Genomic DNA, 288,358 nt, shown 5'->3' with positions numbered 1-288,358 from the left:
CTTAGATATAGTCTTTGACTACAACAAGGGGATGAAAGTACAGAGAGGTCCAATTGAAATCAATTCTGTGCTGCGTCATTTCTTCATTCTGGAAGTCGATGGACATGATTTATCATGGCATCAGGTGTGCAGTTTGTCGACTATCAGCAGTCTTGTTCACCAGTTGTGCAACTTGAGCTGGTAGCTTTATTGCTTGAAGCCACAGCATAAGAGGGGGAAGGTGCAGGCTCATCAAAAAGTCTCAAAAGTTGAAACTAGGAAAAGAAGTTTGTCAAGAGTGTGAATATTTGCTTTGAAAACCATCGTTACGATGATTTGGTTTCCTTTGAAACTTGATACATACTATGTGTATGTTGAATGAATTGAGATGCTTAAATAAAGAACCGCTATTCAAATATCAGGAAACTGCATTTTTCATACTAAAGGGTAAATGATGTCGCCATTTCCTGTATGTATTGAAATGAGATATGTTTCCACAATTAATATTTTTAGGGAATTTTTCTCATCCTAATGAATGAGATTAAATTGTACAGCGTTATATGAGCTTAATATGTGTTTTCTGTTTCTTTAAAATTGGTGAAAAATTGTCAGAAGATAATTAGACCAGTATCCATTACTGCAATCATACAATCAAATATACAGGGACAAACCCACTGGGCATATAATATAATTAAACCCTGTTTAGGGGCACGAGGCAAACAGAGTTACTTTCAAACGTTAAAGCTGCACTCTCACATTTTGGACGTTTTGACAACTTTTCTCATTTTATGTCTTGGATTGGAACCATCCAATTTTTGCGAAAAATTAAATGGCAGATTTTTCTATTTAAGTTAAAACATTGATGTTTTATGCACTTTTCTTAAACCGTTAGTAACATTAATTTTTGAACGGAAATATGAAATCTGTGATCTGATCTTTTGTCAGCAATCTTTTATCATTGGTTTGCAGATAATTACGCAAAAAATTGCTCATTCAAAAACAAAAAAAGTTGTGAAAACGGTTTATCTGTGGGAGTGCAGCTCTAAATGTTTAATTTCTTGATTTTACTACTGTATTAGAAATTACAGGGGTTGGGGCATATTTTTAGTGTTTTTATTGCTTTTTATTTTCATACAGTCATACTTTATTCCTCAGGGCATAACTTACAAATAGACAAAACTGGAAAATGGTCGTTTCAAAAGGCCAAAGATAATGCAAGTTGAACAATCATATTGTTCATGGCTTGTATTTTTGGTGTATTTTGTTGCATATGCTATAGAAAAGTTGAAAGCTAAAAATAAATTCATAGTTGAAATGATGGCTTTGAATGGTATTGTCAGATGAGAAACGGCACTTTTAAGAAATAGGTATAATGGTACTTTATTTATTTTGATCAATTTTAGATATTGTATGAAAATTATTATCTTATTTAGTACATGAGACCTTTTAAACAGTTATTGACAATATAACAATGTGTATATGAAGCTTTAGATCAACACTTAAAGCTGCACTCTTACAGATTGTCAGTTAAGACACAAAATTGTCTCAAAATCTGCTGATTTGGTTATCATTCCTTTAATTCAGTCATATTAGATAATTCACAATAGAACCCATCAGAAATGTAAAAGTGCCGAAAATTTCATTTACATTAAATTGTTCGTAATGCTTTTAGCCATAAAACATCACTTTTTTAACATAAATATGATAAACTGCTATCTGATCTTTTTTCGGCAGTCTTATATCACTTAAAATTGGGTCTAGACATTTATGCAAAAAAATTGTCCATTTATAGACAAACAATAAAAGAGTACCGGTAGTCAAAACGATCAATCGGTGAGATTGCAGCTTTAAATACACCTTTTAAGACCGCTGTAAAATTCCAATGGTTTGCCTAAATCTTTAAAGCTTGCATACTGTTTAATTAACAACCATACTTATTGTTTAAAAGTGTCATGATATCTTTGTACAATGTTTTTATATAATTCATTAAAGAAGTCAAAACAAATTTGTTTATCTTGTAAATTGTTTTCTATTATTTAAATGACCCAGACAAAAATGGGAACGTCAGTGCTAGTTCTTTTACTATTAACATCCCATGAAGTTTCTATTGGTGTAGCAGCAAGGAGGTGTTATATTAAGGATGCATCATTTAAACCAAATTATACATTTGGCACCGTGCACCCCAGTTAAGTCGTGCAGCGTCGGGAACGGGCCAGTATATACACTCCGGTATAGTAGGGGTGGTCACCGAGCCCGAGCCACACTGTCTAAGGGGCACGTGCAATTGGCCATTAATTTGGGGAATTAGCTGGCACAACTGCGAGTTACCGTTTAAGTTCAGATCACGTTTAATGGTTCACTTTGATTAACAACTCAAGTCCAATTAAGATGTTTAAAAGTTGGTTCTTTATTAATTCCACATTTGAGTTGAATAGTTAACAAAGATAAATCCAAAGACTTATTTAACAAGAAACATTCAATAGTCTATGTGATATATTAAGTTATGAAAGTAAGTGAATTAATTATATAGTCACAAAAAAAGTAGTTCAAAGATATTTCCTTAGTAAAAGAAGAAGTACAAAGTTCCTAGTCTATATGTATATCTAATGTATATATTTCTCCTTCTCCTTAAATGAAAAATGTACATACTTATATACTAACTTAAAGAGTAGAAGTTACCAATCAGAATTAAGTGATAAAAAGATAATGATCGAAGATTTTAGAAAGTGTCACTCAAAAATAATTATTGTCAAAAATAGAATTTACAATTAGATTAAGTCTGAGATAATTGAGAAGTGTCAAAGTCTCAAAGAGTAAGGTTTATGATTATGATCTGAGATAATTAACTGATAATAATTAAGAAGAGGAAGCAGGAAAATCTTATCAGAAATGTCAAAACACTCAATTGCAATTAGAATGACTGACAAAAGTCTCTTTAGGAAATTATAAAAGTAAATATCATAGAAAAATAAGATGTAACCAAAAAAAAGAACAATAAATTTTCTAACAGAATTTGAAAGAGAAAGTCACATGGTGACACATTCATATGCACAACATACAGGCGTGTAGCCGCCTATACGTGAATACGCGGCTGAATCCACATGATTCTGACAAAAAAATCAACCAAAGTTGCAGTATGCGAACTTGACTACATGAATCTAAAACTGGTTATTTTCCAGTACTAAATAATGCACATCGGAACGCCCAGAATGCACTAGATTGCACCATGGTTTTCAAAATTTTCAAGTTTGCCCCGAACCCCCAGCACATTTATGAATCCTCATGAATAGAGGGGTAGCTACGCCCCTGACATAATTGAAACCACAGTGTGGCTAAACAACACTTGTATGTTTATCCTACGCAGTGATCTCCCATGGAAATGCAATCGTCAAAGAATCTGAAGGGGATGTTTATATGGACTAGATTTGAAATGCACCAAGTGTTTAAAAAAGTTGATTTCAGTCACGAAGAGAATCAACCATACCCCACACTTGTTGGAGTAAGATGAAATGTCCACTTTCCGCGAGAAAGAAAGTACATTGAAAATGTTCATTTAATTCAAGTGACTATTTTTTATAAATATGTTACAATACATAAAATACGTTATTTTTTTATAATTGTTTACCCATGTTGAATTTTATTTGGCAAATTTATAAGAGATTTATATACAAGGGCATAGCCAGAAGTTCGTGGAAAAGCTTGATAAAATGAAAACAATATGCAGCATATCTTTTAAACTTTCATACAATAATAATCAGGTAATTTGAAATTAAGAATGCGAGATTCATCGTAAAGCATGTTATAACGACAACGTAGTGATCACTATGGAAACAGGTGGTCGCGCATTCCTCCGCAGTTGCTAAAATAACCCATGACAATATCTTGTTTTGTTGACCGCTCACATTGAAACCAATAAAACGGCGCGAAGGTTTGCACATTTGACGTGACGTTAATAACGTGTGATGAAGTGAAGTTTTAAGTCAGTGCGTTTGTTTGTTTATTTCAAAGGAAACATTTTAGCTTGAACGGAATAGTTAAATTTTGTTTAAAATGACGCCAGAAGACAGATTGATAAAACGGGCAGTGATACAGTTCTGTGTAAACCTAGGGAAAACTCCATCGCAAACACTTAAACTGATGAATGAAGCATCGAGTGAAACTCAAGTGAAGCGAATGCTCGTTTACAAGTGGCACAAGCGGTTCAGTGAGGGGCGGGAAAGCATTTGTGACGACGTGAGGTCTGGGCGACCGGTTTCACAAACTACAGTGTTATCCTACTCCATGCAGTTCCGCAGAGCCAATCTGTGACGGGTGCTTCCTACTAAAAGGTAAAGTGATATATAAAAAAATTCATTTTTATCAATATTTAGGACTTGATAAAATCTGCATAAAACAATGTTTTAAAAAGTTTATGATTAAAAATATGGGATTGAATAAGTGTTAGTTTTAATTATATTTGATGAAGTACGCAAAACGCGACAAATGTTATAAGCCTCAGTTATGTTCTCCATTTAAGGTTTTGATGCGTGACTTGTAGAGGGCGATGGCATTTAAGAGACCACTGGCGTTGCATGATGGGTGGATTCTTCACCAGGAAAATGCATCAGCGCATAGATCGGAGGAGGCACCGACTACCGCGACAATCCAGCTTGAAGCGGAGATCCTTCCCCCCCCCCCCCACCCCCTTTTTCGCCAGACCTACCACCATGCGATTTTGCCCTATTTCCGAAACTTAAATGTGAACTAAAGGTAAACGCTTCAATGACTTTCAGGCACTACAGAGTGAAGCTCAGACACGCCTGTATTTTTACAAGTCAGAGTGGTTCAGTGACATTTAGCGGCAGTGGGTAGAGAGACTTCGACGTTGTATTGCGGCGAACGGCTCTTACTTTGATAAGTTATGACGTTGACGTCAGATTCTGACGTTCGAACTGCGCGGGCTATACTGATCTCATGTTAATGAAAAAGCTGTAGTTTCCTTTATATTTTATGTATCAGTTTGAAGTTTTCTATGTCATTTACAGCTGAAATAGATTTTATAGCGAGCTGACGTTCGTTGAAAAATATTAAAATGTGTTGATTGTATTAAGGAATTCCACGAACTTCTGGCTCTACCCTCGTATTAAGAAACTCGGAAAGTATGTGAATGGTTTGGACCGGCTTCCTCAGCCGCTAAAGAGGATATGATTATGACATACTTTTTTTAATCTTTCGAACATGAGTTTTTGAGTGAATATAAGCGAAGCGTTAAGGGTTTTAAAAATGCATCTTTTACTTGGATTTTATAGATTGTTATTACGAAATAAAGTATGGCGTATCAAACGAAGTGTTAAAGCTAAGCTATTGATGGCTGAAACCCTTCAATAAATGTTGATATGTGCTAACATATAGTCTTTGAAGTCCAATATTTGGAAATGCGTTACTAACCCGATTCAACAAAAGGCTGTTGCACAATCAGTTGATTGACATAATCACGTGATAAACCAATAACTTCCATTAAGGTTAAAATATTCAACACCTTAGTATGAGTCCCTGTGGGCGAGTGGATAAGAGATCCGTTTTTTATTCTATGTGTTATCTGCACCCCTATGTGCTTGCTCCCAACTTGAACAAGATTAATTTTTAATACTTCAATCGTTTTTTAAAAATGCAATTGAAGTAAGAAAATCAACCTGGTTACTATTATTTCTGCAATTTCAGTACCAAGGAGTAAAATAAATATACATGTAAGTGTTTTCAGATGCATTACGAGAAAAAATATGTTTGGTGCCAAAACATGAGAGAGTCTCTTTAACGGAAAAGTTTTGGCAGTTACTCAGTCAGTCAGATGGTGATAAATATAATGCATAGCATCATCGCTCTGGAGTACGAGAACGTTGTATACAGAGCATTTTGTTACTGAACATGCGTCTGTTTATGTTGATGACATAAAAGGTTTAAACTGTTTAAAGGAACAATAACATTATGAAACAACAAATCTGATTACAGATATCAGTGGCAGATCCTGGAATTGACTTAAGAAGGGGTACGTGAAACTCATGGGCTTAATCTTTCCACATCCGTCCCTCCCTCAGAACAGAAATTGAATGGCTTAAAATGTTGGACCGGGGTGGGGGTTAGACTCCCCCAATTAATAGTCCGAAATAGTGCATTTTTATCTTAATATTGTATTTTTCCCGATATTGACTAAGAACATATTATAAACGGACGATCCAAAGGGGTGGGGGACGGCGCGCGCGCTGGGACCGATTCCCCCCACCCCAACCCGCCCCCTAAATCTGCAATTGAGTACATGCATTAAAACCGTCTCCGTAGCCTATTGGTTAAGGCGTTCTATACCCTTCATTAAATTGACTTAATACTTCACACAATTGTTCAGGACCATAAGCCAATGAGGTTACATAACTCCATATCCTTAATACAAGTTATGGCCCCTGATTGACTTAGGTTAAACTTTTAGGCAAGTAAAATTTAAGGGGAAGTTGGAATTTAATAAGAAAAACTTCCATGGGTCACAATGAACCCAATGAACAATGTTCTTTAATCATGAGCTATATAACTGTTCAAGCGTTAACAGACACATTCGTGTGCAGACGAAACTTTTATTGTTTTTATAAGCACAGAACTTGTATTTAGCATTTACAGTTTCTATATAATTCAACTGAAAGTTCTATTTAACCATAATATATCAAATATTAAGTCACCATTCACTAGCGGATTGAGAAGGGGTGCAGTTGGCGTGCGCTCCCTCTAAAATCGTCCAAGTTTACTTTTTGTGTCAATATATGAGAAGAAAATAATAAAATATACACATATAAATGCATCATTTCCGACTACAAATTGTTAAAAATTACTTGATTGAGTAACCCTCAATCCTCCTGCAAACGCCCCTAAGTAACGCCCCCTTCTAACGAGAATTCCTGGATCCGCCCCTGGTCATTATATATTTTGTTTATCAAACGGTACAGAGACCAAGTGACTGAATCTGACTTGCATTTAATGAATGAGATGGTCTGTAAAAGATTTCCGATGAATATCCTATGAAATTTGCAGTCCTCCCGTTTCGACTGGTCATTGTTTGTGGATTTATTATAGTACACAATTATAAAAAATACTATTACCAAGTTGTCTCTTAAGGTTACGGGAGCCTATACTGTCAAAAGTTAAATATATATAATTTGTCCCCCTAATGCCATAAAATATGGATGGCCCCCTTAATGCCTCAAAAATAATATTATATATACACTGGTCTCCATAAACCCTTCTACATATATACCTGTCCCCTTAAAACCTGCAACATACTTACAAATTATTAAGGAGACCCCAAATAACGTATATTTTTTGTTAATTAATTTAAGAAGCCTAAATTTTGTACTCATAATAAATGATCATTTCAATACTAAATTATCAACAAAAAAGCAAAATAAAGTATAAAACAAAAAATATACAAATTGTCTCCTTAATGCCGTAAAAAATATACGGTCACCTTAATGCCCTAAGTAGATATATATATATATATGTGTGTGTGTGGGGGGGGGGGGTCACCAAAAGTCGCAATTTCAGCCTTTTATACACATTTCATTAATCAAGTCGGTTTTGAAAATGGATTGCGCACCTAAGTTACGCGCCCTCTAACATCAAGTCCGGGACCTGCCCCTGTTTATAAATAATGTACACATGTATATTTCAAACACTGAAAGTTAAACAACTTGTATTTTTATACAGTGATGTAGAATGTTTGGACATAAACTATGGCTAACCTGTATTAAATAATTCTTATTGGGATAAGTCATTACAACTAGCTCCAGCACTTGAAAATCTATGAAAAGAAATGATATTTTCATGTTAAAGCTGCACTCGCACAGATTGAACGCTTTGACATTTTTTTTTATTAAAAAATTAAATCGCAGACTTTTATATTCAAGTTCAAAAATTGATGTTTTATGCATTTTTCTTAAACCGTTAGTAACGGTTTAATGTACCAGTCAATTGTAACCACGACCCCCCATATCTGAAGAATAGCGGGGACTTTGACTTTCGGTCAAGACAAGCCCGGGTAAGATCTCCACCCTGCGTGGACGAACTGCTGGTAAAATCACCGCCAAATGCCCCCGCACCCCAGGGACCATAGATAATGCCCATTCCCCGCAATTTTAGCGCAAAGACAAAACCACGGCATTCAACCGGCACTGCTGGGTTACCTAGAAGTAAGAACATGGCCCATTTCCCCGGCTATCCCCGGTTTAACCGTGGACCTGGAGGGGGAGGGGGCGTGGTTACAATTGCCTGGTGCATAATTCATATAACATTTATTTTTTGAACGGAAATATAAAAATCTGCAATCTGATCTTTTGTTAGACAAAAAATAAAAAAAGTTGTAAAAGTTGTAAATACGGTGTATTAGTGAGAGTGCAGCTTTAACTAGATAACTAGTAAACTTGTAAACAGAACCTCATTATACATTTTAACCCCTGACACGCTAATGGAATTTCATATTTATGTATCAGAATAATCTCTAAAATACACCTTTTTCATCAAACAACAGCTTAATCAATATTACCATCAACTCAAAACTAACCGTTTTTAATGTACGCAATCGATACGAACGAAAAACTTCAGTTACCTTACTTTCAAAGGTCGCCATTTTCTATTTTGTTGTCATTCTACTATGATTCACTGAGTACAGACTACAGTGCAATTCAGTATTGATATTCAAACAAATACCTATCAGACTATATTGCTACTTTTGGTTATTTATTTTTACATATTAAATATTTTAAAATTTCATACAATGAATGAAATTTCAAAATATTTAATAATTAAAAATATACGACTAAAAGAGGATTATTTGTTTATTTTATGTATCATAGACTACTAAAACACATTTTTTTATGATTCAAAGTCCAAGAGATCACCCTAGGGACCAATCGCTCGACTGGCCAAAAATGCAGTCCAAATACCAAGTAAGTGGTTTCAGGAATATTCAGTTCTGTCATGGCCGACTGGTCACGTGACCAACAAAATGGCGGCGCTCAAATGATCGGTTATAGGATTGTCTATAAAGGCTACTTCTTGGGAATTTAAGTCATCACTGCTGCAAATGTCACAGATAGCAGTTAAATCAATAGTATAAAACTAACGAGTGATGCACATTTATTTTTAATACATTTCAAAAATGAATCTCAAACTGGTACGGATATTAATTAATATAGGTACATTATTTGGAAGGGAAACAAACGACCTGCATCAACTAAGGGATATTTTAATGACTTGCTATGCAGTACAATGCAGAGACAGGGCAAACCATATAAAATAGGGTAGTAAATAGGTTTCCTACAAAAACTTTGAAATATCGTTTCTGACATCTGACGGTCATAATACATCAGCAGATGCTGAAATGTGTACATCAACACCACATGACATTAGACATGCGTTTGTTTTTGTTTTGTTTTAATTCTAAAGTAGTTTTGTTTAGCTAAGTAAATTGTTTGTATAATTTCCACAAAAGTTTTGTATAAGATAAAATGTTAAAGAAAAACTGAAGATGATGCAATGTTTTCAGTAAATCAAGAAACCTAATAAATAACATAATACAGCCTTAAATATCGGGGGAATCCCCTTTATTTTCCAATTGCGTAGTTTCAGCAATTTGTCGATTTTTATGAAGCTGTGTTTGTAAAGACAGTTTTAAAATGGATTACTCATAAACAAGTAAGTTTTGTGTTCAAAATTGGGTCTTTTAGGATAAGATACTACTAACTTTAAGTACACTTACACTACTACATGCAGTACTACAATAACAACGTTTGATACGTGAATCAACAAGCTATGATTGGCTGAAAACAATGCTGTTTTACATGCTATTCAATTACATCGCATTGCCTGCATAACATGAAGTGAATGTGGGTTTAAAAGTGTCTTCTTAATTCAAGTTGTTTGCGTGATTTCAAAAGGAAATTGAAATTTTGGCTATGTTTAACTAAAATAAAATAGAAGTATTACTTTTATGCTTAGCCGCCATTCATAGAGTATGGCAATCGAATAAACAAATCCATTTATCGAATAAAGATCACAATACTTCAATGAAAAGGTTTGTTAAATGAAACCCGACACAGCTGAGGCCAACTCTAATATGCATAATTATTCGGTGTTTGTCCTTGCACCACGTTTTAGAGTGTTTTCTGTATATTCATCTATACATTTCAGTCCGTATCAGAACCGTAACAAAGAGATGGAATTCAGGGGCGGTTTTAGGATTGAGTTAATTTCGGCGTAAGGTCATCACCAAGGAATAAATAAGCCATTTTAGTCGGAAATAGTGTATTCAAGTGCATTCTTTTAATATGTTATTTATATGCATATTCCAGCCGCTAAAAAGTGAAGACCCCGTACCAATTGTTTGTGAAAAGGGCCGATAGCATTTAGCATATCACTGAAAGAAAAAAATTGAAATGTACTTAATGTAACAAATGTGACAATTAATTCCTTATTGTTTTCAAATGAACCTACTTTCAAAATGACAGAAGGAAGTACTACATGACATTACAACTGTGCAAAGAAATAGTATCAATAGTTTATGTTTTTCAAGGATATTAATAACTAAAGTCTTGTTGTTGTTTTTTCATTCGTTATAATATATTCGTTCATTCGTTTCTTTACAAATGAATATGTCATATTATAATATGTCATGTTTTAGACTTTTTATTGGTATATAATTTATAACAGGTTCGGCCTCTTTTTATTGAAATTGGATCATAAAAATTAATTCAAGTCTGATTATGGACCCACTAGTACATTTTGCTGACAAAATAAATCTGGGTGAATAGGTTTTTCTCAATTAATACCACACTCGATTTCGCGATTCATTCTCTCAAAAAACTTATCTGGAGCAGTCTATTTTACTTTTTTGAAACATCTAATGTTATAAAATAAGCGAAACTATGTACTCAATTATTGGTTTCAGATGATTATCCTTTTAACAAATGCAATAACATTTCATTTCACAGCTTATGTAGCTTATGACGTAGAAGTCCGCAAGGTGAATACTGACCGATACAGACCAAAATGGATATTCATGCAAAACATTCGAAGAAACGGAAAAGACATTATGAAGGCCAACGGGGCAAGTATCAGCTTGTTATCATTGACTAGATTACGATTGAATTCGTATATTAAACATTTTGATAATCTTCGAATTACTATTATTTAATGATTTCACATAATTCCAAATTGAGTAAATTCATATTTTTGTTCATTTTTTAAAAATATATATATTTTTTATATTGCAACAATGTATTTGTACGCAGTTTAAGCATCTCTTTAGCATCAGATTTTGTGCATGCGCAGCAGTCTTGGACGAATTAGTATTCATTTTTTTGGAAATGACGGCCATTTTGGAAGACGTAAAATTGTATTGTTGGATCTTTCCAAACTACTATAATGGAGAACAGTACGTAGGACAGTTTCAAGACGTGTCAAGAAACAACCTAACCAAAGTGTTTTCAAACTTAAATAAGAAATTTCGTATGCGCAACGTGTGTTGTTGTTATAATCGAGTCATCATGAAAAAAGACATTGATGACTGACGTTCATAATTTAAAATTTACTCTCGTACATTGAGGGTCACTTTCTTTAAATCTCAGAAAGACAAGACTCAGATAAACATCTCCGTAAAACAAAGTCAAATAACGTCAGAGAAATCTAACAAAGAAATGAACTTAACTCCTTTGTATCATGAGATAAAACAAAGAGAAGCAGCGTCGAGTTTGCTCATGCACAATAAGGAATCAATCGGCGAACGGTTATCCTTGCGAGTTTGAACATGTTTTAAAACCAACTGACTGAAAATGGTGGTCTTAATCTCATAAGAGTCCTAATGCTACGTTAACACTATGTTCCCGGTGGCCACGGCAGCCCCGTTTGTCCGAAACGTATTGCGCCGTGTGTTTTTGACCATTTTTGTCTCCATAAACAAGTTATGTTAGGTTGTGCTTAGTTTCCTCACGTTTTATCAAGGGTACCGTGACAAGCCGTATGGGCGAACAAATGGTTCGTCCAAGGCTTACTAAGGTCCGGGCGCGGTCTACCAGGGATGCATGTACGTTGCGTCCCGGTCCGATACGTTTTGATGGGATCCTTCACGTTGTTCACGTCTTCATCCAGGTCTGATGCGTTTTCCACGTTTTGTCAAGGCTTCCTATGCATCGAACGCAAACACCGCAGAACTTTGGATTACGTTTGTGTCCACGGTAAAAATCCCACAAACAACAGCAATGACTGTATCACTGTATCAGAATACTTCGACAAGTACACATGAATTCCCAAGATGAAGAAGATTTTGTGTTTTCACCGCAAATGAAACGAAACGAAACGGCTATCGTTCACCCTAGCTTGCCGTGAAAACCGTGACAAAACGAAGCACAACGCGACAAAACTGGAAAGGAACTTCAGATGCCGGGGATTACATATGATTGCCGCCCCCCTACGGACGATTTATATGTTGTGTAACGGCCTATTACGTACTGTCACGTACTGTCAAGTGTCATTACGTTTACACCTTTTTACTACGACCTACTACGTGTATCATCCACACCGTGGCTGCCGAGGCAAATTGTTTGACAGTTTAAAATTCTGGCCCGGCATACACGGCAATAACAGTCTGTCACGTTTGCATATCTCGTTCCTCCACGCTTCTCACGTTTGTCCCGTTTTCTCCACGGTGGTCTGAAACGGGGCTGCCGTGGCCACCGGGAACATAGTGTAAACGTAGCACTTTGTGTAAGACCAACTGATCGAAAGATGGTGTTTGTTTTTCCTCTAAGCTACAAAGAAAAGGTAATAATTGTGACACAATCTAAGCACGTATCAAAACTCATTGTTCCTTTATTAAGTCATTTTTATATACATTACTAGCCATTGCGTTTAGCCACTACTATATTTTATGAATGATTCAAATTCAAGTTTAAACATGTCAGTCTTTAAACGGACAAGACTTTTTGTTTCTATAATACATGCAAAACAAATGGCTTATCTTATGTTCGGAGTATATAACGTGATGACACGTTTATAATAGTAAGATATATGATGCAACCGTCATGCACATTTGTTTCCTTCGTCCTTCTCCTTCCACTCAGGGAGTGCTTCCTTCTCCTCCTCCTATTCATCTCCTCACGGAGTGCCTACTCCTTCTGCTCCTCCTTCTCCTTCTCCTCCTCCTCATATCATCATGGAGTGCCACCTCCTACTGCTCTTTTAAATCACGAATCACGTGAAACTTTTTCGTTTGTTTTCCTTTACCACAAAGAAACATAACATAGCAAAAGTAACGTTCATATATATATATTGTCCCCGATAGATAAAGTACACCAGGGATTTCAGCGCTTTAAAAACACAATTTACACTAATTGCAATTTAATTTATTCACAGGTCTGGGAGAATTAGGATCCTATTCTTCACAGTTTCAAACTGTGACATATATGATTGGCCAAAATGGTGCTAAGAGAATCACATTCTTCACAGATTTTGTCGATGACATTGCTGTTTGATAAATTTAATATTAAAAATGTCATAATAAAAAGAAATAAAAAAATAAAAATAAAAAAAGAAATAAAAATAATAATAATAATACGAACAACAACAAAAACAACAACAACAAAAACATCAACAGCACATATTCCTACAACTACGCCTTATACAGAAACAACAAAACATATTCTTACAACAACAATAACAACAACAACAGCTCCAATTCTTAAAATCTGTCTATGCCAAAACAACTCACGACAACAAACACAATGCCATCTACCTTTACTAGGCATGCTCCAACTATTACGGTGCCAACAATAACCAATATTATTCCTACCTATATCAATACTATCCGAACAGCAACAACATAAAAAATATTAAATAAAAAATCAACTCTTCAATCTCTACAACAACCGCCACTGCGCCTACAACTGCAGCCAACTAACAGCAACAACTGCAACAGAAACGACAACAACATAATCAACGATTCTTTATGACTAGAATATATACGCCTACAAGTATATCAACAAAATATTTATCTGCAATAATGGAAAAGCAATCTATGATAAATGTGACTCAGTTGTAAAAATTACTTTTCTGGTTAAAAAATGATGCAATTTTGGACCTGTGAGGAATGGGATTTCATGGTAACATAAATGACTTTTGAAAATACTATGAAAGCATGTTAATAAGTTGATTTCAATCATTTTAAAATGATAAAACATTTAATATGAAAAATTATTGTAACAATAGTTGCGTTTTACTATAATAACAACACTATGCTTTATCGGATTTCATTTATGTAAAAGTAATCTAAAGTTGTGTGACTATATATCTATATATTGTGATAATCAATTTCGGCAACTATTTACTTTACAACTGCGAGCTTATTTTCACCGGAAACACCCAAATTATTCTCACTGTCAAAACAATTGACAGGTAAGACCGTGGAAAACCTTTCTCTCATACATATCATCCTTAGTGTTTGAATAACAATCATCAGATCAGTGTGAGTTGTAAACGTATTTTGATGAAGAATATATCAAATCTGCCAATATGCTAAAATGGGCTAACTGATAGGCTCTTACTCTAGCAACGGATACTGGTCGGACACACATTTTATGACCTAGCCTCTGTCCGCTATAGATGTGCACTACATTTATCATTGATATAGGGTCTAAATTCTAGTCAGATATATTGTCGTAAACAAAGTTATTGCAATCATGATGTCTGATATCAAGACGTATACGCTATCTCAAGAATTTAGTAGATTTTAACTCTGGTAAAGGTCTGTCAGCTATTATACGGATATTTATACTAGAAGAATATTCACTGTAACACACCGTCATTGAAATAAAAACATCATCAACTAATATGTATTTTTACATAACCTAAATGAAAACGTATAAGGTGATCTTTTAGTTTTTAGCAGTGTATGTCTGTATTGAAGTTGTAAGTTATACTCGTTTCAGAGATTACATCGATTGTCTCATCAAATGTCAGCCGTATTTGCGATGACGGCGGGAATACCGTGTTGAATATACGTTATAATTCAGACAAAGTGAATAAGAGAGATAACGATCGTGCCTGCAGCCAAGGTATTGTAACATTTGTGGGAAATATTATATATAAAACTATGCTCAAGAAATCACTTGTGATATTCATTTGATTATTTTTGCATCCTGTGTAAAACCTCGTCTTATACCTTCATTATTATTATTTGATAGGTGAGTATTTTTGAACGAATGAGAATGGTTTCTTATTAATGGTAACTAGACAGGAATCTCAGCAATGGAAATATCCATAATTTTAATGAAATTATACATTATCATTTTCCGGACACTCGGCGAGCACAATCGTTAAAAAGACATGAACGTTTCTGTTCTGGAAACAATTGCTACGCCTTTGATAAGACATAGTTTGAAGTCAAATGTACGTTTATCTTAATGTACCGTGACGAAGAAGGAATATTTTCATAAAGCATACCGAAAAAGTGTAAATTTAGATATTAAAAGTGCTTATCGGATGTGTGACAGTAAAATGCAATTGAAACTTGTTGATGTCGAAAAAATGATGAATTTCAAGACTACGGTGAACGATGCAATGGTTGGTGAACTAACAGTTCCTTTCTACTTTGGACTATATTTTACCTAAAGGAATAAAACATAATTTATTTTCCTTTAATTGCAACGTTCAATAGTGTGGATATAATCATTGACATACTTCGTGTACACCTAAATTTATTAAAATACAATTTAGCTTACTAATTGTCATCTACCGGCAATTTTTTCAAATAATAGTCAACATATGTTTGGCACACAAAATCAATGTGTCGCAAGTAAGACCCTTGTTACTACGTTGAAGTGCAATATCAAGTCATATAGGTAAACCATAATGAAAAGTAACATATATACATATACAATATGTGTGGAATAGCCACATCTAATTTTCATAATACTTCATACACAACCTTCAGGGCATTCGGCACTAAAAGTGACAGCTCTTGTCTGTTTTACACGTTATATAACCCAACTCATTGAAATGTTTAGCCTATGTTTTATATGTTTTTATATCGCATAAAAGTAGCCTTAAATGGAAAGATGATTGGATTTTTGGTTTAGAAAAAGGTGTTGGAATAGGAATTTGGTTAAGTATACATTATGTAATCAATCTTGTTTTAATCATCTCAGACCGATTAAGCAATCGTTGATTCACTATTGCTGTTTTATTAAAAGAAATTTTAGCTGACAAAAGAAGGGAAATCAAAAGAGCCAAAGATAGCAGTAAACATGAGCAAGACATTGCAGATGAAATTCCAGCAGGTAGACAAGAAGACAATATTATCATAGTAGAACAGGAGGACGGAATTTTGCAAAGCCAAACAGGTAAATGTTACATGGTTTGAATGTTTTAAGGTGTGTTTTACGTCGCAAAGTAGCATAAGCTATGTATATCCTTTTTGAGACAAACATATGTATATTTTGTTTTACGACCCGTTATGTAAATGCGATTAAGAACCATTCACAATTTATGGTTGGTAGTGACAAATAATCATCGTCAAACCTTGGGGTTGGGATAAAACTAATGATAATGCTAATTCATAACCTAAACCCCATGTTTGGTTTATACAGTATGCGGTACCCAATTACGTGAAGTTTGGTTGTCTGGAGTCACGATATTACCTCGGAAGTGTCATGTGTGTTGAATCTATATGTTAAAATATACTAAAATATCATTACAAACAAACATTTATGCCTTAAAAATGCAGAAATATTTTTAGTGACGGTTAAAAAATGTTTCTATGGTGTAGTTTCGCTTTTTCACCTCTGCATAATATTATCAGCCAACATTTCCCTATCAACATCATACAATATATACAACTTGATGAGGCATTAAACGATTAATTGAGTTTTCCGAGGACTGGCTTCTTATCGGTCATTTACCATTAAAATTAACCCCAAAAAGCAAAACTAGGTATTTTCAGCAAAGATGACATACCATGGAAATATAAAATACAGTTTGTTCTATTAATGACAATAGAATTTTTGCACATAAAGGCCACGAGTTATTTGAATTAGTACATTTCTTTTAAAGTCAAACGTTTTTGCATGTTTGCAGAAATATAAACTTCTTGTCGCGGATCAAGTACTTAGTTGATAAAAATGAACATCGTGTTTAGAACCAAATGCTAAAATAGAAGATCCACACTCGCGACTGCAGTTTCTTCCGATTTTAAAAACAAAATCACTTTTAGGGCTAGATAAACCAGTTTTTATGTTATACTAATAATCCTGTTACGCCATAAACCATTTACGTACACTGTTGCATTTTACAATGATTGTAAGTTATTCTTTGAAACCAGTACGGTCGGAAGCCTCATTGTGTATAGCCAATAATGAGTTCGACTATATATTTAAAACGATGTCATGTATTTCTTGTATTGTTTAATGTTTCGAGTTCTATTGCCATGGTCTTGAATCATAAACAAGCAATCGTCTTATTATATCTCCAAATTCGTAGGCCCAGTTTGGTTGATAAAAACAACAACAATTTATTCCAAAACATTGGATATATTCAGACTTAACAAACATCGACTGACCAACTTGAACTAAATGGAAGGAAACACTACATAAAGCCTGATGCTGTTATTTCTTATCTTATATGAACACATTTGCCCCTACTAGAAAACACTAAACGTACAAACAAACACTACATCCATCAACATATATAGTTTAATAAATATTTTGGTAACGCTTTTAAACGATCAATTTAAATAATATGAAACTTAATATTTGTTCTTTTAAAAGTGATTTTATTGTTTTATTCTCTAACCTTTTACAGATGTAGGTGTAATAAACATACCCGAAGTTTCTGGACTGCGAGAGATCGTTTCCAAATCCATCCCAGGTTTGTTATTTCGCCTGGAATTATTGAAGTGTTGTATGTATCTATCTTTGGTAATGCAATTGAACTAAAGCGACATGGCGAGTAGCCAATTACTGAAGTATGAGCTTGTTTGATGACACAATAAAAACAAAAACAATATATTATGAAAACACTGGCCTTACGAAAGAATATTCACACAGTTTAAATACCAGTACAATATAGTATATTTATTTTGAATACAAATACTTCACCGGCAAGTTAATTTCTGTTTAATTATGCCATATCCGAATAATTATCTACCTAAGTCTCTATCTAAGATTATTTAATAAGTTTGCTAATTTATTCATTTAAATATAGTAATCTTAACATCTAAAGGTACGTTACAATGCAACTATGAGGCAAAATAGTATTTATATCGCAACAGTTAAACACGTGTTACTCCTATTATGTATGTGGTACCGATTGACATACCGACTTTTTGCTCTGTTCAAAGGAAGGGATGTAAAGAGTATTTGTTAATACGAGTCTGGATTATTGTCCATGTAACTGTCTGTTCTTTCTTAATTACAAGCCGTTTTCAACTATCAAACGATTCGTTTAAGATGCAACCCGTCGTGAAAAAACGACGAAATTCATATTATTTTTGAAAATATAATTATAGCATGTTCATATGTTGGTTTAAATCAGTTTAACATGATTAAACATGTATTATAAAAACTTTCCTATTGTAAATCTAAGGTTATGTGACAAAACTATTCGTTCGTAAACCCAATTTAATTCGGAAAATATTCTCGACCAGTTGAGCGACGATTATCAATAGCAACACTTTCCACACACCCTCATGGTTTAACGTGATATTCTCATAATTCACACATTGAGACGTATGCAACACTTTCAACAAATATTTACTTTGCAACTGCGAACTTATGCTCACAGGACAAAAACTAATGAATCACAAATGATAGCTAATAACGGATATAGCCTTTCTCTCAAACATATTCAACACTTTAACGATCCTAAGTGTTTGAAATATCTATCAGATACGTGTGAATTTGTAAACTCATTTTAGAAAAGCTATATGTTTTATCTAAAGAGCCAATTTGCTAAAATGGGCTGACTGATAAGCTCTTGCTCTAGCAATGGATACTGGTCGGACACCCATTGTTTGACCTGGCCTCTGTCCGAAATAGATGTGCACTTCATTTATTATTGGTTTAGCGTCTAAATTATATTCAGACATATTGTCGTCAACAAGGGCATGATTATCATGATGTCTGATATGAAAGCGTATACGCCATCTGAAGAATAAAGTAGATTTGAGCAATGGTAAAGGTCTATGAGCTATTATACGAGTGTTTAAAGTAAAAGAATATTTACTGTAACACACCGTCATTGAAAAAAAGCCACATCGAATAAAATATATGATAATATATATTTTGACAAACATAATTGGCAACGTATAAGGTGATCATTTGAATTTTAGCAGTTTATGTCTGTATTTCAGTGGTTAATTATACTTTTTTCAGAGATCAAATCGATTGATACATCAAATGTCGACCGTATTTGCGATGGCAGGAATACAGTGTTGAAGAAAGTTAATAATTCAGACGAGGTGAATGAAAGAGAAATCGATCGTGCCTGCAGCCAAGGTATTGCATCGTTTGTGAGCAATATAAATAAAACTATGCTCAAGAAATCAATTGGGATGCTCTTTTGTATATAATTAAATCCAGTATACATACTCGTCGTATACCTTCATTAGTTTATTTGATGGGTAAGTTTTGTTGGACGAGTAAGAATGGTTTCTGTTTAATGGTAAGTAGGCAGCACACTATTAAAGCAATGGAAATAACCTTATGTTTTGTAGAGTAAAACATTATAATAAATTTTCCGGAAACTCGGCGAGCATAATCATTAAAAAGACATGAACTTTTCAGTTCTGGAGACAATTGCTACACCTTTGATTAGACATACTTCGAAGTCAAATGCACGTTTATCTAAATGTACCATGAAGAAGAAAATGTTTTCAAAATGCATACTCAAAAAGTGTGAACTTAGATATTTGAAGTGATTCACGGATGCGTGACAGTAAATTGACAATCGATGATTGTTGACGGCAAAAACAGGCTGGTTTTAAGACTATGGTGCATGATGATTTGGTCGATGAACTAACAGTTCCTTTCATTTCTGCTTCGAGCTATATTATACCTCAAGAAAAAAACACATAATTTATTGCAACTTTCAGTACAGTGGCTATACAATTTCAAAGGACTTCGTTAACACCCACATTAATTAAATACGATTTAGTTTACAACTTTACATTTGGGTGTGTTGTGACAAAAGCAGCGTAATAACGGAAGAGGTTATTTGTATATGCACATACAGTATAGGTGTCATATCCGTGCTGTAGTTTTTGCCATGTGAGGGACAATTTTCAAATAACAATACACACATGTTTGGCACACATAGTCAATGTGTCGTGAGTAAAACCCTGGTCATTACGTTGAAGGGCAAGTTCATACTTACAGTTTTACCATAATGAAATGTTGCACATACGAATGAAAAGTATGTGTGGAATAGGTACATGGAATCCTAAGTTACTTTCCATAATTGTTTATATACAACATAAGGGGCATTTCTCACTAAAAGATACAGCTATTATCTGTTTTACACGTTGCATTAAATTACTCATTAAAATGTTTAGCTTAAGTTGTACATAATTGTCATATCGCACAGAGGTAGCCTTAATTGGATAGATGATTCTATATTTGATGTAGCAGAAGTTGGTGGAAAAGGAGTTTGTGACAGTATATGTTATCAAATCAATCTTTTTTTATCATCCCAGTACTTATGTAAAAAACTGCAGGAACAAGCTCAGTAGCCAAACGTTTAAACATGAACCCCGTTTAATGGCACAGGGTTAACGCCAAAGACATAGAACACAAAAATAAGAGAAATCACAAACTAGAAACATGGAACAACAGCACAAAACTCAACAAAATGCGCAGTGCATATGTACTATATAAACAAAACTAAGTATGTTTGTAAAGGATTGTTATGTACCGCATTGGAACGGTCTGTAAAATGTCCTGATTAAAAAAATAATATAAAAGGTATGCATTAACTTGAGGAAACGTAATAATAAAACAAATAAAAATTAACTTATAGGTAAACCCCAAGTACTTCAATGAAAAGAGATCCCAACTCTATCTGCAGACGGAGAAATACAATTCAGAGTATCAAATGAATTTTTTTTTCAAAGATACGATGCAGTCATTATATGAGCATCACATACAGTCTGCCTTAGAAAATAGAAGGTTTAAAACTGTGTGATCCTAGAGTTTCATAAAAATGATAACCTAAGTAAAATATTTGAAGAAAATGACGTCACATGCCAAACCATTCCGAGTCATCTGAAGACGGTTTAAAAGATAACATGAATCTGCAAAGTTTTCATACAATCAAAGGACTTAAAGCTTAGTTATGTAAGGATGCTATATTCAACCATATATCTGGTTTCACTATTTCATAATCAAAAACTAGAAGTCATGTACTCTTCAAAGCAGTGCCTTTACATCCACGGTTGAAATAAAATCCAAGCAACTCATTGGGTCTCTCTGCCCAACTACTTGCTGGAAACATTTGAACTTAATGATTTATTTTTAAACATCAACATAAAAAATCGGGATGAGCAATACTTTAGAAATCAGCGATTTAAGACTATTATTTTACTTTGAACATTAACAAAATTTGACAAAGTTTTCGATTACCTATAATATCTAAAACCCTGTTTTAGAAGTTCGAGTCAGCAATCTTTGGTTCACCTTTGCTGTTTTCTTATATTTTTCTTTGTAGCTGCCATAACAAGGGAAATCGAGAGTGCCAAAGATAGGAGTAAACTTGAGCAAGACTTTGCAGATGAATTACTAGCAGGTAGAAAACAGGACAGTCTTAAAATAGCAGAAATTGAGGACAGAATTTTGCAAAGCAGAAAAGGTAAATGTTGCTAAAGTAGTATAAACTATGTATATCTTTTTTGTTAGACAAACATATGTATATTTTGTTTAAAGAACCGTTATGTACATGTCAATAAGAATTATTCATAAGTGATGGATGGTAGCCACAAATGAGCATCGATGAAGCCCGGGTTTGGACAAAACTAATGATAATGCTAGTCCACAACCCAAACCCATGGTTGGCTTAAAAGCTACTTGATACCCAATTACGTGAGTTTTGGTTGTCTTGAGTTACAATATTATATTGAAAGTGCCATGTGTTTTGAGAATGTACCTGAAATTATATTATGTTTTTGCCTTTAAAAATGCAAAATAGTATATACGGTTACAAATCTGTTGTGTAGTTTCGCTCTTTCACTTTGCATACTATTATTATCCCACATTTTCCTTTTAACATCATACAATATATACAAGTTGATGAGGCATTTAACGGTTAATTGTGTTATCCGAGAACTGGCTTCTCAGCGAGCATAAACCATTAAGATGAACCCCCAAAAAACAGAATAGGGTATTGTAGCAATGATGACGTACCACGAAAATATGAAAGACATTTTTTCTATGAATGACTATAGAATGAAGGCCATGGGTTATTTAAGGTAGTATATTTCTTTCAAAGTCATGCGTATTTTGCATGTTGGCAGATATATAAACTTCTTGACGTGGATCAAGTACTTAGTTAATAATGAATATGAACGGCGTGTTTAGCACCAAATGCTGAAATAGAAGATCCACACTCGTGACTAAATACTTTTGATTTTTAAAACAAAACACTATTAGGGCTAGATTAATTAAATGTTGTTATGTTATATTATTAATCCTTTAATGTCATAAACCATTTACGTACACTTTTGCATTTTTCAATACTTGTTAGTTATTCTCTGAAGCCAGTACGGTCTGAAACCTTAATGTGTATAGCCAATAATGAGTAAAAACAACTATTTAAAACGATGTTATTTGACTCGAGTCAATAAGCAATTTTAACAGTATTTCTCAAATTATGTTAGGGCAACTTTTGTTGATAAAAGCAACACAAATTGATTCCAAAACGTTTGGACCTATTCATACTTAACACACCTCGACCGACCGACGTACACTCAATGTAGGTGAAACAAACACTACTTTAATATTACATGAAAAACTACAAAAACAAGCACAGTAGTTATATTTTAGCCTAATGTTGTTTTTTTCTTCTTTTATAAAAACACTATTGAGTTAATCATCAAGGTTATAAGTAAATGAAAACAATTAGAAATAGACAGATGTACAACACAGACATGTACGAATGTAATTTAAACTAAACATTAGCATTCACCTTACTTGCTGATGAATAAAATTTAGCGTATGCAAATGCATCGTAAATACCGTCCGAGATTCCTATTTACCATTCCTTGGGGGGGGGGGGGGTTAACGGCCTATTCTATTCATAAATGCATTGATACGCAATCAAGTATGTTTATTTTTTTATTTATTTATTACATTTAAATATTTAAATCACAACCCGATCGAAATTGCCTTAACGCCTGTCTACCGGTATGGGAACCAAACAATATATTAATGCATTTTTTTCTGTCTTGCTTTAGGCACGTTACCCGACAGTACAAGTCACAACTTTGGAGCAATTTACAAAGAAATGCCAGGTATGATTTCGTTCAAAAATTAAAAAGATATATTCATAAATGCATACCTGTTTATGGAATGTTCAGCAATATATACCTATTGCTCAAACTTAATAATACGATTGATTCTATAAGAAAATGCTCATTATTTGTATTGAACTTTGACATTGTTGAAAAGGCACAGTAATCACTGCGGTACAGATACCGAGATTTTGAAAGTATCTTATTAATCTTTATATATACAACGAGAACAAACATACCGTCACAAGACAGCATATACCGATAACAGTTCAATTAAATAAACGCTATAAATACATACTTGAGATAACACTATAACAAGCTATTGCAGAGCAGGATTTCACTGAGTGAAGGCGGGATAAAATCTTATTAGAGAACAATTTAAAAGAATCAGGGCTGGTCCTAAAATATGTCCCCTTAATTCACAGTGTCTTTTTTATTGTCTGACTTTTGGGATATTTGAATACGTCATTTATGATAAAAAATACGTGTCCGTTTATAGAAATATTCCTGTTTGTGCGACCATGCGCATGTGTAAGTCGTGCATATATGTTCCTACTTGGACATTGCCGCTGTAGAAAACGTATTAATTATTTTCACACAGAATATTATATGAAGTAGGACATTTTAAAACATGTATGAATGTGTCAGTGTCGCATATTGCATTGATGTCAATAACAGTTTCAATCATTTTGATTTTTGTCGATATAGTTATTGCTTCCGCAGAATCAAAATGTATCTACATGTATGCAGGAACCAGGAAACCTTACTCTGATGTTATTGACATTTACTTTGTTATATTTCGCAATGAACTTCCATGTGATTCCAACAATCAATTCAAGTATCATATTTTTTTTTATTTAAACATATACGTGCTACTTTTAGAGCCACGACGCCGCTTTACTGTGCAACTCGTACGACTATATGCCTGGTTTAAGGAGGAAATGAGCAAATCGATGGCCAAAAGTGTTGCACATAAATGTTTACCTCGGCGTTTTGTGGAACATTTGAAGTACACATGTACTACACGAGCTCAGTATGTTGGAAAATGTTTGAAAATGGTATGTTTGTAGCAAAAAATATCAACATAGTACTTTAATGATATTTGATTTTGATAGCATGAATATAAACTTACGCAATGGGAACTAAATTGTTATTAATACAATTGCTTATTTGATTTAATTTGATTACAATATACATCTTTCTGATAACTTTCTGCGCGGTCTTGACGAAACCGTAAATACGCACCATATTAGACTCGAAAAAGGGCGTTTTATGATATTTTCTTTCTATATTAATTCAAACTATTTGCAATTGACTTGGTTAAACTATATGCTTCAGATTCTTCGCTGTGACAATGAACACATAGAAGAGAAGTTTTTATCTGCATTGCGAATGGAGGGAAACGAAGGATTTAATTTTGCGGAAATGGTGGCAAATTTAAGAGTTACGAAAGACGACATTAAAGGTACAATTTTGTTTTTGAATTAATGATTATGTTTGGACAATACTACAATGAAACATAAAGGGCAAGTCAACTCAATTCAATCGTTTGTTTCAGCAAATAATACCTCAGACAAATTCATTTTTTTTAAATTGTGTCCGATGCGACTTTAGTGTTCATATGCTAATACTCGTACTTTTTATTTCTAATTGTTTATAGCGTTTGAACAAGTGCAAAGAGAGAGAAGCGAGTACCAAATAAGTACGTACATGCTACCACACGTATGCATTCATAGTTTAGAAGTAGACATTATAAATGACCATTTGTTTTCGAGAATCTTCTTCAGCTACAAAGAACACTCTGACATAGACGAACACAATTCCAATGGGAAATGTTCATTGTTTTTTGAAACTTTGCGAAAATGCCATCCACATGCTTTGGATGAATTCAAAGTCATTTGTGCTGAAAATCGCATTACCACTGCTGAAAACACCCAGCAAGGTATGATCAATTGCATACTCGTACATAATTGTTTAAAAACCGTATCTTACTGTGAAGAAAGTAAGCTATGGTGATGTTGATGTGCATATCGTTAATTTTTGTCCTTCGCACGATGTAAGCATTGTGTATTTACATTTGGATAAGGTAAAACACAAACGAGTAGTCATCCAGTAGTTATACACCCTCAAGTTGTGTAATGCAATCTGCCTAATATTATTTCATTGCATATGCATTATCTTTTTATTGTTAAATAATATTTTGTAAAAAATGTAACGAGATAAATTATTGTAAGCATGTGTTTACTGTTATTTAATTTATCTTTTTATACAAGTCGAAGAAGTTGAAACTGTCACGGATGTTATCATTAACGAACATCCATGTTTACCGTCACTAGAATCGATCGGTAAGTAAATTTGGAAATGTTTGTGCTGAAATGAAAACATAATGATAAAAGATACATGCTAAGGCAATTGAGTGATAGTTTTAATGTTAGCAGGACATAGTACATGATGCATTCTAGACATAGGTAGCTTTAACACAATTTGACATTAAGCACATTTGAATATACACACAACAAAACATAAGGCAATTACAAGCAGTCTTTATTTTTACAGTATATATCCAAGGTTATTCGTTACATTACAGGAAGTGAAACTGTCCATATGCACGAGGGATCTCTTTTTTTGACATTGAAACTTAAAGATGAGCAGGCTCGTATTAATCTTAGAGAAAAGTGTGAAGATGGTAGCATAGGCGATGTCTTATTTGACCTCCTGCAGAGTGAAAGGGTATCGGACAAGCTGCATTGTGACACTTATGATCTGAACATAACGCTTCGTGCGATAAATGAAGGTTTGAAAAAACATTGGGTTCACAATAACAGTGTGTATATGTATAGAAAAGGAAAGCATTATGGCATGGTTTATGACGTATGATTAAATTCTATTTGGTTCTTAATGTTCCTTTATAAAGAAGAAGGAAAGTCGCTATGTAAATTGTATTCCGTGCCGTGTCATTGCCCACTGTGCACAGCGCCGTAGTTGCTATCCCCATGATTTTTGGATTAATTTAAAACATTTAAATTTATAAGCCTTACCTCTTTTTCTGATGATGAGTAGTGATTCTTTCGCAATTATTTTTTTACTTATACAAAAGTCGATATACCCCCGCCCAAGAAAGTAGTATGTGACGTGTAAAATGACATTTGAAAATTTAAGGAATTTGTTTTTGGATATACGAATGTGTCAAATGTTTCCTTTTTGCACACTAGATAGGCATTCGGTGTTATCGGGCGTGCCGGAAAATTCGATCTGGCATCCCCCAATGCCCTGATGAGTCAAGCGCAACAACGCGCCAATTCTTATTTATTTTACTATTTAGTAAAGTATTACATTTCAATTGAGCGCAATTATATATTTATATATGCAGGAATTTTAATCACAAAATGAAATTACAACTTGTCAACTTTTAAAGCTAGTATTTGATGTCGACCTTGATTTAAAATTACTAAGCGCAATGACGTCAGTAAACAACGTCCCTCGTTACCGGCTTACGCACGTGCTCTCCGATCAGCTTTTTCAACACGGACCGAAAACACTTTATATATAATATTATTATCAAATAAATATCGTTACTATTTTGATAAAGATAGGATGAAAAATGTTGCTTGAAATGGGTGTTTATGACAAATAATTGACAGGCAAAATGAATTTAGATACATAGTCAAATTAATTTCAGATGCGAACTATGTAGAAATGCAGATTGAAGGGGACCCTTTTGAAAAGAAAGGTAAATCTAGCTTGAAATATATTTTTACAAGATTTGTGCATTTTATCAATGGAAAGCATTCCAAACACTTCCAATATATTACTTTTAAACATTGATGAAGATATTCATTTGTGTAAGGAATGCTTCATGGAGAATATGACGAAAGACATGCATGGTGACTAGGCTAGGCATGTATGTAAAATGAACGTTCCCTTATTTTGCAGAGATGGAATAGCCACCAAATCGCTCTCGATATATATTCATGGTTACTTGGTTAGTCCCTTAAGTTCTTTTTTTTAGAAATCCAATCCCGGCCATTAAAAAAAGCGGAAAGGGCGAAATATAGAGACCTGGCAATGGCTTCATCAAAACATTGTCTGTACACGATGCAAATGTGTCAACAATGTTTTGCAACGCTTGCAACGCTCTAACAGCGTGTATAACAACATACAGCATACCAGTGACACCTTTGTCATTACTTAGGTCTGAACTGCAACGCAGATTGTCATGTTAGCGCAGTGGTTAGCGCACTCGCTTCTCACCAAGGCGACCCGGGTTCGATACCCGGCCTGGGCGCATGTGAGTTTGGCTAGTGGTCACCAAGCCGGACAAGTGGGTTTTCACCGGATACTCCGGTTTCCCCCACAACACAAGACCACACTCTCGCGCAACATCGTGCCAACGAGAGTGACTTAGTATAAGCTATCATAGCTTCCTTCACAATCGTTGTAAAACATATAATGTTTAAAGTAACTGCAAAGCAAAACTGACATTGGGCTATTCTAAGATAAGAACGCGGCATTTGTAAAACACACACAATAATGACCTCATGAAATGAGGGTGGTAGTATAAGTTGCAAAACCATATACAACGTCGCGTCCACTCTATATGTTGACTTGTTTGTGACATGGCAAATAAACATAAAGTCAGTTTGAAAAATATATATAATTGTCGTTATAAAATTAATCTTGAATTAAATGATCATATATCGTTAGGGTAGTTTATTGGTTATTCATTGTTTTAATTGACAGAAATAAAATAAATATAACCGAAAGAATCGAAATAGCGTCTTTGAAATTGTTTTCTTAGCCAATGAGCGCTGACATTGAATGTGTAAGTGAACGCGGGCTATGCTATTGCTCTGATTGAAACAGTGAAATAACACGTTTACTGATAATCAATATCAATCAACGCAAAGCAAATCATACATATTCGATGTTGGTGTTCTCGATAATCTTAAATTGAATTAAACATGTGTTTTCAATTTATTGTATGTCGGTAAAGGGTTGGCATTGATTGTTAACTATAATTTTCAGAAAAGCAAGATAAATTGTACAAAAACTTTATTTCGGAAATGACTTCGTTCAAATTGTTTATTATCCCAGTGTAAGCAGACGCTTAACTTGTACGTTTGATTGAATGTGAAAACTGTCCATTTATCAAATGTCTTGTTTTCTTTTAAAAAATATGAGTTAATATTCTTTTTCACTAATTTAGCAATCTCTAACTTGCACTAGAAAGAATCTAAGCAAACCATATTATTACTACGTGATGTCATTTAATGCTTAAATTTCAGAACAAATGTGCAAACAAATTTGTGGAAACAAATGCCATCCGCTTCACATTTGCGAAGAACTTGAGATAACTGAGTCCTTGCTTGATAGTTTACAAAGACAAGGACTGCTACTTGAAAATATTTCCCACATACTCTTGGCAAAAAAGAACAGGAGGGACAGAATTCACGAGCTACTTTGCAATTACAACACGCTTGAAGATGAAGGGTACGTTAATGTCTTCTGTTTGTTATGCCTTGAAGCTGTGTTTTTTTTTTAAAATAGGATCATCGTTACTTCTTAGGTTAGCCATTCCCTGTAAGCTGCAATGTATTCCCCGAATATGACAATTAATACAAAGCTGCTCTACCCCACTAGGCCTGGTTTCAGACATTTAGGATTACGTCCTATTGGGACACTTACTCAGCTCGCCGGCAAAAGATAATCGATGTATCGTTTGAAAAAGGGTACATTTTCAAATATGAGAGTGCGTACAAAGAGAGTTTCAATCATTTCTTATCATATGAATAGATAATAATTTAAATGAAATCAATAAACATTATACTATCTAGTAGGCGAGACCGATTTTTTGGACAGTCCAAACTCGCGAAGTCCCAACAAATATACCTAAAATTAAATATGTATTTATAAATTTACAAATTAAACTGTTGATTTGTCAGTTATACGTCAGTCAGTTAAGAATCAAAACATTTAGAAGTTAACTCTTTAAAGTCTCTTCAAATTATCCGATTATTAGGCTTTTTTTTATTAATATAATAACGCTGCACCGTGTATAGGCCAAATGTAAATAACTACAACCACTAGTATAAAAACGCCTCATTAGGCACAACCTTGAAACTGCGGAGCAAGATTATCTCATATATTAACTTGTGTCGGAAGATAATCATAATAATATGTTGTTACAGAATCACCATTGCATATAAATCGTAAAACTCTTTTGTCCAGCTTTCTATTAAGCTACTAAGCTAATTTAAAGTAATTCAAAGTATTGCAGTAAGCATTATCGTAAACCCCCTTTTGATGACCTATTCGTTTAAGAAATGTTTTGAATGGTTATAATTTTGCATTAGTTTTGGTGGTTTTTGTTTAAGGGTTATTTTAGATTGTACTGTATAGCAATGCTCAAAACTTGCCAGTTTCGTTAGAGTTGGTTTTATTGCAAACTCATCTTTATTCTAATAAAGAAATTGATTTACTTGACAATATTGTACATACATACTCAGGATACTCCTGAAACATCGATGTATTATTTTCTATCATCATGTCGATATTCACTTTTTAAAAAAAGAAATGATATAAACGACAGTTTTATTATTTTAGATTTAAAATTCTATGTGAACACATACGAATTGTACGGCAACTACTGGGGGAAAAGGTATATCCACTGACGCTGTTTAAAGGGACATTTATTTTAACAAAGAAAGGTAGGTGTTTTGATTCGGTGTTTCGCATCAAATTTAGTTTTGCGCTATTCCCATTGTGCTTCGAACTTTATGCAGCCATTTCCCCCTGTTAAATCTATATTGCAAGTGCTACGTTTACTTGTATAGTTAGCGTCACATCAATGGCACTAGCTCCAATAGCTTTGCTGTCTTGCTATTGAATTGGCATTGATGCCGTAATGATTTAATCTCGCCTTTCGAATCTTCATTTCATATTGAAATTAGATCGAGAAATGACAGTCTCCGGTGACGTGATTGTAACATATCCAGCCATGGGAAGTTTCGAAATAGTTTACAAAAGCTGTGCCTGGTTGTTTCCATCATTTGCAGGCAGATCAGAAGGTAAAAGTTCCTGACTCAAGTCCAAAGAGAAACAAACTCCTGTCACCCTAATTATGAAATCTTGATATTTATCAAAATGATATAAATATATATAGAAGACAAACTAAATAAACATAAATATGTTTATTTGTCCAACTAGCAAATCCTTCTTTTTTACGGAAAACTCGTGATTCAATTTATATTTTATTATTTCGATGATAATGTATGTTTGTTGTTTAGCAGGTCATGCTGTACAAACAACCCTCAAACCTGTGGTGCATGTAGATTTTTTTGAAGATGACAAAGCATGTGCAAATATGCTTTTCAAATGGATTGTGAAATCCTCAAGGCGATGCTCCATGTCTGAAGTAACATTTATGCGAAAACAGCTTTCGCATCAAACTCAGAAAATTTTGCTGTTTTGTGGCCAACATATGAACCAATATGTTGGGAATTTTATGATCGAATTGTGTCTACGCTTTATGTGGACAGAAGATACAATACGCCCATTGAAAATTGCTGTTTGTCATGAAAATGAATCAACTTGTGACGCGATAAAGTCTTTAATGGACCGAGGTACTTCAAAACCATACACAATTCATTGCATCAACCCAATCGACAAAAGTTGTCTCCAATTGCTGGAGCTGGGTATGTTCACAAACTCATAGTTGACTTTTTAATGAATATATTGTAAATGTCTTTGAAAACGCACAGTCTTAATGTACATAAAAGGTTGGTTTCTTATGATTATGATTTCCACATAAATGTGAATACTTTCGTGAACAAAGTTCTGATATGACCTTTATAGTACACGTTTGCTTAATACCTGGGTTCTTTATTCATGTAAACGCCCTAATCTCTGTATTACTGTTTTATAATTTCAACATCGTACTTAAATAAAGAGTCTGAAATTGACTGAAATGTTAAACAAGGACTTAACATGAAATCGCCTGCAACTAGAACGTTGTACATGTGAAAGGGAAAGTTCCAAGGATTTGAACGGATTACCCTTTTAAACTAGAGGACGCACATTCACTAGTTAAATAAAAATAGTTGCTAACGAGAATTAAGATAAATATCTATTTGGAAACAAATTCTCAATTCTTACCCCAAAACTAATTCGGCAATGATTTCAAATTACATTGAGTTCCACTCAATGGAATAATCGTTCAAATCTGAATATATAAACAGTACAAATGTATTCACCAACACTATTTCAGAGAAATAACAAAACACATATATAGGATGTTGTGTGACAATTCAACTGAAACAGAAGAGCTGAAACTGGTCGTTCGAAAAGTGTTTCATATTAAGATACTTTTTTGTGTTATCATTTGTCTGACGTTTACCGAATTTCAATTATACTCGGTAATACTTAAATAGGTGTAATTAATTGAGCGATAATCCTGTCATTAATGTTTCGATCTCTTTGATAAGATACCTTAACACTTTGTAAATTGCACTTTTGGACACCCTCCGAAAAAATAATTGTATATGTCATAGGATATGATGAATCGCCGTCAAAATAATGTTGGACAAAACCATCCTGCATATGCAATATGATTACGAACACGAATACAAAATCAACACAGCATTTTGAAAGCAGGCAAAAACGTTTACGTTCATGTGTAATATTTCTCAGTGCCCTTCATATTACGTATTGTAATTTGAAAACACCCAATTAATATTGTCAGGTTACTGTTAAGTGACACATACATAAGGTTACTACCATATAGACCAGTGAAGCATCGGTCGCTATAATATTAGACAAGTAACAGTTGCGCAAATGTAAAAACATTTATCACTTACGCAAATGTGGGAACAATTATTGTTAACCAATCAATTCATCATTTTATTTTATAAAAGAGTACATCCTAATCTATTTTTTTAGATAAAATTGAGACGACGGACTTAATTCCTGCTGTTGGAGAAGGTTTGCCAGCGGGGATACATGACAGGCCTATAGCAACGAAGGGATATATGGTAATGTATCAAAATGCATGGTTTGTCCATGTGACAGTATTCTTTAAACAAGGAGTTTCGCACATGGGGCGGTCACACCTTTTCTGTTATTATTTATCCTTTGTTTCATGGGGCTTTAAATTCGAAAATAGAGATGTTTTCTTTTAAAGACCGGACCCATTGTTTCGTGTGCTCATGCTGATAAATCATTATTTTTTTTATTTTTTTTATCAATAATCACGATGGCGTCTCGCTTAACCAATACGAACGCACTTATCAAATAAAGAATGACTTTATAACGCCTTACGGGTTATGCAATATGGACGTCAAATTTTCTATGCAAAAATCTAGGCGATTGTAAATATTTGAGCATGAAAAAGGTATATACATATAGATGATTTAGGATGCTCAGAAATATTGTAGACGATTGCTTTTGCATGACTATTGGGGGCCGGAGAGTTATGACATTTTGTGATATTATTCATATAATACTGACTTCTGTTGGCAACATTAAAAACACACTAAATAATAGACTAAAATATGAATGTTTGAAATACTCGACATAACCTACGCCACCGTGTTAGTTCGGCATCAACGTCACAAATATGAACTATTTTACAACTGTTCAACTATGTATTGCTGTGCCTTTGCTTAAGATAAAAACATTTCGACATATAATCTAATACGTGTATTATATAGAGTGTTGACTTGGTGAAAGGGTTTTAGCTGCCTAATATTTCAGCTACATCTACAAAGGCCATTCTAGCAGTATGTCCCATTATTATCGTTTTTTCGATTGTCTCTCAGAATATTTCAAAATGTCAAGCTATTGTCGTCACTTTTCAGTTCAAATTCCCCCATTACATAACCCTATGGTCCTGAACCCTTTAAGCACAAGGTGAACAGTATTGTAGAGCCAGAGTTTTAACAAAATAGCATCTGGTGTAGCCGACCTAAAAATGTTTACCAACGAAGTTTTAAAAATACATCCGAAAATAATATTGTCCAAAAGCTCACAAAATATTTTTACTGTTCCTGGTAATTTTTAAATGCCCAAATAATTCAATTCACCTGGAATACTGCACATACTATATGACTACCTGTCACCTCTTTTTCAGGGGAGCTTTAAACCACAGGGCCATACTTTGAACAATCTTTGTAAAAGACATCTACATTATACACGTATGTCAGACTGCATACACAATGCTATTATGAAGTAGTTGTCATTTGAAGAAATATTTTTCTCCCTCTTATTTTGTGATTGGTATTCAATTCATCAAATGTTGCCATGATAACTAAGTGCTGTTGATAAATATTAGGCACTGCCTTCTGTCTAATGCTATTCTTCTTACTGCTGCAGACTTTTGTACATAGTAAAGCAAGTTTTGTAGACTAAGATGAGATGAATATCGTGTTTTATGTATGAAATATTGAAATGTCTTTAAATACATTGTCCATCAAATTTCATAACATGGTGTCAGCAGTTCATCACACTGCTAGTGAGAACGGAATACTAAACATAATTATATTCTTAATTATATACCATTCATCAATCCACATGCAATACATATCACAAAATACTTTAACCCATATTCCGCTCCAGTGCAATACGGCCATATACCACTCTTGTGACTTCACGTCATAACAAGTATGTTGCGCAATATTAAATTGACGTCATTAAATCAATGAGTGCATCCTTAAAATGACATTTATTATGCAAATATGTGGCTTCTAAGTGATCTAATCAGTAATGTATATAATAAAAGGGTAATTAGTACTGCGTTTTGATCCGGATATGGCGGAATGCCATATTCGACTCTGGTGGATATTTGTAGATTTTGATTTTACTCTGCTTGCGCCTTGTGTAATTCGAATCTGCAAAAATCTACTGAGTCGAATACAACCTCCTGGATCAGAAACAGAAAAATAGTCTCTTTTTTAATACTTTACATATTACATGGCTTTCATCATTCAAACTAACATTTCGCTTGTTATTTCAATATACAATGATTTTGTAAACATCCATAAATGATAGTTAAAATTAAGATTCATGCTAATTATGCCTACCAAAAGCACCTGACTGACCAATCAGTATCCACATTTGGCAGAGATTATTGGTGGTTCATGAAATCAACCATGACCTCCCACAATCTGCACTGATCAACAGTAGTTAATGTATTGTTTCCATTGTTCTTTTTTCATAAACTTAAAATACAACTGCAGTGAATAAAATTTATTCCTTATCACTGAGAGAAAGTTTAGACAAATGAACGAAGCCGAGTTACATTTAGTAGGATATCAAATCCTACAAATGTATTCATCATTTTATGTCACCGTATTTAGTGAATGTTAAATTTTTGACAGACTAAAGTTTCAGTTTTTGCATATCAAAGAACTTTTGTGTGTATAATTTTGATGATATTTTGTGATTCATTTTATTCCATTCTTTGAAATTTGTTTTCCTTAGAGTTTAATCCCAAGCATACTAATGTTCACATTTAAGTGCAAGAAAAGTCACTTTATTATGATCTTAATAAATTCTTTATAATGTAAGGTCACATTAAGGATATATTGTGCTTTTTAAAAACATATTTTTTCATCTGTTTAAAATTATTTCAAATGCAGTGAAATTTGATTATGAGTTTAAACTATGACAGGAATAATTCAAGGGAATGATTTTTTCCATTAAAATTGTCTGAAACGCATGTAAATTTATAAATTATGTAAGGTTCTTCACATTGGTCACACTTTTAGAACTTTGTACTGTCTTTTGTTTGATAGTCTCAAATTTAATACAGCATTGGCCTCACCAGATTGGCACCAAAAAAGTGTTTTTTTTCTTTAACGAATCTCAGCACAATTTTTTAATAAAATATGTTTGTTTTTGATATCGTTATTGTAAATAAAATACCAAAATGTAAAAAATGCAGTGCAGTGTCGTATCCACTATGATATGAAGACCTACACTTACTGGTTGGAATTTTCCAGATAAATACCTAATTCGCTAATATCACGTAATAACATCAACGGTAATTCACACATAAGGAATGAATTCTACTCGGTAGACATACCTAATAAACTTTTTTTTTAAATGGAAAAACACGAAATAACTGCTATTAATAAATCATTTGTAAACTATGTGGATCATCAGTTAGTAAGATTCAATGCATAATAATTGAACACATCGATACAAAGTTTATGTCAGGTTTCTACAATTTTCCTTTTTTTTTTGCTTTTTCATCATTAACTGAGTACAGCCTCTTTAAAATGTACCTTATAATGTCTGTGGCTTATCAAATATTTAATAGTAATAGTCTGCAACAAAGATTTGTTTCAATTATCCAGGTTTCAAACTGCATTGTGTATGCGATTGGAAAGCTAATCTTGAAAGCTCAATTAGAATATTTTTTACAAACAGATTTGCACAGTTATATATGTAAACTTGTATTTATTGATAGAGGTTACCTTTTTCAAATCTTTGATTTAGATTGCAAAGTATAACTTATATAAATAAATATATATTCTTAACTTCTAATAAGTAATTAGTTAATTTGTCAGTCGGATCATATTTAATATGATCAATATATAAATGTAGCATATGATTCTTTCGGCATGTCAATTGTTGGTTTGAGGTTCGTTGTACTTTTTACATTTGAACAGTAGACTGTAGGACGAAGTGTGGCGGCATGGTGTTATGTTTTCTTAATTTTAATTAGTGAACTTTCTCTGCATCAATTTTATTGTTTTATTTATTATTCTGAATCTGCTGTTTAGGATTACACATACCGTCAAATAACATAACATAACATCACAATATGTGATACAACATAACATAACATCCTAACATAACATGTCATCAAATTATTTCCAAAAATATCGTATTTTTATCATAAATACGTTCAACGTAATCTAAATACATCTTTTATGATTGTTTATTATTGCTTTATTTGGGACAGTATTTTGCACTTTATTGGTTACGCTTTCTGTTTAATATTTTAAGAAAATATTATTTAATGCCTTTTTTATTACATTTTGATAAAACACAATTTCGTTTGCAGAAGTCATGTTAATCTAAAGCAATGATATACAACTATTTACTTATTAGCTGTGGAATATCCTGTGGTATGAGCCAGAACATCCTTATTGACCGAGGCGTAAGCCAAGGTCAATATTAATTTTCGTTCCAGAAAAACAGCATGCTCACTGCTAATATGTATATAACTGTTTTTTTACATGATACCATAAATGTTGGCATTTGTTTTGGAAGGAAAGTCTGAGAACCCTGTTTTGGTAGAGGTTGGAAATAGAGACATGTTATTTATCTGCCTCGGCTAACAGTTCCGATGCCATCTACTTTACCTCGGGAATACACTTTTGACTGTAACCCAAGTTACCATAAAAATAATTGTATAATGGCCTTTTGTTCTGTGTTTGACAATTGCTCACCGTCCAATCGCGAATGGTAAAGTTATTGAACATGATATACTATACATAATGAAGTCAGCTGAGTGGAGAACGACCGTTTTATGCAGATTTTAAATTTATTGAAAGTTAATTCCTGATTTGAAGCAGTATTTTTATCGAAACATAGATTCAGTCTATGTATTTTTTTTCGAAATTCCCTACTAAAAACACAAATATAAATGGACATCGTGCAAATTGCCTGTTCTGTTTAATTAAGTGTGACATAATAACAAATATTGTTAGTTATAGAATACAACATATCTTACCTCGTGATTACCAAAAGTAAATAATTCACTACGAAACAATGAATTACTGAATTCACCATATATATACATGTAACTGCATTTATAAATAAGACATTGGTTATAGTCTTCTATTTGGTTACAGTGATTATGAAGAGGACATGCTGATATTCCAGCGGAAACGGTTTAGATTTGTAGCCATGATGTTATGCAGTAGTTTATACTTGAATTGTTTAACATTTTAGCTCACCTTAGCCGTAGGGTGAGCTATTAGGATCGATGGTTGTCCGTCGTCTGTGGTCTGCCGTCCTCCGCCCGTCCACTTTTAGTTTGTTAATACTCTAGTGGTAACATTTTTGCCTTTATTGTCACGAAAGTTGGTCAGGATGTTTGTCCCAGTAATTAGTCGGACGAGTTCGAATATGGGTCATCTGGAGTCAAAAACTAGGACAGAGAGCCCAAATATGGAAAAATCTTGTTAACACTCTACAGGTAACATTTTCAACCCAAATATCCTAGAAATTTGTCAGAAAGTTAGATTCGAAAATGTCTAGCTCAAGTTCGAATATGGGTCATTTTGGAGTCAAAAACTAGGTCACAGAACCCAAATATGGAAATACCTTGTTAACACTCAAGAGGTAACATTTTCAGCCCAAATATCCTGGATATTTGTCAGAAAGGTTGCTTCCATGATTTATAGCTCAAGTTCGATTATTGGTCATCTGGGATCAAAAACTAGGTCACAGAGCCCAAGCCTGGAAATTCCTTGTTAACACTCTAGAGGTAACATTTTCAGCTCAAATATCCTGGAAATTTGTCAGAAAGGTTGCTTCCATGATTCATTGCTCAAGTTCGATTATTGTCCATCTGGGATCAAAAACTAGGTAACAGAGCCCAAGTATGGAAAAACTTTGTTAACACTCTAGAGGTAATATTTTAAGCCCAAATATCCTGGAAATTTGTCAGAAAGGTTGTTTTGATTCGAGGGTTCGAATATGGGTCATCTGTTTTTTATTGTTATTAATTGTTATAAAATCATTGAATGTACCAACTTCAAACTTTATGAACTTATTCACATTAAATTGTGATTTTTTTGTGACGAATTATATAAAATCCAACCTAAATATTGTAAGAGTTATTGCCCTTTGTATATTTTTTAACAAATACATATTTTTCATGTGTTTAAAAAAATGGACATATAATAGTTTCACCTATGTTGTATGGAAGGGCAGACAGGCACCATCCAGTATGTAGTCCGATCAATTACTTTTGAACCTTTTGTCCAATTATGACCAAATTTGGTCAGAATGTGTATGAACGCGTTTGATAATTAGCAAAAATTGCTGTAGTTACACCAGAGTTATTGCGCTTTAATCATAGAAATTCCCTAAAATTGCTCTTGTCCTATCAATAACTTTTTAAGCATTTGTCCAATCATCAAAAAAGTTGGTGAGAATGTGAATGGGCATAATTCATCAGAGAAGCCAAATCCATGTTGTTGCCCTTAAATTATCAACAAGTCTATAGCACAAAGTTTTACTCAGGTGAGCGATATAGGGCCATCTTGGCCCTCTGGTTTCTTGAATCATTCCATGTAAAATAAAATACCATGATCGCCAGTAGATTTGTTTGTTGAAAGCTTCTTGCCACATATGATTAAAGTCTTTATTGGTGAGATCGTCTACTTTTGACCGTTTTTAAGATTTAAACACGTTTTAACCTTTGTGGCTACGTATTGAGTTTGGGATACCTTTTATTATTGTGTTTACCTCTGAAATCCAGTTGCATTTCACTTCTAAAGTTTGCACAATTCTTCTCACGTCTATCTCACCAGATACTGAAATTATGTCGTTTAGAAACATAAAACCAGAGTCAATCCAGTGTTTAAATAGTAGACATTTATCATTACATGTTATATAATCATTTCCCCATGAAATCTGAGTTCGAATTGAATTAAAATCCTTCTTAATATTGTTTGACATTGAAATCGATTTAAATTCTAGCCACGTGCTGTGAGACAATCTAAGCCGGGACCTTTATTAAATTTCATTTCTAGAAGTACTTTTTTGTCTTCATTATATGTATTTAATTTATATGTCGCACACTTTATCAACATTAATATTTATACATGTCTTCATATGTATTTAACATATAGTAGTGGGGAAGTTTTAAATTAGTAAAAAGTACTGTTTTGTTTTGTTCAACTGTTTTTCTTTCACAACCGTTTTGTGTTCTTTTCATTCACATATTTTAATTTTACGTGAACTCTTTTTGTTTGTATACTGCAGTCTGAGATGATATCTAAAGTTAAATGTATGTATTTAAAGGAGTCAATTTTTTTAATAAATCTAAGAAGGCTTTGCCCATTTTAACAAGAATAACGTTGAATTTTAGCATTGTATTAGTTGTAAAAATGCATGGTTACATGACATTATGCAGATTTTGTTTTCCAAACTGGAGGGTAAAATATCGAACAATGTCTTTAAACTGTTCAATAGACATCATAGTAAATATTTAAAGTGAGTTCATCAGCAAGCAATGTGTTCAACTATTGTTTTATGAATTGAATAAAACTGGTATATGTTTTCTAAACATCGAAAAACTGCTATGTCTTAAAAAGTTACAGTATCAATCGAAATGATTTTTCCCACCGTTTACAATACTTCTTTCACTTCAACTTTTCTGTTAACTGATCTTATTTTTAGCAGATACGTATGTGTATATTGTTTATTCACTGATAATATAATAAGTATTTAGATATATACAAAGTAATTACTTGTCGCTCTTTGTTGTCCTTAAAGCTTGTTGGTGGCGTAATGAAGCGCAAATAACTTTTTTAATTCACGATCAATGTTTTTAAATAAATGTCCCGTAGTGTACAATGGTTATTTCCATGTTGATTATTCAAGCTTTCATAAAGTGTGTGTCCTACGGCTTATAAATTTAATTCAATAACTCTATCAGAATATTTCCAGTAGTAGGTTGAAATGTTATCCTCACATACTATTTTAATGAAATCCAAGATTCTAGAAATATATATCAATGGTGAAACGTTTATAAAGACATGTTAACCGTTTATTAAAAAGTTGTTGTTTACATGTACCCCATATCAGAACAGTGGCATTTAAACATTCATTCCATGTTAACTCAGCAACTTCGCCTGTGTATCTTAAGTTAAAATGACACATCAAGAAAGTTATTTTTCTTTACTTTATTCAAAAGAACAAGGTTTCAACTTAATATAGCTGAACGCAGTGGGTCCAAACAGGCCCTTACTAACAAACAATACATCAGCTTATTAACAAATTAACTATAAAGAGTAAGATACGTTATCAAATTTAAAATACTAATTATAGTATGATGAACATAGTCAAAACACAATATATTTCTGTTTTTTAACAAGCACCAGCCATATTGATTAAGATAACTATAAATAATCCGTAGTTGTTCAATCAAATATTTTTTTTTATATTATTGTTAAGTATTGTGTTTGTCCAATTCTACTGAACATTATTTTCTTGTGCTTTCAAGAATGGTGTAAACAAGAGTAAGCCAGGTAATAAATTATATTTAGTTATGATGAAAAACTTTAACATTTTACTTTTCTAAATAATATAGTTTATACTTAATGCATATTTTATCATGTATAGAAAATAATCTAAATGATCCTTATATACCAAAATAACGTATCTTACGTCTTCAAGAATATTTACCAACAGGCATAAAATGTCATAAAAACTTATCAGATCTAGCCAATATCAATGTGGGAAATTATGATTTGTTTTCAAACAGTTGCATTAGAATAAACACTAGTTATAAACATTGACACTGAATATATATATATATATATATATATATACATATATATATATATATATTCAAAGTCTAGTCGCACTTATATTCTGTCTTTTTTGTATATTTTATAACCACATATCATTCCGTTATATCAAATTTATAAGGCTGTAAACATGTACATGAAGAGTTAGCTTCCTCTTTGTAACATATTTATCTAATTTAGCCATTAAACTCATTAAAATGCTTAAAATTATATGCATAACGTATCGGATGAACGTATCTTACGATTTAAAAAAAAAATCTATATATATATACAGCGCTAATGAGGATATTTTTGCGTGGTTTCACAATAAAATAATTCAAAATAACTTTCTTTAAATCGACTTTAAGCATTTGCATATAAATATAACACCATAATGAAATTAATTCGCATGTTATCACGCAATTCTATGAATCATAATTATAACAATACAATGCTTACTACTCAGATCAAAACACTGGTTTAGTAAACACACGCATACATTATCTATTGTAGGCCTTATGACTTAGTTTGGTATGCATGACTTGATCTTCCCTATGTCAGATTCATTCAACTTGAATAGTCCTCGTGACTTTCCTGTTGGCGTTGGACCTTCAATACGGCAAATCACGGCTTTCATATTAAGTCCTAAATCATCAGGAGCATTTGGCCATCTGTACGGTTTGACTTAACTTCAACTTTCTTCCATGAATATTATGTCAATGGTCTCACTTTCTATGTCTATTCAAGTAACCTTTCCAACATACCATTTCTCTTCATAAATGGCATCAACAAACTCTCCTGACTTTATATCTGTAATTGAAAGACTATTCGGAGTGTCTGGTCGTGTGTTTCTGGTTTTAAATTCGTCTATCAACTCTTCATATAGTTGCGCTTGTTTCATTTGTTGATTTTCTTAATTTCTTGTGATTTGATGTTGCCTTTCTTTGCTGCAATGTCCAAATGCTGCATAACTCACCCTCTATCAAGCAACTGTCACAGTGAAACAAGACAACTGAACTGAGGTGTACTGTTCTTTGCTTGTTGGTAAGGCAGCATATAGTTTCATGGCTCCGTTAATTCGTTTATGTTTTGTTTTTAAACATACTCTCATACTCATTTTGAGAGTAGAATCTGTAGTTGAGACATTTGGTTCTAAACTCCCCATGCAAAGAAATCACTAGCAGCCTGAATACTAATTTTGCATTGTTTAGACGGCCTCAGATGCTATCGTTTTGGCTGTTCCACCGATAACGTCACATGGCCCCTTACCATGTATGGACTCAAAGTAATTCCAACATGCACTCATCCCGAAAAGCTCATTGTGCCGCTCGGCAACATGATAAACGGTTATGTACGGTATTGTGGGAATGGATTATCTGTCGAAACTTATGGTTTGATTTTCACGGTTTTATTAAAATATTTTGCATATATTCATACCTCATAAGATACGTTTGCATGCATAAGATACGTTATTTATTTGCCATCTGGATACTCTTTCTAAACTACTACATGGTCTGTTTCATTTAGCTTAATTATGAATAGACCATAACTAAAATTATATATATTAATAGCAATCCTAATATAATTGAGATATAACAATTTCAATCGCAAAATTTACTCACTTTGTCCTCGTCATGTATCTTTGACGTTTCAAACGTTCGGGGCATTCAAACTTGATGTGTAATAAACAAAAATGTCTCCATCATGGTTTAGGCGGATGTAAAAATGTTGAGGATTTGCATCTATGCCATTAAGCTAGATTTATTTAAGGTTGTGAATCAATTAAATTATTTCTAGAACGTATCTTATTGGAACGTATCTGATGCAAATTAAATTAAATGCTTAATTATTTCGCCAATGTTGATTTGACATATATGCATTTTGGTTATATATAAAAGCCCATAACTGCCTGTAACTATATATATGTTTAGAACGTATTATGACCATTTTGTTTCAGATATTGAGGCTCGACTGGAAACGTATCTGATGGATTTTTTTTTGTGTAAACCCAATCGTGATGAAACAAAGCCTAAAACTTACTTTTTGTCCATTTTACCTGTAGGGTACTTTTCATTAAGTTTATCTATATATATTCTTCGTTTGATTGAACCCTTTTAAAATATTACGCTGCCATTTATAACCAAAAATATTTGGCTGTAAATCTAAGGAACGTATCTTATTCGTAAATTTGGGACAATGGATGTCTGGCATGCATACAAAAAATAGCAAACACAGCAGCATTTTATCCTTAAAAACGATTAGTCAAACCTTCGTTCTTATGATAAAATGAAAAATAATTGTTTGATTAACTTCAGTATGCATAGTATCGCATGTACAATGTTGTGTATATCATTTGTGACAGCCTATAATGACCAAAAACAGCTAATATCTGATATAGCCACACCAATGTGACAATTTGTATACTAAAAAACTGATTGGTTTGAGGAAATATTGATATTGTTCAACACACAAATGCCCCCAAACCCACCTTAACATTATTTATTGTCAAAATGTATGCTTGGGACAGCCGATTTACAAAAGTAACTGAGTGGAATGAGTGTTAAATACACAATGAAACAGTTACACTACATTCTCCTGAATTCCCCATGAACTTTCTCTCAAGCTCTATAAGAATCTTGTTTCTTCCAAAAAATATGTCGAGAAATGTCTCGAACATTCCAAGAAAATCTTGACGAATACATGCTTAATACCATAAGGAAAACATATCTTTCTTTTAATGAGTCCAACTCACTATACAGATAGAACTATAATATTAGACAATGAAGTACTGAATATAAAATGCATATACATGTAACATTATTTATTATAATAGCTTTGTATAATACTTTTTACGGGCTTATATATGCTATGAAACAAACAGGAAGACAGATGTACTACATGCTGTTTATATATACATCCAAATTTCATTTGTAGAAAACGGCCGAGTGGCGGAGATTGCACAAAACCCTGCGGAACACGAACCGGATACGAGAGGATCAAGAAAAGTTGCAGACCCGTAACTCTTTAGCCAGACAGATTGAGATTTTACGGGATAAAAACAAGCTGATTGGATAGTCAACCGCCCATTTATTTGAAGATAGTCAGGTAGCTAATTGACTGACATGTCATGTGTTGTGTATGTGCATGATACGCATTATTAAGGGATTTCTATGATAGGGCGTTGGGTATGGTTCGTTTCGGTATGGGGTGGTTTTGGTATAAGGCTCGTTGGATAGGGTTTCATATTGCATTGCCTTTCGTTGAACCTACGTTCGTCAGGCAGAGGTTCGCTGGGTTTTTTAAATTCTTTATGGGTTCGATTGACATAGGGTACGTTTGATATATTGTTCATGCGATATAAGTTTTGTTTGGCATGCTCAATAAATATTGAGCATATAGTTCGTTCGGCACGTCATTTGTTGCTTTGAGGTTCGTTGTACTATTAACGTATGAACAGTGGATTGAAGGACAAAGTGTGGCGCCATAGTGCTATGTTTTCTTAATTTAAATTAGTGACATTCCTCTGCAGCAATTTTATTGTTTTATAGTCTATTCTGAAACTGCTGAAATAGGATTACACATAATGTAAAATAACATAACATGACGTAACTTTCCATAACAATATGTAATATAACATAACAAAACATCCTAACATAACATATCATCAAATTATTTTCAGACATACCGTATTTTCATCACATCTACGTTCAACGTTGTTTATTATTGTACTAGTACACATGTTACAATGAATAGTAACATTTTACTATAGAAATTTGTTCCCGCAATAATGATTATCGATTCCGCCCGTGGGATTATCACGGCACGTAAGAGCGATCATGGCATACTTGCCTGACGAAGACGAAAACGTGCACACTGACGTCATTTTCACGAAAATGAAAATGGCTGCCGAATACTTGGTAGGCAAACATTTAAACTTAAATAAAATATATAAAGGGATTAAAATGGAACTATCGGTGCAATAATAATAAAATTAGTTTCACCAACAATGACACCTTCCGTGTTTCAGTAACGGGTACTACCCGAAACCGTACCGGATGTTAATATTCGGTAAAGGTTATTAAGCAGTGAGACAAGGAAATGTGTTGAAACGTTTTGTTTTACTTTATTCGCTGAAAAATGTTAATTATTCCAACGAAATGGCTAGGGTCATTCAAGCCGAGATTCTTATGAAACTGCTCCTAGGCTTGATCGACCTTAGCTGTGCTGACCTATTAAAAATGAACATCACAATCAACCGATGTAAATCAGGAACTTTTTGAAAAATGGAAACATTTCAAGTTTATTCTGAAAACACGTACGAAAATGTAGTAGCTAATGCCATTCCAAACCATTTTGTTATATATGTTTTAAGACTTTCAGACTACATGCTAATAATATGACATATCAATCATTTTTCCACAAAATCATGTTTTTAAATCTATTTGAAATCATTGATAAGTGAAAAAATATATGTATTATACAAGATAGTACATGGTTGATAATTGCCCCTGTGAAAATAATTGCCCTCGGGGAATTATTCCTTCCACTGGGGCAATTATCAACCCAAAATCCAAGGTCAACCATGAATTATTCTATTCTTATTTGTGGTTGTATTCTAACTTTATTTGTTACGCTTCCTGTTGAACATTGTTTAGAAGATACATTATCAAATACATATTCCATTACATTTTGATAAAACACTATTATGTTTGCAAACGTCATGTCAGTCTAATGCAAACAAATAAAACAATTTAGTTATAAGCTGTGAAATATAGGCCTAAGCCAAGATCAATATTAATTTTGCGGTCCATATTAACAGCATACTCACAGCTTATAGGGATACAACTGATTTATTATATGATACCAAATATGTTGGCATTTTTTTGGAAGGAAAGTCCGAGAACCCTGTATAGGTAGAGGCAGGAAATAGAGGCAAGTTGTTTAACTGCCTCGGGCAACAGTTTAAATGTCATCCACTTCACCTCGGGAAGACACTTTTGACTGTTACCCAAGTCACCATGAAATAATGTGTATGACCATTGCTCACTGTCCAAACATAAATGGTTAAGTTATTGATCATGTTATGATACATATAACGAAGTCAGCTGAGTAGAATACGACTGTATTATGCAGATTAAGAATTTATTGAAAATTAATTCCTAATTTAAAGCAGTTTTCACGTTAACTTTGTGATGACTCTTTAATTTTATCAGACCCCAGATGAGAGAAGTTTGCGCTCATATACAGAATGAAAATGTTAACGTGCGGTGTAAATAATTCTCCAGGATTCTCTATAAGAATATCCTTTTTTTCAAAAATATCAAATCGTGAAAAAACGATTATAAAATACGGAAAAACAAAGCTGATTTTAATGAGTTTAGGTCACCATGCAGATAGGTAAACACATTTAATGTAGTATGGGTAGCTTTTCACTAGCCAAAAAGGCATATCACTACTCAGTTGAAAAAACTGACTTTTCGAGAAACAATATAATTATGCCATATACTTAACGGCATCCCATGTTTGTAAGAATAGTCATGAACATATATAGTTTACTAAGAATGGGGATCTACGATTACTCTGGAATAATCTTTATGTTTGTCTTCGTAATTTCATGTTATACTTCCACATAGACAGAACTACTAAAACATGTTATGTATACATTGAAACACATGTTTTGTATTTTTGTAGGTAAATTTACCCACAACTACTCAGAACGTGACCTGGTATCGAAGTTTGGGCATCAAGACTGACAAGATAACTGACATGATAAAGGACCGCGAGCGGATTGTAGAATCAACCGCCCACAAAACTGTGGATAGTCAGGAAGCGAATTGACTGACATAGCTAACAATATGTTCGTGACCGGCAATCTAGATCGGGTTACTATATAGTTTTTAAGATCTGACGTTTGTAGCATCAACAATATTGTGTGTTCAAATCATGAATCCTAACGTTGTCACAATGCATTCATTCCCTATAAACTTATAAAATCATAAGGCTGACACAGGTTGCCTTAAGTCTAATATGCTGGGTAAGAGGTGGGTTTGTTCAGTTTGTCTCCATGTAATAGTTTTGCGCGATTTGTACGATACTAAAAACATTTATGAATAGACGCATACCACAAACGTTTGCAGTTATTCTATATGATTAGTAAAAATAATAGTTCATGTACTCGTATGTCCCAACGCATTGCTAATTGATTTTTGTTTTATGTTCCATTGCAACATTTTCTTGTCAACTCTACTATCAAACAAACGTTATATTTCGTCTTTGATCATTTGCCAGATTTGTTGGTTGATTCATTAAGCCATGTTTCTATTTTCCTTTCTCATGCTTTATATACTATCTTGTTTACTTAGCCTTGAATAATCTAGTTTTGTTTATATCGTGTACTATTCTAATTGTAACAATGTTTAATCTTTCTCGCGAGTTGAAGTTCAGATAAAAGACTTAATTTGGTATGACTGTAAAATAATTTCATGGAGTAGATTTGTTTTTGCCGCCTTGATTGTCTTTATATTAACGTATGTGTTTAATGTTTGATCTAACTATCATAGGTTCACCTTTTCGTACTGTTCCTTATGTTTTTATGATATTGTTAATATTAGTTTGTATTATAACGTTTTCAAACGATCTATGAGTTCCTAACCAAAGGTTCATAAGAATAAGTAGTCCGCAGAACTGGTCACGTGATCAACTGACAGTAGATGAACGCATGTGGTCAGCTATGATCTAACTATCGTAGGTTCACTTTTTTGTACAGTTCCTTATGTTGTTTATGATATTGTTAATATTAGTTTGTATTATAAAGTTTCGAACGATTTATGAGTTCCTAACCAAAGGTTCATAAGAATAAGTAGTCCGCAGAACTGGTCACGTGATCAACTGACAGTATATAAAGGCATGTGGTCAGCTATGATCTAACTATCATATGTTCACTTTTTTGTACCGTTCCTTATGTTGTTTATGGTATTGTTAATATTAGTTTGTATTATAAAGTTTTCGAACGATTTATGAGTTCCTAACCAAAGGTTCATAAGAATAAGTAGTCCGCAGAACTGGTCACGTGATTAACATCGGTTCGATGTATTTGCAAGGGACAGAATTGGATGTTTAACTTATCTATGTAACGCATATCAGGTTATTTGATATCCTTTGAAAAAATAATGCATTTTTAAACTAGACCAGCAAACAAGCCCAATTTCGTCGTTTTTATGTATGCCTTTATTTAAAATTAGTAAAAATTAACTGGAAGTGTCAATAAATGAAGAATCAAATCTAAAATTAAAATATGGCCGAATTGGCTAGAAATATTGTAAAATAGGTTATTTTAAGTCGAATTGCAGTTGAAGGAAAGAACCTAAACGCAACGTGCAAGTATTGCTTTAGTGTATAATCGAACATTCATTTTCTGATTCGTAAGTAGGAAACAATACCCTTTCTAATGACACCATATCTAAACACTTGGTCACCAGGCAACACTATTTAAAGTGACACTTTTATTAAAAATCAATACGTACTGGTAATGGACCACTTTTCGCCCGTACAAGTTAATCACCCACCATGTTAAATTGTTGTTCCCCATTTCCAGTATGATGTTTCTCATACAAATGATATTTTGTGTTAAAATGAAGCTTCAAAATAGGAAAGCTATTCTTTTTCCAGAAAATTAGCTACTTATCAGCAATATTAAAATTATATATTTGTTTCATCGGCGGATTAAACACTTTCACCACTTAAAAAATAGAAAATATTTCACCCAAAAATACTCGCTTAAACAGGGCATGTTTTTATAGATGTATTTAAAAATAGAAAGAAATAACCAATTGTGTTGCCAATCAGGATTTTTTTTAATGATTACATTTTTCTAAGTGGGCGAACTATTGGTACTATACACAGTCATTTCAGTGGAGTTTTCATAGTTTCAAGATTGCTATCGTGTTTCAATAGCTGAAATCGCAAAATATTAAATGATTGGTGAGTGTTTAAAGAATTACTGTGATCGTTTATTGTCTCATAAGGTAGAAATATCGTGTTACCTGCGCCATTCTGTCAATTTTGAACTTGGAATCCTTCATAACAACCATTGTTTTCGACATTTATTCATCTTTTTTGGTATAATGAAACAATTGTGTTAATTGTGGTTTATGTTTTTTGGGAGTAAGAGTGCATCTTAAACTTAATGGTAATTGCTCAAGGTTGTTCGTACATCGGATACATTATGATATCATTATAAATATTATCATAATTATTTGTTTAAGGTATAAGTACGTATGTCGAAAATATCACTATGCACTGATTTGTTCGAATTTTTGTTTTGAAATTGCTTTTCTCGGGGTTTATATTTAATGCTCTGAATTAACAAAAAAAAAATGAAAAGCGGAAACTGATCCACAACTTGCATTTCTGTAAGAAAAATCGGGCAAAAAAACGGAAATAGAACAATGTTATATGTATTTTGGTATGCATGTTTCTATATAGTATTTGTATTAATAAATTTGCTTGATCTTGTTATTTAGAGTAGATGGTAACAATTGGGTAGGTATTGGGCTTATGAATAAAGAATATATTAAAGAGGCTTGGTTGATGCAAAGAACGAACAAAGAAGCATGCTCGTCACAGCCCCCAACTAGTTCAACTAGCTTCTACAGACCATGTCAAGGTGGTTACATCTACATTTGCCAATAAAGATATTTTGATAGTTGTGTCATGTTTGTTGTCACAAGACTGCGCATGTTCTTCAAGTTCTTAAAATACCACTGCGAGTAGATATGAGGGTACGAACATGGGTTGACGTTTCTAGGAGCTATGAAATAAAAACATAATGAACTCAAAAAATTGATTATGTTCTTTCGATTTTTAACCAGTGAAAATCGGACTATGAAAAGTTAAACGGGACAATATTGATATTTAACATCAATTGTCTCAAATGCAAAATAAGCTTTAAATTAAAATGGAAATAAATTTCAGGGCAAAATTTGAGAATTAATGACATGAGTAACAAAACAAAAGAACAACAAAGAACAAAAAACATTTACGGTAGATTTGAAGTAAGATATTGTCTCGAAACAACCCTTAGTTTGGAGATGAAGCGGAACAGCTTGACATTAAACGTGTTCACCGGATAAACAAAAAGACAGAAATGCACATACGTCAATTACACTATTCGTCCGTCAATTTCACGATTCGTTCGCTTTAAAGGTTATCAATAGATACATAATCCTGCTTCTTTAATATATATATTATACATCTGTAATATATTCAGATCTAACCAAGAATCTTATTAATGTATTGAACAACTAGGTAAACGCATGATTCGTTAACGTAATAAATGACGTTACGCTTTTGTTCGATTCGATAAACAGTTTGTAAATGATATTATCACTATGATGAACACACTGAATATATTGTTGACATCGGGAAGCATACGAGATCACGTGCAGTCATACCGCATGCGAATGGGTGATGAACAGCGATTGGTCAGAAATCAGCGCGGGAAACGTATCGTTGACAACGGCAGGTCACACAGCGCAAATCAGCCAGTCGATCTCCTACGGAAAGTTTTGCTTATTTATTTTGTCATCCGTTAAAGTTTTGGTTGGAGTTTCATGTTAAAGCGATAAAATCGCAGCAATATGATTAATAGCAAAGAAAAAAATAGCATACAGGGTTGCATGGCAAAGCGTACTTAATTATTATATAGTCCTTGATTTGCGATGTGTATGATAGTAGCTGTGTAAGAATGTCACTGTATATTTGAAATCAAGTGAACATAACTTGTATTCCATTTGTTGTCAAATCTACTTTTTACTTGTTTATAATTATGGTTGTTTATTTTTCTTGCACAAACGTGTTTCAAAACAAGGCACGCCAAAGGTAAATATATCTAGCATTGAAGCATATATATATATGAAGCTGGTGTCACAGTAAGTGATTATGCAAATATAAGTTTCCTACTGATGTCATGTAGACGCCTTCGGGTTGTAGTTGCGAGAAACTAAACTAAACGTATGGGAAACGTAGAACCCGCCCTTTGAGAGAGTGGCGATATTACAAACACATCATGCGATGGATCATGTCGAGCATATATATATATATATATTCCCGCTGCAGTGGATAGCCAATATTGATGGAGGATTAGTATAAGCCAGGTTCAATTGTTCAAACTTTCTTCCGACGTACATTTATCGCATACCACTGTATGATTGCCACTAAAAACGACACAACGTGATTCGCCTTGGGAATTGTGACGAAACAGTTAATGAGCTTTCAATATTAACTTGTCCTTATATCGCATAATTAACCTATATGTCTTTGATGACCCTGTGGCATCTAAAACCAATAGCAACAAAACAGTATATAATCTCATTATAAACATTAATTTCTCAACGACTAATGCAAACAATTGCATTGTGTGAATATAAAAACAGACGAAGAATGATTGGGTACACATTTTAATCAATACACATGTGTAATAATGAGATCATTGTAGAGGAAAGGGAAAATATATACAATAAGAAAAACACAAGCTTATTATATTTTATTAAGTCAATAAACAAGCAGGCAAGCAAAACAATTACTAAGTACATTTAAAGTTCGCTAACTTGACATGTGCATTAAGCATTGAATACTATATCAATGTAACAAAAACCATTTTCATTAATTTGTACAAAACCAGATTCAGTAAGAACACTCTCATTTTGGAGGCTATCCGATTTCCGTCCTGTTATATTTATACATGCTGTAAATTAACCTTACCTACTTTGAGTTTAATTGGCTGTCAAATCGTGAAAACAAGGTAAAGCTAAATGACTATATAGGATTGTTATATTTAAGCGCAAATATATAACGTTAAAATGGATTGGGCCTTATTGATAAAGTCTGGTTATGTATCCAGCATGAGAAGACCCGCACCAAAATGTTTTTTTTTACGTTAATTATCTTCCTGTGTCGAAGCTTTTTGCTCTTCCTGATATAATCTGATCTTTCATTCTTATATAACTTTTTTTAAAACCCGCTGGGTTACCCCCATTGTTCAAACGCTGAGGAAACACAAGGGCGAATAAAGGAAACGTGTTATTTTTGCTAAACAAATACCGTCGGGGACTGAACTTCGTGGTTCAATATGACTGTTAAACACACTGCAAATGCAAATAAGAAAACATGTTGGAGAATACTTTGATTAGCAATTTTGATCGCAATAGTATTCTTATATACCATTTCAGCCATGGGCATCATACATATGTTGTGATGATATCAAGAGAAAGCATAAGGAACAGAAGCGACAAAAAACAAACAAACAACATTTTTATAAAGAGTTGTATGATAAGGATGTGAAATATATCGAATATTAGAATGATTACAGGAGAAACATAACAAGAATTTACATTATTTATATTATTGGTTCTATTGATTTTCTAAAATACCATCCACTCATTTTAAGTTTTCATGATGACTAAAATTTGGATTAAAAAATCAACGGTTAAAAATATTACACATCTAAATTCTCTGTTGATTCAATTTGCTTAAAGGAACTAACATATAAACGTATAACGTTGTTTGGATTATCATTAAAATTCTCCTTTACATTTAGCAAAATACATCAATTTTGAATGGAAACGTGAAGGTAAGATAACAAGGGGTGCCATCTGGTTCCTAAACCTTTGTAAACTTAAAAGCATAGACAAATAACAATTGCAACAATGTAAAAAAAACACTACCTTTAATGGGAGATGGCAAAAATAAGGAAAAAAGGTATTTTAATAGCTGTGCTCTATTTTGTAGTATAATGTTTAAGCTGATATATTTAATTTAGATATGTAATAAATAAGTGCGAAATATGAATCAGTTTTAAATTATTCGTGTTATGTGAACTAAATAAGAGAATATGATTTAACACTTTATCTTGCATGGCATACAATATTGTATATTCGCTTGTATGAACGAATTTGGGCAGTAAAAATAGAAACCAAAACATGTTTGAGTAATTGTAATGTCTTATTTATAAGAGCCAAAGCTGCTGGTCACTGACGACACTCGTTTGGTCTTGGATCTAGATCAACACTCGTCTGGTGCATTTTGGTACGCACACTCTTCTTTATCAGGATCCTGTGTTGAGGAAATCTCAATGTCAGCATATTCTGTCGGCGTGTTATTTATCCTTGACGAAACTCTGGCGTTAGCCTCTTGTAAGAAATTGATATCCAAGTCGGCGTACGCGAGGCTGTCGTCATCACGTTGGTTCTGGAAAAAGGAGCATTGCACGACGTTACCAAATGACATAAATAGTGAGCATTACTAATACCGATAACAAATCTCTTAAATAAGATCCTTGTATGTTTTAACTTGCATGACATCATATTTGGTAAAATATCATGTTACGTCATTACCGTTTAAGATATAAGGGTTGGATTATTTATGAACGAATGTACACCTGCCAAACTATTTGCTATTATGGTGAACTCTGCAATGAGCTTCCGGTATGACATCGCATCAAATTAAGCTTCTCAATAAAAAATATGCAAAGTGAAATTAGTTACCTGCGGTTCAATCCTCTGTGTAGCCGCCTGCCTCTGCACGACTGCGTACTGGACTCCTTCCATTGCTATATGTAGCATGCCATTGTCCGTCATGGTGTCTGTTTTTTTCAGGAAACATAGATAAAGCAATTAAGTCCATTTGGAGAAGAATATTTTAATATTATGTTTATGGATAAAGAAAATGAATGTCTTAGCAAATTTGTTTTGCTTTTGATAAATAATGTATAAATAACAGCCATTTGATAAACATTTTATTTACTGTAACAAAACAAAGGATTTTCCAGGATGCAATTGTCATCTAAATCGTATTATTTTATAAATGCTTTCATTTCTTTTAATTAATTCTTTTTGAGGTTACAAAAAAATCTGAACTTATGAATAGGCTAAAATGAATAACGATATTTAATCTTAAAGATGGCTCCTGCATTTAAATTGCGATTGGTTTGTATAGTTAAATAGATTCATTATGTCATTAGTTTGCATATGTTTGTGACAAATAATTTCAATTTATAATGTCATAAACCCTTGTTTGGCAAACACATTTAAAGCAAAAGCAGCAGGCGTATCCGACACAACGACATGAGTACATGACTGGTATTTTTGAAGGGCATATACGATATCTACGCATGAACGGAAATAAAAAATATAATAACTTACCGATATTATTTTCATCACTGAAAAATAGCAATTATTTATTTGTTTTATGGGGAATAAGTACAAGTATGATCTATATAAGCTATAAAATCGTTAAAAGAAGCATTGCTTTATGGACAAAAGCTTTCCTTAATCAATGGCATAATATGATTAAAATATATATAACTGTCTTACATTCATCACATATCTGAGATTCGTTATCTTTACTTCGAAATTACATTAATACATACATTTCTATTGTGTTGACTTCGTTCACCTTTCGCCGCTTAAGAAATACACATCCTACAATAAAATGATTGTACAATGAAACGTGTTTGTTTGAAGGTTTTTTATTGATAAAAAATCATTGGTATAAAATTAAACAAAAATAACTCACTTTCGTTTAGAAGCTTTAACACTCGGATAAAATCTTAATGATATAATTTAATTTGAGAATTGAACAACAGGAATACGTGTAATATTTCATACTAAACTATTTATCGCACAAATTATTTATGTTCCCTGTTGGCTCTTGTTTTTTGTAGATATTTCGAATGTCTCTATAGCCACGTTAAAATAATGCAATGTCCAAATCAAATAAATAAAAAATGAAACCACTGCCGTATGAAATGTTTCTTTTTCTTTAACTCTAACGATTCCAAGGCAATGGAGTGGAATAAAGGATTTAATGAACTGCCTTACCTCCGATAATAAGCAGGATGCAAAGTACACAGAAAATGCCTGTTCCAATAAGTACTATGGTGACAGGAAATCGGAATGTTGACGAAAATATCTGATCGGCACTTTCATGGTGTTTATTACCTGCAATGTGTTGATTTAACTGTGTTTAAATTGTATTGTGTACTGTTGTGAGCAGTCATATTAAAGGTTAAATTCTCATGTTACATAGTTTCTACATCCAAGCCAAAATTGATTCCATTTCCAATATAGTTGATACTGCATTTCGCCATAATAAAGCATGTTCATGTCACAGTTATCAATTACTGTAAAAAATACAGCTAACTTATGTCGAAAGTTTATTATTATTACAAACATTTTGTTCACATGAGATTATTTTTTCAATGTTTAAACATATGAAAAGGTGAACAAGTTCCTTTTAAAAGAGTTTTCATCAATCCTACAGTTTACCAAAATCTAAACTTTTAAATACAAACCACCGATCCTTGAACTTAAAACTGTCAATGAAATGTTCAAAAGATCCTGATGTTTCCTTGCGCTGCATTTGTACGTCTTTTCTCCTTCTTTCGTATAATTCAGTGTTAACAGGCATTCCTTCGTTCTGTTACAGGTCTTTATTATAGAGTTATGTTCATCTTCCCACCAAAGCGTCCATAACCCATTAGCATTGCAGTCATCCACAGTACAATTTACGACCACTGTTTTATTCGGAGGTAAATCAAGAGGTGATTTCTTGTTCAAATTTAAAGTCGGACAAACTGAAATATAAGTGTAGAAGAAGTTGAGAAAAACATAATGTAAAACCGATAAATTTTTAAAGTATCTTCTATTAAATTACTGCTGTGCATTGGTGAAACGCTCTGTATAAAAAATCAGTATATAAAAACACAGTCCGGCATGCGGATCATTTCTAAAAAAAAAACAATATACATTCTTAATACACAAAGAAGTGTATTACTATTAAAGAATTTAATCTAAAATCCTGTTACTTGTGGAAAGAGAACCTAAAATGAAACAAATAATATTATATAATAAATAATATATTCCAAAATACTTTAAAAGTAAAAAAAGGCATGACAACCGCATTCACGGCTTAATTGAGAGTGCGAATTGAAGTAAAAAAATCGAAAACAAAAGAGTATGTACATAAAATACTATATCGTCTTTATTTATATGACTAGGGAATGTCTTTATTGACGATGTCAGTCAAATTGTAACCTTAACGCCAAATTATTCATATGAGCGTTTCTCGAAATTGACCGTTGTTGCTTCGTCATTCATATATGCAAGACGGATTTTATTCATTCGTTTCACAAAATATATTTAAGAAAATATTTTTTAAAAATCTTGTTATATTCATGATTTTGTTCTGTCTTTGTCCAATGGCGGATCTGAATATAGTATGAGGCCCTTAAATATATGTTTTACTTTTTTTTTCAAATGGTATGTATATTTTCCAATGATACCAACTCAAGAAGGATATTTTTCTTTCAAAAATTGGAATATATAAATTGTTATACAATCATATAAAATATATATATATATATACAATGTTTGTATAAAAATGTATATATTCCTATGGTATATGTATATTCAATATTTGATGCTTTATTGTCTCGCTTTAGTTTTTACCAGAACTCGTGTTAATACACAATCGATTCGCTCCTGGATAAACTTACATTCCATTGGAATGTTTTCACAAACTGACTCAATTTTTAGACCAAAATTGTATTTGCTTGTCCTGGTGCAGCACATTTCTTTTCCATTCCACTTGTTGGTCAATGCCACCGTTGCTGTGCTGGTAAACATATGGGAATATCCATTAAACGAATCGTTTCGTTGAACATTGGCTAGCAAAATATTGGCAACGCGTATTTCTATTGCAGGAGCTGGGAATGCATTGGAAACTTTACAAATTGCTACCGAATTTTCGCCTTCAATGATTTCAGGAACTTTAAGAACGGGTGTGCTTCCTATCTCTGTAATTAAAAATATCTCTATTTAACAGCATTTAATATTTTGCACGATGCAATAAAATATCCGGCACAAAATAACGAATCGTAGCTTGACAATATGTATCTCATATTTGCTTACCAACACTACATAGAATGCCGTGCACTTCGAATGGTGTTTCAAGGGCTTCATTTGAAACTTGGCATGTCACATTAAGTCTTGACCGTCCAGCCATTTCTTGATGAACGTTATGGAATGTGTACAACCCTTTGTTCCGCTTTTCCTCAGAAAGAATGAATGAATCATGTCCTAGTAGAAGTACCACTTGTACGGGTTCTGTTCCATTGATTGTTTTGCAATAAAAGTCGGAGCCTCGATAAACATAAATGCATTCTATTGTATTAGATTCAGGGAATTTTGGACCTATGACTGGGTAGCTAGGTCGATCTGAAAATCAACACCTATAGCATTTACTTCTTATATTAACATTTAAAATGCAAGTGAAACCTCAATGTTTATCACGTTGCTGCCCATGCATTTATCATCTTGAAACACAAATTATCCTGCTTGACTTTATTTATTAAAAGCTGACGCAATAAACCGAAACCAATATATAAAAGTCGAATTACTAGGTGAAGTAAAAGCAAGGTACCTGCAATATGAAGCTGCAAAGAATTCGAGTTGCCAGCTAATTTGCAATTTAAAACATACGTTCCTTCGTCACTTTCGTTGAATCTAAATATAGTTAATATGTACAAATATTCCGACACTTTTTCGTCTACATAAGGAATTTCTCGTAGCGGTTTCTCGTCCGTGTATTTCTTCCATGTTCGTGTATTGTATGATTGGTTATGATGTATATAATGGTCTGCCGGGAAGTATCCAAGCTTGACGTCCGCGCCTAGAACAACAGGACTTAGAAGCCCAATAGCTCCACATTGCCCAACAATATCTGTGAAGTATATAAAGGTTAAGTATATGTTTCAGTAGTCGCCCCTCAAAACAATTCTGTAAACTGCATTTATAATTAAAATAATTTCATCTAGTATATGAATATTTTTAAATTGAACCGGTCATTAATACATGGGCCAAATTTCACTTCTTGTCATTGGATGATTTCTTAACGAACGAAGGTGTAAGCAAAACCATTGTGTATTATCATTGGAGTAAAACATGTTTCAGTATTTAAGGTAACATGACTCATGTGTATTTAATCACCCTATGTGTCAAACCTAAGTTTGATTCGCTTGAAGACGGCTCGTTTTCCAGATGAAGTGTAAAAGTGAATACCACGTTGTTGACATCTGACGAGTTGTGAGGTATTTCAGTTGATTGTTGAAAATTACTGAGGGTTTGTATGACAAAGTCGGACAGTTTTTATTTTTATATGATTTAGCATCTATATAACGAACTTATGTTTGGGCATTTGTTTTCGTTTGTAATGGTTTGTATTAAAGCAAATGTTCGACCATAACCCTAATGATCAATGAGATTTGTTATTTCCCCAAATATTTTTTTAAACATTTGCAATAATTCTTTCTTTATATCACATTAATTGTTTTGACAGCATTTGTTTAGGTTTGATGAGAAGAATTTTATATTTAAACAGTAGTTCCTCCAGGTTATTAATCAAATGCTTTCCGGTGGTTTATAGAGATTTACAGTGAAATAAAATTGATATTTTACTGTTTCAAACGGTAAATATATCAGTTTGATATGTTTCTCTGTTTTAAATTTTAGCCTGCTCTCCGTTCGAATTCAAACGTCAGCGCGCACATGGCTTGGACACAATTATAACGACGTCATATCCGGCCTGACATTGCGTTTGCATATACAACTGGGTGCGTTCTGCTGAAATACTACTATAAACTGTTTTTTTTTTAAATCGTTTAAAAGGAATTAAAAATTAAACAATGTTGGTTTCAGTGTAAATTCGCGTTATATTTTTTGTCACTCATGAACAATTTGATTTTGATTTCACGAGTGGCGAAGCCTTTTGGTACTCACTCAATAAAATATATTACGAACATACTCTGAAACTAGCAATTGTCCTCCAAGTTTTCACCCACCAGAGTGCAGAGAAAATGTGAACTTGATAGCTTCATTATTGTAATTTCACTGATAAAACTCCATACTTCACCTAAAAGCATGAAAGTAAAACAAAATTAACGTTTACGTCAAAACAAAATATATTTCATTTGTGTCCATTCATGCATAATGGCCGTTTTCACAAAGCGAGGTATTCAAATAGGTAAAGCTATCTCGATGCATGTGTTGTTTGTTGGTATGTGTGTGAGGCGTTAGTTTCTATGTCACGCATTCATTGATGTGTGGGCCTTTACGTTCGTTAGTTTGTTTATTTGAATTTATCAAGGTAGGTCCGCACCTATTGTCTGCATTATGGCTTAACACCGCCATGACGCCATCGCGACTAAAATCATGTTTTAATGTCTTAAATGAAATGAGATAAATGTTACTGCACTTCGCATTTGATTCTTTTACGCACTCGGTGTAAAGCACCGATAAATGGGATACAACTTTATTGGGTTGAACCAATAATGAGTACACCATTTTCACAATACGTTCTTTTTAACCATCCTAGCGCTAGACAAGGGAGCTACTGGCACCATATTTCATTGTATTTCGGTTTAACTAGATCAGAGTTTGATCCCCCGACCTTCCACACTCAAAGCGAACGTTCTACCACTGAGCCATACTAACATTCTGCTTCTAACAGGGTAGATTGTTGACTACTGGGCTTTCCATGTAGTATGAGCTGTATTGGTAGTAATGAAAATCATAACAACGTAGAAACAATTGCCAGGTGAATTGCAACAATGAACAGTGCTTTAATTATTTCTTCATTTGATTCATAAGTTTATTGTAAGTTATGAACTGATTATTTGGACTAATATCTACTCTTTAAGGGTCCCAGATAATAACAAAGAGGAAACAAAATTCATCACACAATCAAAAAATCAATTGAGGTTAACGAATTTAAACGGTCAGCAATAATTACCTTTCATATTTAAAGATGTCATATGTGTTCTAATTGTTGTATTTGCTGAACATTCGGCGTAGAACTTAGCTCTGTTATATTCACCTGAAGCCGTCCATTTTAAAAAGAATGACCCATTTTCCGAATATCTTTTCACTAGTGTCCCATTAATTGTTTGGACTTGTGTGCCCTTGTCCATTATGTACTTCCATTCTACGTCACATACCCAGGGGTAGAACGGTGTCGCATTCAGCGTTACCTCCCTGTTCACAAAAGCTGGTCCTACGACTGATATCGTTCCATAATTGTTCCTTGCTACAAAGGCGTTGCCAAAAGCACCTGAAATAGAGGTTGCAACATGAAAGCAAATACACAAAAACCTCAATAAGGACACTTGTGTATCTTAATCACTTAACAAATACAAACCTCACTCCCAGTGCAAGTTGAACTACAATTAAAGAATATTATGTAAAATCTGATGGTTAACAAACGAGAGGAACAAACAGGTTATAGCAATGAAATAAGCTGAATTTACCAGAGCGATTAGTGAAACATCAACGTAGGAAAGAGTATACTTTAAATGTAGTAGTAGTAGTAGTAGTAGTAGTAGTAGTAGTAGTAGTAGGTAGTAGAAGCAGCAGCAGTAGCAGCAGTAGTAGTAGTAGTAGTAGCAGCAGCAGCAGCAGCAGCAGCAGCAGTAGTAGTAGTAGTAGTAGTAGTAGTAGTAGTAGTAGTAGTAGTAGTAGTAGTAGTAGTAGTAGTAGTAGTAGTAGTAGTAGTAGTAGTAGTAGTAGTAGTAGTAGGTAGTAGTAGCAGCAGCAGTAGCAGCAGCAGCAGCAGCAATAGTAGTAGCAGCAGCAGCAGCAGTAGTAGTAGCAGTATTAGTAGTAGTTAGTAGTAGTTAGAAGAAATAGTAGTAGTTAGTAGTAGTTAGTAGTAGTCGTTAGTAGTAGTAGTAGTAGTAGTAGTAGTAGTAGTAGTAGTAGTAGTAGTAGTAGTAGTAGTAGTAGTAGTAGTAGTAGTAGTAGTAGTAGTAGAAGTAGTAGTAGTAGTAGTAGTAGTAGTAGTAGTAATAGTAGTAGAAGTAGTAGTAGTAGTAGTAGTAGTAGTAGTAGTAGTAGTAGTAGTAGTAGTAGTAGTAGAAGTAGTAGCAGCAGCAGCATTAGAAGTAGTAGCAGCAGCAGCAGTAGCAGTAGCAGCAGCAGTAGCAGTAGCAGTAGCAGTTATAGTAGTAGTAGTTAATAGTAGTTGTAGTAGTAAGTAGAATTAGTAGCAAACAATAATGGAAATTAACGATAACCAGTGTTTTACTTTTCCAACATACCAGAGAAGAGCATGGCCAACTGAGCACATATTAACATCCATTCTCGCGGCATGTTTCTGAAAAGTGATAAATGAATGAATGAGACTGTTACAAGTTGGCCGTTCTTATTTTATTGTTGTTAAACTTGTCACGTTTTTTAGAGCATAAAACAGACATTCCTTCATATTTTTAAGGGAAGATAATTGTAAGTCGCCCTTTCATTGCACAATTGTTTAACATGAGAACTTGACTTGCTTTGGTAATTCCCTTGACTTGACAATAAATCGAACTTGTCATACTTTCATGTAACAAAACGGAAACAACATACATGTAGTTCTAAAGAAACCAAATCAAGACACAGTGGTTTTTTTTTGCATCATTAAGATGTTTCAACCACTATCAAGTTCATCAACAAAGAATAAAAAATGTTCATAACTGTTAAGATATTAAATTCTAATAACGTTTATGATGACATCGTTCTTACCTTTTAAAGTGGAGGATATTGTTTATCATATGCTAATATATTTAAGTAAAATAAGCTAGGTTTAAATCGTTTCTCAAATCATGTTTATAGATATAATGGAAACAAGTGTGTCCATGAAACTTCAAGTGCAGTAAAGATTTGCAAGTTAACAATGATGATGTAAAAGGCGTTGTGAATTAAAAACAACTTTGAATTATCGGCCCAATTTTGTTTTGTTCATATGTGGCAAACACGGAAATTTAAAAGACTATCCGTACTCTGCATTCACTCTTTTCTTTCAACTCAATACTAAGTTATCGGATGTACAGATTAGTGAATTACTTGTTTCATTGAGCAATTGTGAAATGATTTAATGTAAATAAGAGAGAGAGAGAGAGAGAGAGAGAGAGAGAGAGAGAGAGAGAGAGAGAGACATGATTCAAATATTGAGAGTTATAGTAACCTTTTACATAAACAAGGTAATATTTCAATTCGCGACAACGAGAGCATGTCGATAGAGACGATAGGGTACAACAACAACGATTTATAGGACATGGGGCGCAGCTATTTGTCTCTTTCGACAACAGCAACGCATTTCACATTTAAGCAAGACTGTCAAATGTTCCCATTATCCGGACCTTGCGAGCTTACTGAATCTTGACATCAAGCAAGATTTCATTGGTTCCTCAACGACCTCGAGCAAACAGTCTCCACTTACCTTATCTAAAAATAGTGTAAAACGGTAGCAATATCTGTTATTAACTAATTATTTATGAATTTCCACTTAGATGCATTTGATACATATAACAATATCATAACAGGCATTTCCAATGTTCATTTTCCAACTGTTCACCTTAAAACGCTCTCTAGATGAAGCTTTTTACAACCTGAACGAACTTTACAATATCATGTTTCCAAATTATCCCAACCGTTTTTGAACAGGTTATTTTCTAAAGGTCATTTGAATATATCATCTAAGTGTATGCACTTTTGTTAATTTATAGTATTAACTAATTTTTAAGTGCATATAGTGTATATGCATTTGATGCTTTATAAAGAACTTGTAAAGAGGTTTAAAGTACATATTCAGTTTCTCCTTATATCCAGATCTAGCTATTGCACACCAAAGTTTTATTACTTTTTTAATGCTTTTGTGATATAAATATATCACTTACAATACCTCATTTATAATTTCCAGTCTTTCATTAACGGACCCTTGCCTCAAAATTCAGATTTGCTCTTACAACTTATTGGCATAAAGGTGCAGTGCTCACAGGTTCCTTCACAACCATTTGTATTTCTCCTTAAGCTACTTTAAGAGTAAACTTTTGATTTAGTCTACAATATTTATTTTGTAAATTTCCACTAAGTTGCATTTGATATATCTAACTTACATTACAACACGTACGTCCTTAACACTCGAAAGCACGTGGTAAAGTTTTGAAAACGCAACTCTTTATAGGTTGAGGTTTTTTTTCCACTGGAAATATACTGTCACCGAAAAAGGCCCCAAACGTTTAATTACATTCCTTTTTTTTTTTGGGGGGGGGGCAGATTTTAGATGCATTGTAAATTGATTACACTAATCCTTAGTGTGACGACAAATTGATGATAAATCTCTGTTAGCTTACGGTAGTTTTTTGTATGATTAATTCGTCTGAATCATATTTCTTTCATTTGCAGCCTTAATTACACCTGTAATTACGCACGCGGCGTCATGAAATATTTATCTGGGTTTTTTTATTGATAACAAGTGAATCCAACCTAAATCACGAAGGCTAAAATTGTGTCGCATGTATGTTATATATGTATTTGTATATATCTTGAGATTTTATTCGTTTACATTGAATTTTATATAACACAACATTCCGGTATATGTTAAGACTGGACGTCAACATTGGGTATGTTCTCTTTTTTATCCTTTCATAGGTAAATACGAGTAAAATATTTTATATTCGGGTTATGTAGCTCCATATATCACCTCTTTGGCAATACAAAGGACGACGCGTTGGAGCATTTTCAAAGCACAACAAAAAGCTGAGGTTTCAATGATTGCTAGGGTTTTATACCAGGAATGTATGCTCGTACACGGTATCAGTGATCTTATTTAAGACATTTTCGTTCCCTTGTTTATCGCAATAAGGGCAGATTTTGTGACATTCTTTTTTCTTCTCTTTTCTTCCTCTATTTTGTTTTCGTCTTTATTTACTTAAATAACGTTCAGTTTTGAATTATCTATTTTCTTTACTCTATTTGCAGCTATGTTCATGAATCAATTCTTAATCAATTATTTAAGAATAAGAAGAAGCAAATTTATTCAGTAACAATATACACATCATATATGATTGAATTAGATTAATATGACCAACGATATAGGCAATGTAAGTTATATAATGCAATATGTGTGGATATACATTTAAACAAATAGTTTGTACTTAGACATACTTACAATATGAGTATATGTACAATTCAGTAACAATCAATATTAAATGAACTATAAGATGTGAGCATGTATTGTTTCAATTGGTATATACATATTTCGGATCAAGGCTTAACATAATGAACCAGATTTAAAAGCATTTGTTAAATACACTAGCCTAAGTACTAGCCTATATATATCATATTTGATCTTATCACTAATCTGTGGTAGACAATAATATCTTATTATATTATGACATACATGTTATTTAATTATAAGTATAAGTGTAAATTGTATATTCAAAGTTATGCCGTGTCTTTACAAAATGTTTTAGAACTATATAACATACAGTCAAAACTCACATGTCAAAGTCGTTTGACCTCGAGAAATGCTGATGGATATTGAACATTGGATAAAACCGAAATACAAAACATGACTAACTAAACCCAATACGTTCGAAAGATGTTCAACACAACCAGAATATCCAGTTCGACTCAAAGATTAGAAAGTTCATATTAAAATATCTTTACGAATATTTACAAAAATAGTATTGGTTGTGTCTTCTGTAACAATTTGGTTAGATTAGTTGCTTTATATCGCGTGAATGTAGGACTCAGCCTGTGTAATTGTCTCATGGTGTTGGTTGTCGGATGAGGTATCCACATAGTCGTAGTGGCAAACGTTCCTGTTTGAAGGGACTTGGTTTTCTTCCATAGCCGATAGAGGAGATATGTTCTCAGGGGCACTTGCAGATATTCTTCTCTTTAAAGTAATGCATTATAATATAGATAATAGACAAAGGAGGTAAAAACATTACCTTTAAATATCGAGTCCTTTTCAGTAATGTTATAAATGATATTATTCAGATTTTTTGTCATTTTTTATATCATTTTAATGGTATTTTGCACAATCACAAGCTGCACTTATGTAATACAACACATGTAGGCTCTTTCCCATCATTTGGTATGAAACCGCTGAAAACAGAGTAACCACTCTTGTGCACAGTGGTCAGAAATTGGCTCAGGGAGAGCAGTATTTGATAAGCATATAGAGAGCTGAATGTTCTATCTTCTGTACCCTGTGCGTAGGAGTGTAACGCTTTTATCTTATCATCTGTTTCTTATAAATTCAATGGTTTAGGTTAACGAAATCTTACTAGCTCGTGAACCATCGTTGTCTCAACAGTAGACTGAACAGCGTCGTACACATGGCTGCTTGGGTCGCTATTTGCAGTTTTTCTTCGGCGTAGAAACATTTCATACGCTGTGTCAAACATAAACGCTATGCATAATGCGCTAATTAATAAATATCATAATTTCCGCTAGAGAAAAGCAAGAACGCCTTAAAAATCAGAATTAAATGAATTCCCGAAATAAGCAATAATATAATCCCGAGATAAAAAAATAAGGATAAAAGGTACTTTAGAGCATTTCTATATGTAATATTGATTAAGCGCAACGGGCGATCTCAAATAACACATCTTGAGCTCCCCCCCACACACACCACAGCTGGAATAGATGCCCTTTGTTATATACAAACAATTGAAATCATTTGTATTCTAAAACAAATATGAAATATGAAAAGATATTAAGGGATTAAAAATATTAACATTAAAGCATAATTTTAATTTAAAGTGTCTCCACAATTACCCTGAGATTTGCATCGACGAAATAGAAGCACGGTTAACGCTGTTACAAGTAAAAGTAAAATGATTCCAGATAACGCATAAAGTACTGACACGTGCAAATGTAGGGCTACAGCGGATGAAGGGTTGGTAGCTGCTTCTGCAATAAGATAACAGGTCATGCACAGGTTTTTTAGTTTAGTTAGAAAGGTTTTCAATATAATATTGTTTGTTCCATATATTATCATATTCCTTGCATGTTCTGATATTTAGTTTATTAGCAAATAACGGATGCATGGTTGGCAGTTGCCTTTCTTATTGAATTAATTCCCTGTACTAGTACTTCAGTTTAGTCAGTACGATTTTGTAACTATATTTTTTGTCCATCTACATGTATTACTGTATTACTGGATGTCACATTTTCAATATCATGGCACGTACCTTGAAAAGCATCAAACACAATTATGTATGTTTCATGTATTATATCAGATGAATCGTTCCTACAATTTGCAGAACATTGTATCCGTTTTCCGTCCACATCTTTAGTTATGAAGTAGAGTGCATTTGAAACACTTATATAGCCGGAGTCACTATCCTTCGTCCATTGTGATGTCGATATTGGGTAAAGAAATACAGAGTTGCTGCTCCATGCAATTGCACATGGCATGCATGTTCCACCAGTATTGCAGGTTAAGTTAAGTATTATATGATTATTTTCTTTTATAGTAGTTGACTGCATAAATAATGCTGAAAAAAAGACGATCAAGTTAAAGTTTGAACAATAATTAAATAAGGTTGAATTTTGCTTAAGCGGTGTTGAATTTGTTTTAAAAGTACATATTTAACACGAAAAGCTGTGTAATTGATGTCTTTGACCTTCATTGTATTTGCGGATGAAAGTGAAACGCGAAGCATCTCAATATTTTGTCATTTGTAAGATTTAGGTGCCTATTGTCTCATAATTGGAGATGATAAATATTACTTAGAAATCACAATCGCTGGACAAACATTCGTTGACTCAAATAACAGTCTCTCTCAATTAAACCGCCTGTTTTAGAGTAAATGACAAGTATGAAGCAGCAAATCAAAAGTAATCTTTCTGCCTTTTAGAAAAGTGTGATGTGATATCCTGCAGTTGACGACAGAATTATTGATGCCCGTATTTGTTGATACCATTTGAAAGTGTTTATTTGAATCGTTATATACAAACCTTTTGTAATTGAACTTGAAACTGTCAAGAAATATCCCAGAAACTCCTGTGATTTCCAAGCGTTGCAAACGAACGTCTTTCTTCCATCTCCCATATAGGTCAATGTTAACAGACAATTGTCTGTTTTGTTGCAGGTCTTTATAAGAGTGTTATTTTCATCTTCCCATTCAAGCGTCCATTGTTCCTTAGCATTGGAGCCATCAACACGGCATTTGACGGTCAATGTTTTCTTCGGACATAAATAAATAGATGATGTAGTGTTGCACGACAGAGTCGGGCCACCTAAAATGTTGTTTAGAAATCGTTGGGAAGTAACAAAGTTAAGTGAAAATCCAGTAAAGAGCAAACTATAGTTATTAAACAATTTTAGATTTATTGAGTTTAATTCCTGTTTAAATTGGGTAAAACACCTTGCATAAACGATATGATAATATACAAGTACATTCCAGACAATTTTCCCTTCGAAAGAAGAGACTACATGACAAAGCATATGACATGTGTTCCACCAGCATTGCGGTTTAAGCTAAGTACTTTAGGTTTGCTTTCTTTTACAAAGTTGTCTCCACAAAAAAAACGCATAAATAATAATCTAAAAATAATACAATTAATGCCAGAAATAATTAAAACGCACAATTAGATAACGTTAAACTTTCAGTCAGTTTTGCTTACACAGTGTTGCATATTGATTCAGAAGTAAGTATTTAACACTTAAATATTGAGGTGCCTTATGTGATGAGCGTTCAAGATATCTGTGGTTGGTAATGGCACCGTAAAACATCTCAATATATTGTCATTTCTAACAGACATTTAGTGATCAATTGTCTGGTGTTTGGAGATATGAAATATAAGCATCAAAATCGAAAATAATAGTAATTATTGATAATACGATTTAAAACATAACTGACGAATAAAGAGGGATATAATACAATGCAATCTGTTTCGTGTATAACTTGTGTAATATCTATGAAAATTATGTTACTGCATCACGGAAACGTGTTTTAATAGCTCTATCAAAACACTTAAAACAAACATGCATTGTTTAAAAGATATCCTTTCCGTGTCAACGAGCTCAGCTCCACGATGCAACATTGGTGAAGAAGGCTAGGCTTAATCCATCCAAACGACCCTCGAATCGAAGCGCCATTATACCTCGTCAAGAAATCGAATGTCAACACTATCAGAACACAACTTCACAAGGCCATTGCAATTACTTATAACTTCACACATAAATCCAAATCAACTCAAGGCAAAAATCCAACATTCTGTATTCCAGCAAAAATACACTATACACTTGAGCAATTCTGGCGAACTGCGTAGACTACGGATTTTGCTCAAGCTTAGCAATTTGCAAACAATGCTGAAGTTCAAACAGTCACTGATTCCACATCAAATCTATCTTACTGTTTCTGTTGAATTTTACAACATATTTGTGCTCCAAATCACGGAGGTAATTTCTATGTGCCTATCCATTAAAGAGACAAAAATCCATGTTGGAATCCACCAACTACAAAAACGAATTCGCACCATTCAGGGACTGGTTTTTCAAACTTGAACCTCGAAATTCGCGTGATTACTGATGATGTCACGCATTCCTGACATTGCTATTATTATTCAGTTAGTTGATTTAAATCGTTTAAAATATGTTTTGTTGCGGTCTTCAAGTAAAACCTTAAAATATCGGTTGATAATTTAGACATGATGTATGTTTTTGTTGTAAATAAATAGTTCTTATGTTGGACTATTTTCTTTGTAGCGGAGGAAGCAGCCTAATAACACCAAATGTAAATTCTAAGCACTAGGACACTAGAATAAGTTCTTGATGGAACTTTGTGGTTTCGACCGTATATAAGCGATGTTATCAATATAATCTCAAATTCGTATTAACTTTTTATCATATTTATTAAACTCGTCATTTCAAAACGATAAAAAGGTAGACCCGTTTTAAAATGAACTCGTTTTATAAATTCGATACAAAATAAACATTAGTTTAAGATATTTTATATATTTGATGAAGTTAATTGAAAATAACAGTCTCAGATTGATGTAGAGTGTGACAAATTATGAAAAACAAGTACGTACCTGAACAAGATATTTTATAGGTTTTTTTTTAAATGCGATGGGAAATGATCGCATTTTATCAAACATGTAATGATTCCCCCAGTCATGTCTTTAGTCACATTGTAAAGCACGTTGGAAACAGATCGGAAACTCCCATTGTCACCATTCGTCCAGTTGTTGCTATGAACGTATCTTATATCATCTTTGTCACTTGACCATTCAATTGAGCAAGGCGGATTTGATGCATCCGTTCCACAAGACATGTTTAAGATACAGACAGAAGCATTGTTGTATTCATATATTGTGTTTGAAGACATCAAAAGCTCCGACGGTGGATCTGACAAGAGAATAGGATATACTTTAAAACATAAATTGTACCGTTTTAAATTCGAAAATATTAAAATGTAATGTAATATCAATAATTATAATAAAATATTCATTTTGAAAATAAGTGAAAACAAATCTAAATAAAAAATGCAATACTTTAAAAAAATACTTTTAAATGTGTTATGCATAATGTAAATGTCCCTTTCTTACCAATACGCGTGATCATACTATCGAAATACGTCGAGTTCAACTTACATTTCATACTGATGTTTTTGTAATAATACCTCATGTATAAAACCAATGTTGTATTTGTTTTTTCTGCTGCAGCATATTTCTTTTCCATTCCACATTTTGTAAGACTTTGTAATCGTTGCTCTGCTAGTAAACGTGTGAGAAGATTCATTGAATAAATCGGTTTGTTGAACATCAGCTAGCGAGACGGTGCCAACATGTATTTTTAATACCGCAGCTGGAAATGCATAGTGTACTTCACAGATTAATGTAGAGCTTTCTCCATGAAGGAATTCAGAAACTTGCAGCATTCCTTTCTCTGGAATTGATACACAGTGATTAAACAAAATTCTATACTATACAAGGTCCAATAATTGTTATTTCCACAAAAAAACAAATAAAAGGTTGATATTGTGTGTCTCATGTTTGCTTACCCACGTAACATAGAATGCCGCGTACTTCGTAAGGTGTTTCTAGGGCTGAATTTGAAACCCGGTAAGTCACATTCTGTCTTGACAGTCCATCCATTTGTTGATGACCGTAATGGAATCGGTACGACCCTTTGTTCCATTCGCTTTCAGAAAGAACAAATGACTCCTGTCCTATTAAAAGTAACACTTGTACAGGTTCGGTTCCATTTTCAGTCTGGCAAAAAACGTCGGACCCTCCATAAACATAGATACATTCTGTTGTATTAAAGTCAGGGGATTTTGGACCGAGAACTGGGTAACTTGGTCTCTCTGAAAGATATCACAAATTATTTTTGTCACTTCAATTACAATATAAGCTTTATAATGCAAATGAAACCTGAAGGTTTATCACATGCTGCTCATGCATTTATAGTCTTGAAACATATACTATCATCCTTGTACTGATGTTTCCTTTTATTCCAAGCTGATATATCAAACAAAACCAATCTTTGAAAATCAGAATATTCGATGAAGTAAAAACCAATGTACCTGAAATATGCAGCTGCACTGAATTCGTATTGCTACCTGAACTGCAATCTAAAATATACCAGCCTTCAAATGATTCTTTGAAATTGAATATAGTCAATATGTACAAATAATCAAAAATTTGTTCCTCTTCGTGAGAACCATTCCGTAGCTGTAGATCATTGCTGTTATTCTTCCATATTCGTGTAGTGTACGTTTTGCGCTTTATAGATTGGTCAGACGGAAAATATCCAAGTTTGATTTCCGCACCGCTTACAACCGGACTTAGAAGAACGAGAGCTCCACATCGTCCATCAATATCTGTAAATTATAACTAAATAATAAATGTAAATATTAAAACAAAATCTTTTTTGTATTTGTGGTTGTTAGAGCACACATCCATAAAGCAACGTTGTAAATTGGAAAGTAACAACTGTCATATATGTAATAATGCACACGTTGATTTATTCCTAAAACAATTAAAGTCAGTAAAATTAACCTGATTGATTAGACTTAACAAATCTCATTATTTGCACTAATATTATATAACTATTTTCATTCATTTAATTTCAAGTTCATTTCGTGAATATGTGTTTCATAAATATATGCCTAGAAACAAATAATTTTACAAAAGAAACTAGTTGAAAAAAACTACCATGATTGCATCAGGAGACTTTATGAACAAACGCCCTAACAAACCCTAACAAAGAGGATAAACAATACAACAAACACTATCATTAAAAGTTGCCGTTACCGCCTTGAAACGGTCAGTGATATTAAACTTTCATATTTAAAGATGCCATGGGTGTTGAAATTGTATCGTTTAATGAACATTCGGCGTAGAAGTTAGATCTGTTGTATTCAGATGAAGCCTTCCATTTCAAAAAGAATGAACCATCTTTTGAATACGTTTTAACATCTGTCCCATTCATTGTTTGTAATCTTGTGTTTCCATCCATTACGTATTTCCATTCTACGTCACACTCCCAATGGTAGAATGGTATCGCTTTCAATGTGACCTCCCTGTTCATAAAAGCTGGTCCTACCACTGATATCATTCCATACTGGTTCCTAGCTGCACAAGTACACCTAAACGGAACTGAAATAGCGGTTTCAAACCAATTACAACTATCAATTCACCCTCAATATATTTTCACTCTTTTTAGGGTTTTAATGGTTGTTCCAGCCCGATGTTTCACGAAAGACAATGTCACATAAGTCATATAAATATATAATGTGTTAATATCGAAACCTTTAGAAATAATATCAACAACTCTTGACATGTAAATTAAGGTAAATTACACCGAAGATTCTTTAACATGTATAATTATCTTAATACGTATAAATGTATTCTAAAACGATTTCAAAATCATTATGGAGATAAATATATTTCTACTACCTACTTCAACTACTAGTATTACTCTACAAATAAATACTTTTCATTTATATGCACAGATCAAAATTCAATTTTTGAAGTACACAACAGCTACAATACTTAAGATATTTAAACAGTGTTTGTAAAACGGAAACGCTTACTGAAATAAAATATCAGAGTAAACAGGCAACAACTATCCATTACGCATGAAAGGTAAGGTGTACAAAGATTATAAATGAGTAGCGCTAGTTAGACATGTGGACAAGATATTAAATAAGGAAATTATTTTTCTCGATCTTTTAGTTAACAATACTAGTCCGAAGTCTGCCATTCTTTCAAAACAATTAACATGAAACATGAAACCACAGAATGCAGTAACCTTTAATGTCTGCTTGTAATTGTTTAAACAATATCACGCCGTCCAGTCCACTCCTGGTGGCAAGTCAGTTGCTACCACCGGTTCCCTTAGGCAGACAGTGGCTACAAGGAACAAACCACGGATCATATTACAAGCCCGGTACAACCAGGGAAATCAACACTGCCTCCTTCCATTGTCATATAAAGACCATACTTAGGACTATGACAGCACCGAGCTAAAATGAAGTGTACGAATCTTTTCTTGTTTGTGGCTTATAATTAAGCCGATGTTCATTCACCTAAGCTGACTTGCCGCTTATTATAGTATCATATTGACCAAAGAGGTGTGTAACATAGATTATATCATACTGAATATTTACATTTTACGTACTAAACTATATGGTTATAAATTCGTGTACTAATCTCGCGTACAATTAACTTAATTTTAAAATGAACTGTGTAGAAAGTTAGAATTTATTGAGAAACCAAATCAATTCAATGGGAAAGTTTACTTTCAAATATATAACTTACATGCTAAAATATACAAAAATACTTAATAATATGTCCGAACATCACACTTTATGTGCAGCCATTTTATCGGCGATTTTGACTTATTCGTTAATCTCAATAGGCGTTGAAACGCAATGTTTTGTTTGAATTATCATTTTGCTTATTGTATCTATTGACTTTGTTATAGATACAAGAGAACATATTTTGATTTTAATCTTACACTAAATATTACCTCAATATGAGTATATTAAGAGCAGGTTATAAATAAAAATGTTTTAGAATAGAATTTCAATTAATTGTATAACTAAGAACACATAAAAATTACTCTGAAAAGATCATTCAAGACTAACATTGCTGAAGGCACTTAACCCTTTCCCTAGCAATTATGCTTAATTACTGGCCCTCAGGTATTTCACTGACATAATTCCCGGCCTGTATGTATATCGTTTACAGTAGTGTAGGTACATTATTCAATACTTACATTGCCAATCATTTAGTTCAACACATTTAACTGCATTTTCACATAAATGGATGCATCGAAGTTTTCAAATTATTAAGAATCTTCTTTATATCACAGCTCTCATACATTTTGTCATGATAATCAACGTTAACTGCAATTATTTTCATGATCATATACGTTATTTATTCATTCCACACAATTCGATTGGCATTTTTAACTATGAAAGGACCCCAATATCCGAATGCAAGGTACTCATTACCAAGAGGTCAAAGAATCAGTCGATTGCCTTTTTCTTACGTACTTTATTCAAGACAAAATGTATGCCACAAGCTGAAAAGCTGTTTTTTGCTAAATAAAGGGCCGTCTGCTAATGAATGCTGATTCTAGTTAGAAAAGATTCATAACTGTAGACGGTAGGTATCTTTTCGAGTAGACCTTTTAGACATTACAAACGCTGTTTTGCTGTTGTTATTTTTATGTTTTAGCTGAATAGGTAAAATAGGTAAACATATTGTTTTGTGTAATTGGATAATCAGGTAAGTCTTATGACCTGAAACAAAGTTGCTGTGTATTCTATTGTTTTTATTAAGTGATAGACATAACGACTAAATGGGGCATATATTATAAACACATTATTTAGTGTCTTACTTATCGTAAACCTGATTGCGTATGTATTAGTATACCTCAGCTGACTTAATCTTTGGCTAAATATAAATAGATACAAAACCAAAAACATATAACAAAACATTAAGCAACGCAGAAGAAGACAAAGGGCAAAGGAAGGGGAGGTTGGGCGTGAAATATGACTGAGATGTGTTCATTTTCATAAAGTCTATTCAAAATTCAAGTCATTCAAATGGCTATAATAATGTATCAAAGTTTACTATATAAATAACACATTATAAGTGCCTCAGCCACACCAAGCCGCTAAGGCAAGCTATAATGTAAACTTAAGACTATCAGGTTGAAATAAACTCGCTGAGTGTCACAAATTGACAATCAACGGTATAATATATTGAAGTAAAACAAAACTCTGAAGTAAATGATTGTAACTCTGTAAAATTGATCAATAGAGAAATTTCACATCTCAGGAACAAATAAGACTTTCAAATTGAAAACCTGTTGTAAAACAATGTGAATGGTTCACATGGAACCCAAACACTAACTTGACAAAGCTGATAAAAATCAAAAGGTTGAAGAAATCGTCAGAAGACAGATAACTTAAATAAAAAATGATTTAGTCGGTTATTAGTCTACGGTAAAACCGGCAAAAAATTGGTTTTTGAAACATGAATATTAATATAAATAACATAGCTTAATTGTGTTAATATTTACACCTCAACTCCCATTCCTTAAATGATCTGCCTTTTGGCAATTGCGTTTATTAATAGATAAAAGCAACAATTTTGGATATGTTCGTATCGCAATTCATCGCATAACAATAAACATGAAAACAAATAATATTGTTACCGTTTGTATTGTGTCAGCAAATCCCGTGAAATAAAATTTAACATTTAAGAAAGTGTTAATTTATTATATTTATAATGTATTGTTGCCAAAAGTGTTTCAATTTTACTTTTTAAAGTGATTTCAAGTGGTTGATCTTTTCCCGCGTTGTGACGTCATTTGAAAAATATGTTTCCGGTTACAGTCGGGTTTTTCTATTTACAAAATGGGTGAGAAGGATTACTGAAAGGTTTTCTTAAATGAAATGAAGTATTTTTTAGCAACTATTGAATGAAATACTGAACTATTGGTGTTAAAATAAATAATGAATTGCGGGATTGATGTCATTATCAGGGATATGAACGCATTTAGGCTGGTCAAATTACATGTGCAGTCCTTCGGACTCCACACACCTTGATCAGCCCAATTGCGATCATACCCCAATAATGACATTAATCCTGCAAAAGATTCGTTAATAAAATCAATCAAAAGACAAAGCTAATCAAATTTATAAAGAGCCAATAGTTCTTAATTATAGAGAATTTTAATAACATACTTTATTCAAAACGAGCTATTTAAAGTAATCGTTCTCATATTGTTTTCCAAAATAAGCAAAATTAATTTTACCAATGAATAATTTACAAACAAAAAATGATTAAGCAAGATTTGCATGTACATTTATTAATAGCCAGCCTATGATAACCTATGAATGTTAAATTAAATGGCAAAGTATTACTTAAACATTATATAATATTGATGGGAGTATAATTTGATAGCATTAGATATACGGAAAAATATAGTAACATGTATCCATTAACCGGCATTCATTACTGACTTCCGTTATAGTGTGTTGGTAAATCCCGTTACAAAAAAACTTTTTTTATATTATTTTGAATTACACATGTACCTACATTAATTCAGAAGACAAACGTCGTAAAAAGCTAAAATTTCATTATTACAGTAGTAAATCGCTCGTATTTAGGGCAAACCTGTCCTCGACTGGTAGCGTGCTAGAACTGGCCAAATCCATTACCAGATGTTTTCAATAGTCTTAAACCGAGGTCACATCCGTATTATACTGACGACGGAAGCAGTGGTGTCAATTAAACCGGGATGTATCCTAAAAATCGAATTATTTACATAGAAAAATGTTGAAATGTTGTCAGGGTTTTTTTTTTTTTTTGCAATCATACTTTGTTTGTTGGCCAAGGGCTATCGATTTTAGTGAGGCGCATATGTTTTATCGTCAATTGGAACACGAGGACATTCACAATTTAACTGCTTCTACTATCCAGGGTTTATACCTTATGTTTTCCTTGTAATGTCAGGTGTATTGAAATATTAATTTGAACATTTAAATCAGTTAAAAAACGAACTATGCTGAATGAATAAATATATCAAACTGAGAATGCGTTCATATATTTGTTAATAAATGGTAAACATTTTAAAAGTGTTTGGTATTGTTGAAGGTAATTTTCCAAGTTGTCTTCATGAAGAAAACATTTTAATTAGGAACATTAACACGTCGACACTGGCTGAATGTAGGCACAGTATTGGATAACCTTAACATCAGCCTTTGTTGTTAAACGCTAGTCTATTAAGGTAATCGATCAATAATTTGCACACATTAGAAAAGTACACACTCAGTCAGTTTGTCCTTCTTTGAGCCTAAGCTGGTCCATTCTAACGGCATCTCCATTTTGCATGTATTCAAAATATTATTCTCACTAACAGTCGGTGGGCTTTTTAAGACTCACGAAATGTTATTTCCTTTATCACTGCAACGTAAGTGTAGATAAACACATGTATAATAAGGATATATTTCAAATGTCAAGGACGCATTTATTCATATTACTGTCCGCTTTATCAGTGCACTGTTTTCAACATGAGTATGTAATTACTTTACCGAAATAAAAATAATTTTAGGGAACACTCAGAAGTATTATTATAATGAGATTCCTGGTAAGCCTCAATGACTGTTTTAATATAAAGTCAACTATATCTTAACCGTTGATTTTATTTCTTTGAACGTTTCTACATGTCTAATGATGAAAAAATGACAGTAATTTAAAGAGTAATGTAATATTCTGCGCCTACTCATTAAAACCTTCTTTTCTGTTTTCGTATTATTTCATTTTGCTTTGTACAATTACCAGTGCATTGAATATTGCTATTGTTGATGCCGTAATTGTTGTTGTTAATGTTGATCATTTCTGCAGAAAAAAAAATCACTTTTGCCCCATCCTAATCTTAAAGTAAATGGAAAAGTATATACATTTCGCCCACTCGCTCCAACTTTTTTCTGCCAACATCAAAACAATAAACAAGTACGTGTTGTATGTCATCGTTTGGGTAATAAGATTTTCAACTTCGAAAGAGAAGCTAGTTATTGTTGCATTTAAATATATAAAACAGTATAAATTTCTGCTTTTGTTGATGGAAATTGTAGATAATACAAAAAATAGATTATACGTTATAAGTTAGGATTCGGGATTTGGTTATCTAAAGTAAAAGATGGAAACTACTAGAACATGCACAGCCAAAGCTAATATATTGTAATTTGGTTTAAAGGTATTAGTATCAAATCCGGATAAATTATTCCACTGCATGAACAATAGACATCACACACAAACATTATTGTTGCCATTATATCATAAGTAGCAAAATATCGTTTATAATTAAATGTTTTAGTTACCGCATCAAAACAGGCTGCTAAACCCTAAACTGGTTTAGGGTACAACCTGAGTCAACGTCTGAACGGTGTAAACAGGCTTACGATAAAACGTGAAATACCTTAAGAGTTGATAATTACCTGCTTATGAGACATTTTGAGTCAGCGTTGGAATGGGGCAAACCAGTTTATGTGCTTTAAACAACACACTTTTCTCAACATGGCACAATTAAACCTATAATTGTATGAAGAGTCTGCAGCAACTTGAAAAAAAATAGCAACAAAATATAAACTTAAATTAAACCTTAAGTTTTCAACGGCAAATGAAAACGATAGCATTGAGTGAATATTAATACAGAAGGAGTAACAGTGCTGACCCCTCCTAGGTCTGAAACAACCTGATAAAACACCCGTCTAACATAAATCGTCACATCTAACACAAAATATTGGTTTAAATATACGCACTCATTTGTGTTATAATGGTATGACCATTGTTCAAAACCTAGACTAGACACATATCTAAGTACATGTTTAATTCTTTACACTCATATGTGTTATAATAATATGATCATTGTACTTTACCTAGACCGGACACATATCGAGGTTCACGTTTAACCCAATACACTCACATTTGCAATAATGATATGATCATTGTACAGCAAAGTAGGAAAAACAATACAAATTGAAAAACAGGAGTTTATATTTTTATTGAGTAAGTAAATAAGCAAGGAAGCAAGGAAATAAATTCGTAAGTACATTAATGGTTTACTAACTTGACATGTGCAAGAATTGAGCATTGCATATAATATATATGTAACCAAAACTATTCTTATTAATTAGTACAAAACCAGACTCATTAAGAACACTCTCATTTTGGAGGCTATCCGATTTCCGTCCTGTTATGATTGTACATGCTGAAAATTAAGGAAGCTGAAAAATCAAGAAAATCACAGGTAAAATTAAAATTTTAAGCCCAAATATATAACATCTTAAAGGCCTTGGCCTTCTCGATTATCTGGTTATGTTATCCCGCAGGAGAACACCCGTACTGAAATGAGTTTTTTTCAGTTATTTACTTCAGGTGTCAAACCTTTTTTGCTCTTTCTGATAATAACTGATCTTTTGTTCTTATTTAACTTAAATCTTTAATTTTAAAACCCCGCAGGGCTTCCAACATTGTTCAAACGCGGGGGAAAACACAAATAAGAAAGGTGTTAATTTTAAAAAGAAAACACCGTCGGGGACCGAACTTCGTGGATAAATATGACTGTTAAACAAACTGCAAATTAAATTGAAAAAAAACATATTGAAGTGTACTTTATTTTTTTTTAAACAATTAGATATCCCGATAGTTACCGTAAATAAGTTTTCAATCATAGGCATCATATATATAAATATATATATATATACAACCGATGTTGTGTTAATATCAAGAGAAAGTATAAGAAACAACCGCCAAATAAATAACAAATAATGAAGCAATTTTATAAAGAGTGGTATGACAAGGATATACAGTATATCAAACATTTGTATGATTAAATGAAACCTGACTTAAACAACTTAACAAGAGTTTACATTATTTCATAAATACTACCCACTCATTCTTAGTTTTCCTGATGACTGGAAAACTGGATTAAGAAATCGACGGTTAACATATTACACATCTAATTCCTCTGTACGAAAATCAAGGGAAATAAATGAAATAATTGATTAGACAACTTAAACCAGAAGGTAGGAATAGAGAAAAAAATTGAGAAACACAATTTTAACGTAACTCTATCCATGAAAATATATACATGAAACTTCGGCAATTCAAATTCATTCATATAAAGAATATCCTTTCAAATAATTTCAAGCTATAAACGTTCAACACTGTTATATCGAGGTTATTTGACTTTATCAACAATGCCATATTACGCTAAAGTTTACTAATTTATTCAACGGAGTTTGCTTTGGAGAATTATGAAACAAATCCATACCATTTTTTGAGTTAGCACTTAAATCTTCCATTACTTTTAGCAGACTACTATATTTAGCAAACTACTTCATTTTTGAATGAAAAGGTGAAAATAAGATAACAAGGGGTGCCATATGTGTCCTATACCTTTGCAAACAACTAAGCATAGAGAAATCAATGAAGATTACACTGCCTTTAATAGAAGATGGCATCAATTAGAAAAAAAATGAATAGCTGTTCTCTCTTATGTAGTATAATGTTTTAGGTGGGAATATCCAATTTAAATATGTATCGACTATTTTCAAAATATTAACTGGTTTTGATTATCCTGGTTAATATATGAACTGAATTAATGAATATGTTTGCAAATAAACGCTTTGTTTTGCATGAAAAATAGTGTTTATTATTTTACAAACGTTCATTTTAAAAACAGAAACCAAAACAAAATTTCAGTAATAATAATGTCTTAATAATTTTAAGAGTAGAATCTACAGGTCACTGAAGACACTCAGAAAAAATCGTTTGGTCTTTGATCTAGATTAACATTCGTCTGAGGTTCCCGTGTTGAGGATAACTCAATGTCAGCATACTCCGTCGGCGTATTCTTTCTCCTTGGCGAAACTCTGGCGTTAGCCTCTTGTAGGAAGTCAATGTCCAACTCGCAGTACGCTAGGCCGTCGACATCATGTATTTGCTGGAATATATTTAGCATTTAAAGCAAGTTACCAAATGACATGATTAGTGAGCACTAATATAATCGATTACAGATCACAAAAGAAAGGAATCCTTAAATGTCCAACTTTCATGGGATCGTATTTGTAATTCTATCATGTTAACTCATTATCGTTGAATGCAAGAATGTTCTATTCCTTATGAAAGATTGCCTACCGGGCCTCACTGTTTGCAACAATGTTGTTCTCTATCAGAGTTAGACTCAAAGTAGTTGGCTTACCTGCACACCTTACCTTTTCCGATCAAGCCACTTTTGATATGACATTTGAATAACATCGATTATTTCTAAGAATACTTATGTGAATAACTACAGAAACAAGCTCAGTAGCAAAGAGTTTAAACATAAACCCGATTTAATGGTACTGGGTAAACGCCAAAGACATAGAAGACAAAAATAAAATCACAAACAAGAAACATGGAAGAACAGCACAAAACTCCACAAACAGCACAGTGTATACATACTATATATAAAAAAGACTAGGTATGTTTATTAAGGATTGTTACGTACCGCCTTGGAACGGTTAGTAAAATGAAAATTTACTTCACAAAGTGAATTGAGTTACCTGCGTTTCAATTCCCTGTGTGGCGGCTTGCCTCTGTACGACTGCGTACTCGACTCCTTCCGATGCTATGTGAAGCACGCCATTGTCCGCCGAGGTAACTATTTTTATGTAGGTATCATTAATTGTTTGTTTTTTATAAACGTCCTGTAGGAGTGATATATAATAATACAGAACCAATAGTATGAATCTCGTATCAAATGAAATACCAGTAGTTGCATCATTAAAGAATGTTTATTTGGATATGCTTATAGAGTTAATTTGCTGTGTATGGCTATTTATTTTGATATTAATTTTTATTTAAATTTTATGTAATTGTTTTGATATGTTATGTCATAAGCCCTTGTTCAACAAAAACAAATAAAGAGCAAGTAACATGATTATCCGCAAGAGAAAATAAGGGGATTTCCAAAGGGCATTTAAAGGGTTTACGCATCTACGTATAGTTTACTAAAAGATGGAAACATACCTCTGTGATGTTCAACACTGAAAAATAACAGCAATTATTTTATTTGTTTATGAGCAATTATTTTATTTGTTTATGGGAATTAGTATTTATACAAGTATAAACGAAACGAAACGAAGATATGTTCTGATTCAATTGCATAATGTATCAACAATGTATATAAACCCAACTGTGTGACCTTCAATGTACATCTGAGAGTCTGAATCATTAATTCGAAATTACAAAATAACGTTTTGTACATACATCTCTATTGTGTTGATTGCGTTGACCTTTCGCCGTTTCAGTAATACACATCCTAAAGAAAGAAATGTGTGCATATAAACGTATAATCAACATCAGTTATAAATAGTTTCGTTTGTATTGTTTATGTGAAAAATATTTTTATTTTGTGATACTTAATTCAGATAACTCATTTCTAGTGCAGCTATATAATCTAAAATCAAATATAAGTATTAGATATATACGTAAATTACAGAAAGTTGTTAATATTGTGAACCTTTAAATAATTTAAGCCTACTACATTAAAAGAGTATAATGTCAAACGAAAAAAAAGATAAAAAAAAATACAGACTGCTTCTATTTATTTGTAAAACTAACGATACCATAAGTCAATGCAGTGGACTAAATAATTCGTTAACGCTATCCACCCTTTCAAAACTGCAATTTTTGACTGTTTGCAGAGCAATGAACTTTACTACAGTCAGTGTTTAAATTGATGAGAGCATTTAGGAAGCAAAAATCCTTACTTCCGATTCCGATTATAAACAAGATGTAGAGGCCACAGAAAACGCCTGTTCCAATTAGGACCTTGTTGACAGGAAATCGGGATGTCTGATTGATTTTATCATGGGGATGGCTTCCTGAAAAGTTTGTTTTAATTAAATTGAATATTTAAAAAAGACTCGGTCCACATAAAATGTAATTATAGAACGTTTTGATAACAGACACAAAGTAAAACACATAAATGTTTAAGAATTAAAAATCATTATTATACATTTTCACAATATCTACTGTTTAGTTACAAATGGATGAAACACTCTGTATAAAAAACTATAAATTAATAATGTAAAAATATATTGCGGTCGGCGAATCATTCAAAAGGAATGTATCCTTAATACGAAAATTAGTGTAGAAATATTGCAGAAAGAATAACAGTTACGGGAATACACGGTATAGAGAAAGCAACAGTGAATACACATCTTAAAGTACATTTAACCAAATTCTAGTAACAAGTGGGTGCACATTGAATGAACGTTATGATCACGATCTTTCACTGAAACAAACCATAATCATTTTTATATTTTCATATAATATATGTTTCATTTAATGTGAAACAAAAAAAAATATCTTCTTTTCTTTTCTAAAAGTTTATGCAATGACAGTTAAGTGTAGCTTTCTTCACTACATCGCGTTAAATAGTACGCGAACGCCACGTCATTTCGGAATGACTTCGCTGAATTTGTGTTACAGCCCAATGCGAATTGACGTTTGATTTTGAAGAAAAATACGGGCTTAAACGTGAAAACATTAAAATCATTCAAAATGTTATGTAACTGTATGAAATAGTGGGATAACATTTGTGATTCACGGATAAATCTCTATAAATCAGCTGAGGACATACACTAAACAAGTGTCTTCCGTAAGATTCCTTTGAAAGAAGAAAATATATGAAAGTAGCAGCATTGGTTTGGTTGAGTGTAAACGGAATTCCAGAAAAGGTATCAGACCGAGTACGTACCAGAACACGATATATCATAGCTTGCACTTAAATGCGATGGGAAATGATCGCATCTTGTTGAACATGTAATAGTTCCACCAGTCACGTCTTTAGTGACATTGAAGAACACATTGGAAACATATCGGAAACTCCCACTTTCTCCATTCGTCCAGTTGATGCTGCGAACGTATCTTACATTATCGTTGTCACTTGACCATTCGATTATGCAAGGCGGAATTGTTGCATCCGTTTTACAAGACATGTTTAAGAAACATACAGAAACATTGTTGCTATAGTGGTGCATTGTGTTGACCGATATAGAGAGATCCGACGGCGGATCTGAAAACAAAATAGGCATTTTTTTATATAAATATAAAATACAAATGTTACCGTTTTCAATACAAAACCTATAAAAAAAAAATTCAATTATAAAAACTTACCAAATATAGTAAAATGTGTCATATATAGTTCAATAGTACATACATTTACTATAAGAAATTAAGTTTATATAAAATTTGGGTTTTCCTTATCACTGTTCCCTTTTTAAATTATGTTATATCGATGTTTAGGCATATTGACACACTTTTAAAACCAAAGTCATGTTTACATTGCCAGGTGAAACACATTTCTTTTCCATTCCACGATTCAACACTCAATATTATACAAGATCCAAAACATTTAACCTCCACAAAACAACGAATCAAAACTTGTCATTATGTTTTTCCTATATGCTTACCTATGTTACACAAAGTGCCGTGCACTTCGTATGGTGTTTCGAGGGCTGAATTAGAAACCTGACATGTCACATTCTGTCTTGTCAGTCCAGCCATTTTTTGATAAACGTTATCGAGTCGGTACGACCCTTTTTCCCCTTCGCTTTCAGAAAGAACAAATAAATCATGTCCTATTAAAAGTAACACTTGTACGGGTTCGGTTCCATTTTCAGTTCTGCAATGAACGTCGGAGCCTCCATAAACATAGATACATTCTGTTGTATTAAAGTCATGGGACTTTGGACCGAGAACTGGGTAACTTGGTCTATCTGAAAGATATCACAAATTATTTAAAAAGCTTCGAATACAGTATAAGTTTTTTAAGTTCAAATGAAACTTGAAGGTTTATCACATTGCTGCTCATGCATTTATTATCTGGAAACATAAACTATATATTAGAGTCAGGGGACATTGGACCGATTACTTGGTAGATCGGTCGCTCTGAGAGTCAATACCTATAATATATACTAATTGGAATAATATAAAACCCTTTAAAATGCAATGAAACTTCTAGGTTTATCACATTGCTGCCCATGCATTTTTCATTTCGAAACATATATTATCCTACTTGTACTTATATTTATTCTACGATGACGGAACAACCCGAAACCAAAACATCAAAATTCTCGGAGAGGCAAAAGTTACCTGAAATATGAAGCAGCACATCATTCGTGTTTCCTGCTAATTTGCAATTCAAAACATACGTTCCTTCGTTACTTTCGTTGAATTTAAATATAGTTAATATGTACAAATATTCAGACACTTTTTCTTCTACATAAGAACTTCCTCGTAGCTGTTTCTCATCCATTCGTTTCTTCAATGTTCGTGTATTTGATGATTGGTTATGATGTATATAATGGTCCGCCGGGAAATATCCAAGTTTGACGTCCGCACCGAGAACAACAGGACTTAGAAGCCCAATAGCTCCACATTGTCCATCAATATCTGTATATTATATAAAGAATAAGTATTTGTTTCAGTGTATGAAAGCTTCTCGCGGGATGTGCCTCGAAACAACTTTATAAAATGCATTTAAACTTAAAATAATAACATCTAGTGCATGAATACTTTTGAATTTGAACCGGGCATTAAAACATTGGCCAAATTACACTTGTTGCCATTGACTGAATAATTTTTAACGAACGAAACTGTAAGAAAAACCATTGTGGATTTTCATTGGAGTATAAACATGTATCAGAATTCAATGTAACATGATACATGTGTATTTAATTACCCTCATGTGTCAGAGTTTAGTTTGATTCGGATGAAGACGGGTCGGTTTCCAGACAAATTTTTATATGAAATCTTAAGAGTGTAGACCACATAGTTTACATATTACGTGTAGTGAGGAATTTAAGTGATTGTTGAACATTCAACAGAGTTCGTATAACAAAGTCAGACAGTTAAAAATAAATATAGGATTTGACATTTATAGAACAAACTTATGTTTGGGAATTTGTTTTCCTTTGGAATGGTTTGTGCTAAAGCAAATGTTTGACCATAACTCTAATGATCGATATATTATGGTATCTCAAAAAGTACTCTTTTTTAATCATTTGCAATATTTCTTTTTATATCACATTACTGTTTAGACATCATTTGTTTAGATATGATAGAAATTATTTACTATTTAATAAAGAGTTCCTACAGCTGATTGATCATATGATTTCCGGTGGCTTATAGAGATTTATGTGTGAACCAAAATTGATAATTCACTCCTTCAAACGGTGAACATATCAATTTCATATTTTTCTTTGTTTCACATTTAAGCCTGCTCTCCTTTTGAAAACAAACGACAGCGCGCACATGCCTGGCAAACATATACAACGACGTTGGTTGTCCGGTTAGCGTAGTGGTTAGGGCACTCGCTTCTCACCTCGCTTCAACCCGGGCTCAATTCCCGGCCTGGGCGCATCGGACTTTGGTTTGTGGTCACCAAGCCGGACAACTGGGTTTCCTCCGGGTACTCCGGTTTTCCCCCAACACAAGACCACACACTCGCGTAAAATCGTGCCAACGAGATTGATTAATATAATGTTGTGATAACTTGTTTCGAAATCGTTGTAAAATAAATAAGTTTAAACTAAATAACGACGTTATATCCAACATAACCTTCCGTTTTCATACGCAACTTGGCGCGCTTTCCTGACAAAATTACATACTGTTTATATCGTGTTTAGACATATAAAATATATTTTGTTTACAGTGTGAATTCGCGTTATATTGTACGCCACTCGTGAACTAATTAATTTTGTTGCCAAGAGTGGCGAAGCTTCACTATTTTAATTTTACTGGAACAACTCCATAATTCACCTTAAAGCATGAAAGTAAAACAAACTAATGTAAACATCACTACAAAATATATTTTTATTTGTGTCCGTTCAAGCATGATGGCCGTTTCCACAAAGCGAGATATTGCAATATGTAAAGCTATTTCGATGCATGTGTTTTGTTTGTACGTGTGTTTGGCGACACTTCCTTTGTCTCGTGTGAATGATGTTTGGGCCATAACCTTCGTTTGTTTGTATATTTGAGAATATCAAGGGTTTTTTTCCGCAGCTATCGTCTGCATTATGGCTTACTCCCGCCCTGACGCAATCGCGACTTTAATTTGTTATTATGCCATAAATGCCTTCCACAAATAAACCTTCCACACCCAAAGCGAACGCTCTACCTCTGGGCTATAACATTTTGCTCTCTCAGGGTTTACATTTGAATTATTGAAATGTTGACTACTGAGATTTTCCCTAGTGTATGATTTGTATGATTAGAAAGGAGAAACATTATAACTAAGGAACAATTTCCATGCGTATTGCAACAATGAAAAGTGTTTTTTATATTTCTAAACCATTTGATTTAGAATAAATTGATATGAGCTAATTAATAAGACTAATATCTACTTATTTTAAGTTAATAACCATTTACATTTGTAAACAATAATCCAAATTCTAAAAATGCCGAAAATATATTCTTAAGAGTCACAGAAATAGCCTGGAACAGTATTACAAAAGAAACAACATGGACAGTCCCAGTGGCAAAACAACGACTTTAATGGTACCAAATAATAACACAGAGGAAACACAAGTCACAACACAATCAACTTACAACTGAGGTAATCGCCTTGAAACGGTCAGCCATATTTACCTTTCATATTTAAGGATGTTACGGGTGTTTTAATTGTTGCGTTTGTTGAACAGTCGGCGTAGAACTGAGCTCTGTTGTATTTACCTGAAGCCGTCCATTTTAAAAAGAATGAACCAACTTCCGAATATTTGTTTACATTTGTCCCATTCATTGTTTGGACTGTTGTGGCACCTTCCATAATGTATCTCCATTCTACTTCACATTCCCAAGGATAGAAATGTGTCACTTTCAGTGTAACCTCCCTGTTCACAAAAGCTGGCCCTACCACTGATATCGTCCCGTACTTGTTCCTGGCTGCAAATGCGTTGCCGAAACCACCTGAAATAGAGATTGCAAACTAAAAACAAATACACACTTACCTCAATAATGGCACATGCATGTCATGTACAAATACACATTTCACTCTCAATTACGAAAAAGTAGGAGTTGAAGTATTCTTATGGAAATTCCGATGGTTAACAAAAGAAAGGGACACGCAGGTTATAGCGATGAAATAAGCTCATTAATTATCAGTACGATAAGTGAATCATCAACGTAGTTAAGAGTATACTTAACATGTATTTATACACTTATACATTATAGTTTGAATTATAATTAATACTTATAAACAAAGACTGTTATAAAAGAACAAAATGCTGTAGAAGTAGCAGTCGTGGTTGCAGTGGTAATAGCATTTATAGTAGTAGTAGTAGTAGTAGTAGTAGTAGTAGTAGTAGTAGTAGTAGTAGTAGTAGTAGTAGTAGTAGTAGTAGTAGTAGTAATAATAATATTATTATTATTAGTAGTAGTAGTAGTAGTAATAGTAGAAAGAGAAGTAGTAGTAGAAGTTGTAGTAGTAATGTAGTAGTAAAAGTAGTAGTAGTAGTAGTAGTAGTAGTAGTTGTAGTAGTAGAAGCAGTAGTAGTAGTAGAAGTAGAAGTAGTAGTAGTAGTAGTAGTAGTAGTAGTAGTAGTAGTAGTAGTAGTAGTAGTAGTAGTAGTAGTAGTAGTAGTAGTAGAAGTAGTAGTAGTAGTAGTTGTTGTTGTTGTTGTTGTTGTAGCAGTAGAAGTAGTAGTAATAGTATCAGTAGTAGTAGTAGTAGTAGTAGTAGTAGTAGTAGTAGTAGTAGTAGTAGTAGTAGTAGTAGCAGCAGCAGCAGCAGCAGCAGCAGCAGCAGCAGTAGTAGTAGTAGTAGTAGTAGTAGTAGTAGTAGTAGTAGTAGTAGTAGTAGTAGTAGTAGTAGTAGTAGTAGTAGTAGTAGAAGGAGTAGAAGTAGTAGTAGTAGGAGTAGTAGCAGTCGTAGTAGTAGTAGTAGTGGCAGTCATAGTTGCAGTAGTAGTAGCATCAGCATCTACATCAGCATTGCTAATGGAGGTAGCAGTTTTTATACTCTATGTTACAGGGTTTGTCGCATCAGCGCCGGTAGTAGAAACAGCTATAGCACCACATGTACCAGTATCACAAACAGCAATTGCAGTAGAAGGAAGTAGTAGTAGTTGTTGTAGTAATTACACTGTTGTTTGATATCCTTAACAATAAAGAACATTTTACATGTATTCTACAAACCATTTAAATGCACGGCAAATTGAATAGCTATGATTATCCATTTTGGTGGCATTGCTCACGCAACAAATAGTATTTACATTTGTGAATATGAAAGCAATAGTTTGGTTGCACTTATTGCACATTTATTTAAAAACGACTTTGTACAATGATCATTTAGAAAATAGAAACAGACAGTATGTTTATTTTTTATCAGGGAAATTAAATACTGTTCGCCCTTTCGGTCAACAATTGCTTCACTGAAGTACCGGAAACACTACAATTTCATTTTTTCCCACACAAAGAATCGAAGCGGTCCAACCTTATATTTATGATGCAATATATGGCAGTACACATTGAATCCTTTCTTTCGATCTTAAGTCACGCAGAACTTATAAAGTATATGCTGGACACTTGTAAATATTAAACACAACCTTAACGTAAACTTGTTCTCATATAAATATGTATATATAGAAATAAAGGATCAACTTATGAGTACTGTCATTCATTTAAATTTCAGTTGTCTAAAATTCATGTACAAAAAAAAACACAATTCCTCGTTCAAAGTTTTTAATGTGGTTTGAACAATTTATATGAACATGTATATTATTTTTTTTTTCATTTTGTTTAGTCTGAAACTGAACTCTAAACATAACATTTATAGCTTTCCTTTGCTTGGATCAATTTGGCATGTCACATACATCTAGCATATATATTACTCGACTACATTGTCCTGATCCACCGGACCTCTATTTTCATAATTGTACAGCTCTTTTTCTGCATGTATTCTCGGACATGTTCTTACCGGTCATTACGATAAAACATGTAGTAAAATTAAAACATAAACACCGTTGACAGCTTTTGTACTGATGCAATACCTCAGTTTGTTGCGCGTTGAGTATTACAAATACCTGATTGATTCAACATATACGATCGAGTCCCTCAAATACAAGTGTACATAAATCAGTTTTAAAGTATGCTTAATTTTGTTTCTCTAATTGACCCTGTGTGTGTGTGCGTGCGTGCGTGCGTGCGTGCGTGCGTGCGTGCGTGCGCGTGCGAGCGTGCATGTGTTCTTGAGTGGGTGTTAATTATATTTGGTCGGCAGGCTATATGAATCAATCAGAAAACGGCTGGTATGACCGGTAATCGAACCACGATCTTTTTTAACAAAATAAAAGTAGCCATTGTCGTTTATCATTTAGCCTCATGTGAATGTAGACTTGTGCTTTTTGAGTACTGTTAAATCATTAATGCTCGAGGGACATTAATGTTCCTGGTTTCCGTGTGTCGGGTGATCCACGAATTAAAAATCCCACAAAAAAAAATGACCCTTTATTCACTTTTTCAATTGCCATGTTATGTACATACTCTAGTATATTTTTTACAGAGGTCCCAGTATACAACTTTGAAACCGAACTCAACTATATCTTAGTATTACTGTTTTGTTAATACATCATATCTGTCTTTAACAAATAATAAACAAAATCAATAATTGCGTTATGAATCAAATGACAGAACCACGTGCTTAACGTGTGCTGTTCATGAAAATTTCCGGGTTTACAAGAGGTGCAAGTTGAGTGTCGGTATTCCATATGTTTTCTTTAATGGAATATTTCATCGATTACATTGAAGCTGACTGAGCACCAAATGAAAATCACTGGTAAAGAATGCAAGTTGCATTTGCAATAAGTTGTGTCCTTTTAAAATGTGTATTATAAATATTTGATGTGTAGTTGTGGAAAACGTTCAAGAAAGTAATTGAAATTGATTGAATCAACTATTATTTGGGATTGTCTACTCAAACCTTCTCGGTGTTTTCACAGTTTGCAAAATTCTTAAATGGCATTCAATAACTTCGCCTATCTTTATCTCTGAACAGAGTGCATCTTCTTTTATGACCTCAATTGCCAATTAAAACGATACTTGACATGGGTATATGCACTAATTGGCATGACGTAGCACTATAGCGAGTGTCAAAAACCGTGTAACGTAGAAGATGGAATTCAAGTGCCCATCGCGTGGAGATTAATTAGATGATCTAGGACGATCGCAGTTTCGATTTTTTTTAAAAAGTGAAAAACCACGAATTCAAGTATCCACGAAAATGTTAGTTTTCGGGATGCCACAAAAGTTCATGCCAACGAATATAAATGATTTCACAGAATTAGTTTACTTGCAAACGTGAACTATTATGCAAACAAATAAAACAACTAGCTCATCTTTATCATCGTTAATACATTCATGCAACACAGGTGTTGATTGATATTATCGGACAAAAATAGTACATTGTTTTTAGTTTCATTCCTGTCAGGGAAAAATCAAGGATTCTTCCCTATATTTCAGATTTGTTTTTGAAAGTTCTGATGTGGGATACAATGTAGACCATCTTAGTAAAATCGATTGCCGTTTTACTTAACAGTAGGATTCCGTTTTATAGAATTGACATGCCATGAACTTATGAAACCGTCGACCGTCCAAACCGTTTTTAAAAATATTTAACATATTATATGTGTTTGTTATAACGATATCATTCCAGGCATTTTCAATGTTCTTTTTCCACTGTATACCTTAAAACGCTCTCTAGATTAAACCTTTTACAACCCGAACGAACTTAACAATAGCATGTTACCAAATTATACCTACCGTTAATGGACAGGTTATTTCCTAAAGGCCATTGGAAGATACCATCTAAGTATATGCACATTTTGAAGGTATCGTATTACCTGTGAAGTGCATATAATGTATATGCATGTGATGCTTTATAAAGCACTTGTATAGAGGTTCAACGTACATATTCAATTTCTCCTTATATCCAGATCTAGCTGTTGCACACCAAAGTATTACTACTTTTGTAATGTTTTTGTGATATAAATATATCTCTTAAAATACCTCATTTATAATGCCCGGTGTTTCACTAACTGACCATTGCCAAAAAATTCAGATTTGCACTTGTAACATATTGATATCAAGGTGCAGTGCTCACTGGTTCCTTCATAAGCACGAAAATATGTGTATTTCCCTCAAGCTACTTTAAGAGTAAACGTTTAATTTTGTCTACAATGTTTTGTTATAAATATCCACTAAATTGCATGTGATATATAATTTACATTCCAACTTATAATTTATATTTAATTCTCCCCCAACACGTTCGTCCTTAACAATCAAATGCAAGTGAAAAAGCTTTGTATAAGAATCTCGTTATCGGTTGAGTTTTTTCCACTGAAAAGCGAGCTGGACAATGGAAATATACTGTCACCGAAAACGGCCCCAAACGTTTCATTACATTCCCGTTTTGTCAGGTTTTGAGATGCATTGTAAATTGATTACATTGATCCTTCATGTTTGAAAAATTGATAATAAATATATGTTACGATAGTTATTTTGTATAATAAATTGGTCTGAATCATATTTCTTTTATTCCAGCCTTACTGAAACCTGTGATTATGCGCGCGGCGTCATGAAATGTTCATCTGTTTTTTTTATTCAAAGCAGGTGAATCCAACTTTAATCACGAAGGCTAAATAAGGTGTAGCATGTATGAAATGTATGTATATGTATATATCTTGAGATTTTTTCTCGCTTACATTGAATTTTTTATTACACAACATTTCGGTATGTGTTTAGACTGGACGTCAACATTGAGTATGGTCTCTTTTTATCCTTTCATAGATAAATCCGAGTAAACTATTCTATATTCTGTTTATATAGCTCCATATTTCACCTCTTTGGCAATACAAAGGAAGACGCGTTGGGGCATTTTCAAAACACGACAAAAGGCTGTGGTTTCAATGATTGCTAGGGTTTTATACTAGGATTGTATGCTCGTACAAGGAATCAGTAATCTTAATCAAGACATTTTCAGTTTTCGTTCCCTTGTTTATAGCAATAAGGGCGGATTTTGTGACATTCTTTTGCCTTCTCTTTTCTTTTCCTCTATTTTGTTTTTATCTTTATTTACTTAGATAACCTACAGTTTTGAATTATCTCTTTTCTTTACTCTGTTTGCAGCTATGTTCATGAATCAATTATTTAAGAATAAGAAGAAACAAATTTATTCAGTAACAATATACACATCATAAATAATTGAATTAGATAAATATGACCAACGATACATGCAATGTAAGTCATATAATGCAATATGTGTGGATATACATTTAAACAAATAGTTTGTACTTAGACATACTTACAATATGAGTATAAGTACAATTCAATTACAAATACTATTAAATGAAATATAAGATGTTATCATGTATTGTTTCAATTAGTATATACATATTGCGGATCAAGGCTTAACATAATGAACCAGATTTAAAAGCATTTGTTAAATACACTAGCCTAAGATCTAGCCTATATATATCATATTTGATCTTATCACTAATCTGTGGTAGACAATAATATCTTATTATATTATGGCATACATGTTATTAAATTAAAAGTCTAGGTGTCAATTGTGTATTCCGTGGCTTTACAAAATGTGTTAGAACTATATAGGTCAAAACGCTTGACCTCGAGAAATGCTGAGGGATATTGAACATTGGATAAAACCAAAATACAAAACATGACTAAACCCAATACGATCAAAAGATGTTTAAGAATATCCAGTTCGACTCAAAGATTAGAAAAATCATATTAAAATATCCTCACGAACATTGACAAAATAGTATTGGTTGTGCCTTCTGTACAATTTTGTTAGATTAGTTGCTTTATATCGCGTGAATGTAAGACTCAGCCTGTGTAATTGTCTCATGGTGTTGGTCGTCGGATGAGGTATCCACATAGTCGTAGTGACAAACGTTCCTGTTTGAAGAGACTTGGTTTTCTTCCATAGCCGATAGAGGAGATATGTTCTCAGGGTCACTTGCAGATATTCTTCTCTTTAAAGTAATGCATTATAATATAGATAATAGACAAAGGAGATAAAAACATTACCTTTAAATATCGAGTCCTTTTCAGTAATGTTATAAATGATATTATTCAGATTGTTTGTCATTTTTTATATCATTTTCATGGTATTTTGCACATACACAAGCTGCGCTTATGTAATACAACACCTGTAGGCTCTTTCCCCTCATTTGGTATGAAACCACTGAACACAGAGTAACCACTCTTGTGCACAGTGGTCAGAAATTGGCTATATAGAGAGCTGAATTTGTTACCTTCTGTACCCTGTGCGTAGGAGTGTAACGCTTTTATCTTACCATCTGTTTCTTATAAATTTAATGGTTTAGGTTAACGAAAACTTACTAGCTCGTGAAGCATCGTTGTCTTAACAGTAGACTGAACAGCGTCGTACACATGGTTGCTTTTGTCGCTATATGCAGGTTTTCTTCGGCGCAGAAACATTTCATACGCTGTGTCAAACAAAAACAATATGAATAATGCGCTAATTAATAAATATCATAACTTCCGCTACAGAAAAGTACGAACGCCTTAAAGTCAGAATTAAATGAATTCCCGAAATAAACAATAATATAATCCCGAGAGAAAAAAAAATAAGAATAAGGGTACTTTAGAGCATTACTACAGGTAATATTGATGAAGCGCAACGAGCGATCAAAAATAACACATCTTGAGCTCCCCCACCTGGAAAAGATGCTCTTTGTTATATACAAACAATTGAAATCTTTTTCATTCTGAAACAAATATGAAATATGAAAAGATATTAAGGGATTAAATATATTGACATGAAAGTCTTATATTAATTTAAAGTGTCCACAATTACCCTGAGATTTGCATCGACGAAATAGAAGCACGGTTAACGTTGTTACGAGTAAAAGTAAAATGGTTCCAGATAACGCATAAAGGACCGACATGTGCAATGGTTGGACTACAAAGGATGCAGGGTTGGTAGCTGCTTCTGCAATAAGATAACAGGTCATGCACGGGTATTTTAGTTTGGTTAGTAAGGTTTTCAATATAATATTGTTGGTTCCATATATTATCATATTCCATGCATGTTCTTATTTTCAGTTTATTAGCAAATAACGGATCCATGGTTGGCAGTTGCCTCTCTTATTAAATTAATTTGCTGTACTAGTACTTCAGTTTTGTAAGTACGATTTTGTATATATTTTTGTCCATCTACATGTTTTACTGTATTACTGAATGTCACATATTCAATATCATGGCACGTACCTTGAAAAGCATCAAACCCAATTGTGTATGTTTCATGTATTATATCAGATGAATCGTTCCTACAATTTGCAGAACATTGTATCCGTTTTCCTTTCACATCTTTAGTTATGAAAAAGAGTGCATTTGAAACACTTATATAGCCTGAGTCACTTTTATTCGTCCATTGTGATGTCGATATTGGGTAAAGAAAGACAGAGTTGCTGCTCCACGCGATTGCACATGGCATGCATGTTTCACCAGAATTGCAGGTTAGGTTAAGTATGTTATGATTATTTTCTTTTACAGTAGTTGACTGCATAAATAATGCTGAAAAAATAGACGATCATCTTAAAGTTTGAAGAATAATCAAATAAGGTTGAATAACTGTCGATTTTGCCTAAGCGATGTTGAATTTTGTTTTAAAAATACTTATTTAACACGAAAAGCTGTGTAATTTATGTCATTGACATTCATTGTATTTGCGGATGAAAGTGAAACGCAAAGCATCTCAATATTTTGTCATTTGAAAGATTTAGGTACCTTTTGTCTCATAAATGGAGATGATAAATATTACTTAGAAATCACAATTGCTGGACATACATTCGTTGACTCAAATTACAGTCTATCTCAATGAAGCTGACTGTTTTAAAGTAAATGCAAGTATGAAGCAGCAAATCAAAATTAAAATTCTGCCTTTTAGAAAAAGTATGTTGAGATATCATGCCGTTGACGAAAGAATTATTGATGCCCGTTTTTTTTTTTGTATTATTTTTAAAGTGTATATTTATATCGTTATATACAAACCTTTTGTAATTGAACTTGAAACTGTCAAGAAATATCTCAGAAGCTCCTTTGATTTCCGAGCGTTGCAGACGAACGTCTTCTTTCCATCTCCCATATAGGTCAATGTTAACAGACAGGTGTCTGTTTTGTTACATGTCTTTATAATAGTGTTATTTTCATCTTCCCACATAAGCGTCCATTGTCCCTTAGCATTGGAGCCATCAACACGGCATTTGACGGTCACTGTGTTCTTCGGACATAAATAAACAGGTGATGTAGTGTTGAACGACAGTGTCGGGCCACCTAAAATATTGTTTAGAAATCGTTGAGAAAGTAACAAAGTTAAGTGAATACCCTGTTAAGAAGAAAGTAAAGTTATTTAAAATCTTCAGATATATTTAGTTTCATTCCTATTTAAAACACCTTGAACGAAAGAAACTATAATATACAAGTATAATTCAGACGATTGTAAAGTTGTTTCCATCAAAATACATAAGCGGTAATCTAAAAATTAACATTAAATGCAAAACATAAGACAAAATAAAACGCGACATTTAGTTATCAATTGGCTGGTTTTTGGAGATACGAAATATAAGCATCAAATCGAAAATAATAGTTATTATTGATAATACGATTTATAACATAATTGACGGTGTAGGAGGGATATTAACCAATGCATTCTGTTTTTTGTATAGGTTGTAAAATATCTTTGCAAATTAGGTCACTGCATCACAGAAACATGTTTTAATCGCGCTAGCAAAAAAACATTAAACAAACATGCATTGTTCAAAATTTATCCTTTTGGTGTCAACGAACTCAGCTCCACGATGCAGCATTGGTGAAGAAAGCTAGACTGAATCCATCCAAACGACTCTCGAATCAAAGCGCCATTATTCCTCGTTAATAAATCAAATGACAACAATGCTCCTGCGAACAAGGCATATATTTTAAAGGGACCCGTTAAATGCGGGTAAAATTTTGATTTAAATTTGTTTAAATGAATCACTTACTGTTATAACAGGCAGAAACTCATTTGAACATTTTTTGTAAATTAAAGCCTAGAATCATTCCATTTTCTATTGCGTCACTTACTTTTAATGATATTTAATTACTATAACAAGCATTTTGTTCATATTTCACATGAAATTAAAAACAAAATCGATGTCTGACCCTAAATACACGTAGACGAGAACCTTAGACATTTTCATCAATCATACATTTAACCAAATCTGAATTGTTCATTACAAACCATCACTCATTGAACTTGAAACTGTCAATGAAATGTTCAGAAGGTCCTGTGATTTCCTGGCGCTGCATGTATACGTCTTTTCTCCTTCTACCATATAATTCAGTGTTAACAGGCATTCCTCTGTTTTTTTACAAGTCTTTATTATAGAGTTATGTTCATCTTCCCACCTAAGCGTCCATAATGCATTTGCATTGCAGTCATCCACGGTACATTTTACGACCACTGTTTTATTCGGAAGTAAATCAACAGGTGATGTCTTGTTCAGATTTAAAGTCGGATCACCTGAAATGTAAGCGTAGAAATTGTTGAAAACAGTAAAAATTAACAAAGATAATGGTTATACATTTTTAAGACTTCTACTTTTAATTTGTGCTGTAAATGAGTAAAATACTCTTTATAAAAATATCATTATATGAAAATACATTCCGGATGACGGATCCTTTCAAAGAACAATATACACCCTTAATACACAAAGCAATGTATACATATTAAGAAGATAACAAGCAAAAGGAATACACAACGAGAAAGAAACACTTATTATACTTTTAAAGATATATTTTATGTTATGCCTTTTAGTAGTTTGTAAAACAGCTTGAGTGAAAGATATAATAATATAAAGGTATATTCCGGGAGACGGGTGCCATTTAAAGAAAACAAAACATGACAATAACAGTCACGGCTTTGCTGATTGTGGGAACTAAAATCGATAAAATGTCCGAGTACGTACGAGAGAAAAGATACAAATTGTATATGAACAAATACTGGTTATGCTTACCGTACTTTGTTGCTACATATTTAAGACACATTCAAGTAAATCAAGCGAGCCATATAGTTTGCGAAATGAGTTCAGCAGCCAGTTATGTGTTGTTATACAAATAAACATGTACTTTTCATTAGAATAAATCTGATACTTGTTAACATAACGGTAACTCCAATTTTACCATTCTTTACATTGTTCTTATAATCGTATGTCTCAAACTATTGTTGTCGCCTGGCCATTGAATTGTGAAAGGTGGGTTTGATTCATTCATTTCAAAAGACATGTTTAAGAAACAGAGAGAAGAAATCGTTATTACATTCATGTATTTTGTTTAAGCACATCTAAAGATTCAATGATACCCACTCAGAATTTTTTTATATTTATCTTCCAACAATTGAAACATATACCATAAAAATATTGGTATATTAAGTTTGCAATGCCTAATCGCATTGTCCCGCTTTAATTTTCACCAGTACGCGTGCTTATACAATCGATACGCTCCGAACTTACATTTCATACTGATGTTTTTGCATACTGACACATTTCCAAGACCAAACTCGTATTTGGTTTTCATGGTACAGCACATTCGTTTTCCATTCCATGTTTTGCTCGTCTTTGTCATCGTTGCTGTGCAGGTAAACGTATGAGAAGATCCATTAAATAAATCAATCTGTTGAACATCTGCTTGCACAACTTTTCCAACGCGTATTTTTATTTCCGGAGCTGGAAAAGCATCTCGCACTTCACAAATTGATGTAGAGTTTATTCCATGAAGTTGTTCAGGAACTCTAAGAACAGGCCGGCTACCTTTTTCTAGAATTAAAACACAAAGATTTAACAGCATTTAATTTGTATACACAATTAATACAAAAGCACAAAAAATGAATCATGTATCTCTTTTTTGCCTACCTACGCTACATAAGGTGCCTTGTACTTCGTACGGTGTTTCAAGGGCTGCATTAGAAACCTGACATGTCACATTCCGTCTTGACAGTCCAGCCATGTGTTGATTAACGTCATATAATCGGTACATCCCTCTCTTCGTTTCGATTTCAGCAGGAGTAAATAAATCCTGGCCAACTAAAAGTGCTACTTGTACTGGCTCTGTTCCATTTTCAGTTTTGCAATAAAACTTGGAGCCTCCATAAACATAAATACATTCTGTTGTATTAAAGTCAGGATACTTTGGACCGAGAACTGGAAAACTCGGTCTCTCTGAAAGACAACACAGATAATTTAAATCACTTTGAATACAGTTTAACCTTTAGATACATAAAATACCATATAACGTGTCAAAATACAAAGTTTATCACATAACATCCAATTTTCTCTTTTTGCTAATATAACTTCTCCTTTTCCCTAGCTTGTTTGATATGTATCAAAATAAAACAAATATTTAACAGCCAGAATACTCGGTGAAGTAAAAGCAACGTACCTGAAATATTAAGCTGTACAGAATCCGTGTTGCCACCTGAATGGCAATTTAAAACATACATTCCTTCATCTGTTTTATTGAAGTTAAATATAGTCAATATGTACAAATATTCAGTTACTCTTTTCTCTGAGTAAAACCCTTCAGGTAGCTGTATCTCGTGATTGTCTTTCTTCCATTTTCGTTTAGTGTCAGTTTTGTTCCGTATTACATGGCCAGACGGAAAATATCCAAGTTCGACGTCCGCGCCGAGGACTACAGGACTTAGAAGCCCGAGTGCCCCACATTTTCCAACAATATCTGTAAAGTGTAACTTAATAATAAATGTAAACGTCACAACACAATCATGGTTGTGTTAATCTCTGTTCAGGGCCCATATCCAAAATGCAATGTAGTAAACTGGAAACTAACAACTTAGTACCAATTTTTAGATTTGTAACAGTGAATGGTTTTTAATTATTTTTAAAGCAATTGAAGATAACTCAGATATGAATTAGATAATTAGAATAATATCTACTTATTTTAACTTATAACAATTTATAGTTTTCTCATTTAACTTCTAAAAAGGCCGAAGTTTACTCTAAGGTGTCATGCGGGCCTAGAAACAAAGAACAGTACAACAGAAACTACATGGACAGGCCCAGTGGCCAAACACCTACCAAGATAGTGTAAGGAGGCTTGAATGAATAAAAACCCAAGTAACAACAAACTTGAAAGACATTACAACAAAAACAATCAAATAATAATTTAGGTTACCCCCTTGCAACTGTCAGCGATAATTACCTTTCATATTTAAAGATGTCATTCCTGTTCTAATTCGAACGTTTGTTGAACAGACGGCGTAGAACTGAGCTCTGTTGTATTCAGCTGAAGCCGTCCATTTCAAAAAGAATGACCCATCTTCCGAATATCTGTTTACATTTGTCCCATTCAGTGTTTGGACTGTTGTGCCCTTGTCTAGTATGTACCTCCATTGTAAGTCACATTCCCAAGGGTAGAACTGTATCACTTTCAGTGTAACTTCCCTGTTCACAAATGCTGGTCCTACCACTGATATCGTTCCATCCTTGCTCCTGGACACAAAGGCGTTGCCAAAACAACCTGAAATAAAGGTTGCAAATTAAAAAAAATATTACACAATTACCTGAATAATGACACATGCATACCATTTACCAATACACATCTAACTCTCAATAACAAAACAGTACAAGATGAGCTTTGATTAAGTATTATTATGTAAAATCGGGTTGTTAACAAACGACAGAAACCCACAGGTTATAGCGATGAAAAAACGAAAATTATCAGAATGATTAGTGAAACACCAACGTAGGTAGTATTAGTAATAATAGAAGTAGTAGAAGTAGTAGAAGTAGTAGCAGTAGTAGTAGTAGAAGTAGTAGTAGTAGAAGTATTAGCAGTAGCTGCAGTAGCAGCAGCAGTAGCAGCAGTAGCAGCAGTAGCAGCAGTAGCAGTAGTAGTAGTAGTAGTAGCAGTAGTAGTAGCAGTAGTAGTATCAGTAGTAGTAGTAGTAGTAGTAGTAGTAGTAGTAGTAGTAGTAGTAGTAGTAGTAGTAGTAGTAGTAGTAGTAGTAGTAGTAGAAGAAATAATAGTAGTAGTAGTAATAGTAGTAGTAGTAGTAGTAGTAGTAGTAGTAGTAGTAGTAGTAGTAGTAGTAGTAGTAGTAGTAGTAGTAGTAGTAGTAGTAGTAGTAGTAGTAGTAATAGTTGTTGTTGTGGTAGTACTAGTAGCAGTAGTAGTAGAAGTAGCAATAGTAGTAGTAGTAGTAGTAGTAGTAGTAGTAGTAGTAGTAGTAGTAGTAGTAGTAGTAGTAGTAGTAGTAGCAGAAGTAGCAATAGTAGTAGAAGTAGTAGTAGTAGTAGTAGTAGTAGTAGTAGCAGTAGCAGTAGCAGTAGCAGTAGTAGAAGTAGAAGTAGTAGTATTAGTAGTAGTAGTAGTAGTAGTAGTAGCAGTATTAGTAATAGTAGACGTTTAAGTAGTAGTAACATTTGCAGTAGTACTAGCATTAGCAGCAACAGTAGGAGTTACAGTAACAGTAACAGTAGCAGTAGTAGCAGCAGAAATCGCAGACGTAGCAGTAGTTGTTGTATATTTGCGTTGTAGTAGGTGGGTAACAGCACACGTATAAGAAGCCGCAATAGCACATCCACGACCAATTTCCCAAACAGTAACTGTTGTTGTAGTTATAGCCATGACTGTTTTATATCTTTTAAAATAAAGAAAAAAAATCCATATATATTTTACGTACCAGTTAGGTTCACGGCAAATAGAACACCTATTATTATCCATTGTGGTAGCATTGTTCTCGCAGTATTAGTACAGTAGTTTGGTTGCACTCATTTTACATAGCTTAAAAATTACCTTGTATATTTAGTATTCTAGAAAATGGAAACAGTAATTCCCTTAGTTTTTCATGGGGAAACTAAATAGTGTTCGCCCTTTCGGTACACAATTGCTTTACTGAAACACTACTGTTTCATTGTTTTGATAGAACCATGAATTGAACCGGACTTCCTTTCCCAATTATGATACTAATTGTCCATCCACAGACAGGCAACACAACTACTTAAGTCTTGCCATCATTTAAATTGTTCAAACCACAATAAAATGATCAATCAACTATTGTGTTTAATTGTATAATATTACGCATCGAATCCTTTATTTCGATCTTAAGTCATGTATTACTTATGAAATGCATGTTTAACTCTTGTAATTATTTAACTAAACCGTAACGTAAACGAGTACTCATTAAATGCATTTATGTATGTATATATATATATAGAACACTGGCACAAGATTTTCAAACTCAATCATTTTTTTTTAAATAAAAAAAATCATTTTTTTATAAATATGCACTTTGTACTGTATATAAGCTTGGGTGCGTAACAGTGGCTCCAGCTCTTTCAGGAGCTGTGTATAAAAAAGAGTCAATGGCACTTCCGAGCTAGAGCAAAAGAACGAAAATCATCATAAAATGTAAGTATGACTCGTTATTTTATCTAATATCACAAGTATGAGGGCTTATTTGAGAAATCAGGGAATGCAGTGTCATTAAATAATTTAAAGACACGATATCCATCTTTTAAACATCCACCTTAGCCCGCGAAGAAATTTGCCTATCATGCGATTTTTAAAACAAATATCCATTATTCTGTTTTCCTAGTTTTTCTATCACCCTTGACCTGGCTTATGTCAATGGTTCATGAACTCCGCGAGACGTTTCGCGTACAAGTGTCAACAACTGTAATATTTGGACCGAAAATGTTAAACACAGAAAAGCGCATTGTGCATAAATTAATAAATTTAAAATGGATGTACAGTTGTTGCTAGGTTTAAATAACCTGTTAAATCAGTTTTTATATCTTTGCAGGGAAATGATGGATGACAACAGCAGCATCCGTGACGGTCACATATTAAAGCGTTGGCTTGTGGGCTGCAGTTTAAAAGAGTGAGACACACCGGGACTATCTCCTATACCACCGCCTACATCTGGGCTCAGTGCAGATGTTAAATTGCGCTGTTAACAGTTTTAATATGATATCACTACCACCCGGAAACAATGACATAAATAATAAAGATCTGTCGTCTTTATCTTTGCTAGAATTGGTATTTTGTTCCAGCTGTGTGTACTTGCTCAGTTAAAGCTACTTACAGCTGCTGAGATAGTATCTTTAGAAATGCATGACATGCTATATAGGTATTATGCTATATAGGTATATATGATTTCCACAACGCAATACATAATCGGTGCCGAAAAAAAACTGGCGACTTAAAACTTTGAAAATACAGTGTAGGACATTTCAAAACAGACTAAAATGAAAAGAATGGGTCGTTCGAAACATCGGATCACTCGAGGTTTAAGCTCGGTCCCCGGCGATCGCAGTTTTACTGTGATTGCCGATTTTGGGCCCATCTTTTGTCCTGTCCCTTTAAACCGGTGTTGAAGGGAAAGACCGATGACTTTCTAATACTTATCATTTCTGTTAAATAAATCTACACTACTGTTTGTATACTATATAGTTTTCTCGTATTTTGGGCTTTGAAAGGAGCTGTCTTTAAAGTGTATATATGTATACAGTACATGTTGCATATTCGGTGATGTCGGAAAACGACTTGAATAAGAGGGTATATTTGAGATTGTAGCCAAAACCAAAGTGTTAAATGATAATCAAATACGTGTGCGCTTGTTTCATATCAAGAAATTATGGAAGCGTTTAGTGGACTCTCGAATGTTCGTATCATGTTATCAAAGTTGTTGTGGTATACATTCATGTCTGCAGAAAAGAAAATACAAGTGCACCAAAAGCAAGCAAATTCGAAAATAAGAAAGCAATGTCTACAGACTTTATTTAAAACTGAGGCACGAGCTTTTGAATGTATGTAAAGGTCAATGTTTACTTAATTGTGAACATTAATTTTCAAGACTAGATTAAGGGCATGGACGGGTATTGTTTTAAACGGGGGTTCCCTTTTGTCCATTACCCTTTAATTATCCGCAGGTATAAACATGACATGAACTAGAAAGTAGACGCTTTCTTCCTTTTTTATGCACCGCGAAGTAACAATGGCTAGTCGTCTGGAACATTTATCGTTTGTTTCATGCTCAATGAAAAGATGAAATGACGTCTGTGTTCTTTTGAGTTTATCCAAATATGTGGGAAAATGTCATCCACGAAGAAGCACACCCCTTTCTGTCAATTTATCAAGCAGTTAGCGTCTAGGCTAAGGTCTAAAAAGCACCAAGCATGCTAAATTGGTCAGGAACCGTATGGTGATCTTGTTTTCGGCCAGCGAGCACACGGGTAACCGTCCATATCCTTACAACACCAGACAAATAAAGAGAAAAAACTGTTAAGAATACTTAGATTTATAAACGCGTGAATAGACACTATTTGATATATGTTATTTAGAATATCAATATGTATAGCTAAATGCGACTTATATTAGATCCTTTTCTAAAGCTAAAAACATTCGCGTCAAAGCTAAACACTGAACGACATCACTTTAGATTTCTACAACTTTGGTTCTTGATATTTGTTCATATACAGAAATCATTGACGAAGTTGTTTCGATTTGAGAATGAATATGTTGAGAACTGATTACAAATGTTAAAATGTTATTTTAAACAACAGAACAAACGTACTTATGTTAAACTTACTGTTTAACGTTTGACCTTAATTGTTTTTGGCTGTACACCACATGACTCAGACATGGGCGTCGCCACCATTTCGAAATTGTTCTGGTCAAACATAACAATATTTTTCCCACCGTGGTTGGGATTCTGAAAATAGCCGTGTGCATATCTGTCGTTCAGAGATACAATTTACAAGATTTAATTATGAATTATATATATATATATGAAAACATACTCACTTCTGTAAAGTACGTCCATATAAAGTTATTAAAAGCGGGAAGAAAATTGGTTTCAAAGAGTGGGAGTAATGGGGAGGTCCCCTTACGAAAAAGGTGTTTGTGTTACTTTAAGATAAAATGGTTAATTCCTAGCATGTTTAATCTTCACTTTAGCACAAATCTTGCTCATTTTAACAAATATTTCAACCGAATGTGTGATTTGATCCTTTTAGTGCATAGCTGGAGCCGATTTATTCTTTTTTTTTGTATCTTTTAATGTTGTAAGAACACTGAAAATTGAAAAAGCATGGAGTATGTTGAGATATGTTTTAATGTACAAGAACATTTGCATAAGGAAAAAGCACTTCTTATAGACCGAAGCGAGCCCGAAACAATAAGATAAACTGTTGTTTTTTAAATAAAATTGTTACATGAATTGTTCAAAAATAAAACTATAGCATCATAAAACTATTGGCAATATAATTAATCCAATCGGATTTCGAATCTATCGTGGAATTGGACACAACTAATAGTTCTTAGTTTAGGCCATGCTGTAATTACTTCGAGGACGAAAGTTGTGATAAGTATGAGATTGTGCGAGCCGTTACTACTTGGCTCCCTCGTTTAATGTTAAGCTACTGCACTTGGCTCCCTCGTTTAAGGTTAAGCTTCTGCACTTGGCTCCCTCGTTTTAGGTAAGCTTCTGCACTTGACTCCCTGGTTTGAGGTTAAGCTTCTGCACTTGGCTCCCTGGTTTGAGGTTAAGCTTCTGCACTTGGCTCCCTGGTTTGAGGTTAAGCTTCTGCACTTGACACCCTGAGTTTAGGTTAAGCTTCTGCACTTGACACCCTGGTTTGAGGTTGAACTTCTGCACTTTACACCCCGGTTTGAGGTTAAACTTCTGCACTTAACACCCTGGTTTGAGATTAAACTTCTGCACTTGACACCCTGAGTTGAGGTTAAGCTTCTGCACTTGACTTCCTGGTTTGTGGTTAAGCTTCTGCACTTGGCTAACTGGTTAAAGGATAAGCTACTGCACTTGGCTAAATGGTTTGAGGTTAAGCTTCTGTACTTGACACTCTGCTCTTCTGCATTTGAGACCTTAGTTTAAATTTAAATTTCTGCACTTTGCGTACTGGTTTGAGGTTAACAAGGAAGCCAAGTGCAGTAGCTCAAACCAGGAAGGCAAATACAGCAACTTTAATCCAGCTAGCCAAGTTCAGTAGCTAAACCTCAAACCAGCGAGCCAAATGCCATAGCTCAACTTCAAACCAGCTGGAAATTGGCAATAGCCCAACCAAATACAAGATAGCCAGGTGCAGTAGATAAACCACATACCAGCTAGTCAAGTGTAGTGCCTCAACTTTAAACCAGTTAACCCAATGCAGTAGCGCAACTTTAAACTAAGTTGCGAAGATCACTAGAAAAACCTCAAAGCAGTTAGCCGAGTGCAGTAGCTCAACTAATGATTCATGTCGGTATTATATTTCCGTCCATTATTGACATTCAAACAAACATTCTGCACCATTGACAATGTCCGCATTGGTCCTTTAGTGAAGAGTTCTAACTAAGAAATACACGATCCAGCACTCATGGGAAAATACCCGGTTTGAATTAAAAATAAAATTGTTATAAACGGTTCTGAACTAGTATACCAATGTCCAATAGGATAACTGTTTATCCATTGAATGTTCTGAATTAAGATTATTGCATCAAGGTGATAGAAAGCTCCGTTTAACACTCCACCCCAAGTGCACTATTGCTTCATTGACCGTTCCTTGGCAGTAGCGATAACGTTTGTATAAAAATGGATTTACACATTAACGTAATATATCTTACAATGATGTGAGTGTTGTTGTGTGATCTGATAAACAGACTCGGTGTAAAGTACAGACGATAAAATTCAATATGTGGACTATTCCGCAGACACCATGTACATTAGAATGTAAATGATCTGCATGACTCTGTAATATTACAACTTACCTTACGGACTCTACAGAACAGTCCCTGATAAACCTTTAACAATGACATTGCCTAAAAAATATGCAATTAAGAATAAAAATAACGACTTAATTTTTTTACATGGTCATAAAACTATTAAAATGTGGTGACTGTAATTGATTTTTATTTTTGGAACGTGTGGAGAATGATACGTTGCTGCCAAAAAATATGGGTATTGTTTAGTAGTGGGTGACACTCAGGTTGTGGGAATGTTAATAGCCGATTGTTTGCTTGTTGCTTGTTTGAAAATAGGTTAACACGAAATGACACTGGTTACATCATGGGTAGACTTGGAAATAATAGTTTTGGTGTGTTTGGGAATTCGAAAGCACCCATTCTTTCCTTACATTATTCAGAAAGTGTGTAAAATGTTCAGCAAGAGTTAAATGCAATTATTGCACATGAGCAAGTTAGAATTATACCTGCTTTTGGTACTTTTTAAACACGGAAGTAGTCTAAATATGGCCCTTGTATACAATCGATGGTCATGAGGAGAGCGAATCAAGCAACATGGGTTTTATATTTATTTTGTACCTGTCGGTTAAAGCAACAGCCTCCATCTGGTCCAATTGTACATTCTCCTTGGTTTTAAGCCTGTCCGACAGGAATATTTGTCGTGAGGATGTAAATCTTATTATGAAACGAGCACTTTCATAATGTTTTGTTTGAATTTATAAAATTACGAAAAGAGAGTGGTTTTGAAGTCAATAAAGTATGATTGCGTTATTTCAATAAAACAATATTAAACTATTTTATTTGGTCCTTATTTTCAAACAGTGTGTCCTAGTGGTAGATGATTATGGATAATGTATGATTTTTGCATTTGAAATAGTATTAATTGTTTTCACTTCTGTATATTACATGAAAGCTTTGTGTTAATTCTATATATTTAAGTTCATTGCAAATGGCACATCAATTTGCCCATCACAAAGCCGGAAATGATGCAACCCGCGTCTTGATATAATTATAGTAGTTTTAGCTAATTGAATACGTTCATAGATCAGTATTAAGATATAACGTTTCTCTTAATGTGATAAATATTACAAGCAGTAAACCCCTGTCAAATTCAGCTCAGCTTACGGTATTTGGTTATTTTATAACACTTGCCAGTATCAAATATGCATATCATTTCAAATATTGAACCATTGTTGTACGCATAAAAGGGCACCCCAAATAGCATGTCGTACAGCAAAATGTGATATTACTTAAGTGTTAAGAAAGAAGAAAAACTAATTGAAATACCAATTTGCATCAACATATGTTTAAATAACATGTAAGAGCCCAATTCCAAAAACTTCCAATTTTTGTTTCGCTGATTTTGAGTCAATTAAATAAATTTTAATTGGTTTTATAATGACTTTAATTTATCCCCTGTCGCGACAAGGAATGTTTTTTATGCCATTGGAATTGTGTATTGTGGCGAGAAGAATTTTATAACATTTTCAGCCAACTTCGAATAAATGTAAATTGAATATTCATATAACAAGTATATTACAAAACCTTCTGCTCACGATATGAGATATGCACACTACATGTTCTTGCAAAACTTGATTACATTCACTGTTGACGTTTATAACTTTCGTTTTGTTAAATTATAATGACATTTAGCTAAGCAGTGGCAGTTTTCACTTAATTATTGAGCAAAAATAAATAACATGCAACACTCGTAATAAAACCTTGTTAACCGTTCAAGTATGTTTTAAATTAGTTATGATACTCCATGTCATGTTCGTGGGATTTATCAACAATGTACAGGTCGAAAGAAAGAAAATATTGCGGATTGATCGCTGTTCATTGTTAAACCTATCCTGCTGAGTATACGTTAACATTTGGTTTCAAATTGATTCCGTGTCACAAGTGCTCCGAACTCGATAAACATCACGACTAGTATTGGTGCCATTTACGGAGATATGAACGTAGATTGGTTTAATACGGTATGTGGAGTCTACCATACATCTCAACACTAATCCACTATAATAAAATCATACACATTAACACCAGTCGGCTATTTCATATTCAAATATCACAACAGCAGTCGATTATTTCATAGTCATACACGTCAACACCGGTCCACTATTGTATAGCCATAAACCTCAACACAAGTGGAATATTCTAGAATGAAAGACCCCAACACCTTCCCGCTACTGTATAACCAAACACATCCACACCATTTCAGTATTGTAAAACCATTTACCCCACCGCCAGTCCACTGTTGTGTATGACCTTACATCTCAACGCCACTCTACTGTAATACAAACAAACACCTCTACAACAGTCGACTATAGTATAACTGAACATCTCAACACTAGTGAACTATTGTATAACCATTACATCAAACTCATTTGCAGGACACTATTGTTAAGCCGTTCTGCTAAGCACCAATCAACATTTGCATAATCATACACTTTAACACCAGTCAACTACTGTATAACCCTACACCTCAACACCAGTCGACAATAACCATACACCTCAACACCAGTCGACCACAACCATACACCTCAACACCAGTCGACAATAACCATACACCTCAACACAAGTCGACTATTGTATAACCATACACCTCAACATCAGTCGACAATAACCATACACCTCAACACAAGTCGACTATTGTATAACCATAAACCTCAACATCAGTCGACAATAACCATACACCTCAACATCAGTCGACAATAACCATACACCTCAATACAAGTCGACTATTGTATAACCATACACCTCAACATCAGTCGACAATCGTACAACCATACATCTCAACATTAGTCGACAATCGTACAACCATACATCTCAACATTAGTCGACAATCGTATAGCCCTACACCTCAACACCAGTCGACAATAACCATACACCTCAACACAAGTCGACTATTGTATAACCATACACCTCAACATCAGTCGACAATAACCATACACCTCAACACAAGTCGACTATTGTATAACCATATACCTCAACATCAGTCGATATTAACCATACACCTCAACACCAGTCGACAATAACCATGCACCTCAACACAAGTCGACTATTGTATAACCATATACCTCAATATCAGTCGACAATAACCATACACCTCAACATAAGTCGACTGTTTTATAACCATACACCTCAACATCAGTCGACAATAACCATACACCTCAACACCAGTCGAATATAACCATACACCTCAACACAAGTCGACTATTGTATAACCATACACCTCAACATCAGTCGACTATAACCATACACCTCAACATCAGTCGACATTCGTACAACCATACATCTCAACACCAGTTGATAAACGTATAACGATACAACTTTTCAACAGTCGACAATCGTAATATCGTACAATTCAACATCAGTGGAAAATCGTATAACTATACAACTTTACACAACTCGACAATCGTATAACCATTCACCTCAATATCAGTTGACAATTGTGTAACCTTACAACTATACACCAGTCGACAATCGTATAATCATACACCTCAAAACAAGTCGACAATCGTATAACCATACACCTCAAAACCAGTCGACAATCGTTCAACCATACACCTCAACACAAGTCGACAATCGTATTACCATACACCTCAAAACCAGTCGACAATCGTATAACCATACACCTCAACACAAGTCGACAATCGTATAACCGTACACCTCAAAACCAGTCGACAATCGTACAACCATACACCTCAACACAAGTCGACAATCGTATAACCATACACCTCAAAACCAGTCGACAATCGTACAACCATACACCTCAACACAAGTCGACAATCGTATAACCATACACCTCAATACAAGTAGACAAACGTATAACCATACACCTCAACATCACTCGACTATTGTATAACCATACACCTCAACATCAGTCGACAATCGTACAACCATACACCTCAACATCAGTCGACAATCGTACAAGCATACACCTCAACATCAGTCGACAATCGTACAACCATACATCTCAACATCAGTCGACAATCGTACAACCATACACCTCAACATCAGTCGACAATCGTACAACCATACACCTCAACATCAGTCGACAATCGTATAACCATACACCTCAACACAAGTCGACAAACGTATAATCAAACACCTCAAAACCAGTCGACAATCGTATAACCATTCACCTCAAAACCAGTCCACAATCGTATAACCATACACCTCAACACAATTTAAACATAAACCTGGTTTAATGGCACTGGGTAAACGCCAAAGACATAGAATATGAAAACAAAAAAATCACAAACAAGAAACATGGAAGAACAGCACAAAACTCCACAAACAGCACAGTGCACGCATACTATATATAAAAAAACTGGGTATGTTTATCAAGGATGGTTAGTTACCGCCTTGGAACGCTCAGTAAAATGTAATTTACTGGGGGTTAAAACCAGTTTAAGCGCACAAACCTCACTCTTATCCCAACAATCCTAAATAAAGAAAAAACACAAAAGGTAAATCTTATCAAAGTATGCATTAACTTGAGGAAACTTAACAATAAATCAAATAATAATACACTTATAGGTAAACCCCAAGAACTTCTATGATTAGAGATCCCAACTCTATCTGCAGAAGGAGGAATACAATTCAGAACACCTAATGCAAAAACTTTTCAAAGATACGATGCAGTCATTGTTTGAAACTATGAGCATCTCACGCAGTCTGCCTTATAAAATAAAAGGTTTAAATCTGTGTGATCATAGATTTTTTTAATAAAGTCGACAATTTCATCTCCATACAACTCAACATCAATCGATAATTGTAATATGAACTAAGGCGCTGCCTCTACGGGCTTGAAGTGTTATTGCCGGAATCGTAGTTCTTTTTATGAAACACGTTTTTTACAATACATCGCGGCCGGCATATTTGGCCTCTCGGGCCATCAAGAACAATTAGCTGTTTTATATAGACAAGTCGAAAAACTTTTCAGTACATGTTCTTTAAAGTTAAGCACAGAGCATTAATTTATGAAAATTCATATGGCAAGGACGAAGAGGCTTTTTTGAATGTGCTTTTAAGCTGTTTAATTATTTTGATATCGGGTCTACACTCCAGTTACCAGAAAACCATTTTTTTGAAGAAGTAAAAGATACAGACCATTATTTGTCCATGATTTAATGAATACTAGTATGATAATACAGGCATATCTTTATTGTTCGCCATCTTCCTTGCCACATACTTTGCATGATCTCTCCGTATTTTGATTAGTAATTAAGACCATAGTGAAAGAAATCGGCTAAGTAAGTATGAAGGAAATCGTTTCTATAACCAGTTGTAAATCCTTATAAGTATTGGTCTTTCACACCTTCCATAAAGCAAGCAGTAAGTATTTCACAGTTTATTTATGAGTCCTTAATTTACATACATACACTATATACACACATTTATTAACTAAAGCTATAAAATATGAGATAAATATGCACATGGCCATTGTAAATAAGTAATGCGATATTCATACAGTTATGTTGCAGTAGACAAATTATTAATTATAATTATAAACAAGAACTAGGAAGCATATAATTATAATGAGGATAAAAGCATTCAGCTGATACAGAAGACATTTTTTTAAAAAGTAAAAGCTGAGTATATGGTCACCTTAATGCAAGAACTCAATATCTGCTTCTATATCTATATGCAGTTATTGAGTTATTGCACTAAGGTGATTTATTATATTCTTGTAACAATAACATTCAATACTCATATTTGAAGATTTAACTTCAACACTATCCATTTCATAAATTATGTCGATTTAACTGCAACATCAGTAAAACATAACTTTGACCAAATGCATGAGTATAATCCCTGATTAACAGTAAATAAAACAATTCTTTTTAATATTACATGTCAAAAGCATTATCACTTTTGAAAAAAACTATATTGTTTACACAGAAAAAAGATAAAAATAAAATTATAGTTAAGGAAAAATATGAATGCAATAAATTGCCCATTGAGGTCAAACATAAGAACATTACTCAACTATTATTAAAACTTCAATTTTTCAAACCAAAAGATTTAAGGGGTTTACTTCCATTATCAAAAACTAGTTACTAATATATTTTAAAGCACATTTCAATATCTGCAATATATTTCCATCACATAAGTGTTTTGTTTATAGTAAGTATAATTGTAGAATAAGTCTGTAATAAGAAAATAAATATATATAAAAAGTAACAGAAAAAAATGCATGGATTTTTTTTAATTGAAAATGAAAACAAAAGTGAGCCTTACAATTTTCAACAAAAATGTTTTATCATTTGAATGTTGAGGGCAACATAAGTGAATGAATAAGTTAATGCTAAAATATATTTAAGGCTTATACTAAGAATAACTGATAATCTATTGAAAACTAATGGATTGAAAGTAACTAAATGGTTTAATTAAGAAGTGTAATGTACATGTTTGTCAAGTTTAACAGTTGTTAATAACTTTCCTGTTTGTACATGAACTAAAGCAAGTGCTTTTGCTTTTGATTGTTTTCCTTTAAAGCATTGATATATAATAAAGAAAAATCCACTAATTTGAGGTTTTCATTTCTGCACACACTTGATTATGAATGGAAATATCAAAATGGCATGAAAGTTTTGCTGTTACTTAAAGCTGCACTCTTACAGATTTACTGTTTTGACAACTTTTTTCAATTCTTTGTCTTGAAATTAGATTTTGTTTTGTAAATATCTACTTACCAGTGATGAAAGACTGCTGAAAAAAGATCAGATCGCAGATTTTCATATTTCCATTCCAAATTTAATGTTCATGTTAATATCCTTTTTGGGACGGTAATATTTAAAGCTGCGATCTGATCTTTTGTCAGAAGTCTTTTATCATTGGTTTGCATTTATGTATGCAAAAACTTAATAGCTCAAAGACAAAAAATAAAAATGTTGTCAAAACGTTAATCTGTGAGAGTGCAGCTTTAACATCAGATTTCACAATAAATAAATTACATAAAAAGCTGTTTAATTACTGATGAAAATAGGATAGAAACTCTATCGCTAAACTATGACAAAAACAGTGCTATTTCTTTTATATAAAGTCTTCTTGATGTTTTTGTTCTGAGTAATATCCCAAAATATGACATTATATAGATATTGCATGGCTTCCAGTGTGACAGGTACAGTATTTACCCGAATGTTGACAATATGTACTGTCACACTGGAAGCCATGCAATATTTATTTTATTATACCGAACACAGTTGCATTTATATACATATATAAGACTTTTACCATAACACAACTTTCAAGTTTAATCAATTAATTCTGTAAATGTCGTTTAGAAATAAGGCAAACACAGGTTATAACCAGATCACAATACATTTTAATACATGTAAGCAATTTTCATAGTTCCAGAGGCAATGATTTTTCCAATTTTTACACTAACTACAGTTTTTGCAAAACAGTGTCAAATTATGTTAAGCTCTATGCCACCTGTTTCTTCTCTTTCATTCAACTTAAAATAAAATATTGAAACTTGAACTAAAGCACTCTTTTTTCTGTATTCACATCCGCATCTTGGTCAACGGGGGGCAAATAGCTGTGGTCTTGAGCCTATTGTAGCAACATTTTTTTCAGAAACATACTTCAAAACTCCTATAGTTCAACTTCAGGCTATATGCAACACATACTGAAAGTTTAACAATGATATATTAAATACTAAATGAATGAGACAAGTATCAGCACCTGTGGTATTTTCATAAAAAAGCAGAAACAGCCATTTTCCTCAAATGGTAAGCCGCAAACCTTTGAAGAGCTATTATTTCCTTATGCATTGGAATAATTTGACCAAGTTAAGTTTTCCTTGTAGCTTTCAATAGTGTCTATAAAACAGACCACAAAAAAGGCCTGCCTACTCTTTTAAGATTTTTTCTAAGCAAAATAAGGTTTTTCCACTTCATCGGCTTAGTGTTTTATATAAAGAAAGACAAAGAGCCAAACTGAAATGCTTCAACTTGTCAAACTTTTGCTTTTCTGGTCCACTTATATACAAAGGTAACAGAAATGTTCAGTTTAACACAAGAAATTTAGTGATTATGTGTTTATAGACAGTCTAAACACCAACATGCCAAATTGTATGCTTCTGGGACAAATAGCGCAACAAAGGAAATGGCAAAACACACCAAAACTGAAAGATTCATGACAACTGCTAGTGGTTTCATGTATGAGGTGGCTACATGGTGTAGAAAATGCAGAGAAAGCATTATTATGCCATTTTTTGAAGAAAAAAAATACTTTAAGTATCTGTTTTGAAGGCTAGATTTGGCATTATTAATTTAGAGTACAGCACTTCACCATTGTCTATAAGTTGCTTATTTACACCTGATTTGCTATAAATCTCACTCTTTGGAATCATTTACACATAAACAAGTACTACAGAAATGACTAACATCTTCATTCTTCTTAAATATTGGATTTAGAGCTGCATCTCCTGGATTCAGATAGCAGGACTATCGCCGGGGGGGGGGGGGGAAGCCGCAGCTAACTGGAGCTTATTGGAACATCATGATCTGCAAGCAAGACACAAAAGCATATTTTACACTAATAAAAATATCTGCAATTACTGTTAAAGTTTGAAAAAGGCCTGTAACAACTCATTTGAAGCATACACAATCTTTTATGAATCAAAAATGTGATAAATATGCAGAAAAGTTCATGAATTCAAGGATTTTCAGGACAATTTTATGAAATATATAGTCTTTTGGACATTTTGCAATCAGTTATTAACAAATCAAAGGTTAATCTCATCTTATTGAGTACCCAGATGCATTTTGAAAGCATTAAGACCAGACATGCTTAGAATTTCTTCGTACTTGGAGACGGTATTCCTTTCTCTAGGGAGAAATTTTCTATATCTATACCCACAATCGTGGCAGCAGTAAAAGAGCAGAAGTGCCTACATGTCGGCCTAAATGGTTAAAGGGACTGTGTCACAGATCTATAAGCACCAAAAAAGTTTTTTTCTCTAACAAATCTCAGGACACCGACTAGCTAATCACGCATACGGAATGAATTCTACCTGGTATTTTTTTAATGGAAAAATATGAAATATCTCCTGAACTTAAATAAATTGTAAACTATGTGATACTTTAGTAAGTAAGTTTCAATGCATTGTACACATAGATGCCAAATTAATGATATTTTTCGACAATTTTCATTTCTTTCGCTATTTTATCATCTGTGAGACAGCCCCTTTAATGGGCGGACGAGTCAAGTCTGTGTGAGTTGAAACCAACTGCCCATTTAACTCAGTTGGCAAGAACGCCGTGCTAGAGTTCCTGTGGTCGTGAGTCTGAGCCCCACACCATGCTCACTTTTCTTCTCAGGTTTACCATAAGCATGAACAATGATTTTTAATGAAAAAGGAATGTTGTTGTTTTTTAGATTTAGTTTTCACTACTTAAGTTTTAACATTTTTATTCAATACTTTAATTTTACAATAAAATAAACGAAGTACACAATCGCACAGTTAACAGTTAGTTTGGCATGTATAGCGATGAGTCATAAATTGTGACCTGAAGGTCATATCTGGATACTGATTGCACCAACTTAGCTTGTTCATTATCCGTAAAAACCAACGTTATGTCATTATGGTGTCCAAACAGCAACGTTAGAACGATTGAATTTACAATAACAAGTATAATTCTTAGTACAACTCACCGTGAAAGCAACGTTAAATCCGTGTTATTGCATCATGTTGAAAGTTTCAATATAATAGACACATTGAAGGCAGACGTCAAGCGTACCTGCAATGTGCCTATATGCAAATCATTGTTTACATCAGCTGTCGTAAAATGCGCATACATACATTTAGCCTAATTATTTAGATATCCAGTTTAAACGGTATTTTTTTAAGATGCGGGGTAAAAAAAACACAATTGTTATGACAAACCCTGTTCGTTTTGTATTATTGTTGCAGAGTTATGAAATATAATTTCCGGTCAAAAAAAGTGCACTTTAGACGTGTATTCATAATATGTGTTCTCCACTCCTTTTATGGAAGTGCCGAAGGTGGATTGTACATGTACCTCGGGTATTTCCGTATTGATTTTCATTGGTTAACGGAGGTCAAACCCCGCCCTAAACACGTACAATTTGCTTGCCGGCATGCACGCGCTTTATATGAACAATTTATGACGAGCTTTTCTGGTTCTCATTTTCGCGGTTCAGTGGTGCTCAATTTTTTTAATGCCTATCTCTCCGGCAAAAAAAGAAGTAGTCCCTTGCATACACGTACAAACCGTAAGAGGGCTTGTACAGACAAACGCTTGTCTTCAAGCCCGTATAAACATACACAACTGAATACCGATTCATCGTTATATCACCAGTTGGGTAATTTTTTAATTTGAAATGAAGTATAACGTTCGATGTTTTTTTTTGTGCTCGTTATGCGTTATAGTAATAGTTTTGACTGTGTATGTTTGTTTCCGTGTGTAATTAAACTGTTTGTTTAGTTCTGTTTGTACTTATATTATCTGTTTTTCCGTCCGTCCGCTGTTTAAATATGTCACCAGTATAGTATCATAAATCGTCAGTTGATCGATTTTCATGTCCAGCATTTCCAACCTGTGTGATTTATGTTTACATTTCTTATTCTGTTCTCGAATAGAATCAATGTATTTGTTTTCGGTTTCTGATAGTAAACTTAGTTTATATTAACATTTTTACTAGTTAAAGTGACACTCTTATTCAAAATCATTACATACGCATGTATAACAAATATCAATTTTGACTGATATACCTTTAACTTATTAAAAAATGCAGTTATTGGCAATATTTATTACTGATAACAAGAGTGTAACCGTGTATTTAATAGCAGGAAGCTCATAAATATTAAACGATTGGTGAATGCTAAAAGATTTACTGTGATTTACTATAGACTCATAAGGTAGAAATACCGTGGGTAATGCTCATTTCTTTCAAATTAAACTCGGTATCCTTCAAAAAAACCATTGTTATCGATATTTTATGATAATCTTTGGAATATTAAAACAATATTTTTAATTGTGGTAAATCCCATTTGGGAGTAAGAATGTACCTTTAAGTACTACGAACTACTTTCTTGTCAATGTAATTCGTATAATTCGTCTGTAAATAATCTCCCTTAAATTATTTTATAATATTAACTATAACAGAATCATGTTTCATATTTAATTTAAATACCACTTCGCTAATAATTTAAACAATATCATTTTCATTGTTTTATTACAACCTGTAAAAATGTTCGTCGCTTACTACTACATTTGCTAAGGAGTGAAAAAATATATTTTTTGAAGATATATACTTTATCCCTTCTTTTCTAGATTATGCACAAGTATACGCGATGTATAAAATACGTTTAAATAGATATGTCTTCTTTATCTATCTTCATGAATAGCGGTTATTATGCCGCAGTTACTTCGCTTCGCAAAGATGCCACGGAAAGGGACTGTCGTCAAACAAGATTGTCTCCAGCGGGGAATAAAATGAAACAAAAACACGATAAATGCATAAAATAAAACGAAAATTGGTTGCATTCAGTTTACGATCGTGTTTTATTTCACGCGTTGTAACAAAAAAATAATATTTTCACGAGTGAAAGGATCACCAGTGAAATTAAATACGATCCTACACATGGTCAATGCCAACAAACTATACCACACTTTGTACGTATGGGCAATATAGATACCGCTTCGTGTACATCCAACATAGGGAAACAGCCATGTTCACCGGAACGTTCTCCGCCAACTCCTACTGAAGTTATTCACGTCAAGCTACGACTTCAAAGAAAAAGGAAATAAGAAATCATAGCATCATATACATGCAATGACTGATATCCCGGACTTAAATATTTTGAAAAATTTGATGGACCATGATATTGAAACACGAGTGAAATCCTAACGCAAAATTATTTCAAAATATATCACAACATGACGTTCAATATAGTGTCTAATTGTTTGACAATCTAAATTTTAAACTGTTATATAGAATGCTCTAGAGTGAGTTAAAAATGTTGTACCCGTAATTGATATTAATAATCATTTATTTCTATGGCACTTTTCTCTGTCGGAGTTTCAAATCGACGATATGGCATAAAATACACTGACTAACAAACCTGTTTTGGTATCAGCAGTAACTAAAGTAGCACCGTGTTCATTAGTATGTTGTCAACATATTGGTCCATAGTTTTAGAAATAACAAGATGTCAGTATGTGCACTTCTTATGACTTAACTGAACTCACCAGAATAAACGTTTTACAGGGTCTAGAGATTGTAGTTTGGACTCTGGTTGTCGGCGTGATAAGCATTTTGGTATATCGAATGAGAAACCCGTACATTGGAAATGGTAATGAGTCCTTCAATCTGTTATTTGCAAGAAATAATTTTGTATTTGTAAACTTTGCGAGTAAAGTTTTGGTATTCTGTCACCGAGGGTGTTTTTCTTTGCATTTTTTTATTTAATTTTATTTATGATAAAAATATTTATGTTCATGTTGTCCCTACGTCATAAATGATGACATGTTTTATCATCTTTGTGGCAGCTAGAGACCAAATGGGAAGAGAACATGAGACAGAAGTTGATTCTACTGACGGTAAAATACTACTAAAATGTAAATAGTAGAGTTAAAAAGGCTTAGTTCAATTTTGATTTGGTTATAGTGATGTTTTATTTGTTTTACTCAATGCATCATTCATTAATTAACTGTTTGATAATGACAAACACTGCACTTTAGAAGGAAATGCGAACACGTCGGATCAGCTCTCAGAGGTAAAACACTTAAAAATAAATAAATAATGTTGCCAACAACTGATTAGAAAATTAAGAAAGTCTGTTTAATTCTTGTAAAGCTACATCGCATAGAAATATTATCCAAGTTCTAGACACCTGTCCATCGAATACTGGTGTCGCAATCTCAAAATGACTGACAGAATACCGTGTATATTGCTTTACTTTATGAACTGATGTCTGGCGGCGTTTCTCTTTTGGCGGTTTTGGCCACCAGATAAGTCATCAACATTTATATTGTTAATACAAATGATGTATATTATTGTTACGGCATTAAATAAATGCCCATATACAAACTTATCCTGGTCGTTTGTTGATTACTTACTAGCTGGGAATATGAGAGTCATAGCCAAGCCTGGTATAATCCATAAATAACATTTATGGTACATAAAAGTATTTATGTAGGCCATTTCATTATTGGTTGGGCTATTTTACCGTTTCGTGGTACCGACAAACGTTTATGTGCGTCGAGGTTTCACTGCCAGACTTCGCCTGGCTTGATGGATACCACGTGACGTTAACAAACCAATGAAATCTCTATCGCCATTATCCTTTGTCTTCAGCGAACAAGCTTTGCGTGAAACGCTAAAAAATCAATAACCACCTCCTCCACATCCTCCTCCACGCCAACTATACAATACATTGTGTCTAGTCAAACTTGTATCATTATTTAAACTTTTGTATCAACCATTTGATCTCTGTATATTTTGTTTACATTTAACAAGAATTGTGTTAAAGCCACTTTTGTATATAAAGGGTGTTATTTCAAATGTTTGTATTCATTAATGTGTCATTTCTGCCAATTTTGCAGATTTCTATACTATTTTATATTAGTGGCGGTTTTGGCCGCCATATAAGTCATCAAGGTTTACCTTGTTTATACAAATAATGTATATTATTGTTACGGCATTAAATAAATGCCCATATACAAACTTATCCTGGTCGTTTGTTGATTACTTACTAGCTGGGGATATGAGAGTCATAGCCAAGCCTGGTATAATACATAAATACAATAAATGCAATGTATCATGTATTGAATATGAATTCATCAAATCAATGATATTAGAGGTTGTTGTTGTTTTGTTAAATCCATATTTAGTGTATAAATGAATTTCACTTTCATTCATGATAGTTATATGTGCATGGGTTAGGTACGCAGGTAAACCGTTCAATTTCATGTGTGTCATTTACATACTATCTTAATGTAATTCCTGAGATTACATGATTTGTCGTCCACAAGTGGGTGAGAGGGCCCAGAATCAAAATTAGAAACGATATAAACGACGCAAATGATTTGATTAAGCGTTTATACCAGTATTCAAGAAGATGCCCGAAAAATTCAAGCAGATTTGAAGCCATTTCTGGTTTGAACACTCCTTTATAATCCGTGGAGTTGCATATGCAGGATCAACTGTAAGCAATGCATGAAACATTGAATGATTTGAAATACATATATTGATAAAGCAAGATGTAAAAAAATAATAATAAGGACAACATACAAAAAAAATGCGTCTCTGAAGACCAGCTCAAATCTGATATATGTAAATAATAAAAAAATGATATTTTTAAGAATTAAAATATATGTATCGCGTCATGAGAAAACCTGCCTTAATGACATCGAGTGCGTCATCGGAAAACCTGGTTGAAATGACGCAGAGTATTTACCTGATATCCGGTGTTGAAGGTTATGTGTCACACATTGTGTGTTTGTTGTTTACCAGTGTTAACAAAAGAAGAAAGAAGAACCGAGACAAAATGGAGGAGGAATTAGAGGTAAATCTTTTCTCTTTCCGTATATATCTTTTTTTAAGTGATACTGCTTTAATCAGTTATATTTTTGGTGAAATTCCAGACAGGTTAAACTAATAACAAATATTAATCAGGCGTTTTTTTTAGATTTAAGGCAATTAAAAGCCTATTGATTTAACATCTGCAAGAAGATAAAACCGATTAATAAGTTTTAAGTGGCATTCCGTAGTTATTATACAATATGTAAATATTATTAAAAAAACCGCTTTATAATTAGTATTTGATTTTCTAAAAAGTTTTAATGTTGATCATAAACTTGTCACATGTAGCCAATATGAGTTATAGTCAACTATATCGAACTTACAAGGATTACATAGTTATTATAAATGATGGAGAAAAGGATAAGAAACATGAAATGAATAAAAGATCATGTGAAAAAAAAAACGATGTGACAAAAGGAGAAAATATTATTATATCAGTCTATTTTTTCCATTACCACAAAGCCCACCTAGCTCAATTAGGAGAGCGTTTGACCACTAATCCATACACTGCGGGTTCGACCCCGGCAGATTCTTATTTGATTTTTTTTTCGCACAAAATTTTATAAAAATGGAAAGAGATACAAAAGCATAAGTAAATATTTTTTCTACTAAATAGAATAGAAGTTTATAAATTGTGCATTCAAATTTGTTCAATAATAATTTCATAGCATTAAACCTCAATTGAACGAGTTTAAAACTAATATTTTCCAGGAGCTTGAAAGTATCCTTTCGGAGCACTTTGGGAGAACACCACATGGATCTCAGGAGTTAGAAGAAGATGATCAAGATCTATGTGAGCCGCCGGATAACGCAGAGGCAGGGCCACTTGTACAAACAAGAATGCGTGAAATGGTTTTATCACTAAATTCAGAGAGTGGTGAAAGCAGCGACGAGTGTACATATGATTCAGATTGGCAAGACTATTTAAACACAAAACGCTTCATGGAAGACTGCGAATGCAAAAAACAATGTCAGTCTAACATTACACTTGATGAGGCTTATAATATTGTTCTCGAAAGTAAGGAGAAATCAAAAGAAGAAAAGGAACTATTTCTTATGGGCGTTCTTAGTGCCGAGAAGTATGATTCTGTAAAAACGAAACGAGGCAAAAAGCGGGTGCGTGCCAGAACAAAGTTCCACGTTAATGGCAGTGCTGTGTGCAGGCAAACGTTCCAGTTATTATATGATGTGAAGCGGACAACGCTAAATAATATTATCCAGCACATGAACGACACCGGCACTGGACCACGAGTACATGGAAATACAGGGCGGCGTCCGAAGCACGCACTTAATTTTGATGATGTCCAGCGCGTCGTGCAATTCATATTGAATCAGGCTGAAGAAAAGGGTATCCCGTATCCAGCAGCACCACGCGCCCGTGACAACCTGCCTACAGTGTTTTTGCCATCCGATGCCACGAGGCTGCTTCTCCATAAAGCCTATTGTAGTATTTGCACGGAGAAGAATGTACGGCAAGTGAAACTGTCTGCATTTAAAACAATCTGGTCATCATGCGTCCCCCGTATTAAAATAGCAAAGCCAAGAGATGACGTGTGCGCAACATGCGAGAAAATGAGACAGCAGATTGCCAACGCCGTCACTGAGGAAGAGAAGATGGAGGCAACAGGAGCCATACGCGCACATATCATTGAGGCCCAACAGGTACACACTAACATTTGTACAATAAGTGTTTGACTGACAGCTATCATACAATATGACTCGTTTAAAAGATATTCAAGTAAGAAACTTTATTCACGTAAATTGTTTAACAGACAAAGTTGTCATATTGAAATATGCAGGCTATATGCCGTACAGCAATGTTTACAGAATTACAAAATATCATAACTTATACATTTGCTGCGCAATCAATTAACCTTGCATTCATGTTTTTATATTATAGGAAAGGGAGGTTTATAATGTTTGTGTAGCGAGGGCTCAGATGGAACCAGACACTTTCCACCATTACACGTTTGACTTCAGTCAGTGCGTCAGTCTCCCCCACTACAGTCGTCAGATGAGCCCAATATTCTTCCTTTCCCTGCGAAAAGTACACATCTTCGGATTCAGAATCAGCGCGGGGAAACAGCTCAATTTTTTAATTGATGAAGCTGAAGCCATGGGAAAAGACGGGAAGGAAACACATGGACCCAACGCCGTACTATCCATGATAGACTATGCGCTCGAGTCTCACTGTGTCCCGGTCGAAACATTCACTATTCATGCCGACAATTGTCCAGGTAATACTTTTCATTGTTAATTTCGAATGAATTTAGTTATTTGGTAAAATAACTTCATGTTATGTAATGTACATTAAAACATAAAATAAACTTATATAATTATGCATCGTATTTCATTCGTGATAAAGAAATATTTTTTCATGAAAATCATGTCATAATGTTTTATTGTTGCAGGGCAAAATAAAAATATGTACGTCATTGGCTACTTCCGATGGCGTGTTATGACCGGGCAGCAGACAGGGATCGAATTATTGATGCAAATACCAGGTACGTTATTTCATATCAAAACCTTAACAACATACATACGAAATTTCGAGTTAAGTTCTCCATTTGCTTTAGTTTAAAAGTCAGGAAATAAATTAAATATTTTGCAGGCCATGCCAGGTGTCATGTGGACAGTGGCTTTGCGACTCTGAAGAAGGCATACAGACGTCATGATACAGAGACGCTTGACGAGCTGGCAGGAGTGGTTGACCGGTCGTCTGTGACCAACGTATCGGTGCGCTACCCGCAGTGGATCTGGAGAGATTGGAAATCGTTCCTATCCAGGCATTTCAAGTCATTTGTAGGAATACGGTAAATATTTGTGTGTTACGTTAATATTGAGATTTAGATATACTGCATTGTACAGTTATTTTTAATATATTAAAATATTTTTCTGCGTAGATCCATATTATGTAACAGGAATTGCATTTTCGATGGAGACCCGTTTTACCTAATAACAGACCAAATTATTCAATTATTATTAAGTTAATTCTTTTTCAGGAAATACCAACATTTCAGGTTCACAGCCAGTCTGCCAGGCATCGTGATTGTAAAGGAAAAAAGGGGTGGCGAAGAAACACATGTCAACCTCCTTAAGGACCGCTCCTTCAGGTTTTTAGTGGACACCAGGCCGGAACCGGTTCAAGCGGCTGGTCTAAGCTTGAACAGGAAGGAATATCTCCGTCGGAGTGTCAGCAAACACGTGTCCGAAGAGAAACGGGAACAGTTTTGCGCGGGTTTTGCATCTTAAAAGACGTTCATGTAATATGTAGTGGTCAGATTACTTGAGACACTTGAATATTTATCAATTAAGTTATTCCATCTGTTTTATGATAAAAATATTCTTGGTTTTTACACTGTTCCATATGTTGTTGTGGAATGATCCATAGTCGTTAAACAATGCTTTTGAAGACACGCATTACATGAAAAATATTGATAGAAAATTAACTGCGAAATAATTGTAGGTACACCACATACATGATTATTATATAACGTTCATGTTAAGATGTATGCTTGTACTTTGGTGTCAAATGTAATATTATATTATATTGACAGTCACCGGTGATCTCAATCTTTTGATGTAAATTAAAGAATATTGCTTGTAAATCTTGTTTGATTTATTTTAAAATTAAACACTTAAACTGCGCATGCTGTTGGAATACTACACTTTAGTAAAAAAAAGAGCAACTACAGTTGCCTAGCAACCCAAGTGACGTCATACTGACATGTATCGAACTTCAACTGAATGTGCAATTCTTTTACGATAGTAATGGAATGAATGATCAACATTTTAATTTGTTTTTTCTGCATGATTAAAAGAAAAGTATCCGAACATCTAACGCCGTAAACGTGACGTTGTAGAACAGAGAACGTTCAGAAAAATGCTATACGGTTGGCTCATTTGAATGCGTTTTTGTGTAAGAAAAAATAGGCGCATATAAATAAAACTCATATGGTTAAGCTCATAAATAATTACTTGTTCCAAATATGTAAAAACAATAATTTCGTAAAAAATGTCATTAAAGCAGGTTTTCTCCTGACGCGAATATTATATCCAATTGTTTAAATTCCATTTATAAGCAAACAAAATACTGAGCTGGTACCTAGTAAGATTCTCTACATAAATATTTTACTATTAACATTGAAGATTTCATTTCTAAAAGTGACGTAACACGCGACTATACGAATTCATCTAAATATGCTCATGACGTTATTTTTAATACAGAAAGGGACTTACGTTTCAAGAATATTTTCATGAAATTAAAAGGAATATCTAGTTTAACTCTGAAGAAAAAAAAACAGCAAATAAACTTCTTTATTGAAGTAAATTTTTATCACAAAACAAAATGGGAAATAAATTCATAACATGCAGGAAACTTACCAATTAAGCAATGATTGCTTCTTATAAAATTGTTTACAAACGTGTGGAGTGTTGTTGTTGTTTTTCAAATGAGTAATACGAAGTAATGCATACTTCGATAAGATTTAGCTTTGGTATTTTATCTTTATTAAGGATTGCTGGGATAAGAGTGAGGTTTGTGCACATAAACTGGTTTAAATCCCCAGTAAATTTACAATTTACTGACCGTTCCATGGCGGTACGTAACAATTCTTGATAAACATACCTAATTTTTATATATTTAGTATGTATGCACTGTGTCCATGTTTCTTGTTTGTGATTATATATTCTATGTCTTAGGCGTTTACCCAGTGCCATTAAACCGGGTTTATGTTTAAACTATTTGCTACTGAGCTTGTTTCTGTAGCTTTTCGCATAAATATACAGATTAAACATGTGTATAGCGCATGTCCTGAGACAAGGTTGAATTTGATATATTGTTATATTTTAATATATTCAAAGTCAATATAACAGATAATGACCGATGATATATTGTGTTTCTTACAGTAAGATCATCTACTTTTGGTATTCAAAGAAGTATTTAAGCACGGAGGACTAAAACAACTCAGCAAAATATTACATGCCAAGCTTGTTAACTGGATAACTATTAGTATTGCAATCAAAGGCGAGACCGTGTCCGGAAACTCTTCTTTCGTAAATGCCGTTTTAGGCAAGAACACAGATTATATTGGAGCAGCCCCTACTGGTGCTACTAAAATATCAAATGCTTGTATCGAATAAAAGCATCCGACAAACGACACATTATCGTTCTGGGATTAACCTGGCCTTGGGTCCCCTTTATTTCCATTATTTAGGTCAGAATACATCGGGAATGTAGAGTATTTTCAAATGTACCACTTATTTATCATTTTAAGCTGTGAACGGTTGAAGGAAAATGATATTTTGCTTGTGAGAGAAATTGAAAACTGCGATAAGGATTTTTATTTTGTGCGGTCAAAAATTGATAGCTCCCTACTCTCGGAGCAATGTTCGCGTCCAAAAACTTTTGACAAAGAACAATTACTATCTTATGTTCGTATAATAACTACAGAAAAGCTACGCAACGCAAAACTGCGAAACACAAAATGCTTTCTTATAAGCAATCTTGACAGAATAAGTTTTGACTTTAATGAGTTGATGGATACGTTGAAACGAGATGCACATAAACTGCCACGAGCAGAGCTGCTCAAATCGATTGCACTCTTTACATCAACATTTATTGGAGATGCAAGACTGCTGAAAAAAATAGATCGCAGGTTTTCATATTCATGTTCAAAAATTGATGTTTTATGCATTTTTCAAAACCTTAATGTGCGAACGGAACTATGAAACACTACGATTAAATCTTTTGTCGGCAGTCTTGTATCACTCGTTTCTATGCATTTTCACAAAAGTTTGCTTGTTCCATGACAAAAAAATAGAAAAAGTTGTTGAAACGTTCAATCTGTGAGAGTGCAGCTTTAAAGCCTAGCAAACATTATTAGCATAAGTACATGTATCCAGTGATTCCATTTTGTCAGCATTCTTATGTCAATGGTTTTGAGATATTTGCGCAAAATTGGCTCATTCTAGGACAAAAAAATAAAATATTGTTAAAACGGTAAATCTGTGAGATTGCAGCTTTAAAGAAAACAATAGAAATAACATATGTTTTACTGATTTCTAGCAGATATGTCTGTTGTAAAAAAAAATCAAGGTATCATTATAGCCGTCTGTCTTGTCAGAGACAATACGCTTATGTAATTATATTATATTTGTACATGATGTATAGGTCTATACTTCTGGCTTTAAGAAATGTTGAGTCGTGCCCTTTATCTAACTGAACAAAAACGCAGACATTTTGTTATACCTATTTTACTAGTGGCTCTAAATGTTCTGTTACTGTTAAAAGGTGTAAGTTTTAAATATCTTGTATATCAACTTAAATATTATTTCATCCTTATTTTTTCTTCTTTTAAACAATTTTTGATTTTCGTTTCAGAATTCCGTAGCCGTGTCACAAATACTTCAGAACCTAGGTTGAAAGTTGTCGAAAGAGCAGTAGACTTTCCATTCTCTACAAACTTCATCCAAACCTTTTTCAACTGATACTTGAGGCAACCACCGATATTTCAAGGACATAATTCACAAAACAGTTTAAGCCAACATCTTATATCCATGGACTGTGCTGGAGTTGAACAGCCTTCAAACAGAAACTGTTTCAACACCGTGACCATCAATGGATTCATTCAGTTTCCCCTTGCAGTGATCTGAGCAACCTTTTACACCTTTTCAACTTTGTAAATAGTTTCAACTTAAAATTGCGTCTTCGTGCAACTCACATAAAGCTAATAACTGTGGACTTTGATGTTAACTCTAGTCAGGAAGAAGGGGCATTTTTATACATGCTGGTTGTAGCATATCATGAAAAATGGATACAAATTTAATAACCAACATGACGTCATGTGCACTGTTATGTCATCCAAGAACTCAGCTACTGGCTCCATTTGTATAAATACTTTGCAAAGGAGAAATGTCTCTGTCAATGTAATTACTGTTGTGCAAGATAAAGATTTTTATTGATACTTGGCTCATTTCTTAGCTGTAACATTTTGGTTAACTTCTCAAATATTTTTTTTAAGACATTTTTCCTTCAGCTCACCTAAGCCATCCTAAGTTAGTGTTCATATTGACTTTTGTGACTGCCTGTTTATTGTACTTTTTATAAATTATTTTCAATGACTTCTCCTCAGGAACCATTTCGCTAAGTATGTCTCCTCCATAAATAGACTAATTGTTTTAGCTGGAGTTGTCTGTCTGTCCGTCCATCACAAATTGTGTCTGCTCCATATCTCTTTAACCTCTTGAAGGATTTCAAATAACTTACCACAAATGTTCACCATATTTAGACAATGTGTTGAACAATATAACCTCAACATTGATCAATACTTTGAAAGTAACCCTTCTAGGTCAACATTGACAATATTTTGGAATAAAGTAATACTTAAAACTAAATTTTTCCATGAGAATCTGCTCATTCACATTGTAAATAGCTTATACAAGTACATGTATATCATTTCAACAGATCCACTACTGTTTTAGGTTTGTATCATGGATTTTTTAAACCTTTAGTTATATATTATGACTTTTAATGAACAAACATCAAACAGCAACTTCCAGATCTATACTCTTTTGGGCAGAATTTTGTAAATCCAAGCTTTAGGTCATTTCATATTCAATGCTTTTAGCTCAAAATGGAGTATTTTCTAAAGTCAATATTTACAATAAAGATCCAACTTGAATAGTATTATCTTTTTGTGCACTTTTCGTAATGAAATGATTTCTTCTGTAAATGATTTCTTCTGTTATGTTTGCCCCAAAAATGTGAACGAGACCGTTCCACTAATCAAACATTTTATAAGATTTTCTTTGCCAATTATCATGTGTTTGTTTATTGGTTTACATGTATATTTATTCATACTATTTGTCAAAAAATGTAAACATGAATAAAATGTTTGAAATAATTTATTTGTTCATAATTTTATACAGTTTGCCTAGGTCATGAAATGCAATTTTCCATACAAAACATATTGCCTTGCCATTTCTCAATTTTAAAGGCCTGTATGCATAGTGAAACAATGTAGCTAATAAATTATTGAATACAACTTGAAAAAAAAGTTACATTTATCAGTTGGTGCACATGGCTTATTATTAGTATGATGTGCATTATAATAAACTATTTTACTTTTACCTCAGTATTTCAAGACCATTTCAAGTTTTAACAAGAAAGGATAAACGAATCATAATCGATATGGTTTTATAACACAAATGTAGTTCTTAAACCAAAATTCATTTCAAGGTAAATCAAAGGTTCATTAAACATAAACTTGTTTCTCATATATATATATATATATATATATATATATATATATATATATATATTAATTAAAATAACATGCAATTTTAACTTTCAATCTAATATGACAAAAGACAGTTTGCTTTATTTCACATTATGATCGCTCAATAGAGCTAGAGTGAGAGTAGTCTAGTGGTTAAGGTGTTTGTCTGACTTTCTCCTATCCATGAGGGCAAGGGTTTAATTTCCAAGTTCAACTTGGAAAACAGAGCTCACAGGTCAGTTGATGTATCCTGCTTGCTGGCAAAGAGAAAATCTGTATGTTGGGCACCTGTAAAATAGAAGATACATAAATATTTACTATTAACCATAACAAGTCAATTTGTCTACTATTTTTTTCAAATACAATATCTGATAGTAGTTCTTGTAAAACTACACATTTATTTTTAGAGATACAAAAACACTACAATACAATTTTCTTTATTTTGTAAAAGCCATACCAACTTTTTAGTTAAATACTGTGTCAAACTACAAATTCAAATGAAATGCCTGCACTGACAGTGATATTTTGTATAAACATACACTGGTAAAAAAGCGGTAGTTTGCAATAGGTCTACATATTCATAAATGACAAATGTCATTTGTATAGTATATAGAATTGTATAGTAAAACATATTTCAGTGTGTAAACTTACATATCGTAAGGAAACAGTTAAAAGTATGCGCTTACTAAACTTTACATTTGTACTTCCGGGTTTTTCAATCGAAGATAACAAAGTATTAACGAACGTAATAGTAGAGTACTGACAAAAATACATTTTTTATATTATTTTACCATTTTAACGCCATAACATACACAGTACAAGTCTAAAAAAATGAATAGTCGAATATTATCAAAATGTGTCATAACCTGATAAGATTGCAATGTGACACAGGAAACAGCTGTTAAATTGGTCAAACCGTGCCGTAGCAACCATAGTCGACGAAAGGTTACCACCCGCTATATATTTATTAAAATGAACAGTAAATATCTACTATGATTTTTCGATTAGCGAAGCAGATCAACCCACAAAAACGATATTTTTTTAGCATACTCACATCTACGGGTTTTTTTTACATTTTCGTCTGTTCCTTCCTCCCTTTGAAGAGTAGTTACGTTCGAAGCTTTCGTACGAAGTGTTCGTACGAAATAATGTACGAAAACGTTAATAAAACGGTCGCAGAAATCTTCGTACGCAAGTTCGTACGAAGCGAACGTAGATTTCGGGTCGTGTTCGTATGAAGTTTTTAATAAAACTGTCCCTTAATCACTTATTTTTTGATTGCGTTAAAATGTATGTACAGTAAAATCGATAAAACAAGTGACGCTGCATTTAATTCAGCAACTGCTCTCATTGCAATACCCCACTCCCCGACACGCATATATTTTGATAAATATGTTTGATAGACCAAATCAAGAGTCAACATCTCTTAACAAGAATCAACTCATATTTTAAGTGTGGACTGACATGAAACATACTATCGGAAACCAAATTAACGCGGTGTCTAGCAGCACAATCTTATCTTGCGTATATATTTGCATATGGGCTTGTTCAGAAAGTGGCATAACGTATATATTTGTACGTATGTTTGTTGATATGATATGGTGACATACCGCATAAATCTGCCTATAGGTGAGGGTGGCATACCGTATATATCTGCATATAGGCTTTATTAGAGGGTGGCATACCGTATATATCTGCATATAGGCTCTATGAGCGGGTGGCACACCGTATATATCAGCATATAGGCTCTATGAGAAGATAGCATACCGTATATATCTGCATATAGGCTCTACGAGAGGATGGCATACCGTATATATCTGCATATAGGCTCTCTAAGGGGTTGCATACCGTATATATCAGCATATAGGCTCTATTAGAGGGTGGCTTACCGTATATATCTGCATATAGGCTCTATGAGAGGATGGCATACCGTATATAGCTGCATATAGGCTCTATGAGAGGATGGCTTACCGTATATATATGCATATAGGCTCTATGAGAGGATGGCATACCGCATATATCTGCATATAGGTTCTATGAGAGGATTGCTTATCGTATATATCTGCATATAGGCTCTATGAGAGGATGGCATACCGTATATATCTGCATATAGGCTCTATGAGAGGATGGCATACCGTATATATCTGCATATTGGCTCTATGAGAGGATGGCATACCGTATATATCTGCATATAGGTTCTATGAGAGGATTGCTTATCGTATATATCTGCATATAGGCTGTATGAGAGGATGGCTTACCGTATATATCAGCATATAGGCTCTATTAGAGGGTGGCTTACCGTATATATCTGCATATAGGCTCTATGAGAGGATTGCATACCGTATATATCTGCATATAGGCTCTATGAGAGAATGGCTTACCGTATATATCTGCATCTAGGCTCTATGAGATGATGGCATACCGTATATATCTACATCTATGCTCTATGAGAGGATGGCATACCGTATATTTCTGCATCTAGGCATGTCAAGAGGATGCCATTCCGTGTATATCTGCATCTACGCTTGCTGAGATGGTGCAATACCGAGTATATCTGAATCAAGACTTGTTTACAGGTTGGAATACCGAGTATATCTACATCAACAATTGTTTAGAGGCTTGAATATACCGTAAATTCTGCATTAAGACTTGTTTAGAGGTTGGAATACCGTATATATCTGCATCAAGACTTGTTAAGTGGTTGAAATACCACATATATCTTCATCTAGACTTGTTAAGAGATTGGAATACCGTATATTATGACTTGTTTAGAGGTTGGCATATACCGTATATATCTGCATCAAGACTTGTTTAGAGGTTGGAATACCATATATATCTGCAACGAGACTTGTTTAGAGGTTGGAATACCGTATATATCTACATCGAGACTTGTTTTGAGGTTGGAATGCCGTATATATCTGCATCAAGACTTGTTTTGTGGTTGGAATACCGTACATATCTGCATCAAGAATTGTTTTGAGGTTGGAAAAACGTATATATCTGCATCGAGACTTGTTTAGAGGTTGGACTCCCGTATATATTTGCATCAATACTTGTTTTGAGGTAGGATTACCGTATATATCTGCATATGGACTTGTTTAGAGGTTGGAATACCGTATATTTCTGCATCGAGACTTGATTAGAGGTTGGTATACCGTATATATCTGCATCGAAACTTGTTTAGAGGTTGGTATACCGTATATATCTGCATCAATACTTGTTTAGAGGTAGGAGTATCGCATATAACTGCATCAATACTTATTTTGAGGTTGGAATACCGTATATATCTGCATCTATACTTGTTTATAGGTTGGGATACCTTATAAATCTGTATCAAGACTTGTTTAGAGGTTGGAATACCTTATATATTTGCATCAAGACTTGTTTAGAGGTTGGATTACAGTATATATTTGCATGAGAAGATAGCATACCGTATATATCTGCATATAGGCTCTACTAGAGGATGGCATACCGTATATATCTGCAAATAGGCTCTCTAAGGGGTGGCATACCGTATATATCAGCATATAGGCTCTATTAGAGGGTGGCTTACCGTATATATCTGCATATAGGCTCTATGAGAGGATGGCATACCGTATATATCTGCATATAGGCTCTATGAGAGGATGGCTTACCGTATATATCTGCATATAGGCTCTATGAGAGGATGGCATACCGCATATATTTGCATATAGGCTCCATGAGAGGATTGCTTACCGTATATATCTGCATATAGGCTCTATGAGAGGATGGCATACCGTATATATCTGCATATAGGCTCTATGAGAGGATGGCATACCGTATATATCTGCATATTGGCTCTATGAGAGGATGGCATACCGTATATATCTGCATATAGGCTCTATGAGAGAATGGCTTACCGTATAAATCTGCATCTAGGCTCTATGAGATGATGGCATACCGTATATATCTGCATCTAGGCTCTATGAGATGATGGCATACCGTATATTTCTGCATATTGGCTCTATGAGAGGATGGCATACCGTATATATCTGCATCTAGGCTCTATGAGAGGATGGCATACCGCATATATCTGCATATAGGCTCTATGAGAGGATGGCATACCGTATATATCTGCATATTGGCTCTATGAGAGGTTGGCATACCGTATATATCTGCATATAGGCTCTATGAGATGATGGCATACCGTATATATCTACATCTAGGCTCTATGAGAGGATGGCATACCGTATATATCTACATCTAGGCTCTATGAGAGGATGGCATACCGTATATATCTGCATATAGGCTCTATGAGAGGATGGCATACCGTATATATCTGCATATAGGCTCTATGAGAGAATGGCTTACCGTATATATCTGCATCTAGGCTCTATGAGATGATGGCATACCGTATATTTCTGCATCTAGGCATGTCAAGAGGATGCCATTCCGTGTATATCTGCATCTACGCTTGCTGAGATGGTGCAATACCGAGTATATCTGAATCAAGACTTGTTTACAGGTTGGAATACCGAGTATATCTACATCAACAATTGTTTAGAGGCTTGAATATACCGTAAATTCTGCATTAAGACTTGTTTAGAGGTTGGAATACCGTATATATCTGCATCAAGACTTGTTAAGTGGTTGAAATACCACATATATCTTCATCTAGACTTGTTAAGAGATTGGAATACCGTATATTATGACTTGTTTAGAGGTTGGAATATACCGTATATATCTGCATCAAGACTTGTTTAGAGGTTGGAATACCATATATATCTGCAACGAGACTTGTTAAGAGGTTGGAATACCGTATATATCTACATCGAGACTTGTTTTGAGGTTGGAATGCCGTATATATCTGCATCAAGACTTGTTTTGTGGTTGGAATACCGTACATATCTGCATCAAAAATTGTTTTGAGGTTGGAATAACGTATATATCTGCATCGAGACTTGTTTAGAGGTTGGACTCCCGTATATATTTGCATCAATACTTGTTTTGAGGTAGGATTACCGTATATATCTGCATATGGACTTGTTTAGAGGTTGGAATACCGTATATATCTGCATCGAGACTTGATTAGAGGTTGGTATACCGTATATATCTGCATCGAAACTTGTTTAGAGGTTGGTATACCGTATATATCTGCATCAATACTTGTTTAGAGGTAGGAGTATCGCATATAACTGCATCAATACTTATTTTGAGGTTGGAATACCGTATATATCTGCATCTATACTTGTTTTGAGGTTGGAATACCTTATATATTTGCATCAAGACTTGTTTAGAGGTTGGATTACAGTATATATTTGCATCAAGACTTGTTTAGAGGTTATAATACAGTATATATCTGCATCTAAACTTATTTAGGGGTTGGAATACTACATATATCTGCATCTAGACTTATTAAGAGGTTGGAATACCACATATATTTGCATCTAGACTTGTTTAGAGGTGGGAATATACCGTTTGTATTTGCATCAAGACTTGTTTAGAGGTTGGATTACCGTATATATCTGCATCTAGACTTATTTAGAGGATGGAATACTACATATATCTGCATTTAGACTTGTTAAGAGGTTGGAATACCACATATATCTGCATCTAGACTTATTTAGAGGTTGGAATACCGCATAAATCTCCATCAAGGCCCTTTAAGAGGGTGAATTATGATAAATGAAATATGTCATCATTTGCTGTCAAGAATAATTAACGACCTTTTTTGTCGCTGTCCCTTTACTGCGCATTTATTTGCGATAAACACACGCTCACACATTAATATGAATATGTAAATAAAATAAAATAAATGATACCGAATTGAAGTCACTCAATATACAGTTTATCTTTTGCGTTTTAGATAGTAGAAATCAAGTATTAACATATTTTATGGACACATGTTATTGTTACGATGTTTATAATCTAATTAAATGTATTTGCAACACATTTAAGGACAATTTTAACGTCTATTTTACTTTTTTTAGATCCACTCCCCCAAATTCATCCTAATAAGACATTTGGCGGATACATGTAACTGAATTTTCTTTGATTCAGTAGGCTGGCAGTGTTCAAGTATGAGTATGATTGCATGGTTCCAGGGAGGAGGCAGAACTCGTCTCCTGGCGGGATGGTTTGATTGCATGTGATGTGGATTACTCTATGTTAATTTAGTGTTTAAGGCCATGCCTATGCTAATTGGATCGCCGAACGAATACTGATTTATTTAATTATTTAGAAAGCATTTCGGGAATCTACCGCAAACTGCCTACAAAGTCATACATTGTTTTTGTTAAGCGAGGAATTTATCGGGTCGCGCATGCGCGATGGCTAGTATAGAGCTATTCGTGCCAAATACTACAAATGTTATTATTTAGTTGTGCATTACTAAGCTATTAATTTAGCAGCCTGGTCTTATACCGACTTAATGGTCTAGTTAAATAACATTAAACGAAAACTATCACGAATAAGTTATGTTGTTGTTGTTTTCATAAGGGACTACAAGGTGTTGCTTTGTAAGAGGAGTATGTGTTAGCGTTCCATGATAAATGTACGAACAAATATGAGAATAAGCTGTCTTTACTCGTAAGATCGTCCACGTAATAGTTAGATGACCTGAAATAACATTTAAATGATTAATAATGGACGGAGTGAGCGTAGTGAACGAGCTCTTCTTAATCATTAAAATATTACTTCAGGTCATTTAACTGTGGCAGGGAGTGTGTATCGGATGCGTGGCAGTAGGCGGACCTCTTACAACACCCGTGAAGGTTTGATTTCTGAATCATTAAGCCTAGTACTTAATGAATGCCTATCTTAAATTTCATTAGCTGTTTTCTACAGTGTAATTCAGCTGAAACAGCGACAAAACATTCTTTTTTATCCTGTCACTTGCATACAAGTCGGTCCAATACCAAGATTCCTTTATAATTTTAGTTGGACCGCGAACACGGACTTCTTTTCAATTCTGAAAGGTCAGAGGAAAAGCGCAAATAATGTTTCAGTATCATATCAATAGTCCACTAACAACCGACCTCAACAATAACTTGCCCATAAAGTCCCATCACTCTGCATAATATTGACGCTGGTTAAACAATCGACCAGAAAATCTACATATGATGTGAAAATCTTACCCCACCCGCATTCTGGAAACTGTGCAGCATTCAACGATAGTAAATCCCATTTCTGTGGTGAATGACAAAATCTCAATTACAACAGATATGAATTACCTCTTTGCCGGTGCAGTTCTGAACATCCAACACTATTAACACGAATGAAATCCATTTAACATATGGCGTTTGTTTGTAAACACTCGTGATCTAGAACCATAACCTGTGTACTGTACTTTGTGACTTGCGGAATAATTGATACACAATCAGATAATGTTTGGTGACTGATTAATGCTTAGGCACTTTAAAAAGCTTTATTTTGCTTTGAATTGATATTGACATATTAAAATGCAATGATTTTGACTGCAAACGTTTTGAAAAAAGTTGAACAGTTTAGAGAACTATTTCGGTATTTCGGCTCACACGATTAATTTCTCCGCCTTGCCAGATAAACTTCCTCCATCCACGGCACTAACCTATTATTCTCTATAATCATGTAAAGTGATGATCGGTCTCATACTAGCTCGTATTGACAATTCTTGTTTCAAGAAAATAATGTATTTGCCGATTTTGGGACCATCTGGTGTCAAGTCCCTTTAATATTTATTTGGACTGTGTTTGTCTTGCTGTTTGTCTGAACGGCTTTGACATTTACTCCTTCTGTAATTAATCAAAATCACAGTTGTAAATATGTTTTGCATACTTTGCTTAACTCTGCAGTTTGGTATCCTGCAAAATTCACACACGAAAAAAAATGCATTCGGAACTCCTCGGCTATTATTAACCTCGGATGTATGCCGGTACATCAGTAGAAGTAGTTCGTAAATCTATGAATTATATCATAAATTAAATGTAGTGTTTTAGCGTGTTTGTATTGATCTAAGTTTAAATTGATTGCCAGTAAAGTGTATTATTGCAAACATGATTTAGATTCCCAAGAGTTAAGTCATTAAGTTTAACTGCAAAATTAAATTACTACGCGATCTACTTGCAGCGGATTTAATCATACCAATTTCTGAGTATGTAAACCGTCCATATACATCAGAGGTTGTTTTCGATAAAAATGGCCGACGAGCTCTGAATGTGCTAACGCCCTTTGTGCGCAAAAGATAATCATCAGTGTCAAATGTACGAAGGGTATGCGGCGTGCTATAGATATACAAACATTGGCTTCTCGGGTTATCAGTTTGCTTGCACGGCTACATAGTTGAAATTAGAGAGGGGTAGAATGAATGCTATGATTGATGATGTAGTCTGTATACACATCATGGAGCTTTTAAATGTACTGTATGAAAAGTACAAACTAATGTAAATGTAGGTTTATTTAGTTATGGTGTTCTGCACATAAACCACAGTAACTGCGTGTTACCTTGATAATATATCTAAGTATTTTAATGTTAAAGGTTTTATTTTTTTATCTTGTGTCATAAATAAAACTTTGTACGTCATTTAATAGCATTAAGAAAAAAACCACATTAAGCAAAATTGTATCCAGGTCTTCCAGGATGTTTTTTAAAGTGACACTCTTATTAAAAAAAAACAATACATCAATTTTGACTGATAAACGTTGTCTAAATGTTGTCTACTATAGTCTCATAAGGTAGAAATACCGTATTTTATGCTCATTTCTTACAAATTAAACTCAGTATCCTTCATAAGAACCATTTTTTTTACATTTATTCATCCTTTTTGGAATATTAAAACAATATTATTCATTGTGGTAAATCTTATTTGGGAGTAAGTGTGCATCTTTAAAGGAACGGAAACTTGTTTGACCATATTACTACCTTAACCTTATTTCATATTTTTAATATGAAAATATAATAAATAACAAAATTGTAATAATTTAGAGAGTTGTCGTGGACTATTTAGCTTGGCGCGAAAATGGGACAGTCATGTGACAGGCATCAAAAAATCAGGCTCCCGATTCAAATACTTTTGCTTTAGAAATTTCTTTCAAAATTGAACTATTCGCGGTTAGTGATATTAAAGATGCACTCTTACTCCCAAATAAGTTTCACCACAATTAATACAAACGTTTTAATATACCCAAAAGGATGAATAAATGTTAAAAACAATACTTCATATTGAAGGATACCGAGTTAAATTTGAAATAAAGGTGCAGAAAAACACGGTTTTTTCAACCTTATGAGACGATAGTAGATCACAGTGTATCTTTTAGCACTTACCAATCATTTAATATTTTGGCGTGTTCAGCAAGTCAATACACGGATACAATCGTGTTATCAGTATTTCCCATAAATGAACTATTTAGTAAGTAGTTAAAGGTTTATTACTTAAAATATGTGTTTGTTATGCATGTGTATGTATTGCTTTTGAATAAGAGTGTCACTTTAAGCAGAAAATGCATTCCGAAAAAATACAGCATGTTCTTTTTTCAAATATATTATTCAACCGTATGCGGTTTTTTGAAAGTTATCAACGTTTGAAAGTTTATGTTTGCTATCGAATGGTGCCGGAAAGATATGAAGAGCAGAGTCATCAATTTTGTCAACTTTGTCTCGATCATGCATAGTTTGTATTAAAAATACTTTCATGAGATGAAATTAAATGCTTTTATTTTTGTAGTTTTATTCACATATAAACGGGCCAGCGATTTTTATTGTGTGTAAGGTAATCAAATGAATTAAATAGTGCAAAATTGCATACTCTCTATTTTTGAGAATTTATCTAATGTTTCTAAAACAACCAGAGTGGCCTTAAAGGGACTAGACACTAGATGATACCATTGCAAGAAAAAACGAAAATTGTCACACACTTCAATTAAATTGATATTGTTGTTTATAAAGCATTGAATCTTACTTACTGGTGTATCACATCGCTTACGACACATGCATCTTCCGCAGATTTTTGCGTTTTTGTCCGATTTGAAATTTACTGGGTTTGTCTACTCGTAGATATAAAAATAGCGTCGGTATATGTATCTGTATTTACCACGTGCCTTTCACGTGCTAAATATACACACTATGAACTGGGAAACAAGTATGCGCTTTTTTGAATGGGTACAATAAGCTGACACAGTGACGAAATATTCTTTAAGTCATGTAAAATTATGTATTATCGGCCTTGTATTGAGTATTCTAGGCTTGTTTTAAGGAAATACTGTATTTGTCAAGTTTGGGACCATCTGGTGCAGAGTCCCTTTAACGTACACAAATACAAGTCGGTTACCAAACCAAACCAATGCGGTAGTTCGACGGTGCTAAGTTTTTATAGATTTGAACCATTCAATGGTAATTTGGCTTTCAAAGCTTGATAAGGCTACCATCGTTTCATTTTTGCAAATACTGTTACCATTTGAAATAAAATGGTATATGTTTTTCAAATATAAAAAAAAGCACAGTTTATATGCCAATAACAACTTTAAGCACTATTTTAAGTTTTTCTAATGGAACGGATTTTGAATTTTAAATAATTTGAACCGTACTAAAACGCCTACTTGTAATTGGAGTTGTCAATAGTGGCAGTTGTGCAATGCCTGTGCGCAAAACAGTAGCTACATAATCAGACCAATAATCAGGCTAAACATATTTAATGTTCGTTCCCAATTTACACTTCCAAATAAATAGGGTAAGAAGTGCGGAATTTTCCATTTCTAGGCATTTTGTCTAAGTCAACGTTAACTAAAGTGATCTAACATTTAAGCGTCTTTACGGTACAAACAAAATATGGAAGAAACGCCGACAACAACAAAACGCTTATTACATTACATCGACCTTTTTCTCCGAAGAACAGAAAATCTTACAATTAGGGTCTGGGTGCTAATATAAGGGTCGGTCTAGAAACTCGAAACAAACATATGTTTGTTAAACCTAACTAGAATATCTTGCACAGATGTTTAATCATAGAACTTATCAACATAGCTTATCTGCACCTACTTTGGACGGTCACCCGACCACTATTTTTCCTGATTACAGTAAACACACGCAGAGTTGCAATCTAAAGCCATGCGGACAGTACCCTACGCACATCCTGAGCCCCGAATTCCGAATTCCGACCGAGATACGCTCTACGTAGGGTCACCCGAATACCATTTTTCCGGATTGCAGTGAAAACACACTTAAAGCTTGAATCAAAAGCCATGCGGACAGTACCCAGAACATTTTAGGCACATTTTGAACCCCGAATACAGAATTCCGACCGAGATAGACTCTGCGGAGGGTCACCTCCCGACCACCACTCTGAAGCACCGCATTACATCCTGACCTGCCGCCCCCGCTAGTCACTCGACCACCATTTTTTTATTCCGAATGACATTCCTCATGCAGCCAGAGTTGCATTCTAAACCATTGCGGACAGTCCCTTGAGCAGTTTACGCACACCAATAACACCGAATACTGCATAACATCCCTAATACACTGCGGATTGTCACCCGACCTCCATTTATTTTATTCCGTATTTCATTACCCATGCAGCCAGAGTTGCATTTTAAAGCAACGCGGACAGTGACCTGAACAGTTTACGCACAGCAATGACCCCGATAACTGAATTAAACCACTTATACGCTGAGGATGGTCACCCGATACCCATTTTTTATTCCGGAATATATTGCTCATGCAGCCAAAGTTGCATTCTTAAGCAACGCGGACAGTTCATTGAAAAGTTTACACACACCAATTACCCCGAAAACTGAATAACACCCCTAATACTCTGAGAATGGTCACCCGACTCCCAATATTTTTATTTCGGTTTACATTGTTCAAGCAGCCAGATATTCTTTCAACAGTAACACGGACAGTCCCCTGAACAGTTTACACACAGCATTGACCCCGAATACTGAATTAAACCCCTGTTACGCTGAGGATGGTCACCGAACCCCAATATGTTTATTCCGGATTACATTAGCCATGCAGTCAGAGTTGCATTTTTAAGCGTCGTGGAAAGTCCGCTGAAAAGTTTACGCACAGCAATGACCCCGAAAACTGAATTACACCCTAGTACGCTGAGGAAGGTCACCCGAAACCCATTGTTCCAAACGGGATTACATTGCTCATGCAGCCAGAGTTGCATTTTTAAGAGTCGTGGATAGTCCGCTGAACAGTTTACACACATCAATCACCCCGAATACTGAATTACACCCCTTATACTCTGAGGATGGTCACACGAACCCCAATTTTTCAAACCGGATTACGTTGCTCACGAAGCTAGAGTTGCATTCTAAAGTAAAGCTGACATTCCCCTGAACAGTTTACGCACAGCAATGACACCAAATACTGAAGAACACCCCTAATACGCTGAGGATGGTTATCCGACACCATTTTTTTCGGATTACATTCCTCATGCAGCCAGCGTTGCATTGTAACGCAACCCCAATACCTTTTTTCCAGATTACATTGCGTATGCTGCAAGAGTTGCATTCTTTAGCGTCGTTGATACTCCGAATGAACAGTTTACGCACAGCAAAGTCCCCGAATACTGAATTACACCCCTGGTACGCTGAGGATGGTCACCCGATCCCCATTTTTTCAAACCGGAGTACATTGCTCATGCAGCCAGAGTTGCATTTAACTACAACGCGGACAGTCCCCTTAACAGTGAATGCATAACATTAACCCCGAATACTATATTACTACTCCCTTAATCCGCTGAGAATGGTTACCCGACTCCAACTATTTTTTTCCGGATTACATTGCTCATGCAGCCAGAGTTGCATTTTAAACAATTGCGGAGAGTCCCTTGAACAGTTTACGCACACGAATTACTCCGAATACTGAATAACACCACTCATACGCTTCGGATTGTCACCCGACCCCCATTTATTTTAATCCGGATTTCTTTGCTCATGCAGCCGGATTTGATTTGTTTAAATAACAATATCCTTATTTTTGTGATTGGGTGTCTTTATTTAAACACAAAAGTTACAAAGACCGTCTTCTTTGTCCTTGACATTTAAGATGCCTACGTGACTACATTTGTGCTTGCAATTTTGTTATGATTATTAAACTAAATCTTCCTCGTCGTAACTAATACATTAATGAACAAACATCTAAAATTACGTGGAAGTCAAAAGCGCGGACAAAAAATGATCATTTATTTCCGTCTTTCGTAAAACTAATGCACAGCCGTAACAAAGTCTACAGAAGAAGTGTAATGTTCACCGCTGTTTTATTTGTATATATTTTAAACATGCCATTAAATATCATCAGATACAATATCTCATTCAATTCTTTCGTTCATTATCAAACTGTTTGCAATGATTTAAAAACCGTTGCCCGCTTTTCCAAGGTATTTGATATAACTTGCAAAAACGTTATATCTTATATGAGATACAAGTATGAAAGACATTTTTGGATAAAATTTAAAAGATTTCAAAAGTTTAATTGTCATGAAAACTGAGCTTTATCGTGCGACAAACTGGTTATCCTAAACCATGCGTTTGTCAAGGACAAATGTTAAGTTAAAACGTAATTATTTTACCAAGATTGTGAAACATGTTATTACAACTTTATAGCAATAAGTCTCCTTGGCATGCTATTACGCGAGAGTGTGGGCTTATACCGTGAGGAAAACCGAAGTACCCCGATAAAAACCACTTGTCCGGCTTCGAGACCACAAACTTACATGTACCGAGCGAGGCCTGAAATTGGAACGTCTTGTTAAAAAGTGAGAGCGCTAACCACTGCGATAACTGGAGACAGACTCAAGACTCAGAAATGGAAATATTCAATGTATTGTTGAATTTTTTTTTATATATAATGTTTAAATTGTTTACTCATATTATGTCATAAAGCAGCAATATTATAGATGATGTATGCACTAGTCAGTTGTAGTCACGACCCCGCCCCCACCCCCAGGTCCGGGGGTATATGAAATATGAAGTACTGTTAGCAATGATATAAAAACCGTTGCCCGCTTTCCCAAGGTATCTGATATCACTTGCAAAAACGTTATATCTAATTGTACCCCCCTCCAGGTCCGGGGATATACCTAAACCGGGGATTGCCGGGGAAATGGGCCGTGTTTTTATCTTCCAGGTGGCCCCGCAGTGCCGGGTGAATGCGGCGGTTTTGTCTTGCGCTAAAAATAGCGGGGAATGGGCGGGGAATGGGCCTTACCTATGGTCCATGGGGTGCGGGGCATTTGGCGGGGTATTTACCAGCAGTTCGTCCCCACAGGGCAATGATTTGACCCGGGCTTGGCTGGACCAAAAGTCAAAGTCCCCACTATTCTCCGGACCTGGGGGCCGTGGTTACAATTGACTGGTGCGTAACGACATTAAAAAAGTCGCCTTTCACGAGTCGTGTTTTCTGCACCCTTCTTTCAAATTGAACACGGTATTATTCATAAGAACCATTATTTTCGATATTTCACCCGTTTCACTATTCGGTAAATACAAACAATTGTATTAAGTGTGGTACACCTCCTAAATCGGGCGTAAGAGTGCATCTTCTATGTCAAGTCTAGTCTAAAATTCGGATTTTATTGTCTCCCACCCCGGATAAGTAGTAATATTTAGTAATGATGGAAATCCTTTTATTGCCAACGGGAAAATATACAATTGTACTTGCATGTATAAAATATATTAAACTATTACAAATTTGTACTATATTTTGTTTAAATGAGGTGGGATTTTTTTTCAATATTTTCGCTTGTGTAATATAGGTTCATTCCGATCCTCGCGAAAGAGTGTTCTGCGGAAACGAGGTTTACCGAAACACCATACGGTCGGGTTGGGATGAACCTATCTTACACACTCGGCCATGGAATATTATGAGTATCTTCCATGGCCGAGAGTGAAAGATAGGTTCATCCCGACTCAGGCGTAGGGTGTTTTGCGGAAACGAAGTTTACCGAGTTTCCGCAAAACACCCGGCGCGAGGGTTGGGATGAACCTGTCTTACACGAGCGGCCATGGTGGATGCTTTTTCTCCCACCTCAGTTAAACAAAATTCATTAAAAATGTATTTTTTGCTGGAACTCGTTTGTGCGTAGTAAAAATAAATGCGTATGGATATGTGATAATTCGTGGTTGTCATGGATATGCGCGCAGTGACTCCGATTATGTTAATAGTCAAATCGGTCTTTAAATAGTTCTGAGGAGAGTAAAGCATTATTTCTTGAAAGGTGCGTGAAAACCTTTTAGCTCACCTTAGCCGTATGCTGAGGTTGAGCTATTAGGATCGATGAATGTCCGTCGTCCGTCGTCTGTCGTCCGTCGTCCGTCGGACGTCACACTTAGTTTGTTAATACTCTAGTGGTCAATTTCTGCCTCAATTGTCACGAAACTTGGTCAGGATGTTTGTCCTAGTAATCACTCGGACGAATTCGAATATGGGTCATCTGGGATGAAAAACAAGGTAACATGACCCAAAAGTAGAAAAAAATTGTTAACACTTTAGAGTCTACTTTTCTAGCCCAAATGTCCTGGAAATTTGTCAGAAAGGTTGTTTCGTTGATTTCTAGCTCAAGTTTGAATATGGGTCATCTTGGGTCAAAAACTAGGTCACAGAGCCCAAATATGGAAAAACCTTGTTAACATTCTAGAGGTAACATTTTCAGCCCAAATATTATTGAAATTTGTCAGAAAGGTTGTTTCGATAATTTCTAGCTAAAGTTCGAATATGGGTCATCTTGGGGCGCAAAGAACAGAACGTTCTTTTCTGTGATTAAACGTTATAATAAAAATAAGTGTAAGTTTATCTTTTGGTGTTTGACAAATGCATATACATCCTTCTGAAAAAGTTTTTTAACCACGTGCGATCTAAATAAAGGGAACAGCTCGAACAGTCCACGTCATAAACACATCATGCTTTTGCTCGATAGGACTTTTAACTTTAAGTTTTGATCTGTTTTGCTTAAAAAGAGAAGACAACTGCATACATACTATCCTCCATTCTCCAATCGGAGTGACAAAATGAAGGAAACTAATTGGTATTCGTTATCTTATCACCACAAACGAGGCAGATAATCTACAAAAAAGATTAGTTCACACATTGAGTCTTAAAGCATCGGTACGGAGCAGACGACATACTTAGATAAAAAGGCTTACAGAAATGGTAATTCTTTCACGTGATGTTTTCAAGAAATTGTTTGCCACAATTAACTTAATAAAATTGTTTAAATAATAAAAAGTGCAACAATTAATAAACTATAATAGTGTAAATAGGATATAATGTGCGATTAAGTGTCAAAGGAAAAAAGTACGGTAGTAAATATTGTGTGTTTAGTGACAGTATAAATAGTATTTTGTTTTAAAAAAGTGTCAGAACTGACCTCATGAAATCGTGCACTAAATGTAAAATGTTTGTGTCAATGATAATATGAAGAAAAAAATCTTCGAACATGGACTTTCCATGAAAACATCTTAAACGTCATACAATGTTTTGTTTTTTTTAAACATATTCAATACATACTTATTTGACGCTTTTTCAACATGGAATTTGTGCCTTTGTAGCTATTAATTCAAAATCACTTTTTCATAAAGGCTATTTTTATATGTACCTTAATTATATGCTTTTTATCGCTTTAGTCAAATGAGTATAAAATGCTAATGTATTTAAATTTGAAAAAAAACCCATTGTATTGCCGATATGAGTGTCATTGCAATCGTACTTAAATGCAAGATCGGATGATCACATATTGATATGCATGTTCTGAATTATATTGATTTCCAAAATTGCTGAAGGCCGATAAGAAGTTATGTAATTCCATACGTTAATATTTTGTTATGAATTGATAATTTATTGTTCACGATACAGATACATGATTAATGAACGCGTACAGATACTCTTATCAGTGACGGGTTCGGGATTTGTAATTAGGGCAGTGGTGAGGCAATTTAGCGCGTTCGCCTGCTCCCAAGTAACGTTAAAATGTATACTCCAGATAATTTTGTTTTTGAGTATAATCTTTCATTAAATGTTCAATTTCTTTGCCAAATTGACATAAAAAAAAAGCTCGGAGAATTTTAGGGAGGTCTAGGTGCGCCGGGTGCAAACTTTGCTCTAAATCCTGAAGCGTAATGGATATCAAAGTCGCAAAAGAAGGAACCATAAAACGAGTCTTTCGTGAAAGTGCCTTTATGTAATAAACATTGTTATTCATAGAGCCGGTGACCATACAACTTGTCCTCTCCCTACAATCCTTCTCTCTGAAAAATTAAAACCCCATATCGTTAAAATAACATAGGACTTATCTCTTAAAGGGACTCACTCATGTTATTCCAAAATGCACTTTGTTTATGTATGACAAAATAAAGAGTGGAAAATTATTAGGGGTGTTAGCGTTAATAAGGCTGATTGTCACTTAACGGCTCTGGAGTTGCGTGATTGGTGGATTTACATTATAACGTGATTTTATAATTTTTAAAAGGTTAAAATATCTATCACTTCTGTATACGTTCTGTTTGCCTAGTGGTGAAGGCGTCGGTTTTCTATTGTTTTTCTTGACGTTACCGGCGTGGGTTCGCACCCCACCGATACCAAAATACTTGTTTTATACTATAATTGTGCTTTTCTGATATTTCGATATCATAGACTAATATAATGCTAAAATAAGTGTTTTCAGGTGCATTACCGGGAAAAACATTTCTTTGGCCACAAGTCCCTTTAAGAACAGTTCAATTCATTTCCTTTATGACATTCAAACTCTCGCTACATGTGAACATAGTTGACAAATTGTATATGTCAGTTGAATTCTACTTTATTATATGTATTGTTTATACTATATACAAACTGACCTCTTAATTGTTGATAATTGTATTTTTCGAAATATTTATTAATATTTTTATAATACGTGCCTGACATTAAACACATACTTGTTTTTTTTTATTTTGTTTCTAAATAATGGACTATCAAAACTATAGGTCAGCGCCTATTTCGTAGGTATGGCCGGGTAACCCGAACAAGAAGTATTTTGTGGCCTAACATGCATGTTATTACAGCCAGGTTCCTTAAGTTTATACTTATATTGAATTATTTAAACCTCTGGCATTTTGAAACATTAGGTAAAGGGCACTAAATCAAATTTGCAACTTCGAAATAGAGGCCAGTTTACATTTTTTTAATAGCAAAACATCATTAAAAAACAATGACATACTGTTTTAAACTTGATAGCATTACGTTATGTTAGTGCGTACTTATGTTGTATACGTTAATCAAATAAATTGTTTTACAAACAGTAGGGAGCAATAAATAGGTTTTCAACTGCGCTCAGCTGATAACAGATATAAATGTATACATTGAGCAGTGATTTGCTAAATACTAAACTTTTTAAAATGCTCGGTTGCTTGTTAGATCAGGCTTGCTATGTGTTTTATACTGTTATCCATTTTCTCGTAAGGAAATACATTATAGATAACTATAAGGCCTAAAAAAATACTTTTGATTCGGGTTACCCGACACTACTTTCGAAACAAGCGCAGACAATAAAAGGAATAATAATAATAATTTAAGCGTGTATTTAATGAATAGTTTAAAACCTATAAAGCTTTATACAGAAGACTATTTTTAAACCAATCATGACAATAACGTTCTTAAATAAAGCCTAATATTCCTTTTTTGAAAGCCTACCTTCCCTACCTGTTATGAAAAGAATGTAACCCTCAAATGAAGCCACATTTACTCGTCTTGTTTGGAAATAAACACCACTCTTAAAACTTAATTGTATATCCAAATAAAAAAGTATATGTGATTATAATGCAGACAAGCAATTATCCTACAAAATATTCCAGACAAATCAAAATTTTAAAAGCAGGGAGCTTCGAGACATTTGCGTTTTTGCTTGAACGTTATACAATGCAGAACACGAACTTAATTACTTTACCATTGGATAATTAATGGTTTTAAAACCTACGACAGGGACTTGACAACCGGCTTATCTCAAAGAACTCATTTAAAAATGATATTTACTTTGAAATAAGTACAACTGGCTGAACTGTGACCACCAAACACATCTGCCATCTAAACTTCATATGTTGTTTCTATTTCTAGGAACATGTCATAAAACCACCCGCCGATGACAAGTTGACATATGATGTTCAGAGAAAGCTTCAGTTGTCTCGGCAGGTGTATACCAAAGAAGCGTACGACCGAACATACCCAGCCCCGGAACGCCCAGAGTTCAGTCTTGCTCGGGCAATCAAGAGGAAATGCACTTGTACCACTGCAGATATTCTTAAAATCGTTCTGTCCTACTTTCCAGTGGTTAACTTTGTCAGAAAGTACAAGTTGAAGGAATACATCCTTGGCGATTTCCTTGCAGGCTTGACCGTCAGTTTCATGCATCTTCCAATGGCGATGGGCTACGGTATTTTAGCATCTTTGCGACCGATCCATGGCCTCTACAGCACATTCTTTGCTGTTCTCGTCTACATGATATTTGGTACTTCTCCTTACATTTCAAACGGAACAAACGCCGTATTGGCACTTCTTACCGCCACAGTGGTTGAGCGAGAAGCGGACGCACTTACTGCTGCTCGGCAGGCTGCTAACGAATCTATGCCAACCGATGACGAAATTATGGAGGTAAAAATTGGAACCGCGATGGCTTGTTGTTTTGTGGCAGGGCTTATCCTAATGGTTATGGGTCTTCTCAAGCTTGGTGTAATCACTACATATTTGTCGGTGTCGTTCGTAGGAGGATTTACAACTGCCGCTGCCGTACATATTGCATCCAGCCAAGTGCCAAAGGTATTCGGGATTAAAGTTCAAACTTTCGCAGGCGCCGGCAAGCTAGTTCGAATGTACATAGACTTGTTCAGTAAAATTGCACAGACAAATGCTGCCGAGATTATTATTGCACTTCTGTGTATGATAACTTTGCTATTGGTGAAACTGTGTATCAACGAACGGTTCAAGGACAAAATGAAAATGCCTGTCCCGATTGATCTTATCGTAGTAATATTAGGAACGATAATATCTCATTTTGCAAACTTCAAAGACGTTTTTGACGTAAAAGTTGCCGGTGAGATACCGACCGGTTTTACCTCGCCAGGTCTTCCAAGGTTACAGAATGTTGGAAGGTTTGCTAGTGACGCTTTTGTTATGGCGATCCTATCACTCGCTATGAGCATCTCCATGGCGAAGCTGTGTGCCAACAAACATGGAATTCCTATTGAAGACAATCAGGAACTCTTTGCTTACGGGGCAAGTAATTTCGTGTCGGGATTTTTTCAAAGTTTCCCCTCCGCAACCGCTCCACCAAGGACCATGATTTTAAGTACCCTCGGGGCGAGAACCACGCTTAATGCCATACCAACATCTGTGTTCATACTTCTTGTGATTTTAGTCATAGGACAGTTATTTGTGTCCCTTCCTTTATCGGTACTTGCAGCTATGATTATCATATCCATGAAGGATCTTTTGTTGCAATACAGAAACTTGCCACGCATTTGGAGAATTAACAAATACGATTTTGTTATCTGGGTTGTGACAAATTGCGTTAGCATCTTAGTTGACCTGAATTATGGGATCATCGCTGGAGTAGGGATTTCCATATTCCTTGTTATTCTTCGAGATCAGTGTGCTAGCGGTAAAATAGTAACACGGGCATCGAATGAGGATATACTAGTTAATGTGCGAGGATGCAAGCAAAGCTCGAACTTGAGGATTTTCAAAGTTCCTACCAATTTGTATTTCGCCACTGCTGACAGAATCAAAGCTCAAATCTACAAACACATCATCAATCCAAACAAGAAAACAAATGTTAACCCAAAATCCGTCAACGTTAAGAATGGGGTCGTGGAACCTAACGGAGTGGTTGCTCATAAAGAAAATGGTTTAACCACAAGTGCTGAGTTAGAAGTAGCAGCTGGAATCAAAAGCGACAGAATCGAGACAGTCTTGATTGACCTATCCTCTGTTGAATACGTTGACATGGCAGGCTTGGGAGTCTTGCAGCAGGTGACAAAAGTCTACAAAGATATTGGCATCGATGTATTCCTGGCTGGTATACAAAGTGGGGTTGCTGGAACGCTAGAAGCTGGGGACTTCTTTAAAACATTTCCAAGATCTTCCGTTTATTATGACGTGTTTGATGCATTGGAGGCAAACAGGGCGGATACACGATTATAATATTCTGACATAAATTTTGTATCGATCCTTTAGACAAGTGTTCAATGATGTAGATCATGTTCTTTAAAGAATACAATATGCTTTGCATACGCAAAGCAAACTATTGGATATATCATGTTCTGACTTCAATGTTGTCTGTTACGATCGTCAATTCAACTGCTAAACGATGTTCGTCGTGTTCCTTAAACGGTGTCATGTGATTTGTGTACGTAAAGTAAACTATTGTATACATCATTTGTATATATATATGCTTATAATTTATGTAGTCATATACTAAATCTGTTGAAAATGCGTGATGTACTGATTTAACACTTTGTAGATAAAATTCTCGTAATATTTAGAGCAATGCTAAATTATATGACCTTATGCATTTAAGAAGCATACTTCTTGTGTTTTGATATAAAGTCAATTATTGTGTTTAACATACATTTACATATACGCGAGGAAGTGTGTTTGTATATGAAAAAAGAAAACTAACGTATGATGAGATGACATTTATCAAATAAAAAATTCTACCTAATTAAATTCGTTTGTAATAAATTATGAAAGGCAAACTTTAACTGTGTATGCACCTTCTAGGTACTCTAAACTTTACCTAACACTATTATAATAAAACAAACACATACAATACAAATAGCCATCTAGAACATTATTATTACAAGTTGTCGTTGGGCAGTGAGTATCTATTCAATTGACATATACATGTGAATGAACAACAGAAGTAGTAAAATACTGTTGTATTTGCGTTTATAATACTAGCAATTGAAACTCCCTACGTGTTGATTAGAATTGTTACAAATGTATGTTAAGTTAAAAAGCGAACTTCAGGTCCATATCATAAATAGCATCCGCAGTCCGACTGCCTTGTACCTTAATCGCGTAAGTACTCATGCGAAAGGCTTAAACATTGTTCAATTGTAGAGCATGTGTTTTTATTGAATTAATCTAATCTCAAAGCAATGAAATTAAGCTTAGAACGCCATTTACTTACCGCATTACAAGTATAACTTGTCTTCGATTTCTATGTGAGTATCCGCAAAAACAGCATCCTACACTGGAGGGGTAAAGTGAGACAACTCCTTGTAATACTGCCTATAATCTGTACGTTAGTAAGCTTTCCTTAAAGTTGCAGTGAATACTACTCATTTTAAGTCAGCATCCTAATAAATTTCTTTTTTTTCTTGCAAAATGCGAGAATGCATTTTGAAGTCACAGTCTGTGCATAAACAGTAAGTTTCACAGATTTATTCTTGATTTTAAATAAATCAATATTTTATCAGTTAATAATACCATATATTATTATAAATTATCAGACGTAAAAAGTAAATATACATACGTTTTACATTTCAGCTAAATGCTCTCACGTTTAGTTGATGATTTAATCGACTTTGTTTAATTTGGAATTACATGGCTAAGATTTTTCAAAGGGGAGTAATTATCAGAATATCCATGATAAAACCCGTTCTTTTCCGTACAGTACTGCTGCAATGTCAATAGCGTAATTCGATGTTGAAAACCGATATATTTTTACGTAAATTAAGTATTACTGATTTGGAATCCAGTTTGTAAAAGTAAAGACTACATTAACGAACGATTTTCTGACTATATAAGTAATCAACCACTTCCTTAGGAGCACGTATATCTTTTTAATCACTTATTATTTGATTGCGTTAAAATGTACAGTAAAATCGATGAAGCAAGTGACTATGCATTTAATTCAGCAACTGCTCTCATTGCAACACCCCACCCCCCTTCCCGGCACACATATTTTGATAAACATGTTTGATAAACCAAATCAAGAGTCAACATCTCTTAACCAAGAATCAACTCATATTTTAAGTGTCAACTGACAAGAATAATACCGTCGGAAACCAAATCAACTCGGTGTCTAGCCGCACGGCCTTATCTTGTGTATATATTTGCATATGGGCTTGTTCAGAAAATGGCATACCGTATACATTTGCATCTTAGCTTGATAAGTGAGCGGAATACCGTATATATTTGTACGTATGCTTGTTGGTATGGTGGCATACCGCATAAATCTGCCTATAGGCTATATGATAGGGTGGCATACCGTATATATCTGCATATATTCTCTATGAGAGGGTGGTATACCGCATATATCTGCATATAGGCTCAATGAGAGGGTAACATACCGCATAAATCTGCCTATAGGCTCTATGATAGGGTGGCATACCGTATATATATCGAAATATCGTGTTTTTTGCGTATTTCGTTTAAATTAAACTCGATATCCTTAATAAGAACCATTGTTTTCGACATTTATTCATACTAATCGGAATATTAAAACAATATTATAAATTGTGTTAAATCTAATTTGGGAGTACGTATGCATCTTTAAAGGAACGAAAACTAGTTTGACCATGTTACTATCTTAATCTTATTTCATATTTATAATAAGAAAAGATATTAAACATCAAAGTTGTAATAATTTAAAGAGTTGTCGTGGACTGTTTAGCTTGACACGAAAACGGGACAGTCATGTGACAGGAATCAAGAAATAAGGCTCCAGATTCAACTACATTCGCTTTAGAAATATCTCTCAAAATTGAACTCTTCGCGGTCAGTGATACATAGCGCTATTAAAGATGCACTCTAACCCCCAAATAAGTTTTACCACAATTAATACAAATGTTTTAATATAGCAAAAAGGATGAATAAATGTTGAAAACAATGCTTCTTATTGAAGGATACAGAGTTAAATTTGAAATAAAGGTGCAGAAAACACGGTATTTCAACCTTAAGAGACGATAGTAGATCACAGTAAATAGTTTAGCACTAACCAATTATTTAATATTTTGGAGTGTTCAGCTATTAAAAACACGGTTACAATCGTGTTATCAATAATAAGTATTTCCCATAAATGCATTATTTATTAAGTAGTTAAAGGTTTATTTCATAAAATGTGTGTTTGTTATACAAGTGTATGCATTTTTCTTAAACCGTTTGTAACGGTTTAAGCATTGAAACATTAATTTTCTGACAAAAATATGAAAATCTGCGATCTGATCTTTTGTCAGACATCTTTTATATTTGGTTTGCAGGTATTTACGCAAAAAGAATTTTTCTTACTACATATGTATTTTTATTTTATTTCCTTATTTGCTATTAGCTTAAGAATTATATTTGTTTAAATTATTAGCATGACCATAAGCAAATATTATTAATTAATCTGTGAAATGCTACATTTTGCCTGAATCATTTTATACCATTCAAGGATTTTAACTTGTTGCATGAAATTTATGTTCAATTCTAAATTGATAGTCATGTATTTTTTCCGATATTTTAAGGATTTATAGTTTTATAGCATAAGGAATATTTTTACGCAAAAAAAATGCTCTTTCTAAGACAAAAATAAAAACGTTATATCTGTGAGAGTTCAGGTTTAAGGTCCCTTACATGGAAACAAAGCTGTCGCTTTGAAACTTGGGTAAATTGTTCATCTTATACCCTTCTTTACATTGTACCCTAAAGATGCTGAGTCTAACCTGCTTTTTGTGTTAAAAACATTAACTTTGATGGATTTTGAGAATTGGACATAGCTTCTTCAATTTTTGTTGGATTTTTTTTTTCACAGATTATAAATGGATAATGCCTTCAATATATCAAACAGGTTTTTGAGTCACATATTTAGAAGGGAATGGGGAGGGTTGTGGATATTTTAGTATTTTTGGACTTTGTTAATTTTAGCTAGTCTTATTTTTAAGTTAAGTTTTGCGTTAAAACTGCACTCTCACAGATTGAACGTTATGACAACTTTTTGACAAGTTTTGTGCTTGGGTCACTTACAAGCAAACTATCAGAGCTATCACTTTCAGACTTTGGAATACCTGTTCACTATCAAATGTACAATATGAAATAATAAAAAACGTAAAAGGATATAAAATACATGAAGCGACCACATCCGGAAATGGAGGTTAGTAAGTTACTATTTTGAAAGTATGTAATATTTTCGTGCATCTAGGACCATAAGGCTTCAGCAAACAATAAACAATTCGCAAATCTGACGCAGTTGTATATAAAATAACTGTGTTAGATTGCACACAACGTCACAAGTAAAAACGCCGATGGAATACTCGAAATCAGGTAACATCTTGCATTGTAATTTTCTTGAATAATCTATCAATATGAAATTAATTAGCAATAATAGTATGACATGTATATATCCCAACTTTAGTTCTTCCCAGCAACTGTTATACTGTGGAAATCACCATTTGGTGATAAAACGTAAGTAAACTAATTAGTTTATGTGTGTTTTGCATTAATTGTCTGCTTGGACTCCAATCAGCGTGACTTTCAACAAGGTCACTGTTACATGTGCCTAATGTGATAACAGGCTCGTCCTTTATTGAAACATTCTTTATAACAGCTACAATTGTATGGTCAATCGGAAGTAATAAACTGGACTACCAATGCATATGATCATCTTTCGCGGAATTGATGTATTTCTTCATGGAGACACTTTGCGAAATTGCAGCGTCTCCATGTTTTTAACACCATTTCAATATTGGACAAGATCCTTTAACTAAAAAAGACATACAGTGCAGTTTTGATGACGAATGAATGTTAACGGTTTACCTGTAATATATTCTTGTCTTGTAATTTATGCATTCATTTCTAAAATTCAGTGTTTGTTGATAAACCAGATGGCTGACAGTTGGCAAGAGTTCATCATCTACCGTGTTATAGCATTTGAAACAAACACATGGAAGATCAGATACAGTATATGCGATAGAGCAAACAATGAAATATCACATCATATTTAAAGGGGAAACATGTAGATCAGACGATTTGAATGTTTTAACAAATTGGCATGAGTGTAGCTCATGAAAGGAATATAGCAATGAGGATATGCGGAGCATGGATGATATTGAGTCAATATTTCTTTACTTTTGGGTAAACATAACTTACATGTACTGTCATGTATTTAATTTTACACGCATTCATTTTTCGTACATCGAATATTGAAGTACCATTACCTGACACTGGGCATTCATTCATGTAAACAAATTACTCATGTCGATATTTTAATTCCGTTCTGCTCTTTTGTTGACATTCAAACAAGATATTCTACACCATTGACAATGTCCGCTCTGTTTGGTTTGTGTAGACATCTAATCGAGAAAGACATTATCCAGCAATACAGGAAAAGTACCCTGTTTGAATTTAAATAACTATGAAGGAAGTATTGTCTTTTTTAGTCAATATAAGTCCTTAACTTGTATACTAATCCCCAATATAAGTCCTTAACTTGTATACCATTGCCCAATATAAGTCCTTAACTTGTATACCAATGCCCAATATAAGTCCTTAACTTGTATACCAATGCCCAATATAAGAAGTGTTTATCAAGTTGTTCTGAATTAGTTTTGTTGCATCAAGGTGATCTTTCACTCGTAATAATATGTATGTGCTGCGTTTGGCTAAAGGTCTTCCTAGGTTAGGTTTCTGAAATGTCCAACAAAAAGTCCCCTTAGCAACATGGATAAAAGATGTCAATATAAATCTCTTGAAATACGAGGCAAATGGCCATCGTATTTTAAATGTTCATCAACGTCGACTTGGGAAGTTATGAATAACCCTGCCAACTGTACCGCAACATAATGGTTCCAAAATGTAGTAATATTAAGGTATGTTGTATTGTGAGACTGTGAGTCACTCGCTCATAAATCTGATCCAGGCCCTATTTACATAATGACAAATTGATATGTATCGTGTTATATATATCATAAATCTGCAGGTAATATCTTTAGCATAATATGTTTGTCCACATTCCACCAAGTGCACTACGGCTATTTTCATACTTGCCAACTTTACGACATGAAAAAATATGTTACAAAATTACGTCAAAAACCAAAATTGTGTGTCATAAGAGTGTAATTTTTAATGTTATAACATGTGTTTAAAGCCATTGATATTTATGATAAAAACATATTAGTCTTTTGATCCTGCAGGTCTTATTTAAATCTCATGGCTGCTTGAAGATTTGTGACATCTGACTCTTCAAATGTTTACTTGAGTCGGATATAACCACCAAGATCAGACTCTTTTTTATTTGCAGTTTTTCAATGTTATATACCAGCATTCTGAGTAGTACAGGACTCTATTTTATTTGCAGTTTTTCAATGTTATACACAGGCATTCTGAGTATTACAGGACTCTATTTTATTTGCAGTTTTTCAATGTTATACACCAGCATTCTGAGTAGTACAGGACTCTATTTTATTTGCAGTTTTTCAATGTTATACACAGGCATTCTGAGTATTACAGGACTCTATTTTATTTGCAGTTTTTTCAATGTTATACACCAGCATTCTGAGTATTACAGCTAAAGAAAGATGAAATGCAGAACGTTCAATATACCTGATGCATACTTGTTACGACAGTTCCTCTAGTTTCAAAGATGAAATAAATAAACAATCCGAACTCTTATCGTTACAAGAAGGCATTGATATGATAGCTGCATTCCGGACACGCAACCAACACCCTTCCACTGATTCACCATATAATTAGCAGCTAATGTTTGATAACTAAAATATATATATGTTGCTTGAAATAGTGAGATAAGCAAGAGATAAACTTCCTTTTGTAATTTGTCATGAAGTCATTTTTGCGTGTATCTTTATATGCGTCTAACTAAGTAAGATTTTCTCAGAATATCAATTCATGCAGCTTAAAATGTATATATGAAACTGTTATATTGAAATAAATTTTGTTTAAAAACAGGCAATCAAGGAAAGTAATAGTGTTTGAATTTTATAAGACTACGAAAATAGAGTTGTCTTTTTCAGTCAATAGAAAATGCTTGCACGTTTTCTATTCTTTAACATTTGGTAAGCCATATCGAAATAGTGCGCATGACCTACATCTTTAACCCATTGTCCTAGTGATAGTTGGTTATTGATATTGTATTAATATGGCATTGACGTCAGTAACAGAGATGTGAACTTTCATAAAATACATGTTGGCGTTATTTCGGTTAGCGGCCAACAATCAAGCAATATTCAAACAGGATTTCTAAATGTACAATATAGTAGTTGAGACGTTTTCACATTATCCCGCAAAAACAAATGTTGTTTTACATCTATGAAAACCACTGCCACGTCGGCTGCACAGGTACATTATGACCTAATTTTGAATATGCTTCTTTTCACCAAAGATCTGTATTTAAGTTGCATGCAATTACCTATCAGAAGTATATGAAACATACTTAAAATGTCTTTGACGATAATTTGAAAAAAAAACTGCAGTTTAAAGGAGTATCATACATACGTTTCGTCTAGTTTCTAAAATATTATAACCAAAACGTGTAAGGCCTCGAACCTTGTGTGCATCTTGAAATTTTGGCTACATGGCTTGACCATGTAGTATCCCCTGTATTATCATGTTTACATTTTTTTGAAAAAACATGAACAGTAATAGTAATCCGGAGATTGTGGTTTTAGGGTATACACGTTTTCACCGATATAAATATACATGTATATGTATAAGTGTACATGAATGGTTTACCTTTTAAATAGTTATAGGCATATCATTATTGATAAAATTGTTCAAAGTACGGTGCACCTTCATGAAATCAAATACTTTACAAACAAGTTTAGACTGACGATAAATCCTTCGCAAGAACTAATTTTTTTGGACGAAAAATCCTAGGTTTAGATTTTAACTCGTCAGTTAAGGGTTATTATTTTTTAACGTAAATACAAATGCTTTTTTGCAACCGACATTAACATACTGATATATTTGTAAGCAAAATGTAAATTTCGAAAAGGCTTGCAAAATTGAAATTGAACAAATATTGATCTCACAACATTGAACATAGTTTTGATCATTTTTAATTGTTCAAACTAAGATATCAAAACAGTTTAAAGTAGGTTTACATCAGCAGTGTCTGTTGGATAACAAACGATGTCACAGCTAATGTTAGAAAGTTAAATATTATAATTAATCATTGCAGGGACTCTTTAAATAATTTATAAGACAGGTCCCACTGACTGATCTTTATTATGCTGAGTGTTGATTGCAACTGCTTTTATAAACTTTCACAATAACATCCAAACACTAACGAAACTAGTTGTACTAAAGTCAACAATTAAAATGTACAAATGGGTAAAATATCAATACCCAGTTAGCAACTATTCAGTCTGTAAAGAACTAAAAACATCCTTTTTAATGGAATTGTATAAAATAAACCGATTTTATAATTTCCTAGAACCCAATATCCCAGACTGAAACCACGCAAAGCAGCAGCAGAAGCAGCAGCAACAGCAATAGCAACATCACAATCATCATCATCATTATCATTATCATCATTATCATGCTAACGCCTCGGTTGACATTTTGCTCTCGGGTTGACACTATCAATGTGACACATGCTGCAATATGATATTTATATAATATACAAAACTGTAAATAATTCGAATATAATTGTTGACAAATTTACTTTTATATTGTTTACTGGTACCCTTGGCACTTATATTCATTTGAAGTTAGGTATAATAAAGTATACTTATAACTATTAACATGGCTGATGGTTGATTAATATCAGTGGCAATAAAAAAGTGAAATAACGGTTACAAACATTATATCAAAAAAGTAAAGAAACGTTTTAACAAATTTAAGTTGTACGTGTCTTGCCTGTCGGATGAGTATATAAAACGTTTTATTACAAAAACTATCAATTAGCCTAATTTACAACGGGTTCGTTCATTTTTCTCATTCAGAAAAAGTTCGAACTAAGAGAATTACTGTTTCAAAGATATTTCTGGAATAAGAGTTTTTCATATATTGAAAAGGTAATAAAATTCACCTTTGACCTGATCAAAAATACATACATTGCAAAGTAAATCGTGATCATCGTCCCTACTCGTACATATTGTTATATTTTAATGTTTTGATTCATATTATTATAATCTAAGATGTAAATAAATATACTTATTTCATTATTAATGTATCCGATTACGATTACGTATTACGATTGTTCGTTTATTTAATACAGAAAATGGTTAATAGGTCAAAGGTGTCTTATATCGCTCAAGAAGGACTGTTTTATATGCTTTTAGACGTCGCCCTTTGATGTTTATAAGGTACAGTAGGGGGTACCTTTAAGGCAGCCTCTGTTCATAAACGCGTGTCTATTAAGTTAATTACTAAATAAGTTAAATACATTTGAACAGTACATACCCTCAGTCCCTTCGTTTGAGCCTCAGCGTTATCCAACAGACGACCCTAGGTCCATCCTTACAGTATTTGTAATCAGTTTTTTGTTTTCAATTAACATGTTAACATACGACAGGGATGTTAGGCCCCATTCTACTTCGGAAAAATAATAGTATATTTCCCCTACAGAAAAGGTTTTAAAAGATCCCCTCACAATTTGTTGTGATTATATCAATTTCTTAATTTTAGTAAATATAGCGGACAATAAAACGTGTCTTGATCAGGCTGTAGTTCAAGAGAACTAATAAACAGCATCTAGGTATAGACTGAGCGAGTACTCTCTAGATGCACTGCTTTAAATTGGAATACATGGAGAATTGACCGGAATGTGTCAAGAGTTGTTGATATAATTAAACAGAAATCTAAGAGCATTGAGATCAAAACTTGAAACGAAGCAATATAGTGCCACTCATAAGTATGACGATAAGTTTGAAAACAAGTTGAACATTATGTTTATTAATATTTACCTCGTATTTCCCCTTTTTACCCAAAACGACACTATTCTTGCTCTGTTTAAAGGCCCCGCTACCATATGCTAAAAAGGAAGAAATCACTGTATGAACCGTCGGTGGGCTTATTAAGCCTCTCGGTAGACTTTTCTTCTACACTAACAATTCAACAAACTTAAATTAACATAGCAACTGTCTAAACCTATTAATAGCCTCTCGACAGGCAAAACATTTTGGCCAATATTCATTTATTAACTTACGTCGGCACGTGAAATATGTAACAATGAGAATACTGTGTCACCCATTGACGTGTCCATTACTATAACTCTCCGATTGAACAGTGTAATGTTTTCAAAAAGCATTTCCATTGCCGACATAAATATTTCAGTTATGATTTAAACAAAGTTAGATCATGCGCTCACTCACCGATTTGTTTTACTTTGCTAATAATTATCACCCATGCAATTAATAGTGTTTTTGTTGCTTTTGTTTTTGTTGTCAGGAAACATATTTCGCCTTCGCCCGCTCCACTTTTTAAAGAAATGGATTTTAGTTTATTTTATATATTATCCCGATCGCTGCAATTTTTTTTTGTCAAAATCTGTAAAAAGGTCACGTGTGGTCAAACGTTGTTTGTTAAAGCTTCCTTAGTAAAAGGGTCCACAGTATTTTTGTTAAATATATCACCTATTGACAACATACAGAATGAGATCCAAGCGCGATATACTGACTCTTTTCTAATAAACGCCTTTGTGTTTTGATGTGTCCGTGTAACGCACATATACACGGCAGACATATGTCCTTTGTTTTTAACCAGCATTTAAAACAACACATAGTAAAACCTATGTGGAACTACATTCCTTGATTTTTGTATTGAATAAAAACTCTGCAAAGGAAAAACAAGAGACCATGCTCACTGTTTACGGGGTTGGAACGCATATCAAATTGTTGCAGCTTCAATGATTACCGCCGTCTGTATACTACGCAATGAATACTAATAAAAGAAGTAGTTATCTTAATGAAGACATTTTCAGGAACCATTTACGTCATTTTCTACTTTTTTTTACTTTTTTTCTCTCTTCTTTTCTTCTTACTTAGTTACTTAAATTACGTTCTATTTCTATTTAACGCTACGTTTATGCGCCAATTATTAATCAACTATATACTTATAGGGAGAAAAGTTTTTTATTCAGTATCAATATATAGAACATTAATGTTGAATTAGGTAAATATTACTCCTGATTCAAACATAACAATACATACAATGCAAGCCATATAGTGCAGTATGAACGGATGTAAAATTAAACAATTAGTTTGATACAACATATACATAATGACATTAATAATATATGCAAATAAATTTAAATCAGTAAATTATACTTTAAGGTATGATAATATATAATTTTTAACTAACAACTTAAAATTTTGGCTCATCACTTATCATAGCTAAGCAGAATTACAAACATTTGATAACTATTTAAAAATTTACTAAACAATTTATTCTTAAACGTTGTTGCTATATATGTACCCTTTTCCAAGCCTGAGACAAAAACGAAACACTTTAAGTAAACGTTAGGACTTGGCAATCAAAAGTTATCTAGATAAAAGTATGATGACTATAATACAAAAAAAATAGTTTCCATAACATGTGACTCGTTATATGAATATGGTCATTCAAACACACTGTCGTAGGTAATAATATATGATTCATCATTTCGTTCGTATAATTATTTACAATTATACGTGTATAATACATATTCTATGTTATGCCTTGATTGTAGATATATTTACAAATATTGACAAAAGTATGGACAAATTTTACGGTGTATTTACACTAACACTTTATTATTTCAAATGCCTGATATATGCATTCCGTGTATAGCTTTCTAGTTTCTTATAAATAAATAAAATTAAGATATAGTGATGCCTTTAATACAACTTTTTTTTTTAAATCCACTCCCTGTGAACTCATCACTGTCCCTTTTGTCTGTTTAACATAATACAATGTGCTTATCAATCATCGGACATAAATCACTGCATTCAAGCGTATTACTTCGCTTAAGTTTAAATACCTTAATGTCATTAAGGGAAATTTAATTGTTTTTTCACATTGTCTGTGTGTATATCGCTAGTACTACGGTCGTAATCATCATAATCCTCCCCATGTCTACATGGTTTACTTAATGCACATAGGATTTCCAAAACAAAACACAAATCCGAATTGATTAAATATATTTGAAATATTATGCCTGGTTAGTTCATCTAGTCACATTTGTTGCTTTATATAGCGTGGATATAAGTCCCAGCCGGTGTATGATTCCCATGGTCATGGACGTCGAATGAGGAATCAATATAATCGTAGTGGCCATCGATTTTGTTGGAAGAGACTTGGTGTTCTTCCAAACCCAATCGTGGTGATGTGTTCTCAAAGGCACTCGCAGATAATGTTCCCTTTAAACGAACCTATTGAAATATCAATATAAAATCCATGAGCACATGAAACGATTAGTTTGAAAATATTGATTCCAAGTGGTATTAAGCCACTGAAGACAGGGATTAACGATTTATCTAACGGTCTGTTTCTTATGGATAATAGAAATGCATATAGATTTACGAAATTAACGAAATATTACTAGATCGTGAAGCGCAGTTGTATGAACAGAAGGCTGAACAGCATCGTACAGATTTATACTAGGGTCGGTACATGCAGGTCTTCTTCGGTGTAGAAACTTTTCATACGCTGTGTCAAACATAAATGCTCTGATAAAATTGTCATGGATTTCGCTAATAAAATGCACAAACGCTTTAACAGTCAAAATAAAATCAATTCTCGCAGAAAACGTCAACACTTGGTATAAAGTTGGGGCTACTTCAGAGTATTAACAAATATATATTAACAAGGCGCAACGAACAATAACAAATAACTCAACTTGAGCTCCAAATACATTGCTTGACAAGTTGCCGTTTGTTGCATACATAAAGTTGAAATAATATTGATAATAATATCTTAATATTTATACGTATCTCCACAAGTACCATGAGGTTTGAATCGCCAAAGGAGAAGCACGGTCAACGTTGTTACCAGTGAAAGTAGTAAGGCTGCTGATAAGACGTAAAGGACCAACGTATGCCATTGTTGGGTTACAACGGATGCAGAGATGGTAGTTGCTTCTGCAATTAGATAACAGCTCCCGCTCAGGTATTAAGTTTGGTTAGTACCTTCAAAACCTTGAAAATACATTGTGCACGTTTTCCGTCCACATTTTTAATAATGAAGTAGAGTGCATTTAAAACACCTCTGGAGCGTGAACAACTGTTCTTTTCCCATTGTGATGTCGATAATGGAAATGAAAGACGGAGGATATTGCAAAAAAGCACAATAAGATAATGTCGAACTTCATTCAGTTTTATCGACACAATGTTGCATAGTGTGTTAGAAATGCTTATTTAACACAAACATCAGTGAGTTCCTTTATGTGATGAACATTCATGTTATCTACGGATAGAAGTGGCTCTGTAAAACATTTCAATATATTGTCTTTCCTAAGTGACTGTAAGTTATAAATTGTCTCGTTTTTGAGAAATTTGGTATAAGTATCAAATAAAAAATATTGGTGACAATACATAATACGAGATATTTAATCAAATTCCTTTTGAATAAAAAGTATTATACTTCCACGATAAATTAAATCCAATTGCTTTAAAATAATAGTTTAATACTGATCACGATATATTAAATCCAATTCCTTTAAAATAAAAGTTATTATTATTATCACGCTATATTAATTCCTTTTCCTTTAAAATTATAGTTATTATACTTATCACGATATATTAAATCCAATTCCTTTAAAATAACAGTAAATATACTCATCACGATCTATTTAATCAATTTCTATTCAAATAATAGTTACTTTATTTATCACGATATATTTAATCAATTTCTATTTAGGTATAGTTATTATATTTATCACGATATATTTAATCAATTTCTATAAAGATAATAGTTTTTATATTTATTATAATCTATTTTATCAATTTCTATTTCAATAATAGTTATTATATTTATCACGATATATTTAATCGAATTTTATTTGAATCCTAGTTATTATACTTATAACGATCTATTTAATCAATTTCTATTACAATAAAAGTTATTATATTTATCACGATATATTTCATCCAACTCCATGTTAATAGCGGTTTCAGGTTGATTGTGAGTGTGGCCGATAGTTGTGAAAATAACGAGTACGTACCTGAACAAGATACTTTATACTTTTTATTCAAATGCAATGGGAAATAATCGCATCTTGTTGAACATGTTATGGTCCTCCCAACACTGTCTTGGACCACTTTGTAAAGCACGTTGGAAAAAGAACGGTAATTCCCACTTTTACCATAAGTCCAATTGTTCCTATGAACGTTTCTCAAATCACCGTTGTCATTTGACCATTCAATTTTGCATGCCGATTTTTGATTTGTTTCACAAGACAAACTAAAGAAACGGACTGAAACATTGTTGTTATATCCATGTATTTTGTTTACGCATATGGAAAGGTCCGATGGCGGATCTAGAAACAGAATAGAGCAAGTTTTTAAACATAAATGCACCGTTTTCAATTCAGACAATACAAAAATATAATGTGTATTTGTTGATGATAAAAACCAACACAATGGATTACACTAAGAAAACAATATGTTTTAATAAATTGCCAATAATACAAACGTTACCATGGAAAATTTATTTATATTAAATGTGTTATTACTGATCACAATTTTGCTGTTTAACGTTTACCAATACGCGTGTTATATACAATCACGTTAACTTACACATCATACTGATGTTTCGGCATATTGATACATTTTTAAAACCAATGTCTACTTTGCTTCGGCTAGTGCAACACAATTCCTTTCCATTCCAAGTTTTATGAGTCTCTGTCACCTTCGCTCGACTTGTATAAGTATGAGAAGATTCATTATATATATCAGTTTGGTCTACATCAGCAAGCAAAACTGTACCAACGTGTATTTTTATTTCAGGAGCTGGTATAGCATTGTGCACATCACATATTGTTGTCGAGCTTTCTCCATCAAGAAATTCAGGAAGTGTTAGCACGGGCGGGTTACCTTTCTCTTAAATTTAAACACAATGATAAACAACATTCAACATTATACAAGATCGAATAATTTCAACATTCACAAAATAACGAATTATAACTTGCCAGTATGTTTCCCGTTGCTTACCTACGTTACATAAAGTCCCATGCACTTCGTAGGGTGTTTCGAGGGCTGAATAAAAAACCTGACATGTCACATTCTGTCTTGACAGTCCGGCCATTTGTAGATTGACGTTATGAAATCGGTACGACCCTTTGTTCCCTTCGCTTTCAGGAAGAACAAATGAATCCTGTCCTATTAAAAGTAACACTTGCACGGGTTCGGGTTCGGTTCCAAGTTCAGTTTGGCAATAAACGTCGGAGTCTCTATATACATAGATACATTCTGTTGTAATAAAGTCAGGGGACATTGGACCGAGAACTGGGTAACTTGGTTTGTCTGAAAAAATATCACAAATTATTTGAATCACTTGGAATACAATATCAGCTTTTAAATTGCAAATAAAAATAAAGGTTTACCAAATTGCTGCTCATGAATTAAATATCTGAAAGCATACACTATCCTTGTACTTATATGTAATGTCTTCTGTTCAAAGCTGACGTATCAAACAAAATTGATCATTGAAAAACAGAATACTCGATGAAGTAAGACCAAGGTACCTGAAATTTGAAGTTGCACAAGATTCGTGTAGCTTTCTGAATTGCAATTTAAAATATATGAGCCTTCAAATGTTTCTCTGAAATTGAATATAGTCAATATGTACAAATAATTAGACAATACGTCCTCTTCGTAAGAACCATTTCGAAGCTGTAGCTCATGCATGTCTTTCTTCCATTTCCATGTAAAGTCTTTGCGCTTTATGGATTGGTCTGACGGAAAATATCCAAGTTTGACTTCCGCGCCTCGAACAACCGGACTTAGAATCATGAGTGCTCCACATTGGCCTTCAATATCTGCAAATTATAACAAAATGATAAATGTTTACCTTACAACAAAATCATATATAGTAATTTGTGGTTGCAAAAAGCATACATCCACAAACACTTAAACGGAAATTAGAAAGTAACAATTGCCATTATATAACAATAAATATTTTTCAATTATTCCTGAAACAATTAAAGCTAATTAATTTAACCTGATTGCCTAGATTGAACATTGAAAACATGTGTATCATAAATAAATGCCAAGAAATTATTGTTAAAGTATTGTACAAAAGAAATAAGGGGCAAACAAAACTTGCATGATGGCGTCAAGAGACTTCAATAAACAACAAAAACACCCTAACCCTAACAAAGAGAACAGAATATACAAAAAACACAATCAATGAAAGATGAGGTTTCCGCCTTGAAACGGTCAGTGATATTTACCTTTCATATTTAAAGATGTTATTGTTGTTCTAATTGTTTTGTTTGATGAACATTCGGCGTAGAAAATAGATCCGTTGTATTCCGATGAAGCCTTCCATTTCAAGAAGAATGACCCATCTTCCGAATATCTTTTAACATCTGCCCCATTCATTGTTTGGACATATGTATTACCATCCATCATGTATCTCCATGCTACATCACACCCCCAAGGATGGAACGGTGTTGCTTTCAGTGTCACCTCCCTGTTTACAAAAGCTGGTCCTACCACTGATATCATTCCATATTGGTTCCTGGCTGCACAGATGCACCTAAACAGAACTGAAATAGCGGTTGCAAACCAATAACAAGTACACATTTCATCCTCAAAAATGATATTTGTCAAGTTCTTACTCTTTTCAGGTTGTAATGGTTGTTCCAGTCTGACGTACAACGAAGCACTATTTCGCGTAGTCATGGCAATGACCAATATGTTAATATCGAAACATTCAGAGAAAACAAAGAACAACTCGTGAAATGTTTACATAAAACAAACTTTAAATTACACCGATGTTTCTTTAAAATGTAACATTTTCTAGATAGTATTAAATTTATTTGAAAACGATTTTAAAATCATTACGAAGAAAAATAGTCTTCGATTTATACTACCTACTTCAACTACTAGTTTTACTCTACAACTTCACACTCCTCATTTTATTACAGAGATCAATATTCAAGTTTTGAAGTACATAACAGCTATAATTATAAAAATATATTTAAACAAGGTTTGTAGAACGGAAACGCTTACTGAGATTTAATATCAGAGTAAACAGGCAACACTTATCCATTACACCTGCGCGGTAACGTGTACAAAGAGTATTAATGAGAAGCGGTAGTTAGACATGTGGACAAGATATAAGGAAAAAAATTATCTCGCTCTTTCAGTAAACAATACTAGTCCGAAAGTCAGCTATTCTTTTAAAACAATCAACAATGGTACATTAAACCACTGAATGTGGTAACATTTAATGTCCGCTTGTAATTCAGTAAACAATATCACGCCGCCCAGTCTTCTCCCGATGGCAAGCTAGTTGCTAACCCCACTCCACTAGGCAGACAGAGGCTACAAGGAACATACCACGGTTTATATTACAAGCCCGGTATATCCAGGGGATTCAACACCACCTCATCCCGTTGTTATATAAAGGCCAGACTAAGACAGTTCCGAACTGAAATTATCATGATTATGAAATGTGTTACTATTTTCTTGTTTGTCGCTAATTATGTAGCCGAGGTCCATTTACCGTTGGAGGCTGACTGGCCGCTCATTAAAGTGTCATATAGACCAAAGAGATGAGTAATATTAATTACATTATACAGAATATTTACAATTTACGAACTTATCAATTAGTGTAATAATCTCGCGCACAATTAACTTTATATTAAAATGAACATTTTAGAAAGTTAGAATTTATTGAGAAACCAAATCATTTCAAGGCAAAAGTTTTAACTCTCAAATGTATAACTAATTAGCTAAAATATGCAGAATACATAATAGTAAGTTCGATCATCTCATTTTATGTGCAACCATTTTCTTGGCAAGTTTGACCAAGTCAGTGATGTCAATAGGCGGTGAAACGCAATGTTTTACCTCCATAAGAATATATTAAGAGCAGGTAATATACATCAATGTTTTAAAACATTGCTTCAGTCGTAGTGTAAGTGGAACTTGCATTGTATAATTTGCATAAGAACACATACAAAGGACAACGTACGTCAATGGGCATATACGGCCTCTATTTTTCAAAAATATTAAGTTATTAACTGCTGTTACTGAAAGTTTTTTATAAACAGAGTAACATGTAAACTGCATTTTATTCCGAATAGTTTTTCGCTATGCCAACAAATGACGTCAGAAACGGAACACAAAGCACGTGGTTTCGCGCCAAAAGCGTTGATTTTGCCGATTTTTGCGTTTTTAAAGTAAAAATAAACACAGAGCGCATGCAAGTGTCACTGAGATCTTTTCACATAGGATTCAGTATTATCTTATTTACTTCTATGCACAGTTTGAAAAGATAATTCAAGACTTACATTGCTGAAGGCACTTAACCCCTTCCCTAGTAATTATGCTTAAACACTGAAACAACTCCCGGCCCGTATGAATATTGTATATAGTGCTGTAGGTACATTTATCAATACTTACATTGCCATTCATTTAGTCCAATAGATTTAACTGCTCCGTCACATAAAGGAGTGCATCGAAGTTCTTTTTAATAATGAATAATTATCTTTATATCACTGATCACTTGCATTTTGTCATAAAAATAAATCAACGTTAACTGCAATTAACCTACTTATTACCAAGCGGTAAAAAATCAGTCGAAAACACTCAGACTTTTTTTTAATGTACGTACAGTTTTGAAGGGAAATGTATGCCACAAGCTGAAAAGCTGTTTTTGCTTAGTAAACGACCGTCTTCTTTTAATGTCTGCTGATTCCAGCTAGAAATATTTCATAACTGTAGACTGAATGTATCTTTTCGAGTGGACCTTCAATACATTAGTAACGCTGTTAGCTGTTGTTGTGTGTTATGCTGTAGCTGAATAGGTAAAATAGGTAAACATTACTTTTTATTTAATTGGATAATCATGTTAGTCTTTATGACCTCACACAATGTTGCTTAAGTGATAGATATACCAACTAAAAAGGGATATAACTCATACACACATGAATTGTTGTCTTACTAAACGTAAACCTGATTGCGTATGTATTTGTATACCTGAGCTGACTTAATCGATTGCTAAATGTTAACAGATACACAAACAAAGACTAATAAATAAACATAAAGCGAAGCAGAAGAATGGTTCATAATACTATCTACAAAGCGAGCCAATTTATACGTGATATACTCATTTATTACGATTATTAGGTGGATATTTTCAGAACACACACGGAATCAATCGCCAGCATAGAAAAAGGGTTTTGTATATATTTGTAAATACCTTCATTTATTTAGAAGACATACGTCGTGAAAAAAATGTTTTTTCATTTTAACACAGTAGCAAATTGTTCGTGTTTAGAGCAAATCCGCCATCGACTGGTAACGTGCTACAACTGGCTGAAGCCATCACGAGATTTTATCAATGGTCTCAAACCGAGGCCATATCCGTATTATCCTTACAACGGAAGCAGTGGTGTCAATTAAATCGGGATGCTTCTAAAAATCGATTTGTTATAAAACAAAATAAATGTTGATATGTTGTAAGGTCAATTTTCGACGGGGTCTTAATTTCATGTTAACCCTCAAATTCAGAATTGTATTCGCCTGTAAGTTCAGATTTGCTATTAAAAAAGAAACAAAATGATGCTAGCTGCAAAACTTCTGCTAGCATATAAGAGTATGTTGAGAACCCTGTTAAATAAGACAATAGGAGCATTATTTAAAAATCAAATCATCATTTAAAAAATTGTGCGCTGCCTTGTTTGTACAAATATCTAATTCATATATATATATTATTTTCATGATTAGATATTAATCCATTGTTTGTACATTTTCAAACTCACAAAATTGTTTTTGGAATTGCATGTTACTGAAAATTTGAGCGGGAGAAGACACCCTCACTCGACCCTACCCATGTTCTAAAAGGGAAGACACACTATTTCTCGACCCTACTGATGTTCTCAGCGGGTGTAAAACTCTTCCTAGACCCTACTCATGTATGACCGAGAGAAGACATCCTTGATACATAGATGTATTGAAATATCAATTTGAATATTTAGATTAGTTAAAAAACGAACAAAGTTGAATAAACATACAAGTCAAACTGAGAGTGGGTTCATATATTTAATATGTAAATGGTTCATATTTCAAAGGTGTTTGGTAATATTTAAGGTAAATTTTGTCTTCATAAAGAAAACATTTAAATTAGGAGCATTAACACGTCGACCCTGGATGAATGTAAGGCATAGAAGTGAATAATCTTAACATCAGCCTTTGTTGATAAACCTGGTATATTAAGGTAATCGATCAATAATTTGCACACATTCGAAAAGTAAACACACTGAGTCAGTTTGTCCTTCTTTGAGCCTAAGCCGGTCTATTCTAACGCCATCTCCATTTTAAATGTATTCATACTAACAGTCGGTGGGCTTTTTAAGACTCTCGAAAGGTTATTTCCTTTATCACTAAAACACACGTGTAGATAAACACATGTATAAGAAGGATATAGTTCATATGTCAAGGACGCATTTATTCATATTACTGTCCGCTTTATCAGTGCACTGTTTTCAACATGAGTATGTAGTTTCTTTACCGAAATAATTATATGTTTAGGGAAAACTAAGATGTTTTATTATAATGAGATTCCTGATAAGCCTCAATGACTGTTTCATTATCAAGTCGAATATTTTTTAACCATTGATTTGTTTTCATTGAACGTTTTTACATGTCTAATGATGAAAATTAAGAAAATGACAGTTATGTTTAGAGTAAAGTAACATCCTGCGCATACTCATCAAAACCTTATTTTCTGTTTTCGTATTATTTCATTTTGCTATTTACAATTAACAATGCAATGAAGATTGTTATTGTTTTTGTTTTTTTGTGTCGTAATTGTTGTTGTTAATGTTGATCATTTCTGCAGATTTTTTTTTGTTTTCTCCTATCCTGTTCTTAAAGAAAATGGAAAAATATATCTTTTCCTCCCACTCGCTCCAACTTTCTTCTGCCAACATCAGAACAATAAACAAGTACGTGTTGTATGCCGTCATTTTTGGGGTAATAAAATATCCAAATTTCAAAAGAGAAGCTAGTTTGTGTTGCATTTAAATATATAAAACAGTATATAAATTTCTGCTTTTGTTGTCGGAAATGGTAGACTCAATAAAATCGTAGCCATGTTAAATGTTAAATGAGAGCCAATTAACGTAGCAAAAACTTGAACCAGGTTTATGCTTTCATGGAGTCTGGTTGATATCCGAGCGTACATCACACTTTTAATTTGTTACAGGTGAAAAAAAATTCCAGATGTAATATTGCGATTTTTTCATCATGTTTCCTTTGGCTTGCAATGGTAACTATTTCTATTCAAAATCAACGGCGAAATTCATTAGAGGTGCACATGTATCCAAAATGACATATCATGTATAACATTGGTTGTAACAGTTTGTTTATAATGTTACATATAGCAACTCCAAACAACAATTTCACTAATACTTACAGCATGTTTGTTATTGCATTCATTTTTATTGCATTTGTTTATTATTCCATTTGTTTTTTCATTACGTTCATTTGTTTTTATATCAACTACAAAGATCCAGTCACCTTATATCATATTTGTTATCATTTTCATTTGTTACTATCATCGTATGGGTCAAATTGATGTTAAAGAATTCATTTTGAGTATATGCTTGAACAGGAAAATAGACGGTACTTTGGTTGTTAGGATTTGGGATCTGGTTATCTCAAAATAATATAAAAACTACTAAAACATGCATAACGGCTAAACTTAATTTATTGCCAATTGGTTTAAATGTACTAGTTTCAAATCCGGATAAGTCAATCAACTGCATGAACAAAATTCATTACACACATGCATTATTTTTGCCATTATATCATAAATAGCAAAATATCGTTTATAATTAAATGTTTTAGTTACCTCATCAAACCAGACAGCGAAAAGCTGAACAGGTTTAGGATACAACCTCAGTCATCTTATGAATGTTGTAAACCGGCTTACGATCAAACATGTGTTACCTTAAAATTTACTTACGAGACAACTTCATACAACTTAAGAATGGGTGCAAACCAGTTTATGAGCTATCAACATCAAACTTGTCCCGACATGGCACAATTAAACCTATAAGTGTATAAGGAGTTTTCAGCAACTTAAAAACAATAGCAACAAAATATAAACTTAATATAAACCTTAAGTACTCGACGACAAATGCAAACAATACCTTTGAGTGAATATTAATACAGACGGAGTAACAGTGCTGACTCCTCCCAGGTACGATACAACCTGATAAAACACCCGTCTAACATAAATCGTCACATCTAACACAACGTGTAAGTTTAAATGTATGTACTCATATGTGTTATAATGGTATGACCATTGTACAAAACCTAGACTTGACACATTGTCTAAGTACATGTTTAAGTCTTTACACTCATATGTGTAATAATTATATGATCATTGTACAAAACCTAGACTTAGACAGTAGACACGTATCGAGGTACAAGTTTAAATCAATACACTTACTTGTGCAATAATAGTATGATCTTTGTTTAGCAAAGTATGAAAAGTAAATTAATACAATATGAAAAACAGGAGTTTATGATTTTTTATTAAGTAAGTAAATAAGCAAGCAAGCAAGTAAGTAAAGTACATTAATAGTTTATTAGCTTGACATGTGCAAGATTTAAGCATTGAATATTATATCAATGTAAAAAACACTATTCTCATTGATTAGTACAAAACCAGATCAATTAAGAACACTCTCATTTTTGCGCTATCCAATTTCCGTCCTGTTATGTTTTGTACATACTAAAAATTAACGCAGTGTGCCGTTCCTATTTTGACTTAAATTGGCTACAAAATGAAGTAAAATACAGGAAAAAATTATTAACTGCATAAAATTGTTGCATTGAAGCCTAAATATATAACGGAGTGTGCCTTCTCGATACAATCTGGTCGTGTTACCCCACAGGAGAAGACCCGTACTGAAATGCGTTTTTCAAGTTGTTAACTTCTGGTCTCAAACCTTTTTGTTTTTCTGATATAAACTGAGATTTCGTTCTTATTTAACCTATATCTTTGGTTTTAAAATCCCACCGGGTTGTTAAAACGCACGAGAAAACACAAAAGCAAATAAAAAACATGTTTTCAAAAAAAACTGTGTGGGTCAATAAGACTGTTAAACAAACTGCAAATGCTAATGTGAAAACATGTTGAAGAATACGTTTTTAAAGCAATTTTGATCCCAATAATAATCTTAAATACGTTTTACGTTTACAATCAAGGGCATCATACATATATTCAACCGATGTTGTGATAATATCAGAAGAAAGTATATGGAACAACAGCAAAATAAAATAAAAACTTATAACGAAGCAATTTTATAGAGAGTGGTATGATAAGGATGTAAAATATATCGAACATTTGAATTATTACAGAAAAACAGTCTTAAACAATTCAACAACAATTAACAGTATTGGTACTAGTGACTACTAATATACTATCCACTTATTCTTAGTTTTCCTGATTATTCTGGATTAAAATAATCGACGGTTAACCTATTACACATCTACTTTCTCTGTAGGTTAAATCGGGTGGAAATAAAATAATTAAAATGGTCTACTCTTAATTAATTAGACAACGTTAACCAGAAGGTATGAATAGAAAGGAAAATTGAGAAACACAAGTTTAACTTAACTCAATCCATGAAAAAAATAGACATGAAACTTCGGCAATTCAAATGTATGCATATAAGGAATAGCCTTTCAAAATTGTCAAGGTATAAACGTTGAACACTGTTATCACAAGGTTATATGACTTTGCATAATAAACATTGACTCGAACGTCAAAATGTTTTGGGAATGACATATTACGTTAAAGTTTACTAACTTATTCAACGGAGTTTGCTTACGAGAATTATTATATAAATCTATGACATTTTTTAAATTATCACTTAAATATTCCATTACTTTTAGCAAACTACTTCAATTTTGAATGAAGAGGTGAAAATAAGATAAAAAGGGGTGCCACCTTTGCAAACAACTAAGCGTTGAGAAATCAATTGCAATAAGGAAGCATACACTGATGTTTAAGGCTGGTATATCCAATTAAAATATGTATAGACTCATTCCGAAATATTAACTTTTGATTTATCCGTGTTTATATATGAACTAAATTAATGAATATGTTTGCAAATAAACGCTTTGTTTTGCATGAAAAAAAGTGTTTATTTTTGTACAAACGTTACTTAGTGCAATAAAAACAGAAACCAAAACAAAAGTTCTGTAATAATGTCTTAATGTTTTTAAGAGTAAAATCTACAGGTCACTAAAGACACTCAAAAAATATCGTTTGGTCTTTGATTTAGATTAACATTCGTCTGATGCATTTTGGCACGCATAATCTTTAACAGGTGCTTTTGATATGGAGAACTCAATGTCAGCATACTCCGTCGGCGTATTCTTCCTGCTTGACGAAACTCTGGCGTTAGCCTTTTGTAGGAATTTGATGTCCAAATCGGCGTACGCTAGGCCGTCGTCATCATGATGTTGCTAAAATATATTTAGCATTTTAAGCAAGTTACCAAATGACATGATTAGTGAGCACTAGTAAAACACAAAGCAAAGGAATCCTTAGACGTGCAACTTTCATGGGATCATATTTGTAATTCTATCATGTTAACTCATTATCTTTGAATACAAGAATGTTCGATTCCTTATGAAAGATTGCCCACCGGGCCTCACTGTCTGCAATAGTTGTGTTCTCCATCAGAGTGAAACTCAAAGTAATTGGCTTGCACTTCTTACCTTTTCCAGTCAAGAATAATTTTCAAAGTAAATTGAGTTACCTGCGTTTCAATCCCATGTGTGGCCGCCTGCCTCTGCGGGACTACGTACTGGACACCTTCTGTTGCTATGTGAAGTACGCCACTGTCCGACGAGGTGCCTGTTTTTATAAAGGTATCATTAATTGTTTTTATCGATAAACGTCCTTTAAGAGTGAGATGTAATGATACAGAACCAAAAGTATAATACTGATGTGAAAAACCACAGAAAAAAACAAACAATATACGACTGTCTTTGCAATTTTCATGTGTTTTTTATATATGTTTTAAAAAATAATGGCCATTCAATAAACGTTTTGTTGACTGGATCCAAGCCTAGAAATGTCCATGTTGCAATTGTAATCGAAAGCGAAATATTTAATAAAAACATCAATTTCCTTGTTTCATTCTTTCTGTGGTAACAACTCAAAACTAAACTGAATAATATCGTATCAAATGAAATACCAGTAGTTACATCATTTAATTTGTATATGCGTATAGAGTAAATGTGCTGTGTTAGGTTATCAATTTGGATATGTTTATGTAATTATATAGATATGTTATGTAATAAACCCTTGTTCATCAAACAAATCAAGCAACATGTTTATCCGCAAGAGAAAATCAGGGGATTTTCAAAGGGTATATGAAGGATTTACGCATCTACGTAAAGCAAACTAAAAGATGGAAACATACCGCTGTGATGTTCAACACTGAAAGATAACAGCAATTATTTCATTTGTTTTATGGGAATAAGTACTAATACGAGTATAACTGATATAAACTTAAATATCTTTACTAATCAATGCACAATCTGCCTAATGTATCAACAATTTAGCTAATTCCAACTTTGTAACATTCAATGTACATCTGTGCGTCTGAATCATTAATTCGAAATAAAAAATGACGTTTGGTACATACATCTCTATTGTGTTGATTTCGTTGGCCTTTCGTCGTTTAAGTAATACACATCCTAAAAAAGATATTTGTTCACATAAACGTATATTTAATATTAGGTATAACTAATTTTCTTTGTGAATAATATTTTTTATTTTGTGATACTTGATTCAGATAACTCATTTTCTAGTGCATCGAAAGGTACTAAAACAAAATATAAGTATTATAAATATACGTTAATTAAAGAAAGTTGTAAAATTTAAAAGAAAGATAACGTGTTTTGCCCATACTTAATTATTTTTCGCACAAACTATTTGTATTCCCATTCTTGCCCTTGTCCTTTCTATAAATTAGTCTTTAATTGATCGCAATATTATATTTCATGCATTAATATGTTTAACTTATTTGGAAGTAATGATCAAAACAAGAAAAGCATATGATTTGGGTACGGATAAAATTAATATTAGCGATATTTTGGCGCTTTTCATAACCGTAGCGAATAATTATATGGTTTTATTTGCTATGATCATTAAGTTCTTGTGAGTTAAACATAATAATGCATTACAATTTTTAAAAAGCAGCAATCTAGATTGTGAACCTTTAAAGAATTTAAACCTACATTAAAAGAGTGTAATGTCTAACTAGAACAAAACAGAAAAAGAGAAAAATAAAATAAGAACTGCTTTTATTTATTTCTAACGCTAACGATACCAGAAGTCAATGCAGTGGCTAAATGATTCCTTAACGCCATTGCACCCTTTCAAAACTGCACGTTGTGACTGTTTGCAGAGAAATGAACTTTACTACAGTCAGTGTTTAAATTGATGAGAGCATTTAGGGAGCAAAAATCCTTACTTCCGATTCCAATTATCAACAAGATGCAGAATCCACAAAAAACGCCTATTCCAATTAGCACCTTGTTGACGACAGGAAATCGGGATGTTGAAGAAAATGTCTGATTGACTTTATCATGGGGTTGACTTCCTGAAATTGTTTGTTTCTAATTGAGTTGTAAATTTAAAAGAGAATCTGTCAACCTAAAATATAGGTGTAGAACTTTTTGATAACAGAAACAAAGTAAAACAAATAAATGTTTAAGAATAAATACTTATTGTTATACATTTTTAAGAAGTCTACTATTTAATTTTTGTTACAAATGGATTAAACATTATTTGTAAAAAACTATCATGATGTAACAATACATTGCAAAAGGCGAATCCTTTTAAAGAAAAAGATATATCCTTAATACGAAAAGTAGTGTAGAAATATTTCGGGAAGTAGCACAGTTAAAGAAATACACGGTATAGAGAAAACAACAGAACAGAACATATTTTATTACACGTAAACAACAGTCAGTATACATCTTAAGGTATATTAAACCCAAGTCTAGTTACAAGTGGTTAAAACACATTGAATGAAAAAAATGATCAAGATCTTACACTGAAACAAACCATTATCATATATGTTTCATTTAATGTGAACTATTTTTTATGATATGTCTTTAAAGTGTATGCAATGACAGTTAAGTGTAGTTTTCTTCAGAACGGCGCGCCAATAGCACCCTAACGTAACTTCATTTCGGAATGACTTTGTTGAATTTGTGTCACAGCCCTATGCGCACTGACGTTTGGTTTGGAATAAAATCAACGGGCTAAAATGTGTAAACATTAACAACATTCAAAATGTTATTTCACTGTGAAGAATAGTGAGATATCTGTTGTTTTTTCACTGATGAAAATCTATAAATCAGCGGAGGGCATCAATATGTTTATGGCGTATGATTGCTTTGAAAGAAGAAAATACATGAAAAAAAGCAGTTTTGGTTTGGTTGAGAGTGATGACAAAACTCGAGAAAATGTATCAGATCGAGTACGTACCAGAAAACGATAATACATAGCTTGCATTCAAATGCGATGGGAAATGATCGCATTTTGTTGAACATGTAATAGTTACACCAGCCATGTCTTTAGTGACATTGAAGAGCACGTTGGAAACAGATCGGAAACTCCCACTTTCACGTTTCGTCCAGTTGGTGCTTTGAAGGTATCTTAAATTATCGTTGTCACTTGACCATTCAATTGTGCAAGGCGGATTTGACCCATCCGTTTCACAAGACATGTTGAAGAAACAGACAAAAACATTGTTGCTATATTCTTGCATTTTATTGACCGATATGGAGAGATCCGACGGTGGATCTGAAAACAATATAGGACAGTTTTTGATAACATATTGCATATAAAATACAAATTTTACCGTTTTCAATTCAGAAAATACAAAACATAAAATGTTTATTTTTACATTGATAAAAACTTACCAAAAATAGTAAAATGTTTCATTTATATTTCAATTGTACAAACATGTATTATGGGAAATAAAGTTTTATAAAACTTTAATACGCGTATTTTCAAAGATCTTTTTGAGTAAAACTTACATTTCATACTGATATTTAGGCATATTGACACACTTTTAAAACCAAAGTCATGTTTACTATGCCTGGTGCAACACATTTCTTTTCCATTTGACATTGTATAAGTCTTTGTCGCCTTTACTCGACTTGTAAAGGTATACGAAGATATATTAAATGAATCAGTCTGTTGAACATCCGCTAGCAAGACTGAATCAACGTAAAGTTCTATTTTCGGAGCCGGGATAGCATTGTGCACTTCACATATTGCTGTCGAGCTTTCTCCATCAAGGAATTCAGGAACTGTTAGGATAGGCGGGCTACCTTTTTCTGAAGTTGAAACACAACGCTTAACAACATTCAACATTATACAAGATTTTAAATGTAAACTCCACAAAATACCGAATCATAGCTTGTCATTATGTGTCTACTATTTGCTTACCTACGTTACATAAAGTGCCGTGCACTTCGTAGGGTGATTCGAGGGCTGAATTAGAAACCTGACATGTCACGTTCTGTCTCAACAGTCCAGCCATTTGTTGATGGACGTTATGGAATCGATACGACCCTTTGTTTTCGTGGCTTTCAGAAAGAACAAAAGACTTCTGTTCAATTGAAAGTAACACTTGTACGGGTTCGGTTCCATTTTCAGTTTTGCAATAAATGTCGGAGCCTCCATAAACATAGATACATTCTGTTGTTATAAAGTCAGGGGACTTTGGACCGAGAACTGGATAACTTGGTTTTTCTGTAAACAACACAAAGATTTAAAACGCTTCGAATACAATATAAGCATTTAAAATGCAAATAAAAACTAAAGGTTTATCACATTGCTGCTCGAGCATTTATTACTGGAAAAAAAAACTGTCATCCTTTAACTTAAATGTCCTTTTATTCCAAGATGATATATCAAACAAAACCAATCTTTAAAAAATGAGAATATTCGATGAAGTAAAACCAAGGTACCTGGAATATGAAGCTGTACAAAATTCGTGTAGTCAACTAAATTGCAATTTAAAGTATAGCAGCCTTCAAATGTTTCATTGAAATTGAATATAGTCAATATGTACAAATACTCAGAAACCATTTCTTCTTCGTAAGAACCATTTCGTAGCTGTAGCTCCTTAGTGTCTTTCTTCCATGTTCGTGCAGTGTTTATTTGGCGCTCTAAAGATTGGTCAGACGGAAAATATCCAAGTTTGACTTCCGCGCCGCGAACAACCGGACTTAGAATTATAAGAGCTCCACATTGTCCAACAATATCTGTAATTTATAACTAAAAATAACTGCAAACGTTACAATCAGATCAAATTTGTAATTTTTTACTGTATAGAACACTTATCCGTAAAGCAACTAAGTAAATTGAAAAGTAACAATTGGCATCTATGAATCAATTAATATTTTGAAATATTCATAAAACAATTGAAATGTAAACTAATTGATTTGACCAAACAATAATTACTTTTCGAACTTTTACCCATTTAATATTTGTATTCATTCAACTACCAAAAGAAACGAAAATATGCGTTCATAAATATATGCAAAGAAACAAATGATTGCACAAAAGAAATTAGTAGCAAAAAATCTACCATAATTTTCTCAGGAGAAAACAATGAACAAAAATCCAAACGAACCCTAACCCTAAGAAAGAGAAAAGAAAATACAACAAACTCAATCACCGCCTTGAAACGATCAGTGATATTTACCTGTAATATTTAAAGATGTCATGCTTGTTTTAATTGTTTCATTTGTTGAACAGCTAGCGTAGAAGTTAGATCCGTTGTATTCAGATGAAACCTTCCATTTTAAAAAGAATGACCCATCTTTTGAATATATTTTAGCATTTGTCCCATTCATTGTTTGTAATCTTGTGTTACCATCCATTATGAATCTCCATGCTACGTCACATCCCCAAGGAGAGAACGGTGTTGCTTTCAGTGTTACCTCCCTGTTCACAAAAGCTGGTTCTACCACTGATATCATTCCATATTGGTTCCTATCTGCACAGATGCACCCAAACATAACTGAAATAGCGGTTGCAAACCAATAACAAAAACACATTTCACCCTCAATAATGAGAAGTTATCAAGTGCAATTATGGACAGTCACCTTTTTATATATGTATACAATGTCACACAAGTCAAATTTATAAACAATGTGTTAAAATAGAAACATACTGAAATAATAAGAGCAATTTTGAAAATGTTTACGTAATACTAAACATTAAACTGGGGTTCTTTTACATGCATCATTTTCTAATTGCTAATAAATTTATTCTAATACTATTTCAAATTCATTATCAAGAAAAGAAATTATTTATTTCCCACTTTAACTATTACTTTTACCGTACAACTTACCAATCCTCTTTTTAATGAACAGATCTACTTCCAATTTTTTAAGTACACAACAGCTAAAATGATATAAATATATATATTTAAACAAGATTTGTAAAAGAATACGCTTACTTAGATAAAATGTAAGAGAAAACAGGTAGCACCTATCCATTATACTGGCGCGGTAATATATACAAAAGAGCATTGATGTGGAGCGCTAGTTAGACATGTGGACAATATCATAAATCGTGCTCACACTCTTTCAGTAAACACTAATAGTCCGAAGTCTGCTATTCTTTCAAAATAATCAACAATGTTGCATGAAACCACAAAATGCAGTAACATTAAATGTCCGCTTACTTGTGTGAACGATTTGTATACTCATTTATAAATGATTACTAAACTCTCACGGAATTGGCATTGTATACATTGTTTATTCATTCCGCGCATCCGATTGGCATGTTTTAATTTAGGCTCCAATATCCGCATACAAGGTACTTATTTCCACGCGGTAAATTCAGTCGATTCACTTTTTTTGTAGGTATATACCATGTAAAACCATGAAAAATGTATGCCGCAAACTGAAAAGCTTTTTTAATTTGTTAAGTGCCGTATTTCTTCTAATGCCAACTGATTCTAGTTAGACATGTTTCTTAACGGTAGCCTGTAGGCACATTTTTCGAGTAGATTCAAATACATTAGAAACGCTTTTGTTCTTGTTGTTTGTGCTGTAGTTGAATAGATAAAAAAGATAAACATTACCTTTTGTGAAATTGGATATTCAGGTTAGTATCATGACCTGAAACATTGTTGCTGTGTAATAGTTTGTTTTTATTAAGTGAATGAGATACAGAAAAAATAACTCATACACATATGATTCGTGTCTAACTAAACGAAAACCTGATTGCGTATGTATCAGAATTCATGAGCTCACTAAATCGATGGCTCAATATCAACATATACTAAAACAAAGACATATAATTAAACATGAAGCGGGAAGATTTTACTATCTACAAAACGAGGCAATTTAGCCTTGATGTCCCATTTATTACGATTCTTAGGTGGATATTTTCGGAACACAAACGCAATTAAAAGTCAATATAGTAAAGGTGGTTTTGAATATGTTTTGATACCTACATTTATTTATAAGACAAACGTCGTGAAATAAACTTCATTTTTTACAAAGAAGCAAATCGTTCGAATTTAGAGCAAATCCGTCATCGACCACTGGTAACGTGCTAGAACTCGCTGAATCCATCATCAGATTTTTTCAATGGTCTCAACCCAAGGTCACACCTGCATTATACGTACGACGGAACCAGTGGTGTCTATGAAACCGGGATGCTTTTTGTTAATTCTAGGTCGGTTTTTTTCCAGAGACATATAGCTGTGTTTATTCTACGGTCAATCGACATTTATTTTAAATTGTATTAACCATTAAAAATGTCACAAATTTAAACACTTTTCTGTTTTCAACGACTTTTTCGATTAAAAATGAATTTTGAAATGGGTTAATTTTCGACGGGGTCCTAATTTTATGTTACGCTGGCGAATGCACAATTTTTTTCGCATGTATGTCCACATTTGCTAGGAAAATAGAAGTAATATTATACAAGTTGTAAAACTCCTGTAAACACATAACGGGATAGTTCGACCATGTTAAATAAAATCAAAACCAGCCTTATTAAAAATGGCAAATTTATGAAAAACGCACTTAACGCCGCTTATATAATATATATATATATATATATATATATATATATATATATATATATATATATATATATATATATATATATTCATGATTAGATGATAATCATTCGTTTGTACATTTTAAAACTCACGGAAGTGCTATTGGAATTATGTGTTACCGTAAGTACGAACGTATTGTTATCATCCCTACACGTCGATGCTTAAAGGTCATGCAAAGTTCGCCTTTCTTGCAAAGGTTTTAACATGAAGGAAAACCTTAACTTGCCCCTACCCATGTTGTAAGCAGGAAGAGACACAATTACTCGACCGTACGTATGTTTTCAGCGGGAGTAAACGCCCTTATTCGACCCTACACATGGTTTTGCCGAGAGAAGACACCATTCCTCGACCCTAACCATTATTTGAGCAAAAGGATACAGCCTTCCTCACCCCTACCTAACTTCGGAGCAGGAGGAGACGCCCTTCGCATTTGACATTAAAAGTGAATTGTCCATTACGTGGATAATTTACTTTAAATCGACCTCTTTCTTTAACAAGCTTAATCGATGGTATGGAAATAACAATATCGAAAGCTTTACACAATTTGACCAAAACCATCGACGATTGGTCTTTTCTAGTGTAAACGATAGCAAATCGTGATCACTTATTGTTAGTGTCAATGCTCTTAATGTACATTTTTGGGGGGTTATATTTTATTCTTGTTGATTTATTCTACGGTTTAAATAACGTTTTTTTATCTTATTTACTGTATTGTTTCAGCAGATGATACTTGAAATAACGGTGTTTGAATTAATAATTGATATTGATTTAACACATTATCATATTTCTCTGTTTGAAAAGCTAGTCTGATTTTGGTTTTATACAGAAGTCATGTTTGCCATGCTGATCAGTTGTATTTTGCAATCACCTTCGTGGTGTTCTAAGCAAGGCAGACTCATACGTCAATCGTGTTCCACAAAATGACTTTCAAGTACAAGGAGGATAATTTATAGTTTCAGAAAGCAAATGCATGCGCATCAATGTGTTAAATGTTTGCTTTTCATTTGCGCTTCAAATGGTTACATTGTGTTCAAAGTGATTTAAATCATTTGTGTTATTTCCATTGAGACCAAATTACTCAGTTCTTGGACCAAAGTCTCCATACAACAGAATGTATTCACGTTTATGGAGACTACGACATTCATTGCAAAACCGAGTATGTAACCGATACCGGAAAGTGCTACTTTATCTAGGACAGGATTCATTTGTTGTTGTTGAACGCAAAGGAAACAAAGGGTTGCACCGATTTACTAACGTCCATCAACAAATGGCTGTACTGTCAAGACGGAATTTGACATGTCAAGTTTCTAATTCAGCCCTTGAAACATGTTTTATAATGCATAGCATTCTATGTAACGTAGGTAAGCAAATACAAAAAATCAAAATGCCCAGCTATTATTCCTTATTTTGTGAAAGTCAAAATCATTGGATCTTGCATAATATTGAATGTTGTTAAATCATTCTGTTTCAACTATAGAAGATGAAAATCCGCCCGTTCTAACAGTTCATGAACCATGAGAAAGCTCGACAACAATCTGTGAAGTGCCCGATGCCATCCCTGCACCGGCGATAGAAAAACACGTTGGCAAAGTCCGGCTAAACAACGTATGTTTTCTCGTACGTACTCGTTCGTATTTATTTTCTCGACTTTTCTCGTTCACAATCCCAAACAAACCGAGCCTGTTGTTTTTTTCTTCTTTATTTTATTCTTTCTAAGCGATCCATCTTCCTGAATATTCTTACAGTCAAAGCTCACTATATCGAAGTGGTTTGGAAATATTTCAAGGTACTATAGTTCGACATAGCGAGTTTCGGCTGTATATATTATCATATCTTCCATTCAAAAGGTTTTACCTACTTGTGACAGGAACTGGATTAAATCAATCTTAAAATTTAGAATATGTTGTATCACACAGCAAATGGAAGTAAGAAAGTGAAAATATTTATAAAATATTAGGGTTCTAGATTTGTATCAAGTCTCCAAATATATTGAGAAAAGTAAGACAGGATCGCTAGCTACTTTGATTTCATTATGGTGAACACTATAATCGAAAAACGACAATCGAATTTACTAAGAAGGTGTACATTGTTGCCCACATCAGAACTTTCAAATACAAATCTGAATTATAGGGAAGACTCCTTAAAGTGTTCACTGATAGTCATGCAATTACAAACAATCTACCCTAACTTTTGTCCGACAATATTAACCAGATCTATATCATGCTTTACGCATGAATATATTAACGATGAAAACGACGAGCTAATCGTGCATTAAGTCACTTTTATTGGGTTTATATATTTGTCTGAGTATCAATTCACATACCAACACAAATGTATATTTACATGTGGCCTAATAATGACAACTTTTATTTTGTCCGGAAAGATTGTGGTTCGATTATCAGTCATATCCGCCATTTTTCTGATATATAAATTTAGGCTGCCTATCAAATATAATTAACGTACACCGACGCACACATGCAGGAAAGCACTAACATGCAAGCTGGAATGCACACCTCCATGCCCACAGGCAAACATTCACGCGTACGAGCGCAAGCAAGTACACACGCATACACATAATAGCACGTGTCCAGCATGTACTTTATAAGTTCTACATGACTTAAGATCGAAATGAAGGATTTAATGAGTACTGCCTTCCATTTAAACACAAGAATCTAATCATATTTTTAATGTGTGTTGAAAAAATTCAATCATGACATCTTGAAAAGTATTGATCCTGTTAAGAGTTCTTAGAGTAACCACTTGGATTAATTAAGTAGTCCCCCGTTTGTGGATTGGAACTTGTATCGTAAATAAGTACGATCGGTTCAATTCATTGTTGTATCAAAATCATGAGATTGTTTTGTTTCCGGTACTTCAGTGAAGCAATTATTAACCGAAAGGGCGAACAATATTTAGTTTCCGCGTGAAAAAATACACCGTCTGTTTCTATTTTTTAAAATGATCATTGTACAAAATCATTTTAAATAAATGTACAGTAAGTGCAACCAAACTACTGCTTTCATATTCACAAATGTAAATACTATTTGTTGCGTGAGCAATGCTACCACAATGGATAATTATAGCTATTCAATTTGCCGTGCATTTAACTGGTACGTAGGAAACATGTAAATTGTTCATAATTGTTGAGGATACCAAACCATAGTGCTATAACTACAACAACAACAACTACTACTTCTACTGTTATTGCTGTTTCTGATACTGGTGTTGTGGTGCTATTGTCGCTTCAAAACTAAAACTGATGTGGCTAACACTACAACAAAAATTATTTAAACTGCTTCTTCTGCCGTTCTTGATGCTGAAGTAGGTATTGCTGCTAATGCTACTGCAAATATGGCTGTGGCTATGGCTACGGCTACTACTACTGCTACTGCTACTACTACTACTACTGCTGCTGCTACTACTACTACTACTACTACTACTACTACTGCTGCTGCTGCTGCTGCTGCTGCTGCTGCTGCTGCTGCTGCTGCTGCTGCTGCTGCTACTACTACTACTACTACTACTACTACTACTACTACTACTACTACTACTACTACTACTACTACTTCTACTACTACTACTACTACTACTACTACTACTGCTGCTGCTGCTGCTGCTGCTGCTGCTGCTGCTGCTGCTGCTGCTGCTACTACTACTACTACTACTACCACCACCACCACCACCACCACCACCACCACCACCACTACTACTACTACTACTACTACTACTACTCTTTTACTCCTCCTTCTTTTCCTCATCCTGTGCTGCTACTGCTGCTGCTACTACTACTACTACTACTACTACTACTACATCAATAAAAAAACAAGAACGAAATCAACTTGTCTGACTTATAGGGACACACCATTGGTTGATGCATTATTATATTATGTTTACGTTTATGTTTAACTCATATGACTCAATGGTCGAAAAGAAGAAAAAACAAACTATAATTTGTGCTTTAGTTTTTATAAGTCATATAAAATGATATACAGTTATAAGTTTACTCGTATTGATATGCAATACTTTCGTTTACTACACCTATTTTAGGCTTTTTGGGGTACATCTATCCAACCAGAAACCCTTATGGAACAATATCAGTGGTAGGACCAGCTTTTGTGAACAGGGAAGTAACATTGAAACTGACACCGTTTTACCCATGGGGATGTGACGTAAAATGGAAATACCTTATGGATGGTAATACAGCCTTCCAAACAATGACAGGGACAAATGTTAAAATACATTCGGAAGATGGGTCATTCTTTTTAAAATGGAAGGCTTTATCTGTATACAACAGATCTAACTTTTACGCCGAATGTTCAACAAACGAAACAGTTAAAACACCCATGGCATATTTAAATATGAAAGGTAAATGTCACCGACCGTTTCAAGGCAGTAACCTTAAATTTCATTTATTGAGGGTTTTTTGTGTTTTCTTTTTGCTATTGTTTGGGTTTATATTTATTTAAGTCTCATGACACAATCATCCCAGTTCTTTGCCACTGGCTCTGTTAATGTAGTTTCTTTTGTACTATAATGTGTTTCTGTGCCTGTATTTATAAAACAACTATTTTGAATAATTAAATTCATTGAAAGCTATAAATGCAAAAAAAAGATAATATTACCTCAATTTAATCAATAAGTTCATATCAGTTAACTTCTAATTTTTTAAAAATATTTCTAAAAATATAGTTAGATGTATGGAAGTTGATACTTTCCTCTTAACTAAGTTCCATTGTGGATGTGTGCTCTATAGAGCCACATTTTAAAAATATGATTTTGTTTTGACGCTTACATTTGATATTTTGTTACAATTTACAGATATTGATGAACGATGTGGAGCTCTCGTGATTCTAAGTCCTGTTGTTCGAGGCACGGAAGTCAAACTTGGATATTTTCCCTCTGACCAATCTTTACAGCGCCAAACTTTCTCTAAACGAACATGGAAGAAAGATACGCAGAATATACAGCTGCGAGAAGGTTCTCACGAAGAGGAACTACATTCTAAGTATTTGTACATATTGATTATATTTGACTTCAAAGAAAGAGATGAAGGAACGTATACATTACATTGCGATGCAGGTAGCTACACGGACTCTGTGCAGCTTCATATTTCAGGTACCTTGTTTTATTATATTGGTTTCGTTTTGATAAGTACCAACTCAACGAAGGAAATGGAGGAGTCGTATTAGCAAAAGATGAAACTTTTATATGATAAATGTTGCAGTTCCACAGGTTTCTTGTTATTCAAGGTTAAACGGTGTTCAAAGTTATTTTTTTATTTGCGTTGTTTTTCAGAGCGACCGAGTTACCCTGTTCTCGGACCAAAGTTTGCTGACTTTAATACAACAGAATGTATTTATGTTTATGTTGGCTCCGACCTGTATTGCAAAACTGAAAATGGAACAGAGCCTGTACAAGTAACACTTTTAATTGGTCGGGATTCATTTGATCTTGCTGGAAGTGAAGGGGACAAAAGTTTGTACCGATTCCAAAACGTTCACCAACAAATGGCTGGACTTTCTAGACGGACGGTGACATGTCAGGTTTTAAATGCAGCCCTTGAAACACCATACGAAGTGCACAGCATGTTATGTAACGTAGGTAGGCAAATAAGAGACACCTGATTCATTTTTGTGCTAGAAAAAGTAATTATTGTTTATTAAAATTGAATGCTGTTAAAGTATTTTGTTTTATTTCTAGAAAAAGGTAGCCTGTCTGTTCTAACAGTTCCTGGACAAGTTCATGGAGAAAGATCTTCATCAATTTGTGAAGTGCGAAATGCTTTACCAGCTCCGGCAATAGAAATACGCGTTGACAAAGTCTTGCTAGCAAATGTTCAACAACTTGATTCATTTAATAGATCTTCTCATATGTTTACCAGCACAGCAACGATGATGAAGACGAACAAAACATGGAATGGAAAACAAATGTGTTGTACCATGAAAACCAAATACGAGTATGGTCTTGAAAATGTGTCAGAATGCAAAAACATCAGTATGAAATGTAAGTTTAACTCGGAGCAAATCGATTGGATAAACACGCGTAGTAGTAAACTTTTAAGTGGGAAAATGATATTAGGCATAACAAACTTAATATTCCTATATATTTATGGTATATGTTTCAATTCTTGGAAGATCAATATTAGTGTTTTCTCTGAGTGGGCATCATTGAACAATGAACATAGCAATATGTATTTTTTAACTAAAAATGGTAAAATTTATATTTTAGAGTTTGTCTTATTCTGTGTTCCGCCCATGGATCTTTAGATGTCCTTAAACAAAATACATAAATATAACAGCATTTTTTCTCTCTGTTTCTTAAACATATCTTTTAAAACGAATGAATCAAGCCCGCCTTTCACAATGACAGAACTTGCTGCTGAAGTCATTTCGCAAACTATATGGCTCACTTGATTTACTTGAATGTGTCTTAAGTATGTAGCAACAAAGTACGGTAAACATTAACATACTTTTTTCATATACAATTTTTATCTTTTCTCTGGTATGTACTCGGACATTTTATCGATTTTCGTTCACACTCTCAGTAAAGCCGTGACTCTTATTGTCATGTTTATTTTTTTGAAAGGCACCGTCTTCCGAAATATACCTATATATTTTCAGATAATTCATTCAAGCTGTTTTGCGAACTAGTAACAGGCATTAGTTTAGTTTAATAACTGTTGCTTTTTCTTAACTGTGTATTCCTTTTACTTTCTAACCTCCTCAAATATTTATACAAAACTTTGTGTAATAAGGTTTGCATTGTTTTTTGAAAGGATCAATCTACCGGATTGTATTTTTATATTATTATATTTTTATTGATGAGTATATCACTCATTTAGAGCAGTCATTAAAAATAGACGTCTTAAAAATGTATAACCATTTATCAGCTTAACTTTTTACTGTTATCAACAATGTTTATGCTTACATTTCAGGTGATCCGACTTTAAATCTGAACGAGACATCACCTGTTGATTTACCTCCGAACAAAACAGTGGTCGTAAAATGTACCGTGGATGACTGCAATGCTAATGTGTTATGGACGCTTTGGTGGGAAGATGAACAAAACTCTATAATAAAGACTTGTAACAAAACAGAGGAATGCCTGTTAACACTGAATTATACGGGAGAAGGAGAAAAGACGTACAAATGCAGCGCACAGGATCTTCTGAACATTTCATTGACAGTTTCAAGTTCAATGAGTGATGGTTTGTAATTAACAGTTCAGATTTTGGTTAAATGATGAAAATGACTTTTAAAATGGACTTATTCACGTTTTATAGGGTGAGACATCGAAACAAATAAGTTCATCTGAAATATAAACAAAATGCTTGTTATAGTAATATATATATATATCATCAAAAGTAAGTGACGAAATTGAAATGGAATGATTCTAGGCTATGATTTACAAATGAGAATATGCCAGTTCTAACAGTAAGGATTAATTCAATTTAAACAAATTTAAATCAAAATTTTACCCACATTTAACGAGTCCTTTAAAAATATTTCAATCTAATTAAAAACAATCTATTTCAGGTAGTCAACCCCAGGAAAAGGACAATCAGACATTTTCTTCGACATTCCCATTTCCTGTTCACAAAGTTCTTATCGGAACAGGCGTTTTATGTGGACTATGCATCCTATTTATAATCGGAAGTAAGGATTTGGGTTCCTGAATGCTTTCATGATTTTAAATACTGAATGTAGTAAAGTTAAGTTTTCTGCAAACAGTCACAACTTGCAGTATTGAAAGGGTGCTGTGGTGTAAACGAATTCTTTATCTGTATTCCACTGCATTGACTAATGGTATCCGTATAGTCAGAAAAAATAACAGAAACAGCTTGTATGTCATTTTCCCATTTTCTGTTTTGTTTAGTTGAACATTTTACACTACTTTTAGATATGATTAAAGTCTTGAAAAGAGCACAATATAGGTTGCTGCCTTTTACTTTATTGCATGATTCTGCTTAATTTACTTGATTTTAATCATAAAATTAAAGCCATATGGTGAACAGAATAAATTTTCAGCCTTTATAAATGTCTTTTTTTAAATTAATATATACGTGGCCAATTATTTCTCAGAAAAAAACGCGCAAAATATCGCTAACATTGTTTATTTCTTACAAAAATAGTATGTTTTTCGTCATCAATGTCCAATAAGTTAAACATAATAATGCATTAAATTTAAAGCAATAATTTTGCTTCAACCAATATTGCGCCCCTTTAAAGACAAATTACAGAAAAGACAAGGGCAATCGTGAGAATATGAATGTTTCGTGAGGATAACAATTCAGTAGGAGCAACACCTTATCAATCTTTTAATTTTTACAATTTTCTTTGTTGTTCAAAGACACCTCAAACAAACCTATTCAGAATTAATGTTGATAATACGTGTTATATGAAGAAATATCTTTTTAAGGATGTGTATGTCTTAAACGGCGAAAGGTCAACAAAATCAACACAATAGAAATGTATGTATCATTTGTAATTTCAAAATTAATGATTCAGAATGTGACACTTGGATTTTTTTTAATATTTATTGTTGATACATCATGCTCTTCATTTTGGACAGATTTTCTGATAAAGCAGTCTAAACGTTGATTGAGCGTGATATATACGACATACTCGTCTAAGTACTTATTCCCATAACACAAATAAAATAATTGTTGTTATTTTTCAGTGTTGGAAATCATAACGGTAAGTTTCTATCGTTTAGTATTTTATACATGCATGCGTAAATCCTTTCCATGTCCCTTGCAAACCCCGTCATGCGGTCTTACGGATACATATGTTCCTTCCTTTTGATTTTTTTTTTTTTTTTTTTTTTGATAAACAAGGGTTAATGACACAACATGTTTATATTCATAACATTAAAATATTCAATTCTAAACAACTGCTTATGATATAACATATCGAAATCAATTACATTAAAACATCAAACCTAAAGAACTGCTTATGACATAAATTATCGAAATCAAGTACACTAAAATATTCAAATCTAAATAACTGCTAATGACAAAACATTTAGAAATTAGTTACATTACAATATTCAAATCTGAACAACTGCTTATGACATAACATATAAAAATGAATTACATTAAAATATTCAAATCAAAGCAATTGCTTATGACATTATATATCGAAATTCATTTCATTAAAAAAATCGAATCTAAACAACTGTTAATGACATATGATATCGAAATTAATAAAATTCATATCCAAATAATAATAATAATAATAATAATAATAATAATAATAACAATAATAATAATAATAATAATAATATAGTCATAAAATATCAAAACAACTATATACATGTAAACATTACCAAAATAAAAATAGCATTCTTTAAAGATGCAACTACTTGTAATTCATTTTATACAATATGCATGAGTTCAGTTTTGATTTGTACCCCAAAAAGATTAAGATAAAGAAAATTAATATATATTTTGAAATAAAAGCTTTCGTTAACAATTGCATCCTGGCGAATGATAGGCTTCGATCCAGTTAAATAAACTAACTTTTATTGATTGGCTATTGTTTAAAATAGTAATATAAGACCGCATACAACTTCCAAAGACAAGGATTTGGTATTCTATCACTATTTGTTCTGTATCACTATATCCTAGTATGACAAGCGATTTTCCTCCCAATTATTGACATTTTGAAATAAAAGCAATTAATGATTCCTGAAAAAACAGACACCTCGTCGGACAATGGCGTGCTACAGATAGCTACGGAAGGAGTCCAGTACGCAGTCGTGCAGAGGCAGGCGGCCACACAGAGGACTGGAATACAGGTATCTCACTTCACTTTGCGAATTTTTCTAAGAGATAACTGCGATGCAATGTCAAACCAAAAATACAAAGTACATTGACCACAGACTTTCGACGTGAAGATTAGATTCACCCTTTTAGAGAACACCATAGTTGCAAACATTAAGTCAGGTGCACAGTCTTTCTTAAAGACTTCAACCTTCATGTATCCAAGGGTTTTAACGTATCATAATATTTTACCAGATGTCAAAATGTAAAACCTTAATTGGTTATACTAATGCTAACTAATCATGTCATTTGGTAACTGTTACAATTATATATATATATATATATATATTATATATTTTAGCAACCACATGACAATGGCCTAACGTACGCCGAGTTGGACATCAAGTTCCTACAAGAAGCTAACGCAAGAGTTCCGCCAAGAAAAAATAACACACCGACAGAATATGCTGACATTGCGTTTTCCTCAACACAGAAATCTGCTGAAGAAGATCATGTTTACCACAATACATCTGCGTAGATCTAGGTTGAAGACAAAACAATCTAACTGAAATGTATTGCCTTATTGCATTGTTTCTATATCGTATTCCCTGTTCCCATGTTTAATGGTTGTATGTTTTATTTTGTTTAGAAATGAACATTATTTAAAAAATCCCAATTTATCCAAAATAAGATTAAAATATAATAATATTTATATTTATTTTATTTTTGGGACTGTGAACGTTGACTAAACAACTGATTTATTTGGCAATTATTTGTTCATTTTTTGACTGCCTTCAGTCACTGGTAGCTTTTGCTCTTATGAAAAGTATGACATTATGACTGCATTTATTCCCAAAATTTACATTCATATAAACAAGTATAGACTATTGTATGTCTGGCAAAACAAAGAGTTAGTTGGCAAATATTTTTTTTAATTCAGTTTTAAATTATATAACATTGATTAACTTAGCAACACTATTTTCGACTTACGTTTTACATATCTCGTTTAGATATATGACCCTTACACATTCCACTTTATAAGAGAGCACTGATATTTTTTTCTAATTGTTGCCATTTCATATAATAGATACTTTTCTTCTTCATTGTTACTTTTGTTTTCTATAACGCTTTTTAGTTTGGGAAGGTATGGGCATTACATGGCATCCGTTGTTATCTTCCCTTCACGGTTTCATTCAATTAAAATTTAACAATTTTGTTAGACTAATGGAATGTGTATTTTGATAACCATTTGTTTGGGTTAAACGTTAGGGTTAAATGTCATGGACGTTTGAGTTTATATTTACAATATAAATTCGTATGACCTTGATTGTATGTATGCTGATTAGCTTGCCATAATTGTTAAAGATGTTAATTATAAATTTTCAAAGTTTCGTGTCAATATTTTCATTCGATAAAGCTTAGTTAAAATTGTGTTTCCCAATATTCCTCTCTATTAGTAGTTCTGGTTTAAGTCGTATTATTAAGTAATTATAGACAATTATACTTAGTTTTGCATTTTCTTTGATTTTATTTTCAGAGTAAGTAGATGTGTGATATGTTATATCGTCGATTTTGTAAGCAAGAAAATCTAAGGCTAAGTTCATTATATTCTAGAAAATCACTTGTTCCATGTCATGTTTTTTTGTATTCATACAGATGTTAGATAGATTTTACGCCCGTATCATATTACTCTCTAAAACAAAGCTTTGTTATTTGTTATTTTTAGTTTGCTGTCGTTCCATATGATTTCTTTTGATATCATCGCAGCATCGTTTTTATGTAAGAATGATGTCCATGGTTGTATTACAAAACAACGCATAGACGTATTATTGGGATCCAATTGCTTGTTTTAAAAAAGGCCTTCTCCATCATGTTTCGTCATTTGCATTTGCAGTAAGTTTGACAGTCAAATTCACCCATGAAGTTTGGTCCTAGCTTTTAAACAACCAGCTTACCAGATATAAATTATCAGAGAATAAAATCTCAGTTTATATCAAGAGGAGCAAAATGCGTCTACACCGGAAGTTAAATGACGCAAAATGAAAAGGCAACTAATAAGGGTCTTCTCCAGCAGGATACAATAACCAGGATCAATGTATTACAACGTTATATATTTGGACTGAAATACATTCATCCGATGTAGTAAGCTACTTGAACGTGTAATTTTTCATCTAATTTAAATCAAAATAGAAACGGCACTCTAAGATCATTTACAGCATGTACTAAACATAACAGGACGGAAGTCAGATAACCAAAACATTGATATTCATCTGAATAAATATTGTTTTGTAAGAGAATATTTTTGCTTCGATGTATGTTAACATTTACGTGTACGTATGCATGTACCTGTGTCCACTTGTGTGTTAAAGTTGTAGTTAAGTTACAAATCGCTTTAGACATTTTAACGTTCTTGTAGGCTTGCTGATATTCAAGATGTTGCTTCCTCGTGCTATCATACTTGTTATATTGAATATTGTACAATGTACATAAACCTACATGTCGCAGTGCACAGAAAGATGCCCATACGTTCATGTATCTAACTGTTAGTGCTTCGCATCCTGGACAATGATTTATTTTACGGTGACGTGTGTGGTATTGTCAATAAGTTAGAATCCTCGTTATGATATGTTTAAATTCAACGCTTAAGGGCAAATTACACCGAATCGAATGTGAATATTCAATGTAACATTCTTATTTTCGTTTTATTAACACATGTCAGTGAATCAAAGCAAGGTTTTACCACATCAGATCATTGGCTACTTTCCATTTTATAGGTTTTGAGTGTGAATGGTTTGTTAACATGATTGATCTAATTGATCTTCTTTTTTGTTTTCATTTACACCGCATTGGCTGTACTCCTACACCGGATGTGGCCACTTTATCGAATACAACGTTCTAACGTTGTTCAATTTCAAGAACAAATGTGGAACTTTTTCCTTTTATATTGTGTTTGTGGTGAAGAACTAGAAATCAGTGTTATTTCGCGTGCAGATTGGTCTACTGAATATAGAATAAATAGGAAATTTATTTAGGGATTTAGGGACCAACTTGCTTGCTTGCTCACTTTCTTATTTGCTTAATAAACGTATATAACTTCGAGGATTTCTTATTTTATTTAATTGCCCCTATTTTGATGTGCATAGAAACCTTTACTTAGACGATGTGTATTTTTTGTGTTAAGTCAGGTTATATCGGGGATGAGTCAGCACTGTTTGTCCGTTTAACTTTGCAATGTTGGAATGAGTTTGATGAAGATATATCGTTATCCAATTTACACCCATATCCTAGTTAACGTTTTCGCTGGATTTTGTTTCGATGCAGTAAACAAAAACTAATTATAAACGATGATTTGATATTTGTATTACAATGGAAACTAAAATGTATGTGCGTGTTGTCTTTTGTGTATGCAGTGGGTCTTAGCATCAGGTTTTAAAGCTTGTTACTTGAAACAAAACAAAACATTATGTTTGGTCGTTGTGCTTTCCTTGAAGTTTCCATTGCATGTTCATTGTGTAAATGACAAAAAGACCAGAATTTAAAAAAAAATGGCATTAGAATTCAACCACGAGTTAAATGGCGATTATTTATTGCAAATGGCGTATGCTGAGTTGATCGAACAGATTGCTGTAAACAAATTTGCAACACAGAATCACTTACCAGGACGATGCCAAAAACACAATATGTGACATTTATCAAACATAAATAAAGATAACAACCGTGTCATCATGCCAACCAGATTTTCCCAATAGGAAAGAAAAAAAAGAATAAATCTTAACAGTAATTAAGGCAAGTAGAAAGGTTTAATACATTTGGATTGCGAATGGGTAGGGTCTTTTTCAGCTCAGGTCATCTGAAGGGTCGACGAAAGGTGTCTTTTCCAGATCAGACCATGGGCCTGATCGTGGAAGGGTGTTTACTCCCGCTCAGAACATAAGTAGGGTCGAGAAAAGGGTGTCTCCTCCAGCTCCAGCCCAGACTATAGGTACGGTCCCGAATGGCGTAGGGCGTCTCCTCCTGCTCTGAACAAAGGTTGGGTTGTTGAAGGGTGTAATGTGTTGTTTTATTCTGTAGCTGAATAGGAACAGAACTGAACAGAACAGAACAGATTTCTATTCACGTAAACTACATAGTTTCTTGTGACATATAAGTACATTTTAACATATCAAACTATAAGACATAAGGTAATAGTACATAGGATGGATCTTATAAGGAATATATAAGTTTCACATTATAAAGGATATAAAGCATGTTCACTATACAAATATAATTGACAGATAGTGTTTAGTTCAAAACATAGTGAATAGTAACATAATGAGAATCGTGGTATAAATCTTAGATACAAATCTCATTGCATAAATTTACTGAACGTGCCTTTGAAGCTTCGTATATATATTTACTTAACATAAACATTTATTTCCTGATGGCGATAACAAGTTTAAACATGCTAGGTCGTAGTCTATAATAACGCTTTATATATTTCTTTCTAATTTGTTTGTAAAAAGGACAAATAAGGATAAAATGGAATTCATCTTCGATAACATTTACGTTACAAATTTGGCATACACGTAAATGTCTTTCAATTTTATTTTAGCCATACTTTCTTGTTTGGACTCTCAGACTATGAGCAGACACGAATAGTTTGGTAAGGGCAAATCTAAGGTGTCTTGAAATAATGTTTTCTTAATACGGTTCAATATCAAGTGAACATTTGACATGGACATATAAGGTTAGTACACCATTGTTATTTATCCCTTCCTGCCACTTTTGCATAAATTCATCAATTACTCTTTGTTCAAACATTGACAACATTTTCATAGACTTCTAAAAACCCATACCTTGATAACATTTGCTTTACGTTAGCAAACCAGGTTGGTTTATTAGTTTCAACACTCAAATGGTCATTTAATAACATAGCCTTCAAAATAATGTTGTCTGTTTGATACATCTTGAACGAAAACTTAATTATTATAATATATCTATATACATACAGTTGAAAACGCCCTAGCTCTCCGTATACAGCAACTTTACTAGTGGATTGTCTAACATCAAGTAATGTTTAACAAAATTTAAGATGATTTTTTTCCAAAAGTTAAGACTTACTAAAGCCCCAAACTTCACACTCATGTGAAACAATTAGGGAAACAAACACATTGAATAGCTGTAACGCTACTTTTGGCATAGTCTCGTATTGCTTAAGATTGCTTAACAACGTATTCATTGCTTTCAATGCCTTTCCATGCAAAGCCTGTATATTAAGATTAAAATTACAAAATCATGAGACCTATTAAATTCTTCTGATTCTGCATGTAAATTTATCTCAGAAAACATCGTTTCAAAATGCGATTAAAAACCAGATTATGGAATACTATTTGTTCTTGAGCTACCATTACTCTTAAAATACCGCCAAAAGTCACGCGGTGTCTTTGCTTTTAGCTTTTCAAAATCTTTACAACGCTTATATTTTAATTGCCTTCTCTTCTTCTTTACAATACTCATGTATATAGCTTTAAATCTACACAATTCGATTCCATCAACATTTAAACGGGATGAATTATATCCATGTAAAACATTTCTATACAACATCTTTGCATTTTTACATTCTACATCAAACCACTTGGTGCTGCTATATTACATTTCTCAAACCCCTTGTTTGCACTTATTTTCTGAACAAACAATGGATCAGCAACATCTCGTACAATAGAGAAAATAGAAATTAACGATATGATTAATGTTTTCCGCATTATTGTTAAGGTTATGTCGCAGCAAATTATTTAATTCGGGTAGTTTCTCTATTACGCCCGATCTATAATGTTCCTTTTCATCTACGTTCCAAAATATTTTCTCATGATTATATTCAACACTTTGGTCTATAACATTCGTATTACACTTCACGTTAAACGATAACATTGCATGGTCACTGTACTCGCTAAAGTCATGGATTTTGAAGCTATTAATTAAGGCAAAATTTGCCTCTTCTAATAATAAATAGTCGATTAAGCTCGCTCCGTTTGTATTAAAACAAGTAAAGTTCCCTACCCCACAATCAGAGCCTAAGCGACCGTTTGCAATTCTAAGGGAAGTAGACTTGCACATAACAAATAATCTATTACGATGCGTGTTACTTCCCTTGTCTAGTGAAAATCTTGGCAACAACTAGGTAAAATAAGTAAACATCATTTTTTTTTAAATTTGATAACTAGGTAAGTCTCATGACCTGAAACATTGTTGTTGTGTATTATATTGTTGTATTAAGTGATAGTTATACCGACTAAAATGGTCATACCTCATACACACATGAATTAGTGTCTAAGTAAACGTAAACCTGATTGCGTATGTATAAATATACATGAGCTCACTGCAAGTGTGTTTAAAGCAATCTGTTCGATATACGCAGCATATGCGTTTTCAAATTTATTGAGAATATAATGCATACTTTGATAAAATTTACCTTTATCGTTTTTTCGTTATTTAGGATTGTTGGGATAATAGTGAGGTATGTGCACTTAAACTGGTTCAACCCCCCCCCCCCCCCAGTAAATTTACATTTTACTGGCCATTCCAAGGCGTTACCTAACAGTCCTTGATAAACATACCTAGTTTTTTTATATATAGTATGTCAACTCAACTCAACTTATCTTTATTTCTACCACACGTGATGATATTCATATTATATACAAATAGTAACTAATAATGACAATACTGTACAAAATAAGCATATTAGCGTTTCACTTTGGCAATAAATACAAGTTTACAGTTCAAAAGACATTATGCCTCTTACGTGTTTTAAAACACAGCTTTATGTCTTAGACATTGAGACACTTATATATAAACATATACGATCGCCTCAAGAACTGTTTGCGTGTCAGCTGGTAGTTAGGAACTGTGAGTTCTCCGTCCATTAATGCTAGTTCTTGGGCAAGGTTGACGTCAAGTTCTGTGACGTCATCGATGAAACACCACCTATCCCGTTCATGTACACTGCATTCATATACGCTGTGTATATCTACGTTATTAACGTCTTTACCACTGTTGGAGCATCGTTGAAGACAGTTCGTTGGTATTTTGTTGAAATAGTTTCTGTCAAATATATAATACACTATTGCTTTGGAAATATTTGGGTGTAACACTTTGAAAAGTCTAAAATCTTCGTCCGACATAGTTCTATCTGACCACAGCAAGGTTTGTTTAGAACGTACGAGACAGTTCACTGTAGTTTTCCATTGGTGTCTTGATGGTATTTGTTCAGGGTGTATTAAAGCACGGTTAATAAAGTTTACAGATGGTATAAAACCTTAAGTTACATTCTCATCTTGGACGTATTGAAATTATCGTCTTAAAAATATATTTTACTTTTACTTTTAGAGTCGAGACATAAAAGTAGATGTAAAAACAACAATTTTCTGATTAAAACCGACGAATATGACTTGTTATGTCCCAGCATGGACTCACACATATCAGATTTAGTTTAAAAGTGTAATCCTTGGATTTTCTTAACAATAAAGTGTTGGGGTCGATTGATGGTAGTAATGTCACTAGCGGTAATATTATATCACAATTCGCTACAATATAGAACAATTGGCATAATTATTTTGATATGCAGGTCAGCAGACACTAGCGGATTTAAACCATATGGATGGACCCCTTGAGCGGTCATTGCGTAAAATGCATTTTTAGCTTTCTGACATCTCGTTTCTATTGTAGGTTTACATTTCATGTTCGAAGTTTGCTTAAACCCAGGTGATTTGCCGAATTAGTATGTGTGGTAATATTGTTTCTAAACATAATCGCGACATTAGGAGGTTTACGTTTCTTTCTGTAAACAATTATTTCAGATTTTGTTCACGTTGATATCGATTCACCATGACTGACAATATGACCGTAAAATACCAATCATTTGCTGTAGGTTGAGGGGAGACAATGCTATCAGAGCTATGTCGTCTGTGTATGAAGGGTTGCTGGCCTTGGTTGATTATACGGTACAGCCATGGTAACTGTTTTCTAGATATTTTAGTAGTTGGTCCACGTATAGTAAATAATAAAAAGTGGGAAGAAGGCCCCCTTGGCGGACTGATTTCCGTATAGAAATGTTCTTTGAGGTGTTACCGTTCATTTTCACTATACATTTCAAGTCTTGATATGAAGACATTAGTGTCCGTAATGCCTTTCCAACTAAACCAAATCGTACCATCTTAAGAAAAAGGCCTTCGTGCGTGCCTTACATAGTCAAAAGCAGCCTTTTGGTCGAGCTTGCCTACGAATACGTTGCTGTTATGTTTCATTTGTTGATAGATAGTTTCCGGCAGGTTGAACACCATCGTAACACAACTTAAATTTTTGCAAAATCCTTCCTGCTGATCGCATGGAAATGCAATGCGTTTATTTTTTATTGAATAATTGGGTCTGTTCAAACATATTTTTTTAAGTTTTTGCTGAAACATGGGCTGAGAAATATTGGTCTGTAACTGCTAGGATCGGTCTTCACTTTCCCCTTTCCTTTGTAGATTGATATTAGCAAACTAGTATTCCATTCGTTTGGTGTCCTCTCATTGCACAATATGGAGTTAAATAGAACTGTCAGAGCTCTAATAATAACTTTCCCGCCATGTTTTACATGTTCGTTAAGAATATCATCGACTCCGGGATTATTCCTTAGTTAAAGACGTTGTATTGCACTTTCAACTTCACTGTGCTGTATAGTATAAGTTATTTCTTTTGTTATGTCATTATCTTTCTTATTCGCTAATTGCTTTAATTCTGAATTCTGCATTGACATATGTCTCGTTCTGTGCAAAGAGATCGGCAAATACATTTATGAAATATGCCTCGAAGCCTTGAATAACATGATCGTTTATGCATGTTCGCTTTTCAACAAGGATTTCATTGCACACATCTGACTTCCTGTCGTTTCGTTTTTGAGGGAGTTTCGAAACTAGTTTATAATCAAGTTCGGCGGCCTTATTGAGATCGTCAATTGTCTTTTCTTCTTGTTCACATTGTTTAGTCCGCTGGAATCTTCGGAATGTGCGTTTGGCCTCCGTATATCTTAGGTAGGAGTCATGAAAGATACCCCTAGGACGACCCTCGTCTATCCATTTCCGGCGTAAGTGTCGCGCTTGGTATGAACCGCCTTTATTTCATCGCACCAATAGGGTTTAGCCTTCTTATTGAAGCGACTTACAGGGAGTACACTACTTGCTGATCGTACTGCGTGTATTATAATCCTGTTAAGAAAATCAGGGCAACATTTCGAACTGCCACATACGAGAATACAATTCAATTCATTGTCTAGGATTTGTTGATAGCACATTAGATGTTCATTTGTACACTTATTCCATGCCAAGTCAATGCGAGGCGATGGCTTTGGCTTAAAAATGGACTTCGCTGCTATGCTGTAGATAATTGGTTAGTGGTCCGAAGTATCTGAGCTATCTGCTACAATTTTATAGATGAAGATTCCACAAGAACATGGTCGATAAAAGTACATCCGTTGCTGTCGCCAATTGCTTATTGTAAAGATAATAGATTATTGTGTACAATAAAGTATGTGAGTAAGATAGATTTTGCATTTGCACATCGATCGTTGTTTGATATATAATGTCCACTGAAATCCCCGGCCAACATCCCCCACCTGGGTGTAATGGGAGAGTATCGATTGCAGCTCGCTTAAAACTGACTTAAAGTACTCAATGTGATTACACGAGGACATATATACTAACAAACATATACAATGGCATTCTATCTGTACAGTTAAATTCAATTCCGAGTATACGATGGTTCTCTTTAAATGATACCTGGTTAATACTAAATGACAATGATTTTTTAAATAATATGGCAGTACCAGCTTTCCGACACTTCAGATGACCAAAACTTTCGTCGACATTAGCGAAACAGTTATAATTCATGCGAATACAGTTCATAAATGCAGCAGATCTAGGTAGGAGCTTGTGTTCACTTATAAGCATTATATTTATCTAACATATTTGCTAGAGGGTACGCAGAGGACATTTGACCCCAGCAGTTCCAACTTAATACGTTTAAAAACATAGATACAATAAGAAAAAGATAAACTTGCATGCTTAAACAATACATTAAATAGACGCAATGTATCTAAGACGATATTGTCAAGAATCTGATCACTATAGCTCCCTGTCATCTTCACATCTCCATGAGTCGCGCTGAGGATCCCAGTCGTCGGCGTCCTCTTCCTGTTCTCTGGTGCTATCCCAGTAAGACTCATGTTAACGGTTGTTTGTCATTGTAAGCGTTGTCATGGTAACTCCCGCCCGCCGTGATCGCGCGGTGGTCGTCCGTTGTTGAAGTTGTAATTATCGACTCTGTGAAAGGCCGATTTGAAGTTTACGTGGTTACTGTCGTAGGTTTCGTTGCGATCTCTTTGTTGGTAGCGGTCGTGGTGTTGGGAGCGCCGATAAGGCTTGCGCTTTTTAGGTGTTTCTATTTCGAGCTTGTTTCTGTAGTTTTTCGCATAAATATAAGGGAGGCATTTCTATCACAATTCTTTTGATTCAAATGTCATAGTGATTCATCAATAGTTTTACTCGCAAACCGTCTTTAAAAGCATTTGACATTAAAAACAAATTGTCCATTACATGGATTATTTACTTCCGAGCGAACTTTTCCTTTAACACGCGTAAACGATGATATGGTGATTACAACATCGAAAACGGTATAAAATTCGACCAAAAGTATCGACAAAATGTATCCAACTAGGACATTTCTATTGTAAACGTGAGAAAATCGTGTAAGCTGACTTTTAGTGTCAAGGCTCTTAATGTAGACTATTTTGGGGTTATATTTCATTCTTGTGATTTAGTGTACGGTTTAAATGTTTGTTTTTCTTATTATCTAATATTGTTTTAGCAGATGATACATAAAAAAACATCCATTACGTTCATAATTAAATTAATTATGAACACATAAACAGTGTTATTTTAGGTAAAAATATTTATTTTTTTATAAAATTCACCAAAATACACGATTTACAGCCGTAAGTATCAGATCTGGCGCGTTTCCAAGACGACAATGTACGACCCATCGTTAAGTGATGATGGAAACAGACGGACAAATAGTGCTGACTCCTCCACGATACACCCAGACTTAACACAAAAAAATACACATTCGTCTAATTAATTAGGTTTTAATCTATGCACTCATATATGTAAAAAAATGATATGAGTGTTGTACAAAACCTAGACTGGACACTTATCTAGGTACATTTTCAGTCTATACAATTATTTGTTTAATAATGATATGGTCATTGTACAGCAAAATAGGGGCAATAAAAAAAATAAGAAAACCTTGAGTTTATTTTTTTTAATTTTATTAAGCAAGTAAGTACGTGAGCAAGCAATCAAGTTAGTAAGTAAGTAATAACGTAAACAGTTACTAACGTGACATTGGCATTATGATCAGAAATCCCTAAATAAATTTCCTATATATTCTATATTCAATAGACCAATTTGCACGCGAAATAACACTAATTTCCAGTGCTTTACGACCTCAAACACCATATCTAGGGGAAAAGTTCCACATTTGTACTAAAAATTAAACAACGTTAGAAAGTTATATAAAGTGGCCACATCCGTCGTAGGAGTACAACCAATGCGGTGTAAATGAAAAAAGTAGGTCAATTAGATCAATCATGTTCAGCCATTTTTTTTGAAATCACAAACCATTTAGACTCAAAACCTATAAACATGGAAAGTAGCCAATGATCTGAGGTGGTAAAACCTTGCTTTGATTCACTGTCATGTGTTAATATAACGAAAACAGGAATGGTACAATGAGTTGTCACATTCTATTTGTTGTAATATGCCCTTAAGCATTGAATGTAATACATGTTATAACGATGATTCTAACATATTGACACTACAACACACGTCACCGTAAAATTAATCCTTAGCAAAGATTGTGCACTGCGACATGCAGGTTTATGCAGGTTTATGCAGGTTTATGTACAATAGCACGAAGAATATCAGCGAGCCTACAAGAACGTTAAAATGTCTACAACGATTTGTAACTACAACTTTAACACACAAGTGGCAACGCGTACGTGTACACGTACATATTAACATACATCGAAGCAGAAAATAGTCTCTTACAAAACAAAATTTATTAATAAAAAGCTCAATTTGTATGTTTTCTGACTACCGTCCTGTTACGTTTCGTACATGCTGTAAATGAACGTAGGGTGCCGTTCCTATTTTTATTTAAACTTGATGAAAAATTACGCTTGAACGTTACTTACTACATCGGATGAATGTATTTCAGCCCAAATATATAACGTTTTAACAGATTGATCATGGTTATTGTTTCCCGCAGGAGAAGATGCGGACTAACTTGCATTTTCTTTTTACGTTATTTAACGTCCAGTGTCGGCGCATTTTGCTCCTCTTGATATAAACTGAGGTTTTATTCTATCATAATTTATATCTGGTTTACTTGTTGTTCAAAAACAAACAGCCGATGAAAACACAAGAGCGAAAAAAATAATTGTTTGCCAAAAAAACATCGAGGACCAAACTTCATGGGTCAATATGACAGTTAAACAAACTGCAAATTTATTCAAAAGATAAAGCATGATGGAGAATACTTATTTTAAAACAAGCAATTGGTATCCCAATAATATGGCTATGCTAGGTTTCGTAAAACAACCATGAGTATCATACATGTATAAAAACGAAGCTGCGATAATATAAAAAAATCATATGGAACAACAGCAAACTAAAAATATCAAATAATAAAGCATTGTTATAGAGAGTAGTATGACACGGGTGTAAAATCTATATAAAATTTAAAACAAAACGTACACACATTAAACATAACCACAGGGAAAACGATATAGAAACAATGCAATAAGGCAGTATATTTCGGTTAGATTGTTTTGTCCTTATTCTAGATCTACGCAGATGTATTGTGGTAAACATGATCTTCTTCAGCAGATTTCTGTGTTGAGGAAAACGCAATGTCAGCATATTCCGTCGGCGTGTTATTTTTTCTTGGCGGAACTCTGGCGGTAGCTTCCTGTAGGAACTTGATGTCCAACTCGGCGTACGTTAGGCCACCGCCAGCATGTGGTTGCTGAAAAATATAATATATATTTAATTGTAACAGTTACCAAATGATATGATCAGTTAGCATTAGTATAACCGATGAAGGATTTCATCGAAGAAAGGATACTTGTATGTTTAACTTGCATGGCATCTGGTAAAATATCATGATACGTTAAAACCCTTGGATACATAAAGATATAGGATACATTTAGTCTTTATAAAAGATTGTGCACCTGCTCTAATGTTTGCAATTATATTGTTGACTATAAGGGTGAATGTAACCTTCACGTCGAACGTCGGTGGTGAAGGTACTTTGTACTTTTGATTTTGCATTGCATCGCAGTAATCTCTTAGAAAAATTCTCAAAGTGAAGTGAGATACCTGCGTTCCAGTCCTCTGTGTAGCCGCCTGTCTCTGCATGACTGCGTACTGGACTCCTCCCGTTTCTATGTGTAGCACGCCATTGTCCAACGAGGTGTCTGTTTTTTCAGGAATCATAAATTTCTATCATTTAAAGATGTCAATAATTGGGAGGGAAATCGTTTGTCATACTAGAATATAGTGATACAAAACCAATCGTATGGAACTACATGTAGATAAAATACCAAATCTCTGTCTTTGCAAATTGTATGCGGTTTTTGATAACTATTCTGTGAACAATGGCCAATCAATCAGTTTGTTTTTTTAACTTGAAACCTTTATTTCGCCAGCATGCAATTGTAATCGAACGCTTTTATCATAAATATCAAAGTATATATTAATTGTCTTTATTTTAATGTTTTGGGGGTACAAATCAAAACTGAACTCATGCATATTGTATCAAATGAATTACCAGTAGTTGCATCTTTAAAGAATGCTATTTTTTTATTTTTTAATATTTACATGTATATGGTTACTGTAAGTTGTCTAATGGATACATATTTGTATTATTATTATCATTATTATTTGGATATGTATGTAATTCATGTCGATATGTTATGTCATAAACCGTTGTTTAGATTCAAATATTTAAATGTAATTTATTTCGATATGTTGTGTCATAAACCCTCCTTTAGCAAAAAATCAAAATTAAGCAGCATACGTATCCGCAAGACTGCAGAACGCGGTTTCAAAGGGGCATCGAAAGGATTCATGCATTTATGTATAAAATACTAAACAATAGAAACTTACCCCTATGATTTTCAACACTGAAAAATAACAACAACTATTTCATTTGTTTTACTGGAATAAGAACTTAGACGAGTATGTCGTATTTAATAATCTCGAATATCGTTTACACTGCTTTATCGTAAAAAAGAATGAAGAACATGATTTATCAACAATGATTATTTCAATAAATCCAAAGGTGTCACATCTAACAAAAATCTTGAATTCTAAATCACTAATTCGAAATTACAATTGATACATACATTTCTATTGTGTTGATTTCGTTGACCTTTCGCCGTTTAAGATATACACATCCTTAAAAAGATATTTATTCATATGAAAAGTATAATCAACATAAGTTTTAATAGAATACTTTTGTTTGAAGTGCCTTTGAACAACAAAGAAAGTTATAACATTTGAAACGATAGATAAAATGAAGACACACTTAATTCGTTTTCGAACGAAACATTCATATTTCCATGTTGGCCCTGTGTTTTCTGTAAGTTAGTCTTTAAAGGGGCGCAATATATGTTGAAGGCAAATTATTGTTTTATATTTAATGCATTATTATGTTTAACTCATTTGAATTTAAGGAAGAAAAAGCATATGATTTTTGTACAAAATAACCAATGTTAGCGATATTTTGGCGCGTTGTAACTGAGAAATACTTGGCCACGTATCTATTAATTAAACAAATCAATTATAACGGCTTATATATTTTATCTGTACAGGCACTATATGGCTTTATTTTTTATGATTAAAATCAAGTGAATTAAGCATAATCATGCAATAAAGTAAAAGGCAGAAACCTATATTTTGCCCTTTTCAAGACTTTAATCATACCTTACACTAGTTATGTTCAACTAAGCAAAAGAGAAAATAAGAAAATAACAAAAGAACTGTTTCTGTTATTTTTTCCTGACTATACGGATACCATTAGTCAATGCATTGGAAAAAATAATTACACAACACCACCCTTTCAAAACTGCACGTTGTGACTGTTTGCAGAAAACTGAACTACATTAAGTGTTTAAATTGATTAAAGCATCCAGGGAACGAAATCCTTACTTCCGATTATAAACAAGATGCAGAGTCCACATAAAACGCCTGTTCCGATAAGTATATTGTTGAGAGGAAATCGGGATGTTGAAGAAAATGTCTGATTGTCCTTTTCATGGGGTTGACTAACTGAAAACGATTGTTTTAGTAAGATTGAAATATTTGAAAGGGACCCGTTTAATGTGGGTTAGATTTTGAATTCAATTTGTTTAAATTTTATGAATCACGTACTGTTATAACAGGCAGAAACTCATTTGAACTTTTTGTGTAAATTAAAGCCTAGAACCATTCCATTTTCTATTGCGCCACTTATTTTGATGATATGTTATTACTATAACAATCATTTTGTTCATATTTCACATGAAATTAAAAACAATCGATGCCTGCCCCTATAAAACGTAAATGAGTCCCTTACATTTATCTAAAATCTGAACTGTTAATTACAAACCATCACTCATTGAACTTGAAACTGTCAACGAAATATTCAGAGTAAACAGTGATTTCCATGCTCTGCATGTGTACGTCTTTTTACCATCTCCCGTATAATTCAGTGTTAATAGGCATTCCTCTGTTTTGTTGCAAGTCTTTATAATAGAGTTATGTTTATCTTCCCACTTAAGCGTCCATAACCCTTCAGCATTGCAATCATTCACAGTACATTTAACGACCAATGTTTTATTCGGAGGTAAATCGACAGGTGATGTCTTGTTCAGATTTAAAGTCGGATCACCTGAATGTAAGCGTAGACAGTAACAATATTTTTAAGACATCTACTGTTAATTACTGTTGTAAATGAGTAAAATACTCTGTATAAGAATATCGTAATATAAAAATACATTCTGGATGACGGATCCGTTTAAAGAATAATATACAGCCTTAATACACAAAGAAGTGCATACATATTTAAGTAGGTAACAAAGTAAAAGGAACGCACAGTAAAGAGAATGGATTAGTTTTTATACTTTTACAGATTTGTTTATCTAATGCCTGTTACTAGTTGATAAAACAGCTTGAATGGAAGATATGACATCATAATATAAAAGTATATTCCGGAAGACGGGTGCCTTTTAAAGAAAAAGTAGATGACCAGTCGCGGCTTTACTGCGAGTTGTACGAAAATCGAGAAAATGTTGTTATAAACATGTATTGTGTTTAAGGACATTGAAAGATCCAACGGCGGATCGCAACACAGAATAAGACAAACTCATAAATATAATTTTTACCATTTTTAGTTCAGAAAATACAAATTGCTTAAAATAATATTTATATTCCAACAATTGAAACATAAAATAAAGATAAATTAAATTTGTTATGTCTATTATCAATGTCCCGCTTCAACTTTTACTAGTACGCGTGATTATACAATCGATACGCTCCGAGTTAAACTTACATTTCATACTGATGTTTTTGCATTCTGACACATTTTCAAGACCAAACTTCCTTTTTAACGTACAGCACATTTGTTGTCCATTCCATGTTGTGTTCGTCTTTGTCATCGTTGCTGTGCTGGTAAACGTATGAGAAGATCCATCGAATAAATCAATTTGTTGAACATTTGCTTGCAAAACTTTGTCAACTCGTATTTCTATTGCCGGCGCTGGTAAAGCATTTCGCACTTCACAAATTGATGAAGATCTTTCTCCATGAAGTTGTTCAGGAACTGTTAGAACAGGCAGGCTACCTTTTTCTATAATTAAAACACAATAATGTTTACAGCATTATTTTTTTATAAACAATTTATACTTTTTCCAGCACACAAAAATGAATCAGGTGTCGCTAACTTGCTTACCTACGTTACATAGAACGCCGTGTACTTCGTAAGGTGTTTCAAGGGCTGCATTTGAAACCTGACATGTCACATTCAGTCTCGACAGTCCAGCCATTTTTTGTTGAACGTTACTGAATAGGTAAAACCCTTTGTTCTGTTCGCTTTCAGCAAGAACAAATGAATCATTGCCAATTAAAAGTGATACTTGTACAGGCTCTGTTCCATTTTCAGTTTTGCAATACAAGTCGGAGCCAACATAAACATAAATACATTCTGTTGTATTAAAGTCAGAAAACTTTGGACCGAGAACTGGGTAACTCGGTCGCTCTGAAAAAAAACGCAAATACAAAATAACGTTGAATACCGTTTAACCTTTGATTACATGAAATACCATATAACGTGTCAAAATACAACGTTTATCACTTTACAAACAAGTTTCTTCTTTTGCTAATATGACTCCTCCATTTTCTTAGCTGAGTTAGTACGTATCAATACAAAACAAATATTAAAAATCCAGAATACCCGGTGAAGTAAAAGCATGGTACCTGAAATATGAAGCTGCACAGAACCCGTGTTGCCACTCGAATTGCAATATAAAGAATACGTTCCTTCATCATTTTGTGTGAAATTTAATATGGTCAATATGTACAAATACTCAGAAAATAGTTTCTCTTCGTAAGAACCCTTTTGTAGCTGGAACTCATGCATGTCTTTCTTCCATGTTCGTTTAGTAAACGTTTGACCCCTTATGGATTGGTCAGAAGGAAAATATCCAACTTTGACTTCCGTGCCTCGAGCAACCGGACTTAGAATCATGAGGGCTCCACAATGTCCATCAATAGCTATAAATTATATCTGAGTAATAAAAAACGTCATAACAAAATCATATTCTATTTTTAGTTGTTTAAACACCATATTAACAAAGCAACTTAGTAAAATGGGAAGTAACAGTTGTCATTTATATTTGGAATTATTCCTCAGGTCAGGGGTCAATTGATGTGAACCGCTAAAAAGCCGAAATATGTGTTAGATAAATACCTGAAACAAACACAATACGAAGAAAATTACATGGACTAACCCAGTGACAAAACCCATCATTGTGTATGGATACTTTCATGAACCCAAATAACAAAAAACAATAAACAAAAGACAAAATCAATTCAAGTTGACATAGCCGCCTTGAAACAGTCAACGATACATACCTTTCATATTTAGAGTTATCAGGGGTGTTCCGATCGTTGCGTTTGTTAAACACACGGCGTAGATTTCAGTTCTGTTGTATTCAATAGAAGCGTTCCATTTTAAAAAGAATGAACCATCCTCCGAATATGTTTTATCTGTCCCATTTATTGTTTGGAATATTGTTGTACCATTCATGATGTATCTCCATTCTACGTCACATCCCCAAGGAAAATATGGTGTCGCCTTCAGTATAACCTCCCTGTTCACAAAAGCTGGTCCTACCACTGATAATGTTCCATAAGGGTTCCTGGCTACACATACGTTGCCCAAAAGAGCTGAAATGCATGATGCAAACTTATCTCACCCTCATTAACGACATATTACAAGTTAGACTTTATCTAAGTATTAATGTTGACAATCCGATGGCTAACAAACGCGGGGAAAAACAGGTTAAAGCTGCACTCTCACAGATTGAACGTTTTGACAATTATTTTTTTCTTGTCTTGGAACTAGCCAATTTATGTGGAAATGCATGTACACCAGTCAAATAATACTGCTGACAATAAATTACATCGCAGATGTTTATATTTAAGTTTAAAACTTGGTGTTTTGTGCATTTTGCTGTAACCGCTAATAACGCTTTTTAGCCATAAAACTTCAATTTTCGAACGGATATATGTAAATCTGAGATCTGATCTTTTGTCAGCAGGTTTCTATCACTGGTTTGCAGATATTTACGCAAAAATTTGATCATTCAAAGACAAAACATATAAAGTTGTAAAAACGGTAAACCTGTGAGAGTGCAGCTTTAAAGCAAAGAAATGTTTGAAATTTTAAGAACAATTCGTGAAACATAACCGGAGAAACAAATATTCATTACATTGCTTTTTATATTTCTTTTAGCATTAAAAGTAACACATATACACATAAAAAAGAATTATAACAAAAATTCCTAGTAGCAGTTGTTGTAGAAGTATAAGTAGCAGAAGAAGTTGAAGTTGTTTAATATGAAACAGAGCATTTTTCTTACCCAACATACCAGACTCGAGTACGGCAAGTTGAGCGCATATAAGCATCCATTGTCGTGGCATATCTCCGCAAAACAATTCATTCATGAATGCGATTGTTAGTGTTCGGTCGTTTTTATTGCCAATTGTGTCGCACTCGTTACTCTTTATTTTCAGAAAATAGAGCAGACCTTCCCAGGGAAGATATGTGTTGGTCATTCGTTCTCCCCGCCATTGTTTACCTTAAGTAACGGAAACGCTTAAGTTTTTCTTTGGATTTGAAAGTGAATTGAATTGTTCGTTATGAATATGAAAGTTTTCATCCGCGGACATGCGCTACATTCTTTATTCTAGTAATTCATCTCGAAAAGGAAATAAAATAGGCCTAACGCTGTTCTAAAATGTTGCATCGTTAAGTGGCTCAAACCACAATCAAGTGCCCTCACTAAGGATTGAAAGATGTTCGTGTGCATATGTGGAAAACAAAGAAAGTTCAAAGTATATCAGTACTTCACACTCACTCTTTTCATACAAGTCAGTATTATGGTTTCCGATGTAGAATTAAGCCTATGGTTTTATAGTCATTGGGAATATTGTATAATCGTTATTAAAGTGACACACTTATTCAAAATCAATACATACACATGCATAACAAACATAAATGTTGAGTGATACACCCTCAACTTTTTACTTAATAAGCATTTATGAAAAATATAGTAACAATATTATAACCGCAAAAACGCAAAAATATAAAATGATTGGTGAATGCTAAAAGATAACTGCGATCTACTATGGTCTTTTAAGGTAGCAATACCGTGTTTTCTGCACATTTCTTTTAAATAAAACTCGTTATCCTTCATAAGCATCATTGTTTCCGACAATTGTTTATCCTTTTTGGTAAATTTAAACAATTGTATAATATATATATATATATATATATATATATATATATATATATATATATATATATATATATATATATATATATTTATATATATATATATATATATATATATATATATATATATATAGAATATAGCGCATGTCCGCGGATAAAAATCTTTTTATAATAGTTAGATGACATGAAGTGAATTCTTAATTATTAAGAATGGGCGGAGTGAGCGTAGTGAACGAGTCCTTCTTAAGTATTAAGAATTCAGTTCAAGTCATCTAACTGACTTAAAATACATGTGTAAGGGCATTGTTTGCCGATAATTAATATACGTAAAAAGAATTAACGAAAATATTTCAAGGCCTAAAAAGCTTGCTTGTAACATACTCTGTCAGTACTCTTGTTAACGATATCAAAATGATATGGGAACGCAGGCATCCAAAATTCCTAAATCGTACATTCGATACTTTGAATATGTTTACGGTTAGTTGATACACTCTGTCTGTTCATGTATAGCCACGTTCAAACAAAAAACTTGTGATTGGTATAATTAATAGTTTTTACGCTAGGTCAATAGTCAATCGCTAAGTCAATCGTTCGAGTGATGGATGAAACGACACTAGTGTCATGTCCCGTTATTCGTTGTAATAAAGTACGAAGGTAAATTCTTAAACCTGCACTCTCACAGATTAACCGTTTTGACGACTTTTTTATTTTTGTCTTGGAATGAGCCATTTTTGGTTAAATATCTGCAAACCAGTGATAAAAGACTGCTGAAAAAAAATCAGACCGCTGATTTTCATATTTAAATAAAAAGTTGAAGATGTATTCCGTTAGTAACGCTTTAAGCCATAAAACATTAATTTTCAAACGGAAAAATGAAAATCTGCGGTCTGAATTTTTGTCAGCAGTCTTATACATGATGTTGCATTGACGTGAATCTTTAACAATGCATCAGCCCATTTTGAACAAATCTCCCCATTTATTCATTTTTGAATCGATCATGTAACGCTCCATTGAGTAGTTCCATTAATTTGCTTAAAACACCTTTCATTGGCACTGCATAACCAGTACGTACAGAACGCAAATGACTAACGTCGTATTTCAAATTTGGCAATTCGGTTTCCGATTAACATGATCAAATCTATGTCAAATAAAGTGTATGTAATCTTATTGACTTACAACCATGGTATTTTTGTAAATGGGGCTCTGCTGTTTTGATACGAAAATAATGTAATTTTTGACGTTATATTCAAAACATATCAAATATCAAATATGCTTTTGTTGCTGTCAGTTGTAAGTGATTAGTTGATATTATTTCACCTAGGTAAGAGTTAATATTTTCAAAAATTTAAAAGAAATTGTATGTTTTGAAATACTAATATTGAAACGCGATGTCGAATGACTCTTTTGCCGAGAAATAATGATACATGCAATACGAAACCAACTGGTGAACAAAATGTAGTTGATGAACTCCTTCGCAAACACATAATTTCCTCGATCAGAACATGATAAAATTTCAATTGAGAATTGAGCTGAAACCGAAAGCAACACTCTGAAAATGAATCTAAAGGTGAAAGTGCACAAACAAGTGTTTACCGTACTAGACAATCGGTCTGTTAAGTGTTTCGATGTGTTAGTCATGTAAGAATTATTAAGCATACATGAACATTCAACTCAAAGGCCTCCCGCAATACAACGTGGGCGGAGAATTATCAATAATTTGTTTTTCTTAAATTTGGAGGAATACTATTTTGCAAGGGTGAGACGTACACCCTAATGAACATGTTTTGGCTGAAATAATGAGTTAAGCAAGTTTAAAAAAGAACCTCTTTATGAATCAGTCAATTGTAACAACGGCCCCCCAGGTCCGGGGAATAGCGGGGACTTTGACTTTCGGTCCAGCCAACCCCGGCTAAAATCCCCGGCCTGCGGGGACAAACATATAAAAATCCTCGCCAAATGCCCCCGCACCCCAGGGACCCTAGGTAAGGTCCATTCCCCGCTATATTTAAAGCGAGGAACCACCGCATTCACCCGGCACTGCGGGGCCACCTGAAAGGTAAAAACACGGCCCATTTCCCCGCCTATCCCCGGTATGACGCCGGACCTGGGAGCCGTGGTTACAATTGACTGGTGCATTATGAAATACTTGTTGAATTCCGTTTGCATTGTTCTTCCTCAAGTCCAAAGCTTATTAAATCACGGCCACATCTTATTAAATCGTGGCTACAACTGAGTAACTTGTGGTCTCAACTTATCTTATAAAAATAATCGAGGCCACGATTTAATCTATCCATTCAAATGGCCGTTTCATTTGTGCCGCTTTATGGTAATTACAAGGAGACTGGACTTACCGAAATATGATAAATTACCGAAATACAAAGATAATTACCGAATGACGCAAGAAAATTACCGAAATACGTTAACTATCTTATTCATATCTTAATAGTACGCTTTGTAACCAAAAATGTCACAAAAATATTTAGAAATATTGAATTTATTGACACAAAAATTTTGCTAATTTAGCCAGAAAGAGTTATTTCCCTTCGCCAACCGAAAAACGATCCAACGGTTATGGTTGTTGTTGTGGTGACATCTTGTGTCCGGTCGCTCAATCCATTCGCCAAGTTTATTCGAAATAAAGCACATTCATTTTTAGTGCATAAATATATTCGTATAATAGATGAATCATCGACAAAGCCGAGTTCTTTTATAGCATGATTATAATTGGTAATACGTTAAGATTTGAGGTTTCAAATATAAAATATAACTAATTCTTAAAATAAATAGTTCAGCTTGTTTGTGCTTAATGTATGCTTCTATGGATATGAGTATTCAACTCATTTGGATACTTCAGTCTTTGCTCAATATTCCAGTGTCGACTAGAGGGTTAAATGTCAGTATCATTGAAATTAATTAATGCACCAGTCAATTGTAACCTCTCCTCTAAAACAACAAGAGGGCCAAATGGCCCTGAATCGCTCACCTGTCATATAATGCACATTCTTCCATTATATACAAATATTGGAAACCTAAGCCTATGAACACTGGGCGTGGCCAATTTTGACCCCAGGGCTAAAGTTTGAACAATCTTAATAGTGGTCCGATAAACGATGCTTCATACCAAATATCTAAGGCCTTCGCCTTTTGGTTTCGGAGAAGAAGATTTTTTAAGTTTTCATCATATACATATATAAGGAAACCCATGACCGCCCGGGTGGGGCCATTTTTTGACCCCAGGGCCAAAGATTGAACAATATTGGTACAAGTCAACTAGATGATATATCATGCCAAATATCAAAGCTCTTGTCACTACTTGATTTTACGTGTGTATCTATATATGTATATTGTTATTAATTGTTGTATGTGGCCCATATTGAAAATTGGTATGTGTACTAAATATGTTATCCAGTTTAAATTAAGACGTTACTTGTCTTTGTGAGTTCGGAGAAGATTTTTTAAGTTTTCACTATAACACATATAGAGAAAACCCATCAGCCCCGGGGTGTGGCTAATTTTGACCCCAGGGCCATAATTTGAACAAACTTTGTAGAGGTCCACTAGACGATAAATCATGCCAAATATCTAAGCTCTAAGCAACGTAAGTTCAGAGGATATGATTTTTGAAGTTTTCACTATAAACATATAGAGAAAACCCATGACCCCCCAAGGGGGCGGGGCCAATTTTGACCCCAAGGCCATAATTTGAACAATCTTTGTAGAGGTCCACTAGACGATGAATCATGCCAAATATCTAAGCTCTAGTCCAAGTAAGTTCAGAGGAGAAGATTTTTTAAAGTTTTCACTATAAACATATAGAGAAAACCCATGACCACCCAGGGGCGGGGCCAATTTTGACCCCAGGGCCATAATTTGAACAATCTTTGTAGAGGTCCACTAGACGATGAATCATGCCAATATCTAAGCTCTAAGCAACGTAAGTTCAGAGGAGATTTTTGATTTTTTTTACTATAAAGATATAGAGAAAACCCATGACCCCCCAAGAGGGCGGGGCCAATTTTGACCCCAAGGCCATAATTTGAACAATCTTTGTAAAGGTCCACTAGACGATGAATCATGCCAAATATCTAAGCTCTTGTCCAAGTAAGTTCAGAGGAGAAGATTTTTTAAGTTTTCACTATAAACATATAGAGAAAACCCATGACCCCCCGGGGCGGGGCCAATTTTGACCCCAGGGCCATAATTTGAACAAACTTTGTAGAGGTCCACTAGACGATGAACATGCCAAATATCTAAGCTCTAGGCCAAGTAAGTTCAGAGGAGAAGATTTTTTAAGTTTTCACTATAAACATATAGAGAAAACCCATGACCCCCGGGGCGGGGCCAATTTTGACCCCAAGACCATAATTTGAACAAACTTTGTAGAGGTCCACTAGACGATGAATCATGCCATATATCTAAGCTCTAGGCCAAGTAAGTTCAGAGGAGAAGAATTTTTAAAGTTTTCACTATAAACATATAGAGAAAACCCATGACCCCCCGGGTCGGGGCCAATTTTGACCCCAGGGCCATAATTGGAACAAACTTTGTAGAGGTCCACTAGACGATGAATCATGCCAAATATCTAAGCTCTAGGCCAAGTAAGTTCAGAGGAGAAGATTTTTTAAGTTTTCACTATAAACATATAGAGAAAACCCATGACCCCCCGGGGCGGAGCCAATTTTGACCCCAGGGCCATAATTTGAACAATCTTGGTAGAGGACCATTTGGTGATCCTACCTACCATATATCAACGGCCTAAGCCTTGTGGTTTGGGAGAAGAAGATTTTTATAGTTTTTCCTTTTGTTTGCCATGGCAACCAGAGTTCTGCATGGAATTTAATTCTTTGAACAACTTTGATAGAAGACCACCCAAGGAACATCCCTATGAAGTTTTATTAATATTGGCCCAGCGGTTAAGGAGGAGATGTCTTTTAAGTAAATTGTTGACGCACGATGCACGCCGCACGACGCACGCCGCACGACGCACGCCGGACAAAAGGCGATCACAAAAGCTCACCATGTCACAAAGTAACAGGTGAGCTAATAAAACCGTAACCAACATCCATGACTAAACATGGAAACTGTAACGTCAGTCAAACTGAGACTAGACAGGAAAAACTTGTGTTTACTTTTTTGAAAAAGCGCTTGTCTCCCCCATTGGGAGGTCGTAGATGAGGAATAATCAATGATGAACATAAAATTCATACTTTTTGACTGCAGACAAACCAACATACGAGGTCATCTTCTTGTCATAAGCAACCTGACGTACGGACAAATGACCAACGAATCATTTTTCACCTGGAGGTCATTGTGACCTTGACATAATGCCCACACAATCAATAAGGGTCATCTACTTATCATGACCAACTATCACATCAAATACGAAGTTCCTGGGCCCAAGCGTTCTTAGTTATTGAGCGAAAACCGTTTGTTTTTCTCGCCTCAAGATAACCGCACCTTGACTTTTAACCTTCTGATCCCTAAACCAAAAAGGCTCATCAACTGGTCATGACCAACTGACATACCAAGTTTGAAGTTCCTGGATGCAAGCGTCCTTGAGTTATTGTGGGGGAAACCTTTTTTCACATCAAGGTCACCGCGACCTTGACCTTTGACCTACTGATCTCAAAATCGATAGGGGTCATCAACCTGTCATGACCAACTGGCATATCAATGTTCCTGTGTGTCCAAGCGTTCTATAGTGTTTCAGCGGAAACGAAGTGTGACGAAAGGATGGTCATTTAAATCAGCGTTGACACTAAAATTGCGCCTGTGCATGTGCAAAAAGTAGGCGTGGTTATTTCCGCATGCGCAGTTGTAGCATTTTACTTAATCCTGAAGAGTCGTCTTCAGAAATAGGTATCGATTCTTCACAAATAAGAAACGAAACATTTTAAAAATCTAGCGCCCCTGATAAGCTGAGAATGAAGGGCAAACACTAAATAGCCTTACTACCGTCGTGGAGTGTAAAATAAACGAATTTAACCAAGCACACTTCATTCTCTAATCTATAATTGTGTAATAAAACACTTAATTAATTTCAATGAAAAAAATGCGAAAGAAAACTTGATATTTATATTAACTCGATACTATGGTTAGCTACTGGCATGGCTCTTGTGGTCATTTTCAATCTAGAGTATCTATATATGGGTAATAGGTAACAAAACATATAGTTCACGTTTTGTCTTTGGGTTAGCTGAAAACGTTGTGCGTTCAACATCTTGAGGACAGAGTGTTGTAAGCAGATAAGTTGCATAAACTATTTTAATACGTGCCAAGTAAATGTCATCTGAGGGAATATTTGTTTTCAAAACTGTACTCATGGTCAAAATTGCACTGCTGTAGCTTCAAAATTAAGAAAGTAGGTCAAAAGGTCACAGTCAATATCATCCGAGGACAACATTGATATTTGTTTGTAAAACTTACACATGATACAAAGTTTATCGCTGTAGCTTCAAAAATAAGAAAGTAGGTCAAAAGGTCACAGTCATGGTCATCCAAGGAGAACATTGATGCTGGTTTGCAAAACTGTACACATGGTCCAAATTTCAATGCTGTAGCTTTAAAAATAAAAAGTACATCAAAAGGTCAAAGTCAAGGTCATCCGAGGACAACATTGATGTGATGCTCGTTTGCAAAACTGTACACATGGTCCAAATTTCATTGCTGTAGCTTTAAAAATAAAAAGTAGGTCAAAAGGGGTGGGGCCAGCTTTGGCCCCAGGGTTATAATTTCAACTGTTTTGCTAGACAGTCATCATATGGTGCTCCACAACAAATATCAAAGGAATGGGCCTTATGGTTTGAAACAAGAAGGTTTTGAAAGCTTTTCTTAAAAAAGTCTCTAGGAAACTTGTGACCCCCGGGGTGGGGCAAGTTTTGACCACAGTGAAATACTTTGAACAACCATGGTAGTGGACCAATAAATTATGCCTTATTCAAAAAAGCAAGGGTATGCTTTGCAGTTTCAGACAAAACGATTTTCAAACATTTTCCAATTTAAGTATACCAAGCCTGTGAACCCAGGGGCGTGGCCAGTAAAGACCCCAGGGGCATAATTTGAACAAACATTCACAAGCAATTGTGTTAAGATGGATGCGCGAACGACAGATAATTCTGGTCTTTGGCCAATAGAGCTAAAAATGATCTCTCGACAAGGGCAAGGGAGTGTACAACATAAAACCAACTGCACAACCAATAAAGTTGTCTCCCTTTAATCCAAGATTGGCTTTACATGTAGACTTGGCTAAAAAATTATACTTTCAAGGGGCATAGTCTAGGCATGCATGGGCGGATCTGGCTGGTTTTCGAAAGGAACCGAGCTCTGATGGATAGCTAAATACCGTACAAGTTTCATCGAGATACAAAAAACTGTGTGTGTTCACAAGCAATTGTTTACAGACGCACTGGCCCACAGGCGCCATTACCATCGCATAAGCTCTTCTGGCCAAAAAAGAGCTAAAAAAACGAATACAACAAAATAAACAGAACACTCAAAATGCGGATATGTACACTTTATTATGTACATAATTTGTCATTTATAGTGACACATAATTATAAATAATGCACATTTTTCATATTATTTTTCATGTAAACCCACCTTAATTAAACAAAGGACCAAACACTGCTCAATGGAATGACACATTTAGCACAGGTTGATGATGTCCGAAATAGACCTAACATAATATGTGTGTTTAAGCACTGAGAATAATGAAATATTATGAGGTGAAAATTCACTCAAAATAATCCCCAAAAATATGTTATTTCTGACAATTGTATTGCAAAACTTAATCTATACACTCCTTAGTTTGACAGTTTTGTTTAAATATCTCCTCCCTTTTCTTAAAACCTAGAATTGCACACATGTCACAGTAGTCAAAATTGTAACCCTTGCTCAAGGAGTGGTCAAAGTGAATCTTGTCCAATTTTGACAATTAAAGGGCTATTACTCTGGATATGGAGTTATATCACAATCTGGCTGTTGATTATGCCCATTAATATTGTAACCAAGTTTGGTCAATATGCCGATTAATATTGTAACCAAGTTTGGTCAATATGCCCCTTAATATTGTAACCAAGTTTGGTCAATATGCCCTTAATATTGTAACCATGTTTGGTCAATATGCCCCTTAATACTGTAACCAAGGTTGGTAAAGATAAGAAATGATTAAATTAGAAGATGGCTGAAGAGAAATTGGTAACATTTTGACAAATAAAGGGCAATAACTCTCAGAGCAAATAATAATATGTTCTAAATATTGATCATATACATGCCCATTAACACTAAGGCCAAGTTTGGTAAAGAATGGATAAAAATGCGAAAGTAAAAGTATGGAAATGAAGTGTGAGTGCATGGTTGAAATGGGATAACTTTGTCACTGTATGCTTCCCATGCTTTGCAGGCCTCAAAAACATCAACAGATCAGCTTATGAACAGGAGAACATGGATGGCTCTTTCATTCATTTTGTGAATACATTCAATCAAGTTAAATGTCTCATAATGAGCAATAGAGAACATGTAAAATGAGAGCACTAATCAAGTTTACAATTCTAACATTATAGGGTTTTAGCCAGGTTTTAAAGTGAAGGGTGCTGCCTAAGAGGGACAGGGTGCTAAGGAAAAAGCAGGCTGTAAAAATTTGAACATTAAAAATTAGATAGAAAATGTTAGTTTTAATTGAAGCAATTTTAGGTTTTAACAGTCAAATATGTTAAATCTGTATGTATTTGCAATCCCATTTTAAGTCTTAATAAAAAATAAATAAGCATTCAATAATATGAAGGCAGAAAGTTACACATGTTGGCCTTGACGAGGGCAGAAGGATGCCATCATAAAAGGGCAGGGCCTTGATGAGGGCAGAAGGATGCTATCATAAAACGGGAAGGGTGAAGCACCCTTCTATAACTCTTTGGCTAAAAACCCAACATTACCAACATAATATTCTAGCATCTGTCATTTCAAATAACACTAGACAATCACTCAACACAGTTAAACACCATCAGACACGCTTTTTATGAAATCCTGCAAAAATACTTGAACAACAAAATGTACAGCCATTCATAATAATCCGACTTTTGGATGTACAGATGCAAATTATCCTACATTACTCTTTCCTATTGGCTTTAATTATGGAAACAAGTTTAATCCCCAAGTCTGATCAATATTTGACCAGTCGGTCTCACAGGGTTGTGCTAAATGATAGTTACTCAAACTGCTGCACCACTGTTCTCAGTTCAAAGGTAATTTAATGTAAAAATTTCAACAATAATAATGTAATAACAATGACAATATAGTTTCTATCATCAACCATTATGCACAAGACCTGCACATCAAAAGTGTACCTAAGTTTTCTGAATGTCAGAGCGCCATTGTAAAGAAAGCAGGTATATATCGATCCAGTACAGCCTACTGCATGTTCGATAAAGCGTCATAAACCAGGCCCTCTGACATGGCGCTACATTGTACCTTCACAACTGAACACTCTTTCTCAACATTTTGTTTCATGTTTTAGTATAGTTTTCTATTTGACAAAAATAAATACATCTAGCTTGTCCCTGTTACACAATTTCGTATTTGTCAACATAAAAACACACTTCTGAGGAGTACTTGGCTGGTGAGTCGTCTTCTAAGAGTCGCAAGTCGCTAATCTGAAGAAAAGGTAAAAGGGAAATGTAAACTTTCTTTTACGTTGTAATAATGAACTCTTAAAACAAAAAACATATTGATTTTCGATTTCAGAAGGTCAAAGGTCGTAGAAACCTTGAACTTTATAAGCCTTTCCAATCAAATTGTGTATACTTGAACCTATGGTCCTTAGACTTGGTGGAGAGGTTAGATCTGACATGTTGATTCCTTAAATAACCTCACAGACATTTAATTTGAAATGTCTAATTGGATGGTATACATGTTTTACAAACATCTCTTGATATATCTTACAGTTATTTCCATAATTCAAAGTGGTCTGCCTCAACTTAAAATAAAATGTGTTTTTTAATAAGTTCCTGTCATCATTTCAATAAAGAAATATAAAATGAGCTGAACTTTTGGTACTTCTTAAAGCTTCACTCTCTAGGACTGAAGGTTATGACAACTGATTTTTTTTTGTCTTTGAACAAGCAAATTTATGCGAAAATGCATGGAAACCAGTAATATAAGACTGCTGACAAAAAATTAGATCGCAGATTTTTTATTATTAAGTTAAACAAGAGCTGTCACAGAGACAGCCCGCTCGACTACTCCGACGCTTTTCAGTGTATGGATTGAAAAGCATGGATCACTGTTATTAGATTTCAATGCAATACATGATGTGCTGAGATATTTACATAAATTGAATTGGAAAACATTTGAGGTGGTACGCACACTTTAACGTAAATTCTAAGTCGAAAAAGGGGCATTATTCTGTCAAAATGCTTGATACAGTGACCACCTCATGTGTACAGCTTGGGGGCATGATGGTGAACAAGCTTGCGAAGTTTCAAAGATGTCAATGGACTTTGAAAATATTTGAGGTGGTCGCAAACTTTAACGTCAATTTTAAGTAGAAAAAGCATCATAATTTTGTCAAAATGCTTGATAGAGTTACCTCCTCCTGTGTACAGCTTGGGGGCATGATGGTGAACAGTGTGCGAAGTTTCAAAGCCAGATGTCAATGGACTTTGAAAATATTTGAGGTTCGACGCAAACTTTTACGAAAATTCTACGTAGAAAAAGGGGAATAATTTTGTCAAAATGCTTGATAGAGTTACCGTCTTCTGTGTACAGGTTGGGGGCATGATGTTAAACAAGTGTGCAAAGTTTCAAAGCCATATGTCAATGGACTTTGAAAATATTTGAGGTGGTACGCAAACTTTAACATAAGTAGTTACGCCGACACCGACGCTCAGGTGACTAGGATAGCTCTCCTTATTCTTCGAAAAGTCGAGCTAAAAATTGAAGTTTTAAGCATCTTTCTTAAACCGTTAGTAACACTTTTAGCCATTAAACATTAATTTTCGAAAGGAAATATGGAAAATCTGAGAGCTGATCTTTTGCCAGCAGTCTTTTATCACTGGTTTGCAGATATTTACGCAAAAATTTGCTTACTACAAGACAAAAAATAAAAAAATTGTAAAAACCGTAAATCTGTGAGAGTGCAGCTTTTAATCAAAACTCAACTCACCTGTATATCACAATAAGATTTCTTTGAAACAAATGACACGTTAACAGGGAAGAAGTCATCTGGGTGGCCGCTGACAGAGAATTCCATACTTCCGGACTTGTTGGAAGCGTCGATGACGGGCAAGGTCCAGTGGAGCTGGTTCTTGCGACTGTCGTACGTGTAGTCACCATCACAGTCCCCCACAACCGGCGCCCCAACACCAGATCTACAGGGATACACACATATATTCGTGTTATTAAGTCTTACAGTTTAGTTTAGAAACCCAGTGGGCATCAAAAAAAACCCAAATATTTGAAAGTCAGCATTTAATTCTATGATGGCAGAAGGTGCACATGCTCATCTCCATGAGGGCAGACTACCAAAAAAGGACAGGGTATCCTTTCATAACTCTTTTTTTTAAGCTAGGTATATGCACGAATATATACTGATTCATTTTAGCTCGATTGTGACGAAAGCCGATAGCTAATAGAATCACTCTTGGGTCCTTTTCTTCGCCAGAAACCAGTACTGTGTCGGTTTTGAGAGGGCATGAGAAAGGACCCCTTATGTGGTTCGAACCCACAACCTCTTGGGTGAGAGTTGGACACTTATACCACTAGACCACTCTAGCTATATGCATTCAGAAAGAAGACAAATCCAAGCAGGGAGTTTCCCTGTATTACTACTCACGGTATGGGGATGGTGATTTGAACATCATTCAGCTCCAGGTCTTCTTGTTCGAGCTCATATTCAATGTTCACGTCACAGCCACTGCCACTCTCATTCGGCCAGCAATTGACTGCAAAACACACAGATATCATGTTCAACCACATTCAATACACTGATGGGGGAAAGCTCCTTCATTAGATGCCACTTACATCAAAATAAAGCCATTTTGAGTTCACCTCTTAACTTGCACTTACGGGAAGTTATACTAAAACACATCCCTTTGTTAACAACTGGAGGGTCAAAAGACCAGAAAAGACAAAGGTTTATTGTCATATAGCCATACACAAGGCGGCTGCCAAAGGGCGAGCTGGGCTCTACATGGCTAAGTATAAAGTGGCTGCCAACTGTTAGCCGGCTGTCAATTGCCAGCTGGCTGCCAACTGTTAACTGGCAACAGGCTGCCAGCTGGCTGCCAACTGTAAGCTGGCTGTCCCCTGACACAAGAATATAAGTGAACATATCTAAAATACAATTTGTGTGTGTGTGTGTGCACAAAACATATATCAGTAATCAAAATTTCCAGTCTAAAGACAGTACACTTAACCATTATTTTTATTCCTTTTTAAAGAATCTATTATAACCGTAGATGATAACCTTACTGTTAATAATTATTATTATAATCTACTTTGTAATAAACCGAATAAAGACTAGGCAAGTTTTAACTTTTCACAACATCTGTAGTTAGTCCAAGCTATATTTTGTTGTCTCGGACTACAAAACTCTTCAGGACCTGTTTTGAGCCTAACCAAGAACAAATTAATCATCAGTATATATATGTGCTGGTAGATTACATACTAGACAGAGGCATGAAGGACTCGTCCTGAGTGGTGAAGCGCCATTTCAACACACCAATGTCCTGACCAATCGGGAACGGCTTCTCAGGATTTTTTAAGCCAATCACAGACTGGGATGCAAACATCTTCTTGTCTATGTTTGGATGTGTCTACAATAACAAGAAAACAGTATTATTGCGAAAATTCTAAACTAAAATATATACACACAAAATGCCATCTCTAGATCATTCTACATATTCAGTTAATACAATATTTTCATTGATAAACAACAAAATGCAGCTTCTGCGTGCCATATGATAAAAACTAACTAAAATATGACAAATAAAACATAAAACATGGATTTGCACATAAGTAACACTCTTAATTCGAACATAAGCACTGTTAAGCAAATGCTCACTTGTTAAAGTTTTTCGTTATAAAAGGGCATATTTATCAATTATTAAAGCCTTAGTTTTCGGCCTTGCTGTACACTATGAGTACCATATTTCTTTGGAATATCTTATTGGAAAAGTTTGTTATTCATGGCAAACGTTCTCGATTTTGCACTCGGACTTAGAGGATCACTTAACCACCGAAAACACCACAGCTATGACAATGTCTTCGCAAAACAGACAAGCTTAAACAAGGTTTCACACAAGATATAACCAACCAACCTGCAGGCTTATGCCTTTTTTATCATTGTTGATGACATGTAGGACAGATCTAGCAAGTTTCTCATCATTAACCTTCAGCTTGATTATACCGTGCAGCTCGAGGGCCTGTAGCCCACCATCTCGACCCGCCGTAACATTGATGCTCTCTTCCACTCGAATGTGTACACTGAAACCCAGGCAAAATATATGATAAGAGATCCTGAAAATTAGTTTTGAGTATGAAGGCTTTCGGCAGAATACAGGTTGAGTATCATGAAACCCTGCTGAACTTTGTTTTCAAGTCATTAATACCCATTTCAAGGCATTTATATTATTTTAATTACAAATGTTGGGCAAATATAGTAAGAGATCTGATAATGAAGGATCTGGAAATATATTCAGGATTACTCCTGAGTTCATCAGGCCTGAGTATTGTGAAGCATTTGACAACTCTTTGTGACAAGAACTTGCACTGTTAACAATGGGTCAACGCTGATCAAACTGGTAACTTAATTCTATTATATATAAAGGAGAAACAGTCAAGAACACTGCAAACAATGTGTTTTATAGCTATGGTCAACATATTTGCACAACAACAAGGAAGACACATGAAAACAAGGTTATGATAATATTTGTACTTTTTATCCTTGAAAAAAACATCTGAGCTAAAATTCACATTGACTTCAGACCTCTAAAATAGCAGGGTGGGGCATTCCCCAATGCCCTTTTTTGGCACCCTGCTGACTTTTTACTATATAAGAAAAAAAATCTATACAAAATGTTGACACTAAAGTAAAGAAAGCAGCTATGTGTATTCATTAACTATTATTAATGGAAGTATTCACGCATATTCCATAAAAATTGAACATTGGTCCTTGCAAGTACACATTAAGGCTCTTTCAATGGGCATCAAGTGTCCTTTCTGACCTAGCACCCTGCCCTTTTCAAATCGTGGCTGGAGCACTGGCTTTTAGATCGCTGAGTCAAACAGACACATATAGAAAAGAGCATTTGGATGAAGACCCTTTAATATTTAAAGCAATGTCTGAGAGAAAAATTCAACAAGCCCTGACATATTCAATTCAGAATTTGAGCAGGCCTAGAAAGCACTCTACCAGCTTTCTACCAGCACAGGGTCAGAGGTTTGTGCTTATTTTGAACATAGCCATAACAGTGTCAGTTAGTATCTAGAAATTGCCTACCCTTCTTGGTTTGCTGCAGGCGTTGCTACCTTGGCCATAGCTTTGTTAGTTGACTGGTTAACACTGGTGACTTCTGAAAGAGGCATTTTAGGAGCACATGTTAATTCGAATATCTTTGCAGTAACGACATAAAAACTATACATGTAAAGCTGATTTAACCTATGAAAATCATACAGAAAATATTATTTACATTTAAACAGCTCTAGGTAGTTCTCCTTGCGAATATGAGATATTTCTCAACTTGAATCATTGTTTTAATTATCAACCTTAAGAAATGCATGGGTTTTTTTTTATGATTTTGTTAGGTCCTTTTTGTTTAAAACATTTAAGAAGGCTGAAACCCTACCAGTCAGATAACACAAAATATAACAATCAATTTGGTATGGCCTTCTATATATATATATGACGTCGTCTGCAAAAATTAGTCCTGTTGAGGTATTCATGTTAACAACAACAATGTTAAACAAGAGATTAGATTACAAAACAAACAGATAATGATGTGTTAAATTAAATTAAAGAACCTTTTTGAGGATCGTGTTCAAGATAGATGATTGCCTGCTTATGAGGCACGACACCTAGCAACAATGAATCAGTCACATGACTTATTTTTCGCTGACAACGTCACAAATACACATTATAGATAAAATCACATGTTTCTCTGACAATGTTTATTAAATCTCGTGAGAAACATACTTTCTCCCTCAGACTGCAGCTGGCCCACAAAAGAGTCGACATCCTGCTTCCGACTCTTCAGGTTCAGCGCTTTGCCCTTGCCTGCCGGACGGCTGTAAACACAATACACCATAACAGTGACTATCATACAAATATTTTGAATTGAACTCTTGGATAAAGAGCAATGCAAGAAATAAGCTCTAGAACCCTACATGTTATGCTAAAAAGCCTGTGATTTCTAAAAATGACCCCTTTACACAGTTTTGCCTACGAAGATTGTTGTTTTTTAACAATTCAGTGATTTCTGACTTCACAAACATTGTAAGGTAACAAACAAGTAAATTATTTCTGAACAAGCTCAAGAAACCTTCAAGGCTTGACAGGGTTTTTCCAAGGATTTTCAGATAGGGATCCTGTGACCATGCTCAAAAATTTAAAGAGCTCTGGCAATTATACATGGTCTTGGTATACGGTAAGAAAACTCCAAATGGGCGCCCCTTGCTCGATTTGTTTTTTAATCAGAGCAAGGATGTTACTATTGTTTCAATCTATAGAATAATAGGAGTAAACACATACCTGGGAGGATTGTATGCAGGTTTGACTGGCTCCATTGGGGTGGTGTCAATGATACTGGTGGTATCGCTGCCGCGGTTGAATGATGAGCTCCCAAACCCACCACTGCCCAGTCCCGCCGCCCGTCCACTACGCTCTGCGTCTTGGCGCTGCCTGGCAAGCTCCTTCGCTTTCTTTCGCATCTGGTCCTTCGCCTCTTTTTCTTGAGTCTGTTATAAACATTTTGCATCAATTTATGTTAACTTCACAGAGAGTTCCATTTAATTTGTCCGCAAAATACACAAAACTTTCTACACGAAATCTGACTGTTCAAAAGCCACAAATTGTCCCAATGGGCTGATTGTTCAGAACTTTGTTTTTTAATAATGTAACAACGCCATTGTCGTCAACATACCTAACTTCCAAATAATTAATATTAGAAAGCTTCATAGACGCACTTGCCATCTACAGATTTTACAAGTACTGAGAAGCCTGTTTTAACTGTGTTTATTTTATCCCTTTATATCAGCACTTCATGAAATATTTCACCTTAAAAAGATGATGATGATGCTATTTACAACATTGTTAATTTCAACAAAGTAATGAACAATTGACCCAATGGGAGTTACTGCAGCACCTATTTATTTATTCAGGTATGACAAGGCTTGTAACGCCTAACCTACCTGTCTGACAGCCATGAACACTTTCTCCTCGTGGGAGTCCATCTCTGTAAAGGTTCTGATCTGGGCTAGGTTGACATTTTCACGGTATCCAAGAGCAACTATCTCGTCAAAGGCAAAAATCAGCTGGAACGCTTGATCAACAATGTCACTCTCTTCTAGATTTCTGCAGTATTCTGGTATCTGTGAAACAAACATTAATGTAAGGACTATACAGAGTTTTATTTCTGTACCTATTTACCGAAATATTTCTAGAATAGTTGAAGCCCAAAATTATACATACACATTCTGGTTTCACCAGCTAATCTTCCAGTAAAAAACAACATATTTTTCTAATAAGACTTATTTTAATACAGAAATATCAGAATCATTGATCTGTGGCATGAATTTTCAATAGCATAAATATAACATTATTTGTACCAGCATGGGAAAATGCAGTTATGTGGATTTCATGTGGCCTTTGGGTTAAATTAGCACAAGCCCAAACTGGGTAAATGTTAGCTTGCTTGCTAAAATTCTGAATTTCATATAGCAGGGCTTGTTACAATTCAGATTTGGTCATCCAAAATTCTGATTTTGATGACTGTGAGACAGCCTTAAATTTTACAAAAATTAAAGAAATAGGTGATAAATCAATTGATATACAGAGCTACAATGAATTGGGTACTGGTAAATTATAATCAGAATTTTTTCAAATGTGAATTGGGCTTCCTGTAGTTTGTATATAATTTACGAAAGCTGAATCCTGTTTTGAGAAATTCTTTGCTTTTTGTTTACACATGATTCTAAAAACAATAGCCTCTTTGACAAAAATGAATTGGGTAAATGCCCCAAAAAGCAGCCTGATGTTCCTCTCAGTCTGTATATTAGTGATATACATATTGCATACAGACCACTGTCAATGAGCATTAAACAAATTTACCACTCTAGCAAACAGCCGAAGTGTTTCTAGATCCTCCAGTATGTTGCTGGCTTTTGTTGTGATGAGGAGCATGTACAGTTTTTCCAGAGGTTGATACACATATCTCACACTTTCAGTCTCAACAAATGTGTGCTGTTTTCCGGTGTTCATCAATTTTGGGAAGGCAGCAAGAAGGCCCTCTATTCTGGATCTATTCATTTCAACAAACTGGCGGGATATGATGGCTGGAAGGCAATGTTTTAAGTATAAGATGTATATCTCTCAGATCTGAACCACTGCTATGGTTTTCTTATTGTTGAAAGCAATAAATATCATACCTTTTATTTCCTGTTACATAATTACGATTTCCCTTATAATTTTCAGTCCAGATAGTTCTGATTATATTCATTTCAATAGTGAATATTTACACCTCAACTTCCGTTCCTTAAATGAACTGCCTTTCGGCAATTGCGTTCATCAATCGATGAACGCAACATCTTCGGATATGTTCGGATCGTAATTCATTGCATAACAATATACATGAAAGCTACTGATCTTGTTATTGGTTGTATTGTGTCTGCAGGTCCCATAAAATATAGATCAACATTTTTAAAAGTGTAAGTTTATTATATTTTAAATATATTGGTACCAGAATTGTTTTAATTTTACGTTTTAAAGTGATTTCAAGTGGTTGATCTTTTTCCGCATTATTGTGACGTCATTTGAAAAAAAATGTTTCTGGTTATAGTCGGGTCATTCTATTTACAGAATGGGTAAGAACGGATTACTGAAAGGTTTTCTTAAATGAAATGAAGTATTTTTTTAACAATTCTTGAATGAAATAATGAACTATTGGTGTAAATATAAGGAATGAATTGCGGGGTTGATGTCAATATCGGGGATATGAACGCAATTGGGTTGGTCAAAGTACGCGTGGAGTCCTTCGGACTCCACATACATTGACCAGCCCAATTGCGTTCATACCCCGATAATGACATCAACCCCGCAATTATTCCTTAAGTGTCACCTTAAAAGTTGTGTAAAAACTTATATACGTTTATGTCTATCAGGTATCTTTACATCACACTGAATTCTATCACAAAAGTGGTGATACTAATTTTTCTCTGTATATTAAAAAAATCAACATAAATATATATATATATATATATATATATATAATTTGGAACTATTTCTAGTGCTGTATATTGCATGACACCTTACCTTTCCCGCCTTTGTTGCACACTGCTGCCGCCAGCAGTACCTGTAAGCGAAAACTTAACATTTATAAAATAAGAAAATAGACTACTACAGCAGTACCTGTAAACGAAAACACAACATTTATAAAATAAGAAAATAGACTACTGCACTGTACAAAACAATTCTTCATCAGAGTCACAAACTCTTAATGACTCTTCATAATCAAAATAAAGGAACTTTTCTCAGAAAGATTTTGCCACAAAGTTGACATCAATATTGACAGTTTAGATCAGAACAATAATCAGAATTTACATTTGATTTTTTGCTTTAATAAATATTGAAAAACTTACAGTAACAGCTCATTGAAAAGGTTAATTTTATATTAAACTATAATGACATTCTAATAACTTTCAACTATCTCTGGGTCCTGTCAGTGGTTTGAGAATAGGTGAGCGATCTACGGCCTAAGTGGTTAACCTTATCTCAATATACATAATGTAGTTTTCAGGAGATTCCGTAATCGATCAAATTTCATGTTATGATAAAGTTTAAGCATTTATAATTCTGACATATGTGTCAAGGTATATCTTATTTGTTTTAGTTTTGTTCAAGACCAAATTTAAATCCCTAAATCGCTGACCTATCCTCATACCAATGTGGGTCCTGTCAAAACATCATGTTTACCTTACCCCACCCACTATGTCACTTTTTCAGGACACAATCATTACCATGTTTATCATAACGGTCTGCTTGCTGTAAACATCAGGAAACACAAAACAATGCGTTGAATTAAATTATTGTGTTTAAAGAGTATACACTTACCATTTTGCAACGACTGTTCGAATAGTTCTTGAATTCTGCAAAACTCGTTGATTATTCGCCGACACTTCTCAGCCACGTCAAGAAGTGCGATTCCTACGCCAAAAGAAAAATAATGAAAACGACCATGAGAAATACTTATATAAAATATAGAACTCATATTTAAGCAATCTAAACTAATATGTAAAATAAATCCAAACTTACACATACATTATACGAAAAAAGAACATGTAAAGTAAAGAACTAATTTACAGAGACAAACCGGAAGTCAATAGCTCAATCCACCGTGTTTCGGAAGTTGTCAAATTTTGTACAAAACACTACCGCATTGCAAACCAGCTAAGGACACAAAAAACACACAGCGGTTGCTTCCCCTGTAACTCTATCTCTGTACAGTAAAATTACATTGCAAATGTATACGAAATAGGTGTTCTTTAATGTAAAATAGTTGTGTTTAGTTTGTGGTATGATTTTCATATTAAATGGAGGATGAAAGTAAAATAACAAAAAAAAACATTTAGAAAATCACACGTTCCTTAAGGAAATTTGACTGCAGAGCAAAATACTAGTAAATCTATCACTAAAATGTATTCTTGAAGTCTGTTCAGCGTCGAGATAGCTAAGGGTGGTTTATAAAGGTACGAGGAAAAAAACAGACATGTAAAATGTATGATGAATATTATTGGTCCAAGATGTACATGTATGTGCCAGTATCATTCGATAATATAATGGAATGAATACTCTGACAAAATGTGGTGTGTATATGAAGATCATGAAAATGAAGATGTACACATTTTCATAGGATGAAAAACAAATTCAAATTTTTTTGAAAATTTAGCACCTTTAGCTCGATTTACAGTTCGACATAAAGTATAAAAAAATTGTGTGAACTGGGTCTGAAATTTACTTCGATATAGCGAAAATCGAGATAGAAAAATCGACATTAGCATATTTTTTAACATAACGAGTATCGACTGTATGTGTAAACATGTAGCACTTTTATTTTTATCAGTTCCAAAACGAATATATAATATACACAGCAAGTACTAGAGTCCCATTTTCAGTATAAATTCACAAAATTTTCCAACTTGATGAATTGGCAATGATATGTCTTGGCTTAATTTTGTCTACTCATTATGTTAATAAAATGAATTATATACATACGATGAAGTAATACTCAGTATTAAGCATGGTAACGTTAAATAGACACATTCCATATCACACAATGTATGAAACACAAGCGTACAGTTTCTAATAACTAATGGAATAGTTGTTTTTAACACAAAAGTGCAAAACGCCGGAAAACGTAAAAACAATAACAACGAAACACGTGTACAGGTTTTCTTCTGCTAATATAAGAAATACAAATATACGATATTTGTAACTAAACGGCTCCAACCATACATTTTCGAAATTGCGACAAAATAAATTGAAGGTAACAACTTTTGTAATACCAATAGTAATACCATTGTAGAATCATATCAACATTCAGTGTAAAGAAGTGAAACTTGTTTTCAATAGCAAACGCCTTATCATCGAATCTGTATGTACAGTGTCTGAAAATCTCTGTAATGTCTATGGCTAAATGACGTGACAATCTAAAATCACGGAGAGGTTACGATCAATAACTATATTTGGATTGTCCGTAATGAATTGTATAAGTATTTTCCCATCCTTGAAAACAACGGTGCCATGTCTGTAGTCTAACTTTGTATACATACGTAAAACGTTTTCATTGCCACCGGTGCATTTCTGAATTCTTGCTCAGACTTATAGTATCTATCATTGAAAAATCCTCTCGTGCTTCTCTCGTTTACCAGCCATGAAGTGTGCCCATGAGTTGGATATTTTCGATTTAAGTCCAGAATTCTTGAAAGTTATTTTCTTGCATACCTTTATTATCCTTTTTTACTTTTTGTCAAGATTTTATTTAGAAAACGCATATTTGTACATGACAAGAAAATAGGCTGGCCGCTTTGTTTACTGACGTGATTTGAGTTCAATGTTGACATAGAAAAGCTTCTTTTAAAAGATGTATTTTTTTAATATTATTTATTCTAAACGTTACCAGTTAGGTAGCGCGCTTATTCTTCTCTGGCAATGGCGGGGTGTGTGCGAAGGGAGGCGTCAAAACGCAAAAGTTGTTCAGACTATGCATTACTTTTTATAAGCCCAGTAGCCTTATCTAAACCTTTTTAATGACAAAATGATCAAGGCTAAACAACCAAGAAATACAGTGCTACAAGACTACACATTTTACAATATCGCAATATAGTCATCGGTAAACGTTTGGGTAACCATAATACCAGGGTCCTGGGTACGTGTATTTTGATGTAACTCTCAATGTTTCTCACTTTCGAAAATATCATACGGCGCTCATGAAATGTACACGGATGTGCTTACAAACTTCACTTAAATTGTGATTGTTAACCTTGATGAACACCGGCTTCGATATTGTTGATCGGTTAAAATTGTTAACTATAAAGTAACCTTAAGGGACCTGTGATGGTTGTTTGGCGTTTGACTTGTGACTATTGTGCCATTCCTTTCCGACTGCTGTGTCATTTTATTTAAAAGGGTATAATCCCCTTCTGACCCAACTATCCCGTGGCATATTGAATACCTGAATTTAACTACCAAAAATCCTGTTTAGCAAATAATAAGTTATTTTGCAAGTCTTCTTATTCAATACTGTCTGAGTTCGAGTTTTTGCAAGCCGAATATAACCTTCTTCTGCCCGAGTACTCCATAAAAGGCCCTGCATACCTATTACCGAAATGGAATGGCTACACCCTGAGTGCTCACTATGTTCTAGTAACCATTATATCGCTGTCAATGTTGTAAACTCGTGCACAGTTCTAAGCGAGATCTTGTATAAGCTTTTTGTCAGTCGTAGTACGAATATATCCAATCTTTAAAACTCGGCCATTTCCGGCAAGCTTCGAGATAGTCAATTATGTTGGATACTGGCCGAGGTGTTCCGTTTGGATTATACAGCAAGTACCAGGGACTCATTTTCACTATAAAATTGGAACAATTCGCAAAGCCATTTTCTAGCTTGATGAAACGGCAATGATATATCTTGCCTGCAACTTTTGTCTACTCAATAAATTGATTAAATGTGTATACATAGCATGAAGTAATACTTAGTATCAAGCATAGTAACGTTGAATAGACACATTTAGACATAGACACATTAAGACACATGCATTGGACACATCACTGTCAGTGTTGGAAAAGAGATCTTGTATAAGCTTAACGATTTCTTCTCAATCTGTCTGAAATATCTACAAACCGTTGTATGCATTTTCATTACGTCTAATTTTTGTATATACTTCTTAAATACGTATATGTAATAATGTTAGTATATTGTCTTACTCGTGCAAGTTCTTTAAATAAAGATTGTTCAACCCAACCCGTGTTCCAGTGAACTTGTGGCTCACTGACAGATCAAAGGCGCTAATCACATTATTTCCTAATAAAGAACTTTATCTTTAGGCGTGTGTGATCTGTTTGCGTTGTTTGTACGTTTGTGGCTCGCGTTCAGTGTCGTTTGGGCCCTTACCATGTGCTTTAAATATTCAATGTCGAGCTGCAATGTCGAGCTGGACGGAATTCTAGCTCGACATTCGATATTATATTGCAAATCTTCAGTGTCGAGCTGCAATGTCGAGCTGGACAAAACTCTAGGTCGACATAAGATATGATATAGCAAATCTTCAATGTCGAGCTTCAGTGTCGATCTGGACGGAATTCTAGCTCGACATTCGATATTATATATTGCAAATATTCAATGTCGAGCTGCAATGTCGAGCTGGACGGAATTCTAGCTCGACATAAGATATGATATAGCAAATCTTCAATGTCGAGCTGCAATGTCGATCTGGACGGAATTCTAGCTGGACATTCGATATTATATAGCAAATCTTCAATGTCGCACTGCAATGTCGAGCTGGACGGAATTCTAGCACGAATTCGATAGTATATAGGTAATAATCAATGTCGAGCTGCAATGTCGAGCTGGACGGAATTCTAGCACGAATTCGATATTATATAGGTAATAATCAATGTCGCACTGCAATGTCGACCTGGATGGAATTCTAGCACAAATTCGATATTATATAGATAATAGTCAATGTCGAGCTGCAATGTCGAGCTGGACGGAATTCTAGCACGAATTCGATATTATATAGGTAATAATCAATGTCGCACTGCAATGTCGAGCTGGACGGAATTCTAGCACGAATTCGATATTATATAGGTAATAATCAATGTCGAGCTGCAATGTCGAGCTGGACGGAATTCTAGCACGAATTCGATATTATATAGGTAATAATCAATGTCGAGCTGCAATGTCGAGCTGGACGGAATTCTAGCACGAATTCGATATTATATAGGTAATAATCAATGTCGAGCTGCAATGTCGAGCTGGACGGAATTCTAGCACGAATTCGATATTATATAGGTAATAATCAATGTCGAGCTGCAATGTTTAAACAGGGTTTATATTTACATTTTGACAACTGGGCTTGTCCCTGTAGTTTTCATTGTATAACTGGCTTTGTCATTCTGTATTAGTCAGTTAAATAAATAGAGTTAATGTTTTTTAAAGCTCGTTTCTCTAACGTTCCTCAATTAGTCTTGTTTACATTTCTGGCAATAACAACTCCGATACCAACTGAACGTGTTTCTCTGAATGAAATCGTGACACACCAATCCGAGAATAAATTAAGCAGTGACGTCAGTCACATCAAGAGGAAACGATGTTTCGAGCGTTAGAATCTTCATCGAATATAAAACAGCAATTATTTACAGATAAACAGATAAATGAGAGAAAAAACTCCCCGCTACACAGATAATAGAATGATGCAGAAAGACTTATGAATGCATTGTTTAAGCTGGCTCACACGTGTAAGCTATTGTTATAAGCTTATTGAATATTCAGAAGTTCTCCATTTAAGGTCTGCTTAAGGTCATTCATTGACGTTTTCCATTCAGAGAGTTTTCAGACGACGCTAGAAAAAAGTATATGTGGATCAATCCAGCTAGATATACAACACAGAACATTACAAAGAGGCAGTATTGGAAACATGAAGCCTTTGATTTGTAGCTAAAAATAACCCAATTGCGGGGGTGGCTAGGAACATTGATTCTACACTCCTGAAGAAAATGCCTCTCTCTCTCTGAAATATTTCATCAATAATTTCTCCTAAAATTTACGGTCCCAGCAGAAATAAGCGAGACTTTAATTTGAAGCGATTTCCCGTGGAGGGAGGAATTTTCGATAGTGGTCACAGCACAGTGACGTAGATATACGCAACTCTGGATGGGATTGGGCCTTTTGCAGACAATGGAAATGCGGAAAATCACATGAACTTCGTATAGATGACTGAAATACCATGTCCCATATCAAGGACGCAAGCGCCAAAACTACTGAAGAATAGTGAAGATTCACCCTTTGTTAGTGTGCACATTCTGAAAAGCAGTAGAGGATGGTGAATAAAATGACGCAGATATCAGAAGGTGACATAGACATTTGTACGTAGGTGCAATAACGTAAGAAAACAACATTGGATAGAATACGAATTAAACTGTACAATTAAACTGAAGAAAACTGCAAAAACATTCGTTACAACTGCCATGGTTTCGATCGAACTTATCTTCAAATAAACTAATTAAAATGATATAACATTATACAAATACAAAAAGGTGATTCATCAAATGGTGTTAAGTAAAATCAAGTGTATTTATACAACTCTTTGTTATGTGACAAGCCATATTGAACGTCTGTCTGTGTTCGTTGTTGACTACGTACTTAAACCACCTTATAAAGAGCGTTCCTTAAAAGTTAGACAGGCAAACAAGTGCAAACAGCTCGGAATTGCAAGAGCAGAGAAAGGCCCATAGAGCCGACAGTTCGTTACCGCGATATGCAAACTAAGAGTGATTTTGTTAGTTCGCGCATCGATTTAACAATTCATTTTTCAGCAAATATAAATTGACAAACGGCTCAGAGGGTTTGGTAACTAAAGCATAAACTAAAAATACTATAGAGCATGAGCTAGTTGTTTCAGTTCTGCGAATCAATAGCGGTGTTTGTAGGAACGTATAGATTTTTCTTCATTCATAACAACTGGTGCTCAGCAATGGCAAGACAGAGACTGCCTCCGATTATGCTGTTCTAGCGGATTTATACAGATAATGATATCTTTTTGTGCACTGACGCCATCTTCATAAGAGCCTCAACGATTCTTTGACCACTCAGGTGCAATTATCTGACGGATGGGAAATCCAAAGGGGAAGTCAATAAAGCACGGTATCAATTGAGTTGGTTTTAAGTGTAAGTAATAGCACTGTCTTAGGCTTAAGTTTCTTTGCGAGAGGATAGAAAAGGAGTGAAAAGGAGTAGTTATAAACGACACTATGGGAATTTATCCGACGCTGATGGACCTCGTACTAACAACTTTTTAGAAACAAGCTCGGATTTGTTACTCGGATAAGGCTTCGGGAAATATTGATTCACCCTTGCTACGATTTCTTCAGCCACGATATATATTCAATCAAGCTGGATTCGAATATATTGTAAATATTTAATTAGGTGAGTATAAAGGACTTTGATTATCTGAGCATTGTGTCTTTTTTTTACAATGACTATGACTCGGTGAATTCCAGTATGTCCATGAACAGAATATTTACATGTAATGAGTGTGAAAATCACAATCGATTTCCGTTTATTCCATTCAGTCATTTGAGAGAGATTTAAAACTTGACCAATAATATTAATTACATTATGTGAGGCGACTTGCGTTGAGTAGGAAGAGCCACAACATAATCGAGTCATTTTGCGTACTACATTTATATAGATTTTGTCTCAGACGAAGTTATAACAAGTTACGTCCAAAGCCTTGAGAAATGGGTTCTGGTGGAACAAGCTATCGTTGTTTGATGGTTTAGTGAGTTTGAATCAACTGAACGTTGAAACACGTCTGTACTGCCGTTCGTAACTGATACCAAATATTTAGCAGCTTTAAAACTCTTATATAAAGATCACTTACAAATCCAGAGGGGTAGGTGGTTTGAGCCGGATGCGCCCCTACCCATTTGAATTTGCTAGCGATCTTTAAATAAGTGAAATCCATCTAACTCAACATTGGGTACGACCCCCCCACCCCCATCTTAAAGTAAAATTAGCCAAAATGTTGGCGGCATCGGACGTCTAAGCTCCCTTTATGTTCCGACACGAATTTTGGCGTTCGTGTGGAAGGGTGCACAACCTTAGTAGCGCTCCTTAAATATACTCTCACAGACTGACCGTTTTGACAACTTTTTAAAAAAAGAATTTGTCTTGGAATTAGCCCTTTTTGTGGCAACCAGTGACATAAGACTGCTGACAAATGATCAGATCGCAGTTTTTCATATTTACGTTCACAAATTGATGTGTTATGACTAAAAGCACCACTAACGCTTTAAGAAACTTTTTCGCCATAAAACATCAATTTTCGAACGTAAATATGAAAAGCTGCGATCTGATCTATTGTCAGCAGACTTATATCACATTTGCAAAACTTGAGTTGACTCATTTCAAGACAAAAAAAAAATGAAAAAAGAAATGTCAAAACGGTGAATATGTGAGAGTGCAGCTTTAAGCGCCTCGAATCCTCAACCCGACACTGAAGATTAATTTTTTTCAAGACAACGGACAACTTGCAGCGATTTGCCGAAAATGAACATTCGCACATACACCAAACACAGTTTGCGTTTACCATATTTGTCTACGTGAGGTCTTTGGAAACGATGCGTGATCTTAATGAGCCGAAAGTACTTTTTAAGGATTCACCATTATTGTTGATGTTTTTTTTTCTCTGTGCCAATACACACTGCCAAGTCTTGAACCCCACTGCGTCAATGTACATACAGATAGGATAACAATTTGGCAACAAAGATCAAACCCTTCATAATGTTGATGAGCAAAACATTCTGTACCTAATCAAATGTTCTTGAATATGTCTGTATGTCCAACTCAAATTGATAAGTCGTTTAGGGTAAAGAGAACCGGTCATAAAATGAACATTTATATTTTGAGCGCTCTACAATGTACAAACTCTTCAATATTTGTCTGAAACAAACCATTAAACTCTATGCATTTTACTGCCACTGTCAAGAATCAGTCGCTACCACTTTGTTTTCTGCTCATTTTGTGAACGTTTCTTGGCAAAGGGTCGATGTCTCGTTAGTAAATGTTCTCTAAGCATTGCTTTTATACGTTCCGGGCACTTTCGACATTGTTTCACTCTTTATTTCCTGCCACTGTGAATACAGACGCCATAAATCGATTGTATTCAGCAAAATTATTACAAATCGTTGACTCATGATGAAATTCAACTTCATCATAAATTACTCACTCACTCCTTCTGCTGTTTATGGCGCCACCGAATAATTGGCCAATAGAAGCTACAAAGGACGTCATTTTTGGATTAATTGGATATTCATTTCAATTAGAACATTTTCTAGAACAGTTTGAATGTTGTATGGGAGAGGAGATGGAAAGTTTCGGGAGTGGGGCTAAGAAGGTTACATAACACTAATGTGCATGACATTCGTTGTCTTCACTCAGGACATCAAAATCGTTGTCATTCAAAATTCCAATTTCACAAAAGTTGAAGCTAAAACATGAACATATATCGGCGACTTAAATGTCATGAACAATAATGTTTATGTTAACTGATTGTGTTGATTCGCAAAACAATTGTAGGGTGGTTTGTCGTTTGAAAGCATACTTAGAGAGTTAAACCTTATACTATATGGAATGGTTAGGAAACATAATCAATACTTTATATAATATGATCAATATAAGCAGAACAGAACAGAACAGAACATATTTTATTACAAGTAAACTCTACAGTATTTTTTGTTAAACTTACATATAAATATATTAACATTACAACTATACTATGCAGTGAGCAACTAATATTATTGACATATAAAGGATGCACTGAAAATAGTTCTATTGCAATTGATCAAAGTTAGTACAAGAATATTATTTGTCTTTCGTATACGTATGCATGTTAAAAAAAATATTTTTAATATACGACTTACTAACATGATACATATAGTATCAAATATCTAAACATAAATATATAAACGATGATTTTGTATTATTTATATATTAATGGGTACGACGTGCTTAATATCACACTTAGATTAGCACTAGGTGTTATATTACTGAATGAGATACATTGTATACGTATATTTACTTGGACACGTACCCGTCTAGTATTATCGATCGGTAGCATATCTTTTATTGTATTAGAGTTTAAGCCAGGTTTTAAAAAGGGCAGAGTGCTACAGAACAGGAACAGGGTACAAAGGGTAAACAGGATACATTGTATCGGGTTTGTGAAGCACATGAGCATAATTAAGTTGACAGAAAATGTAAAGAATTGTGTTTAATTGAAGTAATATTCGATTACAACTGTCAAATATGTAAAGATGTATTGTATTTATAATCTTATTGTAAGTTTTAATCAAAACAAATGCAATATTTGAAAGTCTTAAGGATATATTCTATAAAGACAGAAGGGTTCTACCAAACAAGGGCAGGGTCCAGGGGCAGTGATTACGAGTAGTCTCAAGTCTGAGTTCAGATTCAAGACTCATTATTGCAAAATTTCATTTCATTGTAATATTCTTTTTATCAGAGCATTCATGGTAAAACGTGCTGAAACATATTGCTATTTGATAATTTTACTAATATATACCTACATTTTGTAAAAGAAATGAAATAAATATGATTTTTTTCTTCCTTTATGAAAATGCTTTTCTGAGTCTGAGTCTAGACTTGGACTTGAGACTGTTCGTAATCACGGCCCCAGCTCTTTAGTTAAAACCCTAATTTTATGAATACATTATCATAGAATAAGCACCGCACTTGCTTTTTATATAACTTAGACACATATTAAAAAAAAACGTGTTTGTGTGGTTTATTTTATTCACAAATATTCAACAAAATAATACCATGAAACAATGTCCAGAAAGTTCCAGGGGCCTGTAACATTAAAGATTGTTGTCGTAAAATAAAATTATCTTAAGAGTCGTATATTCGTTATTTTGCTATATATGAGTGTAAATAGATATATAACTAAATTTTTGCTAGTATCTTAATTGAAAATAAGGTCAAGAAATGACAGAATCGACTTGTTTGCGCCTATGGTACCCCCACATATTTCAGATTTTGTAAGTTTTGACTAAGATCCTTTTATGCATTACCTTGACCACATTGTGAACGAGACACCAACTCATGGTCGGAAATTTGCTAGATTATGAGCAGAATGCAACGTGGTTGCAATTGATTCATGACAGTAGAACACACTGTTTAGAAAGTATCGGGAACGAATCTGTTCCGCACATTAGGGAATGATCTGTGCTATATACCGTTTCATTGGCAAAACATGTAAGATTGGATGAGTGTAGGTCATACTTATATATAACCAGACATTCCCCCGAGAAAATGTTGGCCAGTTTAAGTCGGAAATGGTGCATTTGTGTATTATTGAGCCATACTTATAGACAATGGACAGAACTCGTTTTATATAACTTAGACATTTATTGAACCAACAACCAGCCTTTTATAAATTCCAGTCATCCCCCGAGAAAAATTGGCTTGGTTTAGTCCGAACTGGGGTATTTTAGTGTATTTTCTTAATAAAAAGTAAACTTAAACAATATAGGGATACCCTCCTAAATCCGTTAGTAACCAGCCATTACAAATCGCTGACTCATGGTAAGCCTCTATTGCATCACACATTATTCTCTCACTCCTTGGGTCTTTTAATGCCGTTTATCTACAAATAGTAATTGGCCAATCACAGCTATATTAGATGTCATTCTTTGGTGAAGTGGGATATTCATTTTATCTAAAACATAAAGGACTGTTTAAATGTTAACTAAAAAGGAGCTTATTTAATTTACAAAAAAGCTTTTTTTGTTTTTACCTTTTGTTAAACGTCCGAAACGTTTTGCACTGATATCACTGGTTACATAAATTTACCTAAGAATCACTGGTGATATTTTTGAAATTCTTAACTTGAGGGACTGGTGCCACATTGTGCCATATACCATATCAATAACTGGACATAAATATTGGTTTGAGTGGAGGTAATACGTGTAGCTCTAATCCCCAGAAAGTTACGTCTCCTGTAAAGAATCGCGGGTGATATTGTTTACGGGAAAAATGCCGGAAATGAGGTAATGATCTTTACTTCATACCGTTTAAATGACCAAGCATAACATATTGGTTTGAGTGGAAGTCAAACTTGTAGCTTAAACCCGCAACATTTTACGTCTCCTGTCAAGAATCAGTCGAAACCACTTTCCTTTGATGCATGGTTTCGAAATTTGAAAGCAGTCTGCTCATATTTTAAAGGGTTTTTGGCAATGGATCGGTTTAACTGTCTCTGTAGCAATATTCTGTCTAGTTGCTCCTTGTGCTTGATCCCGATACTTTCTGAACTGTTCAGCATGATAGAAATATATTTTACTGCCTCTGTCAATAATACGTCGCAACCACTTTACATTCTGCTCATAATCCAGTAGTTTTGACAATGAGTTGGTGTCACGTTCGCAATTGATGTCTATGTAATGCTTGTGTTCGATCCTGTCATTCTGAACATTGTTTCATTTTGTACCTTAACTGTCGATACAGACGCTCTATATCGATTGTATTCAGCAAAATCATTACAAATTATTGGCTCATTGTAAAATTCAACTGCATCATTAATTAATTACTTACTCACTTCTTGGACATTCCTATGCCGTTTATGGCATCACAGATTAATTGGCCAATAACAGCGTTAATGGACGTCATTCTTTGGTATAGTTGTATATATTCATGTTGTTAAAAAAATATCAGCATGCCTTTAACGTAAATTTAAAAAAAGTAAGATTATAGTCAACGGTTGCCTGGTCGTTTATTTTCGAGAACAGATCGAAAGTTACTTGAAGGGGATGTAATTTGAGGTACCAAATGCTGACTTAGGTTTACCGACATGAAGTCAGTTACTGCCAATAGAGTTTTGGTGTTATCCACAGCTTTTGCCCTCTCAAAAAGAACACCAGTTCTAAACGGACTCGAGAGTGATTCAAATCAGCTGAAAGTTGTCTGCACAAACGAAATTAGTGTAAGATAACCTATAATATTCATGAAGCATATTTGTGACGAACAAAGAATTAATATGTTATAATAGTCAGCTGGCATTCAAAATCGTTTCATTCCAAAATCCAAATATTCACTGAAGCAAACATTTATCCTCTTTTACATTATACCCAGACACATATTCAGTATTAGGTACCCCTGTCATGTTACTCACAGATAATATTTGTTAAATAAATATTTATTATATAACTCACACTGATGGGCATATATCAGGGATAATTTGATACTTGTTGTGTGTGTGTGTTTAGCTTTGGTCCTTGCGGCTTCAAACACAATCTTGATTCCATTAAAGGCTTCTTGGCTTGTCGCTGTATTTTCCACTGTACATGATAAACATTATAACACATTGAATTCAATGGGTCCCCTCTTATATGGTGCATAGAGACATGTTCATATTCAATAGGTAATTTGGATGTTACACTACTCAAACAACTGTATAAGATGACCTATAAATAGAGTTTCCTATTGGTCCAGAGCGCGATCAGGAACGCAAAATAAATCTTATATTATTAAGCTCTGAGTTTTCTCTAACTCATATTCTTGGTCGATAAAGAACACCACTATACTATCCTTTACATCAGTTTCAAGGACGTAGCTGTCACTATGATTTTCTGCCAGGGAATATCATATTCAATTACTCCCTTGTCAATAACTGTAGAGTATCGAATGGTTGCATTGCCTGTTTCATGTTTTTCAAGTAGTTCAATTCATCGGTAACTTGCCTTTTATAACAATCAGTTTATATGATATTCTAATGGGAACTTGAACTTAGCATTACTAAGACGCATATTCAGTAGGTAACTTGAATTGTATATTCATCAGACACATATTCAACGGATAACTTGAATTCTATCTTACTCAGACAAACGAGACATATGCAATTAATTTAATGGACAATTTACCTTTTGTGAAACCCAGACATAATTATATAAAATGGACAGTTTGTCTTCAACATTATTCAAACACGTTACCATATAGTCAATGGTTGCCATATCTTTTATGTTCACCAGCAGCAGTTTTTATAAAACTTTGATATATTGTCCAAATGACTTCTTTTGGCTAGTTTGAACATTTAAATGATTTGATTGGCAAATAGTCGTATTAGGTCCAATATTGGCAAATCAATAACCATTTGCGTAACACCAAACAAAATTAATTAATGTACAGTTGTATAAAACTGGTTAATTCGTTCGTTTGTTTAAAGTTAGCCATGATGATTATTGATTGGTCAATACTTGTCCAATACATAATGTTGACCAATCAAAATGCTTTCATGTACAAGCTAGCCAAAAGATAATTTTTGGATAACTTAGTTTTGTGCAATTGGCTGCTGTGTTATACCAATGTGTGTATACCACGTGATAAATTGCGTCATAAAATGCTACGTCGGAAGACAATATTTTGCTTTAAATGAAGACTTTAAACAAAGGTAACTTCACTATTTCTTCACCATTTTAAATGAAACATAGCGCAGTCTGCGCCTCTTAAGGAGCCCCGCATTCGATCTTTTACCAGAGTTTGATTGAGAGTTTAGTTTCTTAAAACACTTCGACCAACCTTTTCACAATACGGCCGTCTGACGGAGCACTGACAAAACATTGTTTTGGAAACAGGTTTGTCGAAGTGTTTGATAAAACTAACCACCTTATTAAACTTCGGTAATAAAACGAAGGCGGTGCTTACTGTATATATATTAAATGTTGTTTTCTTTTACACAGGTAAGACGTTGCGTAGGTTGTTGGCGTACATCGGGAAATTGTTATTTTTTTACACTTCAATGCTTCATGAAAATTGTTTTAGAAATACGATTGTATACATTCTAATTTGACAAGAAAGGCAAAATTATCGCCCTATTAGTAAATGCGATTGCATGTTTATTAATTAGTATATATTTCATTCGACATATAACAATAGAAAACATCACAAAAACCTCAAGTAAGATGTAACAGAAATTACCAATGCGCATTATTTAACGGCTTGGTAAATTAATAAAATTATTTTTTTCCGCCAAAAAGAAGACTAGGTGACGTGACGTCAGCAATGTATGACGTAATTTTAATCATATGCAGTTCAAGACTTCCGGTAAAAATGGCAAGCGAAAGTCATATCAAGTTGAAAAAGTAAGACTGTATTTTTTCCGCGACCAGATTTGTTAAAACGTCTGTATTATGTTTATCAATTGTATGTTTTCTATAATATTTATGACGACAAAAAGTGCGCAACGTCATAAATGCAATACTTACTGTTGATCAATCAAATTTCTTTTACGTGCAAACTAGCCAAAACATAACTTGTGGATAACTTATCGAGCTGATCCACTACAATTAATTTATTTTGGAATCTATTATTATATATTTTAAGAAATACAACAATATTTTTATTAAGTTATCTTTATTAATAAAAAATTTAGCGTTCGGAATTTGCCGATATTTCTCATCAAAATGTGTATTATTATACAGCGTATTGGCTCAGCCTCCACGCTTTGGCTCCAGCTCCCTGGCTTTTGGCTCCAGCTCAACCTAGAAAAAGAGAATAACATGCTTATTCCGGTAAACAGGCGGTCATTTTTATTCCCGACAAAATAAAAGCACTCGACAATATTGGTTTTATCTTAAATGTAAGCTTCTTGAGTGAAATTTAGCTGAAATTTGGTGAAAATGTTCTACTTCGTTTGTAAACATGCATGTGTTTGATGGGAGAATCGGTTTTATAACTCCATAAACAGTATGTTTACAAAATAACCGAAATACGTGTGAAAATTAAACATATTTATATGGCACTGCATTTCCCGATTTCTCAAAAAAGCCCTAATAATTGTGATATTAGATAAAATAACGAGTCATACTTACGTTTTATGATGATCCGTTTTTTTTTTGCTCTAGCTCGGAAGTGTCATTGGCTCTTTTTTATACACAGCTCCTAAAAGAGCTGGAGCCACTGTTTCGCAGCCGTGTATACATATATATTTGTCTGCAGCTTATAAATACGATTGGCTTTCTTACCAGTAACGGCAATGTATTAAATGTATTAATACAATGAGTAACCTGACGTTTACTCCTTAAAACATAATATATTTGATGGATTACTTTATTTCTTTCATGCTTTTCGATGAAATATGGGGTTTTACCAGTGAAATAACAACAGTGAAAATATCAATTTGATATTTTCACTGCAAAATAAGGAGTGAAAATATCAACTTTCAGAACTACTTTAAATTCCTTTGTTGTTACATGTACTTGCCTTGATCAAAACAGGACACTGGACCTCAATAAATTATGTCAAAAAAATGTTTAAAAAAATATAAAAGAAATGTTTTATAAATTTAAACAAATAAATATATAATTGGAAATTAACAACTTACCGTTTATTACCGGTTATCCCGTTTATCAAACATTTTACTGATATTTGAAGCTGAATGTTCGAACATTTGCTTTCATACCAAACAAATTACAGACAAAAACAACTGTTTTAACATAAATAAAATTTTATATCATCGTTCAAATGTATTTTGAACTGTTAACCATTGTAGTACGTAAAATGAGCTTCCTGGAGAATTCACACAACAATTTAAAGATAGATCCGATATTTTTTACCCCACCCACACCTCAAAATGTGTCAACAAACTAGCGTGGCATTTACTCTTTTAATATCTGGAAAACAAACATTTTAAAGCGAAACAGACTGGTATCTGACAGTAAGATGACTGAATATTAACTTACTATAAAACACGCGTACATGCAGCCTTAAACTAAGAAAAATGGCTAAAATCCAATGAGTATCCACATTTGTTTTGCTAACACATTTGACCTTCCAAATTTTCATTCTTTAAATAGCGGCGTAGTAATTTGGTTATGATTCATATCCATCTTAAAATAAAAAGTGTTTTCATTATTTTTGGAACATATGTACACTAATAATACTTCATTGTTTACTGTTCATAAAGCTTTGCAATAAAAAACGAGCGAATATTAAGCTATAAGAATGAATAGCAGAGAACTATTTCTCAGCAAACTGAAAGTAGAAGAGTTGACAGCTATAATTATGCATGAGGGGCGCCCCACGGGTAGCGGCGTAAAGCCCACCCTTTTCAAAAAAGGGGGTAATTCAGAAATAAATAAAAAACAAATAAAACTCCGAAAATAAGCATAAAAGAAACAGAAAATTTGTTTATTTCAGTGTAAGATCGTATTTAATTTCACTCGTGATCATAAAAAAACTACATTTTCTATGACACTCGTGAAATAAAATACAATCTTACACTGAAATAAACAAATATCCTCTATATCATTTATACTTGACATAACTGCACTTTTTAATCAGGTACATGGGCACGGGAGAAAATGTAATGCGAATTATCTGGTTTTATTTGTGTTGTCCCTTTTTATTGGCTTTAAAACATTGTTGAAAAAATAACAACAAATATAAGATTATTTGACTTTTGATTGCCTGAGTGTATTAATATACGATCATTACTGAGATAAATATTCAAAGGGTAACCAGCTCTTCATATTCCCCATACATATGTGTCCAGGAGCGTACCTAGGCATACATACGTTAGGGCGTATAAATCAGTTTTGGCTCCTAATAACAGGCATGTGCTTATATCTCCATCTAGAGAAGTAGAACTGAAGACTAATGAGTTGTATACACAAACAAGATAGGTTGGCGTTCAGTATTCTTGAAAACGGTTCCTTATTGTGTTCTTCAAAACACGAACTATGTTTGGGGACCCCCATTCCTCTCACATCCCAAATAACATTTAGAGACAACCAAATTAGAAAATGCATTCATATTTCCACGGCTCTCAAGAATATTGGCGTACAATTCAAACTGCTTCAGGAACACCACTGATGCCTCATGCTCATGCTAAATAGGGTACTTTCTTTAAAGTATATTATCAGAAAATATTCCATCAATATCCTATACATACGTAATATGTATATCGATAGCCTGACTTCCAAATGATGAAGCTACAAATTCCCATAGTTTCAGTAGCAACGTTTTTATTATTTTATCTTGGTATTTGATCACACATTTATTTTACAAAATGCCGAAGTTACAATTTTTGTAGGTACAACTTTTAAAGGTTCGGCATTTCTGCTTCTCTGTGAGCTATCCAATCTTTGCTCGACATTTTGATCACATGATCAACACCATTTTCTCAAAGGACTATTGACTCGGCCTTTTGCAGTTAGATGCAGCCCGCCTTTATGGTTTAAGCGATGTAAAATTTCCGAAAAAGAAAAAAAATGCAGCTTCAGCATTTTGAAGTGAGGCCATCGATATGAAACTCTCCATGTAAATGTGTTCTGGTAGGTTATTATACAATCGGTAATCTGCCTATTATTTCTAACAGACATATTGAATATTCAATGGCAAGTTTCCATTTCAATTACTCGGGCAATATATTCAATAACTAACTTTAAAATACAATAATTGTTTTCCCTCGTGATGCCATTAGTAACGTAAACTGGCCGAAGGGAGGACTGGGCTATTTCGTCTTGGCAATGATGCCATTATCGTTACCTCTTTTAAATATGCTGAATATAAATGTACTGTGTGTAGAAATTGTGCATGAAGACTTTGCTGGCATTTACACCATTCATGTAGTATAATATAATTGATTCTTGCATACCGGACGTGTGTTTCCGGTCATGTGACCAGTGCTGGAAAAACCCATCTTACATACCCCATGTAAGATGAGTCACGCGCAACAACGCGCCACTTCTTATTTCTTTTATTGTATGGTTTATGAAAAATATATTATGCCATTTCAATAAAGCGCAATCAAATATATATGTTTGCAAGACTTTTAATTCAAATTGAAAATAAATTATCATAAAAAAACGCTATTTTTAGTTATTTAAAATTTCTGCGCTATGTGACATCAGTAAGCCTCGTTACCGGCTTACGCGCGTGCCCTCGGGTCGGATAGATACTTATAAGATGACATATCCCAAAGTCTTAGCTAATTCCAGAGTAACCGTACTTATCTGTAGAGATTTGATGGGTTACATATAATGTCCTCATAATAGTGTGAGTATACCACGTGATAAATTGCGTCATAAATGCTACGTCGGAAGGCAATATTTTGCTTCGAACGAAGAATTTAAACAATGATAACTTCGCGTTTTCTTCACCATTTTAAATGGCTTACGATCTTTTACCAGAGTTTGATTGTGAGTTTAGTTTCTTAAACACTTCGACAAACCTTTACAAAATACGGCCGTCTGACGGAGCACTGTCAAAACATTATTTTGGAAACAGGTTTGTCTTGTCAAGTGTCTGATGAAATTATCACCATATAAAACTTCGGTAATAAAACGAAGGCGGGCTCTTTACGCGGCATAGACTTCCCTTTGTTTTATTTAAAATGGTGTAGTAATTGAAAAGTTATCTTTGATTTAAGTCTTCATTCGAAGCAAAATGTTGCCTTCCGACGTAGCATATATGACGTAGTTTATCACTTGGTATACACACACTGCATAAACCTGATACAGATTTACAATAGCTTCTGATTGACCTTGTACTATACATTTAACCTTAGAAGGTGTATATTGTCTTCCAAGGTTATATTTAAACCACAAAGTCAATGCGTGGCTTCCCCTTAGAGACTATAATTGTAAATCTGTATCATGAGAAAAGTATGCGCCCATAAATACGCCGGACACCCGGAACGCTTTAAAAATGTATGAGTATTGAACCAGGTAGACACCGTCTAGATCTACTTCCAATCCATTCCAAGTATTTCCCTGCTTGTTTACACGCAATGAGTGTCTTGCAAATAGAAACTCTATAGCAGTTCAATGCTTCCTCTGACGTCATTGTAACTATATATAGTCGATCATGTTCTAAGTGTAACTCTTTGAATACTTACTTTACTTAAGTCTCATGCTTAAGCTTTTTGTGTAAGCATCTACAGGCTAAATAACAGAGCAGAGTAAAAAATTCTGATAAAAACACCCAACAGATATATAAGAACGAACTGTAAATATCGATAAATGGAATAACAAGCCAGAAATTTGGTCTTCCTGGATTTGCTTGTGTTGTGGCACAGAAAAATATTGAAACTTGACTTGTCAATGAGCTCACTGCTATTGTTTAACGGATAATTCAGTGAGCGGAACATACGCCGTGTCTACATTGGACGTTAAATATGAATGATCAAGTGACGCACAAGACAGAATGTATTTAGTTAGCATTTCCTCGATATGAATACGACCCGGCAGTCAGCAGCCATTTACATAACCTCATTTGGTGACGGGCAAGAAGCAAATCTGTGTTCTTGATAGCATTTACATAACTATACGTACAGCTCATTCAAGACGTCTTCAGATAAACGTTGCCAAAACAAATTGTACACTTCTCGGTTTAACCACGATTTATAATGCTTCTTTACTTGACAATGGAATATTCAGTGACAATTCAACTCAACTCAACTCAACTCATTTAATTAAAGCAATTAAAGGCCACAAACCAATATTACCTAATATCAACATAATAATTGTAGTCACAATGCATAGAATGTTCATAAAAAGTAATTTACACATGCATATGAGGTACTTAAATTTTATTATATTTAAGATATGTACATCGCTAATTTTGATATCGTATCTTTATTTTCATCATTTTCAGAACCTAGTAAAGAGTAGAAATCATCGAAATTGTTTCCAGATGTTTGCCAATTAAAAGGATAATGCTATTATCGAATTTACTGTATGGAAAAATAATGATATACTTGTATTAACCATCGTTAACTGTCCTGTTGGTTTGATTCAAACAAATTTTACAAATCTTTCATATGGGGAGTATTTAAATGTCTACCAAACGTAATGTTTAATTTATATTTGAATCTAAATTAAGCAAAAGCACTCTTGTCTGTTCCTAATGTAGGTATGACTATCTTGCCGTACTTAGTAAATATTTATTAGATTTGTGATGTAGGACACACACCAATCAACTTACATACATCCACAGCTGTCTTATCTTCTATTACAAATACAAATTCCGAAAATAGCTGGTAGAACAAATGGAATAATTTAACAGTTTCCATTCATCATTCTCGTTACCCTAGATCTGTACTCCCGTTGCATGCTCCGGCAGTGCAACGGCTGAATCTTTTTAGCATGTTTAAACATGTATGCCTTTTTCCTTACGATGTTCCACCATTCTTAGCGATGTGATATCGTTGCCCTGCGTTCTAATACCGACATTCTGGCCGTTATGTGGGTCCACTATATTTCCAGAAAGTATTAGTTGCAATTAACACAATGAGGATATCGTATATAGTATTTAAAATGCAAGTCATACTCAATTGAAGATATGTTGAGTAATTATCGTCTAGTTACCCATGGAATTTAACTATGTCAAAGCAAAACACCCACTCAATATAATGTCTTACAATAATGTCTGAGGGATACAGATAAAGAACGCAAAACCCCCACAACATTAGAAACAGTCGAACCCCGTTGGCTCGAACTCCCAGGGACCGGCGAAAATACCTCGATCCTCAGAAATTTCGAGCCAAGCGATAATGCTTACATTCATTTTCTAATAAATGGGTCCTTTGCATCAAGTTCGAGCCATCGAGGAATTCGAGCCAACGGTGTTTGGCTATATATGATTGATTGACATTTTACATAAAATGCATGTAAGCAAATAAATTCATATGTATGATGACCACAACAGGTTAGTTACCTTTGGAAAGCAGAATAAGTAGGACACCAATTGAATATATACTTTTTTGGGGTAATAGTAAACTTCATTGCTATTTTCATTGGAATATCTGTCTGAGTAGTTTTAACGGCAGGTTACCCATAAAGGTGTGTCTAAATAGCATAAACGGCAGGTTACACATTAAAATACAAATGTATGTCTGAATAGCATAAAAAAAACAGGATACCTATTAAAATACATGTATGTCTGAGTAGCATTAAAGGCAGTTTACCCATTCAAATGTGTCTGAGTAGCATAAAAGGCAGTTTACCCATTCAAATATGTCTGAGTAGCATAAAAGGCAGGCTACCCATTAACATATGTCTGAGAAGCATAAAAGGCAGGCTACCCATTAACATATGTCTGAGTAGCATAAAAGGCAGGCTACCCATTAACATATGTCTGAGTAGCATAAAAGGCAGGCTACCCATTAACATATGTCTGAGAAGCATAAATGGCAGGCTACCCATTAACATATGTCTGAGTAGCATAAAAGGCAGGCTACCCATTAACATATGTCTGAGTAGCACAAAAGGCAGGCTACCCATTAACATGTCTGAGTAGCATAAAAGGCAGGCTACCCATTAACATATGTCTGAGAAGCATAAAAGGCATGCTACCCATTAAAATATGTCTGAGAAGCATAAAAGGCAGGCTACCCATTAAAATATGTCTGAGAAGCATAAAAGGCAGGCTACCCATTCAAATATGTCTGAGAAGCATAAAAGGCAGGCTACCCATTCAAATATGTCTGAGAAGCATAAAAGGCAGGTTACCCATTAAATATGTCTGAGAAGCATAAAAGGCAGGTTACCCATTCAAATATGTCTGAGAAGCATAAAAGGCAGGTTACCCATTAAATATGTCTGAGAAGCATAAAAGGCAGGTTACCCATTAAATATGTCTGAGAAGCACAAAAGGCAGGTTACCCATTCAAATATGTCTGAGAAGCATAAAAGGCAGGTTACTCATTAAATATGTCTGAGAAGCATAAAAGGCAGGTTACCCATTCAAATATGTCTGAGAAGCATAAAAGGCAGGTTACCCATTCAAATATGTCTGAGAAGCACAAAAGGCAGGTTACCCATTAAATATGTCTGAGAAGCATAAAAGGTAGGTTACCCATTCAAATATGTCTGAGAAGCATAAAAGGCAGGTTACCCATTCAAATATGTCTGAGAAGCTTAAAAGGCAGGTTACCCATTCAAATATGTCTGAGAAGCATAAAAGGCAGGTTACCCATTAAACATGTCTGAGAAGCATAAAAGGCAGGTTACCCATTAACATATGTCTGAGAAGCATAAAAGGCAGGTTACCCATTCAAATATGTCTGAGAAGCACAAAAGGCAGGTTACCCATTAAACATGTCTGAGAAGCATAAAAGGCAGGTTACCCATTAACATATGTCTGAGAAGCATAAAAGGCAGGTTACCCATTCAAATATGTCTGAGAAGCACAAAAGGCAGGTTACCCATTAAATATATCCGTAACAAAATAGAGATGTTACCCATGTGTAACATAATAAAGATTATTTATTCATTAACAATATGTCTTATTAACTAGTGATGTTAGCCATTGAATATTCGTCAGAGACTTACAATAGAGATTTTTCCTTAGGCTATTAACTATTCATCTGAGTATTACTACTAGAAAGGTTTTCCATGATTGGATATAATTACATCTGATTACTTTAACAGAGAGGTTAACATTTTCATACATGTGTATGTATAGGAAATATAAAATGCAAATTTCCACAGAATATAGTATGACCCCGAGAAATAAAAAAAACAGCTATACCCATGGTATACTCTTTTAATGAATGCAGGAACTTGTATAGCTCCGAATACATCAATAGGTATCATATAAAAAATATTTTGATTTTACTTTGTTTCTTTACTATTTTGTACATGTGTGCGTGATAAGAGAACGTTCAATCAAAAGACAAGATCATTGCCTGCACTGTCAGAGTTATACTAAAATGAATAAGGTGATTTGTAAGTACATTTGAATGAAACTTTAACTTTATCATTTCAGTTGTAGTGTGGTGGAACCACAAAACCTTTGACCGCTCTGTCGGAAATCCAAACCTGTCCGTCCCGTCCCGCCCAGCCCTCAAACACGGGTCAATGGCAGTCGATAATGTACCTCATCCGGCGCCTCCTCTCCCCCACAGCTGACGTCACAGAGCGGAAGGAGGAGGCTGAGGCGTCTAAGCTCGTGCGCAGGTTCGGCCGGAAGGGGAAAGGCAAGGGGCAGTTCAACATGCCCACAGGGGTGGCCATCACAAAAACAGGTAAAACTGCTGTAATACAAGAATGGTTATTAAACTGTGAATGGTTACTAATACATACGTGGTCATTAAATTGAGTTGCTTTGATGCCAATAATTATAAACAATAATATAAAGATATTATATAATAGTATATATTATTTTTCATGTGAACACATCGGAGAAAGAAAGTTATAAAATACGATCAAATTGCACCAGTTTTGGTCTAGAAATAGTTAATATGATCTTTGGGGAGTACCCCCAACACCACCACCCTGCCCTCCCCCAATATTTTAAACTATTGAAATTTCGGTTCTGAGGGAGAGGCGAATGTCAAAAAGTCGTGCCCCTAAGTAACACCCCTACTAACGTCCATTCCTGGGTACACCCCTGAAAGATATACTCACATATGAGCTAAACATGTCCATATGGGGGCAGTAACAAAAGCAGGCACTACTGGTGCAATAAACATATGGATAATACACCTATGGGCAATTAACTTTACAAGTAGAACTTGGATTACACTTGTGGCTATTTACCTGTGTGAAAGTCAATATTGTCGAATAAATAAGGTGTACCTAATGATATAGGTCGTATCTTTGTCAGTCGTAATGTATAGCTTCCAATCGTGTTGAGCAGTGAATAAGGTCGAAGGTACATTATTTTAATTCTCTCAGACTCTTATGGCAATCGCCGATGCACCAAATGGACTGTAGACACTCCTTATTGTTTGTATAAAGGTTTAAAGAGAACAAGGTTTCCATCTCTGCTATAAATGTCACTTGCAAATAAATATGAGCTAAATTATTGTATAAATTGTACCAATCTCCTGCTCAAACTCACAAGAACTATTCCATTTTTCAGGTGATGTCGTCATAACAGACACAGAAAATCATCGAATACAGATATTCGGAAGTGACGGGAATTTTAAGCACAAATTTGGTAACCGTGGAAACGAGCTGCATAATCTGTGTTATCCAGTATGTGTTGCTATGACAACCGATGATTGTATAGCCGTCACTGACAGTGTAAACGCTTGCGTCAAGGTTTTTAGTCAAAACGGTGATTTTCAAAATAAGTTTGGGAATGACAGCTTCCTGGAGTTCCCATGTGGGCTAGCAATAACCCACGACAATTTCATGGTAGTTTCAGATATATGTAAGCACCGGATATACGTGTTATACCCTAGTGGGGGTATCTATAGCGAGTTTGGTACTTACGGAAGTTCGCCAAAAGAATTTGACCATCCATATTACCTGACAGTGAATACGAAAAAACAAATCATTGTCTCCGACTCTGGTAACTGCTCAGTTAAGATCTTCCAGTTTGAGGGGAAGTTACTCCGCCTGTTTAACGCAAATGACTACCGTATTGGTGACAATTTCTGCGCTTTGCAGGGGCTATGCACTGATTCGCTTGACAACACGGTGGTTATATGCAACAACGCCGCTTACATTGTGACTAAAAATGGTCGGCTTTGGGAAGTGCTCACTGCCAAGGACGGACTGAATTACCCGAAATGCATCGCGTTCAGCCAATCAGGTCGTCTCACTGTGACGCAATCAGTAGCCAATGACAAGCACGAGGTGCTAATCTTGGAGTACAATCCGGAGGATTTTAAATCACTAAACTCTCTACTACTTTATGCAATTTCTGTATAATATATAGCTGATATTAACCACGTTTTTTTCAAGTGTAGAGTAGAGTACTAGTAGCTTTGTCATTTTTAATAATTACTAGTATCCATGTAAGTATGTCATACGTAGAGATAATCTTAACCAAATGCAATGTTATGAACATAAAATGTTAACAAATGCAGGCAGCACACCACTATTTCAATCGGAGTCCCTCAGCCATTTTCCATCGAAAACAACCTCGGATGTATGCCGGCGCATTAGTAAAAGTAGTTCGTAAAATCAATAATAGCACTATTGAATAATGTTTTTTTTCAACGTGTAATTGGTATTACTAATTTAAATTTGTTTCGCAGGTTAGTGTTTTTTTAAACATTTTTCCTACGAGTAAAAGAACTTAGGCTTAACTGCTAAATAGAAATTACTACGCGATCTACTTGCAGTGTAGTTAAATGTAAATAATTATGACATTTAAACCGTACATATAAATCCGTTGTTGTTTTCGATGAAAAATGGCCAACGGGTTCCGATTAACACTTTTCTTGTATATTGAACCATTTTACTTGATAAGAAATGTTGATGTTTTTTTTTGTTATTAGAGAAACTAGTATACGCAATGACCCGTTTTGTATTATAACATCTATACATATACACTCACTTATCGCTATGTACATGTAGTATACTACATCTTTTATAGCTATAAATATAAATATAAGTATGTGCTACCGCATGTATAACTTATTAAAAGAGTCACAATCACGTAGGTTACATATACTTGTAACATGGTTTAATTGTTTTAATAAAATGGTTACATAAACACGCATCGTTTTCAATCATCGCTTTTTGTTAGATACTATATTAGTATTGTATGATATTCGGGTCGTTGAAAATATCAATGGACTGGATATGTAAAGCTGCACTCTCACAGATTGATCGTTTAGACAACTTTTTATTTTTTGTCTTGGAATGAGCCAGAAATGCGTAAATGTCTTAAAACTAATGATACAAGACTTTTGATAAAAGATCAGATCTCAGTTTTTCATATTTACGTTCGAAAATTGATGTATTATGGCTAAAAGCGTTACTAACTCTTTAAGAAAAAATGATAGTTTTTGAAACAATTGAGATCTGTTCTATTGTGAGTTATCTTATATGACTGAATTGAAGACATTGATACCATCACCAGCTGATTCTGAAACAAAAACTTAAAAGACGTCAATACTGTCAATCTGTGGAAGTGCAGCTTTAAAGCACAACATTGCCCTTCCAAAATATTGTACTGGTAAGGCGGATTTTACGTCGCCATGACGGACAAGTAAAATAAGTTTGGAAGAGCTGTTATGTAGAGGAGCATATGAGCAGTTCTTCAATATGCTATTTGAATACGAAGTATTTACCATTCCCAGGTAATATTCAGTACTAATCGTGAAGGACGCTCCTAGTTTGGATCGAACATCAGAATTTTACATCGACGTAGCTCTGAGTTGGGAACCTTACGTACTTATTATCGTCGAAGTTCTAAATAGGGATCGAACCTCAGAACTTATCATCGACGAGACTCTTGGGTTTGGATCAAACCTCAGTACTTACTGTTGTCGAAGTTCCAAGTTGGGATCGAACCTAAGTACTTATTATCGTAGAAGTTCCAAGTTGTCTGCGTTTTGTACCGCAAGCATATATGCATTTTTCCCTTGTCTGTGGTATACATGTACATGGCTACCCGCTGGGTGTTGGCGTTGCCGTGTAACCCTTTCAATTGGACGAAATAGCCCCAACGCTGGAAGTCATCTACGTATGACAGTTAATGTACTGCTAGAAGATGTCATACCTGATAGCTGGCGCTAACGTCTGTGCTATCTCCAGAAGTGTGATAGTCAAGATGATTCGGCCATCTAAAGGACCGTGTCGCACACCAGTAATTGTTGTAAGATACTAGAGCATTGTATTGTCAGCGCCAGCATGACACAAATTGAGGCTAACAAAATACAAACCGTAACACATGATAAAGGCATTTGATAAAATAATCCTTGATTTTTCGAAAGCGTTCGACCGTGTTCCTCATACACGCCTACATATACTAAGCTTGAATTTGACAATGTACGCGACAACACACAAACTCACGCGCGTAAATTTAGTTTGTTTGTCCATTCTGACTCAGATAGTGGGTGTTGAAGGAGAGGCATTTGAGAAATAATATATTGTCAAGAGTGACCGCTCATGTCCCTACTCATAAGTAACGAACATCATGTAGAGCTTACCTCCATGGTCCGTCGATGATGCCCTTGTACATTCGACTGCTCAAGACGGCCAAATTCGACTACAAGTTGGGAATGTAGTTTTATCTAATTTCATGTCATTATCAAGGAAACATTGAATTTGAATTATACTTTTCACTTTATAACCATTTTAACTGCAAATTCTGCTGCTGCTTATTTTGCTGCTGCTGCTACTGTTTCTACTACTACTACATTGTACTACTACTACTACTTCTACTACAGCAACAACCTGAGCTTTATACGTTGTAATAGTGTTCTTAGAATTTGATATATATAAAAATGTGTATTCTGTGAGATCCCCATGAACAACACCCTTAAATAACGTTTTATTTGAACTAATTTTGCAGTGCAGATCTACCAAACAATTGAGAATGGTCTAGAAAATACTTAGGGGGCTCTGTGTCAGGTGTATATAATCTATTAGGATGTCACTCATGTAGTATTCGGTTTTGTTTGTTTTCTATCGGGGATTCTTTTTTTTCAGGATAGCTAGATAGGATTTCGTATTATGGGTTGGTGCTAAACATAAAAACATTTTGGTATTATGGTGTAAGTACGAACTGGATTAATGGGAAGTAATCGATGCGGGGAACAAAGGTTATACTTTGTGTATTTTTCAATTCCCTCCAATATTTCTTTGGGTTAAAAAGGAGCGTAAACATGAATTTGGAATTATTAGGTTTTGTATCTTTAATCGTCTTATAAGTATATATTGTTCAGTTTTTCAGTATATGAACTAGGTTTTACACCTACCGTTTTACATATGAATTGTTCGTTCTTGTCCGTTCGATTACAAACGATAACTTTTTAAGTAGAACAGTTTCGGATACTTACATCTTCGGATATCAATAGCGAATTTGATTTTTAAGGGTATCTGTCACGATTAATCATATAACAGAAATAATATTCAACGAGTTCAGGAAAACGTTTTAACCGAGCCATGGACCTATAAACCTTTATAGGTCCGTGACCGAGCCTTTTGATTGAATTTGAGTATTACAATGATTCTTTTTATCACTCCAGTAAAAATAAAAAGACATTCTTGCACTGATACAGTATTAAACTGAATACCACAAACTGACAATGCAATGCCATTCCACCTGCTGCATGCATTGCAGAAATGTTATATGCAGAAGAATTTGAATCAAATATACATCTGATCGCTTTACATTTAGCTTATCTATAGGTAGAGTGAATACTGAGGTGATATCCAGAAAGAAAAACAACAGGAACACTAACCTTTAATAAAATTTGCTTTCTTTTTAATGGTGACATCATAAATTGTAATAAGTTCATGACAAGATTTCTTGTTTAAATACAGAATATGGTGAATGATATAATGTATTTTATGAAATTAAGAGAAAACATCACTTTCTACTCTTATGATTTAGATGAAAAAGAACTACTTTATTCAAGTAAATAAGAGATAAACTGAAGACTTGATGGACTATTACAAATAAGCAATTAGTATTTGCAATTTCATTGTTTACAGTCATGCGAAGTGATATTGTTATATTACATATGTGTATTGTAGAAAAATATGTGATGATTATATTAAACCAGAAACAAGGTGTAGCGTGTGATTAAATTGAATATGTGTTTATTTTTCAGAAACCTTCGGTCAAAATTATCCAGAGGTATGTGATACTTTGGATTAGATGATCTTGTAAAATAGTTAATACTCTTCTTAGTTGTTTTAACAATTTAACAAACAACTACTTCAGTATGATGAGTATCTATTCATTAAAAGTATGTGATAATTATTGATGACAGCAGTCTAGTTTGACAGTTTTAACTTTTTTTTAAAGGGCAAATATCATTAATTAGATGAAACTGATATTCTCATACTGTTTTCCAGGAATTTGATGGTGCATTGGACTGTGTGAGTATTGCAATCACCTGCGCCTTTAACCGTCAGGGCACTTTGCTGGCTGTTGGTTGTAACGATGGCCGCCTGGTACTGTGGGATTTTCTCACTCGTGGAATCTCAAAAGTCATCAACGCGCACGTTCATCCAGTGTGCACATTGAGGTTGGTCATGATTAATGTAAATTAAATTTTTGAAAGTCTGTTTTGCATTTTATTTTTTTATTAGGCTTTAAATAAGAACGTAATTGTCATCATTGGGAAAGGCGTTAAAGTTATCTTCTGAATGAAGCTTTAAAGGTATTAAATAAAATATTAATACACACACTTAAAAATATATTTTTTATTTTACCATTTAAGGAATGAATTGCGGGGTTGATGTCATTATCGGGGTATGAACGCAATTGGGCTGGTCAAAGTGTGTGGAGTCCGAATTGCGTTCATATCCCCGATAATAACATCAACCCCGCAATTCATTACTTATATTTACACCAATAGTTCATTATTTCATTCAAGAATTGTTAAAAAATACTTCATTTCATTTAAGAAAACCATTCATTAATCCTTTCTTACCCATTCTGTAAATAGAACAACCCGAATGTAACCGGAAATATTTTTTCAAATGACGTCACAATAACGTGGGAACAGATCAACCACTTGAAAACACTTTTAAACGTAAAATTTAAACACTTACGGCAACAATACATTTAAAAGATAATAAATTAAACTTTCTAAAATGTTGATTTATATTTTACGGGACCTGCTGACACAATACAAACACTAACAAGATCAATAGTTTTCATGTATATTGTTATGCCATAAATTGCGATCCGAACATATCCGAAGATGTTTGCCGAAAGGCAGTTCATTTAAGGAATGGAAGTTGATGTGTAAATATTTTACTATAAAAACAATAGGGTTAGCGCCTATCAAGTAAGTAGGGTCAGGTAACCCGAACACAATGCACTTATTTTTTAAAGGCCTTTACATTAAAAAATCGTGAATATTTATTCAAACTTATATTGTTAAAAACATCTACAGTACTGGTAGTCATTATGCAATATTTGTTAAATGAATGAATTTTCTTCAATGAAAAGTAGCTATTGGTTGACTGATTAAAGAAATTTAAATTTAAATAAGTCATTTAATAATTTTGATGAATAACAGCTGGAGCAGAAATGGTCGTAAGCTGTTGAGTGCTGCGACGGACAACACAGTGTCAATATGGGATGTTCTGCAAGGCGAAATAGAGAAGACCTTTCGCTTCCCGTCACCGATCCTTAAAGTACAGTTTCACCCAAGAAGCAGGTAATAAACTGGAGTTATCACCATGATACCCTTCCAATTTTTTACATTGACCAGTCACCATTACCACTAAGTTCATCCATTATGTGTATAGTATTGAAACGACAATCAAAATGAAAATATAAAGAGGTTATATGTGCAAGTTTAATTACTGGCAGAGGCATCATCAGATGTAATTGTTATTTCTCAGAAACATTTTATGGTCTTTTAGAAGCTGTTTTGATGTAATCTGATATAAAACTTTTCTTAAACTTTTAAAAAGAAGTAAGATATTAGATAATAAAAAAAATAGAAAATTATTTGGCCCACAGCATGATTGCAACTCTGGTTTTCTAGTCAGTCTGTCGTCTGCAGCCAAGGACGAAATCCATTACACTATAATTATATAGAAAAATAAAACTAGAGGTTTTTAAGTAACATATAAAGGAATTTAAAATTGTGGCTTATTTATTATTTAAACTAAAGTTAACATTTGAATGTTTAAAGCTATTGTTTTTAAGGGTTATTTGAACTTAACTTAGAACAAAGCTGTCACTTTTGACAGTTTTCAAGAGGCCTTGTTTTATGTACTGTTTATTTCTTTATTCATCAATATACACCAAACATACTGGCCAGTTCCGAAACAGTGCTGTTTTAATTTGTTGTTTGTTTCCTATGACAGTGAAAAGTTCTTGGTTTGCCCAATGAAGCATGCTTCGGTCACGATGAACATGGAAGTCGGACATAAACTGATTCCCCTGGATGATGATGTGAGTTTCAGCTGGATGAAATGTGCTTAATGAAATGAGATTATATGGGTACTGTATGTGTGAAGCACTGGAATACTACATTTAAAATAAAGGAATAAAGCATCAATTAAATGCAGCTAAGTGATGCTTTAGTTATTGTAAATCATTATCTTAGAAGTTAAAGTCGAGGTATTGTCATAAGCTAAGTATTGCTACGTTGGTATTCAAAAAAATAACCTAGGCAAACTCATAAATGTTTTAAAATGAAATTTGGTAAAAATGTTGCCAGAGACAACATGCATACATGAACAATAAGGATAATTCTGGCTTTAAAAATGACATGTTATGACCCTATTTTGCCTTTTCTCTATTGTTCTCTTGCAACTATCTTTTATATTATGGATTTACTTTTTTAAACATGTCTGTTTAAAACTAAAATCAGTTTTTGTGAAACAATTAGTGATCTATATTGGCATTGGAAAATTCAGTTCCTTTTTATTTCATACCTGGAACTGGAAAAATCTGTATAACACACCTTGCTTTCTCATTCCACACCACACAGTAGCCTAGTGTGCATGCACAAATTTGCAACACTACAAGAATAAGTCGGATGTTTGTTGTCAAATTTAAATGCTGTTTATTTTTTTTAAAAAGTATACATTCTTATTATAAAGACATGAACTAAAAAGAAATATGGTAGTTGTTTATTCTGTTGGATTGTATCACTTCTTGTTGCTTGCGTTAAAATATATCTGTTATGGAATTTATGCAAGCAACTCGAGGTTATACAACCCCACAGATCAACTGACTTTATAAATTATACTTGCATTAGTAATGATATAAAGACAATATGAGTCTGATTTGCATTTTACAGTCTGATCTGAACATAGTGGCTTCGTATGACCGGAGGGGAAAACACATCTACACTGGCAACGCAAAAGGAAGGGTAGGTCCTTGCTATTCTCATAGTCACACATGTAGTGTTCTCATTTACCTTTGCCAGTCCCTGGGGTAGTATTCTAGGCTATACAGTAAAGAGTTATAGAAGGGTGTTAAACTCTACCATATTTGTATGCACCCTTTTGCAATGACATGGGGATCAGCATGTGCACATTTCTGCCAAACTTAATACATTTGGCAGTTAGACCTTTATTTAAGCACAATTTCTTACATTTTTTGTCAAATTCATAATCATCAAAATCTTCACAGCCAAATACAATGTGCTCTATTCTCCCTTGGCACCCTGTCCCCTTGATTCAATGTGCCCTTTTCTCCCTTGGCACCCTGTCCCTCTTTTGCAGCATACTATCCATTTTAAAACCTGAATTAAACCCTATATTCATAACGCAGATAAGGTTGAATCTTCAATTAAAGTAAAAAGTCTTTAATTCCTAATTCCTTTACTCCATAATGTTAAAGAAATAATGACGACTGATTCAGAACAGTAAGGCTAAATAAACTATTCATTAAAGCTGCACTCTCACAGATTGACAGTTTCGGCATTTGTTTTATTTTTTGTCTCAGAAACGGCTGATTTTCGCATCAATACTTTTTGTTCAGTGATAAAAGCTAACTCACAATAGAACAGATATCAGTTGTCTGGAAAACAGCCAAAAGATTCATTAATTAAAGTGTAAGCAGCGCTTTTCGCCATAAAACATAAATTTTCAAACAGAAATATGAAAATTGTGATCTGATCTTTTGTAAAAAATCTTATTTTCAAGACATTTGCAGAAATTTGGCTCATTCCAAGAAAATAAAAATCTGTGAGAGTGCTGCTTTAATTGTGGCCTGTCATTATTATTATTATATTTCAGGTATGTGTGTTTACTGAAGATGGTCACAAGCTGAAGGCATCATTCCGTGTTACTACGGGAACTCTTAACACCACCGCTATAAAGTCCATAGAGTTTGCAAGGAGGGGAGAGTATGTGCTTTTCCATACATGTAGTTAATATGGCTGTCTTTTGGCTCTAAGGGAATAGGGTCAAGGCCTTTTCAAAAAGATAGTTGCCATCAAACGGGAATTTTGAATGTTCACAGTTATACCTATTCTATTATAATATCAAAAATAAATTTATTATTTCTGTCGTATTCATTTTGGATTCAAATTCATATACATGTACCATGATTGTTCCTAGAAACTGCATATTGCATAAGAAAGATGTATTTTTTTTGTATTTTTGTGTGATTTCGGTCAATCGTTTTCTTCATTAACAGGACAGTCTACTCTTGATGGGAAAACTCACACTAAAATGGGAATAGTTATATATTTTTTAAGGTGGGGAATCACTTGAAAGACAGCCCTGGTTACTGTTATTAGCTGTATTTGATAATTGTATACTTTGTAACTTGTTTTAAGAGTAAAAAGCTCATGTACATGTATTATGAAAAATATGGTATGATTGTCCCCTCAAAGTATATTGTATTTTCAATGCATACTTGTAATAATGGATGTTTTAAAATATATTTTTTTATATCACACTCATTGTCTAGTGTGTTATAAAATAGAATACATACTCAGGGTTCTCAATTAGTTTCGGTTGAACCATCTCAAAAAGTAAAGTTACCGAACAGCTACTACTTATTCTACTAAAAATTAATTTATTTTTCCAGATTTGAACCGGCCCAATTGCCATTTGAACCGTCCATTTTGGCCGGCAGCCGGTTCTTATTGAGAACACTGCGTACTAATAAATGTATTTATAGTAGACATTATTGAAAATTATTAGAAGTTTAACATTCCTTTGACACCATACTGAAAAAAGTATTTTAGTAATCATTGCAGCGTTATAAATGGGCTACCCTCTACGGTATCTCTATACAGATAATGTTTTGTTTAGTATGTAAGGCCTAAAAAAAAATTTGGTTAGGGTTACATCCTTTTTCAAAAATAGGTAGGGTAGGTAGGCTTTTTTTTTTTATTAGGCTTAATATAAGAATGTCATTTTCATCATTGGAGAATGGTGTTTTTAAACTCCATATTTAAAAACCAAAAACAATTTTTTTTTTTTTTTTTTTTTTAAACTGACTATAAAAACGATAGGGTTGGCGCCTATTCCGTAGGTAGGGTCGGGTAACCCGAAACAAATGTATTTTTTTTTTTAGGCCCGATGAATGCCCTTAATATTATTATTCATGTAATTTTGTGAAGTGTATTATACACCTTGGTTTCATTCAATAAAGTGTAATGGGCTACACAATAGGCTTGATCCTAAACGCAGAATTTAATTTATTAAAACATTACACATCCAAAACTTCTTTTCTCTATTTTCCTCAAGGGAGATCACTGCATTGGAGTTGAATCAATTCTAAACTGATTTAGTGGCCATCTGGTCAAAATGCTTGTTCCCGTAATGGTTGTTTATTTATTGTAGTAACGGTATGCTGTTATAACAAGATATATTCATACTGATTCCAACAGATTTTTGACTACTACTACTTTTTGACTTTGTATTGTAATTGGCATATTTTAAAGCATATTTATGCCCATTACGACCCTTATCTATAGCTCTTGGCAACATTACAACACAAGTGATCATTCAAGTACATGTGTGTGTATTTCAGTTGTTTCCTGGTAAACTCAGCAGACCGGATTATTCGCGTGTATGAAAGCGGGGAAGTTCTGGCGTGTGCGAAGGATGGGGAACCAGAACCCATACAGAAGCTACAGGACCTCGTCAACAAGTAGCCACTTACATACGCACACATTTCTCCTTGCACATGCAAATAAAAGGAGAAGACAAGATAGCCCCTTTATGAAAGCTTTATTTTTTTGTGTGTTGAGCATCCGTACAAGACTCATTTAGACATTTTAACTCATCATACATTAGTGCAATTTACCAGAATTGTTATTAATTAAGTGCTTTCAATGGTAGCTAAATTGAGATCATAATTGCAGTTCATATTGATACAAACAGTGAATTTTGATTATTAGGATGTATGTTAATCAGCTAATATAACTTTTTATACATTTTAAATACCTGTGGTTCGTTTCCCATAGAATTATGTGAAAGTAGTGTTGATTCTTTTGATTGGGAGTTCATTGTGGCAGACTCGCTCAAGCGGCGCACAATCCATATCTGAGAGAAGGATTGCTTTTTAAATATATATTGATATAAATGAGCTTGTATTTCATTTTGGTTAATGTTAGAAAAATGTTTCTCTTTTTGGTTACGGCCATCGTGTTGGTCTCGGCCAAGCAGCTCACACTCAATAAAATGATTGTCCTTTCATTACTGGTACATTGAAATAACAAGCCTTGTAATTGGTTATTTTTAGAACAATGTGGAAGAAGTGTTGTTTCTCCGGTGATGGAGAGTTTATCGTGGCAGGCTCTGCCAAGCAGCACACACTCCATATCTGGGAGAAAGCAGTTGGCAACCTCGTGAAAATCCTCCACGGAACTAAGGGAGAACTTCTACTTGATGTTGCTGTATGTTAGCACTGGTTTTACAGTTTACAAACTTATTTAATGTAGCTCAATTCTGAGAACATCTGAATACTGTCATGAATCACTCTATGAGTGTATTCCTGGGTAGAAACCAGTACTGTTGTCCTTTTGTGGGCCATTGTACTTACAATTGTATTACCTTATATGCATATGGTACAAATATTGTAATATAACATTTAATTGAAAAATTGTTAATGTATTTTCCATGTTTAAGTTTTCTGATCAAACTTATACACGGTTTTACAAAGATATTGAATAACTCAATCACCACTTATATCTTCTATTCCAGTGGCATCCAGTGCGGCCAATCATCGTGTCCATCTCGAGTGGTGTGGTGTCTGTCTGGGCGCAGAATCAAGTGGTAGATATTGTAGTTCATTTGTAGCATGTAATCTGAACTCTTTTGCTGGTACAGACAGTGAGGAGTAGGAGTTTTCGTGTTTTATTTACATTTGTGGCCCACATATGCATGAGAGGTATCAAAACATATGGCACAACATGAAACAAACATTAAAGAGAACATATTATGCTCAATCAACTATTAAACAGAAAATCTAACAAACTTTAAAGAATTTACAGCTTAAGCAATATTAAACTTAAAATGACCCAGAATGTTTAAGGCAGAGGATGATTTCAGTTTGAATGTATGTTTTTGCAGGAAAACTGGAGTGCGTTTGCCCCAGACTTCAAAGAACTGGATGAGAATGTGGAATACGATGAGCGAGAGTCCGAGTTTGACATTGCCGAGGAGGGAATGGAGAAAAAGGATCTTAAGGGTTGGTTACTCTTGTTGGATTTTTTGATCTTGTCCATTATACAATTATCTTGACAAGTTCTTATATTTTATGATTTTTGTCAAGCCCGCATGCGTTGAGTAAGGCAGTTGTCACAATGGTGGTTCTGTGTACATCAGTGCTCCAGTGCATCCATCCAGATTGATCCTTATCCAGGCTGTATTTTAACCATGCATTAAAGCACTTTCAAAAAACCCTAAAGGTTCACCATGATGAGGTGGCATGTCATGTACACCACCCAGGTTTGCAACTCAAAGTTCAAGGTCACCATAAAAGTTAAAAGGTTGAAATGAACCTTGTCAGGGCTCCCTCTAAGTTCTAACCCATTCATTATAGGATTTCCTGGAAACTTCACATGAATGTTCACCAAGATGGCATGTCACATGTCCCAGGTCTGTAACTCAAAGGTCAAGATCACTCCTAGAAGCTTAATGCCAAAATAAGTACTTGTACCATGTTGAGGAATGTTTTAATGTTTTTGTTTATACATAAACAATCATATTGGAATAAACAATCATATTGGGAAGGTTACATGAAATATAAATGTGTAGTATTAATTGTGTGGATGATTTACAACGTTTTTCACTTATACGTAGCTAGTTATTGAAGGTTGTCCTTCAACATGGTACAAAACAGTTGCTTCACCCATACCTTTTGTGATGTACATTCACACTGCAGCATTTATGTATAACTTCACTATCTCGGGTTGTGCGTGCAGTTACTAATATTAAACTAGTCACATTTAGCAGAGCCAAATTCAGTTCAATGTTTAATCATTTGACTAATATGTATGGTATGTGCGATTGTTTCCAGAGGACGAGGAGGATGTGGATGTGGATGTGACCACTGTGGAGCCCATCCAGGCTTTTGTCAGCAGGTGAGTACTATATGTCGTCAACAAGGAGCTTGAACTCTATAAGTGCATATATAAATAGAAGCAGATATTGAGTTATTGCATTGTTCGTATAGGAAATGAAAAGCGATGAACATAATTTTATAAATAATTACACATTGTAGCCCTTTGAATTTCATGTATGAACATTTAAACATGCTGATTTTTAAAGAGCATTAACTTCTAAACTTATATCTTGTCAAGATTAGAGAAAATAAACCCTTTTCAGGGCTTTTTCTATAGTACCCACTTATCGACTTTCGGACCCATTCCAAAAGCAAAATGATATTTTTCCCAATATTCAGAAAAAATTCCCAATAAAAAAAACAACAACACTTTTTTTATGGAAGACTTTTTACCTGTACTGGTTCATTCAACATCCTAATGAATTATGTGATGTAAAGTTTTGGGGATAATTGAATTCAGAAATCATTTATTTTCATCACATTCAGAGATTATAATGAAATATTATCTGGTATGATTTTTTGCAATAGATATAAACACACATAGGATTGATATTTCAGCCATTTTGGGTCTTTTGAAAGGGAAAGAAACATATACTTAATAATTTCCTTATTTGCAGGAGATTGAAAAGCTTGTTCTTTTCACTGTAAAATTTCTCAATTTAGGCTTATTCGCGAAGCAAATTTTCCCAACATGTCTAAGGTATTTTCCCAAAATGGGCAGAAAAAGCCCTGCTTTAGAATAATCAGAGCTGTGGGACCACTCTATATGTCATTTATCAGAAGTTTTGTGGCAATAAGGGTCCAAAATTACTCTTTTGGTAAATACACTAGCAACTGGTGGGGGTAAATTTCCTCCTTTTACTTCAAAATTTATTTAAAGTCACACTGAGTGATGTGACCAGGTCAAGCCATTATGCAATCATTATATGGCGTGAGCAGACCTTTATAAACTCAAAAAAGAAAAGAAGACTTCTTGCATTAAGATGATGATGTGTACCTTGTATACCTTAATTCCTTATATATTATATTTCTTCACATCTCTCAGAACAAGCCATTATATGCATGAAATATAGATTCTCAATAACATTTGTGATGGTATCTGTCGTATTATATACCCTGCTCAAACACAACAATAGACAATGAGTTAAATTGCATTGCTTCCCTTTAATCATAAACTCTATTGCATGTATTGTTTATTATAAACTGATGTTGTACATTTTCATAGCACTTATTAATCAGACTTCACACGGTAAACTTGTAACCGAAACCTTGTGTCATTGTACATCTCACACCCATCTCAAGAAATACAACAGTATCATTATCATAGAAATATTTTTTTATCAATTAAAAATAGAAAGGGAGGCAACTGAGAGGGAGAATAAGTCTAGCTCAAATAAAAGTTGCTTCCCCTGTGATTGACTTATTAGTAAATTTCCACTAGTATTGTTCACTATTAGATATAACTTGCAACAGATATTTTGAGCAATGGTATGCTTTTATTTTTTTTATTTTTTTTTAAATACATGGATAGTATTAATAATTCCTTCTTTCATAAATTTGACAACGCAGCACATAGTGTAATTAAGTAAACACCACATTGGCAAACTTAATGAGATAATTATTTATGATATTTTATAAAATGTCAAGTGTCAGGCACGACAAAGATCGAAAAAGACAGATGAAACAACCAATCAGAATTCATTAAATATTATTTTCTACCAGAAGTAATCAAATATAATATTTGAAATAATTTTATAGGGGAATAGTTCTATATTTTATACTTGAAAACAATGAATAAATTGATATGATGTATGTGTTTCAGTGATGAGGAGGATGACGATGGAGATGCCCTTCTTTACCTGCCCGTTGCCCCAGAGATAGAGGAACCAGAGGAAGGCTGGTCGCTCCAACCTGACGTGAGTACCCTGACTTTCTGTCACTTTCTAGATTAAAAGTATATATATACCGTAAGTGAATTATTAATTCTCTTATTTTTACCTTGCCCTCATTATTTGTCTTTTGGATGGAGTGTTGTTTATATCAGCATGAATGTTCAACCTCTTTACCTGTGTAGTAATTTCTTGACTATTGAACGGAACTAATTTTAATGTAAAAACATTGAAAATATTAATGCTCTCTTTCTATACCTATGTATAAGTTTTTGTCTGATGTTATGAACTACTTTCAAAGTAAAACCATTGAAAATATTAATGCTCTTTTTCTTTACCTGTGTAGTATTTTTTTGTTGACTTGAAGGGAACTTCTTTCAAAGTGAAACATTAAAATTATTAATGCTCTGCCTCTATACCTGTTTAGTAATTTATTTACTGTTGATGGGACAGTTTTAAAAGTGAACACATTGAAAATATGAATGCTCTGCCTCTTTATATGTGTTGTTTTTTTACAGTATAACCAAACTAAATACAAAGTAAAAACATTCAAAATAAGAATGAGCCGTCACTTTTACCTGTGTAGTATTTTTTAATTGTTGAAGGGAACCACTTTCAAAGTAGATACATTGAAAATATAGATACTCTGCCTCTTTACCTCTGTAGTAATTTCTGACTTTTGATCAGAACTACTTTCAAAACATATTTAACATGCAAGACTACAATTCAATGTAAGCACATGTCTGATTGTGCTGATTCTTGCAAACACAGTATATGCTAAATCTTGGCAGCAATTTTGGTGTATGATTCAATCATATGGCAAATACAATCTTCTTATAATGCTGGTGTTTGGTTTGTTTTTAGCCTCAGGAGGAGAGCCAGAGTAAAAGAAAAGGGTCACAGCCCACCCCTGATTCTGCCAAAAAGGCCAGAGTTAGGGCCCTTGATGTTGATCTGGAGAATGCCCCAACCGATGGTATGGATTGTGATCATTTAATTTTTTCTGTTTCTTCATTTTAGTGAATAATGTTTGCTAAGACATATGTGTGTACTGTGTTAATTGACCGTCATAGTCAGTCTCAAGGGCCACTGGTCAAAATCCCTTGTATTTTGGCCTGTTAGAGCTGTAACCTGGCCATACAGAGCTGTAACCTGGCCATACAGTGGGACAATTCAAGGTAACTTGCAAGGTAGTCTTTTTTTATTAATGAACTTAATATTGGTATTGTCATTAAAGACACAAAATGGTACTGTTTTTTTTACATAAGTATATAATAAAGGGCACACAAATATAAATAAATGTTAATGAAAATAAAAAAAATTCTGTTCCATTCCAGAGATCCACCCATTGTTAAATATTAAAAAACCCAATGAGAAAGTTCCCCGCAAACCAAGCACAAAGACAAAGGTGAAACCCGGCAAGTCAGATCGCTCCAAACATAAAGGTAATTTGCAAATATGGATTTGATCTTTATGGAATGTGAATGATTTTAATTTAATTTTTGTTCTTAATTATTCCTGCTAGATTGTTTACACTTTCAACATAGTCCAATTTGTTTTCCAAACATTTTAGGTTGAGAATAAGTATAAAACGTTGTTACTTTATAAAAGTTTGTAAATGACAGTTTGTTTTTTGTTTTTATGTATATAGTTCTGCAATGGATTTTTTGGTGTTAATAGCTCAGTTAATGTTTTTGTCAATGTCATTTACATATGTTTCAGTATTTTTAACAGAGCATGCAAGAACTACAGTAGCTCATTGCATGAACATGCAAGTAATATTTATACTTTAACACGCAGTTAGCTAAGAAATCACATTTCAATAGTTTACTTGCTTATAATTTTCAGATTGAAGAAGCGAATGCTTAATGGAAGATGCAGAAATCTTACACAATGATGCGGACTGCGTTTGTTCACGATCACTAAGTTTGTTCACGAACAAACGTATGAGCTGTAGTGTACAAATGAACTGCTGTATAACTTGGCAGGACTGGTGAAAGAGTAAGCCTGCTATTTGAAACTGTGTTTTGCACATGATAAAGCAGTTTACTTTTCATAGATCTGAACTTTCTATGATTTACTTCCAATGAAACATTTTGTGTTTGTATATGTTTAATATATTATTGACTAGAAAACAATGCCATTTTCATTTTTTTAAAACCTTGTGTTCATTTCCTCCTAGAGTTTCCATTAATGCAATATCCAGCTGGCTGGTCTAAAACACATAACTTAGTTGTGTACATGTAGATTCTATACTTGATCGAAGGTTGTACCTTAAAGATGCACTCTTACTCCCAAATCGGATTTACCACAATTAATACAATTGTTTTAATATACCAAAAAGGATGAATAAATGTCAAAAACAATGGTTCTAATGACTGAATCCGAGTTTAGTTTGAAAGAAAGGTGCAGAAAACAGTAGTTCTACCTTATGAGACCAAAGATCACAGTTAATCTTTTAGCACTCACCATCATTTATTATTTTGCATTTTCAGCTTTTAAATACACGGTTACAGTCTTGTTATTAGTAATTAATATTTTCCATAAATTCATTATTAGTAATAAGTAGTTAAAGGTATATTACTCAAAATTTATGTTTGTTTACATGTGTATGTATTAATTTTGAATGAGAGTGTCTCTTTAAAAACCAATTCATCATGATTGATAGAAAAGACAAAATGTCGCCTTAGCACAAAATGTTATGTAGCTAATTGTTTTAGATGCTCGACGACAGAAGAAATGTTATACGTGTATGTCTGTTTATGAGATGAAGTGTACAAATGTACTGCTGTCATTCGGAACTCTTCGGCCATATTTATCGAAAACGACCTCGGATGTATATGGACGGTTTACATACTCGGAATTCGGTATGTTTGAGTCCACTGCATGTAGATCGCGTTGTAATTTAATTTAGTAGATAAACTTAATGAGACTTAAATCTTTGGAATGATTCAATCTTATTTATGTTTGCAATAAAACACTTCACTGGCAATCAATTTTAAACTTAGATCAACAAGTACAAGCTAAAATACTACATAGAAATTAATGATATAATTCAAAAAAATACGAACTACTTCAACTGATGTACCGGCATGCATCCGAGGTTGTTTTTAATAAAACAATGGCCGAGGAGCTCCGAATGGTACTGCTTTATGTCTTGGCAGGACTGGTTGAGTGAGTCTGTTGGTTTGAAAAAATTGAGATATACATCCCTTGTTAAAACAAGTTATTGATATCATAGTTATGAATTTTCTATGATTTTATTTCCAATGAAACATGGTGCATTTTATGATTTGTATATTTGTAATGTATTACTGACATGAAAATAAAAATGCCCGGATTCATTCTTCGTTCGCTGATTACTTTGTGTATGTCTGTCTAGAATTGCCATCTAGCTGGTTGGTCTATGAAACATAAAGAAATGATGTAAATGTTGTTACTTACATGTAGATTCTTTAATTTTAATCAAAGGTTATCCCTCCAAAACCTTTTTACTGGCATGTGTTTAACAGAACAGATTGGATCAGATCAGAGCGTGCACTAGTTGTTTTACAAATGGTCGCCTTGACACTAAACGTCATGCAAATATAACAAAATCGAAAACTGTTTTCGCATATTTGAATAAGATTCATTATTTTACATATTCTGTAAAAAAATGAGCTATAGTCCACTCGCAAATATGATACGTTTAGATCTTTATTTAATGGATTGGGACAAAGTTGATGCCTGATGCCGTGACTATACAATACTTTCAGAAGTTTTCTTTATTACTTTGCTGTCAGTATGCCCTTACTTTTAGGTGCATATAGCTTTACCCTTTTCCTTTTATCCAAAAACAGTTGTGTCGAAAAAATCTCCAAAAGGATTTTACGTATAATGTAAACATGGGATAAGACTATTGTTAACATGTTAGCTTTGTGCAGCCCCAATTTTAATTGAGATTTCAGGTTCTTGTAAGTTTTAAGTTGTCTGTGAAACATCATCTTTTGCCCTTCAAGTATAAGGAGAGAAAAATTGATCACAACTTTGTGTCACGAAAATCATGTGTCGCACGTATCTTAAACAAATACTGGACATACACTCGATCGGCACGCAACAGATGTTTGCACTGGATGGTATCTTTAGTAGAACAAACTTTATAAAGTGGCTATTCAATACCAAACATAAGTATTCTTTATTATTTGTGCTTGCATTATGCCCTCACGTTGGCGGATACATATAGATTTGCCATTTTGGTACGAGGTTTTTTCTCCCTAAAGTCTTGTGTCGCACATATCTCAAACACGAATTGACCTAGAATGTTTATATGGGATAGGACTATTTTATAACATGTGAGCTTGTGCACCTGTTTAAGTGTTCTCATTGTTAGGTTCAAGATATCTGTGAAACAAAAATGTTCGCCCTTCAAGTCACGAAAATTATGTTTTAACAAATATTGGACATTTTGGAACACTCATTTAACTTGATTGGTATATTGGTCAATAAAGGAAGTTGCTCATCTGCGGTTTTTGATTGAGGTCGTGAGAACTATGTAAGCCGAAGTTAAAGTCATTGACTTTGTGAACAATATATACCTCAACATCTTGTGTCGCTCATATCTTCAGACCTAAGGCCATACCAAATACGACTTATTTTTTGCGTCAGGTTCCAAAAAAATAAACAAACCTAGAATCCTAATTTCAACATTTGAGATTTTTAATCAACAGGAGCGTGGAAAAGCTAGCAAGCAGGGATTAATCTTATTTTACTGTTAAAATTTTGTTAACACCAAGACATGTAAATTATACATGCACTTAGGAACAATCACACATATACAAAAGGAGCAAATATATTGGCTATACGTTTTTACAAAATTGGTATCAGCCATTCCCAACAATGTAAAGTTTAAACTATCACTATTCAATGTAGTGCATGTCAAAACGTCATTTTGTACATTTTTCTGATGCAAATGTTGTATTTGAAAAATACTTAATAGTCTTAGCAGATATACTGTTAAACCCGTGTCACACTAGGGCCGCGTTCCGACGGCATCTAAGAAAAATCCAGAATATCCGATCTGCGCGCAGTGGAATCGCAAGCGTCGCCGTGGCAACGCAGTAGCATCGCCAGTAAACGCGGTGGGATCGCATGGAACGCCGAGTGACGGCGCGCACATTGAGCATGCCCAAAACAAACGCCGTCGGCTCTGGTTATAGATGGCGATTGAAAGGCGTTCTCTGAGGTGACATTGCGTGTCTACCGCTCTTCTGCGTCTACGGCGATAACAGGGAATTTTATTGCTGCAGCGGCCCGCTATATTTTATACGTGGTGAGTAAAAGGTTTATGTTGACTTGAGAACATGGTTGAAAATATGCGTCTCTTATTCCTAAAAAAATCAAGTACTTTTGAGCTGAAAATGTAGACATAGACAATTTTTCCCTTAAACACATGAGTTGTCGTTCTTACCATAATGATTGTCTCGTCATTAAATAAACCTTGTTACTTTTGACAATAATGTAGACACAGTCTATTTTTTTACAGAGTTGTCTTTCGTAAGTTTGTTTTCGGAACGTTTCTGGGCACGTACTAAAGTGCTGACAAGTTAGCTGACGATACAGAAAAAGAGTAGAGTTGCTGACCAATTGCTGACCATATAGACAAAGAAGGGAAAAAAATTGATCCATTATTAATCATTTTAAATGATATAGATTTCTCTTTAATCTGTTGTATTTTCGAAGTTCTTTTGTGGAAAACAAGGCAAACTGTTGCTTATGAAATTCATATGATGTAAAAAAATAAAGCATGAAAAATTAATGGCGAAATAAGTGTAATCTTTTCATTTGTATTTATTATTTTTCATTAACTTGTATAGTCCATTAAGTCTCAAAGGCGTGTTGTCACATTTCGCACAAAGCCCCTCGGGGTGTTGAATTTGTATGGTCATTACATTTCATGGTCCAGTGCATATAGATGACCAATTACTGCCTCATTCAGAATTTAATGACCAATTCCTTAGCTGACCAATGTATGCTTTAGGGAAACTCGATACTGCCGTATTGATAAGTTACTGACCAATTCCTCAGCTGACCAATGTAACATATATGCAAATTTGACTCTGATGCGTTGTGAAGTTAGTGTCAATTTACATAGTGATTTAACTAATATTGAAACCTTTTTTCAATATAAGTAACTAAATGTCCCGAGAATTGTTACTGAATATAAAAATGGGTACCTATATAAAAAAGTACTGTTACAACTGTGCTTGTGCAAGAACTGTAACTTTGGTTTGCCTTATTTACTCTTAGTATGTCTTTTCCCGAGTAAGCAAGAGACATATTGATTTAGTGCTGTTTGTCTGTCACAAAACTTTGTCCCCTGTAAAACTTATAGTTGTACTGAAACCTGGAAGAAGTGTTTAATATAAACTGTAGTTGTGCATATACTAATGTTTTACCAAAATAGGTCTCTTTTAATTCCTTCATAGCCTTGACTCGACATCACACATCACCAACTTCAAAAAAATTACATGGTAGATCTGTTTGTGGGCCCGCTGTGATACTTTGTATCACAGTTTTTCTTGTTTTTCTTACTGCGATCTTGCAACGATTTACGAAGCCACCAAATGCGCTTCTACTGCGTCAATCGACGTTTGCGTGACAATGAATCAACCCAACAAAACAGTATAGAGTAATGAAATATGCAAAAAAACTTGCATTTCACCATGACTGATTTGCAACAGCAAGCGGGGCTTGCTTCTGTTTGCGGTGGGCTTTGATATTTCCCAGCCACCTTCACCTTCCCGCCTTTTTTGGCGGGCATGGTCTCAACTGTTCAAATGGAAGGATCGAGAACTGATGGAGATATCGTTTTTATAGGCAGTGGAAAACAACACGCCGTCAGCGCAGTGAATGTGTAGCGCCGGGATAACTCTATGCACACAGTTGAAGGGCCGCGAGAGTGCCGTGAGAGTTGGCAGAAATGCACCAACTAGAACTCCTTAGGAACGCAGTAAAACTCCATGGAGCTACGTAGAAATGCCAAGGCCACGATAACAAGGACAAATGACTAGGCATGGAATACGAAATTAGCTAAGGCTGAGTTTAAAACACCAATAGCTATTTTAGTGGCCGTTGATCGTTTCGATGTGATATAACTGATTCGGACGCATTGTATAAATGTATTCGGCTAATAGATAAGGCGACACAGACTTGCGTTATCTTTGCCGGACTTGTCTATCAGTTTTATACGGATTTTCACTTGAATAGCGTGTTTGCATGGGAATACATTATTGTTTAATTTATAACTCAAAAATAACTATTTGTAAAAATGGCCACGAGTCTTCAAGAGCATATTCAATGCCAGGAAACGTCAACGGAAATTAACGAAAATGAATGTCATTGGAAGAAAGAACCAATCTTCTGTGAACCATGCCAGTATGATGATTCATTTGTAGAAGCAACGGGATTTTGTGTGACATGTTCCGAGTATTTGTGTCAGACCTGTTGTCGCGATCACAAAAGAAACAAAGTTACAAGAGAACACTTGCTGTTAAAGAATGATGATATTCCTGCTGACACATCGCCGTTTACGACCATTAAGCAACTATCGACATGCGAAATTCATCCTGATAATGACATCGCATACGAATGCAAAGACCACGAATCTTTGGGTTGTGTTTTCTGTCTCACGGAGAGTCATAGGAAATGCGAAAATGTAAGTGATTTAGGGGTTGTCGATTCTGCCGATTTATATCTTAACATTATAGCAGAACTTCAAGATAGAATAAAGGCGTTAAAAGCACAAAAGGAAGAGCAACGTAAGGCAGTTGCAATGAAGCAAGAGGAGATTAAAACCAGCATTCAAAGCCTGGAAGCCAAATGGAAGGACCATATAACCGGCTTGAGAGATGACCTTGAGACACAATTAGACAAAATGTCGCTCTCCGAGACAATGCAATTAGCAGAATCTATTGACGGCTGTCAAAAAATCGAGACTGAAATAAAAAGAAATAAGACGTTGATAGAAACACTTTTGAAACACGGAACCAAGCGACAAATAGCTGTTGTTCTGCGACGAACAGACCTTACACGCGTTGCTCTTAAAGAGAAACTGCAAACACTGGAATGTCAGCTTCAACGAAGTATCGCGCTCATGAATGTAAAACAATTTGATGACTTCACAACGATCGCAGAAGTTTCTTTAGAGGAGAAGGACAATGATAACATTAACAACTTGGAACACACAAGCGATGAATTGCATGACGATCTAGATTCGGAAAACAAACTTATAGAGAAAATGGATAAATCCATACAGACCCTCTTTTCTGTCTTGACATCTGATGAAAAACAAAGGCCATCCAAGCCATTCTTAGAAAGAGAAAGTGGACAAATGATCACGCTTGTCAAAATTAAAACAGCAACAGACACGAAAAATTGCAGTATTGTTGGAGTTAATCTGTCTCGATATGGAATTCTGCTGACTGATTTTGGCAACCGTAAGCTTAAACTCTTCAGCCGTAAATTCGACCTCATTTGCGAACAATCGCTTCAAGGACAGCCGGTTGATATGAGTTTCGATGGGGAGTATGCATATGTGTGCTATTCAGACCTGAAGAAAGTCACCAAACATCTCATACACAATTCAACGATAGGGGTTCCAATAGGATTTCCAACTCGGCTCCAGCCAATAAGTCTGACTGTGTTTGACTCTCGACTGATGATTTTGTTTGCGACCAAAGAGAGTTTTGACAGTACGGCAGCTGATGATGTACATATTGAAATCCGACGAGGAAATACAATAGCTGCTACCATCTCATATAATACCGATGATAAAAAAATTAAGTATGTGAAAAACGCAAAGCAAGTTTCTGTAGTCGATGGCTTGTCAATTGTTTTCTCAGAAAATACACGAGTAACCTGCTATACGGTTGATTCTCAAGAAAGTAAACTTCAAAATCGTGAATGGTTTTACAAATCGAATAAAGAAAACGTTCTCAAAAAAGCGAAAGGATTCGCAAAAGACAGTGAAGGAAATATATATATTTGCGGTGAAGATTCCAACAACGTTCATCAAATATCTACAAAATGCAAAGTTAACCGTGTGGTTGTCCATAATATCAATCGCCCCATGTGTGTCGCTGTGGACGAACAGAAAGATAGACTCATCATCGGGTGTCGCGATGTTAACTACCTGCATGTTTACTCCTTCAAATAGATAACCTGGCGAATCACTGCGTCATACAATTTGAACTCATTGTTTGCAAGATCTTACATTTTTTGCTCTGGTTACGCTATTTTGTGGTATTCGTCAACTTTTCATCGATGTTATATATATGCACAGGGATTTCATCCTGCATTTTGTACATAAATTGCACGTTACATACTTATTCCAATTAGAAGTATAGACTTAAAGGAATGCAAAAGTAGTTTTTTGTTTATGGAGTCGAGCTAGATAACATCTATGTCCTATATTGAGATTTAAACTATCATTGTTGAATTAAGAAATCTAGTGTAGGCATACAAATGATTCATTCATAATTATATTATATGAACGCACATATTTAAATATTGAATTAACTTAGGCAAGCAGTGTAGGGTTTTTGCTTTTGTATGATTGTATCGTACTTTAACAGGAACTCAAACGTATGCTTTTACCAACAATTATGTTTCCAGGTAATGCATTTGAAAACACTTAATTACTTTTCTCATTGATACCAGAATTGCAGAAAAAATACAATTGATATATATTCTGGTTGAAGTGGTGAACGAACACACGCCGGTATAGTAAAGAAGTAAAAAGAAAACTGACACCTGCTCCACTCGACCACAATGACTTATACAATAGTTGATGTAAATTTTAACCTTTATAGAATATATTGGAAAAAATACGCTACTTTAATTTGCTGAAATGCGTTACAAACGAATCTCAAAATTGTTGTCTTTAAACAAGGGCGGTTTGAGGAAGTGAATTAAAAGGGGCGTAATTTAGGGACACATTCGCATCTACCTCAGATATGAATGCGAAATTTAAATGGTTGAAAATGTTGGAAGGGGTTATTGGGGGGTAGTTCCCCAAGAGTATCTATAATAATTATTACTTTTCTCCGATATTTCCCACAAACCCCCTAGTCGAACCCGCTAGTGTCAAATACAATATTTGAGCGAATACAGTTGTTGCACGGTTCCAGCTGTCAGAATCTTAGTTTTGACAATCCTAATGATTTGCCACACTTTATTTTGGAGTGAATTAAAAAACTGTAAAAATTGCAGTTAAAAACACATGAGCGAGTCTCTAAAACATGTTGGTACTCTTGTTTTGGCTTTATTCATTCGATTGCACGTGATGTATCTAATGGCTGCGTACTTGACCTTTATTATTTATTTTAATAGGCCCTGTGACCTATAACAGGACCTTCGTCGACTTCTTTGCCTTTGGGGTTTACCCTGTTTTCAATTATGTTATTAATAAGATTTTATAAGTATGCATGGGCGATGTTGAATGTGACAGATGTATATTTGGTTTAGGATGTATTAGAACAGTAATTGCACTATCACTTCAATGTCAAATTGAATATTAAGTAAGAGTATCGGAATGTGTTTCCTTTTCCTTTTTACCACACTAACTCCAATATTGAACAGGTGATCGATATTAATCATCTGATCGGGATATATATCTCAACCAGTATGGAAATTGTCTTTGTAACTTTACATGGCAAAACAATGAAACGACCCCCAAAATATTGTGAATTGAGTCTGATGACTTTGTCACCAAAACAGTATTTGAGAAGCTGGAATATCACCGATTAAAGTCCTTGTTAATCTGCTCAACTCCTTATTTTTACACACACACACATATAAGTACGCTTTCTTACCTATACAAAATATTTTACATCGCAACTAAATGATAATGAAATTTTGAAACACTTTTTGGCCTTCCTCACCCACTTTATATAGTTGAAGACCCATAAGTATATTATTATGTGTGTTTATATTCAAAGCATATGCATTATTTTTTTCCAAAATCGGTACAATTCCTTTTATTTTCTTCACTGATTCATACAAACCATACCCACATATCAATCCATCCATCCATTCCTCCATCCATCCATCCATCCATCCATCCATCCATCCATTCATCTATCCATCCATCCATCCATCCATCCATCCATCCATCCATTACTCCATCCATTCATACATCCATCTATCTATCCATCCATCCATCCATCCATCCACCCATCTATCTGCATCAAACAGGGATCATTATCATCATTCTTTCCACACGTTTATTTTCTTTTCTTAAACGTTTTAACGAGGTATTAGAAAAGTTAAGATTTAAACTATTGTACCATGTCAGAGAGTGATTTCTTTGTTTCAAACATAATAACGCCTGCATTGGAATGGTAAGAAGTAGGAGGAGCTAACACATGCAATAACTATCATACGGATACATTATAACGCTGTTAGAAAGTTTTTTCGTCTAATCTTAACTCCCTTATTTGAACGTTATTTCTTTTAACTATTATTTATATTTAATTTACGTCTCATCAATATACATTCAATATACAGTTCTTTACAATAATAACATACGTATCCACTCAGATAAGAGTTATAGGAGACTATACAGAATAATCAAAAACGAAAATGGTTGAATGTTACAAATGTTAACATTATAAAACGACTACAAAAAACGTTAACTTATCACAGAAACCCTAAGAACATTGTTCTAATTTAATTTGTTGCCTGGACGTTTATAAAATGTTTTAGACTGTTAAGCATAGCGTAAAACTGAGTCCGACTTAGTAAGAGTTGTTATTGTATATGTTGACTGTTTTAAATTGCCTGTTTGATGCAACCATTACTAAAGTATGTGAGCCATATAAACATATCTTAAATTTCTGGATACAAAAGTAATATGATTAGCCGCATTTTCTTCACAAAGGATTTCTATGCGAGCCTTTGATAGCAACAGCTGTTGATTACACAGCAACAGCTGGAACAATGTAACCGAAATGTAAAGCTAAAATGACAAATCGAACTTATTGAACGTTGCCTTGGCAGACAACAGCCAGATCTTGGGTCCATTTAACCATTTCCTGCATAATGAAATCGCAAACTAAATGGCAGGTGCACAAGTCATTATTAAAAGAACATTGCACCTACAAAGTGTCATAATTTTATTTCAAACGCTTTTGACCATACTCAAACAAGAACAGTTCCAGGTTATTGTTTACAAAGTCTAGGGGTATGTATATTTAACACCTTCCTTATTGAAACAAATATCAAGCAAATCTAGGGGACATCGATCAATTTACATGTAAAACAGTCTTACCCTTTATAAATTATTTTCCGTGTTCCTTCAATAATAAACATGTCAATGTGTTGCCGAACCGGAAATAATGGTGAGAGGCATATAAGGATCTTTAGACTGCGTATGATTCCCAACAGACGGGAGTTTGACAGGCCCGGAAAGACCTTCGAGTGATATACATACAGGAAGAGCTGGGAAAAGATTACCGACAATGTAAAGTTAAAATCAAGAAACAATCGCCTTGCATACACAATATTATTGGCATTCGTTTTGTAAAAAACGGAAGTTTATTTAAATTATATGACGTTGTCGGTGATTTCGGGTCCAAATATCGCAACAATATATTCGGTCAATATTTTAAAGAAAAATAATTCCAGTGCAAATATTTACTCGAGTTGTTACTGTAAGTATGTTTTGTTTGCATTGGAATAGTACGTTTCTTAAGTGATGATTTTGATCAATGATGCTAATTAAAATACAACATAATGCTATGTTAAAAAAAGAGAGAAAGTGTATATGATTTAAGTCATGTCTTGTTGTTTTTCGAAGATCCGAGGGTCAACTTTATATAACAGTATTTTCGTGATATTGGTCCCTGAACTTATAATTTTGTGTGTACATGTATGTTTATTGCTTTGTAACACAAATTAACAAATAAAAGAATATCTGTTTTAACCAACTTAATCAAGCTTTATTTAATTAATTAGTGATGTTTCAGGTTATTAATTTAAGGTCTTCCATTTACATTTCTTGTGACCAAAATGTTTTTCAATAGGATGTATTTTGTCACAAGTATGAACATAAAAATGAGACAAAGTTTCTTCCGTGTCAATTTATATCAGTTTGTTTACGAGGCCTAATAACATTTAAACAGGTCTTAAGCAAATGCAGTTTGCAATTATCTTTACGATCTATTTAGTTCTCAACCAAAACACTCTTAAATACAATTGTAACCAAACTGTTTTTCTTCCTAATTGTAATTGTAAATCAGTAAAGTGTTTGAATATTGTTTTTAAATGGGTACATAGATGAATGAATTTTTTTTGAGGTTATAACTCTTCCATTGTAAACGAATGAAAGCATGAGAAAGTTAATACTTTGCTAGCCACTTTGCTAACACTCAAGTCTATGCTTGTTCTTACAAGCGTATCGGCATGTATAGGTTTCCGATAACAACGACTAAGGCTTAAACATGAAATATGACACTAGATAGCAGTTGTTCTGACTCAGTTTATAAATATTGTGAGTGAATATATATGTTCAGACGGACTTAAGGTATCTTAATAGCATTTGCCTGTTTCGTTCGGATTTTCATTTAAAAAGCAAAAATATCTCATCATTGAGTATATAATTTGACTATTGATCTGTGAAAATGGCCACGAACCGTCAAGACAATGTTCAATGCCAGGAGATATCAATGGAAAATAAAGAAAAAAAATGTCATCCGATGAAAGGACCAATCTTCTGTGAACCATGCCAGTATGATGAATCATTTGAAGAAGTAACGGGATTTTGTGTGACATGTTCCGAGTATTTGTGTCAGACCTGTTGTCGCGATCACAAAAGAAACAAAGTAACAAGAAGACACTCGCTATTAAAGTATGCTGAAATTCCTGTGGACATAACGCCGTTTACGACCATAAAGCAACTATCGACCTGCAAAATTCATCCTGATAATGACATCGCATACGAATGCGAAGACCATGAAGACTTGGTTTGCGTATTCTGTCTCACGGAAAACCATCGAAAATGCGAAAATGTCCATGATTTAGGAGATGTTATTTCTGCGGATTCAGATGTTAACCTTATGGCTGCACTTCAAGAAAGAATACATGTGTTAAAAGCACAAAAAGAAGAGCAAAGGAAGACAAGCGAAATGGAGCAAGAAGCGATAAAAAACAACATTCAAAGCCTGGATGCCAAATGGAAGGGTCATATAACTAGCTTGAGAAAAGACCTTGAGACACAATTAAGCAAACTTTCGCTCTCAGGGACAACGCAGTGGAAAGAATCGATTGATGACTGTCAAGAAATCGAGACTGAAATAACAAGAAACAAAATGTTGATAGAAACACTTATGAAACACGGAACTAAACGACAAATAACTGTTGTTCTGCGACAAACCAAACATGCACGCGCTGATCTTAAAGAGAAACTGCAATCACTGGAATGTAAGCGTCAGCGAAATATCGCGCTCATTAACGTGAAACAATTTGATATGTTAACAACTATAGCAGAGCTATCTTTAGAAGAGAAGGACAAATATAATATTGATATCTTGGAACACACAAGCGATGAAATGCATGACAATGAAGAATGGGAAAACAAACTTACGGAGAAGATTGATAAATCGATACAGACTACTTCTCCTGTCTCGACATCTGATGCAAAACAAGTGCCATCAAAACCGTTATCAGAGAGAGAAAGCGGACAAATTATAACGCTTGTAAATGTCAAAACAGCCACAGACACGAATATTTGCAGTATTTTTGGAGTTAACTTGTCTCACTATGGAATTCTGTTAGCTGATTTTGGCAACAGTAAACTCAAACTTTTCAGCGATAAATTCGATTTAATTTCCGAACAATCGCTACCAGGAAAGCCGATTGATATGACTTTTGATGGAGATTATGCTTATGTTTGCTATTCAGACCTGAAGAAAGTCACCAAACATAGCATAAACAAAACCTCGATAGGGGGTTTAATGGAATTTTCAACCCGACTTCGACCAATAAGTCTGACTGTGTTTGACACCCGACTGATAATTTTGTTTGCGACCAATGAGAATTTTGACAGTACGGAAGTTGATGATGTACATTTAGAAATCCGAAAAGGAAGTTCCATAGATGCCACAATCTCCTACGATTCCGACGACGAATGTTATAACTATGTAGAAGACGCAAAGCAAGTCTCTGTTTTCGATGAGTCATCAGTAGTTTTTTCGGAAAACACACGAGTTACATGCTATACAATCGATGCACAAGATGGTGAACTCCTAGATCGAAAATGGTATTACAAATCGCATAATAATAACGTTCTCAAAAAAGCAAAAGGTGTCGCGAAAGACAGCGAAGGGAATATTTATGTTTGCGGTGAAGATTCCAACAACGTTCATCAGACATCATCTACAAATTACAGACGTAACCGTGTGGTTATCTCGAACATCGATAAACCAATTTGTGTCGCCGTGGATGAGGCAAACGATAGACTTATAATCGGATGTCGCAGTCACGACTATCTACATGTATACTCTTTTAAATAGATAACATGTCGAACGAAAGTAGCATGCACTAGAATAATGTCACTCCGCTTGTTTGTAAACAGTTTAGTTTGAAACAATATTGCTTAATTGTTAATATTCCAGTAAGTAAAACGTTTATTGTTTTTTGTTTTGTTATGATGATAGAGATATGATTGAAAAAAGTAGTTATAATTTATTTTAATTAGACAGTGGTGGTGACCTTGAGTTGCAAAGAACGGTTTCCGCACAAAATCTAAATAACGTATGGGCACAGGCACATTATATTTGGTTTGCGAGTTGAGCGTTACAATTGAACGACCCCTATTGATTATGTAAGCGGTAAGTCAAAGGTCATGGTCAAAGTGACATTTGAGGTGAGAGAAGGGTTTCTGCTCTATAGATGAATATAGTTTAGGTCCCTGAACTTCATACCCGTAATGTGTGTTTGTCACGACTAGTAGATGCCTCATATTGATTTTAATATCAGTAGGTTAAAGGTCGAGGTCACGGTAACCTCAGGTTAAAAACGTGTGGTGGTGTCCTTAAGCTAAACACTGATTTTTGCTCAATATTTAAAGAACCTATACAACCAGGACTATTATACTTGGTATGCAAGTTGGTCATGATAATAAGATGACACTTTTTAATTTTAAGATAAGTAGGTCAAAAACCAAGGTCGCGGTGACGTTGAAGTGAAAGAAAACGGTTTCCGCACAATAACAAAAGAACCGTTAGGATAGGTTGGTCAAAAGGCTATGTCAAAATGATTTTTGTAACACATGAACTCCCATATTTGAACGGAAAAAAGTAGGAGCTTAGCCGAACAGTAACTATCATACGGATACATAACAACGCTATTGATGAGCGTTGTCCTACCGTTCGTTTAAACATGAACTCCCATAATGAAACGGTTACAGGTAAAATGATCTTTACCGTGCACCAACACTTGTGCGGATAAAAAGCAAACACTTGACGTCTTGGAACGCACAAGCGATGAAGTGCTTGTCACTTTAGATTCGGAAAATAAACCAAGGGAGACAACCGATAAATCCATACGGGCCAGTTTTGTTGCCCCAAACTCTGATGCAAACCAAAGGTCGCCCAAAATGTTAAAGAAAATAGATAAATCCATACAGACCAGTTTTGATGCCTCGAACCCTGGTGCAAACCTAAAGTTGCCAAAAACGCTAAAGAAAATAGATAAATCCATACAGACTGTCTCCCATGTTGCGACCCCTGATGCAAAACAAAGGTCATCCAAACGGTTTTTAGAAAGACAAATCGGGCAAACAATAACTGGGTTCAATGTTTAAACAGAGACTGACGTAAACACGCGCAGTATTGTTGCAGTTTACTTAATTGAATATGGACTTCTTGTTGCAGATTGTAGCAACAGAAAACTTAAGCTCTTCAGTCGTAAATTTGACCTTATATGTACGCTGCCATGAAAGCCGGTCGATATGTGCTGCTATGGAGAGAATTGCTATGTCTGTTATTCAGACCTTAAAAAAGTGACGAACCATCGCATTAGCAAGACATCCATTTGGGATGTAACTGCATTTTTGACCCGTAACCAACCACTGAGCCTAACTGTGTTTGACTCTCGGCTGATGATTTTGTTTGGGAATATTGACAGCACGGCAGTTGACGACGTACATATTGAAATTCGAACGGGATGTTATATAGATATATCCATATATCAATCCGATGACGAAGGTTTGGAATACGTCAAACACGCAAAGAAAGTTTTTGTGCTCGATGTGTCGTCCATAGTTCTATCAGAAAACACGAGGGTGTCCTTCTACAAGGTCGATACTCAAGCAAAAAAGCTAACAGGTCGAAAATGGTTCTACAAATCGTATCAACAAAACGTTCTCAAAAAAGCGAAAGGGGTCGCGAAAGATAGTGAAGGGAACATCTACATTTGTGGTGAAGATTCCAACAACGTTCATCAGGCGTCGTCTGCAAATTACAGACGTAACCGTGTGATTGTTCAGAACATCAATTGCCCAGTGTGTGTTGCTCTGGACGATCAGAAAGATAGACTTATCATCGGACGTCGCGATGACAATTATCTGCATGTATACTCCTTCAAATAGAGAACATGACGAGCCACTCCGTCATAAATTTTACTACTAGTGTGCAAGATTTTACAACGCGTCTTCTGGTTTCGCTGTTTTGGGGTATTCGACAACTGTTTATCGATGTAAGCTTTATGTACATAATGAAGGAAGTTTAATCCTGCATTCTGCACATAAATTGCACGAGATTATTTCTATTAGAAATATAAACATGCTTGGATTGCAAAAGGAGCACTTTGTTTATGAAGTCGAGCTAGATAAGCTCTATGTTTTATATTGTGATTTGAAGTAAATAGATAGAAATAAAATGTTTTTACCATTTTTGTTAATTAAAGAAGGCATACAAATGATTTATTCATTATTATACTATTTGAAATTTTATTTTTAAATCTTTAAAGTAGGAGTGCTGATTTTGTATGGCTGTATCATATCTTTAAAGGGACTCGCTCAAATTATTTTTCAGGTTATTCATCTGAAAACATTTATTTTATAATTATTTTACTTGATGATACCAAAATTGCAGGAAAAAATAATATTTTAGTATGAAAAATAAATGTTCCGGTAAAAGTGGTGAACGCGCACAGTTCACAGTGCAGTCAAGAAAAAACACTCTGAGCGCCTGCACCACTCGGCCACTTATGCAATAGTTGATGTATATTTTTACCTTTATCGAATA

General features: G+C 34.1%; 15 protein-coding genes across 23 annotated transcripts; 8 read left to right on the top strand and 7 right to left on the bottom strand.

Moving 5' to 3' along the window:
• Window positions 1-9,599: 9,599 nt before the first annotated feature.
• Window positions 9,600-49,590, top strand: LOC128234404 (uncharacterized). Of its 2 annotated transcripts, none has more exons than XM_052948621.1 (21): window positions 9,600-9,690; window positions 10,986-11,101; window positions 14,976-15,101; window positions 16,239-16,388; window positions 17,845-17,910; window positions 19,416-19,538; window positions 21,745-21,885; window positions 23,486-23,542; window positions 24,425-24,600; window positions 24,881-25,007; window positions 25,203-25,484; window positions 25,816-25,887; window positions 26,130-26,336; window positions 27,222-27,272; window positions 28,828-29,032; window positions 30,146-30,249; window positions 30,493-30,609; window positions 30,832-31,236; window positions 32,480-32,571; window positions 44,008-44,178; window positions 46,765-49,590. In XM_052948621.1, the coding sequence occupies exons 2-20, from the start codon at window positions 11,044-11,046 to the stop codon at window positions 44,146-44,148; spliced, it is 2,700 nt and encodes an 899-aa protein (XP_052804581.1). In that variant the 5' UTR covers window positions 9,600-9,690; window positions 10,986-11,043; the 3' UTR covers window positions 44,149-44,178; window positions 46,765-49,590. The 2 variants fall into 2 exon arrangements, with proteins under 2 accessions (XP_052804581.1, XP_052804580.1); XM_052948620.1 differs by having other exon boundaries at window positions 30,829-31,236.
• Window positions 49,591-53,047: 3,457 nt separating this feature from the next.
• LOC128235717 (uncharacterized) lies at window positions 53,048-61,299 on the bottom strand. Its single transcript, XM_052950520.1, has 11 exons — window positions 61,223-61,299; window positions 59,920-60,237; window positions 57,553-57,852; window positions 57,042-57,347; window positions 56,627-56,926; window positions 55,424-55,705; window positions 54,951-55,070; window positions 54,500-54,551; window positions 54,273-54,289; window positions 53,616-53,713; window positions 53,048-53,319 (listed from the first exon to the last, which is right to left on the bottom strand). The coding sequence occupies exons 1-11, from the start codon at window positions 61,272-61,274 to the stop codon at window positions 53,134-53,136; spliced, it is 2,031 nt and encodes a 676-aa protein (XP_052806480.1). The 5' UTR covers window positions 61,275-61,299; the 3' UTR covers window positions 53,048-53,133.
• Window positions 61,300-79,752: 18,453 nt separating this feature from the next.
• On the bottom strand, window positions 79,753-84,389 carry LOC128235716 (uncharacterized). Its single transcript, XM_052950519.1, has 8 exons — window positions 84,138-84,389; window positions 83,456-83,761; window positions 82,741-83,058; window positions 81,749-81,862; window positions 81,246-81,297; window positions 81,006-81,022; window positions 80,540-80,637; window positions 79,753-79,938 (listed from the first exon to the last, which is right to left on the bottom strand). Exons 1-8 carry the CDS (start codon window positions 84,298-84,300, stop codon window positions 79,753-79,755), a joined length of 1,254 nt encoding a protein of 417 aa, XP_052806479.1. The 5' UTR covers window positions 84,301-84,389.
• A 7,816-nt stretch (window positions 84,390-92,205) lies between these two features.
• Window positions 92,206-100,898, bottom strand: LOC128235241 (uncharacterized). Of its 2 annotated transcripts, XM_052950025.1 has the most exons (12): window positions 100,765-100,898; window positions 99,282-99,599; window positions 98,502-98,798; window positions 97,976-98,281; window positions 97,577-97,879; window positions 96,307-96,588; window positions 95,079-95,360; window positions 94,296-94,601; window positions 93,883-94,017; window positions 93,682-93,743; window positions 93,405-93,511; window positions 92,902-93,034 (listed from the first exon to the last, which is right to left on the bottom strand). In XM_052950025.1, coding segments are annotated over exons 1-12 (2,451 nt in total). In that variant the 5' UTR covers window positions 100,817-100,898; the 3' UTR covers window positions 92,902-93,033. The 2 variants fall into 2 exon arrangements, with proteins under 2 accessions (XP_052805983.1, XP_052805985.1); XM_052950023.1 differs by lacking the exon at window positions 93,682-93,743 and having other exon boundaries at window positions 92,206-93,034.
• Window positions 100,899-122,320: 21,422 nt separating this feature from the next.
• On the top strand, window positions 122,321-123,644 carry LOC128235715 (uncharacterized). Its single transcript, XM_052950517.1, has 4 exons — window positions 122,321-122,629; window positions 122,804-122,896; window positions 123,004-123,205; window positions 123,395-123,644. Exons 1-4 carry the CDS (start codon window positions 122,332-122,334, stop codon window positions 123,642-123,644), a joined length of 843 nt encoding a protein of 280 aa, XP_052806477.1. The 5' UTR covers window positions 122,321-122,331.
• A 21,096-nt stretch (window positions 123,645-144,740) lies between these two features.
• On the top strand, window positions 144,741-149,777 carry LOC128235714 (sulfate transporter-like). The gene is made up of 2 exons (XM_052950516.1): window positions 144,741-144,761; window positions 147,696-149,777. The coding sequence occupies exons 1-2, from the start codon at window positions 144,759-144,761 to the stop codon at window positions 149,775-149,777; spliced, it is 2,085 nt and encodes a 694-aa protein (XP_052806476.1). The 5' UTR covers window positions 144,741-144,758.
• A 10,876-nt stretch (window positions 149,778-160,653) lies between these two features.
• On the bottom strand, window positions 160,654-166,793 carry LOC128235264 (uncharacterized). Of its 3 annotated transcripts, none has more exons than XM_052950065.1 (9): window positions 166,733-166,793; window positions 165,949-166,266; window positions 165,241-165,534; window positions 164,708-165,019; window positions 164,294-164,596; window positions 163,720-164,034; window positions 162,503-162,637; window positions 162,100-162,206; window positions 160,654-161,929 (listed from the first exon to the last, which is right to left on the bottom strand). In XM_052950065.1, exons 1-9 carry the CDS (start codon window positions 166,770-166,772, stop codon window positions 161,747-161,749), a joined length of 2,007 nt encoding a protein of 668 aa, XP_052806025.1. In that variant the 5' UTR covers window positions 166,773-166,793; the 3' UTR covers window positions 160,654-161,746. The 3 variants fall into 3 exon arrangements, with proteins under 3 accessions (XP_052806025.1, XP_052806026.1, XP_052806027.1); XM_052950066.1 differs by having other exon boundaries at window positions 165,949-166,242; window positions 166,733-166,776; XM_052950067.1 differs by lacking the exon at window positions 162,100-162,206 and having other exon boundaries at window positions 161,826-161,929.
• Window positions 166,794-173,699: 6,906 nt separating this feature from the next.
• LOC128233508 (uncharacterized) lies at window positions 173,700-180,321 on the bottom strand. Its single transcript, XM_052947207.1, has 11 exons — window positions 180,250-180,321; window positions 179,491-179,808; window positions 178,751-179,047; window positions 178,227-178,532; window positions 177,812-178,114; window positions 177,258-177,575; window positions 176,236-176,364; window positions 175,405-175,456; window positions 175,180-175,196; window positions 174,511-174,608; window positions 173,700-174,214 (listed from the first exon to the last, which is right to left on the bottom strand). Exons 1-11 carry the CDS (start codon window positions 180,287-180,289, stop codon window positions 174,032-174,034), a joined length of 2,061 nt encoding a protein of 686 aa, XP_052803167.1. The 5' UTR covers window positions 180,290-180,321; the 3' UTR covers window positions 173,700-174,031.
• Window positions 180,322-186,227: 5,906 nt separating this feature from the next.
• LOC128235713 (uncharacterized) lies at window positions 186,228-192,170 on the top strand. Its single transcript, XM_052950515.1, has 10 exons — window positions 186,228-186,234; window positions 186,688-186,846; window positions 187,165-187,470; window positions 187,570-187,872; window positions 188,804-189,076; window positions 189,405-189,524; window positions 190,288-190,339; window positions 190,549-190,565; window positions 191,570-191,667; window positions 191,994-192,170. Exons 1-10 carry the CDS (start codon window positions 186,228-186,230, stop codon window positions 192,168-192,170), a joined length of 1,512 nt encoding a protein of 503 aa, XP_052806475.1.
• A 12,028-nt stretch (window positions 192,171-204,198) lies between these two features.
• On the bottom strand, window positions 204,199-213,220 carry LOC128236102 (uncharacterized). 5 transcript variants are annotated; one of them, XM_052950956.1, is made up of 12 exons: window positions 213,205-213,220; window positions 210,888-211,106; window positions 209,878-210,192; window positions 209,221-209,517; window positions 208,697-209,002; window positions 208,298-208,594; window positions 207,356-207,637; window positions 206,917-207,036; window positions 206,112-206,163; window positions 205,873-205,889; window positions 205,084-205,181; window positions 204,199-204,730 (listed from the first exon to the last, which is right to left on the bottom strand). In XM_052950956.1, exons 2-12 carry the CDS (start codon window positions 211,081-211,083, stop codon window positions 204,551-204,553), a joined length of 2,160 nt encoding a protein of 719 aa, XP_052806916.1. In that variant the 5' UTR covers window positions 211,084-211,106; window positions 213,205-213,220; the 3' UTR covers window positions 204,199-204,550. The 5 variants fall into 5 exon arrangements, with proteins under 5 accessions (XP_052806916.1, XP_052806918.1, XP_052806919.1 ...); XM_052950958.1 differs by having other exon boundaries at window positions 210,897-211,106; XM_052950959.1 differs by lacking the exon at window positions 207,356-207,637.
• Window positions 213,221-219,260: 6,040 nt separating this feature from the next.
• Window positions 219,261-231,173, bottom strand: LOC128236105 (coatomer subunit delta-like). The gene is made up of 12 exons (XM_052950963.1): window positions 231,081-231,173; window positions 230,283-230,322; window positions 229,083-229,306; window positions 228,164-228,343; window positions 227,505-227,710; window positions 226,950-227,041; window positions 226,257-226,329; window positions 225,076-225,241; window positions 224,424-224,571; window positions 223,590-223,698; window positions 222,921-223,125; window positions 219,261-221,409 (listed from the first exon to the last, which is right to left on the bottom strand). Exons 1-12 carry the CDS (start codon window positions 231,081-231,083, stop codon window positions 221,320-221,322), a joined length of 1,536 nt encoding a protein of 511 aa, XP_052806923.1. The 5' UTR covers window positions 231,084-231,173; the 3' UTR covers window positions 219,261-221,319.
• Window positions 231,174-237,151: 5,978 nt separating this feature from the next.
• LOC128236108 (tripartite motif-containing protein 2-like) lies at window positions 237,152-256,716 on the top strand. The gene is made up of 3 exons (XM_052950966.1): window positions 237,152-237,675; window positions 254,038-254,296; window positions 255,136-256,716. The coding sequence occupies exons 2-3, from the start codon at window positions 254,143-254,145 to the stop codon at window positions 255,930-255,932; spliced, it is 951 nt and encodes a 316-aa protein (XP_052806926.1). The 5' UTR covers window positions 237,152-237,675; window positions 254,038-254,142; the 3' UTR covers window positions 255,933-256,716.
• A 2,102-nt stretch (window positions 256,717-258,818) lies between these two features.
• Window positions 258,819-273,418, top strand: LOC128236106 (retinoblastoma-binding protein 5 homolog). Its single transcript, XM_052950964.1, has 16 exons — window positions 258,819-258,860; window positions 259,793-259,818; window positions 260,040-260,212; window positions 261,215-261,355; window positions 262,014-262,101; window positions 262,955-263,026; window positions 263,898-264,007; window positions 265,648-265,767; window positions 266,362-266,515; window positions 266,823-266,894; window positions 267,192-267,309; window positions 268,141-268,204; window positions 270,008-270,101; window positions 270,939-271,050; window positions 271,412-271,519; window positions 271,923-273,418. The coding sequence occupies exons 1-16, from the start codon at window positions 258,842-258,844 to the stop codon at window positions 271,925-271,927; spliced, it is 1,476 nt and encodes a 491-aa protein (XP_052806924.1). The 5' UTR covers window positions 258,819-258,841; the 3' UTR covers window positions 271,928-273,418.
• A 3,947-nt stretch (window positions 273,419-277,365) lies between these two features.
• On the top strand, window positions 277,366-279,421 carry LOC128236104 (uncharacterized). The gene has a single exon (XM_052950961.1). The coding sequence runs from the start codon at window positions 277,381-277,383 to the stop codon at window positions 279,265-279,267; it is 1,887 nt and encodes a 628-aa protein (XP_052806921.1). The 5' UTR covers window positions 277,366-277,380; the 3' UTR covers window positions 279,268-279,421.
• Window positions 279,422-283,732: 4,311 nt separating this feature from the next.
• On the top strand, window positions 283,733-285,622 carry LOC128235712 (uncharacterized). Its single transcript, XM_052950514.1, has one exon. It carries the CDS (start codon window positions 283,733-283,735, stop codon window positions 285,620-285,622), a length of 1,890 nt encoding a protein of 629 aa, XP_052806474.1.
• Window positions 285,623-288,358: the final 2,736 nt, after the last annotated feature.

Source organism: Mya arenaria, chromosome 5 (assembly GCF_026914265.1).
Source record: "Mya arenaria isolate MELC-2E11 chromosome 5, ASM2691426v1".
Lineage (NCBI taxonomy): Eukaryota > Metazoa > Mollusca > Bivalvia > Myida > Myidae > Mya > Mya arenaria.
The sequence above is the reverse complement of the archived record's forward strand: the minus strand, read 5'-3'. Positions and strand labels throughout refer to the sequence as shown.

Excerpts from the sequence above, each read along its gene's own strand:
- LOC128234404 (XM_052948620.1), top strand. The coding sequence starts at position 11,044 with ATGGATATTCATGCAAAACATTCGAAGAAACGGAAAAGACATTATGAA. Across the intron at positions 26,337-27,221 it reads GCTTCGTGCGATAAATGAAG|ATGCGAACTATGTAGAAATG; the intron begins GTTTGAAAAAAC and ends AATTAATTTCAG. Across the intron at positions 30,610-30,828 it reads ATTTGCAGGCAGATCAGAAG|CAGGTCATGCTGTACAAACA; the intron begins GTAAAAGTTCCT and ends TTTGTTGTTTAG.
- LOC128235717 (XM_052950520.1), bottom strand. The coding sequence starts at position 61,274 with ATGCCGCGAGAATGGATGTTAATATGTGCTCAGTTGGCCATGCTCTTC. Across the intron at positions 55,706-56,626 it reads TGAAAACATTCCAATGGAAT|TTTGTCCGACTTTAAATTTG; the intron begins GTAAGTTTATCC and ends CTTATATTTCAG. Across the intron at positions 54,552-54,950 it reads CATCCTGCTTATTATCGGAG|GATGTGTATTTCTTAAGCGG; the intron begins GTAAGGCAGTTC and ends ATTTTATTGTAG.
- LOC128235716 (XM_052950519.1), bottom strand. The coding sequence starts at position 84,300 with ATGGATGAGAAACAGCTACGAGGAAGTTCTTATGTAGAAGAAAAAGTG. Across the intron at positions 83,059-83,455 it reads CGGCACTTTGTGTAACATAG|ATCCGCCGTCGGATCTCTCT; the intron begins GTAAGCATATAG and ends TTTTGTTTTCAG. Across the intron at positions 81,863-82,740 it reads CTATGATATATCGTGTTCTG|GAAGCCATCCCCATGATAAA; the intron begins GTACGTACTCGG and ends CAAACTTTTCAG.
- LOC128235241 (XM_052950023.1), bottom strand. The coding sequence starts at position 100,816 with ATGCTACCACAATGGATAATAATAGGTGTTCTATTTGCCGTGAACCTA. Across the intron at positions 97,880-97,975 it reads AGGCACCTTATGTAGCGTAG|AAAAAGGTAGCCGGCCTGTT; the intron begins GTAGGCAAAAAA and ends TTTTAATTCTAG. Across the intron at positions 95,361-96,306 it reads TTCAAGTTCAATGAGTGATG|GTGGCCCGACACTGTCGTTC; the intron begins GTTTGTAATGAA and ends ACAATATTTTAG.
- LOC128235715 (XM_052950517.1), top strand. The coding sequence starts at position 122,332 with ATGGAACCAGACACTTTCCACCATTACACGTTTGACTTCAGTCAGTGC. Across the intron at positions 122,630-122,803 it reads TCATGCCGACAATTGTCCAG|GGCAAAATAAAAATATGTAC; the intron begins GTAATACTTTTC and ends TTATTGTTGCAG. Across the intron at positions 122,897-123,003 it reads ATTATTGATGCAAATACCAG|GCCATGCCAGGTGTCATGTG; the intron begins GTACGTTATTTC and ends AATATTTTGCAG.
- LOC128235264 (XM_052950065.1), bottom strand. The coding sequence starts at position 166,772 with ATGGATAAGTGTTGCCTGTTTACTCTGATATTAAATCTCA. Across the intron at positions 166,267-166,732 it reads TACTCTGATATTAAATCTCA|TTCTGTTTAGGTGCATCTGT; the intron begins GTAAGCGTTTCC and ends CCGCTATTTCAG. Across the intron at positions 164,597-164,707 it reads TGGGACTTTATGTAACGTAG|AGAAAGGTAACCCGCCCGTG; the intron begins GTAAGCAACGGG and ends TTTAAATTTAAG.
- LOC128233508 (XM_052947207.1), bottom strand. The coding sequence starts at position 180,289 with ATGGATAGGTGCTACCTGTTTTCTCTTACATTTTATCTAA. Across the intron at positions 178,115-178,226 it reads CGGCACTTTATGTAACGTAG|AAAAAGGTAGCCCGCCTATC; the intron begins GTAAGCAAATAG and ends TTTCAACTTCAG. Across the intron at positions 177,576-177,811 it reads CCTAAATATCAGTATGAAAT|ATCCACCGTCGGATCTCTCC; the intron begins GTAAGTTTTACT and ends TATTGTTTTCAG.
- LOC128235713 (XM_052950515.1), top strand. Across the intron at positions 189,077-189,404 it reads TTCAAGTTCAATGAGTGATG|GTAGTCAACCCCAGGAAAAG; the intron begins GTTTGTAATTAA and ends AATCTATTTCAG. Across the intron at positions 189,525-190,287 it reads CATCCTATTTATAATCGGAA|GATGTGTATGTCTTAAACGG; the intron begins GTAAGGATTTGG and ends TATCTTTTTAAG.
- LOC128236102 (XM_052950956.1), bottom strand. The coding sequence starts at position 211,083 with ATGACCAACACATATCTTCCCTGGGAAGGTCTGCTCTATTTTCTGAAA. Across the intron at positions 209,003-209,220 it reads TGTGCAGCTTCATATTTCAG|AGCGACCGAGTTACCCAGTT; the intron begins GTACCATGCTTT and ends GTTTTTTTTCAG. Across the intron at positions 206,164-206,916 it reads CATCTTGTTTATAATCGGAA|GATGTGTATATCTTAAACGG; the intron begins GTAAGGATTTCG and ends TATCTTTTTAAG.
- LOC128236105 (XM_052950963.1), bottom strand. Across the intron at positions 228,344-229,082 it reads TTCGGCTGTTTGCTAGAGTG|ATACCAGAATACTGCAGAAA; the intron begins GTAAATTTGTTT and ends TTTGTTTCACAG. Across the intron at positions 227,711-228,163 it reads TGTTCATGGCTGTCAGACAG|ACTCAAGAAAAAGAGGCGAA; the intron begins GTAGGTTAGGCG and ends TGTTTATAACAG.
- LOC128236108 (XM_052950966.1), top strand. The coding sequence starts at position 254,143 with ATGTACCTCATCCGGCGCCTCCTCTCCCCCACAGCTGACGTCACAGAG. Across the intron at positions 254,297-255,135 it reads GGTGGCCATCACAAAAACAG|GTGATGTCGTCATAACAGAC; the intron begins GTAAAACTGCTG and ends TCCATTTTTCAG.
- LOC128236106 (XM_052950964.1), top strand. Across the intron at positions 259,819-260,039 it reads TCGGTCAAAATTATCCAGAG|GAATTTGATGGTGCATTGGA; the intron begins GTATGTGATACT and ends ACTGTTTTCCAG. Across the intron at positions 264,008-265,647 it reads GAGTTTGCAAGGAGGGGAGA|TTGTTTCCTGGTAAACTCAG; the intron begins GTATGTGCTTTT and ends TGTGTATTTCAG.
- LOC128236104 (XM_052950961.1), top strand. The coding sequence starts at position 277,381 with ATGGCCACGAGTCTTCAAGAGCATATTCAATGCCAGGAAACGTCAACG.
- LOC128235712 (XM_052950514.1), top strand. The coding sequence starts at position 283,733 with ATGGCCACGAACCGTCAAGACAATGTTCAATGCCAGGAGATATCAATG.